General features: G+C 43.0%; 1 protein-coding gene and 1 long non-coding RNA gene across 5 annotated transcripts; one reads left to right on the forward strand and one right to left on the reverse strand.

Annotated features, from left to right (window-relative positions):
• Positions 1-32,137: 32,137 nt before the first annotated feature.
• Positions 32,138-58,751, reverse strand: LOC142742685 (uncharacterized). The gene is made up of 3 exons (XR_012881422.1): positions 58,100-58,751; positions 33,185-33,338; positions 32,138-33,013 (listed from the first exon to the last, which is right to left on the reverse strand). It is a non-coding gene; the product is annotated as an uncharacterized LOC142742685 (long non-coding RNA).
• MAP4K4 (mitogen-activated protein kinase kinase kinase kinase 4) lies at positions 58,188-232,956 on the forward strand. Of its 4 annotated transcripts, XM_075852694.1 has the most exons (33): positions 58,188-58,616; positions 59,064-59,129; positions 117,078-117,134; positions 161,899-162,024; positions 164,255-164,365; positions 167,432-167,522; positions 176,129-176,259; positions 176,674-176,728; positions 176,817-176,895; positions 177,375-177,550; positions 181,281-181,353; positions 183,312-183,522; positions 185,421-185,582; positions 190,914-191,000; positions 192,922-193,161; positions 193,658-193,819; positions 199,641-199,871; positions 200,644-200,750; positions 201,123-201,274; positions 201,515-201,612; positions 204,726-204,734; positions 212,986-213,161; positions 213,258-213,378; positions 214,148-214,330; positions 222,095-222,212; positions 223,564-223,734; positions 226,406-226,549; positions 227,127-227,261; positions 227,579-227,679; positions 227,779-227,928; positions 229,040-229,199; positions 229,336-229,475; positions 230,137-232,956. In XM_075852694.1, exons 1-33 carry the CDS (start codon positions 58,560-58,562, stop codon positions 230,218-230,220), a joined length of 4,164 nt encoding a protein of 1,387 aa, XP_075708809.1. In that variant the 5' UTR covers positions 58,188-58,559; the 3' UTR covers positions 230,221-232,956. The 4 variants fall into 4 exon arrangements, with proteins under 4 accessions (XP_075708809.1, XP_075708810.1, XP_075708811.1 ...); XM_075852695.1 differs by lacking the exon at positions 214,148-214,330 and having other exon boundaries at positions 58,189-58,616; XM_075852696.1 differs by lacking the exon at positions 199,641-199,871 and having other exon boundaries at positions 58,190-58,616.
• The last annotated feature ends 48,107 nt before the right edge of the window (positions 232,957-281,063 follow it).

Here is a 281,063-nt window from a genome sequence, read left to right on the forward strand (position 1 = left end):
CTAGACTTTAAAGAGATGGCCATCAGAGTCCTAGGGACCGAATCAGAGTCCAACCCAGTCCAAAGACGCCCCGAACAGAACCCCAGCGGTGCAGTGCCAATGTCTGGCATCAACAAAATTGTCACGCAGTGCGCTCAGACACAGGTGCAGGATGTGGCAAAGGAGTTGCAAGTGCAGGTTGCAGAACTGGCTAAAGGTCTGACAGAAATGTGCCAGGAGCTGAAAGAATTTAAACAGCAACGCCGACAAGTTGAAGATTGCTGGTCTTCGAGAGGTAGGCAACATTACAGCCCCGGTGGGGACAGTTATAGAAATTTTGGGAGAAGGCCCACTGACCAGTTTGATTCCCAAGGAAGACCCATTTGCAGGCGGTGTAGGAAAAGTGGTCACATTGAGCGAGAATGCCAGCATTTAAATGTGAATCTCCCCAGGCCAAGGACCAACCCTCGGGAGGTGAGCGCATAGGTCCAGATCAGTCAGAGTGGATTCCCCGATACATTGGGCACTGTCCTGTGGTCACTATCCAGATAGATGGAATCCCGTCTGCAGCATTGCTAGATACCGGTTCGCAGGTGACAACAATACAAGTGTCACATTATGAACGACATTGGAAGCTAGATCAGCTATTGAAACCTCCACAAACATGGATTAATGTTATAGCCAGATCATTCCCCATCAAGGATATTGGGAGCCAACAGTCAGAGTTGGAACTCCCACAACAAGGCCTGATAGTGGTTGACGTTCATGATGATGAATTTCCCCCAGTGGTCCTAGGCATGAATGTGCCGCAGAACTGTTTTGAAGAACTTATGGTGGCCCTGAAGAAGGATCTGGGCTTAGCCCCATTGTCAGAAAGAAGAGTAATCCAGCAAACTCTCCGCTTGTTGCATGGACACCAGAAATTTGCCAACCCAGATGGAGAAATTTGCAAGGTCCGAGTGAGTGACAGACGACCAATATTGCTGCAACCAGGTACAGAGACTATGATATGGTGCAGGGCACGAATGGGTCTGCGTGGTCAAAATTATGAAGCCTTCGTGGAACCAGTATTGGTGGAAGGGAATGAGTCTGTGATTGCGGCACGTAGCCTAGTAACTGTCACCCAGGGTAGAGTACCCATACGTCTGATAAATGTCAGCGATCAAGTTGTTAGATTATGGCGATGCCAGTCAGTTGCCAAGCTATCAAGAATTACCTTTCAAGACGTCTTGAACCTAGAGGTCACCGCCACGCAACATACCACCCAAACAGAAGTCTGTCCTGATAAAATCCCTGATACTCCATGGTGGGAAGAAATACATATTGGCGACAAAGACACTCCAGATGAATGGAAAGATGGAGCCCTGAAAATTGCCAAAGAACATCACCAAGCATTCAGCAAGCACCCTATAGACTTTGGAAGAGTGGATGTCATCCAGCATACCATCCCAACTAGTTCACACCCACCAATAAGGGAAAGATACCGTCCAGTACCTCCGTCTCTATACCAACCAGTGAAGAAGTTGATTCAAGAAATGAAAGATTCAAATGTCATACGGGATAGTCACAGTCCCTGGGCTGCACCCCTGGTGTTGGTTAGAAAGAAAGACGGCAACATTCGCTTCTGTGTTGATTATAGGAAGCGAAATAATATCACCCACAAGGATGCCTATCCTTTACCAAGAATCGAAGAGTCACTGACAGCGCTAGGATCAGCCGCATTCTTTTCCACATTGGACCTGACAAGTGGATACTGGCAAGCAGGGGTGAACCTAGCCCGTCTGCCGCCTGAGGCGAACTATAAAAAGGCGCCCCCCCCCCACAAATCTATCGGAGTTTTCTCATTCCTAACTTTACACATCAAACACGGAATATATAAATTTTTTAAATAGGAAAACATTTGATGTTTATTTGTTAGGCCCTGTTCACACAGAGTATTTTGACGAGTTTTTGGGCGCGGAAACCGCTCCGCAAAACTCGTCAAAAACCGTCCGAAAATGCCTCCCGAGAAAGAAGGGACATGCCCTATCTTCGCACGTTTACGCCTCTGACCTCCTATTGACATCAATGGGAGGCAGAGAGAGGGTATTTCGCTGAGTTTTTTGCCCGTAGCACTCAATGGTCGTGAGCGAAAAACGCGGTGAAAATCGCGGCAAACGACGTGCAGGAAGGACCAAATTTGCCTCAAAAACCCAAAAAACTCAGTGTGAACATAGCCTTAAAGTGCTGTTTGAAGTATGGAAAATATTTAAAGAATTATTCTTACTGCCAATCAGTGCAGTGCAAATAGTACAGTCTGCCCTGCCCCATATCTCTCCTCGGCAGCCAGTCTCATTTGCGGCGAAACTCTCTGCAATTACATTCAGGCCAGTCCAGGACGGATCGCGCTTAGCGCTGTTTTGAAGCGGCACGTCCTGGGCTGGTTTCTTTGCTCTACCTGCTGTATTGTTGTGGTCTGCCTGTGCTGGCTCGATGCCAGTGGTGGATTAATATGATCTTTGGCCCTGTGCGGTCCACAAGTTATGGACCCACATCCCACACGTAAGTATCACCTACATGTCAAAGTACATCACATGCCACTCTGCGGACTGTCTCTTAGCCTGATCATCCGCTGCCACTCACACTTCCCCACAGCCCCCACCACTGTAATGTACATAGATTGTAAGACCAACATTACCAATAATACCGCCATACTGCTACTGAATAATACCCCATACTGTTACTGAATAATACCCCCATACTGTTACTGAATAATACCCCCATACTGTTACTGAATAATACCCCCATACTGTTACTGAATAATACCTCCATACTGTTACTGAATAATACCCCCATACTGTTACTGAATAATACTCCCATACTGTTACTTAATAATACATTTATACTGTTACTGAATAATACCCCCGTACTGTTACTGAATAATACCTCCATACTGTTACTGAATAATACATTTATACTGTTACTGAATAATACCTCCATACTGTAACTGAATAATACCTCCATACTGTTACTGAATAATACCTCCATACTGTTACTGAATAATACCTCCATACTGTTACTGAATAATACCTCCATACGGTTACTGAATAAAACTGCCAAACCATGATCACATATTACTACAACATTGTGTCAGAAAAAACCCACCATACTGTTCGTGAATAAATCACACTATATATAGACCAATATTACCACCATATAAGTGACCTTATAGAGGTAGATGCCAGTTATACATAAGATATCTGCAAACCATATAAGTGATTACAGTATAGTTATATCGAGTGACTATTGTGGCAAATTTAAGTTTTTAACATTTTTATACTGCTTTTTTTTGGTAGGTTCCGCTGGAGCATTTGGACTACGTCGTAGATACATTGGACTACTCCGATGATCTACTTTTAAAAAAAAAAAAAAAATGGTGAAAGAGGGTTGCATGGGGGAGTTTAGATTTCAATAAAAGTTTTTCTTGTGTTTTTTTTTAATACTTTATTATGGCCTTAGTAATGGCTGCTGTCTGATTGAGAGCGTCCATTACTAAGAAGGGGCTTAGTGATAGCCAGTAAAAAGGCTATCACTAACCCCTATAATTACCCTGGTTCTCACTGCCGCGAGGGGAGTACGATCCAGTACCCGACCATCTGAAGTGACGGTAAGGCAGCAGGGCGGTCACGTGGCCCTTCCCACCCTGGGGATGCTAGGCTGCAGCTGCTTTATTGTATCTGGCTGGCTGTGAAAAATAGCGGGAACCCCACGTCTTTTTAAAAAAAGAAATAGAAAAAAAATTACGTGAGATCCCCTCCATTTTTCATAACCAGCCAGATACAATAAAGCAGCAGCAGCCTAGCATTACCAGGGTGGGAAGGGCCATGGTTTTAGGCCATTCCGAGCCTGATATTACCTGCCTGCGGCCACCCCAGTACCAGCCCTTCTCTTCAGACAGTCGGGTGCTGGATCGTACCCAGCTCTTCCCAGTACTCCTGGTGGCGGTGGGTACCGGGGTAATAATACGGGTTAGTGCTAGCCTTATTACTGGCTAACACTAAGCCCCTTCTTAGTAATGGACGCTCTCAGACAGCTGCCATTACTAAGGCGGTAATGAAGTATTAAAAAACAGAGACATAAAGACATTTATTTTATTGAAATGACAACTCTTCCACACAATCCACTTTAACCATTTTATTTTTAAAAAAAAGAAATAAAGCTTAAATCAGCGAAGTAGTCCAATGAATCTACGACGTAGTCCAAATGGTCTAGCGGAACCTGCAAAACAAAAATTAGAAGAATGAAAAATAAAAATAAAGCTGGCTGCCCCCACAGACGTACAAACATATGAATAAATAGCTACCTTCGGAAACATATTAAAATAATTAGAAAAATTAGGCCAATAAAAAAATAAAAAATTATAACACCTTTCTTTTAAAGAGAACCTTTCACCTCCCCATACATGTACAGCTGAGTGCAGCAGGTAATGGGGAGGGCCGCACAAACTCTGGGGCACTTTACATTTTTTTCATTATTTAGATATCAGTGCTGTAATATTTGGCGCCCGATATTTAAATAACCCCCTGAACTGTCAATGGGGAGGTAATTGGCAAGGGGGCGTGTAACATCGCCATGACACTGTCCAATCAGCTACGGTCAGCATTACAGCAAGAGCTGGAGAGAGAGCGCGTGCGCGCAGCTCCGCCACCACCAAGGAACACAAGAGGAGAAGAAGAGTGTGAATTCTTCTTCTTCTGTTTCATGGCATCGGAGCTGTGCATGCACGCACGCTCTCACTCTTTAGCTCTCGGCAGACAAGGACGACAAGACTGATCTCTCACCTGAGATCAGTCTTGTACTTGCCTGCCAAGAGCTGAAGAGTGAGAGCGTGCGTGTGCACATGATCTCCTCTCTCCAGCTCTTGCTGTTGACATTGTCCGCAGCGGATTGGGCAGTGTCACAGCGATGTTACACGTCCCCTTGCCAATTACCGCCCCATTGGCAGTTCATGGGGTTATTTAAATATCGGGCGCCAAATATTACAGCACCGATATCTAAGTAAGGAAAGAGGGTAGAAAAAAAAATGTAAAGTGCCCCAGAGTTTGTGCAGCCCTGACCATTACATGCTGCACTCAAATGCAAATCTGTGGGCAGGTGAAAGATTCTCTTTAAAGTGTAACAACTTTTTAAAAAAATGTTGACATGTCAGAAGTTTTGATCAGTGGGGGCCGAGCACTGAGACACCTCCACTAGTCGCTAAAACGAAGCAGCAGAAGTGCTCGGGTGAGCGTGTGCCGCTTCAATTCTGTTTGGCTTTCCTTGGAGCAGTGTACAGGCTCAATAGAAAGTCTAGGAGTCCGTACACCGCTCACTCGGCTGAAAGTCGATCATAAATGAAGCGGCACAGCGCTCACCCGAGCACTTCTGCTGCTTCGTTTTAGCGATCGGTGGGGGCCTCAGTGCTCGGTCCCCCACCGATGAAAACTTCGGACATGTCACTATGATATATAAAGATATCTATTAATGCGATTGGTGCAAGTTTTAATTACTTTTTATTGAAAATGATTTGCACTTTTTGAGATACAGCTGCTTTGTATCCTGTATACAGAGCAGCTGTATATAGCGCTGAGACCTGAATCCATTAGGTCGCCTATTACCGATCACATCTAAGTTATGAACTTAGATGTGATCGGTTACAGCTCGACACTGAATCAGTCAGTCCCACTGACCTGACGGATACAGGATACAGCGCTATATACATTATATAATATATTTATTTTAATTAGCGGGGGCAGGTTTATGGGGAATGATTAGGGCCTGTTCACATCAGCGTTGGCTTTCCGTTCCGGGGTTCCGTGGGAGGTTTCCGTCGGGTGAACCCCCTGCAACGGAAAGTCAAACTGAAACCACAGCTTCCGTTTCAGTCACCATTGAAATCAATGGTGACGGAAACATTGCTAATGGTTTCCGTTCATCACCATTCCGGCAGGTTTCAGTTTTTGTGACGGAATCAAGAGCGCAGTCGACTGCGCTAATGGTGACTGAAACGGAAGCTGTGGTTTCAGTTTGACTTTCCGTTGCGGGGTTACCTCCGACGGAACCCCAGAACGGAAAGCCAACGCTGATGTGAACAGGCCCTAAGGCTTCTTTCACACTAGCATTAATATACGTTTACCTCTCTTCCGTCAGAGGAAGAGAGGATCGATACGTTAAACGGAAAGCAACGGCTCCATTAGAATTACCATTGCTTTCAATGGTAATTCTTTTGTATCAGTTGCATTCCGTTTGTCTCCGTTCGCTAAGTTTCCGTTTTTTTTAAAGGAAACAAAAGTGAAGTCTGCAGAACTTTTATTTCCGTTCAAAAGAACGGAAACCTAGCGAACGGAGACAAACGGAAAGCAACTGATACAAAAGAATTACCATTGAAAGCAATGGTAATTCTAATGGAGCCGTTGCTTTCCGTTTAACGTATTGATCCTCTCTTCCTCTGACGGAAGAGAGGTAAACGTATATTAATGCTAGTGTGAACAAAGCCCAATACAAGTAAGATATTAATAAATAAATACATTTAAAAAAAAAACCCAACTGGGCTTTGAACCAGCAACCTCCAAGTGTAAGGCAGACAAGCTAACCACTACACTATAGAAAGCTTCAGTCAATGCCTGTGAAACTGTAGTACTTGAGGGTTTATTGAATGACAGGCACTATTAGTCTCTCCTGTCTCTCTGCTGCGTGTGGGTGGTGACTGGTCAGAGACTCACAGTCAGACTGGCTGCCGCAGCTGCTGCATGCAGTGTGCACTGTGAGACTCACCAGTCAGCCCTATTTGTAGCTTTCCCACGCTAATTAAGCACAGGAAAGCTACAAAGCCAGGAGTATACTGCAGGGGGGGGGGGAGGGGTCGTTTTACTGACAGCAGAGGGCTCTATGGGGGGGAATCATCCCCCCACCATAGAGCCCTGACTAGTTACTATACTGGAAGGTTAGGGGGGTCTGAGCATCTGACTGCTCTAAAGTGGGGGCAGAATCCCCCCTATAGAGCTCTCTGCAGTAAGTCAGACGCTCAGACCCTCCCCCACCCACACTAATCGTTCCATTATAGTGATGTGAGGGCTCTATGGGGTGAATTATTCCAGCCCCATAGAGCCCTCTGCTGTCGGTAAAATGCCCCCCTGCAGTATACTCACGTCCCGGTCCCAGCAAGGCAGGCACTTACCTCGTGGTGCTGGTGCTGCTCGTCGCTCCTCCTGCAGACTTGCTCCTCTCTGGCTGTATGTACTGTGTACAGCGTCAGAGAGGAGGAGGAGTATTACAGACGTTCGGCGCGTCTGCATGGCCCCTCCCCCCGGTCCAGTCCCGGGCTGAAAATGCCGCCCCCCCCCCCCCGTTTGGGTAGGTGGTGCCGCCTGAGGCCGTCGGCTCACCTGGCCTCATGGCAGGTTCGGCATTGCTGGCAAGTACCAATGGCCCCTGAAGATCGAGAAAAGACAGCTTTTACCACATCAATGGGCTTGTTCGAATTCAACAGTATGCCATTCGGGCTGTGCAATGCCCCAGGAACATTTCAAAGACTGATGGAGTACTGTTTAGGCCATAAGAATTTTGAAACGGTCCTCTTGTATCTAGATGACGTCATTGTTTACTCTAAGACATATGAAGAGCATTTGAAGCACCTGGGAGAAGTGTTGGATGTCCTCATCAAGTACAGTTTAAAAGTCAAGCCGTCAAAGTGCCATTTGCTGAAGCCAAAGGTGCATTACCTGGGACATGTTGTCAGCGCTGAAGGAGTCATCCCAGATCCAGACAAAGTGGCTGCAGTGAAAGATTGGCCGACCCCTACCACCATTCAGGAGGTAAAAAGTTTCCTTGGATTTGCGGGGTACTACCGCCGCTTTATAAAGAACTTTGCCCAAATTGCAGCACCCCTACAGGAATTGTTACGAGGCCAACCCAATCGTAAGCTACAGAAGAATGTGCCGATACTCTGGTCTGAAGCGCAAGAGGCCTCCTTTAATAAACTCAAACAGATGCTAATTGAAACCCCCGTGTTGGCTTACCCAGACTACAGCCGTCCTTTCCATTTGTACACAGATGCCAGCAAGAAAGGATTGGGTGCTGTGCTTTCCCAAGTACAGGATGAGAAAGAAAGGGTGATAGCTTATGGAAGTCGAGCCCTTAGAAGTACAGAAAGAAACGATGATAACTACAGCTCGTTTAAGTTGGAATTCCTTGCACTCGTGTGGGCCATTACTGAGAAGTTCCGGGACTACCTTACTGCCACTTCATTTGTAGTCTTTACCGACAACAACCCCCTGGCTCATTTAAACACAGCTCGGCTGGGAGCTTTGGAGCAAAGATGGGCATCCCGACTAGCCAACTTCAAATTTACTATCAAATATAGAACAGGAAAATCGAATGTGAATGCAGATGCACTGTCCCGGCTGCCTACAGTAGAAGAAGTGGACAGAGATGAGAAGAATTGGGAAGAGGTGGAAATGCCTGCTTTCTATGCACAATTTGCCAACCAAAATGGCATGACAACAAGGAGAGGAACCCCGCCCCCATCTACACATGTGCCTCTTAATCTACAAACAGAGAAAGTACATTGGGCTCAGGTCCAGAAAGAAAGCAGAGTCTTGGAAAGTTTAAAAACCCTTCTTGAATCTGGAAGAAAACTCAGCAGGAGTCAGCGTATCAGTGCCGATCCAGAGTTGGTTAAACTGTTAAGGCAGAGAAGACGGCTATTCATAGGGAAGGGTCAGCTATACAGACGCACTCTAGATCCAATCACTTATGAACGTGTGAATCAGATTGTGGTGCCCCGGCAGGACGCCATAGTCCTCGAAGCTTATCACGACCAGTCTGGTCATTTTGGGTGTCAAAAGACTGAAGCCACTATAAGAAGACGGTTCTTCTGGATTCGAATGAGAGAGGACATTGAAAAATGGTGTCGAGAATGTACTTCATGTGCAGTGAGCCGAAGAGAGCAACCTGGTCAGAAAGCGCCACTACATCCTATTGTGAGTCATAAGCCGCTGGAATTAGTTGCACTTGACCATGTGAAGCTGGAGCCAAGCAGAACTGGGTTCACCCATGCTCTGACCATCATTGACCATTACACAAAGTTTGTTGTAGCAATGCCCGTGAAGGATTTGACAGCCAAGACCACAGCTGAAGTCTTCTGGAAAACCTTTGTTCTACCTTATGGATATCCTAAACAGATTTTGACGGACCAAGGGTCTGCGTTTGAGTCACAATTGTTTGAAGAGTTGTGCACCCTCTATGGCTGTAAGAAGTTACGAACAACTGCGTACCATCCACAATGCAATGGACTCTGCGAAAGAATGAACAAGACACTGATAGAAATGCTGAAAACTGTGCCTACTCATCGAAGAGCAGATTGGCCCATTCTTCTTCCAGAGCTAACTTATTTGTACAACAATACAGTCCATTGTTCCACCGGATACACTCCATACTTCCTGATGTTTGGTCGTCAAGGCAAACTACCATCTGATATAGCTATGGAAGTTCAAGTCAGCGATACCATCAATCCACTACCACGAACAGAATGGGTAGCAGACCATCAGCGTCGCCTGAATGAAGCCAATGAAATGGTTGAGAACCGGATGAAAGTCGTACGTCAGAGACAAGAAGAGGACTATAATTCCAATGCCAACGCCGAACCTTTGAAAGTTGGGGATCGAGTCTGGTTAAAGAAGAACCACAGAACCAGCAAGCTAGATGACTATTGGGAACCAAGGCCGTACACTGTGAAAGCCATTCCTCATCCAGAAATAGAAATCTACGAGGTTGGAAAAGAAAATGTAGAGAGTACCAAGGTGGTACACCGTAATCAGCTGAAACTTTGCCTGTTGAAGGACTCTAGAGAGGAAACCATTGAAGATGAGACACCCTCTGAGGGAAGACTGGAGTCACCCATGGAAACTGCAGGTAATATGTTCCCGTTTGACTGGCCTTTCGGTCCTTGGATGCAACTAGGTGTCCCACAAGTTGTCCCTAGCCAAAGTGTGCCGATTGAGTCCCACCCACAAGTTGTTCCGAGCTACTGTGAACTTATTGACTCTCAGCCCCCTACTACTTATGATCCTCCTAGAAGGTCGGAGAGAGCCACCAAAGGTAAAATGCCTGAACGATACTGTGACTGAATAGACATGCCTATGCTGCAGACTATTTCTATGGAGCCCTATAGTTACATTTGACCCCCCAGTTGGCTCATGCACCCTTGATTTGATTTTTGAGACCCAAAGACTGTCCTGAACTTTATTTTGAAACCCATGTTGCGCACGTTGCGCCACATCTCTATTGAGTCTATTGAAGTGCATCGCAAGGATTGTCGGCTGTACCATGCGCCTTGCAAATGGCGCCAGAAGATGTCTTGCCATATGGACGTTGTTGCCGGATATATTGAGAGACACTAGTTTTACAGTATTGCCTTAATATTTTTGCCTTTCAGGAATGCACTATGGACATTTGCCGTTATGATGCAAAGTTTACCTTTAATATGTGAATATGTTATATTGCATATTTTTGTCCCGTTTTTGTTGCAGGAGAGACAGTGTCGGGGACGACCCTGATTTTACCGGGGACGAATGTGATACCCAGGAAAATTGCTGTTTATTTACTGTCATTGTACTGTTGCTTTAGTATGCAGGTTTTAATGTGCTTTATTCTGTAATCATGGTTGGTACTGAATTCACTTCCCTATATGACTCAGCATAAACATAAATGGGCTGCTTCACCTTTAAGATGTATTCTCCAGAGAGAGGGGAGGGGTGTATCTAGCTGGGGACTCAGGAACAAACCTCACCCAGTGCAGTGTGTGGAGCAGCGCAGTGCAGAAGTGAGGAGAAGTGTTCAGCAGCGTGCAGGCAGAGGAGAGCAGACAAGTCAGTGTCTAAAGTTGGATTCAGGGAGATGCTGCAGCAGACATGTGGATCTGAGAGGAATTCTGTGAGAGGATCAGCAAAAGCCATGTGGAAGTGAAAGGAGTGCAGGTCAGTGTGTGTTGCATGTGGCACAGAAGCCAGACAAGGAGCTTGGACACTACTGAGAGTGCCTAGAGCAAAGCAAAGAGCTTGCACACAGCCTAGAATCCCGAAGGGACACCAATCCTCTGTGATAGTGCAACTGGTTTGGGACAGTCAGCAGCGCACCTTCCAGCACAGTATAGAGAAGAAAGAGGAGCAGAGCTCACAGCACACTTGGAGGAATTACAGACAGAGTCAGGGAGGTGAAGCAGGTACCACCATTTGCAATACCCTGTGATATGTTTATACTACTTAAAGACATTGCCTCTGTAACAAAAGTAACCACCAAGCATATTGTGCCCAGTAAAACTACTTTGAAAGTTTATTGAACCCTGTCTCCTGGAACATCCTTATTTTGGGGTACACCACATAACATCCCAGGGGATAGAGAACTGTGTATCCTACAAGCACCACTTATTTCACTGGTTCTGCGGCCCGAGGCGCGGGAGAGAGAAAGTGCGCCACCGTGACGAAAGGGCGCGAATACCAACTTCAGCTCAGAGAGCCCCGCCCACTGCGACTCGGCGCCCGCGTTACCACAATTACACACAGGGGGATCTATTTCTCAGAAATTTAGAATATGAAATAAGCCAAATGTCAAAAAAAAAATTTAATACCGAAATGTCGGCCTACTGAAAAGCATGTACAGTATATGCACTCAATACTTGGTCGGGGCTCCTTTTGCATGAATTACTGCACCAATGCGGCGTGGCATTGAGGCGATCAGCCTGTGGCACTGCTGAGGTGTTATGGAGGCCCAGGTTGCATTTGGTGCCTTCAGCTCGTCTGCATTGTTGGCTTCTCTATGGGGTTTAGGTCAGGCGAGTTTGCTGGCCAATCAAGCGCAGTGATACTGTAGTTATTAAACCAGGTATTGGTACTTTGGCAATGTGGACAGGCGCCAAGTCCTGCTGGAAAATGAAATCAGCATCTCCATAAAGCTTGTCAGCAGAGGGAAGCATGAAGTGCTCTAAAATTTCCTGCTAGACGACTTTGTTGTCCCTGGACTTGATATAACACAGTGGACCAACACCAGCAGATGACATGGCTCCCCAAACCATCACTGACTGTGGAAACTTTACACTGGACCGCAAGCAACTTGGGTTGAGTGCCTATCCACTCTTCCTCCAGACTCTGGAACCTAGATATCCAAATGAAATGCAAAATTTACTTTCATCTGAAAACGGGACTTTGGACAACTGAGCAACAGACCCGTGCTTTTTTTCCTTAGCCCAGGTAACACGCTTCTGACATTGTCTCAAGGAATGCAATAGTTGTAGCCCATGTCCTGGATACCTCTGTGTGTGATGGCTCTTGAAGCACTGACTCCAGCCGCAGTCCACTCCTTTTGAATTTCCCCCAGATTCTTGAATGGCCTTTTCTTGACAATCCTTTCAAGCCTGCAGTTATCCCTGTTGCTTGTCCACCTTTTTCTACCACACTTTTTCCTTCCATTCAACTTTCCATTAACATGCTTGGATACAGCACTCTGTGGACAGCCAGCTTCTTTAAAAATGTCCTTTTGTGGCTTACCCTCCTTGTGGAGAGTGTCAATGTCTATCTTCTGGACAACTGTCCAGTCAGCAGTCTTCCCCATGATTGTGTAGCCTACTGAACCAGACTGTTGGACCATTTAAAGGCTTCAGAAACCTTTGCAGGTGTTTTGTGTTGATTAGCTGATTAGAGTGACACCATGAGTCTACATTCTTGAACTTTTACCCAATATTCTAATTTTCTGAGAGACCAAATTTTGTGTTTTCATTAACTGTTAGGCATAATTATCAACAAAAAATGCTGGAATTAGATCACTCTGTGTGTAATGAATCTATATAAAATATGAGTATCACTTTTTGAATTGAATTACTGAAATAAATTAACTTTTTGATGATATTCTAATTCATTGAGAAGGACTAGTATGTGTGTGTCTGTGTATATATATATATATGCGTGTGTGTGTATACATATGTGTGTTTGTAGATATATATATATGTGTGTGTGTATGTGTATGTATGTCTATATATGGACGCAGATACTAGTGCATGCTATGGCAGAGCAGGGAGGTATCTCCCTACTCTGCCATTTACTAGGCTACAGTCAGGGCCGGTGTTAGCGATTGCCCAGGGCCCCCCATCCTGTCCCCATTCCACGGGGGGCGACGACAGCCATGCGGCCCCCTTTTCTTCAGCCATGTGGCCGAGCCCCTGACGGGAGTACTAGTAATACTGCCCTGATGGCGACCATGGTAGTAGGCGACACAACACTGTACAGCACAGTGACACGGTAGCACGGGATACAGGTTACAGGTAGCAGGAATGGGAACACTGGCACTGGAAAACTATCAAGGGACCATTTGCAAAGACAGACACAGGTAGGTACAAACAATGCTCAGGCAATGAAGGAAGAGGCAAGGCCCTTCTTATAGTCCAGGGTGATCTGGGAGCAATCAGTTCAATCTCACACATGTGTGTGCTCTGGCTCTTTAAGGCTGGACTGAGCTCGCGCGCTCACCCTAATGGTCACTGCTTAACTTGACGGCCGCAGGCCAGATCAGAGGCACTGATAGTGTAAGGGTATGTTCACACACAAACTCAAAAACGTCTCAAAATACAGAGGTTGTTTTGAAGGGAAAACAGCTCCTGATTTTCAGACGTTTTTGAAGCCACTCGCGATTTTCGCTGCGTTTTTCACGGCCGTTTTTGGAGCTATTTTCGAGAGAGTCAATGAAAAATGGCTCCAAAAACGGCCCAAGAAGTGACCTGCACTACTTTTTCATGGCCGTATTTTTTACACGGCCGCTTTCAAAACGGCCACGTAAAAAAGTGGCCCCCCCAGAACAGAACGCCGTATTTCCCATTGAATTTTTGTGGCGTAATAGCTGCGATTAAGCTGCAAAAGTCGCAACACGTGCCTTTCTGTTAAGGGTTTTGCATCCCCATTGAATTCAATAGGGAAAACCCGCAACAGAAAATCAATAAAAACGCAGCACAAGTTGATATGTTACGGAATTACATTCCGCACCACAGGTCAATTTATTAACGTTTATGCTGCGTTTTTTTTCCGCAACATGGACATGAGATTTTTGAAAATCTCATCAACTTTGCTGCTACTGTAAATGCTGCGGAATTTCCGCACAGAATTCCGTTGAAGAAATTCCGCAGCGTGGGAACTCGGCCTAAGGTTCTGATCACACAGTGAACATTTGTTGCCGATTTTTAAGCCAAAAACAGAATTAGATCCAGAAGAGCAGACCAATTAGGCCTTTCTATATATATTTCTTCTATTTAAGGCCTAAGTGTGCCTTAAAATATTTAGGAGCTAAATACACGGTGATGTAGATTTTACATTTTCTGCATTACTAGGGTATGTGCACACACACTAATTACGTCCGTAATTGACGGACGTATTTCGGCCGCAAGTACCGGACCGAACACAGTGCAGGGAGCCGGGCTCCTAGCATCATACTTATGTACGATGCTAGGAGTCCCTGCCTCGCTGCAGGACAACTGTCCCGTACTGAAAACATGATTACGGACGTAATTAGTGTGTGTACATACCCTTATAGTACAATAGATCAAAAAAGAACTTCGAGTGAAAGCATAATAAAACTGTTGTATTTTATTTGTTAGTCTTGAATTATAGATATGCAGGACCTATCAGCACCCGGCGAACCCGCGCAAGTGCTGCACTTGACCGCCGGGTGCTGACGCTGCCGTCGTCATGGCATCACTGTCTATACATGGACAGTGTAGTGAGGAGAGAAGGAGTCCCAGGCAGAGCGCTAGAAGCGACTCTGCTCTGGGACTCTGTCTCTGTGGAAGCCCCTGACATCAATGTCCATATATGAACAGTGTTGTCAGGAGCAGAGCAGCATCCCAGGCAGTGGCGTATTTATAGGGGTCGCAACTGTGATCGGGCCTGGGGGGCCCGCAGAGGAGGAGAAGGATCTCCTCCACCCGTTGTGGGAACTGGGATAGGTAAGTAATTATGTTATTCTTTTTCTATTAGGTACATACATATGGGGGCATTATACTGGGTATGGGAGGGGGGCTCATATGGTAGATGCTGAGGGGGCATTATACTGTATAGGGGAATTATACTGTATGGGACAGCTAAGGGGGGCATTATACTGTATGGGACAGCTAAGGGGGGCATTATACTGTATGAAGGGCATTATACTGTATGGGGCAGCTATGTGGGGCATTATACTGTATGGGGGGCATTATACTGTATGTGGCAGCTATGGAGGACATTATACTGCATTGGGGGCATTATACTGTATGGGGCAACTATGGGGGCATTATACTGCGTGGGGAATTATACGGTATGTGGCTGCTATGGAGGGCATTATACTGTATGGGGGGCATTTTACTGTATGTGGCAGCTATGGAGGGCATTATACTGTATGGGGGCATTATACTGTATGAAGCAGCTATGGGGGGCATTATGCTGTATGTGGCAGACATAGAGGGTATTATACTGTATGGGGTCATTATACTGTATGGGGCAGCTACGGGGGCATTGTACTGTATAGGACCGCTATGGGGGCATTATACTGTATGGGGGCATTCTACTGTATGTGGCAGCTATGTGTGGCAATATACTGTGGGGGTAGCTATGGGGAGCATTAGACTGTGGGGGACAGCTATGGGGGCATTATACTGTGCTGGTCAGCTGTGGGGGGCATTATACTATTTGGGGGCATTATACTGTATGGGGCAGCTATGGGAGGCATTATACTCTTTGGGGGCATTATACTCTATGTGGCAGCTATGGAGGGCATTATACAGCATTGGGGACATTATACTGTATGGGGCAGCTATGGGGGCATTATACTGCATGGGGAATTATATGGTATGTGGCAGCTATGGAGGGAATTATACTGTATGGAGGGCATTATACTGTATGGGGGGCATTTTACTGTATGTGGCAGCTATGGAGGGCATTATACTGTATGGGGGCATTAAACTGTATGGGGCAGCTATGGGGGGCATTATACTGTATGAGGCAGCTATGGGTCATTATAGTGTATGGGGCAGCTATGGGGGCATTATACTGTATGGGGGCATTATACTGTATGTGGTCGCTATGGGTGGCAATATACTGTGGGGGCAGCTATAGGGGCATTATACTGTGGGGGGCAGCTATTGGGGCATTATACTGTGGGGGCAGCTATGCGGATCATTATACTGTGTCAGGGCAGGTATGGGGAGCATTATACTGTGTGGAGGGCATTATACTGTTGGGGGGCATTATACTGTTGGGGGGCAGCTATGGGGGGCATTATACTGTGGGAGATTTCATGGGATCTGTTGGGCAAGGCAGCTGGGCATAGGCGTGCGTTGGGGAGGGGATTGGTGGTGTTGGGGAGGGGTAGGGGGGCCCAAGCTGAATTCTTGCTCCAGGGCCCATGAACCTTTAGCTACGCCCCTGGTCAAAGGCAGAGTGCTCTGCCCGGGTCTATGGCTCTGGGGTTGCTCCTAACAACACTGTTCATACATGAACAGTGGCGTCAGGGGCTTCTCCTGAAGTGGAATCCCCAGTCAGAGCGTCGGAAATGCTCTGGCAGGGGATTCCACTCCTGGAGGTAACTCCAAAAGCTATACCTACAGGGAGGGGGGCTGTGTGGCACTATCAGGGAGGGGGGCTGTATGGCACTACCTGGGGGGGCTGTGTGGCTCTACCTGGGAGGAGTGAGCTGTGTGGCACTACCTGGAAGGGGGGCTCTGTGACTACCTAGGAGGGGGGCTCTGTGGCACTACCTGGGAAGGGGGCTGTGTGGCACTATCTACAGAGGGAACTAAATTTATGGGGGTACAAACTGGGGGCCTAACTTCTATATGGGGGCATAAACAGGGCCTAACGTCTGTCACGGTCACAGGGTATGTGGACCCACTAGGCCGCTCCGCCGTAGCGGAGAGGCAGCTGACCAGGTCTCAGTCTATACAAAAGTCTAATGGCAGTTCGTAACACATGGCTACCTGAACTAGTCCAGACGGTGGCTGTGGCTTCAGCACGGATGGAGGTTGGTGTAGCAGGTTGCGCCAGACGTGGCGGGCAGTACAAGATGTGGCAGGAGACACTGGACGTGGCAGAAGACACTGGATGTGGAAGAAGACACAGGACATGGCAGAAGACACTGGACATGTCAGAAGACACTGGACGTGGCAGAAAACACAGGACGTGGCAGAAGACACTGGACGTGGCAGAAAACACAGGACGTGGCAGAAGACACTGGATGTGGCAAACGACAGCAGATGCAGTAGGACACGACTCCAGCACTAGTAGGCACAGGAACAAAAACACAGCAACAGGTAACATGGCACGGGTAATAACTGGAACGGGAAACACTAAGGGACCATTTGCAAGACAGACTTGGGATAAACTAACAATGCTCAGGCAAGGATCAGAAGGGCTGGTGCCTTCTTATAGGCCAGGAAATCATGTGGATTGATGATGATGATTGTTTTCATGTGCGGGACACAGCGGAACGGAGCGTAAGTGAGCTCACAGATCCATGGCTGTGGACGTCGGGAGGTGAGTAAACCCGGCGGCCCGTGGCCATGAACGCTACAACATCTTTATTGGGGGCACAAAGTGAGGTTTTCTGCCATTTTACTGCCGCCATAAGTTCCCCTCAAAGGGGCCTACTAAGTCTGTGTCGCCCAAGGGCCCACATAAACCTGGAGCCGGCCCTGTAGATATGTACTATATGTTACAAAACTACATACAGTACAATACATTTGATTATGGGCTCTTTGAGTAATTTTATGAAGACTCCCTTAGATAGCAGTTTGACCTTGCACAGACACGTAGGATACAGTGTGCATTGTAAGTGCATAGATATATTACACAAGGCAAGAATCGGCTTATTGTCCTGTGCCCCACCCCTGGTGATAATGAATATGAGCACATCCGTTTCGTCATGTGTTTGACCAGTCATTACGTGGAACAAATTGCACAGTGAATTACATACATAGGGGTTTACGTTTTTCAGGATCAGCAGGGAAGTGGAGCTGTGCCTATTTCACACACTTGGGCTTTAGAAATGAAACATCCCTCTTCTCCCCTCCTCTCTGTCATTGTGTTACTCCCTTTTAGAGCTGGAGGGCTGCAATGTGTGGAGAGAACCAGTCTGGCAAGTGTGTGGAGAAACAATCCGATTTAAAGTTTACCGCATCAAAGCTGGGTCATTGTTTTCATGATGAAAGTTCTACGGACCCTAAGGGCTCGTGCTGCCGTATAGGCTTTTAAAGGTGCCGTACATATAGAGATATAGGGAAAAATACCTCTGTACATATGGAATCCGAAGGAGCATGCCGCTTTTGAATTGTACGGAATCCGACAGAAAATATCTCATTATGCCTCTGTATGAAATAGTATAGCAAGGGCCCATATTCTTGTATGGGCACAATATTGCAACTAATACGGTTGTGCAATGTCATAATACAGCCATATGCATGAGCCCTTAAGTGTACCATGCAGACAGTAACTCCCTGTGATTCATGATGTAAAGTGTGTCTTAAAAGCCATCCTCTGGTCTTAAGTAAAAATGTAAAGTTTGCTGGGAATGCAGAGAAATTTATTTGCAAATTTACTTACCTGGTGCTCTCTGTTTAGCTTTCTATACCGCAGATCCGCCGATTCCTGGGCCCCGTTTTCTGTCATCCAGGATGGCTTCAATGCTTCTCAGACTCCCCAATGCACACTGTGCTTTGGTAGTTTGAAACATTGTTCCCTGCTCTTCAATTGGCTATCACTACTCACGTGGTAGCTAGTGCTGATGATGCTAGCAATGCCAGGAAATAGGATAGTAGGTAAGAGTGTCTCAGACTACCGAAGCATCGGGTACCCTGAGACGCGCTATGACAGAAGATAGGCCCAGGAATCGGTGACACAAGCTAAACGGTGGGCACCAGGTAAGTATATTCGGCATTCCCCAGCAAACTTAAAGGGAAGGTGTCACGTATGTTCGTGTTATAACCACTGTATCTAATCCTCCTACACTGTGCATTCGCTCAAAAAATGGCGGCACACAGTGTAGGAGGTTTGAAGATTTGACCCCTTCCTTTCTCCTGGCACTAGCCAGGATAAAGGAGGGGGCATTGTTTGAGCACACTAGAGCGAGTGTGTCTTCTCCAATTTTGCAGCATAAAGCAATGAGGTTGCTTTACCACATGCCAATGCTGCAATTTTGGGAATTGCTCCCTCTAGTGAATCTAATTTATAATATTTCCTGAGTTGTGAAAAAAATTATAACAATGTGTAATCATTTATATACTAACTGTTTAACTAAAAAAAAAAAAATAATTCTAGCGACACATTCCCTTTAAAGGGGTTTTCCATGACCAGGCAACTGATGACCTATCCACAGGATAGGTCATCAGTATATGATCTGTGCGGGTCTGACACCCGAAACCTGAACCGATCAGCCGCTCCAGCTGCCAGATGTTTTGAACGGTATGTAGTAGTTGGAGCCGGAAGACGGTGTCTCCGACCACTGCATAGTGCCCGTTCTGCAGAACTGCAGCTCTGCTCCTATTCCCTTGAATAGGAGCAGAGCTGCAGTATTGCAGCTCGGCCGCTATTCCGTGACCATCTGCTTCCGGCATGGACGTCCGGTGCCCGGAGGTAGCCGGAGCAGCTGATTGGTGCAGGGTCCAGGTGTCAGACCCCCACTGATCATATACTGAAGATCTATCCTGTGGATAGGTCATCAGTTGTCCGGTTGTGGAAAACCCCTTTAACAGTTTTACCTAAAACCAGCCGGTCGCTGTACTCACTGTATAAATGAAAAGTTATACAACTTTCTGTACTTTGGTTCACATTTGTCAATGTATTTGCGGATTTTTTTTTGGGCAGTTTTTACTAAAAAAAAGTGGCTAATCTGCTGTGTGATATATTTATTAACCATTTGTACCAGAATTTAGAATTATTTGCAATCAGTTTGCAAAAGTGGATGGAATAGTGTGTGTGGCTAACCACTTGCCCAGGATTCAGGCTACATTCACACAAGCGTATCAGATTCACGTGGGTGAAAAATGCATATGAATCTGGTCCATGTGTGTTGCGTTCTGCATCAGTGTGCTTTGCGAGTGTCGTGTGCGTTATTCATGCACTCGCAAAGCACATCTTTTTTTTGTATTATTTTCAAATGAATTGAATTGTTTTCACGCACCCATTGACCTCAATGGGCGCGTAGGTGCGTGAAAACACACCAATATAGGACGTGAAGTGAGTTTCACGTAACAGTCTCTCCCTGCGTGAAAACTCCTGCATGTGTGAAGGGCCCCATTGAAATCAATGGGTCTGTGTGCTGCGTGTGATTTCCATGCGCAGCACACTGACGTTATTCACGTTCGTCTGAATGAGTCCTAAAAGACACATTTATAAAATGCAACTTTTTTTTAATAAAAGTTGCAAATTAGAATAAAGTTGCATCTCTACTCCCAGGGCCGGCTCCAGGTTTATGTGGGCCCTTGGGCGACAGAACCTTAGTGGGCCCCTTTGCTGTCCAACTCGAGTGGCGGCAGTATAAAGGCAGAAACATAATGCCAGAAGGATGTAACCATGGATCACTTACCATTCACATGTAAGTCATTGGCCAATGAATCCAGATGGTGCAGTTTCTGTGATGTGTGAATCTTGATGTGCCTGTTACATGGAGGTTGTGATTTCCGGAAGACCTGGTATCTGTAGGCTCGAGTATTTCAGTACCTGGAGGAATTAGAGGTAAATGTGATGTTGATAAACTGCCCCTACCAATACCACCTATACTATCCCTTACAGGGCACCAACCCCCCCAAAAAAGGTGACCTTTAAGACAATAGTTATGGTTCAGTTTTAGTGCCACTTTTCTACTCCCTATACAGTAATACCTCCCTATGTGCTCCAACACAGTAGTAATGTCCCATTTTTGCCCCTAAAGAATAGTAGTTCTCTTTCGTAGCCCCATATATTAGTTGTGTTCGTAAGGCGCCCTTTTTGTCCCTATATATTTTTTAGGTCTCCTTTGCACCCCCATATATTAGTTAGGCCCAGGGGCGCTGCTAGGGTCTTAAAGATCAGAGGCACAAGCCCTGAGACATATATTTACCCCAGAAAAATAAACTTTGACATACTTATCGGAAATTGCATATCTATAAGACTAAGGCTCCTATAGCTACACCGCTGGATAGAATTGGGGGGGGGGGACCCCACGTCGTTTTTTCCAATTATTAAAAAAAAAAAAAATAATAGAAAAAAAAATGACGTGGGGTCCCCCCCCCCATTTTTCATAACCAGCCAGATACAACACAGCAGCAGGCTAGCATTGTCAGGGTGGGAAGGACCACTGTTTTTGGGCTTCCCCAGCCTAATAATACCAGTCTGCGGCTGGTCCATTGACTGACCATCGCTACAGATGGTAGGGGACTGGATCGTACCTGGCTCTTCCCGACGGTGGTGGGTATCGGGGTAATAATAAGGGTTAATATTAGCCTTTTTACTGGCTAACATTAAGCCCCGCCTTAGTAACGGACCCTGTCAATCAGCCAGCGGCCATTACTAAGGCGGTAGTAATAAAAGTTTAAAAGAAACTCCCTCTAGTGACCAGCACATGGAAATGTTATAAATTAGAATCTAATTTATAATATTTCCTGACTTGTGAAAAAATTAAAAAAAATTCTAACAATGTGTAATCATTTATATACTAACTGTTTAACTAAAAAAAATAATTTCTGGCAACACATTCCCTTTAAAGGGGTTTTCCATGACCGGGCATCTTATACTGTATAAGATTACTGTCTGCTGGGGCCCTGTATCTAAGCCTAACATGTGGTAGGCTTAGATACAGGGCCCATCAGCCAGTATCATACATGGCCATACATACTGTATCATCCATGGCCGTGGGCCGTCCGGTTTACTTACCTCCCGACGCTCGCAGCCATGGATCTGTGAGCGCTGGTCCCGATCTCCCTCCTAGGAGACGCTAGCGCTCACTTCCGCTCCGGTCCGCTGTGTCCCGTAGGGTGCGCGCACACGCTCGTGCCCGTTCTTAAAGGGCCAGCGCGCACACATGAAAAGAATCATCATCATCAACTCACATGATTTATTGGACTATAAGAAGGCCTCTGCCCTTGTGATCCTTGCCTGAGCGTTGTTTGTCATATCCTATTTTGTCTAAGCAAATGGTCTCATAGTGTTTTCCAGTTCCAGTGTTCCCTGTTCCTGTATCCTGTGCTATCCTGTTCTAGTGCCTTGCTGTGCTGTAGTCATGCTGTGCTGTATCTACGCCTGTCCTGATGCTCCACACCTGACGTCTACCCGCTGTCTAATCCCAGCCGAGCCTGCCTTGCTACTGTCCGAGCTGCCACAGGTACCTTATATGAACTGTGAACTGTGACCTGCACCCTGTTGGCCAGCTGCCATACTGCCAAGGCGCTACGGCCCAGTGGGTCCACGAACCCAACGTGACAGTACGCTCAGGCCATGGACCCCGCTGGTCGATCCAAGACCACAAAAGATGCGGGCGGATATGCTAGATCTCCGGTCTCGACAGGACCAACTCCTCCAGGCTTTGAACATTCTCGCATGTCGGCAGGAGGCACGAGCTGCCGTTCCTCCTACTACACTTCCTGGCAGTACTGTTCCTCAGACTACACATCCTGGCAGTGTTGATCCTCATTTTTCTTTGCCACTTCCTGACCGCTATGATGGAGGCGTAAGTACCTGTCGTGGATTTTTGAACCAGTGCCAGATCCACTTCAGCCTGTATTCAAGGGCATTTTCGTCTGATGGCGCAAGTGTCGCTTTCATCATCTCTCTTCTTATTGGCAAGGCCCTAGCATGGCCGAACCCTATCTGGGAGAGACAAGGACCAGAGACCCGTGACTTCCAGGGGTTCCTCCAGACATTTCGCACGGTGTTTGAGGAGCCTGGACGAGTCTCCTCTGCAGCGGCTTCCTTGTTGAACCTATGCCAAGGAGACATCTCTGTGGGTGAGTACGCCATCCACTTCCGCACCCTGGCGGGAGAACTGTTGTGGAACAATGAGGCCCTGGTGGCTACATTCTAGCATGGACTGTCTCCTAAAATTAAGGATGAACTTGCTGCTCGATGGACCAATGTAAGCTATCTACCCAGGAGAGACAACGCAGACGCACTTCGGGACTCTGTGTTTATTGCGGCCTCGGAGGCCATCTTGTGCGTCTGTGTCCCCAAAAGCCCCAAAGCCTAGGGTTCGTAGGAGAGACAAACTTGGGCAAAGGGGGACTCCCGTCTAAATTGTCCATACCCGTGACCATAGTGTCCGGTGAGAAAACGCATCAGGTCTCTGCATATCTGGACTCTGGATCTGCTGCTAATTTTATTTGTAGAGACCTGGTGGACCTTCTTCAATTACCCACTACTCCACTGGAGAGAACGTTGATAGTTGCATCAGTAAATGGACTACCCCTGCCAGACCCAGTTATAGCTGTGACCAAGCCGCTGAGGCTCCAAGTAGGGGCTCTCCACTTCGAACTTCTACCGTTCTATGTCCTGTCCAAGGCCGTTAACCCTGTGCTGCTGGGTCTGCCTTGGCTCCAACTACATGCCCCAGTAATGAACTGGAACTCTGGAGAGGTTCTCCAGTGGGGCCCCGAGTGTCACAGCCGATGCCTGGTGCAGATTCGTTCGGCTCAGCCTCCTCTGCCTAGGTCATTGGCAGGATTGCCTGGTCATTATGCTGCATTTTCGGATGTCTTAAGCAAAAGGGAGGCGGAGACACTGCCCCCACATCGGGCGTATGACAGTCCTATCGAGGTAGGATATATCCTCTCTCCTTGCCAGAGTCTCTGTCCATGTTCGCCTATATTAAAGAGAACTTGTAGAGGGGCTTCATACGGAAGTCTTCCTCCCCGGCAGGAGCCGGGTTCTTCTTTGACAAAAAGAAGGATGACTCCCTGCGTCCTTGTATTGACTACCAGGGTCTCAACCAAATCACGGTGAAAAATAAGTATCCGTTGCCACTGATCTTTGAACTGTTTGATCGTATACGTGGTGCCAAGATTTTTTCCAAACTAGACTTGCGTGGGGCTTACAACCTAATCCGGATTCGCCGGGGTGACGAATGGAAGACTGCATTTAACACCCGTGACGAACACTATGAATATCTGTAAAGGATCTGCCAGGCACAGCTTCTGTGTCAACGCCCATAGGTAATCAGTCTGCACCTGCTTCTATGTCTGTGAGACTGACTCCATCTTCCACCACTCAGGATGGCAGGCTTAGGAGTGGGAGAGCCTATCACAGCCTGGCCAGATGGAGCTAGCTCCCACCCTCTGTCTATTTATACCTGCCTTTCCTGTTCCTCCTTGCTTGTGATTCTTCTCGTTTGGTTTCCTGGCCCTGCTGCAGCTTCTGAACTATTTGACCCTGCTTCATATTGACCCTGGCTTACTGACTACTCTCCTGCTCTGCGTTTGGTACCTCGTACACTCGTGGTTTGACTCGGCTTGTTCACTACTCTCCTGCTCTGCGTTTGGTACCTCGTACACTCCTGGTTTGACTCGTCTCGTTCACCACTCTTGTTGCTCACAGTGTTGCCGTGGGCAACTGCCCCATTTCCCTTAGCTTCTGTGTACCCTTGTCTGTTTGTCTGTTGTGCACTTATTGAGCTTAGGGACCGTCGCCCAGTTGTACCCCGTCGCCTAGGGCGGGTCGTTGCAAGTAGGCAGGGACTGAGTGGTGGGTAGATTAGGGCTCACTTGTCTTTTTCCCTACCCCCACCATTACTATATCTAGTAATGCCCTTTGGCCTGTGTAATGCTCCTGCGGTCTTCCAGGAGTTCGTTAATGACATCTTCCGTGACCTCCTCTATGTTTGTATTGTGGTCTATCTTGATGACATCTTGATTTTTTCTCCAGATCCTATGACGCATCAGAGACATGTCCGTCAAGTTTTGCTGCGATTAATGGAGAATCGTCTGTACGCCAAGTTGGAGAAGTGCGTGTTTGAAAAGGATGCTCTACCCTGGGCTACATTGTCTTGAATAGAGGTCTCAAGATGGATCTTGAAAAGGTAAAGTCTGTCCTGCAATGGCCACGTTCTCCAGCTTGGAGAACTACTCGCGCCCCTTCATCTCCAAGCTGCATGATGACTGGGTGCAGTTGCTCCCGTGGGCTGAATTCTCCTACAATAATTACAACAGCGAGTCCACACAGAAGACACCGTTCTTTATTGTATATGGCCAACGCCCCCAAATTCCTCTCCCGGTGCCTGGTACGACTGAGATACCAGCTGCTGACACTGCTTTTAGCGACTTTCTGCAGATCTGGCAGCAGACTCGATCCTCCATCCTGCTGGCAGTCGACCGCATGAAACGGAAGGCGGACAAAAGGAGAAGAGAATCTCCTTAGTTTCTTCCTGGCACGAAGGTCTGGCTGTCCTCCAGGAATATTGGTTTGAGGGTGCCATCATACAAATATGCTCCCAGGTTCCTCTGACCCTTCGAGATCCTGCAGCAGATCAACCCTGTCGCCTACAAGCTTCGGCTGCCTCCTACTTCAAGATCCCTAACTCCTTCCATGTCTCTCTCCTGAAACCGGTGGTTCTGAACCGCTTTACCAAGACTCCTAGCCCTGCGGTTGCCTCCAGCTGCCCTTCAGACACCTTCGAGGTTAAGGAAATCTTGGACACCGGGAAAGTGAGAGGAAAGACTTTTTATTTCGTGAATTGGAGGGAGTTTGGTCCTGAAGAGAGGCCCTGGGAGCCAGAGGAGAACCTCAATGCTCCAACCCTTCTGAAGAAATTCCTCTCTCGCTCTGGCCCCAAGAAGAGAGGGTGTAAGAGGGGGGATACTGTAGCGTCCATGGCCACGGGCCGTCCGGTTTACTTACCTCCCGACGCCCGCAGCCATGGATCTGTGATCACTGGTCCCCATCTCCTTCCTAGGAGACACCAGCGCTCACTTCCACCCCGGTCCGCGGTGTCCCGTAGAATCATCATCAACTCACATGATTTCCTGGACTATAAGAAGGCATCTGCCATTCTGATCCTTGCCTGAGCGTTGTTTGTTATATCCTAGTTTGTCTAAGCAAATGGTCTTCTAGTGTTTTCCAGTTCCAGTGTGCCCTGTTCCTGTATCCTGTATTCCGTGCTATCCTGTTCTAGTGCCGTGCTGTGCTGTATCTACTCCTGTCCTGCTGCTCCACGCCTGACTTCTAGCCGCTGCGTAGTCCCAGCCGAGCCTGCCTTGCTACTGTCCGAGCTGCCACATGTACCTTATACGAACAGTGAACTGTGACCTGCACCCTGTTGGCCAGCTGCCATACCGCCAAGGCGGTACGGCCCAGTGAGTCCACGAACCCAACGGGACACATACATACATACATGTCCCCATATAAAAGTTAGTCTGTTGCCTGTGCTCCCATATAAAAGCTAATCCTCCTAATCCCCCAGTTTGGTGCCTTTGCTCCAATAAAAATAATTTTTTAAAACTTACCTAACACGTTCCCACAACGAGCTGAACGATCTCGTCACGGCCTACTTGTACTTGGTTGCGCTCGCATCCACAATAACAAAGCGGGGGGGCGCACATAACGTAATCATGTCACGCTGACGTGATTACGTCATCTGCGCCGCAATGCATTGTTATTGTGGATGCGAGCGGGGCCAAGTACCAGTAAGAAGGCAGCGACGGGACCGTTCAGCTCGTCGTGGGAATGTGTTAGCTGAGGTTTTTTGAAATTATTTTTATCTGCTCCTCTCTGCAATATGCCGCCGCGCACCACGGACGGCTATAGTTAATTTAAGCAGGTGGGTGGCGTAAAGCACCCGGCGGCCAAGTGGGCCCCTATAAAGGCAGTGGGCCCTGGCCAGGGCCAGTGTCAGCAGCCGGCGAACTCGGGCAAGTGCTGGGGCGCACTACCCTCAGGGGTGCCCACTCAGCCGCCGAGTGCTGATGCAGCCGTCATGGCTCTCCTTATGGCTGCTGTCCTGGCTTTCCCGGGGAGTCCAGGGGCACAGGCTGGGCCGAGGAGCAGGTGCCCCAGTAAACTTTTAGGGCCGTTCTCCATAATTTTTTCCATACCCTCCCCCCACCACGGCCACGCTATTCCTTTAAGATCCTTTATCTAGCAGACGTTCCGCGATAGGCACGTCTGCTAGAACACGCCCCTCCTCTCCCCTGATGCTGCCTGCAATGCCAGAGCGGAGCAGGAGCGCCAGAGAGAAGACGCCGAGGAGAGGCAGCCGGGCTGAGACTGAGGTGAGCGCTGTCTTAAAACAACTGAGCGCCACTCACTGCACTCAGCCTCCTGCCCCTTATTAACTTAAAAAAGACATCGCTGGACGACGCTAGGGATTGGGGGGAGATTTGGGCTGTTTGCAGGGGGGATTTGGGCTGTTTGCGTGGTGGGAGTTTGGCTGTTAGCAAAGGGGGGTCTAAGCATCTCGCTGAATACAAAGGGCTCTATGGGGAGGATTATCTGCAAGGGGGGTGTCTGAGCATCTATGACTGCTCAGTGCTCAGAGTCCGCAGCAGTCAGGGTTAGAGCCCCAAACTTGGAGTATACTTCTTCCCCATAGAGCCCTCAGTCAGATGCTCAGACCCAGGGCCGGTATCAACACCCGCTGCCCTTTGGGGGGCTCACTCGGCCGCCGGGTGCTTCCTTATGCTGCCATCATGGCTCCTCCAGGAGCAGAATCCCCGGCCAGAGCGTTGCCGACGCTCTTGCTGGGGATTCCGCTCCTGGAGGAGCCCCTGAAATCACTGTCCATGTATGTGTTCGGCAACCCTCTGGCCGGGGATTCCACTGTTAGCGGGAGCCTCAATGGCGCTATCTACAGGGGGCTGTGTGTGGCATTATCTACAGGAGATGTGTTTGTGGCATTATCCACAGGGGGTTGTGTGGCATTATCTACAGGGGGCTGTGTGTGGCATTATCTACAGGTGGTGTGTGTGGCATTATCTACAGGGGGCTGTGTGTGGCATTATCTACAGGGAGCTGTGTGTGGCATTATCTACAGGGGGCTGTGTGTGGCATTATCTACAGGGGACTGTGTGTGTCATTATCTACAGGAGATGTGTGTGGCATTATCCACAGGGGGCTGTGTGTGCCATTATCTACAGGGGGGTGTGTGGCATTATCTACAGGGGGTTGTGTGGCATTATCTACAGGGGGTGGTGTGGCATTATCTACAAGGGGGGGTGGTATTTTCTACAGGGGGCTGTGTGGCATTATCTACAGAGGGCACTGTATATATGGGGGCATAAACTGGAGGCCTAACCTCTATATGGGGGCATAAACAAGGCCTAATTTTTATATGGGGCACAAACAGGAGGCCGAAATTCTATATGGGGGCACAAACTGCCATTTTACTGCAGCTTTAAGTGAGTTCCCCCGCAAAGGGACCCACTAAGTCTGTGTTGCCCAAGGGCCCACATAAACCTGAAGCAGGCCCTGGCCCTGGCACTTGCCCGGGTTCACTGGGTGCTTATGCCAGCTCCTCATCTGAGCACTTCTGACACTTTGTTTTAGCGAGTGGTGGGGTCTCAGTGCCCGGACCCCCACCGATCAGAACATTCGACATGTCACTATGGCATGTAATTTTTTTAAAAAGCTTACTTACCCTTTAAGCAGTCAGACACCCCTCCCCAGTGCATCTGACCGACTGCTGAGTGCTCTATGGGAGGGTCTGAGCGTCTGACACTTATGACTCTGGGGGGGAAGGAGTTATCCCCCATAGAACCCTCAGCAGTCAGTCAGACGCTCTGACTCCCCTTGCAGTATAATAACTACCGAGGGCTCTATGGGGGATATTATACTGCAAGGCAGGGGGGGGGCTGAGCATCTGACTGACTGCAGAGCGCTCTATAGGTGGGAAATAATTTCACACACAAAAATTCTGAAACTAGACACCCTATATACAATAGACCATAACACCACCCACTATATATTCAAACCACACACACTATATACACACACACTACCCGCACACACTTACACTATATAGACTTACATTATACGCACTATAAACTCTATTCACACAGCACATACTATATAGACTTACACTATATACACACTATATAGACTTACACTATATACACTATATAGAATTACACTATATAGACTTAAATTATACCCACAGCACACACTATATACACTATACACACAGCACACACTATATACACTATACACACAGCACACACTATAAAGACTTACACTATGTACTCTATATACACAAACACACTTACCAGAGCCTCTTCCTCTGCGGTGCTTGTGCTCTGGCAGCCTCCAGGACCTTAATCATGTGACTGTGATGTCACCACCGGTCCTTCACCTTCTAGTTGCAGTCTTGCCGTTATCAGGCAGCTGCTGAATATTTAGACAGGAGGGACAGTGCACAGCAGCACAGAGGAGCAGACTGTCAGGGAGACTCCAGCACCTTCCCATCACAATCTCTGACAGTCTGCTCTCTACAGATGATGTGCTGTGCCCGTTCCCTGGCCGCAATTGACTCCCCCAGCACATGCCCCCCTCCTCCTCTTCATCAGCACGTGGGACCGATGACCGAATGCGGCCGGCAGCAGCCCTGGATATTTTTATTTAACTCATGTGCGATTTAGGCGGCCATGGGCCCCCTGGGAGCCTTGGGCCCCGGGCGGCCGCCCGAACCGCCCATATGAGGATCTGCCACTGTATGCGGGTCCCAATCCTGGGACCCACATCTATCTCTAGGAACGGGGCCCCCTAAACCCCGTTCTATCTTACTGTCTTCCGGCCACTTCCTGCAATGCAGATTAACCTGAGCAGGAAACCAGCCAGCCAGAGGTTAACAGAAAGGCCAAATCAGAAGGCAAGCGGATATCAGGAATAACAAATCGGACGGGAGCAGATAATCCAAAATCAGCAAACAAGGGGTTAACGAGAGACAAGCTGAGATCAGTTTCTAAAAGGTTCAGAAGTCAGGAGTGCAGGGACTGTAGGAAGCACAAGAAGACAGGAAAATTCACAAGCAAAGACAGATGGGAAAAGACAGCTATAAATACAACCTCACAGCTGATTGGCAAAAGGGCAGAGAATAGAGATAGGTTCAAGGTAAAAGAAGAACAGCCCAGAAGCTAGACAGGTTGTCATAGCGACCGTAAGGGGACAGGTGTTTTCCTAACATCCGGGTGAAGAAGCCGCCACACTCAGGGTCCCAATTCTACAATTACAAACAGTATTTCTCTGTAGTGCTGTTGGCCTTGGCTGACAGTCAATACCGGTTTGTAATGGTCAACATCGGTTCCTATGGTAGCACTGCAGATGCTGGCATCTTCAGGGCTTCCAGAATGGATCAGTAGCTTCTAAATCAGCTAGCTCTCCCAGATCCCCGTCTAATGCCCGGATCTTCTGGACCCCCCCACCATTTGTGATACTGGCAGATGAGGCCTTTGGACTCTCCACCCATGTTATGCACCCCTTTCCTAGACGTGGTTTCGACAACCGGAGGTGCATTTACAATTATCAGCTTACCAGGGCTCGTTGGAATGTGATGTGGAGTGCGCCTTTGGTATACTGGCAAATAAATGGAGGGTGTTCATGCCTACAATCCAAATGGATGCGGACAATGTCAACCACGTAATCAAAGCCTGTGTTATACTGCACAACTTCATCAGGATGTACGATTCTGCAGGTGATGGTGACATGGAACATCACATTGCCACTGGAGCATTGACTTCGGACCAGACAGCCCAAGGAAGACCAGGAACATCTGGACTCAGAATCCGTGAATTATATGTGGATTTTTTTGTCAGCTCTGAGGGAGCAGTGCCCTAGCAGCAGGACTCTATCCGCTAGAAATGCAGTGTGTGAAGTTATTTTAGTTACTTATGTTATTACATTGTTTATAGTTTTGTTCAGTTAGTGTAGGGACTCGGAAATACAATGAGGACCCGTGACGCGGGTTGCAGGCTTTCATATTCAGGTCAGAAAATGTATATATTACTTTATTTTAAAATACTTTTTTATAATTAATTATGCAGCAAAGTAACATTAATATTTTGACCAGAATATAAACTACTAATATAAACTAATACCTCATTTTTGTATTCTTGGTAAGTATTTTTTTTTTTTTAAATAAAATGTTATGATAAAATTATGTGATCTGTAGTGTGTAGTGTGTTTTTGTACATGACACATTCATGCCCACCCACCACCAAATATGAGAAATAAAGTATTGAAACATTTTTATTTGAAACTTTCTTTTTATCCAAAAAATATAAAACACATCAGTGCATAAAACTTGTAGAACTGAGGCTTTACATACCGTATTTTTCAGACTATAAGACGGACGCAGTTTTTAGCAGGAATAAATCTTGCTAAAAAGTCCCTGAGTCTTATAGTCGGCAGTCAAGGGACTCGGCAGTGCCAGGCCCCCTGACCGCTTCTTACTTAACCCCTTCCCGACCAATGATGTGCCAACATATCATGGAGCAGAGAGGGGATGATATTTGGAGCGGGCTCATGCGCTGAGCCCGCTCCATACACTGCAGGTGTCAGCTGTATTTTACAGCTGAGATGCTGCTCTAACGGCCAGGAACAGCGATGGCGCTGTTCCTGGCAGTTTAACTACTGTAGTTAAATGCCATGGTCAATAGCAACCGCTGCATTTATAGGGGTCTTCCCATGAAGGACATTTATGACATATCCACAGGAGCAACGCTGTTTCCGTAACTCCTATAGAAGTGAATGGGACTTACGTTAACAGCGTAGCACCGCGAGCTACGCTGTTTCCGGAAATCGGCAGCTCCGAAAACGCGTACATGGTCGAGTTACGGAATAGTAGTTACGGAAACAGCGTAGCATGCTACGCTGCTTCTGTAACTGCCATTCACTACTATGGGAGTTACAGAAACAGCGTAGCTCAGCGAGTTACGCTGTTTCCGTAACTTATCCATGTATTGCAGTGTTTTGTACCAGCGATCTAATTGGATCGATGGTTCAAGTCCCCTAGGGGAACTAATAAAATGTGTAAGAAAAAAAAGTTTGAAAAATTATCAGGAGTGTAAAATAATATTAAAAGTTAAAAAAAAAAACCTTTTCCCATTTTTCCCCAAGCACAATGTAAAAAATAAAAAAAAAGGAATGAAATAAAAAGTGATAAAAAAAATCGTATGTACCAAAAAATGCCTCTCAGAATGTGGTGAAATTAAAAAATTTTTTTTTTTTAACAAATAGTTTTTGCATTGTAAAAGTAGTAAAATATGATTTTTTTTTCTATTTTATGAAGTCTAAAACCTGGGTGCGACTATAGTCAGGTGCATCTTATAGTCCGAAAAATACGGTAACGCAAAAATACATAAACATAAAAATATTAAATTAAAAAAAAGTTATAAACTAAAAGAGATCCAGAGATGATGGTGAGGCACTTGCAGCAGTGGACTCCATACTCTCAGAGGAAGATTGTGATGAAGGTTGCCATGGTGACGGATTGCCATAACAAGGCTCTTGTGGGCTGTAGTAAGCCCCCCTATAACCACTTGGGTAGTCTTGAGACATTTGCCTTGGAAAATATTGCCGTTGATGCAGCATTGGAGGAGCTGGAGTGCTAAAGCTCTGTGATGCTTGAGCCTGAGGCATAATGTGCCCAAACAAGCGCCTGTGCTCTAGTGCTGTAAAGCACTCCCTAGGATCATTAGATGGTATAGCAGATTGAAGCAAAATCAAAATAGATGATTGTGTGCGTAGGCAATGCTCTGCCGGTACAAACCGCAAATATGGACTCAGGCTTCGGGTAAAAGTGTCCACCTCATCCTCTGGTCGATTTCGATTCAGATATTCCAGAACCCAAGTGTCCACCTAGCTAGCCATAGTTCATTTTTTTCTCTTCTTGGTTGCAGCACGAGAGCGAATTCACGGAGGGGTAGGGCTGCATAGACTGGGTCCAGAAGATGAACCAGAATCCAGTTCTGGGATTGGAAGAGTGGTTTTGCTCCTCTCTAGTCTCCTCCATCTGTCTACTCTCCTCTTCCTCCTCATTCTCCTCCAGGTTGGATTCAGAGCTAAATTTGGATAAAAAATTAACAAATGAATACATATTACATGTATTTGCATCATGGAAATTAATGACATATCCACACGTTACATTTTTAAGATATTATCTTGTGGATATGTCATAAATTTCCATGATGGGAAAACCCCTAGAACATTTTTCTTTATTTTGGGATACTTACGGACGAAGATCAAATATGGGGCTCCGGAAAGACAGCTTTTTGGTGAAGACGTATGGCCTTTTCTTTGAGGGCGCAGAATGACTCTTCCCTTTTTGGCTCAGATCCCTACGGTACTGGTCCCTCGTACTACACCAACGAATTTTTAAGTCATCCACTGTTGAAAAAAATATATATATAAATATATTTATAGATATACGTGTATTTAACATTGGGGCCAATATACTAAACATGTACTACTAGTCCAATATGAAATGAACGGTTCATTTTAGCAGTGACACCGTGTCTAACAGGGCCACATGACATAAATTACTTCGAAAGTTGAGCAAAAACTTCATCAACATGGACACAAGGCATCTATATAGGGGGCAGTAACGGAGACACCGTGTCTATCAGGACCATATAGCGTAAATTGTTTAAAAAGTTACGCAAAAACTTGACCAACTATGCAGGATATACTATGCTTGCACTTACCAAATTTGGTTCTGTCAGCAGGCGTCGCACTACTCCAATCATTTGAGAACATCACTTTTGAAATGGCCTCCCACGCATTGTCTTTGCGGTGCTGGTCGTGGTAGGTATCCGACCTCATGTCCCACCACTCCAGCCTCTCCTGCACCAACGTGATAATCCTCTCCACATTGAGAGCCCGAGACATGATGTCTGGCTGCGCACAGGACTGTCTGGCTGTTGCTCCTGTAGCTGGTCACGCTGCTCTACAAACACTTCCTGCTTTTTTTTTTTCCAATACCCTTTGCAACTGTGCGTAAAAAACGCATAGCTCACGCGTGTTGCAAGTGTGCTGTGCGTTGTTTTCACGCACCCTCTGACTTCAATGGGTGACTGCGATGCATAAATACGCACCAATATTGGTTATGCTGTGAGTTTTACGCAACGGACTAATGCTGCGTGAAAAACAAACAAGTCCCATTGAAATGAATGGGTCCGTGTGCTGTGAGTGATTTCCATGCACAGCACATGGACGAGTTTTACGCTCGTCTGAATGAGCCCTTAGGCTACGTTCATACAGGGTTGACATGTTGCATAAAAGCACACAGCGTATGTGTCCTGGTCGCCACAGGGAATTCAGTTCAGTTTTTCGGCCGGAATGTCTGCTGCGGAAATCCTGCACTGAACAGAAAAAAAAAGGATATAGTTACCATGGCAACGCGTCCCTCCGACGTCCTGACATTCTGCAGTCCTGGGATGCCGTTTCATCCCATGTGACCGCAGCTCCCTGTAATTGGCTGCAGCGGTCACATGGGATGAAATATGATCCCAGGAGGCCAACTTGGATGAAGAAGCACAAAATTCTGGGTAAGTAAAAGATTATTTTTATTCCTGAGTTGCGATTTTTGAGGCGAAATTGCAGCTTTTCTGCCACAAAAATCGCAACATCTGCTGTTTGTTGCGGGTCTTACCTTCCCATTGAATTCAATGGGGAAAACCCGAGACAAAAAAGCAGCGATTACGCAAATACAATTGACATGCTGCTGATTAAAAAAACGCACCGCAGGTCAATTTCTGAGCATTTTTTCCGCTTATCATTTACACAGTGTGTGGATGAGATTTGTTCAAATCTCATCCACACTACTGCTACTGTATTCCGCAATAAAATCCGTTATTACGTGTGAACTTACTCTTAGGCCTTATTCACACGAACGTGTTATACGTCCATGCTACGCGCGTGATTTTCCTATGTATGTAAATGGGGCCGTTCAGACTGTCAGTGATTTTCACGCAGCGTATGTGCGCGGCGTAAAACTCACGACATGTCCTATACTTGCCCGTGTTTCGCGCAGCACGCACCCATTGAAGTCAATGGGTGCGTGCAAATCGCGCTCGACACACAGGAGCACTTCTGGGTGCTGCGTGTGATTTGTGCAACAGTAGTAAAAAAAATGAATGAAAACAGAAAAGCACCTCGTGCAAAATGGTACCAATGAAAACTACAGTTTGTCCCGCAACAAATAAGCCCTCACACGGCTCCGGAGGTGAAAAAATAAAAAATTTCTGGCTCTCAGAATATGACGATGCAAAATGTGCAGAGTGTTCCAATATCGGATAAGATCGGGCGCCATTTATCAGTGCGACACCGGCCACATATCTATGAATTATTATTTATTTACCACATTATTATACCCCCTTATTATGCCCTGATGTTCTCCCCACAGCCTACATATGCCCCCTCATTATAAACTGAAATACCAGCAAAACCCCAAATAGAACTACTACCAAGCAAAATCTGCGCCCCAAAAGCAAAATGGCGTCCCTCCCTTCTAAGCCCTGCAGCGTGCCCAAACAGCAGTTTGCGCCCACATATAATGGCATCGCCATACCCAAGAGTACCCGCTTAACGTTTTATGAGGTATTTGTCTTCAGTGGCACAAACTGGGAACAACATATTATGCACTAAAATGGCATATCAGTGGAAAATTGCAATATTCACAACATCCGCTGTGCATTAACCCCTTTGCGCACTATGACTTAATAGCACGTCATGGTGCGGGGGTTGATGTATGGAGCGGGCTCACGTGCTGAGCCCGCTCCATATGCTGCGGGTGTCAGCTGTGTATTACAGCTGACACCCAGGACTAATGGACAGGAACAGCGATCGTGCGGTTACAGAAGCCTGTAAAAATAACAATATACTGCAATACATTAGTATTGCAGCATATTGTACCCGCGGATCCAATGATCGCTGGTTCAAGTCCTCTAAGGGGACTAATAAAATGTGTAGAAGAATTAAAGTTATTAGTAGTGAGAAAGAAAAAAGTTTAAAGTTAAAAAACCCCCCTTTTCCCATTTTTCTTCTAAAGTAATGTAAAAAAAATAAACAAAATTGGTATCGCTACGTCCGTAAAAGGCCGAACTATTACAATATACCATTATTTAACTCGCACGGTGAACACCGTAAAAAACGTAAATAATGTAAACCGCCAAAATCGCTGTTTTTTTGTCACTTTAGCGCTAAAAAAAAAAATGAAGTACCAAAAAATGGTACCAATAAAAACGACAGCTCGCCCCGCAAAAAATAAGACCTCCCACTGCTCAATCAACTGAAAAATAAAAAAGTTACGTCTCTCAGAATGTGGTGAAACAAAACATTTTTTTATTTTAAAGGGAATGTGTCGCTAGAAAATTATTATTATTTTTTTCAGTTAAACAATTAGCATTTGAGTTAACACATTGTTTTAATTTTTTTACAAGTCAGGAAATATTATAAATTAGATTCTAACTTAAAACATTTCCATGTGCTGGTTACTAGAGGGAGCAGTTCCCAAAATTGCAGCATGGTCACTGTGGTAAAGCAACCTCATTGCTTTACGCTGCAAATTTGGGGTGGACACACTCTCCTCTAGAGTCCTCACACAATCCCCCCACCCTTCTTCTAGCTAGTGCCAGGAGGAGGGGTTTGAAGGTCTACACTGTGTGCCGCCATTTTCTGAGTGACTGCACAGTGTAGGAGGATTAGATACAGGGCTCAGCAGACACGAACATACACGAACATAATACACACATCACATACACGAACATAAATTTTCTGCTCCTGCCGCCGCCGCTGGTCTACGCTCCTTGTGCCTTCGCTTCGTTGAACATATGGCCGGGAGCCGCGGCCGGAAGTCGTCATCTTACTGTCCGGCAGCGGCTTCCGGTCCACATGAAAATGGTGCCGGATTTCACTCTACGAACGACCTTCATTTTGGTCTGTGTGGGAGCAGCACATGCGCCGTTCTCACACAGACAGGGTACACTTCTGTGAATGGAACGGCTCCCGTTCACATTCCCTATGGGGTTGTATGTTCCGTATTCCATCTCTGTATATGTCGTTAATCGACACATAGAGAGATGAAAAAAAAATGGCAGCCCCCATAGAGAAGTAAAAGTAAGAACACAGTAAAAAGTTTAAAGTCACAACACAAATAAATAAAATTTTTGTTAATATTTTATTAAAAGCAATATAATAATAATTTAAAAAAAAAATCATGACACCTTCCCTTTAACAATTAGATTTTTCTTTGTAAAAGTAGTATAATATTAAAAAAACTATATAAATTTGTTATCACCGTAATTGTATTGAGCCGCAGAATAAAGTAAAGTTTGCAATTCTACCGCACGGCGAAAGCTGTAAAAACGAAAACCCCAAAAAGTGGAATCAGATTTTTTTCCTATATCAGCCCGCAAAGAATTTATTTTCAGTTTCCCAGTAAATTTTATGGCACTTTAAGTGGTGTCAATAGAAACTACAGCTCCTCCAGCAAGAAATAAGCCCTCACATCACTCTACAGTGAAAAACGAAAATAAGAAAGCAAAAAATGGATCAGTCCTGAAAGGGTTAATTAATTTCTAATGAAAAAAATGTATGACCACATGTGGGGTATTTCCGTACTCGGGAGAAATTGCTTTACAAAAATTGGTTGTTTTTTTCTCCTTTATCCCTTGTGAAAATGAGAAAATTCAACATTTTAGTGGAAAAAAATTGTGATATTCATTTTCACGGCCTAATTCTAATAAATTCTGCAAAAGACCCGTGGGGTCTAAATGCTCACTATACCCTTAGAAAAATTCCTTGAGGGGTGTTTCCAAAATGGGGTAACTTTGTTCTGGTCCCTCCAGGGCGTTGCAAACGCGACATGGCACCGAAAACCATTCCAGCAAAATCTGTGCTCCAAAATCCAAATGGCGCTCCTTCCCTTCTGAGCCCTACTGTGGGTCCAATCAGAAGTTTATTACCACATATGGGGTATTGCCGTAATTGGGAGACATTGCTTTACAAATGTTGGGGTGCATTTTTTTCGTTATTCTTTGTAAATATTAAAAATTTCTATGTTTTTTTCAGAAAAAACAGTAGATTTTCATTTTTACAGACTAATTCCAATATATTTAACGAAAAACCTGTGTGGACAAAATGCGAACTATACCCCTAGATAAATTCCTTGAGAGGTGTAGTTTCCAAAATGGGGTCACTTTTGGGGTGTTTCCACTGTTCTGGCACCACAAGACCTCTTCAAACCTGACAAGGTGCCTAAAATATATTCTAAAAAAAAAGGAGGCCTAAAATCCACTGGGTGTTTCTTTGCTTCTGAGGCCTGTGTTTCTGTTAAGGATCTGCCAGGCACAGCTTCTGTATCTACGCCCATAGGTAATCAGTCTGCACTTGCTTCTATGTCGGTGAGACTGACTCCATCTTCCACCACTCAGGATGGCAGGCTTAGGAGTGGGAGAGCCTATCACAGCCTGGCCAGACGGAGCTAGCTCCCGCCCTGTCTATTTATACCTGCCTTTCCTGTTCCTCCTTGCTTGTGATTCTTCTCGTGTGGTTTCCTGGCCCTGCTGCAGCTTCTTGATCTATTTGACCCTGCTTCATATTGACCCTGGCTTACTGACTACTCTCCTGCTCCGCATTTGGTACCTCGTACACTCCTGGTTTGACTCGGCTTGTTCACTACTCTCCTGCTCTGCGTTTGGTACTTCGTACACTCCTGGTTTGACTCGGCTCGTTCACCACTCTTGTTGCTCACGGTGTTGCCGTGGGCAACTTCCCCTTTTCCCTTGCTTCTGTGTACCCTTGTCTGTTTGTCTGTCGTGCACTTATTGAGCGTAGGGACCGTCGCCCAGTTGTACCCCGTCGCCTAGGGTGGGTCGTTGCAAGTAGGCAGGGACTGAGTGGCGGGTAGATTAGGACTCACTTTTCCTTACCCCATCATTACAGTTTCAGTCCATTAGCGCACTAGGGCCACATGTGGGATATTTCTAAAAACTGCAGAATCTGGGCAGTAAAATATTGAGTTGCATTTCTCGGGTAAAACCTTCTGTGTTACCAAAAAAAATGTATTAGAAATGAATTTCGTCAAAAAAAAATAAAATTTGCAAATTTCACCTCTACTTTGCTTTAATTCCTGTGAACACTTTAAGGGTTAAAACACTTTGTGAATGCTGATTCGAATACCTTGAGGGGTGCAGTTTTCAAAATAGGGTGACTTCTGGGGATTTTCTAATATATAAGGCCCTCAAAGCCACTTCAGAACTGAATTGGTCCCTGAAAAAATGGCCTTATGAAATTTTCTTTAAAATATGAGAAATTGCTGCTAAAGTTCTAAGCCTTGTAATGTCCTAGAAAAATAAAAGAACGTTCAAAAAACGATGCAAACATAAAGTAGACATATGGAAAATGTTAACTAGTAACTATTTTGTGTGGTATTACTATCTGTTTTACAAGCAGATACGTTTAAATTTAGAAAAATGCTAATTTTTCCAAATTTTTTCTACATTTTGGTGTTTTTCAGAAATAAATACAGAAATTATCGACCAAATTTTTTCACTAACATAAATTACAACATGTCACGAGAAAACAGTCTCCGAATCGCTTGGACAGGTAAAAGCATTCCAGAGTTATTACCACATAAAGTAACACGTCAGATTTGAAAAAATTGGCTGTGTCCTGATGGCCAAAACAGGCTGGGTCCTGAAGGGGTTAAAGAACGTCTGAAAATCAGCAGCGGTTTTCCCTTGAAAACAGCTCCGTATTTTCAGACGTTTTTGAGTTTGCGTGTGCACATACCCTTAGGAGGGTGCAGAATTCTTTGCGGAAAGCCTGCAGCATTTACAGTAGCAACAAAGTGGATGAGATTTCTACAAATGTCAGCCACATGCTGCAGGGGAAAAAATGCAGAAAAGTCGTGCAAAAAGTGTTCTGCATGTCAATGAATGCTGCAAATTCTAAGCAGAGATGCTGCTTATTTGGCCCATATACTTGAATGGGGAGCATCCATACTAAATTATACAAGTTGCGTTTTTGTTGCTGTTTTGTTTAGCGTTTACACAGCGCAAACGCAGTAAAAAGCGATGAAAATCCACAAGTGCACATAAAGTTTGCTACATTCAATGTTTCACACTAAATCCGCAGGTAAAACCACTGCATATTTCTGTGACTGATTTAAAGAGGCTCTGTCACCAGATTTTGCAACCCCTATCTGCTATTGCAGCAGATCGGCGCTGCAATGTAGATTACAGTAACGTTTTTATTTTTAATAAACAAGCATTTTTGGCCAAGTTATGATTATTTTTGTATTTATGCAAATGAGGCTTGCAAAAGTACAACTGGGCGTGTTTAAAGTAAAAGTCCAAGTGGGCGTGTATTATGTGCGTACATCGGGGCGTTTTTACTTCTTTTACTAGCTGGGCGTTCTGACGAGAAGTATCATCCACTTCTCTTCAGAACGCCCAGCTTCTGGCAGTGCAGACACAGCCATGTTCTCGAGAGATCACGCTGTGACGTCACTCACAGGTCCTGCATCGTGTCGGACGAGCGAGGACACATCGGCACCAGAGGCTACAGTTGATTCTGCAGCAGCATCGGTGTTTGCAGGTAAGTCGATGTAGCTACTTACCTGCAAACGCTGATGCTGCTGCAGAATCAACTGTAGCCTCTGGTGCCGATGTGGCCGACACGATGCAGGACCTGTGAGTGACGACACAGCGTGATCTCTCGAGAACACGGCTGTGTCTGCACTGCCAGAAGCTGGGCGTTCTGAAGAGAAGTGGATGATGCTGATTCGTCAGAACGCCCAGCTAGTAAAAGAAGTAAAAACGCCCCGATGTACGCACATAATACACGCCCAGTTGGACTTTTACTTTAAACACGCCCACTTGGACTTTTGCAAGCCTCATTTGCATAAATACAAAAATGGTCATAACTTGGCCAAAAATACTTGTTTTTTAAAAATAAAAACGTTACTGTAATCTACATTGCAGCGCCTATCTGCTGCAATAGCAGATGGGGGTTGCAAAATCTGGTGACAGAGCCTCTTTAAGGTTTTTTTAGATTTCGCTGCAGATTTTCTGTTACAGAAAATCTGCAGCATATCCTGTCTGTGGGAACATACCATTAGGCCCTGTTCACACAGTACAGATTTGCTGCAGATTTTGGATGTATTTTTAAGCCAAAACCTGGAACGGAGCCTAAGCAGAAGAAATATATATAGGAAGGCCTCATAGGTCTGCCCTGCTGGATCCAATTCTGGTTAAGGTTTAAAAAAATACATGCAAAATCTGAAGCAAATGAAGCATTGTGTGAACAAGGAATTAGGGTGAAGTCACACGTGGCCTATTTGCTTTGTATTTCTGCAAAAATATGCTGCAGAAAATGCCATTGTTTGAGGGATTTGCTGTAATTACGCTGCATTTCTTTAGCAAACTCCACAGGTAAAAAAAAAAATAGAAAAGTAAAAAAAAAAAGGCCTATACTTACCTTTCCGGGCGCTGCCATAGAAACGCGTCTCTGCTCATCCGGCTATTTATACCTTTTCCACAGGGGAAAACGCAGCCGAATATATGCACACTATTTGGTGCCTACATTCTGCCGGATTTCCCTGCATGTTCTAGGTAGTAAATTCTGCAAAATTTTCTGCAGCGTATGTACCCTGTGTGAACATATCCTTAAAGGGAATGTGTTGCCAGCAAAACATGTTTGTTTTTTTTTAGTTAAACAATTAGTGTGTAGGTGATTAAACATTGTTCTAATTTTTTTTATTTTTTTCACGAGTCAGGAAATATTATAAATTGGATTCAATTTATAATATTTCCCAGCACTGGTCACTAGATGGAGCAATTCCCAAAATTGCAGCATTGCATGTGGTAAAGCAACCACATTGCTTTATGCTGCAAAATTGGGAAAAAATCCCTCGCTCTAGTGAGCTCTCAGAATCCCCCCCTCCTTTATCCTGGCTAGTGCCGGGAGAAACGAGGGGTTTGAACGGTCTAACCTCCTACACTGTGTGTCGCCATTTTTTGAGCTAACACACAGTGTAGAAGGTTTACATACAGTAGTAAACACACACTGAAACACGAACATACATAGAAATCACTTACCTGCTCCAGTCGCCGCCGCTCCCTCCGGTCCGTCCGCTCCGTCTGCTGCCGCTGCTCCATGTGCACAAGTCCGGAAGCCGCGACCGGAAGTAGTAATCATACTGCCCGGCCGCGACTTCCGGTCCACAGGAAAATGGCGCCGGACGGCGCGCATTTCAAATCGGACTGTGTGGGAGCGGCGCATGCGCCGTTCCCAGACACACGGCGTACACCATAGTGGATGGAACGGGCCCCGTTCGCAGTCCCTATGGGACTGGAGCTGCCGTATTCCATGTCTGTATGTGTCGTTAATCGACACATACAGAAATGGAAAAAAAAATGGCAGCCCCCATAGGGAAGAAAAAGTGTAAAAATAGAAAAAAGTAACACACAAACACACAAATAAATATAAACGTTTTTAATAAAACCCTAACATAAAACTGATATAAAAAAAAAAATGTTGGTGACACTGTTCCTTTAAGCTGAATTCAGACAACAGTAGTATATGTCTGGGTGCCGCATGTATTTCAATGGGGCCGTTCGTAATCAGAACATGTCCTATTGTCCTTCGTTTTCACGGATCCCTCCATAGACTCAAGTCTATGAGGGATCCGTAGAAACGGGTCCTACACGGGTGCAATTTGGATGTGAAAAACGTCATTTTTTCACGTCCATGTTTGCACTCGTTCTTGTGAATCTGGCCTTATAGTTCTACTCTGTTTATAATCCACACCTGGATTTGGCTAGAAAAACTGCATTAAAAACTGCAAAAAAAATATGTGAATCTAGCCATGAACAACTCATAATAATGTGTTAAATCAGCCTAAGGCCTTATTCAGACGAACGTGTCCATTTTGCGTCCGCAAAAAACGGACACGTATGTCATGCGTTGCAGTTCCGTGTGGCATCAGTTGTTGATGTCTGTTTATGTACACATTCCTTTATTTTTAATTTTTTTCTCGTCAATTGTTATGAACTTGTGCGTGAATCATGGACAGCACACGGAGGTGCGTCCGTGTGCTTTCCATGATTTTCACGCAACCACTGACTTCAATGGGTGCGTGATGCGCAAAAAAACGCACAAGAATAGGACATGCAGTGAGTTTCACGCAACGGAAACATGCTGCATGAAAAACACTGCATGTCTGAATGGCCCCATTGAATTGCATAGGTCCGTGTGACGGCTGTTCACAGGGACGTATTCAACGTTCGTGTGAATAAGGCCTAAGAATATTGGTTCACAATTGCAGTGGCTCCTATGTGAAATAATAAAAGAAACCCCTGAAAAGTGACCCCATTTTAAAACCTACACCCCTTAAGGCATTTATTAAGGGGTATAGTGAGCATTTTCACCCCACAGGTCTTTTCCATAAATGATTGCGCTGCGGATGGTGCAAAGTAAACATTTCAATTTTTCCCTAGATATGCCATTTCAGTGGCAAATATGTCATGCCCAGCTTGTGCCATTGGAGACACACACGCCAAAAATTGTTAAAAGGGTTCTCCCGGGTATGGCAATGCCATATATGTGGCAAACAGTTTGGGCATACTGTAGGGCTCAGAAGGGAAAGAGCGCCATTTGGCTTATGGAGAGTGGATTTGCTTGGTAGTAGTTTTGTTTTGAGTTTTACTGGTATTTTAGTTCATAATGTGGGGGCATATGTAAGCTGGGCAGAGTACATTAGGGGCATAATCAGGTGGTATAATAATGGGTTAAAATAATACAGAGATGTGTGTTACGCTGTGAAGCAATCCTTTCTGCACAGGCCAGTGTCACACTGATAAATGGTGCCCTTTCTTATCCCCCTTTTGGTCCACACTCCGCACCTTTGCAGTTCGGGGAATTTTGCTGGGAAGTGTTGTCCTGGTATAATGCGGGCACCCTCGCTTCTAGCAGATATGTTTGGGCCCTCCCCTTCCTGGTTCCCTAATTTTAGGGCCTTGATAAATTGCCGCTTGAAACAGAAGAAATGTTCCCCTCGGGCCTGGACAACTGCAGATTTTTCTTTCCTCAATGGGAGCCTTAACTAATTTTATTTTTTCATAGACATAGTGGTATGAGGCCTGTTTTTTTTGCAGGATGAGCTGTAGTTATTATTGGTACCATTTTGAGGTACATGCAAATTTTTGATCACTTTTTATCCTTTTTTTTTAGGAGACAAGGTGAGCAAAAAACAGCAAATCTGGCATAGTTTTTAGGTTTTTTTTATACAGCGCTCACCATACATTATAAACTACATGTTAACTTTATTCTTCGTGTTAGTCTGATTCCGGCGATACGTAATTTATAGCACTTATTTATGATTTACAACTTTTTGCACAATAAAATAACTTTTGTAGATAGAATGTATTTTTTCTGTCGCCATGTTGTGAGAACTATTACTTTTTATTTTTTTCGTCGACGGAGCTATATGAGGGCTTGTTTTTTACGAGACTAGCTACAGCTATAGGTACCATTTTTGGATACATGCGACTTTTTGATCACTTTTTAGTTTAATTTTTGGAGGCAAAGTGACCAAAAAACAGCAATTCCACCAGTGTTTTTTTAGGTGTTTTTTTTTGCGGCATTCACTGCGCTGGATAAATTACATAATATTTTTATAGTTCAGGCCGATACGGACACGGTTATACCAAATATGTATGGTTTATTTATTTTCCCAATAATAAATGACTTGATAAGGGAAAAAGGGCGATTGCATTTTATTTTATTACTTGAAACTTTTATTTTTTACAAGTTTTATTTTTACACTTTTTTTTTAGTCCCACTAGGGGATTTGAACGTCCAACTGTTTGTTTGCTGTTCTAATACATTGCACTACCTATGTAGTGCAATGTATTAGAACTGTCAGTCGTTCACTAACAGCAAGCCAATTAGGCTCCGCCTCCAGGAAGAAGCCTAAACGGCTTCTGTAATGGCAGAACAGGAGGTCATTGTTAGGCCTCCTGTTGCCATAGTAGCAGTCGGCAGCCTGCTGCCGATTTGCTACAAACCACTAAGATGCAGCTATTGCTAGGGAGGGAGCTAGCTCCGGTCTCTGCCCTTATAGGAGGGACACCCACCGCTGATAATGCCGGCTCAGCTTCCGAGGCGGAAGCTGAGCCGGCGCCATTGCCATAGAGACTGGAAGCCTTTTAGGCCCCGCGTTCGAGCGGAGCATAGGAGGCGTCCGTAGCTGGCAGATCGGGAGGCCAGTATTAGGCCTCCCGTTGCCATTGCAGCCACCAGCAACCCAGCGATCACGTTGCTGGGGTGCTGGTGTCTAAAAACTCCTCAGATGCTGCTATCTCTATTGAGCGCAGTATCTGAGGAGTTAATCGGCCGGATCGAAGGTTAGCTCTGGTCCTAGCCGCTACAGCAGGGTGTCAGCTGTAACATACAGCTGGCACCCAGCAGTGATAGTGCGGGCTCAGCTCCTGAGCCCCCACTATCACCGCAACAAAATGGTACTGCGCTTTGCGGGAACCCCTGACCGACAGCGCCCTATGTATACAGAGGATGTCGGGAAGGGGTTAAAGAGAACTCCTGTTTATTTGGGAAATACTTGCATTTCACATTAGATAAAAATTCTAGTAAATTTTTTCTTTTAACTTTGCATTCTGCCGGTTCTCCATTATTCCTCCTAGAAGTGTATAAATGAATTGACGATTGTGAAGACCTCCAGGGAGTTGCGAGACACTCACCGATGTCCCGCTTTCAACTGTATCTGCGTACTCAGGACGCAGATACAATTGAATCCAATGCTGGAGCAAGGAGCTGATCGCTCCTTGCTCCAGCATTTACTATGTCGTGAGTGTCGAGCCGTAAGCAGCTTGGAGCAGACAGGCGCGATGTAGTACCGAGCTACAAACTGCACAGACCGGAGGAGCAGAAAGATCTCCTCCACTTGTCGTAGCTGAGTAATTATTTTATTATTAGGCACTATGGGGACATTAGACTGTGTGAGGGCAACTTGACGGCAATATCCTGCTATGGGGCAATATACTGAATGAGGGCAACTGTGGGGTATTCTACTGTGTGAGGGAAGCTATGGGGGTATTATTCTGTGTGGAGGCAGCTATGGGGCCATTAATTTGTGTGGAGGCAGCTATGGGGTCATTAATCTGTGTGTGTGGGGGGCAGCTTAAGTAGCATTATACTGTGTGGGGGCAGCTATAGGGGTACTATCCTGTGTGGGCAGCTATAGGGGTATTATCCTGAATGGGGCAGCTATAGGGGTATTACCCTGTGTGGGGGCGGTCATTGGGGCATTATACTGTGTGTGGCAGTTATAGGGGCATTATACTGTGTGGAGGAAGCTATGGGGGCATTATACAGTGTTGGGGTAGCTATAAAGGTATTATACCATGTGTGGGGCAGCTATGTGGCATTATACTGTGTGGGGAGAGCAATAGAGGTATTATCCTGTGTGGGGAGAGCAATAGAGGTATTATCCTGTGTGGGGAGAGCTATAGGGGCATTATACTGTGTGGAGGCAGCTATAAGAGCATTATAATGTGTGGGATCAGCTACAAGAGCATTTTACTGTGTGAGTGTAATGTCTGGGTAGGGAGACGGACAGGTGAGCCCTAATCTACCCGCCACTTAGTCCCTGCCTACTTGCACAGTCCGTCCTAGGCGACGGCGTACAACTGGGCGACGGTCCCTACTCTCACTATGTGCACAACAGACAAAACAAGGGAACACAGAAGCAAGGGAAGAGGGGCAGTTGCCCACGGAAACACCGTGAGCAACAGAGAAGTGAACGAGCCGAGTCAAACCAGGAGAGTATGCGGTAGCAAAAGCAGAACAGGAGAATAGTCAGTCAAGCAGGGTCAATATGAAGCAGAGGTCAATGGTAATAGCAGGAACAAAAGAGCCAGGAAAACAGGAGAATCACAGGCAAAGCACAAGCAGCAAATTAAGGTATAAATAGACCAAGGGCGGGAGCTAGAACCGTCTGGCCGGGCTGTGATATGTTCTCCCACTCCTCCGCCTACCAGCCTGAGTGGTAGCAGATCGAGTCACTCTATCAGACCTAGGAACAGATGCAGACTGATTAACCACGGGCGTAGACACAGAAGCTGTGTCTGGCAGATCCTTTACAGTGAGGTCTGCTAAGGGTCATTATACAGTGCGGAAGGCCCACTAGGTTAGGGCCTACTCAGATATTCCGTCCTCCCTGTGCCTAAAGAGACCCTGTCACCACATTATAAGTGCCCTATCTCCTACATAAGGAGATGGGCGCTATAATGTAGGTGACAGCAGTGCTTTTTATTTAAAAAAATGATCTTTTTTTACCACTTTATGAGCGATTTTAACTTTATGCTAATGAGTTTCTTAATGCCCAAGTGGGCGTATTTTTACTTTAGACCAAGTGGGCGTTGTACAGAGGAGTGTATGACAATGACCAATCAGCGTCATACACTTCTCTCCGTTCATTTATACAGCACATAGCGATATAGCTATATCGCTATGAGCAGTCACATAAACACACTATAACATTACTGCAGTGTCCTGACAATGAATATACATTACCTCCAGCCAGGACGTGATGTCTATTCAGAATCCTGACCACTTCTGTAGCGTCTCTGTGAGATTTACAGCAAGGCAAGCGTAATCTCGCGAGATTACGATGTAACCTGTCATTTCAAACGAGATTACGTTTGCCTTGCTGGAAATCTCACAGAAAAGATTCAGAAGTGGTGAGGATTCTGAATACACATCACGTCCTGGCTGGAGGTAATGTATATTCACTGTCAGAACACTGCAGCAACGTTATAGTGTGTTTATGTGGCTGCACATAGCGAGTAAATAAATGAAGATAAGTGTATGACGCTGATTGGTCACTGATTGTTCAGCGTCATACACACCTCTGTACAACGCCCACTTGGTCTAAAGTAAAAACAAGAACAGTTGGGCATTAACCCCTTTAGGACGCATGACTACATAAATAAGGCTTTTCCCTAAAACAAATAAGCCTTTTCCGGTTTGCTTTTGAGACATTTATTGCGTGTTTTGGTTACTCTGAGTGCCGATATATATCATCTAGATCGGCACCCTAGTACCACACGCGCAACTCCTCATGTCCTATCTTAGAGTTCCCCCTCTCCCCCCCCCTCCCTATTCCATTCACCACTCTTTTGCCTTATCTCCCTAGGTTCACATGGACTGCTGGTCCATGTACACTCTCGTTTTCAGACCCGTGGCGTCTGAACAGGCGGCACGGATCAGGCTTGCGAGAGAGTAACTATGGTTACGTCACAGCCATCGATTGGCTGTCCCGTCACTAGAAGGGGCGGGGTTTTCTCAGTTCCCCTTATCATACGTATCTCCTGTTGTGAGATTACAGGGAGTTTGCTTTTAGTGGGTTGTGGCGGTGATCCGCGGTGTGGCCGCCTGCTAAACTAGTGCATGAACTTGGTATGTTCGTGTACGGTTGGCTGGCGGTCACGGGGCGGATCACCGCGTCACAACAGATACACGCCCCCCAGATACGTCACAGGGAGGTGTGGGAGGTGGGCGGGTTTTAGGGGGTGTTTCCGGATGCATAAAAAGCAGGGAATCCCTCAGTATAGTGACGGTACACGCCAGGAACCGGCGTCTTTTGTTTACCTCCAACTTGGAAGGTCTAAACTTCTTGCCATTGCAAGAATGTTTTAAACAGGATACCCCTTGCCACTGCAAGCATGCTCCAATCAATGAGCTTTTTTCTTCATACGAACTGACAGCAACACTGATCTTTAAGCAGCTGACTTTGAATCTGGATGCAGCTGCTTTCTTGACCTATCTCCCCTGAGGAACTGCTTGGTCAGCAAAGAAACGCGTTGGGAGAAATATCCATTCATCATCTACTATTTCAGGAGAAGCCATATAACTATCTTTGGACACATTTACCTAAAGGACTACCAATTGAAAACAAGGGGTAGGAGGGCAACTGCCCCAGGTCTTTTACTTTATTTGTATATGTGGTCCTTGCAAAAGGAAAGGATTTTGGATAAACCTCCTGAAAAAAGTAATCATAACATACTACAACATTAGGAAACCTTATCAAGGTGGACTGATTTCTTGCTGTCTCCAGAATTTTGATTTCAATGTAAATCACTGAATATACATGAGAATTTGCATGCAGTATTGGCATATGATATCCTCACTTTTTGATACATTATTTGTTACATATATTTTAAACAAGCTCAGTAAAAGTTATATTTTATTACTCCGGATCTATCTTTTCTTCCCTTTAGGACGCAGCCTGTTTTGGCCTTGTGGCACAGCCCATTTTTTTTAAAATCTGACATGTGTTACTTTATGTGGTAATAACTCCAGAATGCTTTTACCTATCCAAGCAATTCTGAGACTGTTTTCTCGTGACATATTGTACTTTATGATAGTGAAAAAATTTGGTCGACAAATTTAATATTTATTTGTGAAAAACACCAAAATTCAGAGAAAATTTGCAGAAAATAGCATTGTTTTAAATTTAAGTGTATCTGTTTGTAAAACAGATAGTAATACCACACAAAATAGTTTAACATTTCCCATATGTCTACTTTATGTTTGCATCATTTTTTGAACATACTTTTAATTTTTTAGGACGTTACAACGATTAGAACTTTAGCAGCAATTTCTCACATTTTCAAGAAAATTACAAAAGGCTATTTTTTCAGGGACTAGTTCAGTTCTGAAGTGACTTTGAGGGCCTTATATATTAGAAAGTCACCATAAATCACCCCATTTTAAAAACTGCACCCCTCAAAGTATTCAAAACAGCATTCTCAAAGTCTCTTAACCCTTTAGGCGTTTCACAGGAATTAAATCAATGTAGAGGTGAAATTTTAGAATTTCATTTTTTTTGGCTGAAATTCATTTGTAATACATTTTTTTCTGTAAAACAGAAGGTTTTTGTAATGATGGGGGAAAGGAAACAGACAAGTGAGCCCTAATCTACCCGCCACTCAGTCCCTGCCTACTTGCAACGACCCGCCCTAGTCGACGGGGTACAACTGGGCGACGGTCCCTACGCTCAATAAGTGCCCGACCGACAAACAGACAAGGGTACACAGGAGCAAGGGAAAAGGGGCAGTTGCCCACGGCAACACCGTGAGCAACAAGAGTGGTGAACGAGCCGAGTCAAACCAGGAGTGTACGAGGTACCAAACGCAGAGCAGGAGAGTAGTGAACAAGACGAGTCAAACCAGGAGTGTACGAGGTACCAAACGCAGAGCAGGAGAGTAGTCAGTAAGCCAGGGTCAATATGAAGCAAGGTCAAATGGTTCAAGAAGCTGCAGCAGGGCCAGGAAACAAAACAAGAATCACAAGCAAGGAGGAACAGGAAAGGCAGTTATAAATAGACAGAGGGCGGGAGCTAGTTCCGTCTGGCCAGGCTGTGATAGGCTCTCCAACTCCTAAGCCTGCCATCCTGAGTGGTGGAAGATGGAGTCAGTCTCACAGACATAGAAGCAGGTGCAGACTGATTACCTATGGGCGTGGATACAGAAGCTGTGCCTGGCAGATCCTTAACAGTTTTACCAAAGAAACGCATCTCAATATTTATTGCCCAGATTCTGCAGTTTTTAGAAATATCACACATGCGGCCCTAGTGTGCTAACAGACTGAAGCACAGGCCTCAGAAGCAAATGAACACCTAGTGGATTTTGGGGCCTCCTTTTTTTAAAATTATATTTTAGGCACCATGTCAGGTTTGAAGAGATCTTGTGGTGCCAAAGCAGTGGAAACCCCCCAAAAGGAATGACGGAGAAAAAACACCACAACATTTGTGCAGCAATTTCTCCCGATTACGGCAATACCCCATATGTGGTAATAAACCGCTGTTTAGACCCACAGCACGGCTCAGAAACGAAGGAGCAATATTTGGATTTTTGGGCGCAGATTTTGCTGGAATGTTTGTCGGTGCCGTGTCGTGTTTGCAACGCCCTTGAGGGATGAAAACAGTGGAAACCCCCAAAAAGTAACCCCATTTTGAAAACTACACCCCTCAAGGAATTTTTCTAGTGGCATAGTTAGCATTTTGACCCCACAGTTTTTTTGCAGAATTTAGTGGAAATAGACTGTGAAGATGAAAATCTACTTTTTTTCTGAAAAAACTTAGAATTTTTAAGTTTTTACAAGGAATGACGGAGAAAAAGCACCACAACATTTGTAAAGCAATTTCTTTCGATTACGGTAATGCCCCATATGTGATTATAAACTACTGTTTGGACCCACGGCAGGGCTCAGAAACAAAAGAGCGCAATTTGTAGCACAGATTTTGCTGGAATGGTCTTCAGGTGCCATGTTGCGTTTGAAGAGCTCCAGTACAGTGAAGTGACCCCATTTTGGAAACTGCACCCCTCAAAAAAAAATTTGTAGGGGTGTGATCACTTTTATGACTTTTCTGGCTTGCAAAATAAAATGTTACATTTTTTACAAATGCGCCATTTTTTGGGCAGATTTTTCAGACACAACATATAAGTGAAGTAAAGTGACTCAATATTTATTGGGATATTTCTTCTGACTTTAGAAATATCCCCAAAGTGGTCTAAATACGTTGTCTGGACACATAGCAGTGCCTGGAAGTGAAGAAGCACCACAAAGATTTTGAGGCCTTAATTTTACTTGGATGATTTTTAGCCACAAGCATAGGCCTAAAAAATTGTGCAGATCATACACATATGTTATAGTATTGTAAAGGATCTGCCAGACACAGCTTCTGTGTCGACGCCCGTGGTTAGTCAGTCTGCACCTGCTCCTAAGTCTGATCGAGTGACCCCTCCTTCTACCAATCAGGCAGGGAGGCTGAGGAGTGGGAGAGCCTATCACAGCCTGGCCAAACGGAGCTAGTTCCCGCCCCCTGTCTATTTATACCTTCACTTCCTGCTCCTCCTTTGCCTGTGATTCTGTCTGTTTCCTGGCTCTGCTGCTGCTGCCTGTACTTTTGTCCTCTGCTCCATATAGACCCTGGCTTACTGACTACTCTCCTGCTCTGCGTTTGGTACCTTGTACACTCCTGGTTTGACTCGGCTCGTTCACTACTCTCCTGCTCTGCGTTTGGTACCTCGTACACTCCTGGTTTGACTCGGCTTGTTCACTACTCTCCTGTTCTGCGTTGGTACCTCGTACACTCCTGGTTTGACTACTCTTGTTGCTCACGGTGTTGCCGTGGGCAACTGCCCCGTTCCCCTAGCTTCTGTGTACCCTTGTCTGTTTGTCTGTCGTGCACATAGTGAGCGTAGGGACCGTCGCCCAGTTGTACGCCGTCGCCTAGGACGGGCCGTTGCAAGTAGGCAGGGACTGAGTGGCGGGTAGATTAGGGCTCACCTGTCTGTCTCCCTACCCCGGCATTACAAGTATTAGGTATTCCTCTAGGGGTATAATGAGGGTTTTTAGTTTTGTTACACATTTTTTTTTAGAGTGTCCAATATTATAAATGGGTAAAAGACCAGAATGATAAAGGGAGGTGTGGGGATTTCAAAAGTATAATTTTTTTAATCGAGGGAGGTGTGGAAGATGCGGAAGCAGTTCTTCATGCAGAGTCCGGGTTTTGATGGACTGGTGTCGCACTGATATATGGTATCCTTACGGATACCCTTTTTTGCACAGACACGGCAAGTATTTTGTGCCCGCCGTTTTTTTGGAGTTGCAGGCACTTCACTTGGAAAGTGCTGCCCAGGAACGATACGGCAAGAACTACTTGAAGCAGCAGATGTTTTCCCCACCTCGTCTCCAAGCAACAGAAATGTAATAATTTTTTCTTGGTACTCCAAGTAGGTACCCGGGTGGCCAGCGTTACGGAAAAATAAAAATTAATTGTACAGTGCCATCTGTACAAGGTACACGGACAATTTTTTGTACCAAATTTTGCTTTTTCGCATGGCACTATATGGTTTTAACACCTGGTCATTCAGGTCAACCCCCCCATGAATTTATTATATGCCTGAATGCACACAGGCTTCATTGTGGAGGTTGTGAATCCACGTGTGGGGACAGGGGTGCAGCTGGCATCATGCATAGATGTCAGCATGAATACATCTTTTTTATCCCGGTATTTCAAACACAGGATCCCATCCTGCAGCAATGCCCTGCTTTCTCCTATTGGCAGGGATTGGCCGATGAGGTTCTTGGGAAGGTGCCGCTGTTTTTTTCGGACCGTCCCACATACCACTGTTTTTTTGTCTTTTAGACATTTGAACAGGGGTACACTTGTGTACCAGTTGTCCAAGTACAAGTTGTACCCCTGATCTAACAGTGGGTGTAGGAGGTCCCACACTACCTTCCCTGTTGTGGACAGTACGGGGACGACGACAATTTGGGGGCTGTATTGTCCTGTCCTTCCCCTCATAGATCCGGAAAGCATGTGTGTATCCGGTCTCAGACTCACACAGCTTGTAGACCTTGATCCCGTACCTGGCGCGCTTATTGGGCAAATATTGGCGAAACTTCAGCCTACCCTTGAAGTGCACCAGGGATTCATCAACTGAAATCTCTTTGTCGGGGGTGTAGATTTCAGGAAACTTTTGGGAAAAAAAGTTTATGAGGGGCCTAATTTTAAAAAGTCTGTCGGAATTGGGGTCATCCTGGCGGGTGGGGGGCATAGAGAGTTGTCATTAAAGTGCAGAAATTTTTGGATTGCCTCAAAGCAGGGTCTGGTCATTGTATTGCGGTACAATGGACAATGATAAAGAATGTCCGTGGACCAGTAGGATCTCACTTTGGGCTTTTTAGTGAGACCCATGTTGAGAACTAACTCCCAATATTTTTGCATTTCTGCACAATTAGTTGGTTGCCAACGATTGGGCTGGGCATAAAATGAGTTTGGGTGTTTGGCTATAAATTGGTGGGCGTAGATGTTGGTTTGGTCCACCATAAGCTCTATCAAATTGTCGGTAAAAAACAACTTGAAATATTCAATTACAGGCAGTCCTTCCGTCTGCACATTAATTCCTGCTGCAGCAGTAAATTCTGGGATTTGGGGGGTGTAATTGGTTGGGGGTGACCAATCACTGCTGGCAGTACCAGGGTCAGGCAGAACGGCAGTTTCAGGGTCAAGCAGAACCTGGGCACTAACCCTCCTGCGACTACGAGGAGGTTCCTCGCTGTCACTAGAGGAGGAGGACGAGAGAAAGAACTCTGGTTCCTCACCACTCGCTGAGTCCGTATCGGATGCGATCATGGCATACACCTCTTCAGCGGTGTAACGCTTCGCAGCTGTAAAGGATCTGCCAGGCACAGCTTCGGGGTTAACGCCCATAGATAATCAGTCTGCACCTGCTTCTATGTCTGTGAGACTGACTCCATCTTCCACCACTCAGGGTGGCAGGCTTAGGAGTGGGAGAACCTATCACAGCCTGGCCAGACGGAGCTAGCTCCCGCGCTCTGTCTATTTATACCTGCCTTTCCTGTTCCTCCTTTGTTTGTGATTCTTCTCGTTTGGTTTCCTGGCCCTGCTGCAGCTTCTTGTACCATTGTCCTTGCTTCTTATTGACCCCGGCTTGCTGACTACTCTCCTGCTCTGCGTTTGGTACCTCGTACAGTCCTGGTTTGACTCGGCTTGTTTACTACTCTTCTGCTCTGCGTTTGGCACCTCGTACTCTCCTGGTTTGACTCGGCTTGTTCACTTCTCTTGTTGCTCACGGTGTTGCCGTGGGCAACTGCCCTTTCTCCCCCTAGCTCTGTGTACCCTTGTCTGTTGTGCACTTATTGAGCGTAGGGATCGTCGCCCAGTTGTACCCCGTCGCCTAGGGCGGGTCGTTGCAAGTAGGCAGGGACTGAGTGGTGGGTAGATTAGGGCTCACTTGTCTGTCTCCCCACCCCCGTCATTACAGCAGCCATTTTATTAATTTGTGTGTGTGTATATATGTAGTTTATACACACGTAGCTGTAACAACGTTACGTTGTATAACAAAGATTTTTTTTTTGTTTTTTCACACTAAAACACTAACGCTGAAACACTACGTTTTTTTAGATTTTTTCACAGAAAACACTAAACACAAATAATTTTTTTGGGGTTTAGTTTTTTTTATAACACTTAGTACCACTTACTAACTGACAAATGACGCGACTAACAGTGACGGATTGACACTAACTGACAAGTGACGCGACTAACAGTGACGGATTGACACTAACTGATAAGTGACGCGACTAACAGTGACGGATTGACGCTGAGAAGTGACGCATTGACACTAACTGCCAAACTGACGCTACGGATTGATACTGACGCTACGGATTGACGCCAACTGACAACTAACGCTATAGCGCTACAGATTGACGCTAACAAATCTCCCTTAGGCTGGATTCACACGAGCGTGCCGTTTTTGCGCGGGAAAAAAACGCAGCGTTTTGCCTGCGCAACGGGCACTTAACAGCTCCGTGTGGCAGCCCCGTATGATGCGTGGCTGCGTGATTTTCGCGCAGCCGCCATCATTATGACACTCCATTTGGATGTTTGTAAACAGAAAAGCACGTGGTGCTTTTCTGTTTTCATTCATCCTTTTGACTGCTGTTGCGCGAATCACGCAGTTCGCACGGAAGTGCTTCCGTGTGGCATGCGTAGTTTCCACGCACCCATTGACTTCAATAGGTGCGTGATGCGCGAAAAACGCCCAAAGAACGGACATGTCGTGACTTTTTTTTCAGCGGACTCACGCTGAGTAAAAATCACGCACATGTCTGCACGGCCCCATAGACTAATATAGGTCCGTGCGACGCGCGTGAAAGTCACGCGCGTTACACGGACGTATTTCCCGTTCGTCTGAATAAGCCCTTATACACTGGGAGGTGTGTGGGGTCACACACTAGGAACAGGGAAGAGGGAAATTAGGGGTTGATTATTTTTTTCACTTTGTGTGGGGCACACAACACGACACAGGCTCTGATCTCTCCAACTTTTCTTCACCTACTAAGAGATCAGAGCCTGTGTCCGGTATTTTTCACCCGCCCTTGGTGAAAAACGTACTGTGATTGGTGGGTCTGAACAGACTCACCAACCACCACTTCTATTGGTTCATTGCTGGTCACATGGGGCATGGGACGGGGGGGGGGGTCACATGGGGCATGAGATAGGGGGGGGGGGGGGTCCCATAGTAACTGTTTCCGGACTAATTTCAAGTCCAGAAACAGTTTTAAACACTTTGTTTGCAGAAGCGATATAATCGGTGGATCTGTCAGATCCGCCGATTACATCGATTGCCGGCATTGGACCTCTTTTACGGGTCCAATGCCGGTAACTGGGGAGTGTTAGCTGTCAGGGGAGGGGGTTTTACCCGCCCCTTTACCCGCCCCCAGGCTGAGAATGAACTATGATAGGTGGGTCTGTTCAGACCCACCTATCAATGCAATCGCCGGCAATGGCCACTGCTATTGGTCTATTGCCGGTGACATGGGGGCATCGGGTAGGGAGGGGGAGTGCCTATAGTAACCGTTTCGGGACTTATTACGTGTCCCGGAACGTTTTTTTATACGTTATCTGCAGAAATGATTTAATCAGTGGATCTGTACAGATCCACTTATTACATCGATCGCCGGCATTGGACCGCTGTTGGGGACAGCTGTCCTCCCCATTCCCGGTGCACACTGCCACCGACAGTGTGCACCGGGAACCACTCAGTAACTGTACGTCCCTGTGCGCTAAGACACTGGCCGCTGGGACGTACAGTTGCGTCCTGGTGCGCCTAGGGGTTAAGAAACTCATTAGCATAAAGATAAAAATCGCTCATAAAGTGGTAAAAATAGATAGTTTTTCTAAATAAAAAGCACTGCTGTCATCTACATTATAGCACCCATCTCCTTATGTAGGAGATAGGGCACTTATAATGTGGTCACAGTCTCTTTAACCCCTAGCTACTCCTCTGATGGCCTGGTAGGGTCACATGACCCACCATCAACGGCCATAGTCGGGCCTCAGCGACGCACAGCAGCAGGATACCTTGAGACTGCACCATCCCCCGCCCGCAGTATTATAGTTGTTTTCGATGTTGCAGAGACTTATTTCTAAAAGTACCGGCATCTAACTACGAATGATGTTGACGTTGACATCAGATGATATGGGGCTAAGTACAGTCGCTGAAGGTTCCAAACAAAAAGACTCGGCCAGAAGTGGGTCCCGACCTCAGAAAGTTTGGGAACCCCTGCTTTATCATATAGACTTGTTGGAAGATAACATAGGTAACCCCAAACCCCCAAGAATTTCCCATGCTTAGGCTATGTTCACACATAGTTTTTTGACGAGTTTTTTGACGCGGAAACTGCACCGCAAAACTCGTCAAAAAGGCCTGAAAATGCCTCCCATCGATTTCAATGGGAGGCGGGGGCAGTTTTCTCCCACGAGCGGTAAAACCGCCTTGCGGGAGAAAGAGGCGACATGCCCTATCTTTGGCCGTTTACGCCTCTGACCTCCCATTGACTTCAATAGGAGGCCGAGAAAGCGTATTTCGCTGCGTTTTATACCCGCAGCGCTCAATGGCCGCTGGCTAAAAACACCGCGAAAATCGGCGTGCAGGGAGAGGACAATCTGCCTCAAACTTCCAAACGGAATTTTGACTCAGAAATTCCGCCTGCAAAAAACTCTGTGTGAACATAGCCTAAGGGTACGTTAAAACTGCGGATTCCGCCACAAATTTCCGCCTCCCCTTACTTTTAATGGGAGTCGGACTCTTCTGTTTCCCGCTAGCTGATTTTTTTCAGCTAGCAGGAAAAAGAAGCGTCTTGCTCAATCTTCGGGCGGAATCCGCCTGAACCTCCCATTGAAGTCAATGGGAGGGAGGAATCTTCCTGCCGACAGTTCCGCGGCAGATTATGTGGTGGGACCCGCCAAGCAAAATGTGAACAGGGCCTAAGGGTCCATGGCGATTCTCCTTACAATAAATCGATGAAACAACCTTGAAGACAGGGTGAGCGTTCTGTTGTGTTCCAGAAGTGATGAGAATACAAAATGTTGTTATTGTGTTTGATTCCATTGGTGGTAAATGATTGTTTCCTTACCACAGATGACACATTTATCACTAATGAAAATACTTGAGTAATGGGTGTGACAGGACATAATGAAGGACTAATACTTGCATGATAACATCGATACAAAAGTCAGAGGATGTTGGCACCTGGCAAGGGTAGCGGGTGCTGGGTGGCAGCCCATGATGGTAGGGGCGGAGGACGAGATATTAGGGTGCCGGGATTGGTGCTGTCGGCTCCAGTAGCTGTGCTGGCTGAGGATTTTCTTTTCCCCACCCCCTCCCTCTGTCTCCTCTTTGCATGTCTGTGTGTCCGAGGGGTGGAAGAAAGGAAGAAAAGAGGGAGGGGAGGGAAGGAAAGAGAGACGAGCCCGGATCACTGTGCTTGGAGCTGCCACCTCAACATGGTGTAAGATCGCGATCCTGCAGCCTGGGCACAAGAGCGACGGTCATAGAGAGGGAGACGAGGGGCTGCTGCACCCCAATGTGGAGTCGGAGCCGTGCAAGGAGAACCTGAGGGAGGAGAGGAGCTCGCCCTGCTGCGTCTGGATCCAGGGCGGGGAGGAGGGCACAGATTCTGCCGGGAATATTACACAAAAAAGGGGCGACCATGGCAAACGACTCGCCTGCCAAGAGTCTGGTGGACATAGACCTCTCCTCCTTGAGGGTGAGTGTGAGAGGGCTCTACACAATAGAAAGGCGTGGAGCGGCCTCTGCCAGCCCAGTGCTTGTCGTGCACTCGATATACGGTTGGGATTTGTGCGGTTTCACTGTGATGGAAGCAGCCCCGGCAGCAGCTGCATACAGCCCCCCACCCATATGATGGAGGCAGGGCTGGGCCCCTCTTGCATGCAGCAGGAGGCCGATGGGGGGCAGCTTTCTTGTCTTGTGTGTGTTTCCTGCAATGCTTTTAGTTCTGGGTAGAACGTGTCCGGGCATTGGGCTGCTGGTGGCACAGTCACACTGGCTTCCTTTGTTTGCATGTATTGGCATGTGCCTCAAGTGGTGAAATAAAGAAATTAGGGCGCAACAGCTGCATCCATCCCCTCTTCCTACATACCCCCTGTATTCTGGAGATTACCTCACATAATTCCTATACTGTGCTTTCTTTCAGGATCCGGCTGGGATCTTTGAACTGGTGGAAGTGGTAGGAAATGGCACCTATGGGCAAGTATATAAGGTGTGTACAGAACTATACAATGGTCATGTCAAGTATGGAAAGTGTGTATCTATACATGTCATTAGTGTGTATGTACATGGAAGTACAATGGTTATGTCAAGTATAGGGAAGGTATATCTTTACTTGCATGTATACATTGATATACCTGCAAGTGTGTACACTATAGAATGTGATAGTTACCTGAATGTGTGTGAATAATCGCCGTCTCAAGTTTGTGCACGGTATATAATGTACATGCGTATAAAGTGTAACCATTACCATAGGTAGTACATGTGTGTACGAAGTTGTGTATATATAATGTACAGTCACCATATACAACATGACTGGGGACACGTGTCATATACATAATCTACAACAGTGTTCCTTTAGATACATGGATTATATATATATATATAACCAGACTCCCCTTTTTGAGAAATGGTGTTGGAACTCCTCCAGAAATGACGTCACTCCTCTCTCCATAGCTCTGTTTTTTTGGGGCACTTCATGGCAGTTTGCTTACGCGTTTTATCTACTCTTCCAGTCATGCATTTCTTGAATGGATTAATAGACATGTGTTCTTCTTAAAGGGTACACCACAAAAAATGTGGTGACCATGTTGTTAGTGATTTATTGCGTGTCGGGGGAGATAATGGTAGGGTTGTCCTTGGTACTGCCCTTTCTCATGTGACCTTTTCTATACGTGCATTGAGGAGGAAGTTGTCCTCCATCATGTGTTGCCTCATGCGGCTTCAGGGGAGGTAGAAGACAACCACATAATGACAGTAAATGGAAGGAGCATCTCTTGGGGTTGCATGACGCTGCAGTGAGTTGTCTTACAGATGTGACTAATAGACAGTGATCAAACTGCAATGATAAGAAGTGATCTCACTGGAAATGGGATAAGCGGAAGCCAATGCATAAACCTGTGAGGTTGTCCTTGTATTGTGACTGGCTGTCATATCTGAACCATTTTTGTTATTTCTCGGTGCTGCTGTTGTGACTTCTCAAGGTGTTTGTATACTGGATATGTATTAGTGTAAAGCTCCAGTGTTCTTTCTCTATATTGATACATTGTGAAGGCTTTGTGCTCCCGGTATTCGCAGCAGTATAGTTTCTACATTGTAGCAGCTCGTGGCTGTTTTCTCCCTACACAGGTGTCCGTTGGATACAGTATGGTTTAGGCCCAAGAGTGGGAAAAAACATCACTGGTGTGTTGTTTGTTTTTTGTAAGGCTTGTGCCACATGACAACTTATGCCAGGATCTCACACACAGCCAGAATTGGATCCAAACTGATGCATTTGCTTTCTTTTGTGTCCACTTCTGTTTGGCTCAAAGTCTTAGGTCACCGTGCAACTTCAATTTATTCTCTATGGGATCAAATAAGTTGCAGGCGGTCTTACCACTATTAAAACATTTCCCACACACTTCGAAACTCTGTGGTAGTTGCGTGGCTGCTTGCAACTTTTTTTCCTTTTTTATAGAGAATAGTTGAAGACCCCTTGCAATTCTCCTGAAACATAATTTTTGTGTAGCCTTAAAGGGGTTATCTACCTTCTGACAACTGATGACCTATCCACCGGATCAGTCATTAGTGCGGGTCAGACACCCTGTGGCCTGCGGGCACCGCATGTTAGGGCACATAATGCTATGTACGGAGCCTGAAGCAGTTGTCTCCGTACATAGCATAGTGGCCGGCCGCTATTCCATGGCTGGAGCCAACTGCTTCCGGCATGTACGTCCAGTGCTTGGTGGCACCGGACCAGCTGATCTGTGTGGGGTCCGGGTGTCGGACCTCCACAGATCATATACTGATGACCTATCCATTGGCTATGTCATCCGTTGTCAGAAGGTGGAAAACCCCTTTAAGTTGGTTTTACATGGGAAGATTTCTGCCCAGTAAGAGCACCGCTCGACGATAATAACGTGACGATCAGCACTCGTTTGCTCCATTTACATGGAGCAATGATCGTAACTATATGGGGATGAACCATTGTTAATATGATTATTTGTCTCATACAGTTTGCATATAGTTGGCAGCACATCCCCTGTTTACACGGGGAGATGTGCTACGGACAAAGAACTTGTCCACACGTAACGGAATTGCTGCAGAAAATTTCTGCAGCATTTACGATGAAACCAGCAGACATTCTGCTGCGGAAAAACCGCACCAATTCCTGCATTTTATTACTGCAGAAAATGGTGCAGCTTTTGCTGCGTTTTTTTCAAGTCTGAGATGGTGATATCTCCTCTAAAAACGCAACAATTCAGTCCACTGTCTGCAGCCGGAATTGACATATGTAACAAAAAAAACGCACCACCGATGAATTTCGGGACCAAAATTTTATGCAGCGTGTGGATGAGATTTATTCAATCTTACCCACTATACCGCTACTGTATACCGCTGCATATTTTCCGTACGCAATTCCGGACTGAAAATATGCAGCAATTCCTTTGAGCGGACAAGCTCAAACGACCATTTTTATGGTGGCATAAAAAATGCGATTAGCCAACGAACGATGGTATGCTCATTTGTTAGCTGATCGCTGCCATGTTTACACAGGCCAATGATTGGGAACCAACGTTTGTTCGCCCGATTGTCGGCCTGTGTCAAAAGGCCTTTAGTCTTTGTGATTTCAACAGTGTAAAATTTCCCAATGTATTTTCCCACTTCCTGGTGATGTATAACCCACATAAGATTATTTATACTACATTATGTATGTTCAAAAAAGAGGCAGCACGCCAAAAAAAATGTAAATAAATCTGGTGGGTTTATGCCATGCGCTATGTTTCTGTTCCTAACCTTGAACTTCTCTTAAGGCTTGGGAAATCCTGTGGCGCGCAAGTTTTTGATACTTTTACGTGTATATGTTTCCACTGTGCTGCTTTGGACTTTTCCTTTATATTTGTAGTGAAAACTCCATATAACGTTGTACAATTATATAGCTATGGATATTTATCTCCCGCTGTAAAGGTGGGGCAAGCCAATCTTTATGGTTTTTCCCAGCCACTATAACATCAAGTGTTTTCCTACCAGAGTCCCTTGGGACCTGGTCAGGGGTTCCTCAGAAGAAAGCCTCAAGAAAAGCCTTTACCTTCACTGTAGGGATGGACTACCTTCATCCTGCTCAAAGATCCTTGGCAAAGCAGTCCATAAATCTGGCCCAAAATATAGTGCTGTGCAAGAGTTATACATTTTATATTTGTCAGTTGCTCCTTAGCAATAGACAACAAACTGCCAACGTGTGTTAATAACAAGGTAACAGATTGACCGTTTCTCATCAAATCTTAAAAGAACTGACAAAATGGCAGTGAAAGTAAACACACATTTTTAAGTGGTTGGCCAGGATTAGAAAAAAAAGGGTCAGCATCTTTTTCTTTCTAGAAACCGCACTGCTTTTATGGACTGTATTGTATTGCAACTGAGGGAAAAAAAAAGCAGCCCCTTTTTTTCTAATCCTGGCTAACCACCTTAAAGAGACTCTGTCACCACATTATAAGTGCCCTATCTCCTACATAAGGAGATGGGCACTATAATGTAGATGACAGCAGTGCTTTTTATTTAGAAAAACTATCATTTTCACCATTTTATTAGCTTTTTTAGATTTATGCTAATGAGTTTCTTAATGTCCAAGTGGGCGTGGTTTTACTTTAGACCAAGTGGGCGTTGTACAGGGGAGTGTGTGATGCTGACCAATCAGTGTTATTCACTATGTGCTGTCTTATACTGACACATTAACGTTACTGAAGTGTTTAGACAGTGACTAGACATTCCTTCCAGCCAGGACGGGATGTCTATTCACAATCCCAACACTTCGGTAACATTTCTGTGGTACTTAAAGCAGAGCAAAGCGTCATCTTGCTGTAACCTGTCATTTACAGTGTGTTCTTTTGCGAGATTACTCTTGCTCTATTTTAAACGTAGTACAATTTGGGAGTAGGAAAAAAACGGGACCACCGGCGCTGCTTTGGTCGTAGAAAATACACAACCACCGTGATGGGTAATGTGTATGGAGTTTTATTGTTAATAGGCTACGCGTTTCGACGTCGAACTGACGTCTTCCTCTATTTTAAACGTGTATTCCCAACTTAAACATTTATGGCATAGCCTTTGAATATGCCATACATGTCTGAAAGATGCAGGTCCTAGATTACCAGGCGGCCGCCTCTCCAGGCAAAACGGGGGTTGAGTGAACCACGTTCTCTATGTGCTCATGGCATATCTTGTGGATAATGTCTAACTTGGGAATAACGCTTTAAACACTCATGGTAGGATGGAACTGATAACCCACTTTAACCTAGTTTATATTGCTGGCCTAGAACACCAATTGCTAAATGTAATTGAAAAATTGTAGTTACGTTGCGTCCTTCAGGCTTCCTTCACGCACACACTTGTGTGGCAATTTTTGGGGGGTAAAAAACACATCTGAAAAACATTATTTTTTGGGGGATAATGGCACGTGTTTTTTGGTGACGTTTTTGATAATCGTGTGTTTTACTATTTTAATCTTTTTAAAAAAAAAAAAATAAATATTTAGGTGATGCAATGATTCCTCTTTGCAATACATGATAAATTCTGAAAAATGCCACCCAAAACACCGCAAAGAAATGCAACATACATTGAATCACATTGATTCCTCCCCTTTTTGAATTTTTGGAAAGGCAAAATAAAAAACTGGGAAAAAAATAGCGCTAAGGGCCTGTTCACATCAGCGTTGCCTTTCCGTTGAGGGGTTTCATCGGAGGTTTCAGTTGGGTTAACCCCTCAACGGAAAGGCAAACTTGACGGAATCAGTAGCGCAGTCGACCTCGTCATTCCGTCAAATCAGCGGAAGCCTGTCAACGGTGACAAACGGAAACCTTTAGCAACGTTTCCATTACCATTGAAATCAATGGTGAGGGAAACTGCGGACCCATTTATTTGTATATGTCACGGACGCTACTTACGGATGTGCGTCCGTGCCGTAGTAATGATCCGCAAAATACAGAACATGTGCTATTCTTATCTGCAATTGCGGCACGGACTCGCCCATAGAAGTCTATGGGCGCTTTCACTATTGCGGACGGCTACTTATGTGCATCCTTATTTGTGGACAGTAAAAACCCTTACGGTCGTGTGCATGTGGCCTAAATGGTTAGAATCGTTGTCTAAACTATTTGTACAGACTAGGGCTTATTCAGATGAACGTGTAATACGTCCGTGCAACGCGCATGATTTTCACGCACCTCGCACGGACCTATGTTAATCTCTGGGGCCGTTCAGACTGTCACTGTTTGTCACGCAGCGTGTGTCCGCTGCGTAAAACTCACGACAAGTCCTATATTTGTGCGTTTTTCACGCATCACGCACCCGTTGAAGTCAATGGGTGCGTGAAAATCGCACGCAGCACACGGAAGCACTTCCGTGGGACGCGCGTGATTTGCGCAACAGCAGTAAAAACTATGACTGAAAACAGAAAAGCACCATGTGCTTTTCTGTTTACTAACCGTGTCATAATGATGGCGGCCGCGCGAAAAGCACGCAGCCACGCATCAATTGGTGATGACACACGGAGCTGTTAAGTACCTTTTGCGCACGCAAAACACAGCGTTTTTTTGCGTGCGCACAACTCATACGCTCGTGTGAATCCAGCCTTAGCAAGTGATGGCATACTGCTAGGATTGCGGGTACCCTCACTGATCACAGGCATGAAGGAGCCATTTCCCCGCATATCACCTTCCTGTCCACTCGCTGTGCAGAGAGCTGCAACTTAACCCCATTCAAGTGAATGTCGCTGATTGTAGAACTTGCGCGGCTCCTGGACGAGAGTGGCCCTGCGCAGGGAAAAAATATAAAAGGGATCCATTAACGTGGTCAGATCTTTACAATCCGCAAGTGATGCCATATCGCAGTACTAATAATGTGGTATTTTTTAAGGACCGGTCTGCCATCCACGTAGCGACCAGCTAATCCAATGTCTTCGATGAGATTGACCCTTGTGTATGGAATTGTAAAACTCGTATTACATTGCTTTTTGTCTAAATACTATGCTGTGTAGACGGTTTTTGTTCTTCTTATGTTAGTTTCCGTAGAGATGACAAAGTTTTATCTAATTTAAGCAGTGGTGTGCACTTAGTAACCACAATGTAATCTGCAGGTTTCAGCGTTTTTGTTACAGGACAGTCTGTCATTGTGTATGTAAGTGTCAAGGAGAACTGCACATTCCAGGTTCCGCACACTCTAATGTCGGTTTATTAGAATGGAACGTTGTCATCTGCTGCAAATACCTCCTGGGAATAATCTGTTTGTCTTAATGGCCAGTTCTGTATGCTGTTTAGTAAGGAAACGCTAACAATTTTCTTACTAAAGAGTTCCTCTGATTTGGTCTTGTACTACAGGTTTGCCATTTGTCTGTTTTTTCTCTTTTGCAATCCCCATAGCTATGTGCCAATGGGCAGATTGTTTTGTCCTTCTGATAGTATTGTGATGGTATCTGCTGTTCACGTCAAAAATGATGACCTAAATATGATCGTCTTAAGAATTGCCTGGGTTTCTGAGTTGTGGCATGTCTGAACTTGTTCAAGAAGACAGCAACTTCCTTTTGAATAATGTCTTAGTGAATGAAAATAAAACCTGGCATACCAGTCAGTGTATCTGCCTCCTACACAGCTGTCTGACTCGGTGACATCCCATATTCCCTGTCAATTGTCTGCACTCAATAGTCTAGCTGTAGACCACACTTGTATCCATTATGTAATGGGACAAATTACTTTAAAATGTTGCAAGACTCAAAACCGTACGCCTCTAAGGGTATGTGCACACACAAAATCAAAAACGTCTGCAAATACAGAGCTGTATTCAAGGGAAAACCGCTCCTGATTTTCAGTTTTTTTTTTTTTTTTTTTTTTTAATCGGTCGTGTTTTTCGTGGCGTTTTTAACGGCCGTTTTTGGAGCTGTTTTTCTATAAAGTCTATGAAAAACGGCTGCGTAAAAAACGTCCTGTCGGAACAGAGGGCCATTTTTCCCATTAAAATCAATGGGCAGATGTTCGGAGGCGTTCTGTTCTGATTGACGTTTACGGCCCGAAAAATGGCTGAAAACACTGTGTGAGCCTACCCTTGTTCACACTGATTTTTTATTTTTTTTCTTTACGCATTTTTAGACTCTAACTGCGTTGGAAAATGCGCTCATTGATTTCAATGGGAGGCGGAGGCGTTTTTGTAGAAGCGACATGCCCTATCTTCGGGCATTTACACCTGTGACCTCCCATAGACATCAATGGGAGGTAGAGAAAGCGTATTCCGCTGCGTTTTTGCCCGTGGCGCTCAATGGGCGCGAGCGAAAAAACACGGCAAACGGCGTGCATGCAGATCAAAATCTGCTTCAAAATTCCAAATGGAATTTTGAGGCAGAATTTTCTGCCTGCAAAAAAAACTCAGTGTGTACATGGCCTAATACTACAGACTAGTACAAAGCTCAAGTTCTGTCTGTTCTAAACTGATGTGCTTGTAAAAAAAACAAAAAAACAGTTTTTATTTTGTTTTTAGTTAACCCCTTAGTGACCAGCCTATTTTAGGCCCTAATGACCAGCTATTTTTTTTCTATAGTCGTATTTAAAGAGCTATAACTTTTTTATTTTTCCGTCTACATAGCTGTATGAAGACTTGTTTTTTGCTGGATTAGTTGTACTTTTTAATGGCACCATCTTGGGGAAGATATCATTTTATTGATAAACTTTTTTTGGGGGGGAATAGAAAAAAAACCTGAAATTGCTATGCGTTTTAAATTCACGCCATTCACTGTGCTCCGTTAATAACACACTACCTTTTTATTCTTTCGGTACGGTTACGCGATTACGGCGATACCACACATTTAGAGGTTTGTTTTTTTTTAAGTTTTACTACTTTTGCACAATAAAAACTATTGAACTAAAATGATTTGCTTTTTGCATTGTCTTTCCAAGAGCCGTCATTTTTATTTTATTTTTATTCCGTCAATGTAGTAATATGAGGGCTTGTTTTTTTGCAGGACGAGACGTCGTTTTGATTGGTACTATTTTGGGGTACATGGGACTTATTGATTAACTTTTATGACTTTGGGGGGCAATGGAAAAAAATAGCAATTTCGCCATTGTTTTTTTGTGGTTTCTTTTTGTGGTTTAAATTACATATTAACTTTATTGTTAGGGTCATTTACGGTTGCGGCGATACCATATATGTATAGTTTTATTTATTTTTTACAAAATAAAACCACTTTATGAAAAAAAATGTGTTTGTTTTTTTTACTGTCATTTTTATTTGACATTTATTGCTTATTTTATTAGTCCCACTAGGGGACTTTACGATGCGATCTTTAGATCGCTGCTATAATGCTTTAGTATAATAGTATACCAAAGCACTATTTCCTGTCTGTGTAAATCTGACAGGCAATCTATTAGGACGTGCCTCCGGCACATCCTAATAGGCGTACGCCCAGGGCAGACCTAGGGGCCTTTTATCAGGCCCCTGGCTGCTATGTCACTCCATCGGAGGCACGCGATTGCATTTGTAGGCCGCCGATGGGTGAGAGAGGGAGCTTCCTCCCTCTGCAAATGATTTAAATGCCGCGGTCAATAGCGACCGCAGCATTTTAAACTCGCGATCTAAGTAAACTTCGATCGTGGCCGTTGGTGCAGGAGCCCGACTATCATTGGACAGCCGACCCCCGGCTCCAGCCTGCACGGGACATACAGGTCTCCGCTTCAATCGCAAGATCACGCTGTGTTGCTGGGCTGGAAAGAGGAGACCTGTATGTCGCTGATTGGACAGCCTCATACAGAAAACATCGAATCGGCATCATACAGTTCTCCTCTTCCCTGCCCAGCGTTGGACAGCTTCATACACATAACATTACACCTCCCATTTGGCAAGTTTAGCCTAATTAGCATATTTAGAAGAAAAGCTAAACTGCAATAATCGTTTTGAAACACAATTTACACTAGTTCTCAGCATTATAGCGCCTATTAGATTAGTTAGGAGATAGGGAATTAATAAACTAGGGACAGAGCCTCACATGCACATTAGGGTCAATGGGTCAATGTAAGGGAGACCAGGAAACATCTGTTACTTTAAAATGACTATGGAAGGCAGACCCCACAAAGGATAAAATTAAGTGTATGATATTTAATAGCAGTATCCTTGTTTTTACTTTTAATTAGAATGAAGTCGCCCATGGCAGATTTGTTCCAGAAATTTCTGTGACTGTCTCATTCATCTCAATAGGGCTTGCTGAAATCGATGCACATGGTGTCCGAGCAACCCCAATCACATGTATGGAATAAAGTCCAAGTCATTTCTGCAACGAATCTACCACATGTAAAAAAAAAATATAAATATATATATATCTACATCTCAGGAAGATAAGGTTAATTGAAGTAAGCGCAGGATGTGCAAACACACTGCATATGATGCCTGCTGTGATTTTGAAATATTTTTTTTCTTCTAAATTCATTGCATCTATGAATGAGAAATGTATTGTCTCAAATTGTTTACACTGCACTAACATACTCTGCAGCACTGTGCAAAGACTGTCAACATTCACATCAGTCCCTGTCCCTAATGGGGCTTACAATTTAATTTCCCTATCTCCTACACTAGATCCAATTTCATAGGAAGCCAAATAACCTACTAGAATTAATTCACAGACGTCCGTTTTGCGGCAGATTTTACCTGCAGATTTGCAGAGGTAAAAATTGGCAGCAGATTAAAATACAATTCAAGTGAAAAATTTTACAAAATCTCATCCACAAGCTTCGAAATTTTCTGTGCGGATTTTAAAACCTGCAGCATGCCAATTTTGACACTGATTGCGTATTTGTCCTGGATTTTCCCCATTGACTACAATGAGGATGAAAAAAACTGCAATCAAATCTGAATGTGTTGCGAATTTTGCTGTGGATCCTCAGCTGAATATGCAGGTGCAGATTTTCAATTCAGGAGCTGGAAATTACATTGTTTTTATTAATTTTTTTGTTTTTAAAAGAAAATAAAGCTTCTTGGTGAAATCTGCATAAGCAAATCCGCGAGTGCAGAGCTCATAACTGGAGAAAGTCACATTTCTGAAATAAGAGATAATACAAAGTTTCTTTTGTTCGCTTGTGCTATTGATGTATGCAAAGTGACCATTTAAAGAGGCTCTGTCACCAGATTTTGCAACCCCTATCTGCTATTGCAGAAGATCGGCGCTGCAATGTAGATTACAGTAACGTTTTTATTTTTTAAAAAACGAGCATTTTTGGCCAAGTTATGACCATTTTTGTATTTATGCAAATGAGGCTTGCAAAAGTATAACTGGGCGTGTTGAAAAGTAAAAGTACAAGTGGGCGTGTATTATGTGCGTACATCGGGGCGTGTTTACTACTTTTACTAGCTGGGCGTTCTGATGAGAAGTATCATCCACTTCTCTTCAGAACGCCCAGCTTCTGGCAGTGCAGATCTGTGACGTCACTCACAGGTCCTGCATCGTGTCGGCCACATCGGCACCAGAGTCTACATTTGATTCTGCAGCAGCATCGGCGTTTGCAGGTAAGTAGCTACATCGACTTACCTGCAAACGCCGATGCTGCTGCAGAATCATCTGTAGCCTCTGGTGCCGATGTGTCCTCGCTCGTCTGACACGATGCAGGACCTGTGAGTGACGTCACAGCATGATCTCTCGAGAACACGGCTGTGTCTGCACTGCCAGAAGCTGGGCGTTCTGAAGAGAAGTGGATGATACTTCTCGTCAGAACGCCCAGCTAGTAAAAAGTAGTAAAAACGCCCCGATGTACGCACATAATACACGCCCAGTTGTACTTTTACTTTAAACACGCCCACTTAGACTTTTGCAAGCCTCATTTGCATAACTACAAAAATGGTCATAACTTGGCCAAAAATGCTCGTTTTTTAAAAATAAAAACGTTACTGTAATCTACATTGCAGTGCCGATCTGCTGCAATAGGAGATAGGGGTTGCAAAATCTGGTGACAGAGCCTCTTTAAGGATTCCACTTCCCTAATATAATATAGGTTGTCCTTATTGCATGCACACCCCACGTGAAAGGCCCTTAAAATGTATACTATCTTGCACCACAAAAGCTCTTTCCCCAAACGTTATGGACATCACACTCCACCAAATAAAATCCGAAGCTTTGAGTTTGAAATTCCATTTTATATTTGGGTACAGGGTGTCTGTCGTGTGCAAATGTATTATCTAATGTTAGAGCCAGGGGTGTGAAATCAAGGTGTCAGGTTTTTATTGCCTGTTTCTATGATTGACACCTAGTAAACACTCTGTCCTTGTTTACATTTCATATTTATTACGCTCAGGAAATTGGTGAAGAAGAATCATACTGTGTCTTTAACCCCTTAAGGACACGTCCAATTTTAGCCTTGAGGACAGAGCAATTTTTTTTACATTTCCCTCTTTGCATCCCGACGCTCATAACGCTTTTATTTTTTGTACGACGTAGTTGTATGAGACTTTGTTTTTTGCGGGACGAGTTGTACTTTATGTAGGTACCATTTTTTGGTACAAATACATTATCGTTTAATTTCTATAAATTTTTAATTAGATTAAAATGCAGAAAAAAAGCAGTTGCGTAGCAGTTTTAATATATATATTTTTTTACTCCATACACCGATCATCATAAATAATGTTATACATTTGTTGTACAGGTTGTTGCGGTCGTGGCGATATGAAATATGTCTATATTATTTCATGTTTTGGGACTTATGTTTTAAAAAGTTGATTTATTATACAAAATGTGTGTTTCTGTGTATTTTATTTACTATTTATTTATTTACAATTATTTTTTTTTTAGTCATTTAACTTTTTTTTTTTTTTTAATCCCATAAAGGGATTTATCATTTTGATTTTGTAACTGCAATGTACTGGCCTATATCTATAAGCCAGTACATTAGCCTGTGTACTGATTGTACACAGGCAGTTGTTAGGGCATACCTCAGTATGCCCTAACAACAGGAAATATGTTCAGACAGCCCTGGGGTCCTTCACTGGGCTGTCTGGCCATATGAGTTGTGTGCTTTGATCGCGTCAGTTATTTTCTGTGACGCAATCAATGTGCAGTCCCCCCTCTTTGAAGGCCGCGATCAGCTTTCATCGCGGCGTTCAAAGGGTTAACAGCGGAGAGAAGATTTTTCTCTCCTCTCCGCTGTCAGAGCGTGGCTGTGTATTACAGCCGTTGCCCTGCTCTCGATCGCACACACAGAGACGGCAGAGACTGCTGTCACACAGGACGAGTATGCTCGTCCTAATGCGCGAAGTGCTCGCCGCTCAGGACGAGCATACTCGTCCTGTGTCTGCAACCAGTTAAAGAGGCTGTCACCACATTATAAGTGCCCTATCTTGTACATGATGTGATCGGCGCTGTAATGTAGATTACAGCAGTGGTTTTTTTATTTAGAAAAACTCCTTTTTGACGCAGTTATGACCTATATTAGATTTATGCTAATGACTTTCTTTATGAACAACTGGGCGTGTTTTACTTTTTGACCAAGTGGGCGTTGTGGAGAGAAGTGTATGATGCTGACCAATCCGCTTCATAAACTTCTCTCCATTCATTTACACAGCACATGGTGATCTAGCTAGATCACTATGTGCAGCCACTTACTCACATATTAACGTTATTGAAGTGTACTGACGGTGAATAGACATCACTACCACCAGGACGTAATGCCTATTCAGAATCCTGATACTTCGGTAACGTTTGTGTGGGATTTACTGCAAGGCAAGCGTAATCTCACGAGATTACTCTGTAAACTGTAATTTAAAACGAGATTACGCTTGATGTTCTGTAAATCTCACACAAACGTTATTGAAGTGTCAGGATTCTGAATGGACATCACGTCCTGGCTGGTAGTGATGTCTATTCACGGTCAGGACACTTCAGTAACGTTAGGCTATGTTCACACGGAGTATTTTGCAGGAGGAATATCTGCCTCAAAATTCCGTTTGGAACTTTGAGGCAGATTTTCCTCTCCCTGCACGCCGATTTTCGCGGCGTTTTTCGCCCGCGGCCATTGAGCGCCGCGGGCATAAAACACAGTGAAATACGCTTTCTCTGCCTCCCATTGAAGTCAATGGGCGGTCAGATGCGTAAACGCCAGAAGATAGGGCATGTCGCTTCTTTTTCCCGCGAGGCAGTTTTACTGCTCGCGGGAAAAAGACGCCGACGCCTCCCATTGAAATCAATGGGAGGCGTTTTCGGGCCGTTTTTGCCGAGTTTTGCAACGCGGTTTCCGCGTAAAAATACTCGGCAAAATACTCCGTGTGAACATAGCCTTAATGTGTGTGTATGTGACTGCACATAGTGATCTAGTTAGATCACTATGTGCTGTGTAAATGAATGGAGAGAAGTGTAAGATGCTAATTGATCAGCGTCATACACTGCTCTCCAACGCCCACTTGGTCAGAAAGTAAAACACGCCCAGTTGTCTATTAAGAAACTAATTAGCATAAATCTAAAATTGCTCATAACTTGCTCAAAAATGGTCGTTTTTCAAAATAAAATCCACTGTTATCTACATTACAGCGTTGATCACATTATGTAGGAGATAGGGCACTTATAATGTGGTGACAGAGCCTCTCTAAGCTCATTGTGAGTGGGTGCGGGTTTTTCGGGCGCATTTCCCTGCGGGTTTTAGGACTGATACGCTGCATATTTTTACGCAGCATATCCGCTGTGTGTGATCATAACCTTTCATGTATTCATTGTTAAAGCACCTCCAAAACTTACTTTTCAGTTGGATACTAGGCACTGTATACAGACCCCTAGCCAAACGCTCTTTATTTTTATATTTTTTTCAGTGTTTAGCACCCACTAGTTAGGCTATGTTCACACGGGGTATTTTGCAGGAGGAATATCTGCCTCAAAATTCCGTTTGGAAGTTTGAGGCAGATATTACTCTCCCTGCACCCCGATTTTCGCCGAGTTTTTCGTGCCGTTTTTCGCCCGTGCCCATTGAGCGCCACGGGCATAAAACAGCGCGAAATATGCTTTCTCTGCCTCCCATTGAAGTCAATGGGAGGTCAGAGGCGGAAGCGCCCGAAGATAGGGCATGTCGCTGCTTTTTCCCGCGAGGCAGTTTTACTGCTCGCGGGAAAAAGACGCTGACGCTTCCCATTGAAATCAATGGGAGGCATTTTCGGGCCGTTTTTGCCGAGTTTTGCGACGCGGTTTCCGCGTCAAAAAACTCGGCAAAATACCCCGTGTGAACATAGCCTTAACCTGTTTTGAGTATAGGTACTTTTCTTTAACCTCTTAACGCCGAAGGACGGATAGATCTGTCCTCTGCAGCTGCTAGTTCGCGCAGGAAGACGGATATATCCGTCCTGTGATGGCGCGGGTACTGCCACTGTACCCACGCGATCAGCGGCAGGAGCACGGCTGTTATACACAGCCTGGCTCCTGCTGCAACTGCCGGAATCGAAGCGCGCTCCGATTCCGTCAGTTTAACCCATTAAATGCCGCTGTCAATAGTGACAGTGGCATCTAATGTGTTTGACAGAGGGAGGGAGCTCCCTCTGTCACCCCATCGGCGCCCCCGCAAAGAAATCGCGGGTCGCCGTCGGGTTTCCATGGCAGCGGGGTTCTAACAAAGAGCAGGTTGCCTGTCAGTTTTGCACTGACAGGCAATAATGCTTTGGTATACTAAGTATACCTAAGCATTATATATGCGATCGGCACATCGCATAGTGAAGTCCCCTGGTGGGGCTAAAAAAAAAAATGTCAATCAGTTAAAGTTTGTGAAAAAAATAATTACAGTGAAAATCAAACGACTTTTTTTTGCCCAAAAAGTGGTTTTATTTAGTAAAAGTGTCAAAACAAATCACACATACACATATATGGTATCCCTGCGATTGTAACAACTTGACTAATAAAATTAACACATTAATTAAACCGCCGGATGACCGGCGTCCAAAAAAACTGCAAAAAACAACCGCAAAATTCTCTTTTCTCCCATTCCCCCCCATAAAAAAATTAAATAAAAATTAATCTATAAGTCCTATGTACCCCAAAATAGTACTAATGAAAACTACACATTGGTCCGCAAAAATCAAGCCCACGTACGGCCACATTGACGGAAAAATAAAAACGTTACGGCTCTTGGAAAGTAGTTTTTTTCTAAAAGGCTTTTTATTGTGCAAACGTAGGAAAACATATAAAACCCTTACATATTTGGTATCCCCGTAATCGTGCCGACCCATAGAATAAAGTTAACATGTTATTTACGCTGCATAGTAAACGGCGTAAATTTATAACCAGAAAATCAATGCTGGAATAGCTGCTTATTTTCAATACTCTCCTAAAATAAAGTTAATAAAAGTTAATCAATATATTATAAGCATCTAAAAATGGTACAATTACAAAATACAACTCGTCCCGCAAAAAACAAGCCCTCATACGGCTATGTCGACGGAATAAAAAAAAAGTTACGACTCTTGGAAAGCGACCGTGAAAAAACAAAAAATAATCCTTGGTCATTAACGTGCAAAATGGCCCGGTCATTAAGGGGTTAAAGTCCCTATTATCAATATTTAATATACACTTCTCCTGCTGTTAGCTGTGGTAGACTATTTACTAGACAATATTCTTTTTCCTTAGTTCTTGTTCATGAATAGGGGATTGGGCATCATGAAGCTCCAGCTCTCTGTTGCATTTGTCTAAATGACAAGAAAATTTCCAAAGGTCATGATGGTTTTTGGAGTGCGCTTAGAATACAATAAGCTGACATTGTGCATGCAATTCACATACTGTGAATGTTTTATATTTAAAGAGGCTCTGTCACCAGATTTTGCAACCCCTATCTGCTATTGCAGCAGATCGGCGCTGCAATGTAGATTACAGTAACGTTTTTATTTTTTAAAAACGAGCATTTTTGGTCAAGTTATGACCATTTTTGTATTTATGCAAATGAGGCTTGCAAAAATACAACTGGGCGTGTTGAAAAGTAAAAGTCCAAGTGGGCGTGTATTATGTGCGTACATCGGGGCGTGTTTACTACTTTTACTAGCTGGGCGTTCTGACGAGAAGTATCATCCACTTCTCTTCACAACGCCCAGCTTCTGGCAGTGCAGACACAGCCGTGTTCTCGAGAGATCACGCTGTGACGTCACTCACAGGTCCTGCATCCTGTCAGACGAGCGAGGACACATCGGCACCAGAGGCTACAGATGATTCTGCAGCAGCATCGGCGTTTGCAGGTAAGTCGATGTAGCTACTTACCTGCAAACGCTGCTGCAGAATCAACTGTAGCCTCTGGTGCCGATGTGTCCTCGCTCGTCCGACACGATGCAGGACCTGTGAGTGACGTCACAGCGTGATCTCTCGAGAACACGGCTGTGTCTGCACTGCCAGAAGCTGGGCGTTCTGAAGAGAAGTGGATGATACTTCTCGTCAGAACGCCCAGCTAGTAAAAGTAGTAAACACGCCCCGATGTACGCACATAATACACGCCCAGTTGTACTTTTACTTTTCAACACGCCCACTTGGACTTTTGCAAGCCTCATTTGCATAAATACAAAAATGGTCATAACTTGGCCAAAAATGCTCGTTTTTTTAAAATAAAAACGTTACTGTAATCTACATTGTAGCGCCGATTTGCTGCAATAGCAGATAGGGGTTGCAAAATCTGGTGACAGAGCCTCTTTAAGTAATATGAAATCCTAAACTGGAGAAATACATACCTTAGATGCCTGTATACATTACTTAAGTTGGCCGAACCTGACTATTTTGGGGCGACAGTCCGACTAGCTACTGTGTATCCTAACGTGGGTGTCCCTGTAGGAGATAAGCCGCTGCCAGAGGAGTCTGGAAGCGGCTTATTCCTGTCTCCCCATTGAAAAAAGGGTAAACAGGAGGAATAGTTGTCCAAAGTAGTGTATGGCCACCGCATGAATCTATTTTGGCATATATCTCTCTATTTTGAGATGTATGAAGTTGGTGGGGAGATATGACCACAATAGAGAAGTGAAACATTTATTTGGTTAACAATGTCACAATTCCTTTGTCTGTATAACCTACTTCTAAAATACTGTAAATTACTTTAACACAGAGTCTACTTAGTAAGAAATCCATGTACAATTTTGTGAAGGCTTACCTTTGCTTGTAATTTCCCCCTAAAATTTCTGTTTTCCAAACGTCTACCTTGTGGATTTGGTAACTGGGAGAGCAACAGAAAATTTCTTGCGCAATGTTCTGCACTAGAAACTGTTTTAGGCTATGTTCACACAGGGCAGATATTCTGCATAAAAGCACACGGCGTATCTGCCCTGGGCACCGCAGGGAGTTCAGGCCGGAAAACCGGACCAAATTGTGGTACCGTTTTTCGGCCGGAGAGTCCGCTGCGGAAAACTGCGCGCGCACACACAAAAAGCTTCATACTTGCGTAGCCATGGCGACACGTCCCTCTGCTGTAATGCAGGTCGGCCTCCTGGTCTGACGTTTTATTCTCTCATGGGATGAAACGTTCTCCTAGGAGGCCGGCCTGGACGAAGAAGCACAGAATTCTGGGCAAGCATGAGATTTTTTTTTATTTTTTTTTCTCCTGAGTTATGATTTTTGCGGCAGAATCACAGCTATACCGCCGCATTTTATTATTTTTTTTCACCACCCCATTGGATTCAATGGGGGTAACCCGCAACAAAAAAGCAGAGATAACGCAAATACAATTGACGTGCTGCAGACTAAACAATCGCACCGCGGGTCAATTTCTTAGCGTTCTTTCCGCTGATCATTTACGCAGCGTGTGGATGAGAATCGATCAAATCCTATTTGCTACTACTGTTATGCTGCGGATTTTCCGCAACGAAATCCGTTGCAGAAAATCTGCAGTATTTACGCTATGTGTAAACTTCGGATTCAAACTGCTTTTTTTCCTCCTACGTTTATAGTGTATGTCATGAAAGCTCCCAATGTACATGCTAAATGTCTCCATAGGGGTTCATTAGTCAGATGGATGCCAAGAGTGTCCTTTTGGCCTCTGTCTGGTAGTTTGTTAGTATGCCACAAAATATGAGGTATGGAATAGCAAAGTAGACTACGTTATTCTGTCCTGTGGTAACCTGTAAAAAAATACAGCATGTATGGCATCAGTCACAGGTATCCGTTTAACCCCTTCCCACACCTTGCCGTTAATGCACATCAAGGTGTGCAGTAACTTCGCGCACCTTGACGTGCAGTTACATCTGTGCTTTGACAGTTAACCGCCGCGCGCCGCTATACCGCAGTGGCGGTTAACTGTGCAGGGTGTCTGCCCTGCATTCCCTGTTGCCGATCAGCAGCCCATCGCCGCTGATTTTGGCAGTTAACCCCTTAAATGCAGCAGTCAATTGCGATCGCCGCATTTAAGGTGTCTAGCACAGATCGGTTGCCCCCACGTGAAGTCACGGGGGCTGGAGATGGTACCCATGGCAACCGGACGCAAGACAATGGCTTCCGGGCTGCCATGTACAGAAGCCTATGAGGACCAGCCGGAGGCTGGTCCTCATAGGCTTCCTGTCAGAGTGACTGTCACAATTACAGTTAGAACACATTACAGTACACAGGTAGTGTAATGTGTTATAGCAGCGATCAGAGCTACAAGTCTAAATGTCCCCTAGTGGGACAAGGAAAAAAAAAAAGATAAAAATGTTTTAAAGTGTAAAAATAAAAGTTATAAGTGACTTAAACAAGAACTGCTTTTTTTTCCCTATAAGAAGTCTTTTTTTTATTATAGGAAAAAAAATGAACACGTAAAAAAAAAAGTACACATATTTGGTAACACCGCGTATCTACCCCAACTATAAAACTATAATAATTTTCCGCACGGTGAACACCGCAAATAAAATAAATGAAAAACAATGCCAGAATCACTATTGTTTTGGTCACCACCCCTCCCAAAATATACAATAAAAAGTGGTGAAAATGTCGCATTTACGCCAAAATAGTACCAATAAAAACTACAACCCGTTCCTCAAAAAACAAGCTCTTACACAGCTCTTTTGACTGAACAATAAAGTTATGGCTCTCAGAATATGGTGACACACAAAATAGCAGAAAATAAATTATTTTATAAACATGTGATTTTATTGCAAAACATTAAAAAAACGATATACGTATGGTATCACTGTAATCCTACCGACCCGCAGAATAAAGTAACATTTTAATTTATAGCCCAGGGTGTACGCCGTAAAAAAAAACATTGTCAGAACTGATGGTTTTTGGTAACCTTGCTTGCCGAAAAATGGAATAAAAATCGCATGTATCCCAAAATGGTACCAATGAAATCTACCGATTTGTCCTGCAAAAAAATAAGTCCTCACACAGCTCCGGTGGTGAAAGTTCTGGCTCCCAAAATATGGTGATGCAAAATGTGCAGTGTTCCAAAAGCGGATAAGATCTGGCGCCATTTATCAGTGCGACACTGGCCACATATCTGCGGATTATTATTTATTTACCCCATTATTATACACTCTTATTATGCCCTGATGTACCCCGCACAGCTTACATATGCCCCCACATTATAAACTGAAATACCAGCAAAACCCCAAACAGAGCTACTACCATGCAAAATCTGCGCTCCCTAAAGCCAAATGCCGCTCCCTCCCTTCTGAGCCCTACAGTGTGCCCAAACAGCAGTTTATGTCCACCGATATGGCATCACCATACCCGGGAGAACCCGATTTAATATTTTGAGTTATTTGTCTTCAGTTGCACAAACTGGTCATAACATATAGTGCACTAAAGTGGCACATCAGTGGAAAATTGTCATTTTCACTCTGCACCATCTGCTGCGCATTAAAGCCTTTGCGCACCACGACTTAATAGCACGTCGTGGGGGGTGATGTATGGATGACGCTGCGGATGTCAGCTGTGTATTACAGCTCACACCCGGGACTAACGGACAGAAACAGCGATCGCTCTGTCACGGGAGCCTGTAAAAATGACAATATACTGCAATATATTAGTATTGCAGTGTATTGAACCAGCAATCAGTAGATAGCTGGTACAAGTCCCCTAGGGGGGGGGGGGAGGACGACTAATAAAATGTGTAAAAACAAAAGTAAATAGTTTATTATTAGTGGGGGAAAAAAAAATGTAATAAATATTTATAGTCTCAAAAAAAAAGTAGTGTAAGAAAATAAAAATACACAAAATTGGTATCGCTCTGTCTGTAAAAGTCCAATCTATTACAATATACCATTATTTAACTCACACGGTGAACGGCGTGAAAAATAATTTAAAACGGCAAAATCGCTGTTCTTTCGTCACCTTGGCTCTACCAAAAAATGTAATAAGTGTATGTACCAAAAAACTGTACCAATAAAAGCTACAGCTCGTCCCGCAAAAAAAAATAAGCCCTCACACTGCTCTATTGACGGAAAAATAAAAAAGTTATGTCTCTCGGAAAGCGGGGAGGGAAAAACAAAAAAGAAAAAACAAAATATTTATGACCACATGTGGGGTATAGCTGTACTCGGGAGAAATTGCTTTACAAATTTTGGGGTGCTTTTTCCTCCTATATCCTTTGTGAAATTGAAAAAAATTCAACATTTTAGGGGAAATAATGTTATTAATTTTTACGGCCTATTCTAATTCTGCAAAAGACTTGTGGGGTCTAAATGCTCACTAATACCCCTAGATAGATTCCTTAAGTGGTGTAGTTTCCCAAATGGGGTTACTTTTGGGGGGCTTCCACTGTTTTGGTCCCTCTGTTGCTTTGCAAATTCGACATGACACCCGAAAAACATTTCAGCTAAATTTGAGCTCCAAAAGCCAAATAGCGCTCCTTCCCTTCTAAGCCCTGCTGTGGGTCCAAACAGTACTTTATTACCACATATGGCGTATTTACGTAATCGGGAAAAATTGTTTTACGAATGTTGGGGTGCTTTTTCTCCTTTATTCCTTGTAAAAATTAAAAATGTTTAAGTTTCTTCATTAAAAAAAGTAGATTTATACCTTTACGGATTAATTCCAATTAATTCAGCAAACCAACTGTGGAGTCAAAATGCTAACTTTACCCCCTAGAAAAATTCCTTGACGGGTGTAGTTTCCAAAATGGGGTCACTTTCGGGGGTTTCCACTGTTTTGGTCCCTCCAGTGCATTACAAATGTGACATGGCACTAAACTATTCATAAATCCAAATGGTGCTCCTTCTCTTCTGAGCCCTGCTGTGGGTACAAACAGTAGTTTATTACCACATATGGGGTATTGCTATAATCGGAAGAAATTGCTTTACATATGTTGGGGTGTTTTTTCTACTTTATTCCTTGTAAAAATTTTAGTTTTTTTCAGAAAAAAAGTAGATTTTCATCTTCACATACTAATTCAAATAAATTTAGCAAAAAAACTGTGGGTTCAAAATGCCAACTATAACCCCAGTTAAATTCCTTGAGGGGTGTAGTTTCCAAAATGGGGTCACTTTTGGGGGGTCTTTACTGTTTTGGCACCACAAGACCTCTTCAAACCTGACATGGTGCCTAAAATTATATTTTAACAAAGGAGGCCCCAAAATCCTCTAGGTGCTCCTTTTTGCTTCTGAGACCTGTGTATCAGTCCAGTAGCACACTAGGGCCACATGTGGGATATTTCTAAAAACTACAGAATCTGGGCAATAAATATGGAGTTGCGTTTCTCTGGTAAAACCTTCTGTGCTACAGATTTTTTTTTATTACAAATGAATTTTGGCAAAAAAACCCCGAAACTTGTACATTTCACCTCTACGTTGCTTTAATTCCTGTTAAACGCCTAAAGGTTTTAAACACTTTCTGAATGCTGTTTTGAATACTTTGAGGGGTGCAGTTTTCAAAATGGGCTAATTTTTGGGGACTTTCTAATGTATAAGGCCCCCAAAGCCACTTCAGAACTGAGCTGATCCCTGAAAAAATAGCCTTTTGAAATTTTCTTGAAAATATGAGAAATTGATGCTAAAGTTCTAAGGCTCCTAGAAAAATAAAAGAATGTTCAAAAAACAATGCAAACATAAAGTAGACATATGGGAAATGTAAGCTAGTAACTATTTTGTGTAGTATTACGGTCTGTTTTACAAGTAGATACATTTAAATTTAGAAAAAGGCCCCATGCACAGGAACGTGCTTTTGTGACCGCAATTCTCCCAAAAATCCACGGGAGAATTGCTGCCCAATTCATTCTTATGGGGCCATGCACACGACCGTGTTTTCCATGGTCCGTGCATGGCCCCAGAGCCCGGACCGCAGAACACGGCCGTAATAAGGCTTGCCCGTTCTTTCTGTGGTCCGGGCTTTACACAGTAAAAACGCTTTTTTTTTTCTTCAAAGTTTATTTGTTTTTGTGTCTCCATGGCCACATGACCGTATTTTCATCTCTTCGTAAATACCGTCCGTAAATATGGATCTGTAGTTGTCCATAAGTCATCCGTATATATGGAAGGGTGTCTGTAAATACGGTCCGTATTGCATCCATATTTGATCCGTAAAAAAAAAGGGAGGCTGAAAATCATTATACGGACAATAGGACAGGTTCTATAATTTTTTCAGCACTGACACCCGCATTCCGCAGCAGATATATTACGGCCGAAAAACCATGAATCATATGTGACCTGTGGTAACTTGGCCTTCAAGGGGTTGTCCCAGGTTTATATGTGATCCCCCTAACCACAGGATAGGTGCAAACATGCTGATCGGTGGGGGTCCGACCGCTAGGCCCCCCACCGATCTCGAACGGGAGTCCCGTTCCTCTAAATGAATGGAGCGCAAGTCGAGCGTGCACTCCGCGGCTCCGTTCATACTCTGACTCTACTGGAGATATCGGTTCTGTACTCGGCTATCTCGGGCAGTCCCATAGACCGTGAATGGAGTGGCAGTGCACATGCCCGACCTGCCGCTCCATTCATTCAGATGAATAGGACCACTGTTCTCGTGATCGGTGGGGTCCCAGCCGTTTGACCCACACCGATCATGGCTGGATTGGAGAATATATTTATGGAGTTATTTTAATTTGTGTAAAAGTAGCAATGTTCATTGTTTTGTGAATGATGGGCCTTCATATTTTTTCCATCTGGACTTGCGGTCGGAAAATCTGCAGCAGAAGACTGTTGCAGGCAAGGATATGAGATTTAAAAATTTCTCATCCAGATGCTGCCGAACATTTTCCGCACGGATATCGAGAATTCTCATTCTGTTCTGGATTTTAACTTCAAATTTTGCCCTTTTTACTGTAGAGGGTGGAAAAGCTGCCCGTATGAATAAAGCCTTCTATCCATGTCAGATGTAGTCCTGTTGAGGCAGCGTTTTAGTTGCAACCCAAACGGGCATATTGTCTGATTGAAACATCCAGTCTATCTGCCCAAACCAGTTATTTGTTGAGTAATAGAACCAGGAGCAGTCATGTCTTAGGGGTGGTTACTGTCACCTTGTTCATGTTGGCACTGGTTACAGATTCAGGTGTCTTAATCACCTGTTCTGTTCATATGTACCCAAGTTAGCACCAACATTCCATTGTTATCTTTTCTTATTATATAATAAGCACGTTGTATATGTGGGTTTCTCTTCTACTTCTCCTATTAAGGGTGTTCACATCCGCGTCGGGCTTCCATTCATCGGTTCTGTTCGACTTTTCCGGAACGGAAACAAATGGGAACCGACTGCAATGGAAGCATTACCATTGAAATCTGTGCGAAAATTCTGCAGCATATACAGTAGCAGCAAAGTGAATGCGATTTAGAATATCATGCCCACGCTGCGGGAAAAAAAACGCACTAAATTCGTGCGAAAATGTTCTGCAGTGCGTTTTTCTATTCCGCAGCATGCTGCGTGTTTGGCCCATAGACCTCAATATAGAGCAGAAATTACATAACAGGTTTATGTTGCGGCTTGTACAGCGTTTACGCAGCGGAAATCTGCAGGTGCACATATACTTTGTGATAACCAATGTTTAACACTAAAACTGCTGCGGAAAAAAACGCAGTAAAATTGCACTATTTGGTGCAGATTTCTGTGACAGATTTACCAGCGTTTTTCTGCAGATTCTGCTGCAGATATTCTGTTGCAGAAAATCTGAAGTGTATCCTGTGTGGGGGAACATGCCGTAAAGCTGGATTCCCACAGTGCCGATTTGCTGCAGATTTTGCATGCGGTTTTTTAGCCAAAACCAGAATTTGATCCAGGAGAGGAGACCTTACTTTATATATTTCTTCTGTTTTAGGTTCCGTTCCTGGTTTTGGCGAAAAAAATGCATGCAAAATCTGCAGCAAATCTGCACTGTGGGAACCTAACCTTAGGCCTTATTCACACGAACGTGTATTACGTCTGTGATTTTCACGCGCGTCGCATGGGCCTACGTTAATGAATGGGGCCGTTCAGACAGTCCGTGATTTTCACGCAGCGTATGTGCGCTGCGTAAAGCTCACAACATGTCCTATACTTGGCCATTTTTCGCACATCACGCATCCATTGAAGTCGATGGGTGCGTGAAAATCCCGCACGGCACACGGAAGCACTGCGCATTTCGCACTGCAGTAGTAAAATAAATAAATGAATGAATGAAACCAGAAAAGCACCTCCTGCTTTTATGTTTGGAAACCGTGTCATCACGCTGCCATATGTGTGGAAATCACGCTGGCACGCACCACATACTGATGCCACACGGAACTTTTGCGCGTGCAATGCGCAGCGTTTTTTGAGCGCGCAAGTCGGACACGTTCGTGTGATTAAGTCACGGCAGGTCAATTTCTTGTTGGAATATTTACACAGTGTGTGAATGAGACTTGTTAAATCTCACCCACTTTGCTGCTACTTTGTTCTGCTGTGTTTTTCCGTCCGCAATTCCGGATGGAAAATACGCAGCAATTCTGCTATCGAGCCCTAACGGAATTGGTGCAGAAAATCCGCACTATTTCCTGCGTTTTTCTAAATTTTGGGAGATGGTGACATTTCCTCTGAAAAACGCAGCAATCTAGTCCACTTTCCGCAGCGGGGATTGACGTGCTTCGATACGAAAAATACGCACTGCAGGTCAATTTGTCAGATATTTTCCGCAGCGTGTGGTTGTGATTTGTTAAATCTCACCCGCTTTGCTGCTACTGTATCCTGCTGCGTATTTTCAGTCTGCAATTCAGGGCGGAAAATACGCTGCAATTCCGCTACGTGTGGACAAGCCCTAAGAGAGAACCCACGCAAAACTGGCGAGAACACTCAAACTCCGTGCAGGTATTGTCAGCTCCAAATTCCGGACCCCAATGCTGCAAGGCAGAAAACCACTGAGCCACGTGCTGCAATAAAATCTTCTTGACATATATTTTGTGCAGCTTTCTTGTACTATAATGCCCTTCCGGTTTATTTGTCAGCAGTTAAAAGTTTTTTTCTTGTTTTTTCTAAGTAGATATTCCGGTAGCATTGAAAATGAAATGTCATAGGATTGTTTTTTGTATGACAAAATCCTGTTCAGGGGTTGAAGCTTGAGCTCGATTGCTCTTCTGTTTCACACTCCTCCTTTAGATCTGTAACCTCTGACCCTTATGGCTGCTCCTGCAAGATATCAAGTCACTGAAATGCCTTTCGGACAAATCTTGTTTTGAAGTTGTCTTTCAGTAGTTTCCTAATTGCATTTTCTTAGGTAGATGTCATGTGTGACGCATATTCCAATAATTGGTCTACTTAGATTTTCATTTCATTAATACGTCATTTTTTTTTCTGCCCTCAATTGACCTGGTTTCAATCTGTGTTGTATATAGCAACCTCTTTTTCCAACATGACCCTTTTATATACTGTATGTGCTTCTGCTTTTTATTATTGTAGTGATTTGGATAGTCCTCTGACTGTTAACAAACCATTCTCACTGCAGCACAGAAGTAGTCAGGAAAAGTTCTGATTTTGAGGGATGTCTGACCCTGTTTGAAACCTTCTCAGTACTGACTTGCAAATATTGTTGTGTGATGCTGGCACATAATAGACCAGAAAGATACATACATTTTAATATACACTAAGTCCATGTGCACACGGTATATTTTCAGGCGTATTTCAGAGCGGTAGACGCTCATATTACACTACAAAGTACAGTTAAAATACACCTGCCAACAGCTTTGCATTGATTTCAATGGGAAATACGCTGCGTACTTCATACAAGGCATGTTTTTCTTGAAGCATTTTACAAGCTGATTTTTGCAGTTTGCTATCAACGCTTCAAATATGCTTGCAAAAATCAAAAACTTAAAAATCCGCTCCACAAACGCCTGGATTTCTCTTATTTTTCATCCTAATCTTCTGCTGTGTAAACATAGCCTAATAATCATGTAAAAGATTTCCTACTCCACTCCAGTCCTATGACTGAATTCCAGGCGATCCATATGAGTAGATGGGGGTGATACTAATTGAAGAGACAATGGAATTTTATATTTTGTACAATAAGTGAGGGTATGCTCTTTCTGTTCATTTGAAGGCTATGGACACCTTTGGCATGGAAGCATGATTTTTACATATATCAGTGGTTACCTGAAGATCTAAAAATTGCACGAAGCTTCAACCTACAATCTTCATTCATTCATTCATTCATTCATTCATTCGTTCATTCTCCGACCCCACGTTATTCAGTTTACAACCATGCTGAACGTGAGAGCTGTGTCTGCTGCCTTCACTAGTTTTCATGTATCAGCACAGCTTCATTCCTGTACTGCTTTCCCCTTCTACATCGTATAGGGGATCTCTGCTCCTTTGTGCTGACAGATACTGATGTTGGGGAATGTTCTTTCCCCTCCTCCCTCTGCAGAGTCTGCCATGGGTGATACACAGCCTGTGTGGTCACCCCCCCCCCCCCTAGCAGACTGTAATGTGTGCTTGCCTCTCTATCTACAATCTGATCCTGTTCAGCTTGAGTGATCTGCCCGCCATGAAGACTTGGATGCTCTCCTCCCTCTCCACATGGTGCACTACCCCACGACCTCCCCCTCCTTGCTGCTATCTCTAACACTGAGAGTAGCGAGAGGGTCAGATCTAACCGCAGCACAGCCATCTTTGTACAGGAGATAAGCCATGTTCTCATGGTTGATTTGGGAGGTGTAATAACCCAACTTGGATATGAAGGGAAGTCCGCGTTAAAAATGTGCACATTACTCCGTTTTTTTTTGTTTTTTTTTACGCAAATTTCCATTTATGTGCCGCGAATCTGAACCTCTAAAGGAGGCTACTCCACGCGTGGAAGTCTGTTTTTACTTTTCGGCGGTTTGTGGGTAGATTTCACATGGATTTTGGTGCTGATCCACATAAGAACTCCACCATGTGAATATGGCCTTAAACTGACTGTACGGCAGCGAAATTTTAGGAAATTTTTAATGAAGGCTATATAGAAAGTTTCTAAATTTTGCATTTGGGATGCAAATGAGCAATAAAAAAAAAAACTGTCTGTGGCCTTTACGGCTGCTCTCATTAGTACGATGTGCCGGTGTCATGCAAAGCTCACTGTCACTTGTGACATTAATGTGTTGCAGATAAATGTAGCATATGAACTAACTCCGGTTTGAAAGGCTTGCTTTTGTTAGGGTGAGATTTAATTTGACAATATGATGGCTCCTTACAAGGCTTAATGTTATTTATGGGAACACTAGGTATTCAATCATAAAACCATTACTTGTGTTTACATACAGCGTGGCATTCGTTTCTGAAGAAGCAGTCCAAGTTAAATGAATTACTTACAGGTTCCCATCCCCAGTGTTCATCTCATTCGTTTTGTCTAATGCCACTCTTAAGGGCTCATTCAGACCAGCGTAAAACTCGTCAGTGTGCTGTGCGTGAAAATCCCGCACAGCACACAGACCCATTGATTTCAATCGGCCCATTCACGCATGCAGGAGTTCTCACGCAGCGAGAGTCCGTTGCATGATCCGTGCATGTCCTTTTATTGGTGCGTCTTTCACGCACCTACTCACCCCTTTGAAGTCAATTGGTGCGTGAAACCCGCACGCTGATGCATATCTGTATGCAGCGCGTGATTTGCGCATCAATTTGTTTGAAAAAAAATAAAAATGTGCTTTGCGAGTGTGTGAAAAACGCATGCCACTTGCAAAGCACACTGAGGCATAACGCAGCGCACACGGACCAGATTTACGCGCGTTTTTCATACGCGTGAATCTGATACGCTAGTGTGAATGTAGCCTTACTGTTTTGGAAGCTCTAACTTAATGGTGTGGATGTCCAAACAATACTGAAATAACGTGGTCCTGTAAAATTCATTTAAAATGATAGTAGCAAAGAAAAAAATCTTGGTTAAACACGTTCGTCATCCAGAATAACTATGCCTTTTAGCTGTTAACATCCGTTGGTTAGGTTCTACAGTTCTCGTTGGCAGGGGGAACACACACAGCCATTGTTTGGCTTTGTACCCCGGGCTATTCACCTGTGCATGCTCCTCTAATTTCGAAGGATTGACATGTTTCGCTGTCTGCTATGGTTGGGGATGGTTTCATGTTTATTTTAAAAACGTTATTCAAAAGTCCCTCTTCAAGTAGGACTGTGAGCTTTGCAGTGTCATGGTTTTGTCCTTAGTGTCCATGCCTTACAGCAGTGTCCTATCTACCTGCTATACAAGTTTTATCTTTCAAAACTCTACACAAGCTACATCCAGACACTGAGGGTATGTTCACACGCATTGTTTAAAGGCGTAATTCGGGCGTTTTACGCCTCGAATCACGCCTGAAAAAACGGCTTCATTACAAATATCTGCCCATTGCTTGCAATGGGATTTACGATGTGCTGTTCCCACGAGCCTCGCTGTCAAAATACGGCGCATCAAATGACAGCTCATCAAAAGAAGTGCAGGACACTTCTTGGGATGTCTTTGGAGGCTTTTTCATTGACTCCATTGAAAAACATCTCCAAAAACGGCCATGAAAACGAGAGTTGCTACAAAAATGTCTGAAAATCAGGAGCTGTGTTCGCCTGAAAACAGCTCCGTATTTTAAGAAATTTTTGGTCACTACATGTGAACATACCCTGAAACATCATGCAATATTGCCTGTCCATAAATAGTCTTTTTCATAATGGCTTACAATTAAAAGGGGGGTTCCCATCTTAGATATGTATGGCATATCCACAGGAATTGCCATAAATGTCTGATAGATGCGGGTCCAAACTCTGGGCCCTACACCTATCTCCAGAACTGGGTTCACCCGACCCCCATCCTGCCTAATAAGGTGGCTTCACAATTCTCGGCAGTTTCCATAGCTCTTCATTTCTATGAGAATTGGAGAAACTTCCGCGCACGACTGTTTCTGCCGTTTCCTGCCACTTGATTTAATTCTCTGCCTAAATCCAGCAGCTGCCTCACCAAGTGGAACAGATGACCCCCATTCTGGAGAGAGGGGGATCTTTTAGATATTTATCCCGTGAATATGCCATAAATTTCTTCTTTTCTGAATAAAAAAAAAAGCCTTGTCACTGACTGCACAAAATACCTGTCGATCTGAGTTAATACCCAAACTGCTGAATGTATAGAGAAAATAGTCACGTAGAGCAACCGTTGGTTAGCATTGTTGGTCAGGCCACGTTTTATGAAGTTGAGACTTTGGATATGTTAATATGGGTAGGATATGCTGCGGTTATGGTTGGAAAAGCAGCTAAACCACAGCAAAATCCGCAACCATGGGCATTTGTTGTGGTTTTTGACCCCCCCTCCCCCCTCCCAATTGTACTAATGGGGGAAAATCCACATCTAATTTGCGTAAATTCCGCAACATATATTGACTTGCTGCGGTTTTAAAATTGGCACCGCAGGTCAATTGACTTATGTATTCAGATTTATTTTTTTCCCGCATTGTGTGGATATTTGTTCAAATCTTGTCTACTTTGCTACTACAGTAGAAATACTGTATATGCCACGTGTAGAACCAGCCTTTTAAAGGGGTTGTCCCGAGATTAAATGTTATCCCTTAAACAGAGGAAAAGTGATAACATGCTGATCGGTGGGGATCCGACTGCTGGGATCCCCACCGATCATGAAAACGGGGGTCATCATCTTCCGAATGAATGGAGCGGCAGGTTGCACTTGCAAACTGCTTCTCCATTCGTTCTCTATGGCATTGCCGGAGATAGAGTACAACGCTTAGCTATCTCCGGTAGTCCTATGTCCAGACCCCCACCGATCAGCATGTTATCACTTATCCTGTGGTTAGGGGATAACTTTTAATCTTGGAAAGTTGACAATAATTTTTTTGGACGCGGAAACTGCATCGGAAAACGCGCCAAAAACAGACGAAAATGCCTCCCATTGATTTCAATGGGAGGCGGAGGTTTTTTTTTTCCGCCAGCGGAAAAACCGTCTCGCGGGAAAAAAAAGCGACATGCCCGATCTTTGGGAGTTTGTCTCTGACCTCCCATTGACATCATTGGGAGGCAGAGAAAGCTTATTTCGCGGCGTTTTTTTTGCCTGCAGCGCTCAATGGCCGCGGATGAAAAACGCCACGAAAAACTGAATCGGCGTGCAGGCAGAGCAAAATCGGACTCAAAATTCCAAACTGAATTTTGAGGCCGATTTTCTGCCTGCAAAAAACGGTGTGAACATACCTTAAGGCTGGGTACACACAGAGTTTTTTGCAGGCAGAAAGTACTGCCTGGAAAAATCAGCAAATGCGTTTATTTCCGTCTCCCCATTGATTTCAATGTGCTTTTTGAGGTGGAAAACGCCTCAAGATAGGGCACGTAGCTTATTTTTTCTGCGAGCGGTAAAAAGAACGCCTTCACCTCCCATTGAAATCAATGGGAGTCAATATCTGACGTTTATTGCCGCGGGTTCCGTTAATGTGGAAATTTAATGATCAGAACATACGACCCAAAGTTTCCCCCTACCCCCCCCCCGGTCACCTTGTGTTCCTTTGGGCTTATTCAGACGAACGTGATATACGTCCGTGCACCGCGCGCGGTTTTCACGCGCCTCGTCTATGGGTCCGTGCAGACAGTCCGTGATTTTTATGCAGCGGTTGACCGCTGCGTAAAACTCACGACATGTCCGTTCTTTGTGTGTTTTTTGCGCATCACGCACCCATTGAAGCACTGTCGTGGGACGCGCGTGATTCGTGCAAAAGCAGTGAAAAGTATGAATGAAAACCGAAAAGCACCACGGGCTTTTCTGTTTACAAACATCCAAACAGTGTCATAATGATGGCGGCTGCGTGAAAATCACGCAGCAGAGCATCATATGGTCATGACACACAGAGCTGTTAAGTGCCTTTTGCTCACACAAAAGCCGCGTTTTTTTGCGTGCGCAAAACGCACACGCTCGTGTTAATCCGGCCTTAAAGGCAAATATGTAGAAACTTTAGTTTGCTTAGGGATCAGTGATCCCCCCATTAGTTCATACAATTTGATGCTTTGTTCAGTGCTAGTGAAAAGACTTGAGTGCATACAGAACTAGGACACCTATGTGTGCATAACCTCATTCCCTTGTCAGAGCTCAAGTCACACCCTTTGTGTGAATAAACTGATACTGATTAAAATTTAGATGGATGTGGCAAAGTTATTAAAATATCTATCTATCTTTTCTGTAAAAGGGCATGCTAGCTCAGGGTTTCTATCCTAGTAGCATAGAAACCAGAATAAGAACTTACATTTACATTGCTGAATACACTTGAAATACTAAAAGCATTGCAAACTATCAGTTTGTTAGAAAGGTTAGGCCCTTGTTCACATCACGTTTTTTGCCCATAATGTGAGTATAGCCTTGGTACTTTTCTTATTCTATGACTAAATCGCTTTATTTATAAAAATAAGAAAAGTACGAAGGCTATGTTCACATTATGGGCAAAAAACGTGATGTGAACAAGGGCCTAACCTTGTAACAAACTTTGATAGTTTGCAATGTTTTTAGTATTTCAAGTGTATTCAGCAATGTAAATGTAAGATCTTATTCTGGTTTCTATGCTATGTCCAGGCCCATGTGTATACACACCGGTACAGTTTTTCCTCTAGACCAGGGGTCTCAAACTCGGCCGGGTAAGTGGGCCGCATATAGAAAAAATGGGAAGTTGACGGGCCGCATTACTTTCAAATTTGATACAATACAAAATTATTGTTAATCAATTAGTTATTTGAACTACTATAACACTATATTACTAGAATAATAATACTACATTACTATAATAATAGCGCTAGGTTTAAAATTTTAGATATTTCTCCACGTGCTTATTTCAACAATCCAGCTTTCCAGTTTGTGTCGCCAAATGCAGTCCGGCGGCTCAGTTAGCACACATGTCAAGATTGGGCAGCCCCTTTTTAGATAGTGCCGCAGTGCCCTCTGTAGATAAGGCCGCAGTGCCCTCTGTAGATAAGGCCGCAGTGCCCTCTGTAGATAAGGCCGCAGTGCCCTCTGTAGATAAGGCCGCAGTGCCCTCTGTAGATAAGGCCGCAGTGCCCTCTGTAGATAAGGCCGCAGTGCCCTCTGTAGATAAGGCCGCAGTGCCCTCTGTAGATAAGGCCGCAGTGCCCTCTGTAGAGGCTGCCCCAGTGATGTCAGGGGCTTGCCCAGAGCTGGAGTCCCAGGCAGAGCGCTAGTAGGCTCCAGCTGTGCTCCTGACATCACTGGGACTCCGGCTCTGGGGAAGCCCCAGACATCGCTGTTCATATGTGGACAGCGATGTCAGGGAATTCCACACAGTCCAGGAGCAGAGCTGACACCTGCGCTCTGCTCCGCTCTGGGCAAGACCCTGACACACTGTCCATATATGGGCAGCGATGTCAGGGAATTCCACAGAGTCCCGGAGCAGAGCCGACACCAGCGCTCTGCTCGGGACTCCGGCTCTGGGGAAGCCCCAGACATCGCTGTTCATATGTGGACAGCGATGCCAGGGAATTGCACAGAGTCCTTGAGCAGAGCCGACACCAGCGCTCTGCTCGGGACTCCGGCTCTGGGGAGGCCCCAGACATCGCTGTTCATATGTGGACAGCGATGTCCGGGAATTCCACAGAGTCCAGGAGCAGAGCCGACACCAGCGCTCTGCTAAGCTCTGGGCAAGACCCTGACACACTGTCCATATATGGGCAGCGATGTCAGGGAATTCCACAGAGTCCCGGAGCAGAGCCAACACCAGCGCTCTGCTCGGGACTCCGGCTCTGGGGAAGCCCCAGACATCGCTGTTCATATGTGGACAGCGATGTCAGGGAATTCCAGAGTCTCGGAGCAGAGCCGATACTAGCGGCTCTGTGTCCCACGGGCCGCAGATGATAGCCCCAGGGGCCGCATGCGGCCCGCGTGCTTGAGACCCCTGCTCTAGACTATATACTAGATATTCTAAAATTTTGTATTTTAAGTGTCAAGCTTAGAAAGCATACTGTTGTTGTTTTTTAAAGCAAAGAAACATGATGAAGATATACACATGTCCTTTGACATACCTGAATTTTTTTTTAAAAAAGCAAACTAGAAACCAAGGTTATATTAGGGCCTGTTCACATCTGCATCAAGGTTCCGTTGATGGGCTCAGATAGAGGTTTCCTTCGGAGGAACCCATGAACGGAAAGGCAAACCGAAACAATAGCTTCCATTTGCGTTACCGTTAATTTTAATGGTAATGCTTCTGTTGAAAATGGTTTCCATCTGTCTCCCTTCAATAAGGTTTCAGGTTTTTTTTTAGGTGGAAACAATAGCAGTTGACTGCGCTATTGATTCCGACAACAAAAAAGGAAACCTTTGCGGAACGGAGACAAGTGTTGTAACCTATCAACAGAACCCTAACGTTGATTTGAGCACACTCTAAGAAAGCTACAGCCGACAATTCACTAAGGGTATGTGCACACACAAAATAAAAAACGCAGAAGATGGCTCCGTATTTTCAAAGGGAATTTTTAACGGCCGTTTTTGGAGTCTATGAAAAACGGCTCCAAAAACTGCTGAAGAAGTGACATGCACTTCTTTTTTGCAAAACGGCCGCGTAAAAAACGCCCTGTTGGGACTGAACGCCATTTCCCCTTTTGAAATCAATGGGCAGATGTTTGGAGGCGTTCTGCTTCCGATTTTTCAGTAAACGGCCGAAAACACTCCGTGTGAACATACCCCAACAGCCGTGATCGGACTTGATTGTTAACCACCTTAGATGCTGAAGTCACCTTAAGGAGCCAGTAAAATAGCACAATATACTGCAATACATAGGTATGGCAGTGTATTCCACCATTAAATCCCCTAGGGGCACTAAAAAAACAACCTATTTTAAAAAAGCTAATTATAAAGTTTTAATGTACAAAAAAAAATATTAAACATTCAAAAAAACAAATTTTTCCCCTAAAGTAATGTAAAAAATAAACAATTAGTATCACCACATCTGTAAAAGTCTAAACTATTAATGTAACCATAAAAACTACAGATCGCCCACAATCAAAGTTTTCGCACTGCTTTATCGACCGAACAATACAAACATTAGGAGTCTCAGAAGACACAAATTTAGTTTATTTTTTTAAACAAATAGTTTTCTAGTTTTATAAATAAAATACATCACTTTTTTTTTTTTTTTAAATAAATTTGTTAATCGTATTGACCCACAGAACAGAGAGTTAGGGTATGTTCACACGGCTTATTTACAGACGTAATTCGGGCTGTCAAAAGACGGCGTGTAAATAGACGCCCGTGCCAAAGAAGTGTCATGTCACTTCTTCAGACGTAGTTGGAGCCGTTTTCCATGGACTCCATGGAAAACCAGCTCCAGTTATGTCCGTAATGGACGCGGCGTTCAAGCGCCTGCACATGCCGTTATGGCTGAAATGACGGGGCTGTTTTCTCCTGAAAACAGCCCTGTAATTTCAGCCGTTACGGACGCTGCCATGTGAACATACCCTTAACGTGTCGTTATTACTGCATGGTGGGTGCCGTAAAACCGAATTAATAAACACTGGAACAATTGATGTGTGTCCCCCCCCCCATTCCACCCCACAAAAAAAGTACAGTCTTAATGCTTAAAGGGAAGGTGTCATGATTTTTATTTTATTTTTTTTATTTTATTGCTTTTAATAAAATATAAACAAAATGTTTATTTATTAGGGTATGTTCACACGGCGGGGGTCCGTAACGGCTGAAATTACGGGGATGTTTCAGCCTGAAAACATCCCCGTAATTTCAGCCGTACCGACATCTGCAGGCGCTTGAACGCCGCGTCAATTACGGCCGTAATTAGCGCTGCTATTCATTGGAGTCAATGAATAGCGGTTCCAATTACGCCCCAAGAAGTGACAGGTCACTTCTTTGACGCGGGCGTCTATTTACGCGCCGTCATTTGACAGCGGCGCGTAAATATACGCCTCGTGTGAACAGACAAACGTCTGCCCATTGCTTTCAATGGGCAGATGTTTGTCAGCGCTATTGAGGCGCTATTTTCAGACGTAATTCGGGGCAAAAACGCCCGAATTACGTCCGTAAATTGGCCGTGTGAACATACCCTTAGTGTCACGTTCTAATTTTTACTGTGTTCAAACTTTTCTTTATGGGGGCTGCCATTTTTTTTTTCATCTCTGTGTCGATTAACGACACATACAGAGATGGAATACGGCACATACAACCTCATAGAGAATGCGAACAAGAGCCGTTCCATTCTCAGAAGCGTACGCCGTCTGTGTGGGAACGGCGCATGCGCCGCTCCCACACCGACCAAAACTAAGCTCGTTCGCAGAGCGAAATCTGACGACATTTTCATGTGGACCGGAAGCCGCTGCCGGACAGTAAGATGACTACTTCCGGCCGCGGCTTCCGGCCATATGTTCAGGCGCAAGAAATAGGAGCGGAGGCGGCGGCAGGTAATTTATGTTCGTGTATGTGATGTGTGTATTATGTTCTGCTGAGCTCTGTATCTAATCCTCCTACACTGTGCATTCGCTCAGAAAATGGTGGCACACAGTGTAGGAGGTTTGAAGATTCAAACCTTTCCTTCTCCTGGCACTAGCCAGAAGAAGTGAGGGGGGATTGTGTGAGGACACTAGAGAGAGTGTGTCCACCCCAAATTTGCAGCATAAATCAATGAGGTTGCTTTACCACAGTGACCATGCTGCAATTTTGGGAACTGCTCCCTCTAGTGCCCAGCACATAGAAATGTTATCAATTAGAATCTAATTTATAGTATTTCCTGACTTGTGAAAAAATTTTAAAAATTAAAACAATGTGTAATCGCTCAAATACTAATTGTTTAACTGAAAAAAAATGTAAAAAAATTCTACCGACACATTCCCTTTAAAGGGGTTCGGTCACTAGCTTAGTAATGCCCATTCTCCTAGCTAATCTAATGGGCGCAGTCACACGTATAATACTATTAAAATTCGTGTCCCAAAAAGTTGATTTTAAGTTATGAGCTTTTTTTCTAAATATGCAAATGAGTTTATACTAGACAAATGGGTGTCAACACCAGCTATTCTCCTGAGGAGGAGCTACCTCACAGCCTATGACGCTGTCCTATCAGCATGAAGTTGCCTCACACAGTCTGAGAATTGGAGGCTGGAGGGAAGGGGGATAATTTCAAATAGCCATATCTCAAACTGTGGACCACCTAGTTTCTGTGGTTCTGGTGGCATATAAAAGATGAGATTCCAATCTTTTCATATTCCACCAGAATCGCAGTTCTAGCCGTGAAACAACCGAGGTATCACCCGATGAAAAGAGTCGGGAATGTAAGCTGTATACTATATGATCAGTCTGTGATGCTGGGCAGGGAAGGGGGAGGACTGTATGATGCTGATTGGACAGAGTCATACAGAAAACATTACACCGCCCAGAGTTAAAGGAAAGTGTAACCTCCCATTTGGCAAGTATAGCCAAATTAGCATATTTAGAAAAATACTCATAACTTTGCATATCATAAATGTTTTCGAAAAAAAATTACTCTTAGCATTATGGGGCCAATGAGATAGGGCATTAAACTATTCCCGCGCTACGACGTACTATTGCGTCTTGGTGGGGGAGGTAATGTTCGGAGCGGGCTTACCTGCTGAGCCTGTTCCGTAAGTGGCGGATGTCAGCTTTGTTTTACAGCTGACACCAGGAATAGCGTTTGCGTTGTTCCTGGCTGGTTAACCCCTTGGGCCCTATTCACACGAGATGGTTTCCTGGCCGTTTGACGACCAATGTTTTGACGGCCCGGGAAATCCGGGTGTCAAAAAATGGGACATGCCCTATTTTCGGCCGTTCTCCCGGCTACCATAGAAGTCCATGGGGCCGGGTAATACACGGCCATCACTGGAATGTGTTCTGAGTGACGGCCGTGTCTCCCATTGCTCGCTCTCTCCTCCTCCTTACTGTGTGAAGTGCATAGGAGGAGAAGGGTATTTTTTTTGTTCCCTGTAGGACCAGAATCCCCAATCCCTGGCTACAGCTTCGGCAACGCTGTGGCAGGGGATTCCGCTCCATGAGAAGTCCCTGACTTCACTGTCCATATATGGACATTAAAGTCAGGGACTTCTCATGGAACGGTGTGGAGGATTGCTATGTAAAAGGGGGCTGTGTGGCACTACCAAGAGGGGGGGGGGCTGTGTGGCACTACCAAGAGGGGGGGGGGGCTGTGTGGCACTACCAAGAGGGGAGGGGCTGTGTGGCATTACTTACAGGGGGGTTGTGGCAGTATTTACAGAGGGCAGTGTGTGGCAGAATCTTTACAAACTAAATTCATCCGTTTTTAAAACTAACAGGGAAAAAAACGGGTTAAACTCGGCCGTTAAAAACGGAAACATGGAATGGATGCAAAACGGCCAAGAAAAACGGACCGAAACGTACGTTTTTATCGGCCATCACTCATGTAAATAGAGCCTCAGATACTGCCATCAAGCACGATCGCAGCATCTAAGACGTTACAAACGTGGGTGCTCCCCTCTGACATCTCATCGGCCCCCCACAAAGGGGGTGGGGTTAACTCGGAAAGGCTTGAGAAATGAAGATATGACCCAGTATTGCTGGTTTAATAGGTGAAATGCTAGTGACCGGTTCCCTTTAAATTTTATACATTTGTGGATCATGTTCTCTTTTCCTGCCCGGAGGGAGCTCTGTTTGTTTTAAGATGGAGTAAAATGAGACCGATTTATTAATAGGCGCATGCCTATTAATCTGTCGAATCTTTCCACTGCCCATGCTTAACGATCGTGGCCATGCGCCATCCACCCCGTGTCGAATCTAAAATATAGTAGAAAAAAATGTATATTCACCTTACCGCTCCTCTTATCTTCTCCCCATCGGGTCCCTTCAGGCTTCACTACGCCGAGCAACGCTTTATGTGCCGTAGTATCTTAAGGGAGCCTGAGGGGAGAAGAGAAGAAGAGTTATGACGTGAGGATGCAGGTTTTATTTTTTTTTGTTTGATGAGGAGGAGCAGTCTGATCCTGGGCACAAGGCCTGATCCGGGCCTCTATCTTGCTATGCCCCACAGAGCGAAATAATACTACTCCATGGTAGATTTCCGCTATAGTTTATAGTTTACGCTGGCGTAAATTATAATAAAATTTGTTAATCACCGCTTCCTTTTTCTATAAGTGTCGAAGGCTGCGTAAATTTACTGAAAGTTGCAAATTGCTTGTTTTGGGCCTGTTTGCAACTTTTCTATGCTGAAAAACTGATGTAAAAAGGGTGATCACTTCCCCCTATTTTTACCAATATGTCTATTAGTGTGTTTTTAGATGTCCTGAGACAATGTTTAATGTAGCAATCCTTTTAGCATGATAAATGAAATAAAAGCAATATTACAATTATACAATGGTGTGTGGCTTCAAAATAATGACATTTTTTTTTTTAAATGAAGATGCGGCGCATGAAGAGGTTAAATGTTGCCCAAAACAAAATTCTATGTCTGCCCCCACTACTGGCAACTGGAGACCGTATGGAGGACTGGTTATCTGTGACAGGGGACAGCGGCAAAAAATGTAGTATTACTATACTATGTTAAGTGATTTATTTTTTTAGATTTCCCATGAAATCATGTCCTTAGTTTAATATACCCCCAAGTAACCCATCGACAACAGGTAAATGTTAGGCCTGGTTCCTGCGGGTTGGACACGCTGCGTAAAACTATGCAGCGTATCCAACCTGGTACCCGCAGTACATTCTGACCGAGCAAAATTTTTGCTGTGGAAAGCAGCGGTAGGGAAAGAAAAACAAACGTTCATATTTACCCCGGCCGTTGTTTTGGTGACGCGTCCCTCCTTTGCCGTCTGGTCCGGCCGCCCTGGATGACACTGCAGGGCCACTGCAGTCTGTGATTGCAATCCCAGAAGGCCGGCTTGGAGGAGGAATCGGAGTTTTTTGTTTTTTTTCCTAAGTCGTGATTTTTGCGGTGGATTCGCTGTGATTCTGCCCCAAAAGTCGCGACTCTTGGCTGTCTGTTGTGGGTTTTACATCCCCATTGAATTCAATGGGAAAAACCTGCAACCATAAAGCAAGGAAAATGTAGCATAAATTGACATGCTGCGGCTTTAAATTCCGCACTGCAGGTCAATTAAGTAACGTTTTGGCTGCGGTTTTTTTCCGTGCCGCGGGCGTGAGATTTTCTAGATCTGATCCACTTTGCTGCTGTAAATGCTACAGAACTTCTGCACAGAATTCCGTTGTGGAAGTTCTGCAGTGTTTACACTATGAGGAACCCGGCCTTACAATCTAAACAAAATTTGTACTAGAATTATGTACCTGCAGCTTGTGGAATTGTCATTTTCCTTGAATACAAGGAAAAATAAGTTACAAATGTGAAAAATCACCTTCAAAAGATGAATATGGGAATTTCTGTTTGGTCTGGAATATGTGCCCCACCCCTCATTCCATTCCCACGACTATGCCCCCATTATCTTTATCTAATAAGCTCCTAGTCTATGTTGGAGCCTCTGAGGGCTGAACCCTCCACATGCCATGTGCTGTATCCTAGATCAGCATTTAGCTGGTTTGAAAATGCAGAATTCACTAATGAGAACACACCAGTCAGATGTTATGTGAGGGGATGGGAATTTCTGAATTCTGTTTGATATAATGCCGGTGAATTACCACACACACTTCTTGCCATTTACCAGGACACTTCATGGTAGATGAGCCGTAAGCTGTGGCCTTTTTACATTTTAGAGTAAATCTCTGTTGTGTGTTGGCTGCTCGGTCCTGCATGGCCTGTGATATCAGCACTTCTTCAGGCTTCAGGTACAATTCTCATTCCACAAATGTGACTGTTCTAGGGGAAGAAGCGATGGTCTTGCCACCACGCCCGTTTCCTGTTGACGTCATCGCTCCGATATCTTTGTGCTGGAGGGCCTGACTCATTATAAGCTTGCTCTTCTGACTCAGGTTTATTTCCAGCTTCCTGTGCGCTAGTCTTTAATGGCCAGAGTTTCTTCATCTTTCACTCCAGGCTTGTCCTGAATGAAATATGCCTAGAACTGCAGTTGGGGGAAGGCATTGTGGTTATGTGGCTTGCTTTTATTGATGTATGCAGGGGCATACATTCTTATACTATTTGTTATTATCGTTTTAGATTTATGATGTCTTGATACGGCTGGTTCACGTTTTCAAATGTTGGACATTTTCGTTGTTCCACTCAGAGGAGCAGAACAAGGGAATACCGGAAGAAATTATTCCGTTGCGCTACGGACATCACCGGCGGACGTCAGGGTACCGTCGGCTTTCCATAGGGGTATCCATGGTTTTAGCAGGGACAATAGCGCCGCATGCTGCGCTATTATTTCCAGTAGTCTCTGCTGGATCTACAACGGAGGCCCATAATGAAGCCTCCAACGCAGATGTACAAGAGGCCTAAATAAAATCTATTACTTCCTATTTATTTTCCCAGAATATATGTATTTGCATCAGGCTCAATGCTAATAATGATTTTACATGTTGCTATAGTCACTTTCTTGTGTACACTATGAAGAAAATGTGATAACACTGGCATTTCATATGGAGTAATATATGCAATAATTTTTTTTCTTTTTTAGGGTGAATTCACACACGGCAGAGTTTGTTGCAAAATTTCATCTGAATGGAACTTGCGGAAATCCATGTGCTTGCTGCAAACAACCCCATTCAGATGAATGGAACTGATTTTCAGTTGCAGACATTTCTGCAGTGTGTGAAGGGGGCTTTATCTGCAGTTTTGATGCTAATTTTCCCGCATCAAATGCCGCAACTTGTGCATGCAGCTTAAGCCGAATTTCTAGTGCAGGTCGCACAGCCAAAGATTGATTTATTATAAATAGCATTTCATATATCATGTTAAGTTTATTGGCTTTCCAATTTTACTTTAAGGGGATTGCTGATGAACACCTATGCTTACCTTACAAGCGGATATAAGTGGAACTACCTTGAGCAGTAAGCTTGTGTTGGTCTCAGGGACTAGTTGCAAACCTTTATTACTGTGCCCCCCTCTATCACGTGTAACTACAAACGGCTTCATATGGTGTCCGTGTCCAACCTTGATGTGACCTTGTATGACAGCAGCCGCTCCATTTATCTCGCTTTGTTTTGAAGACAGGCAATGTTTATATTTACACTGTGAACACAAATAGAAGGAAAGTTTCTGGTCTGTGCTCTTTGCACCATCAGCAAAGGAGAAAATCCCTGTTTGCTTTGGCAGCCCCCACCTCGCCCTTCTTTATGAAAGAAGATAAACTCTAGGTCAGATTCATAAGGTTATTTAACCAGTTCACGAGTATTTGGTTTTATAGTACCTTCATTTGCTTTCAACTGAACGGTTGCAGTATCTGCAAGAATATTTAGAGTATATTTAATAGTGTGTGGTTTGGTGCAGATTTTTGGCCGGACACGCCAGTGTGGAGAAGATGGGATTTAAAAAAAAAAAAAAAAAAAGCGAAAACATACTCTCTTCCCCTATACATTTTTATAGTGACCCCCTCACAGCTCCTTGGTCTGGACTCTGCTGGCCAATCACAGAAAAAAACGTTACCCGAGGAGGCTGGCAGCACAGACCAGACTGGGGAGCAAACAAGGCATCAACAGGGGAGGTGAGGGTTTCTTGTGTTTTTTTTTGTTTGTTTTTTTTACAATTTTTATTTTCCACAGTAGCAATTCTGGCCGAAAATCTGCACCAAATCAAGAGTATACACAAGCATTCTGCAGCATAAATTGACATGCTGTTGGCTAAAATATCCGCACCGCAGGTTCGTGTTTGCACAGAAATTTTCTTTGCTACTTCTGTAATACGCTGCATATTTTCCACCGGCAAATATGAATGGAAAATCCGCAGCAATTACAATACATGTAAACGTAGCCTAAAGCTCCTGAAATTCTCTTGAGAAACTGGCTTTATCTAGCGATGTAAGTGTGTGAGAAACCTTAATCTGCTTGAGGCTGGGTTGGAACGTTGCGGGCGCACTCTGGCCTTAACTTCGCTCACATGTAAAACGGTGCAGTTTTCAAATTGACTGCAAGCAAAAAAGCACTTTCATTAGTAGGCTGCGCTCACACATGGCGTGCTTGTGATGTGATCTCTCGGCCGGAATTTCTTCTGCAGAAAGCAGTGGTAGAACAAAAAAATCTTTCATACTTACCGCGGCTGTTGTCATGGTGACATGTCTCTCCTTTGCCGTCCAGCCTTCCTGGATGAAGCTATAGCCCATGTGACCGCTGCAGCGGTCAGATATGTTGAAATGTCATCCCAGGAGGCCGCAGTGGAGGAAGCAGCAGGGAGTTGTGGGTAAGTATGACTTGTTTTTATGAGTTGGGATTTTTATTTTTTTCTTTTGTGGCGAAATCGCTGCGATTCCGCCACAAACACTTTTTGTTGCGGGATTTGCATCCCCTATTGAATTCAATGGGGAAAACCTGCAACAGAAAAGCAATGAAAACCCATTCTAAATTGACATGCTGCGGATTTAAATTCTGCAACGCAGGTCAATTTATTAATGCAGTGGTTTTTTTTTCCACAGCTTGGGCATGAGATTTTCTAAATCTCATCCACTTCGCTGCTTCTGTAAATGCTGCGGAGTTTCTGCACAGGATTCCATTGTGGAAATTTCGCATAAACGCTGCAGAATTTCCGCAACAGAATTCTGTGTGAAAATATGCAGCATTTACAGTAGCATCAAAGTGGATGTGTTTTCTGAATCTCATACACACACTGCAGAAAAATTCCACTGAGAAAACGTTCAGAAATTAACCTGTGGTGCGGTTTGTAAATCCACTGCATGTGAGTCTATGCTGCGCAAATTTTGCTTAAAGGGAATGTGTTGCCAGAAAAACATGATTTTTTTTTTTTAATTAAACATTTAGTGTGTGGGTGATTAAACATTGTTCAAATTTTTTTTATTTTTTTCACGAGTCAGGAAATATTATAAATTAATTCTAATTTATAATATTTCCCATTTCTGGTCACTAGATGGAGCTATTCCCAAAATTGCAGCATTGCAAAATTGGGTAAAAAGCCCTCGCTCTAGTGAGCTCTCAGCATCCCCCCCTCCTTTATCCTGGCTAGTGCCGGGATAAACGAGGGGTTTGAACGGTGTAACCTCCTACACTGTGTGTCGCCATTTTTTGAGCTAACACACAGTGTAGTAGGTTTACATACAGTAGTAAACACACACAAACCCGAACATACATTGAAATCTCTTACCTGCTCCTGCCGCCGCGGCTCCCTCCGGCCCGTCCGCTCAGTCTGCTGCCGCTGGTCCAAGTGCACAAGTCTGGAAGCCGCGACCGGAAGTAGTAATATTACTGTCCGGCCGCGACTTCCGGTCCACAGGAAAATGGCGCCGGACGGCGCCAATTTCAAATTGGACTGTGTGGGAGCGGCGCATGCGCAGTTCCCACACAGACGCCGTACACACAAGTGAATGGGACGGGAGCCGTTCGCAGTCCCTATGGGACTGTGGCTGCCGTATTCCATGTCTGTATGTGTCGTTAATCGACACATACAGAAATGGAACAAAAAATGGCAGCCCCCATAGGGAAGAAAAAGTGTAAAAATAAAAAGTAAAACACAAACACACAAATAAATATAAACGTTTTTAATAAAGCACTAACCTCTTTAACATATAAAAAAAATTGTGATGACACTGTTCCTTTAAAGAGCCTCTTTCACCACATTATAAGTGGCCTATCTCCTACATAATGTGATTGGCGCTGTAATGTAGATAACAGTGGTTTTGAGGAAGTTATGACCTATTTTAGATTTATGCTAATGTCTTTCTTAATAGACAGCTGGGCGTGTTTTTACTTTTTGACTAAGTGGGCGTTGTGAAGATAAGTATATGACGCTGACCAATCAGCGTCTTACACTTCTCTCCATTCATGTACTCTGCACAGCCTGATCTTGCGAGATCACGCTGTTCTGTTACTCACACATTAACGTTACTGAAGTGCCTTGAGAGTGAATAGACATAGTTTCCAGCCAGGACGGGATGTCCATTCACACTCCCAACACTTCGGTAACGTTTGTGTGGGACTTGCAGCACATCACATCGAGATCACGCTGTATCTCCTACATAAACGTTACCGAAGTGTTGGGATTGTGAATAGACAAAGCGTTCTGGATGATGTAACTTTTGTGGTGGAAACTCTGCGATTCTACCACAAAAATCGCGAATCAGGGAATAAACAATTTTTTTTGTTTTTTAAAATGAATAACAAAAGTTAAACCCCCCCCCCTCTCCCTGGGCATTTTCACAGACTCATTCCTCCATGCTGGCCTCCTGGGATGGCTCTACATGACGTCTGAATTGGCTTCTCTACAATGGGTCAGTGTTCAGTTCGGGTGCTGTTAGATCTATGCTCGGATGTGAAAATCGTCCGTCTGAATTAGCTCTTATAAAGAGAGTAAATAATTTTAATTCCCATTCCACTGGGTATGTGATTTGTAGATTTGGAACAATTCAATTCATTAAGGCAACAGACAAGCGTTCATAGAACGCTCGTTGCCGATAATTGCCCTGTGTAAACGTGGCAGCGATTTTATCTGCTGGTCGTATCGTTTAAAAAACAAACAAACATGAAATATAATCTTTGTCGGCAGCATATCTCTCTGTATGAACAGGGAGACTCGCTGCTGACATGATAATGTATGGGGACGAGCGATTGGAGTAACGACCGCTCGTCCCTATCCATAGCGCTGTGTGACAGGAGCAAACCAACTGTGACTTGTTGATCGGCGCTCGTTGTACCGTCAAATTGGTGCGAAGGGATGAAAAGTTCTCATTTTATTGAGGGAGGTATAGCCATTATCTGACAGATGTGTTTATTTAAGACTTCAGAATGGCTGAGGCGGTGTTTTTCTACATCAATTTATGGTTGGTTGCCCAATGATTACTTTGAAGAATATCTGAAAATAGCTCTGGGTCCAAGCCTTTATTTATTTATTTTTTTTATAGAATATATAGAGTATATCTGTTATCTATCTTGAATTTATCTGTTTTGATGACCCCTCAATGTTTCATTTTAGTTTGAAATATACAATTATAAATAATAGCAGAAATGACTTAAAACGTGCCTAAATTTTCAGGTGACTTTTCAGAATAAGCTGTCATATATGTATGTACATGAGGTATAAAGCTATTCCTGACATGTACACTACCGTTCAAAAGTTTGGCGTCACCCAGACAATTTTGTGTTTTCCATGAAAACTCACACTTATATTTATCAAATGAGTTGCAAAATGACTAGAAAATATAGTCAAGACATTGACAAGGTTAGAAACAATGATTTTTATTTGAAATAATAATTTTCTCCTTCAAACTTTGCTTTCGTCAAAGAATGCTCCATTTGCAGCAATTACAGCATTGCAGACCTTTGGCATTCTAGTTAATTTGCTGAGGTAATCGGGAGAAATTTCACCCCATGCCTCCAGAAGCCCCTCCCACAAGTTGGATTGGCTTGATGGGCACTTCTTGCGTACCATACGGTCAAGCTGCTCCCACAACAGCTCTATGGGGTTGAGATCTGGTGACTGCGCTGGCCACTCCATTACAGATAGAATTCCAGCTGCCTGCTTCTTCCCTAAATAGTTCTTGCATAATTTGGAGGTGTGCTTTTGGTCATTGTCCTGTTGTAGGATGAAATTGGCTCCAATCAAGCGCTGTCCACAGGGTATGGCATGGCATTGCAAAATGGAGTGATAGCCTTCCTTATTCAAAATCCCTTTTACCTTGTACAAATCTCCCACTTTACCAGCACCAAAGCAACCCCAGACCATCACATTACCTCCACCATGCTTGACAGATGGCGTCAGGCACTCTTCCAGCATCTTTTCAGTTGTTCTGAGTCTCACAAATGTTCTTCTGTGTGATCCAAACACCTCAAACTTCGATTCGTCTGTCCGTAACACTTTTTTCCAATCTTCCTCTGTCCAATATCTGTGTGCTTTTGCCCATATTAATCTTTTCCTTTTATTAGCCAGTCTCAGATATGGCTTTTTCTTTGCCACTCTGCCCTGAAGGCCAGCATCCTGGAGTCGCCTCTTCACTGTAGACGTCGACACTGGTGTTTTGTGGGTACTATTTAATGAAGCTGCCAGTTGAGGACCTGTGAGGAGTCTATTTCTCAAATTAGAGACTCTAATGTACTTGTCTTGTTGCTCAGTTGTGCAGCCTGTTTGTGCTGTCCTCTGAAGGGAGTAGTACACACTGTTGTAGGAAATCTTCAGTTTCTTTGCAATTTCTCGCATGGAATAGCCTTCTTTTCTAAGAACAAGAATAGACTGTCGCGTTTCACCTGAAAGTTCTCTTTTTCTAGCCATTTTGAGAGTTTAATCGAACCCACAAATGTAATGCTCCAGATTCTCAACTAGCTCAAAGGAAGGTCAGTTTTATAGCTCCTCTAAACAGCAAAACTGTTTACAGCGGTGCTAACATAATTGCACAAGGGTTTTCAAGTGTTTTCTAATCATCCATTAGCCTTCTAACACAGTTATCAAACACAATGTACCATTAGAACACTGGAGTGATGGTTGCTGGAAATGGGCCTCTATACACCTATGTAGATATTGCATTAAAAACCAGACGTTTGCAGCTAGAATAGTCATTTACCACATTAACAATGTATAGAGTGTATTTCTGATTAATTTAATGTTATCTTCATTGAAAAAAACTGTGCTTTTCTTGCAAAAATAAGGAAATTTTTCTAAGTGACCCTAAACTTTTGAACGGTAGTGTATGTGTGTGAATTCAGCACTGGGGTGAGAGAACACTTGGTGTCTATTCCCATGTTGAGGTGCGGTTCTAACCACACGATTGAAAAATGCATGTGTTTTCACAGATTTATGGTAAAAATATGCAACAGCATCAAACGCATTCAATTGCATCAAAGCATGCAGGTTTTTTATGTGGGTTTTCAATGCGGTTTTAATTGTATTTCAACCGATACGTGTGAATGAACCCTTATGGTATATTAACACCTAGCGGTTGAGGTACGGTTAAAAAAAAAAAAAAAAAAAAAGCATCTGAGAAACAACGCGTTTTTCAATGCAGTTAACGCAATAAAAAACACACCATATCACGGTAAAAACGCTTTCGGTTTTAACCAAATCTCAATCGCAATGTCTGAATGCAACCTTAAAGTGAATGTCCACACCATTTAAAAAAAATAAAAAAAAATAAAATCTAAATGGTTTAATTTTGTGCTGATCTTAATTTTTAATCTGGACAGTGGTCAGCCCTTTGCTTTACGTTATATCTACTTATATACATATATCTTTACATCATTAGAACTGAATAGATCAAAAGTCTGTGTTTACTGGCATCCATACGCACAAGTTGACAAATTGTCTGATTAGGTGCAGGAGGCAATTACAGAATGACCTGCTTATCTTTTTACCCCTGTTGTAGGGAAAAAAAGAGCCACCTAAGGGCAAATGCATATTACATGAGGATTTTTGTGCGCCACATCTGCAGCGTAATACAGTACCAGCAAAGTAAATGCGATTTTAAGAAATCTCATCTACACGTTGTATATTTTTTTTTTCTGCACGGAAAATGACCTGAGGTGCGGTTTTTAAAGCCCACAGCATGTAAATTTATCTTGCGTTTCTGGTTGCGTTTTGTATCTGACTATTTTTAAACAAACGCAGAAAAATCTGCAGCATAAAAACGCACCTATTTCCGCATCAAAATGTAAAAACCACATCGAAAAACGCACTATTAGGTGTGGATATTACCTGCGTGAACCTGCGGTCTTGATGTGGATTTTCTTCACCAAATTCTGCAACCTGTGCCTGTAGCCTAAATGTGACAGTCCAAGAGCACAGATCCACTCTGATAGGTAAGGGCTTGTCCACATGTAACGGATTTGTTATGTATTTTCTGTCCAGAATACAGTAAATCTCATGCCCACGCTGCGGGGAAAAAAATGCTACGTAAAAGTTAACAAATTGATCTGCGGTGTGGAATTTTATTCCGGAGCATGTCCCTTTATTCTGCGTTTTTGCTTTATTTTTCTGTTGCGGGTTTTCCCCATTGAATCCTATGGGGATGCAAAACCAGCACTAGAAAGCCAAGTGTTGCGACTTAATAGGACATTGAATATGCCGCATAACTGCCATGAGGAGGTACAGGGGGGTTTAGGACACTCGTTCTTGTGATGGGTGGGGGCTCAGCGGTGGGGCCCCCATCAATTGCACATTTATCCCCTTTCCTGTGAATAGGTGATAATTGGGATACCACTTTAGGAGGTGGACATGTACGTTTTGGTTATGATTTATCCCAGAAACTGACGACCTGGACCTTAAAAAAAATTAAAAAATAAAGCACGACTCACTGTAGCTATAATTCAGTTCCTTTTTTTTTTTTTTTTTTTATAGTTGCATTAAACACCTTACCTCTTTGAAGTTGATTTATTAGCACCCCAAGGGTACCCTACAGCAACATACTTTTATGACGACACCTTTTTAGATGGTGCTCATAAACTTGCATACTTTGAGTGGCTTACTGACTAAAGAATTCCATAGGGTATGTTATTTCTGTTCCCCCAAGCCCTTAAGGGAAAAGTTAGAGTACTGTAAGGGTATGTTCTTATGGGTAGAATTGGCTGTGAATAATTGCACATGGAATTCTGGACGAAAGTCCACATTAAATTGTGTTTCATTTTGTGCAGATTTTTGTCTGACATTCCTGCTGTGGAAGCAGATTAGGGGTTAAAAAAAGTAACAGTTCCCTGCATAGTTGGTAGCCAGGTGTGCCACTGTGCAAGGAGAAAACTTGAAAGGGGCATTTTGCTGCACCAGATGTTACATTAAAGTCTATAGAGAAACATACTACATACTCTGTTTTGGTTGTGCACTTTGGTGCAATTTTTTCCCTTTTTTTTTTTTTTTCTTTTACGGGTGTTGTACAACAGAACGCATGTACAAATTGACACTAAAAAAAAACCAAAAAAAAAACAGTTTTACATGCATTTTTTTTATATAATGTCCGACAGAAAAACCCTGTGTGAAGGTGAACTTAAACCAGTTCTGTGGCCCCTTCAAACTTGGGATAAGCGGGTTTCATAGAGGTTGGACCTATCTGAAATTAAGGACATATCTTCGTGATTTGCCATCACTTTATGAGATGAGAATAACCCTTTTTCTTGAGTTTTTAGTGGCCAGTTTAATAAATTCACACTGCATCTACGTGTCCTAGACACAGTGGTTACCTTTGTTTAGAAGATTACATAAAGCAATTTTTGTGATTTGCATGACAACAAAGGCCATACGAAGCCTCCCTTCCCTAAATATTCATTTTTACTGAAACAAGCTCCAATAAAATGGTAAAAGACCCTAGAAAGTACAGGAGAAGTGAGAGTCTGCTACTTATCATGAAACAGGTTCCCATGGCCTTCAATCAGGACTATTGATCTCTAGTGGGTTCTAACAAGCATTTTCTTTTATTACCAGTAAGGGTCCACAGATCCGTAATATGGTGCCCATAGACTGTGCCCATGAGACTTCTATGGATAGGGATTGTAGTGCCCAAATTTTCCGTCCGTATGGAAATAGTCTGTGGTTGTTCTCTTTGTCAAGTTCAACGGTTTCTCAGTCTTATGAACTGAGATTTTATTTTAGGGGGTTCGTGCTTTGGGACTACTATATAAGGTCCTATTGCTGCTACATAAGATATTATTTTGCTAGTTAAATACCGTTTCAATAACTAGAAACATGGAAATTGTATCTATTGTTCTGTCACACCCTGCAGCCTCTACATAATTCAGAAATTCCTAATGGTGGTTTCAGAAAAAGATTTTGTTTCTTTTTTGTCTTGAAAATTTGGCACCGATGTCTCCCAGGAGGATATAAAACTCTTTTTAAGAAAGGCTCTGGTTTTTAGGATCGGATACATTTCAGAATATTTTGCAGCATTGACCCAGAACATGCATGGCAATTTGTCCAAATGTTCTTACCAAATGGGGCTTTGTTTGTGCGTGTATTTGGCCGGATTGACGGATACGGAAAACATCCGCCGGAAAAAAACACTAATAAAACCTTATACCTACCCTTCTTGGCACTACCATATCAACACATCCCTGCTCTTCTGGCTGCCCTGTGTCCAGACGCCTTCCTGTGATAATGTTCATCACATGATTGCTGCAGGGGTCATGTGATGAAGCGTCACCACACGGGGCGGTCTGGATACAGAGCAAGCCAAAAGAGCAGGGATGTGTTGCTATGGCCGAGCCAAGAAAGGTAAGTATAGGCTTTATTAGTTTTTCGTTTTTTTTTTTAACCTGCAGAATTTGCTTCAATTTCTGAACATGTTCTGTGCGGGTTTTTCACACATTGTGTGCATGAAATTTGTTACATCTTATCTACATTGCTGCTACTGTAATACGCTGCAGATTTCTGGCCACAAATTAGGACGTCTGAACATACTTTTTAGGCCTTATTACACCGGCCAATGCAACGAGCGCTGATTAACGAGATCGCTCGTGGATCGGCACTCTATCGCTCCTGTCACAAGGAGCCATGCATGTGGAAGACGAGCAGTCGTTAATCCGATAGCTCGTCCCCATACGTTATAATCATGTCGGCAGCGCGTCTCCCTGTTTACACAGGGAGATGTGCTGCCGACATCAATAATAGTTCCGTTTTTTTAAAGCGAAACGATCAGCAGATGAATGAGCCTTTCCTCGTTAATCTGCTGATCATTGCCCTGTTTACACACAGCAATTATCGTCAACGAACATTCTATGAACGCTTGTCTGCCCGATAATCGCCCAGTGTAAAAGGGTCTTTAGGGTCCATTCACACATTGATGCGCAGTTAGAAATGCTTTTTGGATGCGGTTTTTAGATGCGGTTCTGACCGTACCTTGCAATTGAGGTGCGAACGGACCCTTTTATACTCTGGATACTCTAGTAACGATTTATATTTGTCCCTTAACCGTTTTAGTTGTTGATGGATGTTAATCTACAGGGATTAGATAGGGGAGGTCTTCCACAGTATCTGGGATATACCCTTATGGCTGTTGTCCAAGAAGTGGTGTCATAAGGACTTTGAACATGGTCCACCATCAAGAGATCCACCAACAAACAAACAAGTGTGAAAGGAGCTGTTTTTCATTTTGTTTTCCCATATGGTTCCAGCAGCAAATGCTAACTAATTTCTTTGCTGGACTTTTATGGTGGTGGTTCTTAAAATGCAGCGCTCCTGTGCATTAAACTGTGCTTGGGAATTTCAATGATGTCACTAGAATTTACACACCGTTATTCTCCCACATTGGGAGGTATTTACCCCTTTATTGTGTCAAACCTTTGCAGTTAGGGTATGTGCACACGATAACGACCATTACGGCTGAAATTACGGAGCTGTTTTCAGGAGAAAACCGCTCCTGCATTTCAGTCGTAATTGCTCGTACTCGCGTTTTGCGAGGTCGCCAATTACGGACGTAATTTGGAGCGGTTCTTCATTGAAGTCAATGAAAAACGGATCAAATTACGTCCCAAGAAGTGTCCTGCACTTTGACGACGCTGTTATTTTACGTGCCGTCTTTTGACAGCAACGCATAAAATTACAGGTCGGCACAGTACGTCGGCAAAGCCATTGAAATGAATGGGCAGATGTTTGCCGACGTATTTGAGACGTGTTTTCAGGCGTAATTCGAGGCGTAAAACGCCTCGTTTACGCCTGAAAATAGGTTGTGCGAACCCAGCCTAATAGTACCTTGTAAGCAGTAATACCTAGTTGTTCAAAACGTACAAGTCAGATATAAGTCACGTTATTAAACCAATCTTACACCACATAAGCAAATTCATTCTTGGGACTTAAACTCGCAGTTTTTAAATCACCTATAAAGAATATCATGTATTTTCCCATTTAAAAGCATTTTCTTTTTATTGCACGTTGATTTAAAAATATACTCTATACACAAGAACAGTAGATGGTAAAAACACGGAAAAAGAACGTAAGCAGATCACATGTATCTATACTAACCATACAAATTATACAATGTCCGCAGTTAAATTAGAGGTAAAAAGAATTTCCAAGTGTCTATGACTACTAAGGCGTACAGATAAGAAAATAACTGTATCAGTAACTGTGATCAGGCATCCTAATAAATGCTGTAATAATCTGACTGGAGCCTTGAAAAATGCCCATACATCAACAGAGAGGCTGCCTCCAAAGTACAAGCTTTTATACCATTCAGTTTTAAAGATATGAGTGACAATGTAAGCCTTCGTTCACGTCTGCACCAGGGTTCCGTTCCGTCTGAGCTTTCCGTCGGAACGGGACCCTAAGTGACACAAATGGAAACCAAAGTTTTCCGTTTCCATCACCATTGATTGCATCCGGTGCCAATGGTTTCAGTTAGTCTCCGTTGTGCAAGGGTTTCCCTACTACGCTATTGATTCTGTCAAAACTACAGAAACACAACGGAGACAAACGAAAACCATTGGCACTGGATCCGTCACCATTGAAATCAATGGTGATGGAAACGGAGAACTATGGTTTCTGTTTGTGTCTGTCAGTGCTCCGTTCTGATGGAAAGCTCCGACAAAACGTTGGAACGGAGCCCTAGCGCAGTTGTGATCGAGGCCTAATATACCTAGATGATAAGGTGCATCTGCATTGCTGCCCCAACACTCGTTTTGCATGTGCTTAGTCGAGCGAATCCCCGGCTGTTCATTTAGCCATAGGGAAGCTACGTCACTGGAGTGTCCCTGAGGTAACCCAAGTGACGTAACTAGCCAGTTAGGTCACTGGGGCTACCCCAGGCAAGTTCCGATGACGTAGCTTAGCAGCCAGGGACTCCAGCGGTTTGGAAGGTGTGATAGGACACCTGTGTGTGCGAGGGGGATGGGTTTCTCTGTGTGGATTCCACCGAGCTGACAGGACGGCCCAAGTCTGTGGGCAGGTGGCCTCTGCTGTGTCAGGAAGCTCCAGTGATAACGGTCTGTATATGAACAGTTATGTAACTGGCGTTTCCCGACGCATATGTTTAACATAAGCCTGTTACAGATGCCATACAGTTGCATCGATCACCCATAGTGACCCATGCCACTCTTTGGCCTCTGGGGCTATTGGAGCCCTACCGGCACTATTGGCGTGTACGTCGGGAGCTTTCCCGACCGACATGCTTAAACGAAGGGCATAGGCTGAGTTCACACCTGCGTTGTGACATTCCGTTTTTGTGCTTCGTCAGAAGAGCAGAACAAGGGAATAACGAAACCAACCGTTCCGTTGCACAACGGACACAGCCAATTGCCGACGGAACCCATTGACTTAAATAGCTTCAGTCGGTTTTCCGTCGGGGTGTTCGTGATTTAACCGGACACAATAGGGTAGCATGCTGCGCTATTGTCTCAGGTAAACCCTGCCGGGTCTGCGAAGGAAGCTCTAACGGAGACTCAGACACAGATGTGAACGAAGCCATAAACGTGATGTGCACAGTGCCTAACTGATAATTTTTTATTTTGCTTTTCAGTAATTCTAAATAAAATTGTATTCCGGCCTAAACTTGTTAAAAAAGGACATGCTCTTTGCATACTCTGGCTCGCAGAAACATATGAAAATGTTTGTGCGGAGATATTTATTTTTTGATATTTACAAAGGTATACATGAGACATACTTTCCAAATGTGGTGGGAACAGAGCCTAGCAGTTGGCAAGGATTTTTGTTAGATGAGCGATGTTAGTTGAAGCGGAGCATGTTGAGGATGTGTAGATGAAATCATGGCATTATAGTGAGCATGTGTGTGGGAATAGAACAGCTGTGGTCTCCTCCTGCTCTCCCCTCTCCTAGAAACTGTGTCCCCACTGGATTACACTTGGCACACTGATCATGGGGATAAATACTGCAGGAAAGGATTCCCACGTGGCACAGACTTCAACTCTGGAGAACACACATGAATGATTTCAAAACCTGAATTATTTCTCCATAAGGAAATGACCAATTTGAAGCTGTAAACCTACAAAACATCATTCGGTCATTACTTATGAGGAAAGCATGCATCCTAAGGGTCAATGCACACAATGCGTATTACGTGCAGTTTTACCGTGCTTCTGGTATCTGCGTGTGGCAAAACTGCAGTGTAAGGGCTTGTCCACACGTAACAGAATTTTCTGCAGCAATTCCATTGAAAGTAGCAGACATTCCGCTCCGGGAAAAACGTGGCATTTCCTGCGTTTTTGACTGCTACGTGTGGACATGCCCTAATACAGTACCAGCATAGGCTTTGGGATTCCAGGAAATCTCATGTACACGCTGCTGTGTATTCCCCGCACGTAAATTGACCCGTGGTGCGTATGTTTGAAACAGCAGCATGTTAATTTATCTCGCGATTCTGCTTGCGAATTTTAACTCCCTAGTTCTGGAGAAATACCTAGCAAAATCCACAGCATGAAAACGCCGCGATTTACGCAGCAAACATAAAAACCGCACCGAAAATCTTCAAATAACGCAGCTTCGTTTTTTTGCTGCAAATTTTCCGCAGCAAAATACGCAATATGTGCATGTAGCCTTAGGATCCATTCAGACGTTAAGGTGCGGTTAAAACCGCAACTAAAACGCATGCGTTTTTACCCCGATTTGGTGTGTTTTGATTCAGTAGCCCCCCTTTTTTAATTTTTCCGTGCAAACTCATGGAAAATGCCCCCATATCGCATTATAAACGCATTTTGGTTTTCCATTTCTGTTTAAACTACATGCATCAATAAAATGGAATATGTGAATTAGGCCACTGACTTTAAAGAGACTGTCACCACATTATAAGTGCCCTATCTCCTACATAAGAAGATCGGCGCTATAATGTAGGTGACAGTAATGCTTTTTATTTAAAAAAACTATCTGTTTTCACCACTTTATTAGCGATTTTAGATTTATGCTAATGAGTTGCTTAATGCCCAAGTGGGCGTGGTTTTACTTTAGACCAAGTGGGCGTTCTACAGGGGACTGTATGACGCTGACCAATCAGCCTCATGCACTCCTCTCCATTCATTTCCTCAGCACATAGGGATCCTTTTAGATCCTTATGTGCTGTCTTATACTAACACATTAACAATACTGAAGTGTTTGGACGTTCCACGGGATGTCTATTCACAATCTAAACACTTCAGTATTGTTAATGTGTTAGTATAAGACAGCGCATAGCGATCTAAAATGATCCCTATGTGCTGAGGAAATGAATGGAGAGGAGTGCATGACGCTGATTGGTCAGCATCATACTCTCCTCTGTACAACGCCCACTTGGTCTAAAGTAAAACACGCTCACTTGGGCATTAAGCAACTCATTAGCATAAATCTAAAATCGCTAATAAAGTGGTGAAAACAGTTCGTTTTTTTAAAAATAAAAAGCACTGCTGTCACTTACATTATAGCGCCCATCTCCTTATGTAGGAGATAGGGCACTTATAATGTGGTGACAGAGCCTCTTTAATGTGTCAGTGTTCAGTCCGTATACTGCCTGTTCTACACTTTGATATGACGGCACACAAACGTGGACAACGCTCGTCTGAATAGGACCTCAGGGCCCATTCACACGCTGAGGTGTGGTTAGAATTTTACATTTGATTTGGTGTTCTTTATGCGGTTTCATATTTTACTACAACGGCATAAAAAAAACCACATCAAATCGCGGTAAATAAGCACGCAAATATTTTTTTTGGTGCGTTTTTCTATTGTGGTTCTAACCGAACAGCAACTGCAATGTGTGAATGGACTCGAAGTCCAGAATCGCACACAGTTTTAATGCAGTTTTTGTGGCAGGAAAAGCCAGAAGTGGATCCAAATTGAAGTAAAGGTATAAAGAAAAATCTGACACCTCTCCTTTCTTTTGTATCCACTTCTGTATTTGGCTTCTGTGTGTCTGTACAGCAGCAGTATCTAGCTCCGAAACCTGTATCCATCAAGCATCTGGGCTGACTGGTTCAGTGTCCGTGGGTCCTGTGTGTATCCGACACGCAAGATCAAGCTATTACCGATCACATCTAGGTTCATAACTTCGATGTGATCGGTAACTGCTCGGTCCTGCGTGTCAGAGACACGAAGGACCCCCTGTCACTGAACCATTCAGTGCCGCTGACCAAACGGATTTAGGTCTCCGCGCACGATACAGCTACTCTATATACAGAATACAAAGTGGCTGTATCTCAAAGTGAAAATAATTTTTAATAAAATTATTTAGAAAGTGGCACCAGACAAACTTTTTTTTTTTTAAATAAAAAGGTGTACCAAACTATTTCAACGGTGTACATAACCGTAGCGTTTAATTTTCTTCTAGCAGTGTCTCCGCAATTTGGTGCATAAACTTAATCAAACGTATTTCTCTACAAAGGTGGCAGTAAGCAGAAAATTAAAATAACTGTTAGAAACTGGTTAGTCTCTTCTACAATACCCTGTTACTAGTTTAACCCCTTACTAGTTTAACGACCGCCCACCGTCTTTTGATGGCAGGCGGTGCATGTGCTTAGCCTACAGCGACATCTTTTGGCGTCGCTGTAGAAGAGGCTGATGAGCGCTCCTGTGAGCTCATCCTCTAAGCAGGAGCTGTAACTTACAGCTCCTGATCTTAGAGCAAACTGCTGATTAAAGCTGGGGTCGGAAAACATTCGGACCCCAGCTGTTTAACGCTTTGGTCGCTGCGGTCTGTGACCGCTGCAAGATCAAACGGAACTCCTATCTTTAATTGCGTCACTGGAAACCCGGTGACGTGATCAAAGAGCAGGGAATCCCTCTGCGGTCAGCCCTTGGGACCTAGAAAGGATCCCAGGGCTGTCTGTTCAATTTGCCTGCTGTTCGGGCACACTGTGCTGCCCTAACAGCAGCCTGTGTCATAGTGACACAGTGCATTGTCTATATGAATAATTGTAGAAGCATATAGCTACGGACGATCTGTGGGTATAGGATGAAGACAGAGGAAGCAGAGTCTCTTTGCAGCCATGTCCATGCTCACATTGCTGATGAGCCAATGCAGGGGGGAATAATGGGAGAAATTGCTGGGATATTCACATTTTCTTTGCTATCTTGTACATAATGTGATCAGCGCTGTAATGTAGATTACAGCAGTGCTTTTTATTTAGAAAAACTATCATTTTTGACGGCGTTAGTGAAGTCAGGATTCTGAAGACATCCCGTCCTGGCTGGAGGTAATGTCTATTCATTGTCCGGACACTTGATTAACGTTAATGTGTGTGTATGTGGCTGCACATAGTGATCTAGTAAGAACACCATGCTGGATGCAGTGTAAATGAATGGAGAGAAGTGTATGAAGCGGATTGGTCACTGATTGGTCAGCGTCATACACTTCTCTCCACAACACCCACTTGGTCAAAAAGTAAAACACACCCAGTTGTCCATTAAGCAACTCATTAGCATAAAGCTAACATAGGTCATAACTCCGTCAAAAATGATGGTTTTCTAAATAAAAAAACACTTCTGTAATCTACGTTACAGCACCGATCACATCATGTACAAGATAGACCACTTATAATGTGGTGACAGAGCCTCTTTGTGGTAGCAGATACAAGAGACCTTTCAGACTCCGTATACTTTGTTTATGGAAATTTACTGTTAATTAGGACATTTGTTAGACAGTTGTCTAGCTTTTAAATATTTTAATTTCCTTTTTATAAATAAGAAATATAATTTTTGTTAACTTTTTTTTTTCCAGGGTCGACATGTCAAAACAGGCCAGCTTGCAGCTATTAAAGTCATGGATGTTACGGAGGTAAGTCATACAATCCACTTGTTTCCTAAACAATTCCTTCTTTAACATTGTAAGACCCTGCATGCTGCGCTATTGTTTCCGGTAAACACCCTAACGGAACATAGTAAACTTAATGGGCTCCTTCGGGCGCCGGTTGTCCGCGTTGTTCAACAGAGCCTCCGCTACTGCCATTTTCGTCGTTATGCTCCTCTGACGGATGTGAACAGGGCCTTAACTTACATTTACAAATAGCAGGTTTGCTGTAAGTTTTCTGTCCGAATTGCAAACAAAAAAAAACAGCAGCGAAATACAGTAGACGCAGAATGGATGAGAGTTAAACATATGACCACTGCAGCCAATCACAGGCTGCAGCTCCCAGTAGGCTGGATATATAAAGACTGATAGGGGACCAGGGAAGCATTGCCCCAGGAGCGCCAGGAGGGAGAGTATAGTGTACTTTCTTTACATTTCTTTCTTTTACCTTTCTTTTCTTTGAGGAAGGTCCTTTAGACATATGGGGGATGTTAACTAGTAACTATTTTGTGATGTATTACTATCTGTTTTACAAGCAAACACATTTAAATTTAGAAAAACAGTATCCATATGAAATAACGTACTTATCCTTAGATATTAGTTTAAAACTAATATCTAAGGATAAGTAAGTTATTTCATATGGATACTGTTATACTTATATAAAAAACATTTAAACAGCAGACTATGTACACTGTATGTGGACATACCATTGTAATAGTGATATATTCATCCCTGAGTGTTCCTTTCTTTATATATGCAGGGGCTTTTTCATAAGTAAAGCACATGGTTGGTTGTTCAGCGTTGAGTAACTCCTTAACCCCTTCAGGACTGAGCCTGTTTTGGCCTTCAGGACGAAGCCGATTTTTAAAATCTGACGTGTCACTTTATGTGGTAATAACTCCGGAATGCTTTTACCTATCCAAGCGATTCTGAGATTGTTTTCTCGTGACACATTGGACTTTATGTTACTGGCAAAATTTGCCCGATAGATTCAGTATTTAATTGTGAAAAACACCAAAATTTAGCGAAAAATTGCAAAAATTAGCATTTTTCTAAATTTAAATGTATCTGCTTGTAAAACCGATAGTAATACCACACAAAATAGTTACTAGTTACCATCCCCCACATGTCTACTTTAGTTTGGCATCGTTTTTTGAACATTATTTTATTTTTCTAGGACGTTACAAGGCTTAGAACTTTAGCAGCAATTTCTCATATTTTCAAGAAAATTTCAAAAGGCGATTTTTACAAGGACAAGTTCAGTTCTGAAGTGGCTTTGAGAGTCTTGTATATTAGAAAGTCCCCATAAATCACCCCATTTTGAAAACTGCACCCCTCAAAGTATTCAAAACAGCATTCAGAAAGTGTATTAACCCTTTAGGCGTTTCACAGGAATTAAAGCAAAGTAGAGGTGAAAGTTACAAATTTAATTTTTTTTATACAAAATTCATTTGTAATACATTTTTTTCTGTACCACAGAAGGTTTTTCCCAAAAAATTTAACTTATTATTTATTGCCCAGATTCTGCAGTTTTTAGAAATACCCCACATGTGGCCCTAGTTCGGTCATGGACTGAAACACAGGCCTCAGAAGCAAAGGAGCACCTAGTGGATTTTGGGGCCTTCTTTTTTTAGCATATATTTTAGGTACCATGTCAGCTTTGAAGAGGTCTTGTGGGGCCAAAACAATAAAGACCCCCAAAAGTGACCTCATTTTGGAAACTACACCCCTCAGGGAATTTATCTAGGGGTATAGTTAGCATTTTGAACCCACAGTTTTTTTGCTAAATTTATTTGAATTAGTTTGTGAAGATGAAAATCTACTTTTTTCTGAAAAAACGTAGAAATGTTTAATTTTTTCAAGGTATAAAAGAGAAAAAACACCCCAACATATGTAAAGCAATTTCTCCTGATTATAGCAATACCCCATATGTGGTAATAAACTGCTGTTTGGACCCACAGCAGGACTCAGAAGGAAAGGAGCACCATTTGGATTTTGAAATTCAGATTTTGCTGGAATGGTTTTCAGTGCCTTTTCGCGTTTGAAATGCACTGGAGGGAACAAAATAGTGGAAACCCCTGGAAAGTGACGCCATTTTGGAAACTACACCCCTCAAGGAATTTTTCTAGGGGTAAAGTTAGCATTTTGACACCACGGTTGTTTTGCTGAATTCATTGAAATTATTCTGTAAAGGTAAAAATCGACTTTTTTTCTGAAAAAAGGTAGCCATTTTTAATTTTTACAAGGAATAATGGAGAAAAAGCACCCCAACATTTGTAAAACAATTTCTCCCGATTACGGAAATATGCCATATGTAGTAATAAACTTCTGTTTGGACCCACAGCAAGGCTTAGAAGGGAAGGAGCACTATTTCGCTTTTGGAGCTCAAATTTAGCTGAAATGGTTTTTGGGTGCCATGTCGCATTTGCAAAGCCCCTGAGAGGCCAAAACAGGGGAAACCCCCCAAAAGTGGAAATTACACCACTTAAAGAATCTATCTAGGGATATAGTGGGCATTTAGACCCCACAAGTCTTTTGCAGGATTTATTAGAATTAGGCCGTGAAAATGAATATCGACATTTCTTCCACTAAAATGTTGCATTTTTTTTCAATTTCACAAAGGATAAAGGGGGTAAAAGCACCCCAACATTTGTAAAGCAATTTCTCCCGAGTACGGCAATACCCCACGTGTGGTCATAAATGGTTTTTCATTAGAAAGTAATTAACCCTTTCTGGAGTGATCCATTTTTTTCTTTTCCTTCTTAGTTTTTTCCTCCCCGTGTTCCAAGAGCCACAACTTTTTTATTTTTCAGTCAATAGAGCGGTATGAGGGCTTATTTATTGAGGGACGAGCGGTCGTTTTTATTGGTGCAACTTTTTGGTACATACAACTTTTTGAGCACTTTTTATTACATTTTTAGGTAGAGCCAAGGTGACCAAAAAAACAGCGATTTTGCCGTTCTAAATTCTTTATTTTTTACGTGAGACGCTCCATACATCACCCCCCACACTACGACATGCTATGTCATGGTGCGCGCAGGGGTTAATGCGCAGCGCATGATGCGGAGTGAAAATTACAATTTTCCACTCATATGCCATTTTAGTGCATTATATGTTATGCCCAGTTTGTGCCACTGAAGACAAATAACTGAAAATATTAACCGGGTTCTCCCGGGTATGGCGATGCCATATCTGTGGACGTAAACTGGTGTTTGGGCACGCTGCAGGGCTCAGAAGGGAGGGACGCCATTTGGCTTTTGGGGCACAGAGTTTGCTTGGTAGTTGTTCTGTTTGGGGTTTTACTGGTGTTTCAGTTTATAATGTGGGGGCGTATGTAATCTGTGCGGGGTACATCAGGGTACATGTTATCTGTGCGGGGTACATCATGGTATAATAAGAGGGTATAATAATCCGCAGATATGTGGCCGGTGTCGCACTTATAAATGGTGCCCGATCTTATCCGCTTTTGGACACTCTGCACATTTTGCATCGCCATATTCTGAGAGCCAGAACGGTTTTATTTTTTCTCCACCGGAGCCGTGTGAGGGTTTATTCTTTGCGGGACAATCTGTAGTTTTCATTGGTACCATTTTGGGGTACCAGAAATTTTTTTGATCACGTTTTATTCCATTTTTTGGCAAGCCAGGTGACCAAAAACCATCAAATCTGACAATGTTTTTTATTTGGTTTTTTTATGGCCTTCACCCTGGGCTATAAATGACCATTATACTTTATTCTGCGGGTCGATACGATTACGGCGATACCAGATGTATATAATTTTTTTATGTTTTGCAGCGTTTGTGCAATAAAATCACTTATTTATAAAATAAATTAATTTTTGTGTCACCATATTCTGAGAGCCGTAACGTTTTTATTTTTCAGTCAAAAAAGCGGTGTAAGGGCTTGTTTTTTGCGGGACGGGATGTAGTTTGTATTGGTACCATTTTGGCGTACGTGCGACTTTTTGATCACTTTTTATTGTATATTTTGGGAGGGTTGGTAACCAAAAAATTGTGATTCGGGCACTGTTTTTCGTTTATTTTTTTCGCGGTGTTCACCGTGCGGGAAAAATAATATTACAGTTTTATAGTTGGGGTCGTTACGAACGCGGCGATACCAAATATGTGTACTTTTTTTAACGTGTTAATTTTTTTCCTATAATAAAAGACTTATTATAGGAAAAAAAGCATTCTTTGTTTATGTCACTTCTAACTTTGATTTTTACACTTTTTCAAAACATTTTTATGATCTTTTTTTAACTTTTTTTACTTGTCCCACTATGGGACACTTAGACTGGCAGCTCTGATCGCTGCTGGAACACATTACACTACACACGTAGTGTAATGTGTTCTAACTGTCATTGTGACGTGACAGTCACACTGACAGGAAGCAGAGGAGGAACGGCCGGAGGCTGATCCTCCGAGGCTTCCGTACATGGCAACCCGGAGGTCATTGTTTGGCCTCTGGTTGCCATGATAAGGATCGCCAGCCCCCGCAAATACATGTGGGGGGCTGCCGATCCGCTGTAAACCTCTTCGATGTGGTGATCGCAATCGACCACCGCATCGAAGGGGTTAATTGCCGATTTCAGCGGCGACAGGCCGCTGATCGGCAACGGGGAGAGCAGGGCTGACACCCTGCACAGTTAACCGCCGCTGCGGTGTAGCGCCGCGCGGCGGTTAACTTTTAAAGCGCGGACGTAACTGTACGCCCAGGTGCGCGAAGTTACTGCTTATCTGGACGTACAGTTACGCCAAGGTGCGGGAAGGGGTTAAACTTGCTAGCATTCTGACATAGACCTATACGATCACTATAAAGCTTGTCACGTGTTATATAGACATTACCATACATGATTTTCTTAGTCCAGTATAATATATTAAGCGTTGCCAATTGTTGATATTATTATTGTTTGATATATTCTGTAGTAAATGTTTATTTTCATGATATGTAAACATTTAATTTTTAACATGAGAATTTAATAAAGTATTTATACAATTTTAAATTATATGGTCGTCATTTCTGGTTTCAAGCTCCTAATGGGTTTGGTTTTTGGTTTACTATATCTGAGGAGTATAAACCACCGTAATAAGTGGTATGGACTTTAAATGGGTATAAATCTTATTAAAGTGTAGTTTCACCTTAGATGTGTATTAGGAATAGGAATAATGCAATTTACAGTTGTACAGATACATCAGTTACCTGAATAGTAAGTAGTGGTAGAGATTTGGTTTAGCTGTATTACATATCGGTGTTCTACAGATCCATAATACAGCTTCCATAGAAATATATGGGTCCAAACTACCACCAATTTCATACAGAATAGTTTTCTCACTGATGCATATGAAATCTGTATAAACAAGTGTGCCATGTTTTATCGCATGCTGTATTATGGAGACCGTGCCATACAGAGGCAACATGCGTTGGCACACGGAGTGCCTATGGCTTAGTACAGAACCATGGGGACTCTGTTTGCTGCTGTTTAGACTCGCGTGTGTATGAGGGCAAATGGAAAGCGCTCTCTTCATTGCAACCAGATAAGTTTTGTTTTTAAATTGAAGTGCCTATTCGGCAGAACACGATGGGAGGACACACTCCTGAGAACTTGTATTCGCTAGCTGCCCTCTTCTATTGTCTGAGTGAATCGGATAGTAGATATTTCATGCGTTTTCTACCACATTTTATTATGCTCCAGTATTGTGTTCCAAAGATTGATATACATCAAGGCTGGCACAAATGATTATGCAATGAGGACAACTAGGCCTGGTGTATACGAAGAAGTTGAGTAGATGAAAGTGAAGGACACCGTTCCATTCATTCCTCTGTAAAGTGCAGACATTGTTTACCGCCAATTAGCTTTTAAGCATTAGGATACCTTGCCTCAGGCACTACTACTCTTCTTTTTATTTTTAAAGAGATATAGAAAAGTGATCTTCTCAAAGAACCACATTACTGCTCCTTTATGTTGATGGTGCCCCTCTGGCTGTATTTGAATGCTTCTTGAGTTTAGCAGAGTGCTCTCCGGGAATCCAGATGAGAACCCCAGTCAATGTGTGCTCATATAGCGGAGTTAGAAATCTGGGACAGGCTATAAACCAACTGTTCATATGTAGTGGAACGCATAAAGACGATCTTTGGAAGTTCCTGACCGTGCCCAGAATGTCACTGTTCAAATTGTGTTGCAATTTGTTGAATTTCCATTTGAAATTGGTGTTGGAGGGGGTTGTAAGTGTGATTTTGTTGCAGCTTCTTTGTATGCATTTAATTGGGTTGTCTCATCTTTTATAACCTTTCTCGATATGTCCACTTGGGAACCCCTCCATTAGCCATAAGTGGAGAACAACATGAAAAGAACCACTACTAATCACTAGAATGAAGGGGCTGTGGTGCTGGTAAAGCATAGCAAAGGTTTTGGGATGCAGAGGGTGTTCACAACCCCTTTTTGTTCTTGGGATTGGTAGGAGTTTCAGTGGTTGGATCCTCACCGATCACGAAGTAAAGGCGTAGCAAATGCCACAATTTACTATGTGTTGTTGGGTTAGACCATTTTAATGTCTGTACTGATAGTATAATAAATAATGGGAGTGCAAGTGTTATGTGACCGTTAACTTGCTGTCAACTGATGACAATCTCCCATTTAATATTCATGTTCCGCTTCTCAAAAATCAATTGTCTGATAAGACTATAAGGGTATGTTCACACAAAACTGATTTCATTGTGGAAAATCTGCATTTTAATACACTTGCATCGGATTTGAACAAATCTCATGCACCCTATGGAGAGAAATCTGCCAAAAAACTATCAAATTGACCTGCGGTGTGTTTTTTAAAAAAAGAATAAAAATCTGCAGTATAGGGCAGGGCAATTTATGAACTAAATCAAAATCCTGATTAACTGAACATGTAATCTCGATTACGATTAATGAACGATTATTTAGACCACACCCCTTTTTGCATTCTACAACATTGAATTAATAATTATCCCCTGAGCCTGCTCTATACTACTGTATATAATCCCCCTGACACTGCCCCCACACACTATAATGCCCTATAGCTGCCCTCGCACCGTATAATACCCTCCATAACTGCCCCTGCACAGTATAATGCCCTTCATAACTGCCCCACACCATATAATGCCTTCCATAACATTTCGGTTTCTGATATTTTTCGACTTAATTGCCCATCCCTACTGTAGCGTGTCAATTTCTGCTTTGGAAAGGCTGCTCTTCTATTGGGGGTTTTCCCCATTGAATTCAACGGCGAGGTAAAAGCTGCAACAAATAGCAACCTTTTTTTTTTGGTTTGAAATAAATAAAAAGCTTATACTTCACTCGTTCTGCATTGTCATAGCGACACTTTCTTCTGTTCTTCGTCCAGTCCGGCCTCCGGGGATATCCTTTCATCCCATGTGACTGTTGCAGCCAATCACAGGCTGCAGCAGTCACATTGGCTGTAGCGTCATACTAGGAGGCCTTGGAGGGCAGGAGGATGCATCAATATGATAACCGAAAACAGGGTATGTAAATGTTGGTTTTTTTTTTTTAGTTTTTTTTTACACCACTGCTTTCCACAGCAGAGATTTTGCCCCAAAAACTGCACCATAATTTAGTGCAGTTTTTCAGGTGGAATTCCCTATGGGTTCTGGGACAGACACGCTGTGTATTTGTACGCAGTGTACCTGCCCTGTATGAACATAGCCGAATAGATTATATTCCCCCTGCACAGAACGAGACGACAGAACTGGGTTCCTTGGGCAAGGCTTCACTGGAAATCTATGCAGTTTTGCAATCTGTATATTGTGCCGTGTAGTTTTTACAGGTAAAATCTGGTAAACAACTGCAAAAACAGTTTGAGGAAAAATATCACTTAGCGTAAACCACACCGCTTAGCGGTAAAACCACATGTTTTTTACGGTTTTGATCACTTGCACCTCGGCTTCTACATGTGCGTAATATGCGTAATGCTTTTTTCACACAGATTTTTTTTCTCTTATGTTTTAACCCCTTCCCGACATCCGCCGCTGCCGGGAAGGTGTTCCCGCAAAGCGCAGTACAGTTACGGCGCGATGATGGTGCGGGCTCAGAAGCAGAGCCGGCACCATCACCGCGGGGTGACAGCTGTATTATACAGCTGGCACCCTCCTGTAACTGCCAGGACCAGAGCTATTCTCCGATCCGGCAGATTAACCCCTCAGATGCTGCGCTCAATATTGCGCAGCATCTGATAGGTTTTCACCCGACCGGCAACCCAGTGACGCAATCGCTGGGTTGCTGTGGCAATCGGACGCCAGAAAATGGCGTCCGAGTCTGCCTTGTACGGGAGCCGATGAGGACCCGCCTGCGGCGCGTCCTCAGGCTTGCTGTCAGAGAATAACTGACAGCGCTAATACACTGCACTACGTATGTAGTGCAGTGTATTAGAGTAGCGATCGGGGCATCAGGCCCTCATGTCCCCTAGTGGGACAAGTCAGAAAAGATAATAAAAATGTGGTAAAACAATAAAAACACACACATTTCAAATAAAATTAAAGCTAAACTGACTTTTTTCCCATAGTAAGTCTTTTATTATGGGAAAAACCGTAAAAATTAAAAAAAACTATACATAATTGGTATCGCCGCGTCCGTAACGACCCAAACTACAAAACTATTATGTCATTTATCCTGCACGGTGAACGCGGTAAAAAAAAACCATGAAAAACAACGCCAGAATCTTTGTTTTTAGGTCACATCTCCTTCCAAAAAATGCTATAAAAAGTGATCAAAAAGTCACATTTACTCCAAAATAGTACTAATAAAAACGACAATCCGTCCCGCAAAAAATAATCCCTGACACCGCTTTGTGCACGCAAAAATAAAAGCGTTATGGGTCTTAGAATATGGCGACACAGAAAACAAATGATTTTATAAAAAAAGTGATTTTATTGTGCAAAAGCTGCAATACATAAAAAAAACTATATAAATTTGGTATCGCCGTAATCGTATCGACCCGCAGAATAAAGCTAACATGTAATTTAGGGCGCACTGTGGATGCCGATAAAAACCCTATAAAAAACGATTCCAGAATAGCTTGTTTTTGGTAATTTCCTTTATCAAAAAATTAAATAAAAAGTGATCAAATAGTCGTATGTGTTCCAAAATGGTACCAATAAAATCTACAGCCCGTCTCGCAAAAAACAAGCCCGCACACCGCTCAATCAACTGAAAAATAAAAAAGTTATGGCACTAGTAATGCGGTGATGAAAAACATCTCAATGCGCAGGCCAGAGGGGAACATTCCTTCAGTTTCAGGGCCCTAGTATTGAGGAATTAGGAAGGGAAGGGACATGGCACATCCGCTGGAAACGAGGGTGCCCATATTATACCAGCGCAAAACTTTCCCAGTAATATTATTCACCTCTACTTTGCCTTAATTCCTGCGCAATGTCTAAAGGGTTAATAAACTTTCTAAATGCTGTTTTGAATACTTTGAGGGGTGCAGTTTTTAAAATGGGGTGACTTATTGGGGGTTTTTAATATATAAGGACCTCAAAGCCACTTCACAACTGAACTGGTCCCTGTAAAAAATAGCATTTTGACATTTTCTTGAAAATGTGAAAAATTGCTGCTAAAGTTCTAAGCCTTGTAACGTCCTAGAAAAATAAAATGATGTTCAAAAAACGATGCTAAACTAAAGTAGACATATGGGTGATGTTAATTAGCAACATTTTTGTGTGGTATAACTGCCTGTCTTACAAGCAGATACATTTAAATTGAGAAAAATGCTAATTTTTGCAATTTTTCGCTCAATTTTGGTGTTTTTCACAATGAAATACTGAATGTATCGGGCAAATTTTGCCAGTAACATAAAGTCCAATGTGTCACGAGAAAACAATCTCAGAATCGCTTGGATAGGTAAAAGCATTCCAGAGTTATTACCACATAAAGTGAAACATGTCAGATTTGAAAAATGAGGCTCTGTCAGGAAGGTCAAAAGTGGCCAGAGGGAAGGGGTTAACCTACGTGAAAATATGTATTTAGGCCCTTCACAGGCTGCAGATTTTATTGCTGCAGAAACCACCCCATTCAGATGAATGTAACTGATCTTCAGTCGCAGAAATGTCTGCAACTAAAATGTTGCCAAATTTGCAGTGTGCCTTTTTAAAATAGGAGCATTAAAAAAAATTGCACCATATCAAGTTGTTTTTAAGTGAGATAATTGGTGCCATTTGTTTTAATGAGTGTTTTGTACATGCTTTTTATTTTTTCTCCATCTTTGAAGTCCTATAGAGAAACATACGGGAAAAAACTCCACATTCAGAGCATTCTGTGTTTGGCAAAAACTCACCATGTGGTACCCTTCGGTTAAATTTAGAGACGCACTAGTGAATGGGTCTGTATAATATGGTTCTACATCATTCTATGTTACCGCTTTTCCATTGGTTGTCGTGTCTTCTCACATGTTCAACTAGTTCACAAAAATTAGGGAATACTTTACAAATAATTTTCTTGTTTGTTATTTATGTAGTTTCTACATAATCCCCCTGGCATATGATCAGGCTATTGCAATTGAAATTTGTTTGCCTATTCTGTGAACATCACTTTTTCTCCTCTCTGAACATTGCTGCACATTTCTTGGTTCAATAAAGAGAATTAAAAATAATATATAATTATATATAATCTCTCAACAAAGAAATGATCGCAGCACTCCAAAAGTACTTGCAAAAAAGAATGTGGTTTATTAAACCCATGAAAGAATTGCTACGTTTCAGTCCTCTCGGCAGGACCTTTCAAGCAGGACCTTGCTGTATCTAAAGGACCATAATCTACACGGTCAAGTACTGTCGTCCCCTCCCCCCCCCACCAAGTAAATGTGTGTGTATAGGAGACCGCATATCTATAGTGCTGCGACCCTATAAACTATGGATAGGATTAGATACAGTGGCTGAGCAGGCAGGAACACACGTGATTGGATTAGATACACACCTCCGCAGAGAGTATCACACAATGGAATTAGATACAGTGGCTCAGTAGACTGTATCACACATGATAGGATTAGATATAGGGCCCAGCTCGCTGACATTGCGGCTCCAGCGCTGGACCCAGGAAAGGTGGTAATAATAATAATTGTTTTGCTTCTTTATGTGTTACTAATTATTTTTGTGTGTTAGTGTTATTTTACAGGTTCGGTCGTTAGACTACATCTGATTCGAGGACTACTTTAATGACGGCGTATTTTTTTTATTCTCAATTAAATGGTTAATGAGGGTTTTTTTTTATTTTTTATTTCAATAAAATATTTTTTCCGATGTCCTTGTATTTTTTTTAAAGGCGGGACTTAATGTTATTCCGGTGCAGAGGCCAACACTAACCCCCATTATTACCCCGGTACCTACCGCCACCAGGGGTACTGGGAAGAGCCAGGTACGAACCAATCTGTCGCGAGGGTCGTGCACTGGGGCGGCCGCAGGCTAGTAGTATAAGGCTGGGGAAGGCCAAAAACTGGCCCTTCCCACCCCGGTAATGCTAGGCTGCTGCTGTGTTGTATCTGGGTGGTTATGAAAATTGGTGGGACCCCACATTGTTCTTTCCAATAATAATTATTATTATTATTTTTTTTTTTTTAAATGACGTGGGTTCTTCATAACCAGCCAGATACAATAAAGCAACAGCAGGCTAGCATTACTGCGGGGGGGGGGGGGGGGTGATGTTTCTGGCCCTTCCCTGCCTAATAATACCAGCCCGTGGCCGCCCCAGTATCAGACCATCACTACAGATGGTCAAGTACTGGATCGTACCCGGTTCTTCCCATCAACCCAGGTGAAATAAAAAATCCCCACACAACACATTAACAATTTTATTGATAATAGAAAAAGCCGTCGTAGAAGTAGTCCTTGAATCCGACCTAGTCCGACATCAGAACCTGTAAAAACACAAGCACAAAAAAAGGACTAGTAACACATGTGGTAGTTTTAGATACAGGGCCATGTGTGATACCGTCTGTTGGACCCTGTATCTAAGCCTACCAAGGTAGGCTTAGATACAGGGTCCAGCGGACAGTAATCTTATACAGTATAAGATTACTGTCTGCTGGAGCCTTGTATCTAAGCCTACCATGTGGTAGGCTTACATACAGAGTCCAACAGACAGTATCACATATGGGCCCTGTATCTAAGCTTACCATGTGGTTATGTAAGATGCTTAGATACAGGGCCCCAGCAGACCGTAATCTTATGCAGTATAACATTACTGTCTGCTGGGGCCCTGTATATAAGCCTGCCGTGTGGTAGGCTTACATACAGGGCCCATCAGACAGGATCACACATGGGCCCTGTAGCTAAGCCCATTTATGGATTGGCTTAGATACAGTGGCTTAGATACAGATTACACAATCTGTGATCCTGTCTCATGGGCCCTCTAAGCCTGCTACATCGTTGGCTTAAAGGGGTTGTCCAGTCCCTAATTATTGATGGCCTATCTTCAGGATAGGCCATCAATAGCTGATGGGTCGGGACCCTCGCCAATTAGGTGTTTTGAAGGGGCCGCAGCGCTCGTACGAGAGCTGCTTCCCCTTCATTTCCCTCAATTGCTCACACTGTGAATCGCTGACACGGATTCACAGTGTGAGCAAGTGATTGATTGTAATGAAGGGGAAGCAGCTCTCGTACGAGCGCTGCGGCCCCTTCAAAACAGCTGACAGGTCGGGGTCCGACTCCTGGGACCCCGCCAATCCGCTTCAGCAGACCGGGATATTAATCTTACCCTCCTTTTCAGCCGCAGCGGAGTTCCTGACTCTATCCGGGGTCGGGATGTTGTTCGCGGTGCACAGTGCTGTGTCGTCAGGACCTCCGGTGCGCTCCGGAACCAGGCAGGTAAGTACTGTAATTTACTATAGTAACTGAACCAAGGCCCCAGTTACTATAGTAACTTTTTATTGATGTGGTGTGGGGGGCCGTGGGCCTCCCTGGTTTCGGGGCCCGATCGCAATTGCGAATGCTGCCACCCATATAGCTACGCCACTGTCACACATTGTATCTGTCCTGGAACCCGCAGGGATTTCCGCCTGAAAAACCACACCAAACTGGTGCGGATTTTTGAGCGGAAACGCTGCTGGAGTAAAAAGTTACGCCGTTCTCCGTTGTCATGGCAACGCATACCTCTGTTCTCCGTGCACCCCAGCCTCCTGGGAGGAATACAGTCCATGTAACTGCTGCATCCTGTGACTTGCTACAGCAGTCACAAGTGTTGAAACATCAAAGGAGGACGGCCTGGGCGGAGAACAGGGGAATACATTGCTATGACAACGCCCGGGGGGGGGGGGGGGGGGGGGGGGGGTTTACAACTTTTTATTAATTTTAAACTGGGATATTTTTTTTCCTGATTTGCGAATTTTGCAAAAAATTGCACCGCAGGTCAATTTTCCGCAGCATGTGGGTAAGATTTGTTCAAATCTCGTCTACTCTGCTGTAGAGTTGTCGCGATGCCAGAATTTAGACTTCGGTACTCCGTGTAGTATTGCAATACTAGATACTGAAACTATACTTAAGCCAACAATAATAAAAAAGGTTCTTCCATTTTCTTATGAGGCACGTGGTGTGATTGAATTCTGAACCTTCATGTGCCTCACATTAATAGTAATTACCCCCATCATGTTCCTCAGTCATAATGTTCAACATTGGGTTAATGTGTGAGGTACATGATGGGGTTAATTAGTATTAATGTGAGGCACATTGAGGTTCAAAATTCATAAAACCTTGTGCCTCACATTAATAAGTGAAGGAAAGCAGTTTTTCTTATTTTTTTAACAGCGTAAACCTCATAACTGATGCTATACATTTTGTTATTATGGCAGCAACGATACCGAATGTGTATTTTATGTATTGAGATTTTTATTTGAATGTTTATTTTTTACATTTATTTTTTTAACATTACTTTTTTTTTTTTAAATAACCTTTAATGTACTGGCATCTATTTTCCAGTACATTAGCCTGTGATGTAACTATGTAACCTGTCATTTCAAATGAGATTACGGTTGCCTTGCTGTAAATATCACAGACGCTACAGAAGTGGTCAGGATTCTGAATACACATCACGTCCTGGCTGGAGGTAATGTATATTCATTGTCCGGACACTGCAGTAACGTTATAGTGTGTTTATGTGGCTGCAAATAGCGATATAGATCGCTAGTGCTGTGTAAATTAATGGAGAGAAGTGTATGATGCTGATTGGTCAGCGTCATACACTCCTCTGTACAACGCCCACTTGGCCAAAAAGTAAAACGCCCAGTTGTTCATTAAGAAACTCATTAGCATAAAGCTAAAATAGGTCATAACTCCGTCAAAAATGATCGTTTTTCTAAATAAAATAAAAACACTGCTGTAATCTACATTACAGTGCCAATCACATTATGTGGTGACAGAGCCTCTTTAAAGAAACTTAGAATGTTGGGATAAACTTCTTTAACTGCTACAAGGCTCTTGTGACATATTACGCCTCTACCAGGATGAGGGTGCTTGCTGCACTTTAATGCGTTTTTTATATATGCGTTTCCATCCAAAAGTGAAGGTGGCATCAAAGCTTTGTAGCCTACTTCATCAGATAAAAAAAATTAAATATTTATACAGTTCTGTGAAAAAGCATTTGCCCCTTATTAATTTCTTCTATTTTTGCATAATTTCACTTTAATATTAAAAGTAGTTTGATCTGAAACATTCGAAGAACCTAATCCAAATAATCACAAAATGCGGTTTCTAAATGATTTTCATTTACTGACGGGAAAAATGCTGCTCAGTCCTACCTGGCCCTATCTGAAAAAGTAATTGCCCCCTTAGCTACTTGGCGTGGCCATCTCAAGAATGTTTGATACAGCTAACACCCTTCTGTAACAGCTAAGACCGGAGCTAGCCTCCGGTCTGGCCGTATAACCCCTTAGATGCAGCAATCGATGCATCTAGGTAGTTAAATCAGCACCCGCAGGGGGTGCCGATGGTTGCTATGGCAACCGGAGGCCTAATAATGGCCTTCTGGTCTGCCAAATATGGAAGCATATTAGGCCCCATCTGGAGGCGGAGCCTAATGGGCTTGCTGTTAGTGTATGACTGACAGCGTTAATACACTGCACTATGTAGGTAGTGCAGCTTATTTGAATAGCGAATAGGGCTAAATGCCTTCAAGTCCCAGTGGGACAGTTAAAAAAAAAAAAAAAGTTGCTAAAAAAGTTGTAAAAATGTATAAATATAAGTTTCAAGTTAAAAAAAAAAAAAAGAAAAAAAGGCGGTTATTGTATTTTTTATTATAGGAAAAAACTGAAAAAATTAAAAAAAACTACAGATATTTGGTATCCCCGCGTTCGTAACGACCCAAACGATAAGAATATCACGTTAAACACTGTAAAAAGATTAAATAAAACCAAACATTCCAGAATTGCTGTTTTTTGGTCACACCCCTTCCAAAATCGAATAAAAGGTGATCAAAAAGTTGTATGTACCACAAAATTGCACCAATAAAAACTACAGACTGTCCCGCAAAAATCAAAACCTTGTCATATGTCCAGGCAAATGATAAATGCCTTGAGGGGTATAGTTTCCAAAATGGGGTCACTTCTCAGGGCTTTCCACTGTACTCTAGTACCTAAGGGAGCTCTGCGAGTGTGACATGGCGCCCGTACACCAATCCAGCAAAATCGGCAAATGGCGCTCCTTTAAATTTGAACGCTGCCATGTTTCCAAACAGCACGTATGGGGTATTACCATACTCGGGAGAGAAAACACCACACAATATGTTACTAAATTTCTCCAATTACTCCTTTTGTGGGAGCAAGAATTACATATTTTTGTAAAAATGTCATTTTTTTTTAAATTTTCACTGCCTAATTCTAATAAAATCTATGAAACACCCGAGGGGTAAAAATGCTCACAACCCCCCTAAATGAATGCCCTGAGGGGTGTAGTTCTCCAAAATGGAGTCACTTCTGATGGGTTTCTACTGTACTGGTACCTCAGGGGCTCTGCAAATGCGACATGGCGCCCAAAAAGCAATCAAGCAAAATCTGCATGCCAAATAGTGCTTCCTCCTTTCTGAGCCCTGCCGTGTGTCCAAAAAGTACTTTATGACCACATATGGGGTATTGCCGTACTCGGGAGAAATTGCTTTACAAGGTTGGGGTACTTTTTTCTCCTTTTTGTTTGTGAAAATGAGAAAACAACATTTTAGTGTTAAAAAAAAAAGGCCTGATGAAGACGTTGGTCCAGCGTCGAAACGCGTATCCTTTTAGCAACAATAAATACACTGATTATTTAATATAGATTTTGAAATGTATGTTTAACAGCACCGATTTGTGGTCCAATTTTTTTCTATGGATACCTAATTTTAACTCCTATGTTTCCTTAAATCGCCTCTGTGGAGCAATAGTGATGCATATTTTCTTTTATATAACACTTGGCACACTTTAAATATTAGGCAGTGTACAATGGCCTTCAGTAGGTTTGCTGGTCAGATTTGCAGCAGTGTGTAGTGTTCATAGTGAATTCTGGGTAGTAAGTAAACTCTGCAGCACATAGGAATTGAGCAGTTGAAAGCATACATACAAGTCCAATGTCTGCCTTCTACAAGATTAATGAACAAAGCCACGATGAAGTCACGTGGTCTCAGGATGGTTTTCTGCTTGACAACATGATCCTATTAACCAAACAACGTTGTAGCTTCTTATGACATCACTTTCCTGAAATAAACAGTCCGGAAGGAATAACTTCTAGCAGAAAGCTCTGATTTACAAGTCATGGAATGTATATAATTCCTAACTCCGTGCTGAAAGTGTGAAAGTATAATTTCATTAGCAGTTTCTGCATGCGCCCCCCCCCCCCCCCCCCAATCAGTGCATCTCTTTTAGCACTGGTAAAACTTGTCTTGAAGGAAGTGAAAGCTACATCTGTTTAGAAGCCATTGTTCAACAATATACTTTTTGTTTAAATGGCCCCTTAGCTTGTTTGAAAGGCAACAGAAAGTGAGTGGATGTGAGGGGGAAACTATACAATAAAAATTGTGTAGATAATCTATTAAATGCTTGAATAGGTTCATGCAGAAGTGGGTGAACTTCTTAAGGCGCAAAAGGGCATCTTGACTAGTTCGTTAGATGGCTTCCCCTGAAATTGATATTACAGTTTGCAGTAATCTATGGGGAATAGTACAGACACCTAGCAACAGCTGTTGGGTATAGACGCAAAACGAGTCGCGTTCACATCAGTAAGTCTTTCTAAACAGCAGGTGCCTCTTCAAGGTATTTTTCCAAGGAGGCCGGATGATCTCATTTTTCTTTTGCCCCCAGAAAAACTAGATTACTAGTGTCAAAAACCACCAGTAGATCGTTGGAGTTTTCAGAAAGACTTTAAAGAGGCTCTGTCACCAGATTTTGCAACCCCTATCTCCTATTGCAGCAGATCGGCGCTGCAATGTAGATAAGAGTAACGTTTTTTTTTTTTTAAAATACGAGCATTTTTGGCCAAGTTATGACCATTTTTATATTTATGTAAATGAGGCTTTCTAAAGTACAACTGGGCGTGTATTGTGTTCGTTACATCGGGGCGTTTTTACTTCTTTTACTAGCTGGGCGTTGAGAAGAGAAGTATCATCCACTTCTGTTCGTTAACACCCAGCTTCTGGCAGTGCAGACACACAGCGTGTTCTCGAGAGATCACGCTGTGACGTCACTCACTTCCTGCCCCAGGTCCTGCATCGTGTCGGCCACATCGGCACCAGAGGCTACAGTTGATTCTGCAGCAGCATCAGCGTTTGCAGGTAAGTAGCTACATCGACTTACCTGCAAACGCCGATGCTGCTGCAGAATCAACTGTAGCCTCTGGTGCCGATGTGTCCTCGCTCGTCCGACACGATGCAGGACCTGGGGCAGGAAGTGAGTGACGTCACAGCGTGATTTCTCGAGAACACGCTGTGTGTCTGCTCTTCCAGAAGCTGGCCGTTCTGAAGAGAAGTGGATGATACTTCTCGTCTCAACGCCCAGCTAGTAAAAAAAAAGTAAACACGCCCAGATGTAACGAACACAATACACGCCCAGTTGTACTTTTACTTTAAACACGCCCAGTTGTACTTTAGAAAGCCTAATTTACATAAATATAAAAATGGTCATAACTTGGCCAAAAATGCTCGTTTTAAAAAAAACAAAAAACGTTACTCTTATCTCCATTGCAGCGCCGATCTGCTGCAATAGGAGATAGGGGTTGCAAAATCTGGTGACAGAGCCTCTTTAATGTACAAGATTATAAACCACTCCAATACTTCTTGCAGAGAAAGCATGTGAACGTAGAGTACGACCTAACATGTTTTTAGATCTACTTTCTTAGAGTAAAGAATGCCTCAACTATTGGTTCTTAACTGGCGTGCCTGTGAAGGTTTCCGGGAGAGCATTAACAGTTACTTCTTGCTCCTTGGTTGACCTGAAGATATGAGGGAGGTAACGGTCACTGACCATAAAGGCTACCAGCACTCTTTCCCCTGGTGTGATATAGGGTGGGTTGCTGTTGCTAGGTGGTTGTCTTTTTCCCCTAGACTAAAAACATTTGCAGGTCAAAGGTTCCTGCAAACTGTACTTTGTTCGTTGTGGAGGAAGCCACTTCGCAACAGCGGTTTGGAAAGAATGGCCCACAGCTGGTGGTGGCCCTTTATAATCTTTAGGCGTTGAGCTGCAGACGGATGGCGGCAGAATTTTACAATAGGTCCTCTCCGCAAAGCATCTTGCTGCCTTGCGGATAATCTGAAGGGGGACACCTCAATCCACAGCACAAGAAAATGCAGTGCTTTAGATAGAGTGCACCTGGAAGGTTGCAGTGTTAATGACTGACTGACTTCTTCATTGCAAAAAGGATCCATCTTCTTATGGTATTTGCTAAGGCCTTCCTATAGGGAAGATAAATAATTGTGATGTTTCCAATCTATGAGAAGTAGACAAATCTAGATATTCCTGCAAGACTTTCACTTGACAAATTGAAGGATCACTAGAGTTCCTGACTATGGCCAAATGCACACGACCGTAATTACGGTGTGCAATTACAGACGAAATCTACGATTGTGTGCATGGAGCCTAGCTCTAGTTCAATTGGCGTTGTCTCAATGTGAGCAATCTTAGTCCTTCCTTTCAACACAAAGTGAAAACCCTGGTACTCTGGAGAGCCAGGGTTCGTGCATGTGAACAAAGATGCGTTCTGCAACTCTCGCTGCCCTAGGGAGTGCCAATAAGCAAGCCAACTTTAATACCTGTCCCTCAGAGGAGAATCTGTGAATAAGGTACTAAGAATAATTCACAGGGCGTTCTACGTCCCAAGTTACCAACTATTGAAGGATGGAGGGCCTAGAGGTGTGGTGTGACAAACCCAGGAAGGAGAGCAACAAATCAGGGCTGCTATTCACATTAATTGTCGGAGCTGAGAAGTAATCCATTGTAAAACCCTGGGGAACTTTGGAACCCAATTTTACGGAACCTGATCAGGGGCCCCAATATCTGAAGGGCTGGCCTGGGTACACAAGGACAGACTGCTACACCTGATCCTTTAGAATTTTTGAGAGGACCTGTGACAACAAGGAAGGATGAGGGAAAGTGTACAGGCTCCTCCACTGTGACCATGGATAGGACAGGGCATCCACTTTCCATGCTTCCTGGGACCAAGCCCTTGAAATTAACTAAGGAACCTGCATCATTATTTCACATTCAAAGAGATCTATTTAGCTCTCTCCAAAAGTCTGGACAAGCGTCCTGAATAGATTAGGTTTTAGTTCCACTGTTGAGAGAGACAGACCCCCGATCTTGTTAATATAGGCAACTTCCATTGTGCTGACCATCTGGACTAGTACCGAGCAGTGAAAGGGCGACAGGGAATCCAATCTCTGTAACCCCAATCTTGCTGAACTCTAATCCAGCTAGTGGATATGTAGGGTGAACTGTACACTCCCCCTCTGTGTGAAGGCTCCCCACCCTTTCAGTGAAGCATCCAACTTCAGTAAGTGGCCCCTAAGACTGGATCTGGGCATGGCAGGATGACCTACCAATGTGGTCTCCTTTTGGAAAAAAACAAATCTTTTCTAGACCGAGCGCTGACTGAGGCCTTCTTGCAAAGTTAGATCTTAAGAGGGAGCCTCTGGCCAGAGTGGACACTGGAGAAGCCTCTTCTGGAATGTCCCGGAGAGTCTCTGGTCTGCCCCTGGGACTTGTGCAGATGACCCTCAAAGAAAAAGGGCTTCTTGGGTTTTTTGAACTCCACATAGGATTTAAGAGCCCTGTACCTGCCCTTGACCTCCCTGAAACACTGGGCCAAACAAATTATTAATTCACTCGTGAAGCTTCGGGGCGAGATCTGTCTATGTTCGTCGCATAGTTAAATGTTTGGCCAGTTGTTAATACTGCTCTGCTAGCTGCTTTTAACAAGGCTAGCTAAGAGGATAGCAAGGCTTTTTCGTTCTGGCATGGTGACACCTGCCCCTCCTGATAGCCTTTAGCCAACTGTCCTAGTGATACATAGTAAAGCAGGGTAAATTTCTGGTGCAATTAGTGGCAGGATGTCAGGAATGTCAATGAACTTCCTTAACACCAGCTTGTCCTCTTAAGGTAAAGCGAAAAGCAAGCTGGACAAATTCTCTCACTTTGGATATGTAAGATGTTGCCCACATTTTGTACAAAAAGCTTAGATGGAGGAGTCTTAACAAAAAGGCCAACCCTCTGCGTTTGGAGGTCACTTTATTGTCCCCTCTCTGGGTATGTGGATGAGCATGTGACCATTTCATCTTATTCAACTTCATGTAGTTTAGGGAAGCCAGGGGCAAAGGTACTAGAAGAGGCAAACTCCTCACTATAGTGGCGATGAACCATGGGTGTTTGGCTCAGATGAGCCGCCTGGATATCCGTTGGGGTCAAATTACTACTGTAGAAAACCCCTTTATCTGCCCCCTTTTCAAACCTCAGACAAGGTATATGGGCAACTGACAGTCTCCCCTCAGTCTAACCCTGACCGAGGAGAAGCAAGTGCATTGTTCTGAACAGCTGCTGTTGCTTTTATCATGGTCTCCTCTTCAGAACTAGAGTAAGAAGGAAGGCACCTTTTTAGCCTGCCTGGTGTACTTTGTGGGGATAAACCATAGCCGTGTCTGTCAGTGGGGGTAAGCTAATTCCTCCATTCCGGCTGACCATGACTAGTGCAGACTTGTGTTTTCTCTGCGAATCGGGAGGCAGCTGTTTATACTTAATAGCTGTTGCTAGGTGGCTAATTACCCAACAAATAGTATTAGGACTATGTGATGGCAATCTCCGTTTGCGAAGAGAAGATTGTCATGCTTTATCAATAAATGGTGATCTATACTGGCTATACATGGGCACAGAACTGGCAGATAGATGAGTATGTCACGAGCTAGGGATATGTGAACCCACTAGGTCGCTCCGCCGTAGCGGAGTGGCAGCTGACCAAATAAGTCTTAATAAAGTCTATGCAAAGTCTTTAGCATAAGAATACCTGTCAGGGTATGTTCACACGCTGAGCCAAAAACGTCTGAAAATACGGAGCTGTTTTCAAGGGAAAACAGCACCTGATGTTCAGACGTTTTTTGAACAACTCACGTTTTTCGCAGCGTTTTTGCGGCGTTTTCGTGCGGTTTTTTCGGCCGTTTTTGGAGCTGTTATCAATAGAGTCTATGAGAAAACGGCTCCAAAAACGTCCCAAGAAGTGTCCTGCACTTCTTTTGACGAGGCTGTAATTTTACGCGTCGTCTTTTGACAGCTGTCAAATGACGCGTAAATTACAGGTCGTCTGCACAGTACTTCGGCAAACCCATTCAAATGAATGGGCAGATGTTTGCCGACGTATTGCAGACGTATTTTCAGACGTAAAACGAGCCATAATACGCCTCGTTTACGTCTGAAAATAGGTAGTGTGAACCCAGCCTAAAAGTCTAGACCGTAGCAGAGGCTTTGGCACAGATGGAGCTTGACGTGGCGGATGACGCCAAAACACTCAAACTAAAGGCTTAGGTACAGGAAACACAGCAACAGGATGCAGGAAGAAGGATACGGCAACACATGGAGCAGGATACAACTAAGGGACCATTTGCAATACGAACATGGGTAGACCACAACAACGCTCGGGAAAGGAGTGGAAGGGCGGAGCCATTTTTATAGTCCAGGGTGATTTTGGGGATTGGTTAGGGAACTTTTAGTATGCACGCGCTGATCTTTTAAGGTCGGGGGCTGAGCGGATGGATTCACCTTAGCACCCAGTCCAGGGCAGGACGGCTGCGCAAGCCGAGGAGGGAGATGCTGGAATTTAGACTCTAAAACCATGTAAAAGTTTTGCTTATGACCTACGTGCATTGAACTGTCGATGCCACTATTAATCATCTATAGCACTGGTGAGAAAACTACAGTGCCAGGAAGGAACCTAATGGGGATAGGACTACATGTAGATATTTTTGTTTTTCTTAACATACATCGTGCTATATTACCTTTTATGGATTCTCTCACCCTGTTTCCACCATAGAGCTTTTCTCTCGATGAGCAATAAGGCTGTATATCTGCATAGATGTTGAATTTTTATCCAGACAACTGATTCTACCTTTTGACATATAAAATAAAATTGTGCCTAGACCACAGAGGGGTAACTAAACCAGCAAAATGCAGTATGTGTAGGTATCGGTTCAAGGATTCAGGCAAGCCATGTAGGACGAAGGCAGGCAACCTTGGTGAGGCAGAAATCTACTATAATACAGTAGTTTCTGAAAATCTCCTGTGATATAAATGTCTTTTACACATTGTAATTATACGAGGTGCTATTTTCACATTATGATTTTGATTTTTCACAAACTTACATGTTCCAAAAACATGGTAAGAAACAAACCGTAAACAATGTCGATAACAATTACTTATGCTTTACTGCAAAACTTGTGGACTAAAGTGAAATTGTTGAAATTTATAAGGCATCAGTGATCTAATCAGGACCTGTTAAAGATCTACCAGTAGATCTCAATCTACTGGTGGTCTACCTAAGGCGTCGTTCACATCTACGTCAGGGCTCCGTTCTGTCGGAGCTTTCTGTCAGAACGGAACCCTGACTGAAACCATAGGTTTCGTTTTGCATCACCATTGATTCCAACGGTGACAGATCCGGTGCAGATGGTTTCCGTTTGTGCAAGGGTTCCGTCGTTTTGGCGGAAGCAATACTGTAGTAGACTACTGCCATTGGACTAGCCCCATTTGGAGTCTATTGTTACTACGGCCGTGTGAGTAACCCTGTCATGTGAATGGGTCCTTATTTGAAGCAGAAAAGCACGACTACAGCACTTTCTAACTTCTACTGGCTTTTACCTTGTGGTAAATGCATGCTGAGTAACGTTGGTGCTGGTAATCTTTATTATAGATTGAAATTCTTCTTTTCTCTTCTTATTCTTCTTAGAAGCTTTCTTGAGTCTTCACTGATGGGAGTTAGACAGAGCGTGGGATTTTGTGTATAAAGAGATTTGGCATGTTTCTTAATTTAAAGCTGCCAAATAAATCTCTGGATGCCTATCTTGATTTTCAGGTTGCCAGGCAGACTCTTGGTGCATTCGTCCCCTGTACAGTTTTTCTCTATTACTGCTAGAAATCCTCCAGTGTGCATGTTATTCAATAGGATCTATGAGATATCGGTGAGCAGCGATTTGCTGTATTATAGATGAAGGCTGTTTTATCCAGTCATGTTCTCAGGATACACCATATATTCTCCATCATTGGCTGCACTCCAAGTTATAAATAACACCTAACCTCAGGAGTGAGAGTAGGGACAGCCTCCGCACTGAGCGAAGCCATTCAGTTAGCAGTCATGCAGGAAGAGCACTAGCATGGTTTATTGGAATGAATGGTCATTGCGATACCTAGCTATACAAAAGTAAAAACCTCATTTTAGTTAACCCCTTCCCGACATTTGACGTACATGTACGTCATGGAAAGTACTGACTTCCCGCATCTTGCCGTACATGTACGTCAAACGTTTGGCACCGGCTCAGAAGCTGAGCCGGTCCCATCATCACCGGATCTCAGCTGTATCTTACAGCTGACATCCGACTGTAACGGCGGGGACCGAAATTAGCTTCGATCCCCGCCATTAACCCCTTAAGTGCAGCGCTCAAACGCGATCGCTGCACTTAAGGTGTTTGCAGCTCATCGGAACCCCAGTAATGAAATTGCCGGGGTTCCGGTGGCTGCAATGGCAACCGGAGGCCTAATACTGGCCTCCCGGTCTGCCTAGCACCGAAGCCGGTCAAGATCCGCCCGGCGGCGGAGCCTGATCGGCTTCCGTAGCTGCCGGCAAGATGGCGCCGGGTCAGGAGCTGATCCGGCGTCATCAGCGGTGGAAGTCAGCTGTACTGTACAGCTGACATCCACCTGTAACGGCAGGAACCGGAGCTAGCTCCGATCCCTGCCATTAACCCCTTCGATGCAGCAATCGAAAGCGATTGCTGCATCGTAGCGGTTACAAGCAGATCGCCAGCCCTGACAGGCAATCGGGACTGGCGACTGCTGTTATGGCAACAGGAGACACAATGGTCTCCTGCTCTGCCATTACGGAAGCCGATTTAGGCCCCGCCGGGAGGCGAAGCCTAAACGGCTTGCTGTCAGTGAATGACTGACAGATCTAATACATTGCACTACATAGGTAGTGCAATGTATTAGAAAAAAAAAAATCTGACCGTTGGACCTTCAAGTCCCCTAGTGGGACTTGAGAAAAAGTGTAAAAAAAGTATAAAAAAGTGTAAAAAAAAGTGCAAAAAATAAAAGTTTGAAAACAATAAAAGTTTCAAGTAATCAAATAACACACAATCCCCCTTTTACTCTTATCAAGTCCTTTATTATTGAAAAATAATAATAAACCATATGTATTTGGTATCGCCACGACCGTAACGACCGGAGGTATCAAAATATTATATTATTTATTGCACGCGGTGAACAGCGTAAAAAAAACCCGTAAAAAACGTTACCAGAGTTTCTGTTTTTTAGTCACTTTGCCCTACAAATATTACAATAAAAAGTGATCAAAAAGTCGCACGTATCCAAAAATGGTACCTATAAAAACTATAGCTCGTCCCGCAAAAAACAAGCCCTCATACAACTCCGTCGACAAAAAAATTAAAACGTTATGGTTCTCACAACTTGGCGACAGAAAAAATACATTCTTTTTACAAAAGTAATTTTATTGTGCAAAAAGTTGTAAAACATAAAAAAGTTCTATAAATTAGGTATCGCCGGAATCGTACTGACCCGCAGAATAAAGGTAACATGTAGTTTATAATGCGTGGTGAACTCTGTATAAAAAAAAAACAAAAAAAGCTGTGCCAGAATTGCGTTTTTTGGTTTACCTGGCATCCCAAAAAATAGGATAAAAGGTGATCAAAAAGTCACATGTACCCCAAAATGGTACCAATAATAACTACAGCTCGTCCCGCAACAAACCAGCCCTCATACCGCTACGTCTATGAAAAATAAAATTAGTTATGGCTCCAATAAGTCAGGAAATAAAAAAATATGCAGTTGTGCCCGAGGAGAACATTTCTTCTGTTTCAAGAGGCGATTTATCAAGGACCTAAAATTAGGGAACCAGGAAGGGAGGGCCCAATCATATCCGATGGAAGCGACGGTGCCCGTATTATACCAGGATAATACTTTCCCAGCAAAATTCCCCAAACTACAAAGGCGCGGAGTGTGGACCAAAAGGGGGATAAGAAATGACACCATTTATCAGTGCGACACCGGCCTGTGCAGAAAGGATTGCTTCACAGCGTAACACACATCTATGGATTATTTTTATTTTTTTATACCACCTGACTATGCCCCTTATATACTCCGCCCCGCTTACATGTACCCCCACATTATAAAACACCAGCAATACTCAAACAAATATAGTACCAAGCAAAATCCGCTCTCCAAAAGCCAAATGGTGCTCCCTCGGCCCTGAACCCTACAGCGTGCCCAAACAGCAGTTTCCTTCAACATATATGGCACCGTCATACCCGTGAGAACCCTTTTAACAATTTTTGTGGTGTGTGTCTCCAGCGTCATAAGCTGGGCATGACATATTTGCCACTGAATGGCATATCTAGGGAAAAATATAAATTTTTAATTTGCACCATCCGCAGCGCATTCATTTATGGAAAAGACCTGTGGGGTGAAAATGCTCACTACACCCCTTAATAAATGCCTTGAGGGGTGCAGTTCCATAATGGGGTCACTTATCAGGGGTTTCTTTTTATTATTTCACATCTGAGCCTCTGCAGTTGTGAACCAATACTTTGTAAATCGCCAAATTAGGCCTCCACTCCGCATGGTACTCTTCACTTCTGAGCCCTGTCATATGTCCAGACAAAAGATTAGGGCCACATGTAGGGTGTTTCTAAAACCGGGAAACACCGCATAATAATTAGAGAGCTGTCTTGTTATGGTGGCACAAGCCGGGCACCACATATTGGCATATCTATGGAAAAAAATCCCATTTTCACTCTGCAACATTGAGCGCACACTAATTTCTACAAAACACCTGCAGGGTTAAAATGCTTACTACACCCCTTGGTAAATGCATTGAGGGGTGTAGTTTACAAAATGGGGTCACTTCTGGGGGGTTTCCACTGTTTTGGGCCCACAGGTGCCCAGAAACCAATCCAGCAACATCTGCACTCCAAATGGCGGTCCTTCCCTTCTGAGCCCTGCCGTTTGCCCAAACAGCAGTTTATGACCACATATGGGGTATTGCCGTACTCGGGAGAAATAGCTTTACAAATGCTGGGTTCTTTTTTTCCTTTATTTGTTGAGAAAATGAAAAAATTTGCGCTAAAGCTACGTCTTATTGAAGAAAAAGGACTGTTTTTATTTTCACTGCCTAATTCTAATAAATTCTATGAAACATCTGTGGGGTCAAAATGCTCACTACACCCCTAGATGCATTCTTCAAGAGGTGTAGTTTCCTAAATGGAGTCCCTTTTTGGGCGTTTTCATTGTTTTGTCCCCTCAGGGGCTTTGCAAATGTGACCTGGCCTCCGCAAATCATTCCTGCTAAATGTGATCTCAAAAAGTCAAATAGTGCTCTTTCCCTTCTAAGCCCTGCCGTGTGTCCAAACAGCCGTTTATTACCACATGTGGGGTATTGTTTTACTCGGGAGAAATTGCTTTACAAATTTTGTGGTGCTTTTTCTCCTTTAGTCCTTCTGGAAATGAGAAAAAATTAGCTAAACCTACATTTTCTTTGAAAAAATGTAGATTATTATTTTCAGGGCCTACTTCCAATAATTTCTGCAAAAAAACTGTGGTGTCAAATCGCTCACTATACCCCTAGATAATTTCCTCAATGGGTGTTGTTTCCAAAATGGGGTCACTTGTGGGGGGTTTCCACTGTTTTGTCCCCTCAGGGGCTTTGTAAATGTAACATGGCCTCCGCAAACCATTCCTGCTAAATTTGAGTTCCAAAAGCCAAATGGCGCTCTTTCCCTTCTCAGCCTCGCCGTGTGTCCAAACAGCCGTTTATTACCACATGTGGGGTACTGTTTTACTCGGGAGAAATTTCTTTACAAATTTTATGGTGATTTTTCTCCTTTAGTCCTTGTGGAAATGAAAAAAAATTAGCTAAACCTACATTTTATTTGAAAAAATGTAGATTTTCATTTTCACAGCCTACTTGCAAAAATTTCTGCAAAAAACCTGTGGGGTCAAAATGCTCACTATACCCCTAGATAATTTCCTCAAGGGGTATAGTTTCCAAAATGGGGTCACTTGTTTGGGGTTTTCACTGTTTTGTCCCCTCAGGGGCTTTGTAAATGTGACATGGCCTCCGCAAACCATTCCTGCTAAATGTGAACTCCAAAAGCCAAATGGCGCTCTTTCCCTTCTCAGCCACGCCGTGTCTCCAAACAACCGTTTATTACCACATGTGAGGTATTGTTTTACTCGGGAGAAATTGCTTTACAAATTTTGCGGTGCTTTTTCTCCTTTAGTCCTTGTGGAAATGAGAAAAAAAATCGCTAAACCTACATTTTCTTTGAAGAAATGTTGATTTTAATTTTCACGGCCTACTTCCAATAATTTCTGTAAAAAACCTGTGCGGTGAAAATGCTCACTACACCCCTAGATAATTTCCTTGAGGTGTCTAGTTTCCCAGATGGGGTCACTTTTGGGGGATTTTGACTGTTTTGGCACCGCAAGAGCCCTTCAAACCTGACATGGTGCCTAAAATATATTCTAACAAAAATAAGGCCCCAAAATCCACTAGGTGCTCCTTTGCTTCTGAGGCCGGTGTTTCAGTCCAGTAGCACGCTACGGCCACATGTGGGATATTTCCTAAAACTGCAAAAACTGGGCAACAAATATTGAGTTGCATTTCTCTGGTAAAACCTTCTGTGTTATAAAAAAAATTGTATTAAAAATGTATTTCTGCAGAAAAATATGAAATTTGTAAATTTCACCTCTACTTTGCTTTAATTCCTGTGAAATGTTTAAAGGGTTAAGACATTTTCTAAATGCTGTTTTGAATACTTTGAGGGGTGAAGTTTTTAAAATGGGGTGACTTTTTTGGGGTTTCTAATATATAAGGCCCTCAAAACCACTTCACAACTGAACTGGCCCCTGTAAAAATAGCCTTTTGAAATTTTCTTGAAAATGTGAGAAATTGCTGCTAAAGTTCTAAGCCTTGTGAGGTCATAGAAAAATAAAAGGATGTTCAAAAAACGATGCCAATCTAAAGTAGACATATGGGGGATGTTAATTAGCAACAATTTTGTGTATTATAACTGCCTGTCTTACAAGCAGATACATTTAAATTGAGAAAAATGCTAATTTTTGCAATTTTTCGCTAAATGTTGGTGTTTTTCACAATTAAATACTGAACATATCGAGCAAATTTTGCCAGTAACATAAAGTCCAATGTGTCACGAGAAAACAATCTCAGAATCGCTTGGATAGGTGAAAGCATTCCGGAGTTATTACCACATAAAGTGACACATGTCAGATTTGAAAAATGAGGCTCTGTCAGGAAGGTCAAAAGTGGCTAAAGAGGGAAGGGGTTAAATAAAAAAAAAGTGTAAATGTAATTTTTTTTTTTTTTTGCTCAATGAAGCTGAGATACTATTCGTTAACTTTCTTGCATAATTGGAACAGATATTTAATTGTATTTTTAACCCCTTCCCTCTTTTTTCGGATTTTCACTTTTGTATTTTCCTCCCCACTTTCCAAAAGCTATAATTTTTTTATTTTTCTATCTATATATCCATTTGGGAGCTTTTGTTTTTTGGGGACAAGTTGTAGTTTTTCACGGCACTATTTATTGTACCGCATAATGTACTAGGAAGCTGAAAAAAAATTATTTGTGGGGTGAAATGGGCAAAAAACAGCGATTACAACATTTTTGGGGGGGTTTTATTTAGGGCATCAGGCGGTAAAAACGACACATTCACCGTGTTCTACAGGTTGATACGATTATGGCGATACCAAATTTGTTTTGTTTTATCACTTTTTAAAAAAAATCTATTTGCTAAATTAAAGTATTCTTTTGTGTCGCCATGTTCTGAGAGTCACAACTTTTAGAATTTTTCCATCAATTTAGCAATGCGAGGGCTTACATTTTGTGGGGCGAGCTGTAGTTTTCACAGATTTTGGGGTATATGTGCCTGTTTGATCACTTTTTTTTTTTTTTATTTATTTTTTATTTTTTTTATTTTTTTGGGGATAGCTAAGGTGACCAAAAACCACAAATTTGCATGTTTTTATATGTATATTTTTTTTACGCCATTCACCGAGCAAGTTAAACAATGCTATATTGTGATAGTTCGTACTTTTACGGACGCGGCGATACCAGTTATGTTAATTTTTTATTTTTTTTAACATGGATTTAGGGAAAAAATTTGAAAAGGGGTGTTTTTTGAACTTCATTTTTTTTTTTGGAACATAAAAAAAAGCAACTGTTTTTCTTAACTTTTTTTATAGTCCCCCCATGAGAATTGAAGCAGCGATCGCTTGCATGGTATACTGCAATACTAATGTATTGCAGTGTATCGTGATTCTGACAGTCTCCTTTGAAGCCCTGCCGGAGTGCAAAGATCTTTGATTCCGGCAGTTGCAGTGAGGTGTCTGCTGCGTAACACAGCTGTCACCCGCTGTATATGGAGCGAGCTCCATACTTCCCGTTCTCATGTACAGTTATGTGATATTGCGTTGAGGGGTTAATTTTAAGGCTGGGTTCACACAACCTATTTTCAGACGTAAACGAGGCGTATTATGCCTCGTTTTACGTCTGAAAATACGGCTACAATACGTCGGCAAACATCTGCCAATTCATTTGAATGGGTTTGCCGATGTACTGTGCAGAAAACCTGTCATTTACGCGTCGTCGTTTGACAGCTGTCAAACGACGACGCGTAAAAATACAGCCTCGTCAAAAGAAGTGCAGGGCACTTCTTTCAGACGTAATTTGAGCCGTTCTTCATTGAACTCAATGAAGCACAGCTCAAAATTTACGGCTGTCAGAGAAGCCTCACAAAATGCGAGGAGGAGCATTTACGTCTGAAACGAGGCAGCTGTTTTCTCCTGAAAACAGTCTGTCTTTTCAGACGTAAATGACAGCGATCGTGTGCACATACCCTTAGAGCCTATAACATGAATGTAGCTCAGGGGACCTAAATGCCTTTGCATTGTCCTAAAATTAAAATCTCCTCATGATTGACGCCTCATGCTGTGCGCCGTCCGAGTCCCGTCAGTGATACGAGGACAGATCGAACATGTCCTGTCTTTCCTCGGATCGGAGACTTGGATCATTTTTCACAGACCAATTCACCGGCTAAAAGTGAATGGGTACGTGAAGACTATCGGGTTCCACTCTGATGCCGTCAAAAACTGCCCGAGTGGCACAACGGTCGTGTGCATGAGCCGTTCGTGTGATCCAAATTACCCTCTTCTACTAAAGTGGTCTATTTTCCCTGCTTGTTCAAAAGTCACTGCAGGTTATTTCTGTTCTAGTCCAGGGTGGTACTATTTTTTTTATTTTTTTGTTGTTTTTTATTACCCTGACGTTTAATTACCATATGTATTGTATGATTTTTACTGATTGTGGTTTAGTTCTCAGTGAGGGATCTAGCAGCAGTATTATCAGTCATTAAAAAAAGCATAATACTTCAGATTGAGGAAAGATCACCTGGTGTAAATCTAACCTGTCCAAGCCTAGTTTTCTCCTATGGCAGATGTTGAGGTTTTATGCAAACAGTGATTTGTAAGGCTATGTTCACATCACACTTGACCCTTCTGTCAGACTTGTACTTTGTGAGTCTTGCCCGACGTATAGCTTTGACAGAAGGGTCTGACAAATGTCACTGTATAGATATACAGTGACATATGTCGCCCTTAGGGCTTATTTAGACGAACGTGTAATACGTCCGTGCAACGCGCGTGATTTTCACACGCCTCGGACGGACCTATGTTAGTCTATGGGGTTGTGCAGACTGTCCGTGAGTTTCACGCAGCCTGTGTCCGCTGCGTAAAACTCACGACATGTCCTATATTTGTCCGGTGTTCGAGCATCACGCACCCATTGAAGTCAATGGGTGCGTGAAAATCACGCGCAGCACACGGAAGCTCTTCCGTGTGACGCGCGTGATTCGCTCAACAGTAGTAAAAAGTATGAATGAAAACAAAAGCACCACGTGCTTTTCTGTTTACATACAAACAGTGTCATAATGATGGCGGCTACGCGTCTGACACATAGAGGTGTTAAGTACCTTTTGCGCGTGCAAAACGCTGTGTTTTTTGCGCGCACTAAACGCACACGCTCGTGTAAATCCGGCCTTAGGCTCTCACGTTAAAGAAAACGTATACTGCAGTGGGCTATGCAATTATATACAGAAAAAAGCTAGACCGACTACCGACTACCGACTACAAAAGTTTGTCGTATATGCAAACGTACTTGCATAGCATCGTTCGTCTCCATACATTATCGGTAATTGCTCCTTGTGAATAGAACGAACAGTTTCCGATTGACATGCTGTAACGTCGATTGGTGCTCGTTTTCATGGCCTGTATCGAGCGGTCTAAAAATAACCTTTACAGTAGATCTACTCGGTATCCTTTATTTTAGGCCCCATGCACACGACCGTAAAAATTCTCCGTAATTACAGACCCATTCAGTTCTATTGGTCACGGACACCTTTCCGTATCGCTACGGATGGGTGTCCGTGGCGTGAATTATGGAGCATGTCCGTCGTTTCGTGTTTTAAGAGCCGTGCTCCCATACTTTATTATGCATGTATTACTCTGTATGGGAGTGTGTGTGTGTGTGTGTATATGTGTGTATATATATATATATATATATATATATATATATATATATATATATACATACACACACACACGCATATATATACTTATGAAGAGGTTAGCAGGAGCCTAGACAGAGGGGCCCCTGTGGATATAGAGTTTTTGGACTTTGCAAAAGCATTTGACACTGTCCCTCATAGGCATCTGATGTGTAAATTAAGGACCTTAGGTTTAGAAAATATAGTTTGTAATTGGATTGAGAATTGGCTCAAGGACGATATCCAGAGAGTTGTGGTCAATGATTCCTACTCTGAATAGTCCCCAGTTATAAGTGGTGTACCCCAGGGTTCCGTGCTGGGACCACTATTATTTAACTTATTTATTAATGATATAGAGGATGGGATTAATAGCACTATTTGGTTAAATTTGATTAACATGTGTCTTTTTTCAACCGTACGAACTATTTAACACGGGCGTGTGCACACACACACACACACACACACACACACACACACACACACACACACACACACACACACACACACACACACTTTTTATTTATTTTTTCCAGAATGATATGATCAACAATAACCGTAAGAATAAATTGAATCGCTGCCAAATTTTTCACCTCTATGGCCAGCTTCACACTGGATAAGTGCCAGATTGAACAACATACAGACAAGCTTCAGCTTCACACAGATGTAATACGGGCACATTTCTGAGCTGTTACATCCAAAAATCTTAAGTGTGATGATCCACACTAGCAGCATCATAGGTCCCCATGAGGCTATTCATTCGAGTCATCAGACCTATGGTCAGGACGAGATGTGGGACATTGACAAAATACAGTGAGGCTAGGGCCACACAATGTTTTTTTTTACGAAAGTCTCTATTGAGCGACACACTTCTCAAACTTGCCTTTAATAAGATATCACATGGATAAAATCGCATATAAACGAAACTCGCATGTACATCCACTGCTGTCATGTTAAGCAAATCTCAGAAATATCCCTCAGTACAGATTAAAGGGGTTGGTCCCTTTATTTTCCTTAAGGTGCTGGTAACTACACAAAGTCAAACAACGGAACCCTTACACAACGGTGACAACCAGAAACCATTTGCACCACATCCGTCACCATTGAAATCAATGGTGATGCAAACCGAAACCTATGGTTTCCGTTCATGGGTTCTCCTGATGGAAAGGTCTGACGAAACCCATAAACGGAGACCCAACGCAGATGTGAACGAAGCCTTAGACAAAAGCGTCTAAAGATGTGACAAATTTATCATCCAGTATGAGCCACTGTGATAAATTTGGCGCATCTAGTCTAGCTCTAAGCGGTCTAAATTTAAGTATTAAAAAGACCGTATGCCCCGCTGTGTTCCAATGTATTGATTACAAGATTACTTACTAACTAACTAGCAAGTACTGGAAAAACTCAACAGGATTAACAACTCTAAATCGATGTGACACAAACCCTTAGAAGAGACAGCTTAATCTTCCCTTGTACGAATTGACAGGCATGATCAACATGTTTGCTTGATAAGTGACATGTAAAATAAAAAAATAAATAAACAAACCGTAAATCATTTAGTAAAGCAACTAAAATAGATAAGGTGAAAGCCTATGAAAAAAAGATAGTTGTCATCAACCTGTACAAATACCAAATGATTTTGCAGCGCATTAGGGGCCCTTTGAGGGACAAGAGTTGTTATTAAGCCCCATTTACAAAGAACAATTTGCATTTCAAAACAGCCAGGATTACAGAGGAACAGGAAAAAATAGATCAATTCCAAAGATACATTTAACATCGTAGCATAAACTCCACAGTATAGAAAGCTGATGGCACAAGGCAAGGACACATTCCTAGGTCTTAAGTACACAGCAAAAATTGGAACAGACCAGCACAATGAGATGTCACGATACCAGAATTTGGACTTCGATACCGATACCTCGTGCAGTATTGCGATACTCTACGAAAACGATACTTTTGGCAATAATAATAAAAAATTGTTCTTCCGTTTTCAGATGTGAGGCATGAGGTGTGATGAATTTTGAACCTCCACATGCCTCACATAATGGACAACATTGGGTTAATGTGTGAGGTACATAATGGGGTTAATTACTATTAATGTGCGGTACATGGAGGTTCAAAATTCATAATACCGCATGCCTCACATTAATAAGTGAAAGACATGTTTTTATTTTATAACAGCGTAAACAGGAATGACACTATAAATGTGTTATTACGGTCGCGGCGATACCGAATGTGTATATTTTATGTATCGAGACTTATTTAAATTTTTGTGTGTGTGTGTTTTTTTAATTTAACATTACATTATTTTTATTTTTAAACTTTAATGTACTGGCATATATCTATATGCCAGTACATTAGCCTGTGTAGTGATAGTACACAGGTAGTTGTTAGGACATGCCTTAGTATGCCCTAACAGGAAATATGGTCAGACAGCCTTAGGGTCCTTCAATGGCCGTATCACACAGCCGCAGCCCCGCTCTCATACATTCATGTATTACTATACTGAGCTGTGTGGCCGCACAGCATTAGTATAGAAATACATGGAATAACGGTATCGAACCGTTTGAGGGTGCACGGTATCGGAACAGTACAGAAGTTTCGATGTATCGTGCATCCCTTTTGGGAGGTCCTAAAGACATTCTGCTGTCCCAGGCTAGCTGAGGTTACACAGTATTGCAGCATGGATTGAAGAAAAAAAGCAAAAAAAAAAAAAAAAGATTAACAGTAGTTGGCTGAAGCCTGCCAACTCCTACAGTGAAGCAGCACATAATTTTGGTCTGGCTTTTTTTTTTTTAGTAAGGAAAGACTGTAGCTCTGTTGTGTGTCTGCTGCTGTTTATCCCTGCATGACCTCGGCCAGGCTACTATAATCTGAATGCAGTGTTGTAGGCAGTAGGTCAATCGTCCTAGTAATCTGCTCACACCTGGGATGGCAGTGTATTCTCCAGACCAGGTCGAAGAAGCAGCGATTGTCTCCTAGGATCTCCCAGGTGACAGGGTCTTTACTGCGCCTTATGGCACTGAGCCCATGTATCAGACCGTTCTTCTGTTAGGTACTGCACAAATATTTTACCTCTTGTAGGTTAGTTTTGTCTTTTTTGTTTTCGGAACAATGTAAATATTAGAATATCCGGTTTTTGCTTTTTTTTTTTTATAACATATTTTTTTATTGGATTTTTCGAAAATACAGATCATACAATAATGCATTGCCGTAATAAAATATTATAGAAGATATACAAAAGAACAGGAGATAATAAGTGCATCCTAACAAAGTAGGTTCATTCGTGAATGGTATTTCCAGGAGGCAACCAACTCTCCGTCATCTCCTCTGTCCTACCCATCCTTTTATCTCACTTGTCGAGTAGCCCTGTAAACATGGTTACATAAACTCTCGTAACTACCTAACTGACAACAAAACAACTGGAGCTTAGTGGAACAGTTCACCCGCTCAGGCAGCTAGGCGATGAAAAGAAGGAAAAAATCGAATAGAAGGAGATGTAAGCTTTATTCTCGTGATAATTTCAGTGCCCCTAAAGTGCCCTTGAGATCCTCCAAGTACCAAGGCGATCCTGTGAATGGGCCTGTGATGTCCCTTCGTTCTGAACTAGTGAAATGATTTGTGAGGAAAAGCTTCCATTTCTCAAAGAATTTTTTACTCCTGCGTGTCTTTATTCTGTAGTATGCTAATGCGATCTAGATAGAACAATTTCCGCAACCCCTGGACAACCATATTCTGGGTTGGTATCTCTGCTACCAGCCAGTTCTGGAGTATGCATCTCTTTGCCACTATCAGTGTGGCATGAGCCATGGGGGATAGATGTGCCACTTCCGCCTCTTCCAATTTTCCCTCATGTCGTACATGAAATAAGACCTCCATTGGCCCTACAGTCCCGTTGAACCTGCCCACCTGCTGCAATAAGGATGTTATCTCCCTCCAGAATGGCTGAATATGTGTGCATGCCCAAAGGCCATGATACATGTCCGTCTTTGGGATATTGCATCTAGGGCAGGATGTTTTCCTATCTGGTTGTGAGGCGGAAGGGGCCAGAGTAAATGCATATATTGCTTGATGTATAATCTTCAATTGAGTTTCCCTCCAATTTTCGTTATGTACTTGCGCCCTGAAGTCCACCAGCCCTTTTTCAATATGCCTGGCAAGTTAAACAGTTTTTCCCATCTCCCAAAGGCCTGTTCTGGGGACATCTTCAGTAGTAATGGTCTGAGAGTACTATATATTTGGGAAATGGAGCGTCTGTGGTTGTCCGAAAACCATGAGTCAAAAAGGTTGGGGGGGATCTCATCCGTTATATCCGCAAGTTTAGTTTTACAGTGATTTACTATTTGCAAATATTGTAGGTGCTGATGCCGTACAAAGTCGTATTTAGTCTGGAGCTCCTGCAAGGTTAACCACCTCTTATCCTGTGCGTGAAACATATCCCCCAATGTCGCTATCCCTTTCTCCCTCCATTTTGACATTAGTTTGTTAGATCTTCCCGCTGCAAACTCCGGGTGCTTCCATAAGGGCATATGTTTTGAAATGCGGTAAGAAAGGTTATAATGTTTGCGCAGTACCTTCCAGGCAATGATGGTATCTCGTAACAGAGATGACTTCTTGACGATCTTCGGGAGACAAGCATACGTTGTGTGTACCAGAGCCATGAGATCCCAAGGTTTTGCTAGCTGCCACACAGCAAGGCTCCAAGGTTTTGCTAGCTGCCTCTCCAATCTAGTATTGGAGTGGAACCCTGTGTTATGTTTCCAATCTAGCAGGTGTCTACTCAAACATGCCAGGTTGTACCCCCGGATGTTGGGGAAATTGACCCCTCCCTCAGCCTTCCGCATCATGAGTTTCGTGAGCGCTATTCTCTGTTTCTTTCCCCCCCAGATGAATTTGGTAAAGGATGAATTGAGTGTATTGATATCTGAGTGCTTAACCAGAAGAGGGATAGTCTGGAGCGGATAGAGTAGTTTTTCAAACCCTGACATTTTGACCAAGCAACACCGTCCCATGAATGATAGAGGTAGGCTGTGCCATTTCAAAAGATCCGCTTGGATATCATGTATAAGGGGAGGATAATTTAAATCATATAGAGAGTTGGGTACCCGACCCACCTTAATACCCAGATAAGTAATGTTTGGCTTTGCCATATCCACATCCAGGGTGGCTAGGGACTGCCTATATGCGGGGTCCTGTGTTCCCAAATCTAATAACTGACATTTTAATGTGTTAACTTTGTACCCTGAATAGCTCCCAAAGTCATTCAATGCCTGGAAAATACGCGGAACATCTGTAAGGGGGCTTGAGAGAAATAAAAGGATGTCATCTGCAAACAACGTTTCCTTGACCTCCATCTTCCCCACCCTTATACCCGTATATAAATTGGATGATGCCAAATAACGTGCCAGAGGCTCCAAAGCCAGATTGAACAATAGAGGCGACAGCGGACACCCCTGCGTTGTACCTTTACACAGACGGAATGGTTGAGATAGAAAGCCCGGTGTGGAAATTCTAGCCTTAGGATCCTTGTAGATGTGGTGTAATAAGATCCTGAAAGCCCCAGTTATTTCCATCCTATCCAGGACAGCATCCAACCATTTCCATCGGACATTGTCAAAAGCTTTCTCCGCGTCTAGTAAAAGTAAAGCCGAATGTTCCTTAGGTAATGGGCTATGCTGTACCCTATCCAACACTGCAAGAACCGTCCTAATGTTTGTGACCGCCGACCTACCTTTAATAAAGCCTACTTGTTCTGGGGCTATGAAGTACGGCATTATATTCGCTAACCTATCGGCGATGATTTTAGAAACGAGCTTGGCGTCTACATTTATAAGCGATATGGGCCTGTAGGATCCTTTCCGGGTTTTAGCAATAATTTCACATAAGACGTGTCTGCTGATGGTGGTAATCCCTCCCCTCACAAAGCATTGTTAAACAAAGAGACCAAAGTCTCAGTAACCTGTTCCCGCATTGCTTTAAAAAATTCGCCAGTCAAGCCATCTGGGCCAGGTGCCTTACTATTTTTTAGATTTCTAATTGCCCCATCTACCTCCTCCCTTGTGACCCTGGCATTTAGGAGTTGTAACTGTTCCTCCTCAGGAGTGTGGAATACCTTGGTGGAGCCATCCGTCTGTGTGATCTTTAGGGTAGCCGGATATTGTAGCTGAAATTTGATTTTGCGTTTGTAAAGGGAGGTGCAGACACCTCCAAATGCTCTCCGTCCGGCGCCTTGTGACTTCTGCCGAATAGTCTGCAAACAGGATGATTTTTGCACCCCTTATATGCAGAGGGGTGTTACCCTTCCGGAAAGTGTGCAAAAGTTCCACTTTATCATTGTAATCCAAGTAACGCATGATCACCTGGCGTGGTCTGGTTTGCGGCTCTCCTTTGGCGTTAGCGCTCGGACCTGGGGGGCCCACTCGATGCGCCCTTTCCACTCTGCAGGATCTGGTCAGGCCTAGCGCTTCTGGCAACTTCGTCTCGCAAATCCCCTGGAGAAGCTGTGGTCTAATATGCTCAGGTAATCCTACAATCCGTAGATTATTCCTTCTGGAACGATTTTCAAGATCTTCTAAGCGGTCCCTGAGTTTTGTGTTATCTCGCATTAGGCCACTAATGCAGGTATGAGCCCCTGCGGATTCCTCTTCCATGAGACCAACGCGCTGTTCCAATTCATCTAATCGGTTGCCATGAGATGTCACCTCGTTTTGGAGTTTTTGAAGCGTTGTTGTAACTGTGGCTATTAGGGAGTCTCTTATGTCGGGGGCCAGTTGGGTAGCCACCTCTATTGCCAGCTTCCGGTAATCTATCTGTGAGTCGGTAACTACCGACGGCGATATCACCTCCCTATGGAGTACTGGGCTCTGAGACCGGCTCTGTGAGAGTGATGGCTGCAGCGGCGGCGCCATCTTGGATTGCGCCTCACCTCGTGTGCTGTATTCGGCCGGGCAGGAGATCTCTCTGCTGCCGCTCCGGAGGAGTTATCTCTCCATAAACCCTCCGGTTCCTGTCACCAAGCCCTCCGCTAAGTGCCGGGGCAATTATATCCTGCGGGTGTGTGGCGGCGATGGGTTAGGGGATCAGGGCTTTAGGAGCTCATGCAGCTCCGTCCTCACATCTCAGCACCGGAAGTACTTTGTTTTTTTTGTTGTTGAGGTTTTTAACGGTTTCTGCACTGAAACATTTTACCATGAATAGTCACATCATTACCATTAGGTAATTCTTACCTGTTATTTATTTTCTTTAGGCTGGATTCATACACTGCATTTTGGTGCATTTTTTTTTTTTTTTTTTGTATGTTTCGGTTTGTTCGTACGGAAAATGTTACATTAACATGTCTACTAAAATATCAAATGCACAACACACAACTGTGTTTTGGTTTGTTTTTTTTAGGCAATTTTGTGGCATTTTTCCCAAATGCAGCGTGGTCTGGTTATGGCGCTTTTTCAGGCTTCTCCATAGGACTTTAAAAACACAAAAAATCATGTACAAAATGACACCAAATGAAAAACGACCCCTAAAAATGCTTTTAAAAACGCATGTTACATTTTAATAACGCTTGCGTTTTTAGAAAGTTTTTTTGATGCAGTTTAAATTGGCAGAAATTGCTGTGATTCATACCCATACACATCTACCAGCAATCTCGGGGCGGACAATATAGTCTGTGCAGCTGCATGGGGGTCTATTCTGGGGTTTAAAAATAATAATTAAACTTCTTGGGCCCGTCCCTCTTCTCATGCTGTCCACAGGTCTCTCAAAGATTACACAGACACTGTACTCCTCCTAGTAAGCCAATCACAGGATCCTCTATAATTGTCTGAGCTGCTCTTTGATTGGCTAATAACTGATAATGCAGTATATGCGTGTCTGCGCAGTGTGCAGTCACAGATGGAGGCGTCATGCAGCATTTAGTATGAGTTCACCTCATCACATAGTTAATCCACTCACTCCCCTTGACTACCGTGGATGCTATAATTAACCCCTTCACCGACCCAGATCATCAGGGATGTTATTTGTTAATGCAAGGGGATACTTCCAAAGAGCGATAATATATTGTCTGAAAACAATTTTATATATGCCAGCTCCGCAACAATTAAACTGCAAGTTTTACAAAAATAACAGCACTCGGAGACCTAAAACTCACGGAGACTAAAAAGCAGCGCTGTCCCTGCCCTATGCTGCCCATAGTGAAAGCAAAAGGTGGTGATAGATGCTCTTTAAGGCCTTGTTCACACGGCATTAAAAAAAAACAGACGTGTAAAAAAACCCTAGCGTTTTTGTAAAGTGCTTTTTAAAATACACGTGACGCGTAATTAGGACTTCCATTGACTATGGGGAGTAGGCGCGGTTTCTGCATGGTTTACACGCCAAGAATTGGCCTGATGCTGCTTTTTCTTAAAGCATGCATTTTTGACGCATACAAAGAGTCTAGGTGGTGCTGCTGCTCCGATGTGAATGCAGGCACGGTGTCCTTTGACCCAAGCAAATACAATATATAAAAAAGTCTCATCTCGCACTATGCTTTATTTTCATTCATTAAACTGTTGGGAAATATAGCGTTTAGCTATAGCGCTGGCACCAGATTACCTTTTGTAAATGTGCCAAGTACAAACAAGGGGCGACAATGAAGGGAGGATTTGACACGAGTATCATGTTTCAGGAGCATTTAGACTTTGAAAAATATGAGCATATGGTGTTTGTAATCCTTCCTGTCACACCAGCCTTCCTGTCTCCGCTTACAATCAGGTGGAATCCGTGCTTTCTTATGCCCCTGCCATGCTCCGTGACTGAATGTGAGCAAGATACAAGTTAGAAGATGTCTTCAATAAGCATTCTTATACTATGTGGCAGGTTTTTAATGAAGCAAACGTGTGAGACTGGAAGACCATACGATTAGATTTATGTTTCAAGCCGGCATCACACTAACCCAATTCATGTTTATTTATTTTGGTCCTTTTATAGCTAAGATACAGATACCTGTTTTACAATAAGTTGCTCTTCCTTATTAGGAGCTTGAATTGTTGTCAAATTTTGGACTAATGTATTAACCCCTTCCCGCCGCAGCCCTTTTTTTCAGATTTTCATTTTTGTTTTTTCTTCCCCACATACCAAAAGCCATAACGTCTTTATTTTTCCGTCGATATTGTACTATGAGGGCTTGATTTTTGCGGCACAAGTTGTAGTTTTTCGTAGCACCATTTATTTTGCCATATATTGTACTAGGAAATGGGAAAAAAATGATTTGTGCGGTAGAAAATGAAAAAAAAAAAAAAGATTCCTCCATGGTTTTTTGCGGCCCGTTTTTACGGAATTCCCTGTTCAATTAAAACCACATGTTAACTTTATTCTACGGGTCAATAAAATTACGGTGATACCAAATATATATAGATTTTTCTATATTTTTTACTTCTTTTACAAGTAAAAACCGAAGTGTAAAAAAGAATGTATTTTGTGTCGCCAAATTCCGAGAGCCATAACTTATTTATTTTTCTGTCGATTAAGTGGTATGAGGGCTTATTTTTTGTGGGATAAGCTGTAGTTTTTAATAATATTTTGGTGTACATGTGACGTTTTGATCACTTTTTATTTCATTTTTTTGTGGGAGATTAGGTGACCAAAAAATAGTGATTCTGGCGTTTACAAATTTATTTATATTTTTACGGCGTTCACCGTGCGGGTTAAATAATGATATATTGTAATAGTTCATACTTTTATGTACGCAGCGATACCAATTATGTTTATTTTTTTTTTTTACTATGCTCTATGGGAAAAGGGGTTTTTTTTGAACTTTTTCATTTTTTAATTTTTTTTATACATTAAAAAAAACAACTTAATTTAACTAATTTTTACTTTTTTTTATTAGTCCCACTAGGGGAATTCAACCAACGATCGTTAGATCGCTTTCACAATATACTGCAATACTAATGTATTGCAGTATATCGTGATTCTGACAGGCTTCTATTAAGCCCTGCCGGAGGCAATAGGTGCACAAAGATGGCGGACCTGGGGGCCTTCATTAGGCCCCCAGGCAGCCATAGCAACCATAGTCCCCCCGCGATTGCATTGCGGGGGGCACGATGAGCTGTTAGAGGGGGTCGCCCCCCTCTTTCTGACTATTTAAATGCTGCGGTCGCTATTAACCGCAGCATTTAACGAGTTTAAACGAGCGGGATCGTGCTCTAGCGCGATACCGCTCGTTATTCTGAAGTGTCGGCTGTAACAAACACTCCGTGAGCCCGTTCCATACCTCCCCTACCCGACTTTGGCGTATGGATACGTCAAATGTCGGGAAGGGGTTAATATGATGTTAAAATGTTATTTTTGTAATATTACCCTGCATGTAAACCATTTATGTAATGCATTGGTGACACTTCTCCCAGGTTTTTAAGATTAGAACTATTGGCTCACAGAGACACATTTTGCAGCCACTATTGTAAGAGTATAGTATTGCAATACAGTGCCATAACTGATGTCTTAACTTTTGCCCCATCCAGAACACACCTGTTGATTTTTTTTATTTTTTTTTTATTGAGAGGAATGTTGAGTATTTGGCGCTTTTGTTCCCCATGTCTGTTCCTAGACACTTGCTAACTTCATCTCAGATTTGGATATTGCTGTCATTTTCCCCAATCACAAATTTTATTGGGAGGCTGAAGGGTGATTCTCAATCTTAAGTGAGCACTTGTAACTAGCACTGGTAAACGTATCAACAATAGGGAACTACCGTTATTTTCGGACTAGAAGACGCAGATTTTAGCAAGAATAAATCTTGCTAAAAAGTCTCTGCCTCTTAAAGTTGGCAGTCAAGGGACCCCGCTGTGTTGGGCCCCCTGAACGCTTCCTTACTTAACTCCTTCCAGACCCATGATGTGTCGGCACTTCATGGAGCGGGGAGGGGGTGATATTTGGAGCTGAGCGGGCTCATGCGCTGATCCCACTCCATACACTGCAGGTGTTAGCTGTGTATTACAGCTGACATGCTGCTCTAACGACCAGGAACAGCGATCGTGTTAAACTGGTTAAATGCCGCGGCATTTATAGGGGTGTTCCCATGAAGGACCCGACTGATAGATGTGGGTGCCACCTCTGGGACCTGCACCTATCTCTAGAATGGGGTCCCCTAAACCCTGTTCTATCTCGGCTACGTTGTCTGCACCCTGAGCTAAGCTGTTTCTGGAGCTCTGTAGCTACGAAAACCACGTACATGGTCGAATTACGGAAACCACGTAACTCGCTGAGCTGCGCTGTTTCCGTAACATTCGTAGAACTGAATAGTAGTTACGGAAACTGCGTAGCACGCATGCTACGCTGCTTCTGTAACTACCATTCACTACTATGGGCGTTACGGAAACAGCGTAGCTCAGCGAGTTACTGACTATCGTTGGTTCAAGTCTCCTAGGGGAACTGATTAAGGCTATGTTCACACGGGGTATTTTGCCGAGTTTTTTGACGCGGAAACCGTGTCGCAAAACTCGGCAAAAACGGCCCGAGAACGCCTCCCATTGATTTCAATGGGAGGCGTCGGCGTCTTTTTCCCGCGAGCAGTAAAACTGCCTCGCGGGAAAAAGAAGCGACATGCCCTATCTTCGGGCGCTTCCGCCTCTGACCTCCCATTGACTTCAGAGAAAGCGTATTTCGCGCTGTTTTATGCCCGCGGCACTCAATGGTCGCGGGCGAAAAACGGCGCGAAAATCACCGCGAAAATCGGCGTGCAGGGAGAGGAAAATCTGCCTCAAAGTTCCAAACGGAATTTTGAGGCAGATATTCCTCCCCCAAAATACTCCGTGTGAACATAGCCTAAATGTGTAAAAAAAAAATAATAAAAATAAAAAAAGTTACGTTTTCAGGAGTGTAAAGATTGTAAACAAATATTAAGTTAAAAAAAAACAACAAAAGATTTTTCCCCAAACACAATGTAAAAAATAAGAAACATTGGTTTTGTTGCGTCTGTAAAAGTCTGAACTATTACAATATAGCATTATTTGACTTGCACAGGGAACGGTGTAAAAAAAAACTTATAACCCCAGAATTGTTGTTTTTTTGGTCACCTTAGTGCTAAAAAAATTAAATAAAAGGTGATAGAAAAATCTTATGTATCAGAAACCTGGTGCTAATAAAAACTACAGCTCATCCCACAAAAAAATAAGCCCTCACCCCGCTCAATCGATGGGAAAAAAAAAAAGTTATCGCTCTCAGAATATGGTGAAACAGAATTTTTTTATTTTTTAAAAAAAATGGTTAATTCTTTTTAAAAGTCGTAAAATATGAAGTTATTTTTTCCTCTTTTCTGTTGTCTAAAACCTGGGTTTTTCTTACTCAGGTGTGTCTTATTGTCCGATTTAAATACGAGTATATAAAATAATTATTCTAGTACATTATAGAACTTACTAAAAAAATTATAATTGTATATCTTTTATATAATGGATTCTCTATCTCAAAAAGGATGAAGAGGAGGAAATCAAACTGGAAATCAACATGCTGAAGAAATATTCCCATCATAGAAATATTGCCACTTATTATGGTGCTTTTATCAAGAAGAGCCCTCCGGGGCATGATGATCAGCTATGGGTAAGCTGTGTATTAATACCATTTAGACACGTGATGCTTTTTTCCAGCCTAGGGTACAGTTACATGTACAGTTTTATGACCAATATTTTTTTAATCAGACCGGCCCTTTTACATGGGCATATTCCTGCCCGCTACTATTGCCGCTCATTTGATCTATTTACATGGAGCAAGGATCGTCCCCATACAGTTTGTATATTGTCGGCAGCATAAAACAAAAGGTCCGATCAACCGATTGCTGTCCTGTTTACAGGCGTCCATCATCTGGAACGAGTGTTGATATGAACACTCCCATGATAATCGGGCCGTTTAAAGAGGGACTTAAATTGAAGTGTGTAAACGGCCCATTGATCTATAAATGGCCCATTGATCTAACTAGAATTTGCCTCATCTGCCAGAAAACTGCTCTGATCTGCTTAAGCCATTGACCCACCAGTATGTGCCCGTACATCCTGGTGTTGGCGTTGAAGTATGGAGCGGATCACTTGCTGAGCCCACTCCATACGCTGCAGGTGTCAGCTGACATTTCTCACTAACGGCCAGGAACAGAGATCGCTCGGCATCCCAGTGGTTAAACGGCCAGGATCAGAAGTCAATAGCGAGCGCAGCATCTAAGCCATTAGAAAGTGGGGGAGACCCCCACCCCCAACAGCCCATCGCCCCCTTGGCGTTCCGGTCACAGGGTGCCTATGCCTGTCATGGCAGCCTGGGGAACTAATGAAGGCCCCCAGGTCTACCTGCCTTCTCCTGTTAAGTGCTGCCTCTGGCAATTTGTGGAAATTACAATACACTGCGATACATTTCTATTGCAGTGTATTGTACCTGCTAAAGTTGTGGGTCTTCCACTATTTAAAGGCTATGTACACCTTTTGAAAAACCTTTTTATTTAAAAAAAAAAAAAAAAGTCAGTCAGTTTGATGATATATTTGTGTTCGTAACGAACGTTTTTATAGCCCTGAGCTCTACATCCTAACAATGTACAAATTTTATGAAAATCCACTTGTAGGAAGAACTTCAGAAACTCTAAAAATCTATAAGGCGTTGTGCAGACTTGATAACAAGAAAGCTGCTGAGCATGATCCTTTCCAAGTGCTGATGTTAAAGAGAACCTTTCACCTGCCAATACATGTGCAGCTGAGTGCAGCATGTAATAGGCAGGGCTTCACAAACACTGTCTCACTTGAAATCATTTTTCTAACTTCCTCCGTTATTTACATATTGGTGCCGTTATATTTGGCGCCCGATATGTAAATAAGAGCCCTGAACTGTCAAAGGGGCGTTTCTATCTAACGAAATGGCAAGGGGGCGTGATCTCTTCGCTCTGACACTGTCCAATCAGCTACAGGCGGCTTGTGCTGTATTCACTACCCAAGAAAACACACAGACTGAGAGCGCTCTCTGCAGAACCACCAGTCTGTTACACTATAACGGCACCGATATGTAAATAACGGAGGAAGATAGGAAAATAATTGAGTGAGAAAGTGTTTGTGAAGCCCTGCCTATTACATACTGCACATGTATGGGCAGGTGAAAGGTTCTCTTTAATGGGTCACTTGATTTGTATTTTTTTTAAATTGACTGTATGGTAGAAAGCATTGTTTTCTCCAAAATTCCAGACTACATTATGGCCATTTTTAAAATGCCTTCTGGATTTTGTTTTGGATAAAGTTGTGGGTTTTCCACTATTTAAAGGCTATGTACAACTTTTGACCTTTTTTTATAAAAAAAACAAAAACGTTTTTCAGTCAGTGTGTTTGGTGCAACGTTATAATTACTTTTTAATAAAAAATAATTACTTTTTGAGATACAGCTGCTTTGTATCCTGCATACAGAGCAGCTGTATCATGCGCTGAGACCTAAATCTGTCAGGTCAGCGGGACTGACCAGTTCAGTGTCAACACGCAGGATCCACCTCTAATCGATCATATCTAAGTTATGAACTTAGATGTGATCGGTAATCGCTTGACACGCAGAACTCTCTGATGCTAAACCAGTCAGTGCCGCTGACCCAACAGATTTAGGTCTCAGCGCAAGATACAGCTGCTATGTATACAGTATACAAAGCAGCTGTATCTCAAAAAGTAAAATGTAATTCCAAAGTGGCACCAATCACACTGATGCACATTTTTATTTAAAAAAACAAACTTTTTCAAAGGTGTACATAGCCTTTAATAGTGTTGCTGTTACTAGGTCTGCCATGCTAAACTGTGCTAATGCCCATCTTGTTTCTCAGCTTGTAATGGAGTTTTGTGGTGCTGGCTCAATCACTGACCTGGTGAAGAATACTAAGGGGAACACTTTAAAAGAAGATTGGATTGCTTATATCTCTCGTGAAATCCTGAGGGTGAGGATGAATTTTTGTTACGTACTACTGAAAAGTTTTTTTTTGTTTTTTTTTTTTGTTTATGAAAAATTTATTGTGGTTAAGGGCTCTACTACTTCTAAAGCGGAATATGTTTTTCTGCCTTCATTTAACAGCATAAAGGCTATTAATTACATTCATATAGAGCTTCAATTGTAAAAGTAAACCGCAACAGGGTAATTAAATTCTGTTTATACTGTGTACGAATATTTGACGTCCTTTGCCGATTCTTTTAGACCTGGAAGATGATCTATTGGTTGGGAATCATCCTTTTAGTGTAGTATTTACTAAAGAGTGTGAAAAATATCTAAACTAATAAAAAAAAAAAGCTAGTCGCACTTTCTGCCTGGCCAAATAGGGTTTATCAGGTAATATGTCCAGTTACCTTTTTCTTCGCTCTGTTTTCGTCTCTGCTGCTGAGAATGCTACAACTTCTCTCAAGAAATGCCATAATGTTCCTGTTTAACAACTAGCCATTGGGTTGAAATAAGCCCTCTCCTAGGCATGTGCTAAACACCATATACTGCTGGAGAATTTGTAGGGGTCTACAGTAACATCCAGCGTTACATAGTTAGGCCCCATGCACACGACCGTATTTTTGTCCACCCGTAAATACTAGCGTATATACGGGTTCTTGGTCACACGTATTCGACCCGTATTGCACCAGTATTTACGGACCCGTGCCCGTAAATACGGGTCCGGTGTCACCCGTATTCCACCCGTATTTACGGGCACGTTTTCTCTGCAAAATTACACTGCAGTAATCGGCAGCCCTTCTCTCTATCATTGCAGGATAGAGAGAAGGGACAGCCCTTTCCACAGAAAAAGTAAAAGAAATTCATACTTACCCGGCCGTTGTCTTGGTGACGCGTCCCTCTCTTGGTGACGCGTCCCTCTCTTGGTGACGCGTCCCTCTCTTGGTGACGCGTCCCTCTCTTGGTGACGCGTCCCTCTCTTGGTGACGCGTCCCTCTCTTGGTGACGCGTCCCTCTCTTGGTGACGCGTCCCTCTCTTGGTGACGCGTCCCTCTCTTGGTGACGCGTCCCTCTCTTGGTGACGCGTCCCTCTCTTGGTGACGCGTCCCTCTCTTGGTGACGCGTCCCTCTCTTGGTGACGCGTCCCTCTCTTGGTGACGCGTCCCTCTCTTGGTGACGCGTCCCTCTCTTGGTGACGCGTCCCTCTCTTGGTGACGCGTCCCTCTCTTGGTGACGCGTCCCTCTCTTGGTGACGCGTCCCTCTCTTGGTGACGCGTCCCTCTCTTGGTGACGCGTCCCTCTCTTGGTGACGCGTCCCTCTCTTGACATCCAGTCCGACCTCCCTGGATGACGCGCAGTCCATGTGACCGCTGCAGCCAGTGATTGGCTGCAGCGGTCACATGGGCTGTAACGTCAGCCCAGGAGGCTGGACTGGAGGAAGAATCAGGGAGTTCTGGGTAAGTATGAAAGTTTTTTTGGGTTTTGTTTTTTTTACAGCTTTATCTATATTGTGATCGGCAGTCACTGTCCCTGGTGCTGAAAGAGTTACTGCCGATCGTTTAACTCTTTCAGCACCCTGGATAGTGACTATCCCCTGACGTCGCCTAGCAACGCTCCCGTAATTATGGGTGCACACATGTAGTCACCCGTAATTACGGGAGCCCCATAGACTTCTATGGGCCTGTCCGTGCCGTAATTACGGCCTGAAATAGGACATGTTCTATATTTTTCAACGGCACGGGCACCTTCCCGTAAGCATACGGGGAGGTACCCGTGGCCAATAGAAGTCCATGGGCCCGTAAAAAACGTGCCGTAATTACGGTCGTTTACGGTCATGTGCATGGGGCCTTAGTACGGTTGAAAAAAAGACACATGTCCAAGTTCAACCAAGGGATGGGAAAAGAGGAGCTAGGATGGGAAAAGGTAAAGCATTGTATTGGTCAATCCTGGAGAGTGTGTGTGTGTGTGTGTGTGTGTGTTTGTGTGTGTGTGTGTGTGTGTGTGTTAGTGTGTGTGTTTGTTAGTGTGTGTGTTTGTTAGTGTGTGTGTTTGTTAGTGTGTGTGTTTGTTAGTGTGTGTGTTAGTGTGTGTGTTAGTGAGTGAGTGTGTGGGTGTTTGTTATTGTGTGTGTGTGTGTGTGTGTGTGTGTGTGTGTGGGTGTTTGTTATTGTGTGTGTGTGTGTGTGTGTGTGTGTGTGTGTGTGTTAGTAACTATTTTTTGCAAATAGCACAATAAACCGATGTATACCTAATACTGAACATACACATTTTTGGCCAAAATGTAAACCCTTTTTCACCCAACTGAAAATTTTCCCTACTCTGAACAGTAATGTTACTTCTATTGAGAAAGGGAAATATGTGCCTATGAAATATTGTCGGTAATGTTGGATTTTAATTCGACCATTCCCATCATGTCTGATAGTTTGTTCTCCTGATGGGAAACATCAGGGAGAGTCAAGTTGTTCCCAGAGACATAAGATTGTTGCTTGAGCCCATCAAAACTGGTGGGATCTGCTAACCAAAATCTCGTCTATAGCTAACTTTAGATGCCACAAGTCATAGTGTGAGGGATGACCCCACTGTGTGTGATCGTCTATAGTCTTCTATATGGTTATAGGGGTTTCTCCATGGGAGACATATGACATATCCACAGGATATGTCATAAGTGTCAGATAGATGCGGCTCCCACATCTGGGACCCGCACCTATCTAGAACGGTACCCCTAAACCCGTTATACCTTGGTCTGTTCTCGCTGCCTCCCAGCTACTTCGTATATGGTTGGTTGTTAAGAAAACAGTGTAGCTCACACCTAAAACAGCTTTAAAAAAACAAAAACTCTCGAGCGTTTTCTGCTTTAAAAACGGCTGAAAATCGGAGGCTGTTTTCCCTTGAAATTGGCTTCGTAATTTTTGGTTGTTTTTAATTGTGCGTTTGAACATACCCTAAAAGAGAACATCAGCTACCCGCAAATGTCACTGGCTGTGATATTCTTTGGAATTCTTCTTAATTTGAAATTCCTAAAAAAAATAATAATTCTATAATAAAATGACATGTATCCTTTTTTTCTTTTCAGGGCTTGGCTCATCTCCATGCTCATCACGTGATTCATAGGGATATCAAGGGACAGAACGTACTGCTGACTGAGAATGCAGAGGTGAAGCTGGGTATGTCACATGATGCATATTTTTATTAAACATTCTGAGCTTTTTAACCCGTTAATGACCGCCCCATAGTGTTTTTACGGCGGCCACTAACTGGCTTTATTCCGATGCAATAGCCTTTTTTACGGCGTTGCATTGGAATAAATAAATAGAGCAGGGAGCCGCTAAATCGCTCTGCTCTCAGCTACCAGAGGATGTCTATTCACAATCTCTGCTGCACTTCATTAATGTGTCGGTGGTAGTTACAGCAGAGCAAGCGTAATCTCGCGAGATTACGCTGTAAATGACCGGTTACAACGAGATCACGCTTCCTCTGCTGTAACTACAACAGACACATTAACGAAGTGCAGGGATTGTGAATAGACATCCCGTGGAATGTCTATTCACTGTCTAAACACTTCAGTATCGTTAATGTGTCCGTATAAGACAGCACATAGCGATCTAAAAGGACCCCTATGCGCTGCCTAAATCAATGGAGAGGAGTGCACGACTTTTTGATCACTTTTTATCCAATTTTTTTAAGTCAGGATTTACAGAAAACAGCAATTTTTCCATAGTTTTTTATTACATTTCTTACAGCGTTCACCATGCGGGTTAAATAATGTAATAGCTTTATAGTCGGGGTCGTTACGGACGCGGCAATACCAAATATGCGTAACTTTTTTACTTTACTTTTGTTTTTTTAATAGTAAAGCATTTTGTAAGAGGAAAAAGTGGGTCCTCATCTGCTTCCATACAAGGCGGACACAGAGGCCTTTATTTGGCCTCCGCTTGCCGGGTAGGGTAAAAAAACAAAACTCAGATGCTGCGCTCTCTATTGAGTGCTGCATCTGAGGGGTTAATCAGCCAGATCGGAGAATAACTCCGGTCCTGGCCGTTACAGGAGGGTGCCAGCTGTATAATACAGCTGTGACCCCTGCGGTGATGGTGCGGGCTCCGCTTCTGAGCCCGCACCATCACCGCAACGTAACTGTACTGCGGTTTGCGGGAACACCTTCCCGACAGCGGTGTATATATGCACAGCGGATGTTGGGAAGTGTTTAACCCGTTAGTGATCACCCCATAGAGTTTCTTCGTCGGTCACTAACGGGCCTTATTCCGATGCAATAGACTTTTTTACGTCGTTGCATCGGAATAAGTAAACAGAGCAGGGAGCTGTCAAATCTCCCTGCTCTCAGCTGCCAGAGGTAGCTGAGGGCTGGGGGCGTCCCTGCTCGAACGTGTGAGATCGATATTCGTATCGATCTCACCCGTTTAACCCTTCAGATGCGGTGCTCAATAGCGTGCACCACATCTGAGGGGTTTTGGAGAGAGGGAGGGAGCTCCCTCTCATCTCACTGACACCCGGCGATAAGATCATAATAAGGGCCCCCAGGTCTGCCTGTAATGAATGCCTGCTAGATCATGCCTCTGGCATGACCTAGCAGATGCCTGTCCGTTTTACACAGACAGTCAGTAATGCACTGCAATACAGAAGTATTGTAGTCTATTATAAATGCGATCGCATAGTGAAGTCCCCTAGTGGCACTAGTAAAAAAAAGTTTAATAAAAAGTGAAAAATAAAAGTGAAAACAAAATGAAAAACCCACTTTTCCCCCTTACAAACTGCTTTATTATTAACAAACAAAATAAAGTAAAAAAGTTACACATGTTTGGTATCGCCGCGTCCGTAACGACCCCAACTATAAACTTATTACATCATTTAACCCACATGGTGAACGTCGTAAAAAATTAAATAAAAAAAACATTCTAAAATTGCGGTTTTCTTTGAATCCAGCCTTAAAAAAAAATGTGATAAAAAGTGATCAAAAAGTTGCATCTACTCCAAAATGGTACCGATAAAAACTACAAGTCGTCCCGCAAAAAAAAAGCCCTCCTACAATTGCATCGGCGAAAAACTAAAAACGTTACGGCTCTTCAAATATGGAGACACAAAAACAAATAATTTTGAAAAAAAGTGTTTTCACTGTGTAGAAGTAGTAAAACCTACAAAAACTATACAAATTTGGTATCGTTGCAATCGAAAAAACCCACTGAATAAAGTTATTGTGTTATTTATACCACACGGTAAACAGCCTAAATTTAGGACGCAAAAAAGTGTGGCGAAATTGCTGTTTTTCTTCTATTCCCCCCCCCCCCCAAAAAAAAAGTTTATAAAAGTTAATAAATTCTATGTACCCCAAAATGGTGCTATTAAAAATTACAACTTGTCCCACAAAAAACAAGACCTTATACAGCTATGTCGACGCAAAAATAAAAAGTGTATAGCTCTTGGAATGAGACGATGGAAAAAACGTAAAAAATGGCCTGGTCATTAAGGTCTAAAATAGGCTGGTCATTAAGGGGTTAAACACCATGTCTGGTGTTTTTATTTTTGAGACCACACATGATAGAACCCCTTATTTGTATAGCATACCACAGATATTCTTCTGACTTGATTATAAATAGACCTAGCCCGCAGGCAGACAGACATAGGCCCCACCATGTCTTGTCATATATTTAGAGTAGCAGGAGTGGATTAAAATAGAATGCAAGCTTTCCAGGAAACACAAAGTGACAGAGCGTTAATGTCATGGCGCAGCTACTATTGATCAACTAGAATATCGCTCATTAATTACAATTTTTTTTTTTTGTACAGTTGTCCTTATGGCATATTCTTTAACAGAGCATAATGCAATTGCTGTATTTTTTTTTAGGACTTTATTGAATGTATGTCCTAGTTGATATTACTATAGCCGTACCTTAAAGGGAATGTGTCGCTAGAAATTTTTTTTTTTTTTTTTTTAGTTAACCCCTTCGCGCTCAGGTCAGTACTATTACGTCGCGCTAAGTACATCATTCGCGCTCAGGTCAGTAATAGTACTGACCTGAGTAAACACGGCGCCATTTAATCCCGGCACGTGCTTGAGCTGTGATAACTGCTGTTTCTGACAGCACGCTATCACAGCTTAGTGTGCAGGGACCGATCGCGGTGGTCCCGCCGATTAACCCCTTAGAAGCCGCGTTCAATAGCGATCGCGGCTTCTTAGGGGTTAAGCTGCCATCGCCGGCCTGCTACACGATAGCGGGCCGTGATGGCTACTATGGCAACCAGAATCCTAACAATGGACTCTGGCTACGCCATCGACGGAAGCCTAGTGGGTCCCGACAAAATCAGGACCCACTATGCTTGCTGTCAGCGAACAGCTGACAGCTCTAATACACTGCACTACGCATGTAGTGCAGTGTATTAGAATAGCGATCAGAGCCTCCTAACCTCATGTCCCCTAGTGGGACAAAGTAAAAAAAAGTGTAAAAAAGTAAAAAGAAGTTGTGTAAAAATAAGAAAATAAAAGATTTAAAAGTAAAAGTCACCCTTTTTCCCTTATCAGTTCTTTATTATTAATAAAAATATATAAATAAACAAACTATACATAATTGGTATCGCCGCGTCCGTAACGTCCTGAACTACAAAACGATGTCGTTATTTATCCCGCGCGGTGAACGCCGTAAAAGAAAATAATAATAAACCGTACCACAATCACAATTGTTTGGTCACTTCACCTCCCAAAAAATGGAATAAAAAGAGATCAAAAAGTCGCATGTACCTAAAAATGGTACTGATCGAAACTACAGTTCGTTACGCAAAAGATAAGTCCTCGCACGGCTTTATTGATTGAAAAATATAACAGTTATGGCTCTTAGAATAAGGTAACACAAAAAATAAATTATATTTTACAATATGGATTTTATTGTGCAAACGCCATAAGACATAAAATAAAACTATAAACATCTGGTATCGCCGTAATCGTATCGCCCTGCAGAATAAAGTGAATGTCATTCATAGCGCACGGTGAACGCTGTAAAAAAAATTGAATAAAAAACAATAGTAAAATTGTTGTTTTTTTAGTCATCACGCCACCTAAAATTAGACTAAAAACTGATCAAAAAGTCGTATGCACCCCAAGAAAACTACAATGGATTCCTCAAGGTCTCTAGTTTCCAAAAAGGGGTCACTTTTGGGGGTTTCCACTGTTTTAGCACCACAAGACCTCTTCAAACCGGACATGGTGCCTAATAAATTTAATTAATTAAATGTCACCTCTACTTTGCTCTAAATTCCTGTGAAACACCTAAAGGGTTAATAAACTTTTTAAATGCTGTTGTGAATACTTTGAGGGGTCTAGTTTCTGAAATGGGGTGTTTGATAGGGGTTTCTAATATATGGGCCCCTCAAAGCAACTTCAGAACTGAACTGGAACCTAAAAAATAAAATAAAAATTAGGCAATACTTCGCTTCTTACATTATACTCCTAATGAGCCGTGCCCACCCCGAGATGACCCCAGTTTTGACCGTTTGTATAAACGGAGACCCCTATTAGACCATTTCAGTGCCCGGTTTTCCCAGCATTCACCCCCGAGAAGTGTATTTCTATAGATGAATCCCTGGTACATTTGAAAGGGAGGCTTCAATTCCACGAGTACCTGCCGGGTAAGATGGCGTGAAGATGTATAAGGTGTGGGAGAGTGCATCAGGGTATACCTACAAATTTAGGATATATAAAGGGAAGGACACCAGTACTCAGCCCCCAGAATGCCCCCCCTTACTGAGAGTTAATACAAAAATTGTGTGGGATTTGGTGCACCCACTGCTGGACCAGGGTTACCACCTCTACCTGGATAATTTTTATACCAGCGTCCCACTCTTCAACTGCCTCGCTTCCAGAAGTCCTGCGGCATGCGGCACTGCTAGAAGAAACCTGAGAGGCTTCCCTAAGACTCTGCTTGGGCAAACACTCAGAAGGGGTGAGAGCAGGGCACAATCTCTAGCAGCAACATATTGTGTGTCAAGTACAAGACCAGGGAGATGCCACACCAGTACCCATGTACCTGTACGAGGTACCAGTACAGGGACCCCCAAACTAGACTGCATCCTGGACTACAATAGGTACATGGGAGGGGTGGACTTGTCAGATCAAGTCCTGAAGCCTTACAGTACTTCTGGAAGCGGGGCCACATGCATCGTACCAGGGCAACACTTTTTAGGAGAAGTTCCCCAAACTGGCAAGAAGGGAAAAAGTCAAAAGAGGTGCAGAGTCTGCTATAAGAGGGGGATAAGGAAGGACACAATATATCAATGTGACACGTGTCCCGAAAAACCAGAGCTCTGTATGAAAGAGTGTTTTAAAATTTATCATCCATCCCTTTATTTTTAATTTACCCCAGTTTTACTCGCTCTGATCCACTTCGCACAGCTTACCCCTCCTCATCTTTCCCCTCTGAGCCCTGCTGTGTGCCCAGGCAGCTGATAACAGCCACATGTAGGGTATTGCCGTACCCGGGAGAGCCAACATTACAGTTTATGAGGTGTATATCTCCGGTGGCGCATTCTGGGCACAATATATCGGACACTGAATTGGCATATATGTATAGAAAATTGCAAATTTCACTCTGCACCAACTGCTGCACATTATCTTTTACACAATACCTGTGGGGTCAAAATGCTCACTACACCCTAGATGAATGCCTTAAGGGGTGTAGATTTTAAAACAGGGTCACTTCTTGGGGGTTTCAACTGTACTGGTACCTTAGGGGCTTCTACGTACAAGACTTAGCACCAGAAAAGCTCCAGTAGGCCAAATGGTGGTCCTTTCCTTCTGAGCCCTGCTGTGTGCCCAGGCAGCTGATAACAGCCACATGTAGGGTATTGCCGTACCCGGGAGAGCCCACATTACAGTTTATGGGGTGTATATCTCCGGTGGCACATGCTGGGCACAATATATCGGACACTGACATGGCATATATATAGAAAATTGCAAATCTCACTCTGCACCATCTGCTGCGCATTATCTTTTACACAATACCTGTGGGGTCAAAATGCTCACTACACCTCTAGATGAATTCCTTAAGGGGTGTCGTTTTTAAAACGGGGTCACTTCTCGGGGGTTTCAACTGTACTGATACCTCAGGGGCTTCTGCACACACGACTTAGCACCAGAAAATTCCCAGTAGGCCACATGGTGGTCCTTTCCTTCTGAGCCCTCCCATGGGCCCAAACTGCAGTTTATCACCACAAATAGGGTATTGCCACACTCAGGACAAATTGGGCAACAAAATGCGGTATTTTATTCCTTGTGAAAATAAGACATTTTGAGCCAAAACTACCTCTTATTGGAAAAAATTACATTTTTTTGAATTCACAGCCCAATTCAAATAAATTCTGTGAAAAAACTGGGGGGTCTAAATGGTCACAACACCCATAAATAAATTCTTTGAGGGGTGTAGTTTCCAAAATGGGGTCACTTTTGGTGGGTTTCCATTGCTTTGATACCTCTGAGGCTCTGCAAATGCGACATGGCACCCGAAAACCAATCCAGCAAAATCTGGACTCCTAAGAACACATAGCGCTCCTTTCCTTCTGAGGCCTCCCATGGGCCCAAACAGCAGTTTATCACCACAAATGGGGTATTGCCGCACTCAGGACAAATTGGGCAACAAAATGGGGCATTTTGTTCCCTGTGAAAATAAGAAATTCTGATCAAAAATGACATCTTATTGGAAAAATTGTCATTCTTTTAATTTCACAGCCCAATTCAAATACGCGCTGTGAAAAAACTACGGGGTCAAAATGGTAACAATAACCATAAATTAATTCCTTGAGGGGTGCAGTTTCCAAAATGGGGTCAGTTTTGGGGGATTCCTACTGTTTTGGCACCTCAACACCTCTCCAAACCTGGCATGCTGCCTAAAATATATGCTAATAAAAAAGCACCACCAAAATGCACTAGGTGCTTCTTTGCTTCTGGGGCTTGTGTTTTAGTCCACGAGCGCACTAGAGCCACATGTGGGACATTTCTAAAAACTGAAGAATCTGGACAATACATATTTAGTAGTGTTTCTCTGGTAAAACCTTCTTTGTTACAGAAAAAAAATAGAATAAAATTGAAATTCAGAAAGAAAAATGAAATTTGCAAATTTCACCTCCACTTTGCTTTAATTCCTGTGAAATGCCTGAAGGGTTAAAAAACTTTCTAAATGCTGTTTTGACTACTTTGAGGGGTCTAGTTTTTAAAATGGGGTGCTTTATGGGGGTTTCTAATACATAGGCCCCTCAAAGCCTCTTCAGAACTGAACAGGTACCTTAAAAAAAAGGCTTTTGAAATTTTCTTAAAAATATGAGAAATTGCTGTTTATGTTCTAAGCCTTGTAACGTCCAAGAAAAATAAAATAATGTTCAAAAAACTATGCCAATCTAAAGTAGACATATGGGAAATGTGAACTAGTAACTATTTTGGGTGGTATAACCGTCTGTTTTTCAAGCAGATGCATTTAAATTCTGAAAAATGCTATTTTTTCTAAATTTTCTCTAAATTTTGCAATTTTTCTCAAATAAAGACTGAATATATCGACCAAATTTTACCACGAACATGAAGCCCAAAGTGTCACGAGAAAACAATCTCGGAATCGCTTGGATAGGTTTAAGCATTCCGACGTTATTACCACATAAAGTGAAATATGTCAGATTTGAAAAATGGGCTCTGAGCCTTAAGGCCCAAACTAGGCTGCGTCCTTAAGGGGTTAAACAGTTAGTGTATACATGATTAGACATTATTTTTTTAAATTTTTTCACAAGTCAGGAAACATTCTAATTTATAACATTTCCCTGTGCTGGTCACTAGAGGGAGCAATTCCCAAAATTGCAGCATTGGTATGTGGTAAAGCAACCACATTGCTTTATGCTGCAAATTTGGTGTAAACACACTCGCTCTAGTAAGCTCACAGAATCCCCCCTCCCTTATCCTGGCTAGTGCCAGGAGAAAGAAGGGGATTGAATGTTCAAACCACCTACACTGTGTGCTGCCATTTTTTTGAGCGAATACACAGTGTAGTAGGCTTACATACAGTGGTAATCACACACTAAAACATGAACATACACAGACATAACTTACCTGCTCCTGCCACTGCCGCTCCCTCCGGTCCGTTCGCTCCGCCTGCTCCCTCCGCTCCTAGTGCTTGCTTCAGAACACATGTCCGGAAGCCGCGACCGGAAGTAGTCATCTTACTGTCCGGCCGCGGCTTCCGGTCCACAAGAAAATGGCGCCAGATGTCGCTCGGCCGAAGACCTTCCATTTGGACTGTGTGGGAGCGGCGCATGCGCTGTTCCCACACAGACGGCGTACACCATAGTGACTGGAACGGCTCCCGTTCGCATTCTCTATGGGGCTGTATGTGCCGTATTCCATGTCTGTATGTGTTGTTAATGGACACATACAGAGATGAAAAAAAAAATGGCAGCCCCCATAGAGAAGAAAAAGTTTGAAAAAAAAAAGTAAAACAAATAAATTTAAAAAATTTTTTTTCGCGACACCCTTCTTTTAATCATCTATTTCAGCTCCCTGCAAAAAAATATTTGCAAAGGGAACCTGGACCGTGTAAAAAAATTTTTTGCATGGGGGGGGGGGCACCACATTGTTCTTTACAACTAATGAATTAAAATGATATTGATTTAATGTCCTGCGAATTCCTAATGTTCGGAACACTTCACAGCTTATGGATCAGCTGACTATGCATCCTTCTATGAGATATGTTTTTCAAGATGGCAATTCCTTGTGCTCATATGTCTCCTGCAGTTGATTTCGGTGTCAGTGCACAGTTGGACAGAACAGTAGGCCGGCGGAATACGTTTATTGGTACACCATATTGGATGGCCCCAGAAGTTATAGCTTGTGATGAGAATCCAGATGCTACCTATGATTACAGAGTAAGTGGACTATGATTTTAGTGTGGCGAAACAAGAATTATCCAGTACCTGTCGATTTCAGATTTATCTATTCGTATATTTTCCCCATGTACCTATTGGCTTCCTTTTAGTGTGTGTGTGTGTGTCAGTCATAGATAAGTCAAATCAGATTAAGGAAACTTGAGGCGAGGGACCAATGTCATACAGTCTCTGCCAACATATCTGCAATGTATAAATGACTGTTTGCACAATAATTGCTGATATGTTGCAGTAACTTAATTCTTGCAGGTTATTATAGAAGTGTAACATAAAACTTCAAACAATGCATGCACCGAGAACTATTTCTGTGAATGAAAAAAGTTTGAGTGTTTCATTAATGTCTAATGATGACATTTTTTGGGATGAATTAGACAAATGTTTTTGTTTTTTTAACAGAGTGACCTTTGGTCTTGTGGTATCACAGCTATTGAGATGGCAGAAGGAGCACCCCGTAAGCTGTTCTTTTGATCAGTTCTATGATAGAGTTCTATAAATTTATATATTGTATAATCAAATTGACATTATTTATTTTTCCAAAGCTCTCTGTGATATGCACCCAATGAGAGCGCTCTTCCTTATTCCAAGAAATCCTCCTCCAAGGCTAAAATCAAAGAAATGGTGAGTTTCAACTTTCTGATGACATTATGTGTTGACCCCTACACCAATATGACAGATGCTGCTTCGGCTCCTACTCTGGATTTTGTATGAACATCTTGCGTCCTACGTAAGCAAGTAAAGACTGTATGTGAGAGTGTGATTTAGGCTTGGGCTACACGGTGACTAGAAGTCATATGGGAATCGCTGGTATATTGCGGTCACGGTGTGACTTCAATTATTCCTGATGTGGTAAAGTTGCAGCTTTATGACCTCCCGCAAAATTTACTGTATTGGACAGTGACCTACACTGTGTGCTTGTGCTTTCACGGAATGTATCAAATACCTGCATGCCTAATATTCTGTTTGCATACCTTTATTTTCTTTTTTGCAACTGAAGTGTTAGTTACCACGTTTGCCTCTCGATGTGTGTGATTTCGTGTTCTCGATTATAAAATGTTTGAATCCTACATCTGTGTTTTTTTTTTGTTTTTTTTTTTAAGGTCCAAGAAGTTTTTTAGTTTTATAGAAGGCTGTCTTGTGAAAAATTATATGCAGCGTCCTCCTACAGAACAGCTGCTAAAGCATCCATTCATAAGAGACCAGCCGAACGAAAGGCAAGTCAGGATCCAGCTTAAGGACCACATAGACCGGACCAGGAAGAAGAGAGGAGAAAAAGGTTAGTGGTGAATAGCATTTTCCAGACTTTTTCAGATTAAAACATGGCAAGTCCTGAAATTTGTAATGAAAGACTTCACATGACACATTTTATTATAATATCACCTCCAGATAAAGTCCATGTTATATTGTTTTCTTTTGTCTTCACCGTTTCTGCTTTCAGAAAGTCCCAAAAATGTAAATATGACATTGCTAATGCCTATTGTATTGTACTGCCAACAAGCTGACATTTATCTGCCTAAACATAAATGTATGAATCCTTTCCAGTTTGCTGTTTAGAGGACCTATCCGCTTTCCTGACATGGCTGTTTTAGTAAACCCTTGCATTCCCCGTAAAATAATACAGAAGCACGTTTTCCTAGAATGCATTGTACCATTCCTCTGTTATTCCTCTTGGAAATTTATGGGTGTTATCCTTTACCTTGTCAATAGGGTTGTCACTATACCGTCTAACGCTGTCCAATCAGTGCTTACTTTACAAGTGTGTAGGGACATGCTCCATAGACTATGGTTGTCAATTTTATTTCTACATTTCCAGGAGAAATAACTAGTACAACTCTATGTTGTGACGATGCTCAAAGGGTGCTCCAGAATTATTTTGTGGGGAAGGCAAGTATTTACTAAATAGACGTCTCCTGAAAGCTCACAGGTCCTCTTTAAGGACATCTGTATTGTTCATGTTAAAGGGGGTTTTCAGGCTAAAAAAAAAAATGCTTTTTGCAGCTACTAATGTCCTAAAAAAATTTATAAAATCCATATTCAACTCGTAAATCTCTTGTCGCTCCAGCGTCCCCTGCCCGGACCTGTTTTTGTATTGCTTCAGGGATGGTGTGACGTACTGACGTGACTGCTGCATCTAATCACTGGCTACGGTGGTGGTGTCATTGTGTATGGCACATGATTGGCTGCAACATTCAAGTGTCAATATGGTGCACCATGGTTAACGCTGGTTATCCGCTCCTGACAGTAGTTGTAACATAAACACTTGTGTGCCACACCTCACTGTTTTATGGAATTGTAATACAGACACCATATTATTTTAAGAGGCTCTGTCACGACATTATAAGTGCCCTATCTCTTACATAATCTGATCGGCGCTGTAATGTAGAAAACAGTGGTTTTTATTTTGAAAAACTATCATTTTTGAGCAAGTTATGAGCAATTTTAGATTTATGCTAATTAGTTTCTTAATAGACAACAGGGAGTTTTTTACCTTTTTACCAAGTGGGCGTTATAAAGAGAAGTGTATGATGCTGACCAATCAGCGTCATACACTTCTCTCCATTCATGTCCATTTCTACTCAGCACAGCGTAATCTCGCGAGATCATGCTGTGCTGTCACATACACCCACATTAACTTTACTGAAGTGTCTTGAGCGCGAATAGACATTGCCTCCAGCCAGGACGGGATGTCTATTCACACTCCCGACACTTTGGTAAAGTTTTTGTGGGACTTACTCACACAGCACAGCGTGATCTCGCGAGATCACGCTGTGCTGTCATTCACAGCGTGATCTTGCGAGATCACGCTGTGCTGTGATTACTATGCATGGTTATTATCGATCTGTCCGATCCCAGTAGAGCCGAAACTATTGGCACAGAACAGTATGTACGCATGCAATTTAATGCGGCCTCCGTAGGTTAACACTAGCTGCAATTTGGAGCTACAATCTACTGCGAACATAGTCACCAACGGTAATTTTACCGTGAAGCCCGTTGCAGTGGTGTTTGCTGCTCTCCTGTTGTCAATCCAGACACCCTTATGGGAATTTTCTTTACTAGTCTGACAAAGACCACATAAACACATTTGGCTGTCATTACTATACTTTTGATTTGCTGGGGCAGCACAAACGCTTTGTACATCGACAAATTTAGGCATCACGCACACGACCGTTGCCGTTTTGCGGACCGAAAAACACGGATCCTAGTGGCTTTCGTGTGCTGTCCGTTTCTTTTGCAGACCCATACACTAGAATGGGTGAGATGGACCGCAAACATGGACAAGAATAGGACATGTTCTACAATTTTGTGGAACGGGGAAACGGATCCGCAAAAAAACAGATAGGACACTGAAGAAAACAATGGTTGCGTCTATTGTAGCAGTGCTGCAACAGAATGTGTAGGAAAGCACAGCTACTTATTCAGACATACAGTATTCTCATGCTGCATACAATTATTACTAGGTATGTTATACTTTTTTCCTTTACTTGCAAAGTAGAATAACTGAACATGATGTTGGTGGTTATTCAAGCGGTGCAGTCAAATCTCATATTTTGCTGCATATGTGCAACATTGCTGTGTTTTGTTGAGTTTTTGCGTAACTTGCAGCAAAAAACACATTTTGACAGCACCGTGGGAATATACTCTTAAAAAATGTATTTACTTTTCGAGGCCATCTTTACAAGACTCAAGTTCAGTAATACTGCTTTGGGCGTGAATGTAAACCTCAACAGAAAGGATATAGATATACATAGTCGAGCCACATTATTATGACCACCAGCTAATATCCAGAGTAACCGCTGTGTACAGCACTTGCAGCAGCTAGACGGGCTGGGAGTGATTCAATAAGGTGCTGGTTGGTTGTCTCTGAGAATCTGGATCCATGCTGACTGCAGTGCATCCCACATTAGCTTGAGGGTGCGAGTGGTAGGATCCATCGAGCGAACAAGACTATCAAGGTGGTCACAAATGCTCAATTGGGTTCAAGTCTGGTGAATTAGGGGGCCGGAGAAGTACTTGGAAGTATTGGTCGTGCTCTTCCTACCACTGCCAGACATTTTCAGCCATGTGATATGTCGCATTGTCTTGCTGGAAGATTCCGTCTGCCCCAGAGAAGACAAACCACATGTATGGGTGAACGTGATCTGCAACGATGGATTCATACCCAAATCGGTTCAGAGTGCCTTCCACATGGAGCAGTGGGCCCAGAGAATGCCATTAAAAAATTCCCCAGACAATAACGCGGCAACCCTTTGCCAATCATCAGTGGTGTGATTCTGATACTGCCGTGCAACTTGAAGCCGTTTTTTCCAGTGCACCTTTGTTAGCATAGGAGCGTTAACTATCCGTCTGCTTCAGAGCCCCATATACAGTAGGGTTTGCTTAACTGTTTCAAGCACACGTCTGGTAGCCCACTGGTTGATTTTCCAGGTGGGCTGCTCCACTGTATCGTGTCATTCGGCCCTCGTGCACCTTCGTAGCCGATTGTTCACCACTCACATCAATTGCACGTGGTGCTCCGCAGTTTCTACATCGGTTATTCTCAATGGTCCCATTTGTCCAGTCATGAAACACTTTCACCACAGCAGCACGCAAACATTTCACAAACTGCGCTATTTGAGAAATCCTGCCACCCATAGGCCGAAAGCCAATAATCATCCCGTTTTGGAACTCTGATAAATCTCCCCTTTTACCCATGGCAACAACGAGTGATTATGTGTTCAGATAGCCTATCGCACACCTTTATATACCCACTAACCCAGTCCATGACACAGCACTTCCTTCATGGGCTATGCCATGTCGAAAGTAGAAAGTGATCATAATAGTGTGTGTGTGTGTGTGTGTGTGTGTGTGTGTGTATAATATTTAGATTTTATTTATTTGCCTTCAGGCTGTAATGTTTCATTATCTAATGCAATGTCTTATATGGATTTTTATAAATCTGCCTTTTTGAGGTGTTAAACACGCTGTAGGTAAAACTTTTTTTTTTTTGTCGTCCCCCCCTCCATAAGATGAAACGGAGTATGAGTACAGTGGAAGTGAAGAGGAGGAAGAGGAAGTGCCTGAGCAAGAAGGAGAGCCAAGGTATTTCATGTTGTATTTTTCCATACTTTGGACTTTCAATGTAGCTCCATTTTCAATAAAACTACCATTTGATGGTAAGTGCACCAAAAAGCTAAATACAGGTAGCTTTTGGTGCTTTGATTGGCAGCCTATTTAAAGAACTGTTTTTTTTTTGTTTTTCTTTATCATTCGATACCTATACCCTCAATAGATATTCTCAGACTGTATTACCTTAGTTATTCATTTGTCTGAATTCTCTCCAGTTGGATCATGTGACCTCACTCTGACCTAATAAAATCAACAGCGGTTAATGTAGATTGAAGTCTGCCTCCTCACTTCCTGATTTATGGACTTCACCAAACAGGTTCTCCATAAAGGGGATACAGAAGTTTAAGAGGCTCTGTCACCACATTAGAAGTGTCCTATCTCCTACATAAGGAGATCGGTGCTATAATGTAGATGACAGCAGTGCTTTTTATTTAAAAAAACAATCTATTTTCACCACTTTATTAGTGATTTTAGATTTATGCTAATGAGTTGCTTAATGCCCAAGTGGGCGTATTTTTACTTTAGACCAAGTGGGCGTTGTACAGGGAAGTGTATGACGCTGACCAATCCGCCTCATGCACTACTCTCCATTCATTTAGTCAGCGCATAGGGATCCAGCTAGATCCTTATGTGCTGTCTTATACTAACACATTAACAATACTGAAGTGTTTAGACAGTGAATAGACATTCCGCGAGATGTCTATTCACAATCTCTGCACTTCGTTACTCTGTCTGTGGTAGTTACAGCAGAGGAAGCGTGATCTCGTTGTAACCTGTCATTTACAGCGAGATCTCGCAAGATCACGCTTCCTCTGCTGTAACTACCACAGAGTAACGAAGTGCAGAGATTGTGAATAGACATCCCGTGAAATGTCTATTCACTGTCTAAACACTTCAGTATTGTTAATGTGTAAGTATAAGACAGCACATAAGGATCTAGCAGGATCCCTATGCGCTGACTAAATGAATTGAGAGGAGTGCATGAGGCTGATTGGTCAGCGCCATACACTCCTCTTTACAACGCCCACTTGGTCTAAAGTAAAGACACGCCCACTTGGGCAATAAGCAACTTATTAGCATAAATCTAAAATCGCTAATAAAGTGGTAAAAATAGATCGTTTTTTAAAAATAAAAAGCACTGCTGTCATCTACATTATAGTGCCGATCTCTTTATGTAGGGGATAGGGCACTTATAATGTGGTGACAGAGCCTCTTTAGGTTTTTTTTTTTTTTTTTTTACTAACTGCTGGCGCAATTTATAGGTTAGGAGGCTGAACTGCGAGCACCAGTATTACTGTATGTTAGTTATGTGTCAGTATTTAGTGACCGTTGTTTCTGTATCCCCTTTGTGGAGAACAAGTTTCGTACAGTCCATAAATCAGGAAGTAAAGAGGCTGACTCTTATCTACATTCACTGCTGTAGATTTTATTAGGTCAGAGTGAGGTCACATGATCCAACTGAAGAGAATTCAGACAAAGGAATAACTAAGGTAATACTTGTAGAGTATGTATATTAGGGGGATAGATACCTAATGATAGGAAAAATCTTAAAATCCACTGTCCTGGGTACATAAATGTGCTACCAATAATTTCCTAGCAAGCCATTTAATCTATCTTTTTTACTGTGTGGAAGCAAAAAAAATAAATCTTTAACAGAACTACCCTGCGACCAGTAATACAACTTGTTTAGATTGCATATTAAAGGGGTAGTAGTATATTCGAAAGACATGGCTGCTTTCCTCCAAAAATATCTGTGGTATTGCAACTCTGTTCTATTGAAGTGTATGGGGCTGAGCTACAATACCACGCACGATCGGTGGACAGGTGTAGCACTGTTTTCATGAACTGCCCTTCAGTGAATTATTCAGAGGACACCCTTCAACTACAGTTCATACTACTCATGTCCAAATGCATCAATTTTATTCCATCAGCTCGATTGTTAACGTGCCTGGGGAATCCACCCTTCGACGTGATTTCCTGAGATTGCAGCAAGAGAATAAGGAGCGTTCAGAGGCATTACGAAGGCAGCAGCTGTTGCAAGAGCAGCAACTCCGAGAACAGGAGGAGTACAAGAGACAACTACTGGCAGAGAGACAGAAGCGCATAGAACAGCAAAAAGAGCAAAGGAGGCGACTTGAAGAGGTACAAAATCAGCCGCGTGTTCATTGTAACACAGATGTCAACTGTGTGGATATGAATTCTTGGACAATGCTTCAGTTATATTCCCAGTTAAAATGGAGAAAGTCATATCTTCATTGTTGTTTTTTTTTGTGTCATCTAGACCAGATACACATTTGAATTAATGTGTTACTTAAGATTGTTTGGTAATAACTCTAGAATTCTCTGCATATAAAATCACTGCAATCCTGTTGTGTATTAATCTGTGCTTCATGATGTCAGCCTACTATGACACCTTTCTCCTTGAAGGGGTTGTACAGGATTAGAAAAAGATGGCTTTTTTTTTTCTTCAAAAATAGTGCCACACCTGTCCACAGGTGGGGTTTGGTATTGCAGCTCAGCTCCATTTGAAGTGAAAACAACAACTTGTCACCTATCTACAGGACAGGTGATAAGTGTTTGATTGCTGGAGGTCTCACCAGTAGGACCCCGACCGATCAAGAGAACGGGGTGCAGAACTTCCTGAATAAGGCCGGATTCACTCGAGCGTGTTCGGTCCGTAATGGCCGGAACGTATTTCGGCCGCATTTCCCGGACCGAACACACTGCAGGGAGCTGGGCTCCTAGCGTCATAGTTATCTATGACGCTAGGTGTCACTGCCTCGCTGCGGGAAATCTGTCCCGTACTGTAATCATGTTTTCAGTACGGGACAGTAGTTCCGCGGAGAGGCAGGGAAACCTAGCGTCCTAGATAACTATGATGCTAGGAGCCCGGCTCCCTGCAGTGTGTTCGGACTGGGAAATGCGGCCGACATAAGGACCATATATCACAGACCAAACCTGCTCGTGTGAATCCGTCCTTAATGGAGCTGCGATCTCATGTGCGCTGCCGCTCCATATATTCTCTGTGACTACCGGAGAGAGTACAGCGCTCGATCTATCTCTGGAATTCCTTAGATTGCTGTGACCGCGCATTATCAAAGGGGTCTCCCCTCTGCAGTCTCTTCACCAGCTTTCCTGGTGACCCTATCGGAGACTGGGGGGACACCCTGCAGTCAGCCCTGGTAACCTAGAAAGCACCCTATGGGTGTCTGTTCAGTAAGCCTGCTATTAGGGCACATTAATGTTGCCCTAACAGCAGCCTCTGTCATAGTGACAGAGTATATTGTATTAGCATACAGGAGTAATGTATATTGTATTAGCATACAGAAGTAATACATTAGAAGTATAAAATTAAGATGTTAAAAAAGAATCCCTTTTTGGGATTAAAAAAGATGTAATAAAATTAAAAATCTGCAAAATTAAGTCAATAAAAAGTGATTTAGTTTAAAATACATTTTATTGTGAATACAATACAAAAAAAACTACACCCATAAGGTATCCTCAGGACCGTTCTAACCTGAGGAATTAATTTACCAGGTAATTTTTATTAAAAAAAAAAAATGATGGTGGCAATCACTAATTTCTATATTCATGCCGAAAAAATAAGCAAAGCAAAAATTACTACTTATACAGCCACATCAATGAAAAAAAGTTATGGCTGCTGAAATGCAGAGAAGGAATAATGAAAAAAATATACGCTGATCACTAAGACCCTTTCAGGCCTGGTCATTAAGTGGTTAAACAGTGCGTATGTATATATATATATATATATATATATATATTTATTTTTTTTTAAATCTTTCTTTTTTATTTAGAGCAAGCTGGTTGTTTATTTAGCTCCACGTGGAACCTTGTGATTTTGGGTTGTCACAATGTTTAAAATACAAAGTGAATTTCTATGTTGTGCAGCTGGTTCAGTCTACACAGTAGTGTTTGTTTGGTGCAATAGGTAAATGTGTATGATGGGTAATGCCAGACCACTTATTAAACGTGTTTTGTTTTTCTTATTTGTTTTTCATTTATTTAATTCTTCTGAGTAGCAACAAAGAAGAGAACGTGAAGCTCGGCGGCAGCAAGAAAGAGAGCAAAGAAGAAGAGAGCAGGAAGAGAAAAAAAGAATGGAAGAGATGGAACGCAGACGTAAGGAAGAAGAAGAACGTAGAAGAGGTGAAGAAGAGAAAAGACGAGTGGAGAGAGAACAGGTAAACCTGAATATGTAAAGATGATAAATGTTTTTGTGTGAGTAGAGTTTTATCAAGTTGTTTTAGGCTTCGTTCACATCTGTGTCAGGACTCTGTTCATGGGTTCTGTCTGAGCTTTCCGGCAGGGGAACCCATGAATGGAAACCATAGGTTTCTATTTGCATCACTATTGATTTCAATGGTGACTGATCTGGTGCAAATGGTTTGTTTGTCCCCGTTGTGTAAGGGTTCCGTTGTTTTCACGGAATGAATAGTGCAGTAGACTACAGTATTGATTCAGTCAAAACGACGGAACCCTTGCACAACGGTGACAAACGGAAACCATTTGCATCGGATCCATCACCATTGAAATCAATGGGGATGCAAATGGAAACCTATGGTTTCAGTTTCGATTCCGTTCATGGGTTCCCCTGACAGAAAGCTCCGAAGGAACCAATGAACGGAGTCCTGACGCAGATGTGAATGAAGCCTCAATGGGACGGTAAACCTAGTTTCTCTTACTGACTTTTGCTGTGCAGTTGAATGCATTGTTCTTTATCAAATTTAAATGTTAGTGGTGTATTTAAAGCCTTCCACCAAAGGTTTATTTGTAATTTCTTGACTCTACTTAGAATAATGATTAAATCACTGGAGTAGGACTAGAGTTTGATCAAATATAACTTTTACTCATTTATTTAAAAAAAAAGGTGTGCAAACAAGAACACACTAAGACAAATTTTAAAAGACAAAAAAATTACTCCCTATTGTCAAGAGAATATAATGCTCGGTCTGTTTATTCAACGCCAAGTTCTGCAGGCGATATTCATATATATTTTGTATAAAGTGCGTGTTATGCTCCAAATGATTAAAAACAATACATGAGGACAATATTTTTCCCAGACAGATGGATCGTAGCATCTATGGGGTATTGAACCCCCTACCCGTTCCGTAGTATAGCAGAGTCCGTGCCGTTCCTATAGTGGGGACTGGGAAACCTCATGCTCTGTTTTTTTATGTATCTAGGCAATCGATCGGAGAGGGCAAAAATCAATTGCCTAGATGCACAAAAAAACAGAACATGAGGTTTTCAAGTCCCCAACTATAGGAACGGCACAGACTCTGCTATACTACGGAACGGGTAGGGGGTTCAATACCCCATAGATGCTACGATCCATCTGTCTGGGAAAAATATTGTCCTCATGTTTGTTTGTTTTTTATAATTTGGAGCATAACATGCACTTTATACAAAATATATATGAATATCGCCTGCAGAACTTGGCGTTGAATAAACCGACCGAGCATTATATTCTCTTGACAATAGGGAGTAATTTTTTTGTCTTGTAAAATTTGTCTTGGTTGGTGTATTCTGTTTGCGCACTTTTTTTTTTTTTTTTTTTTTTAAATAATGAGTAAAAGTTATATTTTATTGTTCTTTATCAGCCATTTTAGACCTATTGAGAGGCTTTTTGTAGTGATTCGCTGCCCCCTGGATCACTATTTTATCTCTCACATATTTATAAATTATATTTACAGCTGTTTTTCACATGCTCCATTTTTCTGAGCTTTGACCTTTATATTTAACAGTCCTTTAAAGGCTATATACACCTTTTTGAAGTTGTTTTTAGTTTTTAAATAATGTCTAGTGTGTTATGTGCAACTTTCTAAATACTTTTTTTTTTTTTAATCATTTTTTACTTTTTGAGAGCTACTTTGTATTCTCTATATACAGCAATAGTGTCCAGCACTGAGACCTGAATCCGTCAGATCCGTGTCATGGACTGGTACAGTGACCGCGGGTCCTGCATGTTTCTGACACGCAGAATCCACCTGCTATCGATCAGATCTAACTTCTGAACCTAGATGTGATCGATAACCTTTCAATCCTGCGTGTCCGAGACGCACAGGACTCTCTGTCACTGTACGAGTCAGTGCCGCTGACCTGATGGATACAGATTTCAGCACTATATACAGCTGCTGTGTTTACAGAATACAAGGCAGCTGTGTCTCTAAAAGTAAAAATGATTTTTAATGAAAAGTATTTTGAGAATTTTAAAGAGGCTCTGTCACCAGATTTTGCAACCCCTATCTGCTGTTGCAGCAGATAGGCGCTGCAATGTAGATTACAGTAACGTTTTTATTTTTAAAAAACGAGCATTTTTGGCCAAGTTATGACCATTTTTGTAATTATGCAAATGAGGCTTGCAAAAGTCCAAGTGGGTGTGTTTAAAAGTAAAAGTCCAAGTGGGCGTGTATTATGTGCGTACATCGGGGCGTTTTTAATACTTTCACTAGCTGGGTGCTCTGAAGAGAAGTAACATCCTCTTCTCTTCAGAACGCCCAGCTTCTGACAGTGCAGATCTGTGACGTCACTCACAGGTCCTGCATCGTGTCAGACGAGCGAGGACACATCGGCACCAGAGGCTACAGATGATTCTGCAGCTGCATCAGCGTTTGCAGGTAAGTCGATCTTACCTGCAAACGCTGATGCTGCTGCAGAATCAACTGTAGCCTCTGGTGCCGATGTGGCCGTCACGATGCAGGACCTGTGAGTGACGTCACAGATCTGCACTGTCAGAAGCTGGGCGTTCTGAAGAGAAGAGGATGTTACTTCTCTTCAGAGCACCCAGCTAGTGAAAGTATTAAAAACGCCCCGATGTACGCACATAATACACGCCCACTTGGACTTTTACTTTTAAACACACCCACTTGGACTTTTGCAAGCCTCATTTGCATAATTACAAAAATGGTCATAACTTGGCCAAAAATGCTCGTTTTTTAAAAATAAAAACGTTACTGTAATCTACATTGCAGCGCCGATCTGCTGCAATAGCAGATAGGGGTTGCAAAATCTGGTGACAGAGCCTCTTTAAACCAAAATTAGCACTTTATCAACTGTAGATGTTGGTGAACTGGTCGTTTTTCAAATCTCAACACCAGCAACGTTTCCCTTTTTAAATCTGTGCTCATCCCATATGAACTTCTTTGAGGCTTCCTTCCTTGCGACCCTCACATTCGTAAAGTTCATGTGCTCCCCTTCATTAACCGTTTCTGTGGTCTCTTGAGCATTGTGTGAAATAAGTATTTTTTACATGACCACTTAAACCCTGAACTCCTTCTTCCATTCTTATGCCCAAGAATATTCTACAGTAAATTCATGTGGCCACTTTGGTCATGTATTATCTGTACCTAATGCGCTTGGGGTTTTGTGAAGCTACTTTGTTTTCAAATTACCTGAATTTTAGTTTACAATTTAAAGTAAAATATTTTTGCAGCTGTTATACTCCACACACAATTTCTGCATATTTTTTCATTAAAGTCTATGTACACCTTTTTTAAATAATTTTAAAATATTTTAAAATTGTCTATCCGTGTTATTGGTGCAACTTTCAAACTACTTTTTATAAAAATTATTTTTACTTTGAGATACAGCTGCTCTGTATTCTGTATATAGAGCAGCTGTATCGTGGACGAAGACCTGAATCCGTCTCGTCCGTGGGACTGACAGGTTCCGTCAAAGCGGTTCCTGTGTGTGTGTCTGACACGCAGGATCCACCTGTAAGCGATCACTTTTAAGTTATGAACTTAGATGTGATCGATAGCAGCTCGATCCTGCGTGACACGCAGAACCCACAAACTGAACCGGTCAGTGCCGCGGACTTGACGGATACAGGTTTCATTGTTGGATTCAGCTGCTCTGTATACAGCTGTATTTAAAAAAAGTAAAAATAATTTTGAATAAGTATTTTGAATGTTGCACCAATCACAGTGGGGTTTTTTTTTTTTTTTTATTCCTTTTGTTTTTTTAAAGTTTGGTGTACATAGCCTTGAACTACCATGTGCTGTCGGTTTTAATCATTTCAGCTATATAATTTCTTTGTTTTTAAAGGGTTTGTCCGGTTTCAGCAAATTTAAAGGGGTGTCCGAAAATCAACAGTTATTACCTATCCACAGAATAGGAAATAATTGTCTGATTGCTGGGGATCCCACCACTGGGACCCCCATCGATCATGAGAACGGGGGTACCGAACACCCAGATTCTCTACATGAAAACCACCCCTCCCCGCAGTGAGAAGGAGTTTGAATGGAGCAGCAGTCCTACATGCATACTCCTCTCCATTCAATGTTTATGGGACTGACGTAAACAGCAGAGCGCTGTATTTTGCTCTTTCAGTCATTCCCATTGACTTTGAAAGAAGCTGAAGCGCACATGCTCAACCACCCTCACTCCGGTCAATTAGGGAGCAGAAAAACTGGGTTCTCCCTATCGGTGAGGGTGGGGCCCCCAGCAATCCGAAAATGATCACCTATTCTCTGGATGGGTGATGATTGACTATCATGGGAATACTCCTTTTTAGTGTTATTTTTTTGTATGATTTGTTATACAATTTTCCAATTTCCTTTCTTTGTGGTTTTCAAGACCTCTGCTTCTTGCTATTCAGTAGGAACATTCATTGTTTACTTCCTGTGGATAAAATTCTGTCCATGGTCATGTGATGTCAAGTGCTGGGTTTGTTAAAAGACAAAGCCCCGATATACATACTATAACGAGCTGTGCACCTGTGTGTCCATTATATGACCTTGGACAAAATTGTATCCACTGGAAGTAAACAATGAATGTTCCTACTTAATATCAACAAGCAGAGATCTTGAAAACCGTGAGGAATGAATACTGAAAAGTATATTGGATATTTTATGTAACTTTTAATTATACAAAAAATAGCATTTATTTACTGATACCAGACAACCCCCCCATAAGTGTCCTGAATACCTGAGAAATAGCACCACTTAGTCTGCTCTTGGATAATTGTATTGAATATTTAAGTCTGTGCATATTGTACAGTAAAGTTCCTATAATCTAGCATGCAATCTGCATTTGTTGCTTAACCTTCTGTGACTGTCCATACATCTGAATGAGGCTTACAGAATTCGATGCCAGTGCTGCAGTAACCACCACATTCTGATGCATGGAAAGTATTTTTAAGTCGCAGAAATTTCTGCATCGAATGTGCCACATGTGAATAATATCCCTGTTGTCAGACTTTCATATAAAAAAAAAAAAATTCTTTGCAAAGGTAAGGAACCTCTAGGAAGACATCTAATAATAACACTAACATAAAGCATGGTATTCTTTATATCAAGAACAATATAATTAAAGAGAGTTTTCATATCACAAAACAGCCAGAGGTCGCCATTGATTTCAGTGTGATTGTTTTTGTTGTATTTTGTTTTTACATGTGCCTTGTGTCTTTTATAAGTTGTGGTTGTTGGCATTTGGCAATGCCATCAGTGCATGTGCATTTTACACACTGCTCAGGTTAACAACCTGAACCCTCCAAAATGTTTGTGTGACAGGAGTATATCAGACGACAGCTGGAGGAGGAGCAGAGGCACTTGGAAATCCTTCAACAACAGCTGCTTCAAGAGCAGGCCATGTTACTGGTGAGAGTTTACTGGTGATCTGATGCCATAGCTGTAGCAGGTTGTGGGGGTCAGCTTTGTCTAGGCACAGCTGCACAAGCTGTACAAACAATTAGCTGGTATGGGAAGCGCTATGTCTGCGCTTTAGATTGACAGGCACAGCTAGAGAAGTCTCTCTGGACTCCTAGTGTGCATCATTAGGCCATTCCCCAATTTTTTTTTAAGTGTTTGTAACGTGCCCTCAAGTATCGAAGTCACTTGTTTGAAATCAATGTTAAAATATTATAGAATAAAATGCAAAATAATAAATAAAGGGATACCTCTGACTATAAGGCTTTGTTCACATCGGCGTTGGTTTCCAGTTCTGACGTTCCGTCTGAGCTTTCCGTCAGAACGAGACCCTGAGCAAACACAAAGTGACCAGAGGTTTCCGGTTCCATCACAATTGATTTCAAAGATGACGAACCTGGTGCCCATGGTTTCCATTTGTCTGTGGTGCACCGGACCTGTCGTTTTTCCAGAAGCAATAGCGTAGTTGACTACACTATTGCTTCCGGCAAAACGACGGGTCCGGTGCACCACAGAGACAAATGGAAACCATGCGCACTGAATCCGTCACCATTGAAATAAATGGTGATGCAAACGGAAACCTATGGTCAGAACAGGACCCCAACGCAGATGTGAACAAAGCCTAATTAAAACATCCTACAGGTGAACGTTTTTGAAGTTTGGCTTCATTCACATCTGCGTTGGGACTCCATTCGTGGGTTCCCTCGGACATTTCAGTCAGTGGAACCCATGAACAGAATCCAAACGGAAACCATAGGTTTCTGTTTGCATCACCATTGATTTCAATTGTGACGGATCCAGTGCGCATGGTTTCCGTTTTCTCTGTTGTGCACCGGATCCGTCGTTTTTCCGGAAGCAATAGTTAGTCCAAACGGAAACCATTGACAGAACCCATGAACAGTCTCGACGCAGATGTGAAAAAAGGCTTACTAATATTGTGGATTTTTTACGTAGAAGCCCCAAATCGGTTATGACTTTTACGTATCCTAAGGTGCTTATAGGTTTGAATGAGTTCAGCAGGCTTTGTTGATGTGCATACACTTTTTTTGTATATGGTACCCAGCAGCTGCAGTTATTAATGGTCAGCAAAAGCATTTTTCCCCTACTACTGCTGCAATTTCCAGACACAGAATGTCCCATTCTTGCGAATGCAAAAAAAGTGCAAATCCTTGTTGGTCGATTTTTTTTTTTTCCTTAGCAAATATTCATTTGTCAGTAACAAATTTTTCTTAAGAAATTTATATTTGATATGGTATATATTTATTTTGTATGTCTTTTTCATTATTGGCAAAATATTTTAAAAAAATTTATACGGCCTTTTTTTGTTCCCTTTTTGGAAATGTAGAACCCATCTATAACCCATTGTAATAAAACAGACTTTAAACTAAAGTTATAGGTCACATATAAAAATGAGATCTCTGAAGCTGACTTGACTTTATTCTTCACATCACTTCCAATATGACTTCTGGAACTTACATGACTGCCACGTACAACACCCTAATAGTTTGTGGATTTTCTAATGTAAAAACTTTTTACGTAAATGTCTGTTTGGTGGACATGTTCTAATGTATCATAGATACGTTTTTGTTTTTTTAACAACTATTGGTGTTGGTTCCTGGTGAAACAATAGATTGCAATCTATGAACATTTTCATGAAAATGCTGTCTGTGTTAGGTGTAAATTTGTTGTCATAGTGAGACGGTGCAAGTTTATATTTTCTTCTTTGTAATAAAAAGAAAGCTCTAAAAGCTATAAGTACCTACCATATACTTAAAATTATATTTCACGTCTGGTGCAGAAATGGAGCGCTATTTAGTGTATTATGTTACATGTTTGGTGCAACAATTTTATATACTGTGACCTTTGATTTCAGGAATACAGATGGCGAGAAATGGAGGAACACCGACAGGCAGAGCGACTACAACGTCAACTGCAGCAAGAACAAGCATATCTTATGTCTTTACAACATGATCACCGGCAGCAACCGCAGCCACAACCACCACAGCAGCCAGCGCCTCAACAACCCCAAATGCAACAACCAGAAAGAGTCAAGCAAAGTTATCACACCCCAGAACCTAAACCCCACTATGATCAGGCTGAACGTGTGCGAGAGGTAAAGCCATCCCTGGACCTTGCATTTGATTGCATCTGTATAGATATGTTTTAGATATTTTACCTTTTTTGTGCCTTTATCAATATTCGGATATTTACATCATGTTAAATATTTTAAACAATCCCTCCCTCTTTTTGGATCGCCTGTCTTGCAGACAGCAATGCTGATAATGTAGGGTTCCGAGGATGAGCAGTAAATATAAGCAAATTTTTTCACCCATTTTCAATTTTGGTGATTTGTGTTGTAGCCTTTAAAGGAAAATTGTCGCTTTCTTTATGCAAAGTTGAAATTTTAGCTTGCTGCTGGCCTGTTTTATAAAACATCACCGCTATCGTGGCCTTTTTATCTTGTCTGTCAGAATGCGTCAAATATATCAATCCTGTACAGTGTTGAAGAAGAATAATATAATAATCTTAGAAGTTTTGTAGAAATATTGTCTCTCCTAGAAAGCAATTGCTCTATTTGACGTGTTTTGTATGTCTTGCTTCTGGTACAGGCAGAAGAACGCCTTAGAAAAACTACCCAAAGCTCTCCTGAAGCCCAGTCAAAGCAAACAGGGAGAGTGTTGGAGCCATTAGTGCCTTCAAGATCGGAGTCATTTTCCAATGGGAATTCCGAGGCTGCTCAGCCTGCCATGCATAGGCCAGTGGAGCCTCAGGTATGATAATAGTTGGTAGTCTATAGAGATTTTTCTCTTTACATGTGAGTCATGTACTGCTGCTAGTGTCAATTCTGGTTGAATCCACAGCAGATAGGAAGTGTCTTTGTTTGTCTTGTTCGTTCTTAGCTAATAGGGGCAACAAGTAAGCAGCCTTAAGCTGCACGCACACTATTTATTTTTTTTATTTTTTATTTTTTTTAGAGCTATTTCTCCCAATTCCCCCATTCACATGCACATACATGTGTTTTCAATGGGGAGAGGGGAATTGGCCTCTGCCAGACGCCTCTGGAAATCGAACATGCTCAATCCTTCTTTTCACTGATATCCCTACACATTAAATAGTTGGCTGATCCTGCTAATATCAACGTCTTTGGACTACTTTCCTTATTTACGGGCACCCTTACTTTACTTTGTGATTGGCTGAAAAGCATCATGTGACAAGTACTGGCACTTGCTTTCTGCTAAGGACTTAATTATAGCTTAAAATGGCAGCAGGAAATTTTGTGGCTCAGATGTTCTACACTAATTTGGTATGAGGTAGCACATAAAGAACCTGCACACTGAGTAGTGCAGTGCAGTGCATCGTAGCGGGGATCAGAAGACCAGATCTTCAAGTCCCCAGGTCAGTGTAAAAGAAAAAGTGAAAAATGTAAAGATAAATAAATAAAAGTTAATAAATAAATAAAAACAACACTTGCCCTGTTTCCCTGATCAACTCCTTTATTATTAGAAAAAAAATGAAAACATGAAAAAAAACTATACATAATAGGTATCGCCGCGTTCGGAACGGCCTGATCTATAAAAATATCACATTATATTTACCGCACGGTGAACACCATAAAAATTTTTAATAAAAAAACTATGACAGCATTTTATTTTTTGGTCATCTTGTCTCAAAAAGAATTTAATAAAAAGTGATCAAAAAGTTGCATGTGACGCAAAATTGTACCAATAGAAACTACAGTACGTCACGCATAAAACAAGCCGTCCCGCAGCGATATCAACTAAAAAATAAAAAAGTTATGGCTGTCAGAAAATGGCGACACTAAAACATGATTTTTTTTAGAAAAGAGTATTTTTATTGTGGGAACATAGTGAAATGTAAAAAAAACGATATAAATTTGGTGTCGCTGTAATCGTATTGCCCCGCAGAATAAAGTTAACATGTTGTTTATACTGCACGGTGAACACTGTAAAAAATTTAAAAAAAAACGTGCTAGAATTGCTGTTTTTTGGTTTCCTCATCTCCCAAAAATGGAATAAATAGTGCTAAAAAAATCACATGTCCCCCAAAATGGAACCAATAAAAATTACAGCTCGTTCCACAAAAAACAAGCCCTCACACAGCTCCGTCACCGGAAAAATAACACGTTATGACTCTCAAAACGCAATGATGCTAAATGACGGCCCAGACTCCTTTTTAGGTCCAGTAGAATTTCACTAAATACCCCACATCATCATTTGCTGGACCCCACACATATTACATATACCCTGATGTACTCCGCGCAGTTTACATATACCCTGATGTACTCCGCACAGCTTACATATACCCTGATGTACTCCGCACATATTACATATATCCTGATGTACTCCGCCCAGCTTACATATACCCTGATGTACTCCGCCCAGCTTACATATACCCTGATGTACTCCGCCCAGCTTACATATACCCTGATGTACTCCGCACAGTTTACATATACACTGATGTACTCCGCCCAGCTCACATATACCCTGATGTACTACCCACAGTTTACATATACCCTGATGTACTCCGCCCAGCTTACATATACCCTGATGTACTCCGCCCAGCTTACATATACCCTGATGTACCCCGCACAGATTACATATACCGTGATGTACTCCGCCCAGCTTACATATACCCTGATGTACTCCGCCCAGCTTACATATACCCTGATGTACTCTCCCCAGCTCACATATGCCCCCACATTATAAGATAAAATACCACTAAAACACCAAGCAAAATCTGCGCTTCAAAAGACAAATGGTGGTCCAACTATGCCTGGCAGTGTGCCCAAACGGCAATTTGTGACCACATATGGGGTATTACTGTATTCTGGAGAACCCGCTTAACAATTTATGGGATGTGTGTCTACGGTCGTACGAGCTGGGCACAACACATTGGGCACTGAAATGGCATATCTGTGGAAAACAGCAATTTTCAATCTGCAACATCTATTGTTTACTCATTTTTGCAAAACACTTGTGCGGTCAAAATGCTCATTACACCCCTAGATAAATTCTTTTGAGGGATCTAGTTTCCAAAACGGGGTCATTTATCGGGGGTACCACTGTACTGGTACTATAGCGCAATGCAACATGGTGTCAAAAAACAAATCTTGTAAAATCTCCAATCCAAATACTAAATGGCGCTCCTTCCCTTTAGAGCCTTGCTGTGTGTCCTAATAGCAGATTATAACCACATGTGGGGTATTTCCCTACTCTGAAGAAGTTGCTTTACAAATGTTACGGTACTTTTTCTCCTTTATTTGTTGAGAAAATGAAAAATTTTGAACTAATGCTGCGTCTTATTGGAAAATAATGTAATTTTTCATTTTCACTGCCCATTTCTAATAAAATCTATGACACACCTGTGGGGTCAAAATGCTCACTACACCCCTAGATGAATTCCTCAATGGGTGTAGTTTGCCAAATGGAGTCACTTTTTTTTCACTGTACTGGTACCTAAGGGGCTTTACAAATGCGACATGGTGCCGAGAAATCAAACCAGCAAAATCTGTACTCCAAAAGCTAAATGGCGTGCCTTCCCTTCTGAGTCCTGCTGCTTGCCCAAACAGCAGTTTATGACCACATGTTGGGTATTTCCGTACTCCAGAGAAGTTGCTTTACAAATGTTGGGGTGCTTTTCATCATTTATTTGTTGAAAAAATGAAAAATTTTGTGTTAAAGCTACATCTTATTGGAAAATAATGTAATTTTTCATTTTCACTGCCCAATTCTAATGAAATCTAGGAAATACCTGGGGGGTCAAAATGCTCACTGCACCTCTAGATGAATTCCTCAAGGGGTGTAGTTTACCAAATGGGGTCTTTTTTTGGGGTGTTTCCTTTATTTTTGCACCACAAGACCTCTTCTAACCTGACATGGTGCCTGAAATATAATTTAAGAAAAGGAAGGCCCAAAAATCCTCTAGGTGCTCCTTTGCTTCTGGGGCTTTTGTTTCGGTCCATTAGCACACACGAGCCACATGTGGGATATTTCTAAAAACTTCAGAATCAGGGCAATAAATATTCAGTTGTGTTTCTCTGGTAAAAACCTTCAGTATTACAGGAAAAATTGATTATAATGGAATTTCTGCAAAAAAAAATGAAATTTGCAAATGTCCCTTCCATTTTGCTTTAATTCCTGTGAAACGCATAAAGGGTTAAGAAACCTTCTAAATGCTGTTTTGAATACTTTAAGGGGTGCAGTTTCTAAAATGGGGTGATTTGTGGGGGTTCCTAATATATAAGGCCCTCAAAGCCACTTAAGAACTGAACTGGTCCCTAAAAAAAATAGGCTTTTGAAATTTTCTTGAATGTGAGAAATTGCTGCTAAACTTATAAGCCTTTGTAACGTCCTAGAAAAATAAAAGGATGTTCAAAAAATGATGCCAATCTAAAGTAGACATATGGGGGATGTTAGCTAGTAACTATTTTTTGTGGTATAACTATCTGTCTTACAAGCAGATACATTTGAATTTAGAAAATGAAAGTTTTTTTCAAATTTTCTCTAAATTTTGGTGTTTTTCACACAAAAATATTGAATATATCGACCAAATTTTTTCACTATCTTAAAGTACAATATGTCACGAGAAAACGATCTCAGAATCGCTTGGATAGGTAAAAGCATTCCGGAGTTATTACCACATATAGTAACACACGTCAGATTTAAAAAATGAGTGTGTCATTTGGTCCAAAAGTGGCTGGGTCCTGAAGGGGTTAAGGCACGGATCGCTGTTGTTTTTCTTTTACATTTCTATTCTCCTATGCAGATCCCTTATTGTTTTTGGACATACTTACAGATGGACTCTGAACAGGAAAGTAGTACATGTCTATTTAGAAAGAAAGATGAGCTAATCTTGAATTTAATTAATATGATTATTTTTTTTTTCCCTTTTGGGCTCTAGTACAATAAAAATGTCACCTCACCATACATGCAAATTGTAATAAACAACACTCATATTATATTATATCATGCATTAGTGACAATTGTTCTCATCAACTTTCAAAAGATGTTGCAGAATTAGGCAGGTTGGATGGAACATATTTGTCATCCGTATCCAATAAACCTTACTGTACTGTATTTGGAAAAATATAACTTTTCTATATAATGCGGTCATTTGCCCCAGTAATGATTTTTTTTTTTCTACCCTTCATGGTTTAAAGAGGCTCTGTCACCACATTATAAGTGCCCTATCTCCTACATGAGATCAGCGCTATAATGTAGGTGACAGCAGTGCTTTTTATTTAATAAAACGATCTTTCTTTATTAGCGATTTTAGATTTATGCTAATGAGTTGCTTAATGCCCAAGTGGGCGTGTTTTTACTTTAGACCAAGTGGGCGTTGTACAGAGGAGTGTATGACGCTGACCAATCAGCATCATGCACTACTCTCCATTCATTTAGTCAGCGCATAGGGATCCTTTTAGATCAGTATGTGCTGTCTTATACTAACACATTAACAATACTGAAGTGTTTAGACAGTGAATAGACATTTCACGGGAGGTCTACTCACAATCCCTGCACTTCGTTACTGTTTCTGTGGTAGTTACAGCAGAGGAAGCATGATCTCGCTGTAAATGACAGGTTACAACGAGATCACACTTCCTCTGCTGTAACTACCACAGACAGAGTAACGAAGTGCAGAGATTGTGAATAGACCTCCCGTGGAATGTCTATTCACAGTCTAAACACTTCAGTATTGTTAATGTGTTAGTATAAGACAGCACATTGTGATCTAGCAGGATCCCCATGTGCTGATTAAATGAATGAAGAGGAGTGCATGAGGCGGATTGGTCAGTGTCATACACTCCCCTGTACAACGCCCACTTGGTCTAAAGTAAAAATACGCCCATTTGGGCATTAAGCAACTCATTAGCATAAATCTAAAATCGCTAATAAAGTGGTAAAAATAGATAGTTTTTTTAAATAAAAAACACTGCTGTCCCCTACATTATAGCGCCCATCTCCTTATGTAGGAGATAGGGCACTTATAATGTGGTGACAGAGCCTCTTTAAGGTTCATGCATACTGCTGTCTGTCGGGATCTAGACCCCGAATACAGCGCTTATAGTATTTTATGGGCACGCTCTGAACCTGTTGTGTGTCTGTTCAATGAGAAGAAAATAAACTTTCTAAAAATCAGTGTGGCATGTTCCAGTGCATGCTGTATTACGACATTGCTTCTACAGTAGAATATGTTGCCTCACAGTGGTGCTCTGAGGTACATAACCTTATTCCGCCGTACACTGTCAATGAGGCCTTAATGTGTATATATCGTTCAAGGTAAGTATTTGTTCCCATTTTCTTTTGTCCTTGGGGCACTTCCCTCTTTTAATGACAGGTTGTACGTGAATCTTTTTCTCCGTAACCGATTAACATTAATTCATCATATTGCCAGTTCACCGTTCCTCCATACTGTTATTTTTCCTTTATAGCTGTGTCAGTGAGCCTCCTTTTTGTCTTGTTTTGTCATTGTCTGGCTTCTTAAATTCTTCTTTTTTTTTTTGGAATGAAAAAAAAAAGTCAGTAATGCCCGTGTACCATGTAAATGTTTTATGTCTTGTTTTCTTGTAAGGTACAATGGTCTCATCTGGCAGCCCTCAAGAACAATGTTTCCCCTGTCTCGCGATCCCATTCCTTCAGTGACCCTTCTCCCAAATTTGCACCTCACCATCTTCGTTCTCAGGACTTACACCCACTCCCACGCAATGAAGTTCTAAATCAAAGTTCTGACCCTAAATCTGACATACCTGAGCCCAACCAAAGGGTTTGGGCTAGATCAGACAGTGAAGAGGTGCCACCAAGGGTAAGATGTAGTAATTAGTAAGATGAGCCGTTTGTATGTGTATGGGGCCTGGCTATAATGTGTCCACACATGACACAAGTTAAGATGTATTTGCACAGAATGGTGGGTGTTCTAGTGACCTCTGCAGTGGATAATTTGCGATTAGTGACTGCGGACCATTTTTCATAGGGCTATGTTTTGCCAGGTTTGTAAACTGGTTTATCTCTTGACTATCACGTTAGATTGGGGTGATCATTATTATCAATTATTTATTTGTAATCAAATTTGTTATCAATCAGTAGCTTTTTTTATTAGCTACAGTAGGCAATTTTGATGCCTTAGAACTGAATCTCATGTGTTGGCTGCCTGGACATTTTGGGCTTTGATGTTAAATGTCTGGAAGTAAAAAGGTTTTAATTTTTCTGGTCCACAACATGAAATATGTATTAAAATATCACAGGCTGCATTCTATTTGTAAGCAAAGTGTTTTGTTCCTAATGGTAGGTTTCTGTGACATTACGTTACGTTATACAGCTTCACTACATACTTTTATGTATTGCTGCTTTTATCCATGTAACCTCATGATGTTGCTTCTCTTCTCACGTGTTAACAAGTCATCAACTCTCGTCTGAGAAACTGAAGCAACATTTCAAGCATTCATATTGTGTACAATCGGAAGTAGTAACCCTTATATTCCAAATCTATTGACTTTTTATATAACTGAATTCACTGAGACCTGGAATTATTGTTGGTAATTTACCTTTTGTTTGTCTTATTTGATTTTAATATAAAGGTGCCTGTAAGGACAACATCAAGATCCCCAGTGTTGTCACGAAGAGACTCTCCTCTCCAGGGCAATGTACCGCAGAACAGCCAAACTGGACAGAGGAATTCCACAAGGTATGTCTAGTAACTCTAAGGCCTAGTTCACACACCGTTTTTTGCAGCGTCTTTCACCCGTGGGCAAACAATGCTCGGAAACTAGCGCTGCAGGTTTTTCTGCCTCCCATTAATTGCTGCTTTTTTTTTTTTCTGCCTCCCATTGAAATCAACGGGAAGCAATTTTCAGACGTGATGTCCGCATCCAAATCAGCACCAACAAACTGTGTGGACTGGGCCAGATTGCTGATGTATTTTGTCAATAGACTACAGTATATACAATATATTTACATGAAAAATAATATGTCTACAAATGTTAAAGACATTAAAATTCGGATGCATTTTACCTTTGGTTCAGTAGATTGTTGTTCTTCTTGTTTTGTATTTAACCAGCAATATTGAGCCCAGGTTGCTTTGGGAGAGGGTAGAAAAACTTGTGCCCAGACCAGGCAGTGGCAGCTCTTCTGGATCCAGTAATTCGGGTTCCCAAGCAGGCTCTCATCCAGGATCTCAGAGTGGTTCTGGAGAACGCTTCCGCATGAGATGTGAGTAGGTTTCAGTATTTGTCAGGTGGATTCCTAGCTGTTGATTCTAGTTTAATTGAAGTAAAACCTATTTCTTCTTTTCTGCTATTTTCACAAGTCACTGATATTTCCAGCACTTCCATGCTGCTTTGCTCTATATAACTCTTTTTCAGATGGGTCACAGGCCTATCGGTATCCTGTATATTCCAGGTTAATTTTGTATGTTTTAAATAACTATTTTGAGGTTTCCTTCCCTCCTAGCATCCTCAAAATCAGAAGGGTCACCATCACAGCGTCCCGAAAATACAGCCAAAAAACATGATGAGAAGAAAGAAGCTGGAAGACCAACTAAGCCCTCTGTAAGAACGCAAACCTATTTTTCCTGCGTGCTAATAGTAGTTTGTGCAGTTTTTTTTGCTATCGATGTATATATGTATGTAAATGGAGGCAAATGTTCCAGGAGTAAAAGACTGACCTTTACCTGATAACGTTGCAGACAGATTCCATACGTTTCATAGCAAACTTCTTACAATGCTAGGCTTGAACTTGTACAGGAAACTTTTTTTTGAAATGTGGCTTGCCAAAGTCATATGCATTTGCAAAACCTATTTTAGGTAGCAACTGACTGTCAGATTTTCATAGTGTAAATTAAAAATTAGAACAGTATTCATATACATCTGCATAGGGTCGAGGATCCATTATGATGTTATGCACATGGAAATGGATGGGTCAGCATGGTTGCTCAGTGGTTAGCCCTTTTGCCTTGCAGCACTGTGGTCCAACAAAGGGCAACATCTGCATGTAGTCAGAATGTTTTTGGAGTGTGAGAGGAAACCCATACAAACACGGGGAGAACATACAGACAGGTTAATTGGTTCCTATGAAATTGGCCCTTGTGTGTTTGAGATAGGGAGAGTAGATTCTGAGCCCTCATTAGGGACTGATGTGAATAAACCGTTCAAAATAGGTTGGCACTATACTAGTCCTTCTCAATGAATTAGAATATCATCAAAAAGATTATTTCAGTAATTCAATTCAAAAAGTGAAACATATATATTATATACTGTAGATTCATTACACAGTGATTTATTTCCAACATTTTTTTTCTTTTAATCTTAAAGAGGCTCTGTCGCCAGATTCTCAAATCCCTATCTCCTATTGCAGTATCGTTTTTTGTTTTTTTTAAAACGTTAATTTTTGGCCAAGTTATGAGCTATTTTATTTATATATATATATATATATATATATATATATGCAAATGAGCTTTGAAATGGACAATTGGGTGTTTTTTTTTTCGTTATGTTCAACTGGGCGTGTATTGTGTTTTTAACTGGGCGTGTTTACGTGTATGACTCTGACCAATCAATGACCAGTCAGCGTCATACACTCATCTCCATTGATTTACACAGCAGCGATGAGCAGCCGCAGAGATTAACATCCAGCCTGGACATCATGTGTATTCAGAATCCTGACACTTCTGAATCTTTTCTGTGAGATTCCCGCAAGCCACACATAATCTCGCGAGATTACGGAGGTAAACGAGATTTTGTTTCCCTTGCTGGAAATCTCAAAGAAAAAAGTCAGAAGTGTCAGGATTCTGAATACACATGATGTCCAGGCTGGATGTTAATCTCTGTGGCTGCTCATCGCTGCTGTGTAAATCAATGGAGATGAGTGTATGACGCTGACTGGTCAGCGTCATACACGTAAACACGCCCAGTTAAAAACACAATACACGACCAGTTGGACATAACGGAAAAAAAACGCCCAGTTGTCCATTTCAAAGCTCATTTGCATATATATAAAATAGCTCATAACTTGGGCAAAAATGAAAGTTTTTAAAAAAACAAAAAAACTTTACTGTTCTCTACATTGCAGCACCGATCACATGCAATAGGAGATAGGGATTTGAGAATCTGGTGACAGAGCCTCTTTAAAGATTATGGCTAACCGTTAATGAAAACTCAAAATTTAGTGTCTCAGAAAATTAGAATATTTCATAAGCCCAATTTCAAAAATTATTTGTAATACCAAAATGTTGGCCTACTGAAAAGTATGTACAGTATATATAGGGTTTAGGTTAGGCGAGTTTGCTGGTCAATCAAGCACAGTGATACTGTGGTTAATAAACCAGGTATTGGTACATTTGGCAGTGTGGGCAGGTGCCAAGTCCTGCTGGAAAATGAAACCAGCATCTCCATAAAGCTTGTCAGCAGAGGGAAGCATGAAGTGCTCTAAAATTTCATGCTAGACGGCTGCGCTGACTCTGGACTTGATATAACACAGAGGACCAACACCAGCAGATGACATGGCCCCCAAACCATCACTGACTGTGGAAACTTCACACTGAACAGCAAACAACTTGGATTGCCGCCTCTCCACTCTTCCTCCAGACTCTGGGACCTTGATTTCCAAATGAAATGCAAAATTTACTTTCATCTGAAAACAGGACTTTGGACCACCGAGCAACAGTGTTGATCCACTTGTGTTATATTAAGTCCAGAGTCAAGGCAGGTCATAAATCTGATCGTAAAGGTCGTAAATATGAGATGGATTCCGGCTGTTAACACTTTTAGCCAATAGCTTTAGAAATGTGTATGACCGTGCACGCGCAAAATCTGTCAGATGCTGCCACATAACCTGTACTAAAACTTGTGACCGCCTACTGACCCAAAAAATCCAATATGGCAGATAATTATTTTTTTCAACATGCTATCTGTTGGTAGATGCTAGAATGTAACCAATTGATGGCCTAGAATTAGGAAAAACACTTGCGTGTAGATTTTGGCTGACCACTATCTCATGTGTATTGCCAGCTTAAGACTTTCCAATTCTAACCTTTCCAAGACTCTGCTTATATTTTAATCTCTTGTTGATTCATGTAGTACTGCACTCTGTTTTGGAAAATGTATAAAGTGGAAGGGGACTTGATAAATATGCTTGATACTATTATTTTTAATGCTATTATTCCAAAATTGCACCAATTGTTCCATTTATAGAAAAATTCAGCTAAGGCCTTATTCACATGAACAGGATAATCGGCCGCATGACACGTTTTTTAACGGCCATCACGGGGCTGCGTTAAAATGAATGTACTTCTATGGGGCTATTCACATGGCCACTTTTTATTTTTATTTTTTAACGGACTGTGTGAACAGCCAGTTTAAAAATAGGACATGTCCATTTTTTGCCAGTTTTCACGGATCCCTCAATAGACTCAAGTCTGAGGGGTCTGTGGAATCAGGTCCCGCCCGGGTGAAAAACAGACGTTTTTCACGGCTGATTTGACAACTGTTCGCCTAAATAAGGCCTAAACAAATTACATTTTTTGTTTTTATTCATACAGGTGTGGATGCTTGCGTAGTAGTTCATTTCAAAACATGTTTGTGTTTGTTATCACTAACTTTTTGTCTCCCATTTTGTCTTTCCTATTAATCTTTTATTGCACGTTAATCTGAATGGGCTTTTCCAGGGAGAAGTGGTAAGTAGAATGTAATGATTAATACAGTATTGTATTTTTAATCTGCTAGTAAATTGCATGCTGCACAATAAACAGGTGATAGATCGTCATGGAAAGAGAACTTGGGCAGACGATCGGTCGTTCAAGCCACCTTCTAAATTGCAAACAAAAAAAAGTACTACTAATGCCTCATGTACACAACCATGTTCAGTCCGTGATATACGGACTGCATGTCTGCCGCATTTTCCGGACAGAACACCGTTCAGGGAGCCAAGCTCCTAGCATCATAGTTATGTTTGACGCTAGGTGTCCCTGCCTCCCTGTGGGAATACTGTCCCCGCGGGAGCGTCCTACATAAGTGATGCTAGGAGCCTGGATCCCTGAACTGTGGTCGGTCTGGGAAATGCGTCCGACATGCGGTCCATATGTCACGGACTGAATACAGTCGTGTGCATAAGGCATATCTAGCAGGGGAGTGTTGGTAGCCTTTATGCTGCTGGCAGTGTTTAGATCTTCAGACACTTTAAATTTTTTCACATTTTATGTTGAGGCTTTGTGCTAAACTAAAAAAAACAAACAAGTAGTTTTCACTATCATTCTGCATACCGTACTACATAATGACAAAGTGAAAACCGAGTTTTATAAATTTTTGCTAATTTATTAGTAATGTTAAACTCAAATTTCAGACCCTTTGCTAATTTCGAGTATTCAGACCTTTTGCTTTGACACTTGAAATTTAGCTCTTGGGGCCTCACATTTCTCCAGATCATCTTTGAAATGTTTCCACACCTTGATTGGAGTCCACCTGTGGTAAATTCATTTGATTGGACATGATTTTGAAAGACACACCCCTGTCCATATAAGGTCTCACAGCTGACATTGCACACCAGACCAAAAACCAAGCCATGAGGAGAAAATAACCGCCTGTAGAGCTCAGAGACAGGATTGTGTGGAGGTACCGATCTGGAGAAGGGTAGAAAAAAATTCTGCACAGAAAATTCCTAAGAGCACAGTGGCCTCTATAGTGGAACAAGTTTGCAACAACCAGGACTCCTCCTAGAGCTGGCCACCCCACCAAACTAAGTAATTGGGGGAGAAGGGCCTTGGTAAGAGAGGTGACCAAGAACCCAATGGTCACTCTGGCTGAGCTCCAGAGATCCGGTGTGCAGATGAGAGAAACTTCCATGAGGTCAACCATCACTGCCATAAAGCCCAGTTTGGTAGACTGCTGTAGAGTGGCCACAAAGAAGCCTTTCCTCCGTAAAAGACACATGAAAGCCCATCTAGAGTTTGCAAAAATTATAGCATCATGCTGTGGGGTGTTTTTCAGCGGCTGGGACAGGGAGACTGGTCAGGGTTGAGGGAAAGATAAATGGAACTAAGTACAGAGATATTCTTATTGAAAACCTGATCCAGAGTACTCTGGACCTCAGATTGGGCTGAAGGTTCTCCTTCCAACAAGACCAGGACCCTAAGCACACAGCCAAGACAACACAGGAGTGGCCCAGCCAGAGTCCTGACTTTAATCCAATCAAACATCTCTGGAGAGATCTAAAAATTGCTGTCCACCGACGGTCCCCATCCAAACTGTGAGAGCTTGAGGGGATCTGCAGAGAAGAATGGCAGAAAATCCCCAAATCCATGTGAAAACCTTGTGGCATCATACCCAAGAAGACTGGAGGCTGTTATCCCTGCCAAAGGTACTTCAACTAAGTACTGAGTAAAGGGTCTGAATACTTATGTCAATGCAATATTTTATTTTTTGTTTTCAATAAATTACAAACATTCGGTTTTCACTTTGTCATTATAGGGTAATTTAGTGCAGAATGATGGGGAAAAACTGGATATTTTTTTTTAGCACAAGGACTCTATATAACAAAATGTGAAAAAAATAGAAAGGGTCTGAAGACTTTCCAAATGCATTGTAAATGAGCATTACTTTTATTTTGTAGTGGTTGTAATTGACAAATTCAGTTCTGCTTGAGGGCTATCACCAGTGTTTCCAATGGAAAGCATTATTGATAATATATTTTTTTCTTGGACACATTCAATCATAAGATAAGTCTAAGGCCCCATTCACATCTCGAAAACCAATATGATTTCCCTAGATGCTATACAATAAGCACAATTAATCAATGTTGCAAAAAATATAAATATTTTATTAATTTAACACATAGTTGTACAAACCATTTAAAAACACCCAATAAAACACATTATGCAAAAAATGGCACGCAAGGAAGAACCGCATGTTTACATAAGGCAGTACAGAAGTGGTGGTGATACCATAATTTCTAGATACAAGAAATATATCATACCAGCTGTCAAATATAATATCTATAAAGTATACCAAAATGTATCATTATAGCTAGACAGAAGCAAATCCATGTCCAAATTTTACCTCACCCACCATATGCCATATTAACTGCCTTCACACTGACCAGCACCCAAACACGCGTTTTTCACCTGGCTTCGTCAGGAGATTCTGAATTAATGTGTGGTAGGAGTTTCAATCGTTCATCTAATTAGGGATTCATTTGCATTACTACTATCTCACCTTATGCTTTACTATTGCGCATGCGAGAGGCCGGTCGGTACCCCAGCAATGATGCGTCCGGAAGTCTGTACTGCGCAGAAGCACAACACCAACTCAGATGGTGCACTTGGAGCGACGTCACTGATGACTGCATGCGCACAGAGTCCGTGAGCCAGCCGTAGCCATATTTGATATTGGCACGTATATTGCTAAAATATACCTTACATAGTAAAAAACTTTTATAATGACCGTATAGAAACTTAATCCATATTCTCTGACCAATGATATATTCTCAGTGGTCTAAACAAGAACCTATATCCAATGACTGCGGACTTTAATCCACTCTTAAAATATAAGGATAAGAAAAAGTAAAAAACAACTACTACCCACACAAAGATCCTACATATCCGAGATTGGCACACACTAATTTATTGCAAAAATTGAGCAAATCTGAACATTTCATTTAACCCTTTAGGGAAAGCTGTCTGAATACTCATAACCCATTAACATACTCCATTCTCATCACATTTAGGACTTCCATCGGAGGTATACGTGAGGAAGACCCACGACGTATACCTCCGATGAAAGGCCCAAACGTATGACACATTTGGCACATCTTGCTAAACACTTTTCTTTTCCTTATACCAACTCCTTTGGTGCATGTTAAGCCATGCCCCTTCCTGCTAAGTCACACCCTTTTCTACATACTTTTCAAAAGTACCTAGTGAGGTGCAAACATCTGTTCTTAAATTAGTCTAAAATAAAATGTGCCAAAATTTGGTGCATTTTTTAAAAAATTCTTGACTCCGACACCCTAGTAAATCTGCACCTTTAAAATAAAAAAATGTGTTTTTTGGGTCGCCATATTCTGAAAGCCATAGCCCTTTTTTCTTCAAGCGATTTCTTAAAAATGTTTGGGCGGCAAGGTGACATAAATTATTTATTCTGGTTTTTTTTTTTTTTACATCTTTCCCTGTGTGGCATAAATATTGCTCTCTTGCCATTGATTTAACGTTCCACTAATGTTCCTCGGGGATTAGTCCTAGGTCCGCTTCTCTTTTTCTCTCTACACAGCCCATCTTGGGCAAACTGTCAGCAGAATTGGCTTCCAGTACAATCTCTACCCTAATGACACCCAATTTACATACCTCTTCCTGTGACATCACCCCTGCTCTAAAACAAAACACCAGTGATTCTGTGTCCGCTGTCTCTTACATCATATCCCCTCTATATCTGAAATCGAATCGTTCTCAAACTGAGCTCCTTGTGTTCCCACCATATACTGACCGACCTAAACCTGTTGTCTCCATCCTAGGCCTTGTTCACATCTACGTTGGAGGCTCCGTTTGGGGCCTCCATTTCAGATCTGGCCAAAATTACTGGAAACAATAGCGCAGCATGCTGTGCTATGGTTTCCAGTAAATCCACGGGCACTCCGACGGATCCCATTAAAGTCAATGGGTTCTGTCGGCTGCCGGTGGTGCCCGTGGAGCAACGGTACTGGTGTCTGATATTTATTTTCATTGCTCTGCTACTATGACGGAGCAGAGCAATGGAAATACCAAACGCAGATGTGACCAGAGCAATAGGCCTCATTCACACGAACGTGCCTTTGAGCCGTGATTCACATTATTGTAGCTAAAATGCGTATTATTCTTTACTATGGAACCATGCACACGACTGTGGTTTACATGGATCAGTGCGGGGTCTGCAAAAATTCAAGAAATATAATTTTACGGTCTGATTTTGCGGATTCAACAATACTGGTGAATTGTTGGGGATCTCTGAGTCGTGATGGCACACGGATGCACAACAAGGGATTTTTGCGGTCCGATGGCCATGGCTTTTTAGACAACAAAACCAATGGAGTTGTGTGCATGAGGCCTTAGGCCCCGTACACACAACTGTAGATTTAATCCCTGATTACGGACCCATTCATTTCTATGGCTGAATTACTATTTATGGGAAGGTGTCCAGGCCGTAGAAAACTACCGTAAAAAATAGGACATGTCCTTTTTTTATTTTACGGATTGTTCTCCCATACTTTATAATGGGCGCACGGCCCGCAAATGCGGACGACTGACTGCGGCAGGGATTAGGGCTACGGCCGTGTGACCTTTGTGTGTGGTGCTAACATAACTCCTAGGCAGCACACCCACTGTCTTGGGGTTATGTTTGATCCTTCCTTTACGCCTTATATTCAAGCACTTGCACGCTCCTGTTGCCTTCACCTCAAAAAGATCTCCAGAATGCGCCTTTTTCTTACTGTGAAAACAACCAAAACTTAATGTTGCTCGGATTCTCCGCTTGGTTACTCTAACTCAGGGGTCTCAAACTCGGCTGGGTAAATGGGCCGCACATAAAAAAAAAATGTGAAGTTGACGGACTGCTTTAGTTTCAAATTTGAGACTATACTAAATTATTGAATTAATTTATTATAACAATACTATATTACTACATTACTATTACAATACTACAGTACTAATACTACATTACTAATGCTACATTACTATAACAATACTACAGTACTATAATACTATTACAATACTACATTACTATTACAATACTACAGTACTATAATAATACTACATTACTAATACTACATGACTATAACAATACTACATTACTATAATACCGCTAGGTTTAAACTTACCAGACATTTTAGAGTTTACTCCACGTAGGGATGCACGATGCATCGAAACTTCGATACTGTCTCTATACCTTGCACCCTCAAACGGTTAGATACAGTTATTTCATGTATTTCGATACGAAGCTGTGCGGCCGCACATCTTAGCATTGTAACACATGAATATATGAGAGTGGGATTGTGGCTGTGTAATACAACCATTGCCCCGCTCTGGAGTCCTGACAAAAAGTGCGCGCGGTCAGCATTATGTGATGCGACCAGCGCTGCACTAATGAGTAGCGGCACTGAAGACCGAACATGGCGGAGGCACTGCAAAACATCCCCATGTTCTGTATTCAGTGCCTGCGCTCACTAGTGCAGCGCCGGCCGCATCACCTCATGCTGTCCGCGTGCACTTGTTGTCAGGAGCGGGGCAATAAACTGTATTACACAGCCGCTGCCCCAATCTATCGGTGGAGATCAGAGAAACCTCTCACCTCTGCCGATACTCCCTGTAATGCTGCGATTATAGCTGACCTCAGAATTCAAGGGGTAAATGAGATGGGGGGATGCCCCTTGGATTGCGTCCCAGGAAATCCCTGTGACGCTTCTCTGTGACGGGATTGAGGGACATACCATATATGGGCAGACCAATTCTGGTATTGTGACAACCCTAACTCCACGTGCTTATTTTAACAATCCAGTTTTCCAGTATAAGTGCTGCTAAATGCAGTCTGGCTGCTCAATTGGCAGCGTTTGGCAGACACAAGAATGACATAGTGCCACAGTGCCCTCTGTCGGTACTGCCACACATATCCCCCTATAGTGATCTTCATTGGGGCTCCCTCTCGGAGTGGAATCCCCAGCCAAAGCATTGCCAGCACTTTGGCTGGGGATTCCTCTCCCGGATTAGCTCCTGACTTCACTGTCACATATATGGACAGTGAAGTCAGAGGCCTCGTCTATCAGCAGAATCCCCGACCAGAGCGCTCTGCTTTTTCTGTAGGAGTGGAATCCCCAGCCAGAGAGTTCCGGGTAAGTATGAACTGATTTTTTTCATTTCATTAGAATTGTATTTTGCGAGTGTCGAACATGGTCATTCTTGAGCGCTAGTCACTGTCTAGGGTGCTAAAAGAGTCACCGCCGATCATTGCAGCCCATTAACTCTTTCAGCACCCTGTACAGTTACTAGCGTTGAACAACCATGCTTTTTCAGCACCCTGGATAGTACCATGCTCGGCATTCGGGAACGGAAACACGGAGTGCACATGGAAACCACACGTATAACAAAACGGGCACAGGGACCTGTCAAAAACGTCCGATAAAACGGTGAAGGAAGTGTGCATGAGGCCTTATTACTCAAACCCACACAGCTCATCACAGTGCTGCACCTTCTTATTTCTCCTGTCTTGTCTACCACCCTATTCGTGTCTTACGTTCTGCCAATGATCCGATCGAAGACGAACATCCTCCATAATCCAAACCTTCCACTTTTGTGTCCAAGTTTTATCTCGTGCTGCACCAGTACTCTGGAATGCGCTACCCCGGATATGTAGGCTATGTTCACAGAGAGTTTTTTGCAGGCAGAACATTATGCCTGGAAAAATCAGTTCCGGTTTTTTTAAGCGGTTTTGCACCACAGGCTTTTTTTGATGCAATTTCTTTTACGTGTTTTTTTTTACCTGTTCAACAGGCAAAGGGGAAAATCGCAAGCGGTTTTTGAGATAAAACGCGTCGGCTGTTCGCAGCTTTTTTCTCTCTCTTCCCATTGATTTCAATTGGGTTTTGAGACGGAAACCGCCTCAAGATAGGACATGTCGCTTCTTCTTGCAATCGTTTTTTTTATGCTCGCGAGAAAATAACGCCTCCACCTCCCATTGAAAACAATGGGAGGCAACTTCGGCCAGTTTTTGCCCCGGTTTCCCTGTCCGTGTCAAACTCAGTGTGAACAGGGCCTTCGATTAATTCCCAACATCCACCATTTTAAGTATGCCCTGAAAAAAAACATATTTTTAGACAGGCCTATCACATTCCATATCTAACTCCTTTCCTTTACTTCCGTATCTACTATACTAGTCCTTCTCAATGAATTAGAATATCTTCAAAAAGTTAATTTATTTCAGTAATTCAATTCAAAAAGGGAAACTCATATATTATATAGATTCATTACACGTGTGTAAATCTGATAAGCTCGTGTGAATGTAGCCTGATTGTAATCATGACTGGCTCATGCTGCTTTGTGTACTACACTTTTTTTTGGACCATTGTACAAAATAAGGACTTTTTACATTTAGTCACCAGTATTTCCTCATTGATTTTGTTTAATTAGTTTTATCACCATGTAATGTTTGATTGTCTGTACATGTTCCCTCTGAATTGTAAAGTGCTTCTGAGTATGTTAGAGCTACCGGTATATGAAAAAAATATAAATTATTATTAGCAATGCATTAGTTTTATAGTACGGGCCATTACAAATGTGGTGATGCCAATGTTTTTGTCACAATAAGAAGCGAATTTGTGAGGGGGAAAAAAATGCAATTAATTGATTTTTTACTTTCCCCCCCAGCCCCTCCCCCCCCCCCCCAAATTTTTTTTCTTCTTACATTCAGTAAGGGACATGAAGGCGTGCGATCCTCCGATATATCGTTCATGTAATACACTGCAATATTTCTGACAGGCAGCCTATGAAGCTTCCATAAATGGCAGACTGTTAGGCCCCTGGCTGACATAGCAACCTATCGGCACCCTGCGATCTCGCAATGGGGATGCATATGTGGTGACAGAGGGAGCTGTGGTTGCTATTGACCATGGGAACGAAGTACAAAAAGGGAAGGATTGACGCTACTTCTGATCCCAGCCGTTGGAGCAGGGTTTAAGCTGTAGTTCACAGCTAAAACCACTACAGATGGCCTGGGCTCCTCTCCTGAGTCCGCGTCGTCACTGTGCTGTAAATATACAAAAGATTGCACTAACACTTTGGCGGCAACGCCAAATATGTACAGCACATTTTGCCAAGGAGTTATACAGAATTATAATGTAAGACTGTTTATTATTCAGATTTGTGTGTTATGCTTTCTTTACAACATATTGCCTTATTTGTGTTTTCTGAAAAGGATCTGACTGCTTTGGCTAAGGAACTTCGTGCTGTGGAAGATGTGCGACCTCTTCATAAAGTAACAGACTATTCTTCATCCAGTGAGGATTCTGGTACCACAGATGAAGAGGATGATGACATGGAACAAGAAGGAGCAGATGAATCCACCTCGGGCCCCGAGGATGCCAGAGCTATGTAGGACTCTTATAAGCCTCCACACTGTTTCAGAGCGCTCTTGTCAAAATGGATTTGAAAACTTTCTATATATTTTCTTTAAATGTCAATATATAGGTCATCATTAAATCTGAGTAATGGAGAAACGGAATCTGTAAAAACTATGATTGTCCATGATGATGTTGAGAGTGAGCCTGCCATGACTCCTTCCAAAGAAGGCACTTTAATCGTCCGACAGGTATGACGGAACCAGAACATACAACATTATCACCTCATCCACTCATGCTATTCATTTTCCTGCATCTCATTTGTGGCATCAGTTAGCAGTCATTCATTATGGCAGATACTTTGTTTCTTTGCATGTGCAATGTATAGATGGATCCCCATTCATTTGCTGTTTCTTGCATGTTTGCTACAGACACACTCTACTAATCTAATAAACCAGTAGTTTTCTGAACCAGAAGACTGTCCAATCCCCATTTAAGTCAATAAGCACAGATCTAAGACCTTTTTTTTTTTTTTTTTTCCCCTTAACGTTTAAGGAAAACAATGGGTTTTTCCCCATAACTAGAGTGATTTCTCTATAACACTAACATTTTAATTGGTACATAAACTGTGTGACACAATATTTAGCTTTTGATTCAGAAAATACAAAGTTTATAAATTGAATACATGACTTCATACTTGGTGGTCCAGCAGTTTGGTCAAGGGTAGCCTTGCAGATCTTCTGAATGTCAGCCATGACAATTGCATAAACAGCATTTCTGCCAAAATAATAGAATATTAATTTTTTATTTTTTTATTGCCAAAATATGCCGGGCAAAAAGAAATATAGAAATTTAAAAAACCCTTCACCTTTTACTGTGGCCTCAAGACATGAAGTTACTTGGCATCTATAACTGCCTCCCCCACAATCCGTTATTGTAGTCCAACGTTTAGAATTTTCCAAGGATAGTATGTACTTAAACAGCACTTGAACGAGACAAGTGTGCCTGTTTTTTCTACAGAGTACAGTTGACAAAAAGCGTGCCAATCAACTTGAGAGCAATGGCTTTGCCGGGCGCATTCACCTCTTGCCAGATCTCTTACAGCAAAGCCATTCCTCCTCCACCACCTCTTCCCCATCCTCAAGTCAACCGACACCCACCATGTCCCCACAGACACCCCAGGACAAGTTAACTGCTAATGAGGTATGTCTGACACTAGCTGGCTGCTTTAATCAGGAAACCTAATTCCCATAGTGGATGTTAACACAATCTGGTCATGTGTTTCTGAATAACTCGACACTAGATTATGAGTTCATACACAACTTAAAGGGGTTGTCTTGCTACAGACATCACCTTTAAATATCCTCCATACTAAAGAATATTCTCAAATATATTTATTCATAGAAAATACATTGGTGACAAGTTATTGGTGTCATGCAGTGTCAATGGGGCTTTTGTAGTCATCAGTTGCATCCTCCAACTGCACGCTTCTAAAGAGGACGTGCAATTACAGATCGTCCAACACTGTCCACTTATTCTCTAACCTCCGCCTGTTCGTGCAGCTCGCATTGACTCTACTGTATATGCTGCTCTCTCACCAGTCCTGCTTCTCATACACAGATCAATAGCCGGGAGCTATCCTGCAGTGTAATGAGACCTGAGCTAGGCCTGAACTAGAAGCAGGACAGCTTCTGACTGATGCTGCAACCTGCACTTCACTTTCAACTCTTATTAGCAAACCTTGCATTGCTGAGTAAGAGAAGAAGCGCAGAGAGGTTGAATCGAAAGACTCTATTACATGGGCCAATGATCGGGCAAACAAGCGTGAATGGCCATTCTTTATCATTTCTGCCTTGTTTGCACTGGGCAATCAGCCGACAAACAATTGTGCAGCAAAAAAATGATGGCTAGGTTGCAGCACATCTCTCCGTTGACCAGATGCAAATGTATGTGGATGAACTTTTATTATCGCTTGTTCGTCACCATACTTGGAATCATTGCCCATGTATATGCGTCTGAACTAGCGTGTAATTGTTGATGAGCACTAGTTACTGGCTAGGAAAACTGTCAGTTTAAGCCACTTTAGTCCCTAACCGTTCGGGACTCAGTCATATAATCTATATTATTATGTGCATATGGACAGTAAATGCTGTAGCACTGCTCAAATAATTTTTTCGGATTTTGTCGTTCTTTTCGTAATCGCAGCAAAAATGTCACGGTTTTGCCCCAATTACAAAAATTTCATCAAAAACCTGTGAAAAAAACACGCAAAATTTTTTTTAGTCATGGAAATAAACACTTAACACCGTAAAATAGTCCCTTGACTCTTGGTATCTGGAATAGGGGCACTTGGGGAGTTCTGTTGCTCTGCCTGGTGGTCACATGGGGGTGGTTTCAGAGCCCGTCCACAAACCCAGAAGAAAGGAGAGGCGACAGGGAGGGATGGAGGAGAGAAAAAGTCAGAGTAAGTCATTTTTTCCAAAAAACACTTGCAATTGTTTTAATTCCTTGTCAGGTTTTAAAATGAAGAGCTGTCATGAGACAACCCCTTTAACATCACCACTCTATTCACGGTCATCTGCATGTCTTATTATTCATTAAATACACATTGCTACACTAAAGGATCATGGGAATTGACCCAACAGTAAACGTGTTATCCATGTTCTGTCTGCCACTACTTTTCACTTCACATGTACATGATGATGTTTCCTGTGTGTTCAGCTATCATATTTATTTGTGTGTCCGTCATATCTGATACTTTACACTATTTAGCGCAAGTTGTTTTCTTGGCTATGGGATATGCATAACTAATTTGACATTTCACTCTGCAATTTAAGTTCAGTTGTCTAGCTTCTTTGGAACGGACTCAGAATACAAGGGTTGGAGGATAGGTGTAAAGAGTAGGCAAACAACTACAGAATTGTAATTATGTAATAAAAAATGTAATTCAAAATTCTTTTGGGACTAGTGAATTTGCTCTAGTTCGGGAAGTATGGAGGTGACAATATAGACATTTTGTGCCCCGGCTGTCTCATAAACTCCTCTTTAACAGATGACGTTTTTGTTCATGTGCCTCTGTAAACCTAATACATGACCACCAGGGTCTGTCGCCAGTCTTTAAAAATGGCTATTTATCACCAGTATACAAGTAGTATAGGCCGCTCACCATTCCATGTGGTAGGAAAATTTTTGGATTGGCTAGAGACCATTCCGGGCACTTAAGGAAAACCAAAAAGTTCATCACGAGTAAATTTCCAAATAAAAAGGGTCATTGAAATATATTCAGAAAGTTTGGCTTAAATGTTTCACACGGAGTCCTTAGTCATAGCCTACAGTTGTCCTAAACCCCAGCCCTTAAAAACACATGGTTTGGGTCACATGTAACAAACCACTTGCAATACAGATAAAGACACCTAATGAAAAATATAATAAACTATTAACAGAAATACCAGATTAATATCAAAAAGCTTTATCATTGTTACAAGATAGAATCATTTAAAGAGCAATATTTCTGCAAGGTGTCTTAAAGGTACAGTAACCTGACACACAAATCACTTGATTTACAATTATCCAACATATCAAAATCAGTAGTGATCTATCAGATTCTTCCGTATATTAGGGCCTTTTGATTATCTGGACTCCTAACAGAATGGTTCAATATGTCTCCCTGTTTAATAGTTTCCTCCTGTGATCTCCTCCTCGTATAGGCTTAAACACCTGTTTGATACCCTGAAATTAAAAGGTAGAAGTATCACCACCATGAGTATCCCTAAAATGTTCCAACACCATCAATATTTGTTGCATTAAGGTTGACCATATCTGATAAATGTCTAATAATGATAATTTCTAGGAGGCATGTACTGTATTCGAAATATATTGTTTGTTTCAACTTCTCCACAATATCAAGTCTACTACATAAACCGTGTTGATGTAGCTTCCTATTATGTAGCTTGTGTTAGGAACACTTGCTTCAAAGCGAACGGCAACTTTTGTATAGGAGCAGGCATTGCATTTACGGTGGCTACACTTGTGCTAAGAGAACCAGGTTTTCTCTCTGCTTTGCATAACCGAATCAAAGAATGGGTAAAAGGGCTGAATTTTGTGTTGGAGCCCTTTTTGAGACCGATTTAATCTCCGTTGTTAGAATTTTTATGTAATATCCAGCTGTAGACTAGAAACATACATTTGTTAATTTTCACTAAATTGATCCGTTTACTATATGTAGTAACTAAATAAAGTAGTTACTTTTTCAGTTTCTTCTTGCTTGGAAGTCTGCAAAAGATTCTGACCTAAGCTCTTTGGCTCTGGTCAAAATACATCACTGATAGCGATTCTGGCGGTTTACATTTTTTTCTCTTTTTTTTTTTTTTGAACGGTGTAAATCTTGCAGGTTAAATAATTATATATTGTAATAGTTCAGACTTTTACAGATGCGGCGACACCAATTATGTTTTTTTTTTTTTTTTTGTTTTTTTACTATTCTCTAGGGGGAAAATGTTTTTTTTTTCTTAACTTTTTAATATTTCATTTTATTTTTTTTTTTTCACGTTAAAAATTTACTTAACTAATTTTTACTTTTTCTTTTATTAGCCCCCCTAGGGGAATTAAACCAGCGATCGTTAGATCGCTTGCACTATATACTGCAATTCTAATGTATTGCGGTATATCGTGATTCTGACAGGCTTCTATTAAGCCCTACCAGAGGCAGGGCTTAATAGGAGCACAAAGATGGCGGACCTGGGGGCCTTCATTAGGCCCCCAGGCAGCCATAGCATCAATCGCCACCCCGCGATTACATTGCGGGGGGCGCGATGAGCTGTTAGAGGGGTTCGCCACCTCTTTCTAACTATTTAAATGCTGCGGTCGCTATTGACCGCGGCATTTAAAGAGTTAAAACGAGCGGGATCGCGCTCGTTACTCTGAAGTGTCGGCTGTAACATACAGCCTGCACCCGCAACGTATGGAGCGGGTTCACTCTGTGAGCCCGTTCCATACTTCCCCTACCCGACTATGACGTATGTATACGTAAAATGTCGGGAAGGGGTTAAATGTATGATCGCTCTTGGTCACTCCACTGGGACTCTCACCGATCACGTGTTCAAGGGTCCTGTGTCCCCTGTTTGATTGGAGCAGTGGTCTTTTCAATGTCTATGTGGAGTGACTGAGATAACGGAGCGCTTTACTCCGCTACCACAGTACGTCCCATTGACATTAAATGGAACGGTAATCCGCACATGTGACCGCCGCTCAATTCAAACGGGGTCGTAGGACCCTCGTGATCGGTGTGGGTCCTGTGCATAAGTGATGTTTTTCGTGACACATCCCCTTTAAGAGGAGATCACAGGAGGAAGCTATTATACAGGGTTATGTATTGAATGTTTCTTTTGGAGTCGAGTTAACCAAAAGGCCCAATATACAGCAGAATCTGATATATTACTACTGATTTTGTAATTTGTGATATTCTTTGTGTTTTTTGGTCTGCATTTGCGACTGTTTTTGTTACAAGTAATGTAATGTACGTTATAGGGGGAGGGGGTTTGTATGGAGTAGGCTCATGCACTGGGTCCACTCCATACGTTGAAGGTTAACTGTATACATCCTACACCCTACTCTAACGGCCGGCATTGGTGATGACTCCAATCCCAATCATTTACCCACATAGATGCCATAGTCAATAGCGATATCTAAGCTATTAGAAAGAGAGGGCAGTCCCCTTCGAAAGCCCAACCCCCCACCCCCGAGAAACGTTCGCGAGGTGCCGATGATGGTCATGGCAGCCTGGGTGCTTCTAATAACCCCTTCCAGAGGCAGGGCTTAATAGGTGCCGGTAAAAAACCCAAAACCATTTTCTGCAATGCATAAGAAATGCAGTATATTGTGTAAGTGATCCAACGGTCGCTAGTTCAAGTTCCCTAGGAAGCACTAATAATTTTTTTAAAGTAGGAACTGTTAAAGTTTGTATGTATGTGTTTTTTCCCCAAAATTAGTGTGAAAAAACAATACCTAGTTGGTAACAAAAAGACGCGTGTACCCTAAAACGGGGCCAATACAAACTATAGCTTACCCCACTTTTGATTTTGTAAAAGTAGCAAAACAGAATAACTATATAAATTTGGTATAAATGTAATCTCATTGACCTGCAGAATAAAGTTACATTTTTTTTTTATATCACGTGGTGAACCCAAAAAACAGAGGAATAGTTATTTTGATCTTTTCCACCTTACTTAATAATTTTTCAAAATTTCCTACTCAGAGACACGCTGGACCTGATGTCACCGAGGCAGTCAATCCCTCTAACTTGAAGGATTTGGGTTTCGGTGCAAGATACAGCTTCTATGTTTCCAGGATAAAAAGAAGCTGTATCTCAAAGTTAAAATCTTTTTTTAATAGAAATCAATTCAGAGGTTGCATTCAACATGACAATACATAGTTTTATTTAAAAATAAAAAAAAGTGTATGTGTGTGTGTGTGTGTTCATAGGTTTACATAGCCTTTAATCTATATGTGATTGACTAGACAAGTAATTCCCAACTGAGGTTCCTTGTAACAGCAGCAAGAATTGGCACTTTCAGGGCAGGAAGGCACCAGGCATAAACACTGGATTTTCCACAACGTGTTTCATTGCGGAAAATCTGCAGCGTACAGTAGCAGCAGTCTGGGTAAGATTTGAACAAATCTCATCCACACACAGCGGATAAAATCTGCCGTAAAACCATTCATAAATTTACCTGCGGTTGGCTGCTGAATTGCTTTTCTGTTACTGGGTTTCCGCATTGAATTCGATGGGGGGGGGGGGGTGTAACGCCCGCAACAAAGCTATGTGTTGCAACGGAAACTCTGCGATTCTGCCACAAAAATTGCAAGTGAGAGAAAAAAAGAAAATTTTTATTTTAAATTAATTAAATACTTATATTTCCCCCCTCTGCCGTGTTCTTAGCAACGCGATCCTCTATTCTGAGCGTAGCCCGGCATCTTGGGATGACGTTTTATCCCAAGTGACTGCTGCAGCGGTCACATGGACTACAGTGTCCTCCCAGCAGGCCGGGCTGCGCTCCGAAGCAAGGGACGCGTCGCCGTGATTACGGCTGGGTAAGTATTAACTTTTTTTAAATAAATATATATATATATATATATATATATATATCTATTTCTGCAGCAGACATGCTGCCCCGAAAAATTGCACCACAATTCGGTGCGGTTTTTTGGAGAGCATTCCCTGCGACTACCAGGGCAGATTGGCTGTATACTTTTACACAGCGTATCTGCCTAGTGTGTTCGTACCCTTACAGTATACATGAAAACTGATTTCAACCTGCTCAAAAATGCTTGTGGAAACAGCTACACATCTTAGCCAGATTCCCCCAACACCAAGCTTCTGCAAGGTAGGAATGGAAGTAGGCATACCCAGGAGTGGAAAAATTGTTCATGGGTTCCCCCTTGGTAGTAAGATTAGGAATCGGTGGATAAAACTTAACTTAAAGTGAATGTTTACTCAAAAAATGAGCAACTCTTTATATCGTATTATGTTGAATATATATGTTTCTATTTTTCATGTTACAGTCAATATTTGAATGGGGTAGTTGGAAATAGCTGAATATGCTAATTCTTTATAAATGAGGCTGTCGGAAACTGCTAAATCAGCAGGCTCCCCTTTTTTTTTCAGATTCCCCCTTCAGTTTTGTGGTTCAGAGGGAAAGGACAGTGCATGTTTGTCCTCATTCTCTGTATCAGTGGGGATCCAGAGGTCGGATCCCCACCAATCTTTTCTAACCCGTCTGATGGTTTATATAAGTAAAGAAGGGTTTGTTGCGTTTGGAAAGGGGTTTAAGGGCCTGTTCACATCAGCGTTGCCCCTCCGTTGAGGGGTTCAGTCTGAGGTTTCATTCGTGTTAACCCCTCAACGGAAAGGCAAACGAAACCTTAGCTTCCGTTTGCATCTCCATTGATCTCAATGGTGACGGAAATGTTGCTAAATATTTCAGTTTGTCACCGTTGTGAAAGTGTTCCGTTGTTTTTGACTGAATCAATAGCGCAGTCGACTACGCTATTGATTCCATCAAAACAACGGAACCCTGTCACAACGGAAGGGCAACGCTGATGTGAACACAGCCTAAAGTAGATAATGTGTTTGAAGGGACCTTGTCCACTGAAATCCTCATATAATAAGAGGCAGAACAAGACCTTACATGACCAATCCCTTTGTCAGAAGGCAAACATTATTTTTCTTTAGTCACATGGTGTCCCTTCATTCATATAAATGTGTTGGTAAGCAGAGGTAACATTACTAGTCTGTAAGCGTGTGTATTTTCTATGGAGCGATTTTTTATTTTATTTTTTGTGCGCTAATCTCGATTTGGGTTTGTGTTTTTTTTTTTTATTTATTTCACATTGTGCGTCTGTTTCCTTTTTTGCTTTCCATTTGCATAATGCACTCATAAAAACACCCTTCTGCTTGTTCTGTATATGTAAGCTTCACCCATTTAAAGAGAATAGACATGGCATTAACAGTACTACCATTTTGCCTTGGTTAAATAAACCTGAAAAGTTGTGTATTTCTGGTGTCGTGCTATTTTCCCAGTCAACATAGTGATTGTTTTACAAATTTTTATTCGTCTTGCATATACTGTATTTCTATTCTCCGTTGTACATTACACATCGTATGAAAACGCCCCCACCGCCCTTACTCTAACTAGTTGAGATTTTTATTTTTTACTCTGATTTTTCTGCGTATCCGTCATAAACTTCAATTTTCTTTTTGCCAGCTTACTGTTTTGCATTTATTTTCTCATGTGAGATTATGTAGGCAACATTACGATAATTATGTTTAGAACGCCACTAGATGACCGTATTCGTGCAATATTATTTTTACTTTTCAGAGTGCCTTCATCTTTGTTCCACAATTTGACATCTAATGTGTGTTCAGTATTTGTTTGTTTTTCTTTTTTGACTCTTCATTTTTCCTTGCAGACCCAATCCGCAAGTAACACTCTTCAGAAACACAAATCTTCATCTTCATTTACACCTTTTATCGATCCTCGGTTACTCCAGATTTCTCCGTCCAGTGGAACAACGGTTACATCAGTGGGTAGGTACCCTCATGGTGGTGGAAGTAAAGGTGTTGGTGTTTCCTGAGTCTTCGTTTTACGCAAGGGAGGAATTGAACAGTTTAAGTGCGCTCTATTTCTTATTTGTCTTTAGTATGTTAAATCAAATTCTTCCTTCTGACTCAGAAGTCTATAAGAAAACAACTAGTTTCCTCGAACAGAATTAGCAATCTGAGATACAGTATACTAAGCTGGCCATACACTTAAAATAAAAATAATCCAAAATGGCGTTTTTCGACCACTTTGGCTGTTCGTCTTTCAAAATTGTATGTGAATGACCAACCAACAGCTGCGGAAAAAGTGACCACGTTGTATTTTTTTCAGCTGGTTGTTGGCTGAAACAATGCGTATATGAATGATTGGCCACTTTTGGACAAGCGCTTCAAACTTTGTTTTTTTTAAGCTGCCCCTGATCTCCCGGTTCAATCCAACATGTTTATCGTTGGCACGTACAAACGATCTGACTTGCAAATGATTGGCCACATTGTGGCTGATGCTAATCTCGAGTGTATGGCCAATTTTAGTTTTGCTATGCTCTCATTGTGTGAGCTTTGGCATGTGGTGCTGTGAACAGAGTATATGTTTCTTGTGCTCCAGGCTAACAGCTTCCCTGCTTCTAACAACTTTACATTGCTTATGAATTTATTACATTTAGAGAGGAGTGATCTTGTAGCTAGCCTGCTGAAAATAAACCTACTTTACCAGCAGTGCAGTGAAAGAAACCTGGTACTGTGATTAGCTGCGTGTCCATTGGCAGCATCCATCGCTGAAAGGGCATTTTATTTTACATATTCTGCAGTCTTTAATTTGTTGGCTTCTGGAAGGTCATTGTTGTGTGACCAAATACGTATTTCAATTGTCAATGTAATGATAAAACTGAATCTAACCTTCATTTCTACATCCTGTGCGATGCTGGCCACCTTTTCAATAAAGGTTTGATACTTCACTGCATGCAGAGCTTCGTCTCCTTTTTTTCTTAACCCAAACATACAGATAAGATGTCCAGCATGCTAAATTTGTGGGTCATATCTATCCGTGGCTTACAGCCGTAACCACAGATTATATACCCACCCCTGTTAACTAAACTTCAGAACTTCCTAATGTAAGGCTCCTGAATTGTGGGTGAACAGTGTAAATATACACAGGACCTTGTCTTTTCCCCACACCTTGTAGTGCCGCCTGCCTCTCCCCCCCCCTGCTTGCTGTGTGCAGTGTGATAGATAACCAGTGAAATGATGAGGTTTTGTCATTGAACATGTGATTGCTTATATCTTTCAGGTACTTACATGCGCACACTGGAAGCTAACCTTAAAAATACTAATTTTATTTTAGTGGGATTTTCCAGTGAAGCGCTGAGGCCAGATGCTATGAGGCAGGATCCCACAAGGAAAGGATCAGTTGTTAATGTTAATCCCACAAACACAAGGCCACAGAGTGATACACCGGAGATTCGCAAATACAAGAAGAGATTTAATTCTGAAATACTATGTGCAGCACTATGGGGTCAGTTGCCATTCTTCAAAAAAATTTATTTTATCTGAAAAGTACTGTATATTGAATCGGTCACCAAAATGCTCTTCTATATTTTGGCACATACATTTTAGAGGGATACAATAAATATCTTGCTGGATGTGTATTTAAAAAAAATATATATTCATATTTTACTTTTATGATCCGCCTTAATTTCCTCTGTCTATCATATTTAAAATGTCAGTGAATATTCATGAATTACTTGTTCTGTGCCTGTCCAGCCAACTTTGAATACATCTTAGATGCAATATCTAGTGCCTTCCTCTACATGTTGAAAGCCAACTGGCCCAGCTGGTCAAGTGACCTCAAATATACTGCAGAACTGTCACTGAAGCGCCAGACTTTAGACCAGGGGTCTCAAGCATGCGGGCCGCATGCGGCCCCTGGGGCTGTCATCAGTGATGTCAGGAGAACAGCTGGAGTCCCAGGAAGAGCCTACTAGCGCTCTGCCTGGGACTCCAGCTCTGGGCAAGCCCCTGACATCACTGGGGCAGCCTCTACAGAGGGCACTGTGGCAGCCTCTACAGAGGGCACTGTGGCAGCCTCTACAGAGGGCACTGTGGCAGCCTCTACAGAGGGCACTGTGGCAGCCTCTACAGAGGGCACTGTGGCAGCCTCTACAGAGGGCACTGTGGCAGCCTCTGCAGAGGGCACTGTGGCAGCCTCTGCAGAGGGCACTGTGGCAGCCTCTGCAGAGGGCACTGTGGCAGCCTCTGCAGAGGGCACTGTGGCAGCCTCTGCAGAGGGCACTGTGGCAGCCTCTGCAGAGGGCACTGTGGCAGCCTCTGCAGAGGGCACTGTGGCAGCCTCTGCAGAGGGCACTGTGGCAGCCTCTGCAGAGGGCACTGTGGCAGCCTCTGCAGAGGGCACTGTGGCAGCCTCTGCAGAGGGCACTGTGGCAGCCTCTGCAGAGGGCACTGTGGCAGCCTCTGCAGAGGGCACTGTGGCAGCCTCTGCAGAGGGCACTGTGGCAGCCTCTGCAGAGGGCACTGTGGCAGCCTCTGCAGAGGGCACTGTGGCAGCCTCTGCAGAGGGCACTGTGGCAGCCTCTGCAGAGGGCACTGTGGCAGCCTCTGCAGAGGGCACTGTGGCAGCCTCTGCAGAGGGCACTGTGGCAGCCTCTGCAGAGGGCACTGTGGCAGCCTCTGCAGAGGGCACTGTGGCAGCCTCTGCAGAGGGCACTGTGGCAGCCTCTGCAGAGGGCACTGTGGCAGCCTCTGCAGAGGGCACTGTGGCAGCCTCTGCAGAGGGCACTGTGGCAGCCTCTGCAGAGGGCACTGTGGCAGCCTCTGCAGAGGGCACTGTGGCAGCCTCTGCAGAGGGCACTGTGGCAGCCTCTGCAGAGGGCACTGTGGCAGCCTCTACAGAGGGCACTGTGGCAGCCTCATCTACAGAGGGCACTGTGGCAGCCTCATCTACAGAGGGCACTGTGGCAGCCTCATCTACAGAGGGCACTGTGGCAGCCTCATCTACAGAGGGCACTGTGGCAGCCTCATCTACAGAGGGCACTGTGGCAGCCTCATCTACAGAGGGCACTGTGGCAGCCTCATCTACAGAGGGCACTGTGGCCTTATCGGCGTTTGCAGGTAAGTCGATGTAGCTACTTACCTGCAAACGCTGATGCTGCTGCAGAATCAAATGTAGCCTCTGGTGCCGATGTGGCCGACACGATGCAGGACCTGGGGCAGGAAGTGAGTGACGTCACAGCGTGATCTCTCGAGAACACGCTGTGTGTCTGCACTGCCAGAAGCTGGGCGTTCTGAAGAGAAGTGGATGATACTTCTCGTCAGAACGCCCAGCTAGTAAAAGTAGTAAACACGCCCCGATGTACGCACCTAATACACGCCCACTTGGACTTTTACTTTTCAACATGCCCAGTTGTACTTTTGCAAGCCTCATTTGCATAACTACAAAAATGGTCATAACTTGGCCAAAAATGCTAGTTTTTTAAAAATAAAAACGTTACTGTAATCTACATTGCAGCGCCTATCTGCTGCAATAGCAGATAGGGGTTGCAAAATCTGGTGACAGAGCCTCTTTAAATAAAATTCCCATTTTACTATTTGACGAGCTCTTTGTGCTTTTTTTGTGATCAAATGTGTTAAAATTATCACTTTGTAGTAGAATGCAGCAATGTTTTTGCATAGAATTTCTAAAGGATGGCGATTAATTTCCTAAAGAATTAAATGGCAGTTTATTGTGATGGCTTTATAAGGAAAAAAAATACATAATAATCACGTGATGAGCATCACTGTTGTGGCCATGTAGCTAATGTTTGATTCTCTTCCTCTTATGTCCTTTTTTTCTTTTCTTCTTTTTTGTTTAGAGCACGGCTCTATTTATTGAATGCACAAAAGTCATGTGACCGCATAAAATAAAAATCATTCCTGTCCCTGCACTGTTATTTTTCATGGCTTATTGGTCAATGGGGGAGATTTTTTTTTAAGAAACAACCTGGAGTAAGATGCGACAGCCTCCTAACTTTGTCGCATCGCCAACTGTCCGTGCATCACTGAACGTACTTTTTTAAAGTAGCAGAAATAACCCAAAAGAAAACTGGCTTAGAAATGTTCCTCCTTGTATATATGTCAGATAGGTATTGTACAGACCAGACAATGTTTTCTTACATATGTTCATCTCACAGGTGTGAATTTGTTGGTTGGCACTGAAAGTGGATTAATGCTGTTAGACAGAAGTGGTCAGGGAAAAGTCTACCCTCTCATCAACAGAAGGCGATTTCTGCAAATGGATGTTCTTGAGGGTTTAAATGTGCTGGTTACAATATCAGGTAATCTAGAAATCCTTATTAAAGTCATACGTATAATTCGTGGAACGTGGGCAAATACAGTTATTCAGTTATAGTAGTTCTTACGTATTTTTTAAGTGGGTTTGGTTGGCTCTTGCGGTCTTGTTATACTTTATACATGATTCAATTTCCGCTAAAGCTTATAGATATTCAATCTGTGGTACGTGTACCCCAGGGGGTACATGCCATTCCTTTAGGGTTTACTCGCAAGAGCCTCATGCTGTGCTTTTATACTTGTTAAGTATTAAAGTAAAGTATTAAGTAGCCCTCTAATGGACCCAAAATGGTTCCAATTAGAGTAATAAGTTATGTACAGGGTAGGAATCCGTACCAAATTTACCGCTCCGTAGCATTAGGCCACGCCCATGAATAATTTCACTCCCAAACCACACCCCTTATTCAATTAAAACACCTCTTTATTTTTAAATTAAAGGTTTATTAACCATGAACCATCACCGCTACATAGAACACTTAGTTCTTAATGTCTAGTTATAGTTTACAGTAATGGTTTAGTTGCCGTGATCAATAATGGCAGGCTTTCTGCTTTGTTTCTTTACAGGAAAGAAGAACAAGTTACGAGTGTATTACTTGTCTTGGCTGAGAAACAAAATACTCCACAATGACCCAGAGGTTGAGAAGAAGCAGGGATGGACAACTGTTGGTGATTTGGAAGGTTGTGTGCACTATAAAGTTGGTATGTATATGATTGAAGTCATTTATATTGAGTTTTAAATAGTACCTGAAAATATTCAGAATTAATATTGTACCAGATTGATAGTGACAATGTTTTATTATGTTCTTAAAGAACTTCTCACACGGTGGTGAAGATGCCGAACCATTAATGTTTTATAGTTAAATCTTAATTTTTAAAATTCAGAAAAGTGTGTGTGTGTGTGTGAATGGGGCCTACAGTTTGTTCTGAAAAACTGACACGTCTTTAGAATACCTTCTTTAGAATAATGTTATAATGGCCATATGGTTTCTTGTTTAATATTTCCTGTTTTGTTTTAGTAAAATATGAGCGCATCAAGTTTTTGGTCATTGCTTTAAAGAGTTCAGTGGAAGTCTATGCCTGGGCACCAAAGCCTTATCACAAGTTCATGGCCTTTAAGGTACGTAGGCCCAAATATATGTTCTGCCCTTTTCTAATGGATATCATGTAAAAGCGTAACTTATTTTTCCATGTTATAATTGTTGTTCTTTTCTTGCAGTCATTTGGAGACTTGGTACATAGGCCACTATTAGTTGACCTGACTGTTGAAGAGGGACAACGGCTAAAAGTGATTTATGGTTCCTGTGCTGGTTTTCATGCTGTTGATGTGGACTCAGGCGCGGTCTATGACATTTATCTACCGACACATGTAAGTATTCTGAATGCTAGAAAGCATTGTGAGCTCTAGATTTAAAGGGGATTTCCCACCATAGACCTGCCTGATGGCATTTCCACAGGACATTTAAATCTATGAGTTAGGAAACCGCCATGCATCCTCCTCTTTGACATTTATGCCATATCGTATGAATATGCCATAAATGCCTGATGGAAAAACCCCTTTAAATCACAAAATATATTTGTGTTCTAGGACCTAGGTTCTCCACATTTTCTATGGGCCCCCGGGGGTACAACCCTAGTCACTAGGGGGTACGCCTCTGTCCCCATATTGTGCTTTTCCTAAGTGCAGCACAGTGTATGGTCAAAGCCTTTATGTTGCTTTGATGTTGGTACTTAACTACATTAAGAAACTGTTCCAGAAAAATGGAGAATTGGAAATTGAAAGCTGTAGCTCCCATTATAGTACCCATTATGCAGTCTTCAGGATTGATTTTTAAGCCTGTCGCATGTAAGGCTAGGTTCACACCCGCTTCGGTTCTTTCAGTTGTTCTGCTCTTTCAGAGCAGCAGAACAAGGGAAAACCGGAAATTACTGTTCCGTTGCCCAACGGACAGCACCGGCGGCCGATGGAAACCTTTGACTGTAATGGGTTCCATCATCTTTCTGTCAGGGTGTCCATGGTTTTACCAGAAACAATAGTGCAGCATGCTGCACTTTTTGTTTCCGATAATGTCGACCGGATCTGCGACGAAGGCCTCCAACGCAGATGGTAAATGTCACGTTTGGTAAATATTCTAAGAAAGCAAAATAAAAAATTACCCAGAGGAAAAAGACCCATATATTAAATGTTCTTTATATCGTACCATGGTGTTCTGGATTGCTGGATAAAGTATTGTCAGCAAACTGTTCCTAGCGATTAATTAGCCAACACTTTTAATTCTGAATTGTGGGAGAAAAATTACGAATATACCGGGCGAGTATAAAAATCCCACCTAGGTCTTGTTCTGGCAGGAATTTAATCTCTTGTTTTGTAATGTTCCTATGGTTATGGTGCTTTTTATATGGCTCTTACCATGATTTACTTGCTTGGGTGAAAGTAAATGATAACACATAAGTAATATTTAATTATTCTCCTTCTACAGATCCAGAGTAGTATCCAGCCACATGCAATTATTATCCTCCCAAATACAGACGGCATGGAATTGTTGGTTTGTTATGAAGATGAAGGAGTTTATGTTAATACTTACGGCAGGATCACCAAAGATGTGGTTCTACAATGGGGAGAAATGCCGACATCTGTTGGTACGTTTTACGTGGCAATAGATTTTAATGTGTGCATTATCAGTTATAGGTTTATAAAATATTTTTTTATTTTGATTATAATGGAACTTTTTTTTCCATTAATGATGATACAATGTGTGTTTTTATTATTTTTCAGCATACATTAGATCTAACCAGATAATGGGATGGGGTGAAAAAGCCATTGAAATACGATCTGTTGAGACTGGCCACCTTGATGGAGTTTTTATGCACAAAAGGGCGCAAAGACTAAAGTTCTTGTGTGAACGAAATGATAAGGTAAAACTTTACTGGGTAATGAGCAGTATTGTGACTTTATACATATAAAATGTTTTCTATTTTCAGAGCTGTAACTCTAATTATAAACCCCTATTTATTTATTTCATATATCTAAGGGCAGTCCATGTGGCCTATTTTATCCTCCAACCGGATCTATCTATTTAAATATATATATTTTTTTATTTCTTTGAAGTTCACACAGTAATATTTTCTGATGTGAATAGGACATGTCAAAGTTAATTTGATAAAGATAATGGGAGTTCCAACTCACTGGCCTCTAAGTATTGGCGGCTCCCATGTTTCTTTTAAGTAGCTGATGGGTTTCCTTAACTCCTGTTAATTTCAATATAGAGGTGATTTCTCATGCCCAGTCGTCACCCCGCTAAAAATTAGCACCTGCTTCTTCAGGGCGTTTGTGGTGGTCCAGGAGCATGTGGTTGTCTGTGTCATGTAAAAAACGGTATTGTGGGAATATTGCCCACTATAGTTGTCATCAAATATACAGTGACCAGTAGGAGGCAGTATTAAGCAAAATACTATTTTCTAACCTAAATTTGTCACTGCAAATTAGGTGTTATTTAAAACAATTGTATAATTAAACGCACAATTTCTATTAAACTTGTTATAAATATGGCTGATCCTGGTTCTCTACTCTGCACAGGTTTTCTTCGCTTCTGTGAGGTCTGGTGGAAGCAGTCAAGTATATTTCATGACCCTGGGCAGGAGTTCTCTTTTGAGCTGGTAACCATTGGAACTGCTGACATCTCCCCTACAGTCTTCGTAATCTCCGTAACTTGAAATCATTTGCAACTGGAGTACAACCACGTTCATTTAGTGGATTTTGCGTTGCTAACTTAGCGGAGACAATTACAGAACCTTTATGCCGCTTGCAAGGCAGCTGGGGCTGTAATGCCTTTGTTGGGTGCTACATCTAAGGGTTCCACTAACTTAGACTCTTACTTAAAATAAGTTGTAAGAGGTGAATAATAAGTCTCCCTAAAAGCACCCCTTCACCAAGAAAAAAAAAAATGGAATTTAACACTGTCCAGGAGAACTTATCAAGCCTTTCTGACGATGCACAGCCAGGCTTACTAATATTTCACTTATTTAATTTAGTGTTTTTTTTCTGTTTGTTTTATTATGTTGATTATGACAAAGGAAAGTTCATATAATAAACTGTATTTATAAAATGTGAATGGCAGCCGCTAACGTTTTTGTTTTTTGGTTTGTTTTTTTGCCCCATCCCGATGGGCCAATGTTGTGAGTTATTGAATTTTGCCTTTCTCCTTTTTCTTTTTTCTTTTTCTTGTTTTTTTACATTCTTCATCCCTACACAATGTGTCACAGTATTAGCGCTGCCTCATCCATAGCTTTTTGTCTAATTTTTTTTTCTTTCTAGAAAGCCACAGTAAGTGGGCACACAATCAAGTTGGCCTAAACCTGTACTGTAGAAAGGGAACAAAACAGGGTTGTGGAGTTGGACATTGCAGGCAAATTCCAATCAACTTATTTTTTTCTCCTACCTCATTCTGAGCGATGCACAAACCCCTTTTGTGTCATGACACCTGCCTGATATTTGCAGACATCTTGGTCACTCAAGGGCTTGATGAAGAGGTTGACTGACTTCACTTAAATGTCAGTTACTTATAACATGAATGTGTGTAATTTTAATACCAAATTTATGCCATATTGATCTCGTAAATGTGTTCGTCACAATGGCAGAAGTTGGCATTAATAAAGGCACAAAACTATGCGGTGGTGATAAAACACTGACCAGGTTCATTGGCTTACACGTTTTTGTTTTTTTAAAATATGTATAATTTGAATTCCTCAGTTTTATATGTTCCATTTTCACACAAAGCAGTAGGGATTCCTCTTCTGTGAAAAGCAGATGTAGCATCAAGTAAGATCAGTGTTTTAGGCTAGTTCTCGAAACTTAAGTGTAGGTCACTGGGGGGGTATGGCAGGGTTGGCTTATTTCATGAAGGGGGATGTTTATTTAATTTTTTTCAAGAATGCAATGCACTAAAACAATTCTAAGAATGTAGTTAATAATACTTATTCTTAACAGACATACTGTACCTGTGTTTAGATGTATGATTCCCAGTTCTGACTTTTTTATTGAGCATATAAAATAGTCCGCTTTATTTTCTGAAAGTTTTGACATTTGTAATAAATGTCTGGACAGGGAATAATCCCCGTTTTTGACTTGAGGTTCCTGGAGTATGTACAGTTGTGGTTGATGTAGCAATGCACAGTGTCATTCAACCCTTTTTGACGGACTCTTTATTTCTGGTGTGAAGTACATTGTTGACAGCTGCCTTAAGCTGTTCATTTGTGAACAGTCTCTCTTTTTAATATAGAACTAGACTACTCTTCCTTTGTTTCTGCCATTGTAGTAAAGCCGTTTTTTTTATCATTTGCCTTTGATCTCCATGTTCTATACAGTGAGGGAATGGAGTGGAGTACGGGAATTATGATTGATTTGTTTAAAGGAAGGAGAGCAGCAAACGTTAATAAGGTTAAAATAAAAACTGGGTATTGAAGATGTTCCACCGGTCCTCCCAATGTGCACCCTTCTCTGCAGTCACCCCCACATATACACATTCACTCAAGTGGTATGAAAGCCTTATTTTTAATGGCAGAAACCTAATTTTGTATTTCTTGTTTTCATTTCTTTCAGAAGCACTGAAAAGTAATGTTCATATGTACATTTACAGTATACATATTAAAGAGCAGAGTACCTAAGCTTTCTGAAAATGACCCACCGCAGCAGGTTCTGATCATTCGGTCTCCCATAAGTCCAATATAACAGAAATTGGCACTGAAACAAATATGGTTTTTGTTTAGTGTTTTTTGTCCCAATCTTAGAAGGTTTTAAACCTACTGAAGAAGGGGAGATTAACTGGTGAAGATCAAGCTTTGGAAATGTCCATGGTTCATTAGCATATTTTTACTTGCTTTCAGTGGCATCTATAAATAATTCCCGAAAAATTCCAAACTTCCAAAACTGATCCAGTATTACAGCAAAAAACCACTATATCAGAAAGCAGAATGAGTTTGCTCTTTGGTTTCGTTACATCAGAAGAAATGATAGATTTGAATTACTGAAACTGTTTGACTGCAGTGTTGCTTATTTTTTTCTGTTATATGCACATGTGACATTGGAGAAAATGTTTACATTTTTGTTAAACTAATGTGCATCACGTATTTATGTTTTTTTAAGTGAAATTTTGCATAATTTTAGTAATACACATTTTGTGACCTATAACCTCATTTTTTTTTCTCGTTTAATAATAGTGCGAAAAGGCGACAGTGACAAACTGCATAAAATTACTAATTGTATAACTGCAAAGCAGACTTGTGTCAAGTAAACATTCTCAGACATTTTGCAGTGCTATCTAACTTATGTCTACTGTGTTTCATGGAAAATCCTATTTTCCCCATTTTATTCCCTTAAATAAAGTAAAATTGACACCTACATATATGTGGACTGCATTCATTTCATAGATTGCAGTGGTAGAGCAATACTATATTGTAGGAAAATAATAGCACTCGGTGTATTACTGTGTGGAGCATCCACATTTACAATGAATGGGTAGGTATATGAAGGTACATGAATGTTTTAATGGAAACATGGCAAATACCACTGTTCCTTTAAAGGGGTTTTCCAATCAGAGACATTTATGACATATCCACAGGATATGTCATAAATGTCAGATGCGGGTCCCACCTCTGGGACACGCACCTATCTCTAGAACGGGGCCCCCTAAACCCCATTCTACTGCTCTGTGTTGTGGTTGAAGTGTGTCATTTCCGATCATTCGTTACGGAAACAGCATAGCTCGCTGAGCTACGCTGTTTTCGTAAGTCCCATAAAACTGAATGGTAGTTACGGAAACAGCGTAGCTCAGGCGAGCTATGCGGTTTCCGTAATTCATGGTCTGAATCGCACGGGTCATCTGGAACACAGAGGTAGAACTGGGTTTTGGGGCCCCCTTTCTTGGAATAGGTGGGACCCGCATCTATTTGACATATCCTGTGGATATTCAGTTGTCTTTGCAGCGTCGACTTTTAAAATGTTAGGAATGTAAATTAATTGAACTTTGAAGCAAATGTCGGCATGCTAACCAAAGTCCTCCAGAAAAAAAAATATCCTCGTATAAAGCCACAAGTTAATGCACACTGGTCTCTTGTTATTGCCTCAGGTCACAATATTTTCAACTTTAAATCACATTCAACTTACATTTTAATGTTCAACTTACATGATCTGTGGCCCATGGAAGACCAATCAGCTGGTAAAATGTCAGTGAACAGCCAATCGGCACATCACATTGGTACCAATAGATCCAATCAGTGGGTGCTGTATTATTGTAGTGCATGTTCTGTCTGGCATCTCTGCAGTACTGTATAGAGCTACATGTACTGTACTTGTACGAGGAGAAGTTGCTCCTTTGGAAATCAGATGAGCGGCTCTATTATATTTTTACTGTACACGGTGTACTGTACAGAAGATCCTGTCCTCTACATAGAAAGTAATTCTCCAGCGCTTCTTGACTTTTTATATGTAGGGGCTTCCTTGAGATATTCTCCGTTACCATTAGCAGAGCAGTCGATTTCCCTCTATAGAGCCGTTCACATATGTCCGTTGCTCCTGAACAGCATCTGCAATGCTATGGCCAGGGATTTCTCTGCTAGAGGGAGCTTCAATGGCACTATCTACAGGGGAAGGGGGGTAGCGGTATATGTAATAAGTGTGGTGCCATTAACAGGGGGGCTGCCGTGTGGCACCATCTACAGGGGTTTTAGCGCCATCTACAGGGGGTACTGTGGCATTATCTACAGGGGAAGGGGGTAGCGCTATCTACAGGCGGGTGCTGTGTGGTGCCAACTACAGGGGACGCTATGGTGCCAACAACAAGGGGTGCTGTGCGTCATTATCTACAGGGGGCATTATGACTACAGGGTGTGGCATATATAGAGGACACTGGCATTATCTACAGGGTATGTGGCACTATATACAAAGGGCACGTTTTCATTATCTACAGGGGGTGTGTGGCACTATGTACAGAGGGCACTGCAGCATTATCTACAGAGTGCACTGTTTAATTACTCATGAAAATAATCTGTTTTTAAAAAATGTCAAAAACTGAAAGCACGGAACGGATACCAAACAGATGCAAAATGGCCGTCAAACTGACCTCTACAGCAGTTTTTAACGGCTGACACCCGAACCCTGTTGTGTGAATAGAAACCACAGCAATCCCTGCGTAGTATGGGGTGGGTAGGAGATGCGGGGTGGGATTGGGTAGCTGTAAAGGTGCCAAAAACTAGCTACTCCCTTAAGTTAGGGCTAGTGTTTGGCGTCTTTGCAGGCTCCCATGGCTGCGTCGGAGATCTGATCTGAGTGGACAGCGGCTGCCTTCTGGGCTCTCTCTCAGTGCCGGCCTTGGTGCTGCACTGAATGACACACGTGACATTACAATGTGTGTGTCAAGCTTCAGTGTAGCGCTGAGGCTGTAGAGGAGGAGGAGAGCCCTGACATGATACGCAACCAGTATCTAATCTATCATGTATCCAATCTATCACAAGCTATGCACCACTCTGATAAAATTGGCACATTTTCAGACCCTAGACTGCCTTTTTGGTGGACCATTGTGGTAAAAACTGATGTTAAAAACGGATGGTAAAAAATGATAACTATCGACAACTGATGGTCTTGTAATAAAAATTGAGAAAAAGCCTGATGGCAACTGATACATTTTTGCATCAGTGGCTAGTGGAAGTGGCTATTATTATTTAAAGCACCTGCTCACTCTCAATCAGCGTTTATGACCTGTCTGTGTCCATTTGTAAGTATGGCCTTTTTTTCGGGGTTTTTGTTTTATATGTCCCCTTGTTTTTATCTGTTTAGTTTTTGCATCAGTTGTAATCACTCGAGAGACAAAAAAACTGATGCTGATGCAACTGATATATGTGAACGCACCCTAATCCAGGAGTTCTACTTTTTTATTTCTCATGAGATTGTGACTGCACTATGAGATTTCCTACTGATCTGGGAGGCACCAACTGTAAGGGGAAGAAGCTGCCATTAAGATGCTGTAAATTTACTACGCAGACCAATTAGACACTTGGACTGGATCACATGTATGAAATCCTTGGGTGATCTTTTAAAAAGGTGTCATGGGACATGTAGTTACACCGCAAATAGATTGTTAATTGTGGAGGTACCGTGAAAAAATGCAGACATTACACCCACCTTGTTGAAGAGTGGATGACAGTGGCGTAGCTATTGGGGCCCCCGTTGCCATACAGCATGCAAATAAATTTTCTGCGCCGTGAAGCCGGCACTTCCTGGTTACGGTCACATGGTACACTTTGTGTACCATGTGACAGTGTTGTCACGTGACACGTCTTCCAGCCAGTGCAGTGGAGGAGTCTGTACGGAGGACTTCAGGTGAGCTGCAGAGTCTGTATTGTAATGTGTTGTATTGTAATGTGTTGTTTTGCCTTGTAATGTGTTGTATTGTGCTGTTTGCGGTGGAGGGGGGGGCCCGTTAAGTTACAGTCCCCCCTCCTCTCTCCACCGCAAACTGCACAATACAACACTATACATTACAAACTGAGTCGCGTTTCCCTGGGCGGGTCGTGTGAAGACCTCCGGGGGGTCGCGAGTCACTCACCGAGGTCCCGATTCCATTCAATGCTGGAGCAAGGAGCTCACGTCTCCTTGCTCCAGCATTCACTGTGCCCTGAGCGGCTCGACGCAGGCAGGCGGGATGTAGCAACATCATCGCTCCTGTCTGCGCCGAATCACTCATAGCACACACCGGAGGAGGCGAAGGAACGGGGATAGGTAAGTAATTATGCTATTTTTTCTATTATGCACATATGGGGGCATTATACTGTATGGGGGGCATTATACTTCATGGGGGGCTGATATGGCATGGGGGCTGATATGGGGGCATTATACTGCATGGGGGCTGATATGGGGGCATTATACTGTATGGGGATCTCATGGGGGCATTATACTGTATGGGGAGCTGATATGGGGGCATTATACTGTATGGGGGGCTGATATGGAGGGGCATTATACTGTATGGGGGGCTGATATTTAGGGGCATTATGCTGTATGGGGAGCTGATATGGGGGCCATTATACTGTATGGAAGCTGATATTGAGGGGCATTATACTGTATGGGGGGAATTATACTGTATGGGAGCTGATATGGAGGGGAATTATACTGTATGGGGAGCTGATATGGGGGCATTATACTGTATGGAAGCTGATATGGAGGGGAATTATACTGTATGGGGAACTGATATGGGGGCACTATACTGTATGGGGAGCTGATATGGGGGGGCATTATACTGTATGGGGAGCTGATGTAGGGGGCCACTATACTGTATGGGGAGCTGATGTAGGGGGCCACTATACTGTATGGGGAGCTCATATGGGGGGCATTATACTTTATGGGGAGCTCATATGGGGGCATTATATTGTATGGGAAGCTCATGGGGGGCATTATACTGTATGTGGGGCATTATACTGTGGGGGCTGATATGGGGAGCATTATACGGTATGGGGGGCATTATACTGTGTGGGGGCAGTTATGGGAGCATTATACTGTGTGGGGGCATTATACTATGGGGGCTGTTGGGCAAAGCGTCTGGGCATAGGCGCGCGCAGGGGTCTGATGGTGGTGTTGGGGAGGGATAGGGGGGGCCCAAGCTGAATTCTTGCACCCGGGCCCATGAGCCTTTAGCAACGCCCCTGGTGGATGATGTTTTTAAAGGTTGAGTAAGTACATGACATGTTCAAGTGCATGATATGAAATATGTAGCTTTTACCATGTTCCTTTGGATGAATAGTTCTAGGTGCGGATATCTTTAAATAGCTATGTGGTATCATAACATACTTAGGACTTTTAAGTCTTACTTAAGGGCTACATTTTTTACATTTTGATAAAAGTAATAATTTTCACACTGGCATTGGATAACTGCGCTTTAAGGCCTCATTTACACGAGCGTAATATATGCGCGTGCGACGCGCGTGCTTTTCACGCGTGTCGTACGCACCTATATTACTCTATGGGGCAGTGCAGACGATGCGTGATTTTTGCGCAGCGTGAGTGCGTTGCGTAAAACTCACGACATGTTCTAGAATTGTGCGTTTTTCACGCAACACGCACCCATTGAAGTCAATGGGTGCGTGAAAACAACACATGACACACGGACGATCCTGCGTTGCATGCGCGAAAATCACGCAAGAGCTGTTATGTCCATGCAAAAGAGTCTATAAAGCTAGACAAAGCAAACCCAAACCAGGAAGTGCCTGCGTTTCCAGTGCGAGGGGGCAAGCCTAGCCAGTGCCTGGAGACTCTGTCAAGGTTGCTTTCAGAGTGTCATCTATTCTACTGCCATGCCGCGCGGGATGGATGTCGAGCGCCTCATCCTGTTTGTCCAGGACTATCCGGCAATATGGGACACCCGATCAGAGGAGTACCACAACAGGACGGTAAAGGAGGACGCATGGGAGTTGGTCGCCCAGAACCTGTTTGAGCAAGAGTGGGAGACTGGCCGAACCCGGGACCGCACTCGGTTGGGTGAGTACCACGCATTTTCTGTCAATGCCTGTCATCTCTATAGAAGACAGGGGGCCCTGTATGTGCAGTCCGCTCATTAGCACGAGAAACTTAGGTGGAGCAGGTGCATTCCCGTGTCCCACGTCATTGGCACTGCAGGGCCCTTCATTTAGAAGTGAGAGGTGATAGTTCTGATGGCGTGTTATGTTTTTGTTACATCCAACAGTCCAAGATATCAAGACACGGTGGCGGAGCTGCCGTGATCAATTTAGGCGAGAGATGGGTGACAAGGGTCGCAGCGGAGATGGGGCATCTCGCAAACGCCCATACATTTACACCAAGCAGCTCATGTTCTTGAAGGACATCATGGATATGCGCACGTAAGAGTTTATGCCTTTGCATGTGTCTAATGTGTGTTTGGCAATGTCCTGTTTGCCAACGTGTTGGTGTGGGCAATGTTCTATATTGTATTCTTACGTTTTTTTCTCCTTGTAGAACCACCGACAATTTGGAGGACACCGCAGAGGAGACTGACGTGGGGGAGTCTCTGCGCGAACCTCCTGCTCCGAATGTCCTGCCGCCCAGCCCCGAGCCGACACCCCAGGAGCCTGCACCTGGCCAGTCTGCAGGGCCCGTCGCCTCTCCAGCACAGGAGCGCCCCGTGCGTGCCCGCAGTCGCCGTGTTCGTGCACCACAGCCCTCCACAGCTGCCCAGGTCGATACTCGGGTCCTCGACTATCTTAGGCGAGCCGCAGAAGAGGACGGGAATGATGCCTTCGGCCGCAGCATAGTCCCCCTCCTACGCCTGGTGCCCATGGACCGTATGGGCCGTCTGCAGGCGTCGATAGTCACATTGATCGACGCTTGCAGACCGCCCCACAATCCAAACATCTGTTTCACGGCGATAGAGCAATGGCGCAGTGCATACATGCCGCCATCCACGCCCCAGGTGCCTGCCCAATTCCACCCTGTCCCCCAGATGGGCCGGCCGCATCCGTACATGCGCCCTATGGCTCCCCACTTCGCAGGGCCAACATTCCACCCACAACATCAGCACCACTATGCTGGCGAGGAACAACCTACCCAGCTCCAAGTCCAGCATAGTGGTGCTGAAATGCAGGCGTATGCCTCCCCAGGACAACAATATCAACACCTCTGAGTGTGTTGGTGCCAATATATTTGGACGCCACAGTTGTGTGTGGTGCAGGCCTGGCCACGTTTGTTGTGGGCTCATGGTTTTGATTTGGATTACTTTACACCATGTTGGTGTCTATGCTTTGCTACTAAAAGTTTGTGTTTGGTCCTAAGACATAAATAAACTGTTTCATGGTTAATGGTTTGAATTCGTGTTATTCATTTATACCACACAACACAAGGTTTGCAACACATTTCCTTTGCCTACACTCTCACACACTTCTGGCCTTTTGGGCCAATGCATGCCCACGTGATATGAGGTTTTAGTTAATCTCTCGGGGTTTGACATTGCTTGCAAGCGATGCCAAAGTTTAGGTCCTGCCATGGGCCCCGAAGCAAACGAAGTACACTTGCAATTGGACTTTCCTAACTGTAGTCGGCACAACAGGATATCTGGGGAAAGTAAGTCAGCAACTGTCTAAAGTCCTGCTCAAACCCCGAGAGATGTAAGCTCGCAAACCGCGTCAAGGGTCCTCATGTTTTGCGAGTCCCTAACCCAACAACAACCCCAAAAAAACACAAAATTAAAAAATGGTCACATGTGACGTGGGTAGGGAAGCCGCCAAACAACATACACCCCTTCAAAGGTCATCAGCCCCCCACGGTGCTGGTCCAGATGGCCATTTAAAATATGCCGCCAAAGTATCACGCACTCGAAGGCCGGAGGAGACAGATCGGCCGAGAGGAATCACCGGGACATTGTCAGTGGTGCCTGCATGTGTTAGGATATATTCTGCATCAAAGTTAGCATCATTAATGCGGCAGAAGTTATGCAGAACTACACCCGCTTGTATAACACGTGTGACATTCTGCATGGACAATTGCATTGTTGACAGAAAGACACGCCACCTGTTCGACATAATGCCAAAGGCACATTCCACACATCGCCGAGCTCGGTCCAGGCGGAGATTGAACATGCGCCGACGGTCATCCAAGCCCCTTCTTGCAAAGGGACGCATGACTTGCCTTGTGAGTGCAAACCCCTCATCCGCCACGATTACATACGGGATTGGGGGCCCGCTGGAGCCCGGGAGGATGGAGGGTCCCGGCACCGCCAGTCGCCTATTCACGAGTCGCTTCCCCATTCTTGATGTACGGAATATGCGTGCATCTGCCGAGCTTCCATACGAGCCAATGTCAACAATAGTGAAACAATAATTAGTGTCCGCCAAGGCTAACAATACCATAGAAAAATACTGCTTGTAGTTATAGTATTGCGAGCCACTGCGTGGGGGCTTTCTCACACGAATGTGTTTGCCGTCAAGGGCACCAATGCAATTTGGAAATTCAGTAGCTCTAAGAAATCCCTCTGAAATACTTAGCCACTGTTCTGTCGTGGGCTGAGGCATGACCGTGCTCTTTAACCTCTGCCACAACACGACACAGGTGGATATGACAATTAAGGAAATGGTGGTGACTCCCAAAAGAAATTCAAAATGCAACGAATGATAACTATTGCCTGTGGCCAGAAATCTCGAAGAGAAAGAAAAAGAAAGGCAGAACACATGTTAGTGGGGGGCTGGTGAAGCAGACAGCGGCATGGACTAAGTTCTAGCAGCTTCACACATACCTCAAGGTCACAAGCAGCCGTTCCTCGGCCGAAATGCAGCGTCTCATGTTGGTATTCTGGTAGGTGAGACCAGAGCGAGTTTGCTCAAGCAGAAGGTCAAATGTGGCCACAGACATGCGGCAGAAGGCTCGAAATTTGTCTGGATGCCGGCGTAAGTCCTCATACAGGGTATGGAAATGGCCTTTTATTGTACGTTGGGCCACAAGTGGATGAACCCAAATGCGACTTCTTCCAGGCGTCTGGTGCTGCAGCATGTGTCGGCGCTCGCCAAACCGACGTGAGATCATCCAGAGAAGAAGCACACGCGCCAGCGCTGGCGAAGCCATAATAGTTGGGTGTCAAGGCGATTCCAACGTGAAGGGAAAAACACACACTGTAGTTTCTGCAGAGGCGGAAATAAGGTTCGAAACAGACTTCTACCAGCAAGCAGGGGTTGGGCCAGCTGGCCTATTTGTAGGCGGGCGTCCCACTAATCCCCTCTGCGTTTTTTACGCGCGATTCAAACACTAGTCGTGCGCGCGTTTAAAACGCACCAACGCTGCGTATACGCAGTGCATACGCAGTACAAACGCGGGCAAAACGCAGCGTTTTTTGCCCGCGCAAAACGCACACGCTCGTGTAAATCAGGCCTTAAGGTTATACATCTGACCTGAGGCACTGGACACCCTCTCCAAAAATACACTTGTAGTAGGACAGGGCATTGTCTGCATGGCAAAATGACTTTATATTCCAACAACTTCACCCAAAAAGCCATGAGGACATGGTTTTAACTATGTAACTCCTGGAAAATTGTATCATTAGTAACCTGCTACTATAAGGGTATGTGCACATGATAACTGCATTTAAGTCTGAAATTACGGAGCTGTTTTCAGGAGAAAACGGCTCCTGAATTTCAGACGTAATTGCTCGTACTGGCGTTTTTCGCCGCGTCTTTTACAGATGTAATTTGGAGCTGTTCTTCATTGAAGTCAATAAAAAACTGCTCCAAATACGTCCCAAGAAGTGTCCTGCACTTCTTTGACGAGGCTGTTATTTTACGCGCCGTCTTTTGACACTGACGCGTAAAATGACAGGTTGTCGGCACAGTACATCGTAAAACGCCTCCTTTACGTCTGAAAATAGGTTGTGTGAACCCAGCCTTAGTATCATACCATGACCATTCATTTGTTTTTTTTAACTCTGGTCCTCCTAATGTGAGCTTCCAAGGTGCTGTACTGTAGGTCCTTAACCCCTTAATGACCGCCGATTAGCCTTTTCACGGCGGTCATTAATGGGCTTTATTCTACAGCGCTGCTATTCCACGGCGCTGCTGTAGAATAAAGTAAACAGAGCAGGGAGCCGTGAAATCTCCCTGCTCTCAGCTGCCAGAGGCAGCTGAGGGCTGGGAGCGTCCCTGCTCTGCCGGGTGAGATCGATATTAGTATCGATCTCACCCGTTTAACCCTTCAGATGCGGTGCACAATAGCGTGCACCGCATCTGAGTGGTTTTGGAGAGAGGGAGTGAGCTCCCTCTCATCCCACCGACACCCGGCGATAAAATCGCCGAGTGTCTGTGTCTTCTATGGCAGCCGGGGGTCTAATAAAGGCCCCCAGGTCTGCCTGGAGCGAATGCCTGCTAGATCATGCCGCAGGCATGACCTAGCAGATGCCTGTACGTTTTAGTGTATTATAATAGCGATCGGAGGATAGTGAAGTCCCCTAGTGGGACTAGTATAAAAGTAAAAAAAGTTTAATAAAGTTAATTTAAAAAAAAAGTGAAAAAAATAAAAATGAAAAACCCACTTTTTCCCCTTACAAAATGCTTTACTATTAAAAAATAACTACAATAAAGCAAAAAAGTTACACATATTTGGTATCGCCGCGTTCGTAACGACCCCGACTATAAAGCTGCTACATTATTTAACCCGAACTGTGAACGCCGTAAAAAATAAAATAAAGAATGGAAAAATTGCTGTTTTCTGTTAATCCTGACTTAAAAAAAATGTGATAAAAAGTGATCAAAAAGTTGCATCTACTCTCAAATGGTACCAATAAAAACTGCAAGTCGTCCCGCAAAAAACAAGACCTTATACAGCTATGCCGACGCAAAAATAAAAAAGTTATAGCGCTTCGAATGTGACAATGGAAAAATGGAAAAAATGGCTTGGACATTAGGGCCCAGAATGCAAGCAGGGGGAAGGGGTTAACCACCGGAAATAACAAAACTGCTGCATAATACTGTACATGAGATGTTGTTAAAAGAATGCCAACTTCTGACATCCCTTCCTGCTCTGCCCAACCCTGCACATAATAATTAAAACTACAGAAAACATTTGGTGAAGGTAATCGCTGCTAAAGGGAGATCTACAGGATATTAGCGCCATTTTGCTTTTGGAGCGCAGATTTTGCTTGGCAGTTGTTCTGTTTGGGGTTTTGCTGGTATTTCATTTTATAATGTGGAGGGCATGTGTAAGCTGGGTAGAGTACATCAGGGCATAATAAGAGCGTATACTAATGCAGTAAATAAATAATAATTCATAGATATGTGGCCAGTGTCGCACTGATAAATCGCGCCCGATCTTATCCGCTTTTGGAACACTCTGCACATTTTGCATTGCCATATTCTGAGAGCCAGAACTTTTTTTATTTTTTCACCACCGGAGCTGTGTGAGGGCTTATTTGTTGCGGGACAATCTGTAGTTTTCATTGGTACTATTTTGGGGTACGTGCGATTTAATTTTATTTTTTATCACTTTTTTTTTGTAAGCCGGGTGACCAAAAACAGGCAATTCTGACAATGTTTGTTAGTGGAATTTTTTTGCGACGTTCACCCTGGGCTATAAATTACAGTCTTACTTTATTCTGCGGGTCTATACGATTACGGCAATTCCATACGTATATTGTTTTTTTAATGTTTTGCAGTGTTTGCGCAATAAAATCACTTTTTTTATAAAATAATTAATTTTCTGTGTCACCATATTCTGAGAGCCATAACTTTTTAATTTTTTTGTCAAAAAAGCTGTGTAAGGGCTTGTTTTTTGCGGGATGGGTTGTAGTTTTTATTGGTACTATATTCGGGTACATGCGACTATTAGATCACTTTTTATTCTCTATTTTGGGAGGGGTGGTGACCAAAAATAGCGATTCTGGTGTAGTTTTTTGTTGATTTTTTTTGGGGGTGTTCATCGTGCAGGAAAAATAACTTTATAGTTTGGGTCGTTACGAGCGCGGATATACCAAATATGTGTACTTTTTTTTAATGTGTTAATTTTTTTCCTATAATAAAAGTCTTATAGGAAAAAAAACATTTTTTGTTTATATAACTTATTTTTACACTTTTCTTAAAAAAAAAATGTTTTACTTATTTTTATTTGTTTTACTTATTTTTATTTGTTTTACTTGTCCCACTAGGGGACATTTAGACTTGCAGCTTACGTAGTGTAATGTATTCTAACTGTCATTGTGACGTGAAAGTCACACTGACAGGAAGCCTTAGAGGACTGGCTGGTGGCTGCTCCTCCGAGGCTCCCGTACATGGCAACCCGGAGGTCATTGTCTGTCCACCGATTGCCACGACGAGCATCGGCAGCCCCCACAATCAGTTCGTGGGGGCTGCCGATGTGCTTCAAACCCCTTAGATGCGGCGATCGAAATTGGTCGCCGCATTTATGGGGTTCATTGCCGAAATCAGCGGCAATGGTCCGCTGACCGGCAAGACTGGAGTGTCAACTGTCAGGGACAGCTGATCTCCCGGTTCCCGGACACTGTCCGTTAGGGCAGTGTGCGCCGGGAACCGCTCCGCAACTGTACGTCCAGTTACGGCGCAGCGCGTGAAAAGTTTAATATTAAGTGTAGGAACGCACTAGGCGGAAACACTACGGATTTTCCGCAACGGATTTAATTGCGGAAAATCTGCAGCATAGTACACTAGTAGCAGCGCAGAGGAGATTTGAACACATCTTCCAACAAAACATTCATAAATTGACATGCAATGCGCTTTTTTAAGCCGCAGCATGTCAATTTATGCTGCGAGATCGCTGCTCTTCTGTTGTGGGTTTTCCTCATTGAATTCGATGGGGAGGTAAAACCTGCAATTAAGAGCTATGTGTTGCGACTTTTGTGGTGGAAACGCTGCGATTCCGCCTCAGAAATCGCAAGTAAGAAAAAAAAAACATATATTTTTTTATTTGAAATTAATAAAAAGCTTCATACTTACTTACCGCAGCTGTAGTCCTAGTGATCTTCTGTTCTGCGCTGCCCAGCCTCCTGGTATGACGTTTTATCCCATTTGACTTCTGCAGCCAATCAAAGGCTGCAGTAATCACATGGACCACCACATCATCCCAGGAGGTCGGGCTACGCTCGTAAGAGAGGAACACGTCGCCAAGACTATGGCTGGGTAAGTATAAACTTTTTTTTATTCCTGCAGGATTTCCGCAACGGACATGCCGCCCGAAAAACTGCACCACAATTCGGTGCGTTTTTTCGGGTGGAATTCCCTGTGGCTACAATGGCGGATACGCTTTGTAGTTTTACGCAGCATATTTGCCTTGTGTATTCCTACCGTAAGAGAGATATTTTTACTATTTTCACAGTGTTGACCCAGCAGGCCAATATTATTCTTCTGAAAACTTTCTCCCACTTCAGACGACTAACATCAGATATTCCTTTATTTTCATACTCATTCAAAATTTGTGTTTTGTGTTTTCAATAAATCTATCAATTCAAAAGGTTCTATAACGAAGTGCTGTTTAATTCTAGTAGAATCTACAGTATGTTTTAGCAGCATGTGCCTATAAAATCCATAATGTGCCACCGCAACTTCCTTTTGCAGTGCTTCAAATGTTTTTAATTTCCCATTCATGAAAAATTGGGCCACTAAAATAAGTCCATATGTTTTCCAAAAAAGGCATGGATTCTCCCATAACAGGGGTAAACCGCCAATCCCTTTATATCACAGATGTAATGACAAGGTAGGGAGACAGACAGGTGAGCCCTAATCTACCCGCCACTCAGTCCCTGCCTACTTGCAACGACCCGTCCTAAGCGACGGGGTACAACTGGGCGACGGTCCCTACGCTCAGTAAGTGCAAGACAGACAAAACAGACAGGGGTACACAGAAGCTAGGGAAACGGGGCAGCTGCCCACGGAGACACCGTGAGCAACAAGAGTGGTGAACGAGCCGAGTCAAACCAGGAGTGAGCGAGGTACAAAACGCTGAGAAGGAGAGTGGTCAGAAAGCCAAGGTCAATAACAAGCAGAGGATCAGTAGTACAAGCAGCAGCAGCAAGCCAGGAAACAAGCATAGAAGAATCACAGGCAAAGGAGGAACAGGAAAGTCAGGTATAAATAGACAGTGGGCGGGAACTAGCTCCGTCTGGCAAGGCTGTGATAGGCTCTCCCTCTCCTAAGCCTGCCGTCCTGAGTGGTGGAAGACGGAGTCAGTCTCACAGACATAGGAGCAGGTGCAGACTGATTGCCTACGGGCGTCGACAAAGAACCTGTGTCTGGAAAATCCTTTACAGTACCCCCCCTTTTATGAGGGGCCACCGGACCCTTTCTAGGTGGACCTGGTTTATTGGGGAAACGAAGGTGGAACCTCCTGAGCAATACCCCAGCGTGAACATCCCAGGCGGGTACACAAGTCCTCTCCTCAGGCCCGTATCCTCTCCAATGGACCAGGTACTGGAGGGAGCCTTGGACCATCCTGCTGTCCACAATCTTGGCCACCTCGAATTCTACCCCATCAGGGGTGAGAACAGGGACCGGAGGTTTCCTCGAGGGAGCCAAGGACGGGGAGCAGCGTTTAAGGAGGGAGGCATGAAAGACGTCGTGCAACTCCAGTCGGAAGGAGACAGGGTTAAGGACTTCAATGACCTTGTACGGCCCTATAAACCGGGGAGCAAATTTCTTAGACGGGACTAGAAGGCGCAAATTTTTAGAAGATAGCCACACCAGATCCCCAACCACAAACAAGGGGTTAGCAGAACGTCTTCTATCTGCCTGAGTCTTTTGTATGCTCTGGGACGCCTCTAGGTTCTTCTGAACCTGGGCCCAGACTGTGCACAGTTCCTGATGAACGACATCTACCTCGGGATTGTTGGAACTACCAGGTGAAACGGAGCAGAACTGTGGATTAAACCCGAAATTACAGAAAAAGGGGGAGACCCTTGACGAGTTACTGACCCGGTTATTAAGGGAAAATTCGGCGAGGGGAATGAATGAGACCCAATCATGTTGACAGTCAGAGATAAAACACCTTAAATATTGTTCTAGAGACTGACTAGTCCTCTCCGTTTGGCCATTAGTTTCAGGATGGAAAGCCGAGGAGAAGGACAGATCAATCTCCAACTTTTTACAGAAGGCTCTCCAAAACAATGAAACAAATTGTACCCCTCTGTCCGAAACAATATTGACAGGAACCCCATGGAGACGCAGGATGTGTTTGATAAACAAGGTAGCTAACGTCTTAGCATTGGGTAGTTTCTTGAGGGACACAAAGTGGCACATCTTACTGAAGCGGTCTACTACGACCCACATCACCGACTTGCCTTGAGATGGAGGCAAATCGGTGATAAAATCCATGGAGATATGGGTCCAAGGTCTCTGGGGAATGGGCAAAGAACATCGTAAGCCCGCTGGTCGGGACCTGGGAGTCTTGGACCTAGCACAAACCTCACAAGCGGTAACGTAGGCCTTAACGTCTTTAAGCAACCCAGGCCACCAGTAGTTTCTGGCAATGAGGTGCTTGGTACCCAGGATGCCTGGATGGCCAGATAGTGCAGAGTCATGATTTTCCCTAAGTACCCTTAGCCGGAGTTGCAGGGGAACAAACAGCTTGTTCTCAGGAAGGTTCCCGGGAGCTGAACCTTGATCAGCCGCAATTTCGGAGACTAAATCAGAATCAATAGAGGAAATGATTATACCTGGAGGCAAAACACAAGCAGGATCCTCCTCCGAAGGAGGGCTGGCCATGAAGCTATGCGACAGTGCGTCAGCCTTAATATTCTTAGACCCAGCCCTAAAGGTGACCAAAAAGTTGAATCTGGTAAAAAATAACGCCCATCGAGCTTGTCTCGGGTTTAGCCTCCGGGCAGATTCTAAGAAAACCAGATTCTTGTGGTCGGTAAGGACCGTTACCTGGTGCCTAGCCCCCTCCAGGAAGTGGCGCCACTCTTCAAATGCCCATTTAATGGCTAAGAGTTCGCGGTTGCCAATATCATAGTTACTCTCAGTGGGCGAAAACTTCCTGGAGAAGTAGGCACAGGGACGGAGATGGGTGAGGGACCTGGTACCCTGGGACAAGACAGCACCCACTCCCACCTCGGAGGCATCAACCTCCACGATGAATGGCTCCATTTGGTTGGGCTGAACCAGCACTGGGGCCGAGATAAAGCACTTCTTAAGGACCTCAAAAGCTTGGACAGCCCCAGGAGGCCAGCGGAGGAGATCAGCACCCTTGCGAGTGAGATCCGTAAGAGGCCTAGTGATGACCGAGAAGTTAGCAATAAATCTCCTGTAATAATTAGCGAATCCCAGGAAGCACTGTAACGCATTCAGGGAGGCAGGTTGGACCCATTCCGCCACAGCCTGGACCTTGTCGGGGTCCATGCGGAATTCATGAGGAGTGAGGATTTGACCCAAAAATGGTATCTCTTGCACCCCAAACACACATTTTTCGGTCTTAGCAAACAGTTTGTTTTCCCGAAGGACCTGAAGCACCTTCATGACATGCTCAATGTGGGAGGACCAGTCCTTGGAAAACACAAGTATGTCATCAAGGTACACTACAAGAAATACCCCCAGATAGTCTCTTAAAATCTCATTTATGAAATTCTGGAAGACCGCGGTAGCATTACACAACCCCAAGGGCATGACGTGGTATTCAAAATGACCTTTGGGCGTGTTAAACGCAGTCTTCCACACATCCCCCTCTTTGATGCGGATAAGGTTATAAGCCCCCCGTAGATCAAACTTAGAGAACCATTGGGCCCCCTGAACCTGATTGAAGAGATCAGAAATCAAAGGAAGGGGGTACTGGTTCCTTACAGTGACCTTATTCAAGTTCTGGTAGTCGATGCACGGCCTAAGACCACCATCCTTCTTCCCTACGAAGAAGAAGCCAGCACCTACCGGACCGGAGAAGTAGAGGGGCGAATGTAACCCTTGGCCAGACATTCCTGGATATACTCTCTCATGGCTTCACGTTCGGGACAAGAGAGATTGAATATCCTACCCTTAGAGAGCTTAGCTCCTGGTACCAAATCGATTGCGCAATTGTATTCTCTATGAGGAGGTAACACTTCGGAGGCCTCTTTAGAGATAACATCAGCTAAGTCCTGAACAAACTCAGGTAGAGTGTTCACCTCCTCAGGGAGAGAAATAGAATTAACAGAAAAACATGACGTCATGCATTCATTACCCCATTTGGTAAGATCCCCAATATTCCAGTTAAACGTGGGACTATGCAACTGCAACCAGGGAAGGCCTAAAACCAAATCGGACAATAATCCCTGCATCACCAGTACAGAGCACTGCTCCAAATGCATGGAGCCAACAAGGAGTTCAAAAACAGGGGTATGCTGTGTAAAATAACCATTAGCAAGAGGAGTGGAGTCGATACCCACTATCGGGACAGGTTTAGGCAAATCAATCAATGGCATAGCTAGAGACATAGAAAATTCCACAGACATAATATTAGCAGAAGACCCTGAATCCACGAAGGCACTGCCGGTAGCAGACCTACCACCAAAAGAGACCTGAAAGGTAAGCAAGATTTTATTACGTTTCATATTTACGGGAAATACCTGTGCGCCCAAGTGACCTCCCCGATGATCACTTAGGCGCGGAAGTTCTTCCGGCTGCTTATTCTTACGCCCAGGACAGTTGTTCACTTGATGCTTGTCATCCCCACAGTAGAAGCAGAGACCATTCTTCCTGCGGAACTCTCTACGTTGTTGGGGGGACACAGAGGCCCCGAGTTGTATAGGTTCATCCGAGTTTTCCGTGGAACAATGAAGCAACGGAACCTCGGGAGCCATCATGGGGGAGTCAGAGGAGAAAACACAAAAACGTTCAAGTCGTCGTTCCCTGAGACCCAATCTAAACTGGCACCTCAAGGCAGGGTCATTCCACCGAGAAGCTACGCACCACTTCCTAAAGTCAGAACAATACTCCTCTACAGGTCTCTTACCCTGACGTAAGGTCACCAGCTGACTCTCGGCAAAGGCAGTCTTGTCAGTCTCGTCATAAATGAGCCCGAGAGCAGAAAAGAAAAGATCAACGGAGGAAAGTTCAGGAGCCAAGGAGAAGGCCCATTCTTGGGGCCAGTCCTGGAGCCGGGACATAATTATACCCACCCGCTGGCTCTCAGAACCTGAGGAGTGGGGCTTTAAGCGAAAATAGAGTCTACAACTCTCCCGAAAGGAGAAAAAAGTCTTCCGGTCCCCTGAGAACCGGTCAGGCAACTTGAGGTGGGGTTCAAGAGGTGAGGTGGGGGGCACTACCAGGGAAGCATCACGCAGATTGTCCCTCTGAGCCAGGGCCTGGACCTGTAGGGAGAGGCCCTGCATCTGCTGAGCCAGGGTCTCAAGGGGGTCCATAGATGTGTCAGTGACCAGGGTAGACTAGGTATATGGGCCTGTGATTATGTAATGACAAGGTAGGAAGACAGACAGGTGAGCCCTAATCTACGCGCCACTCAGTCCCTGCCTACTTGCAACGACCCGTCCTAAGCGACAGGGTACAACTGGGCGACGGTCCCTATGTTCAGTAAGTGTAAGACAGACAAAACAGACAGGGGTACACAGAAGCTAGGGAAACGGGGCAGCTGCCCACGGAGACACCGTGAGCAACAAGAGTGGTGAACGAGCCGAGTCAAACCAGGAGTGAGCGAGGTACAAAACGCTGAGCAGGAGAGTGGTCAGAAAGTCAAGGTCAATAACAAGCAGAGGATCAGGTGCAGACTGATTGCCCACGGGCGTCGACACAGAACCTGTGTCTGGCAAATCCTTTACACATATGTGTCTAACCTTATCCCATAGTCACATATGTGATATATGGCTTATTTTCGGCCGTTTTTCAGGCCGAAAAATCGGAAGCAGAACGCCTCCAAACATCTGCCCATTGATTTCAATGGGAAAAATGGTGTTCTGTTCCGACAGGCCGTTTTTTTACGTGGCCGCTTTGAAATTGGCCGTGAAAAAGGAGTGCATGTCACTTCTTGGTACATTTTTGGAGTCGTTTTTCATAGACTCTATACAAAAACAGCTCCAAAAACGGCCGTTAAATACGACGTTTTTAAAAAAAATAAAAAACGTATGAAAATCAGGAGCTGTTTTCCCTTGAAAACAGCTCCATATTTTCATGTTTTTTGTTTTGCGTGTGCACATACCCTGGTATGTATACATGTAGTGTTTTCAGGCGTATTTTGGGATGTTTACACCTCGAAATACGCCTGAAGAAACGGAAGCAGAACGCCAACAAACATCTGCCCATTGATTTCAATGAGAAATGCGGTGTTCTGTTCCGACGGGGCGTTTTGTTACACCTCATCTTCAAGAGCTGTTTTTGGAGCCATTTTTCATTGACTCTATAGAAAAACGGCTCCAAAAACAGCTGTGAAAAACGCGAGGGGCTTAAAAAACGTCTAGAAATCAGGAGCTGTTTTCTCTTGAAGTTTTTTTCTAAGCGTATGAACATACTCTAAGGGTCCTATTAGACAGGCAGATATTTTTTCACGAACGAGCGGTCGATCTATTACAATCGACAATAATTGCTTACGTTTTTCTCTGTTCAGTTGTTACTGCGATCGTTGCTCTTTCACCTACACCGCATCTCTGAACTGCTAACAGACTGGAAGATTTCTGAATAGACGAGGGGATGTGGTGGCGATGAACAATAATCTTTCGCTTAAGTAGATGTGGCCGATCCACGGAAACCCAATGATTTATCATTCATCGTCCGATCGTTGCACGCTATTATATATGGTGATTATCTTGTGCGATAATTGCTCCGTCTAATAGGGCCTTAAAGGGAATGTGTCGCGAATTAAAACTTTTTTTTAAGTAAGTTACTTATTTCTATTATATTTTTTACATTTTTTGCTGTATTTTTTTTTTCTTCCACATGGTGGAAAGTATTAAAAAATAAATAATCATTTGACATGTTTTCCTATGTTGGCCACCAGAGGGAGCACTTCCCAGAATTACAACAAGGTGAATAAGGCAAAGCAAGCTGACTCACAGCTGCTGTAAATGTGGGAGGGAATCTCACCCCCCCTCCTACAAGCCAGGAAAAGGTGTCTTCAAATTGCTAAGCAGTGTCCAGCTGCCATTTTGGGTGTGATTGTACAAATTCAGCTGGCAGAACCTATAGGACACACCAAAATGCTAAGGCTATGTTCACACGCTTACTAAACAAAGGGAAAACGGCGCCTGATTTTTAGCCATTTTTTTTATCAAACGTATTTTTGGCGGTGTTTTTTACGGACGTTTTTGGAGCTGTTTTTCTATAGAGTCAATGAAAAACGGCTCCAAAAACGGCCCAAGAAGTGATATGCACTTCTTTTTGGCGGGCGTCTTTTTACGTGCCGTTTTTGGAAAACGCCCGCGTAAAAAACGCCCCGTCGGAACAGAACATCGTATTTCCCATTAAAACTAATGGGCAGATGTTTGGAGGCGTTCTGCTTCCGATTTTTCAGCCTTTTTTCGGGACATTTACGGCCCAAAAAATGGCTGAAAACACTGCGTGAGAACATACCTTTAGAATGATGAAAGTGAAGTGAATGACTTTTCAGTTGACAGGTTCACACGGCGTGTATTTGACACGTTTTTTTTGCGCATTTTACATGCCTCTCCTGCTAAATGTCTTTATCCCTCCATCCTGCTGACGGTCTCCTCCAGCATCCCCACCCAATCCTGCTGACGGTCTCCTCCAGCATCACCATACAATCTTGCTGACAGTCTCCTCCAGCATCACCACCCAATCTTGCTGACGGTCTCCTCCAGCATCACCAGTGCCGACAGCCTCAGGTGGTGCCACCTACCCGAAAATGAGGGCAGCATTTTCAGCCAGGGACAGACTGGACCGGGGGAGGGCAGACGTGCCGCATGGTGGGCACGTGTGTAACACTCCTCCTCCTCTCTGACGCTGTATGCAGCACGCGCCCCCAAGAGCGGAGCAAGTCGGCCGGAGAAGCGGCCGAGCCAAGAGGAGAAGTGACGAGACGCACGAGGTACGTTCCTGCCTTAACTCGGTTGGCCGAAGCTGCTGGGACTGGGACCCGGGAGTATACTACAAGGGGGTCTGGGCATTTTACTGACATCCAAGGGCTCTACGGGGGGGGGGAATAAGCCAACCCATAGAGCCCTCACATTACTATAATTGAAGGATAGGGGGGGTCTGAGTGTCTGACTTACTGCAGAGGGCTCTAAGGGGGGGGGGGATACTGCCCCCCTCTTTAGAGTAGTCAGTCAGATGCTCAGACCCCCCTAACCTAGCAGTATAGTAACTAGTGAGGGCTCTATGGGGGGATAATTCCCCCCTATAGAGCCCTCTGCTGTCAGTAAATTGCCCAGACCCCCCTTGCAGTATACTCCCGGCCCCCCAGCGTTGGCCGACCCCTTTTAAATTAGTGGGGGCAGGAAGCTGAGCGCAGTATAGCTCCCCCCACAGAAGTCACCCAGAGCACTCCCACACAGCAGTCAGAGTCAGTACCCTCCTCGCAGTATAATCCCCCCATAGCACCCTCAGTAGCCATTACACTGCAAGGGGGGGGGGGGTTCAGTGTGATTGGTGCTACTTTCTAATTACTTTTTATTAAAAAATATTTTTACTTTTTGAGATACAGCCGCTTTGTATCCTGTATACAGAGCAGCCGTATATAGCACTGAATCTTGTATCCGTCAGGTGAGCTGGACTGACGGGTTCAGTGTCAGCGGGTCCTGCAGGATCGAGCTGTTACCGATCACATCTAAGTTCATAACTTAGATGTGATCGATAATAGGCGACCTAATGGATTCAGGTCTCAGCGCTACAGTGGAGGAAATAAGTATTTGATCCCTTGCTGATTTTGTAAGTTTGCCCACTGTCAAAGACATGAACAGTCTAGAATTTTTAGGCTAGATTAATTTTACCAGAGAGAGATAGATTATATAAAAAAAATAACATTGTCAAAATTAGATATATTTATTTGCATTGTGCACAGAGAAATAAGTATTTGATCCCTTTGGCAAACAAGACTTAATACTTGGTGGCAAAACCCTTGTTGGCAAGCACAGCAGTCAGACATTATTAGTAGTTGATGATGAGGTTTGCACACATGTTAGATGGAATTTTGGCACACTCCTCTTTGCAGATCATCTGTAAATCATTACGATTTCGAGGCTGTCGCTTGGCAACTCGGATCTTCAGCTCCCTCCATAAGTTTTCGATGGGATTAAGGTCTGGAGACTGGCTAGGCTACTCCATGACCTTAATGTGCTTCTTTTTGAGCCACTCCTTTGTTGCCTTGGCTGTATGTTTCGGGTAATTGTCGTGCTGGAAGACCCAGCCACGAGCCATTTTTAATGTCCTGGTGGAGGGAAGGAGGTTGTCACTCAGGATTTGACGGTACATGGCTCCATCCATTCTCCCATTGATGCGGTGAAGTAGTCCTGTGCCCTTAGCAGAGAAACACCCCCAAAACATAATGTTTCCACCTCCATGCTTAACAGTGGGGACGGTGTTGTTTGGGTCATAGGCAGCATTTCTCTTCCTCCAAAAACGGCGAGTTGAGTTAATGCCAAAGAGCTCAATTTTAGTCTCATCTGACCACAGCACCTTCTCCCAATCACTCTCAGAATCATCTAGATGTTCATTTGCAAACTTCAGACGGGCCTGTACATGTGCCTTCTTGAGCAGGGGGATCTTGCGGGCACTGCAGGATTTTAATCCATTACGGCGTAATGTGTTACCAATGGTTTTCTTGGTGACTGTGGTCCCAGCTGCTTTGAGATCATTAACAAGTTCCCCCCGTGTAGTTTTCGGCTGAGCTCTCACCTTCCTCAGGATCAAGGATACCCCACGAGGTGAGATTTTGCATGGAGCCCCAGATCGATGTCGATTGACAGTCATTTTGTATGTCTTCCATTTTCTTACTATTGCACCAACAGTTGTCTCCTTCTCACCCAGCATCTTACTTATGGTTTTGTAGCCCATTCCAGCCTTGTGCAGGTCTATGATCTTGTCCCTGACATCCTTAGAAAGCTCTTTGGTCTTGTCCATGTTGTAGAGGTTAGAGTCAGACTGATTAATTGAGTCTGTGGACAGGAGTCTTTTATACAGGTGACCATATAAGACAGCTGTCTTTAATGCAGGCACCAAGTTGATTTGGAGCGTGTAACTGGTCTGGAGGAGGCTGAACTCTTAATGGTTGGTAGGGGATCAAATACTTATTTCTCTGTGCACAATGCAAATAAATATATATAATTTTGACAATGTGATTTTCTCTTTTTTTTTTTTATATAATCTATCTCTCACTGGTAAAATTAACCTAGCCTAAAAATTCTAGACTGTTTATGACTTTGACAGTGGGCAAACTTACAAAATCAGCAAGGGATCAAATACTTATTTCCTCGGCTGTATACAGGATACAAAGCAGCTGTATCTCAAAAAGTGACAATCATTTTCAATAAAAAGTAATTAAAACTTGCACCAATCACATTGATAGATATCTTATATACACACTGTGTTCCAAATTATTATGCACATTGGATTTAAATGTCATAAACATTTAATTATTAGTTTTTCAATTAAACTCATGGATGGTGTTGTGTCTTAGGGCTCTTTGGATCATTGTATTCAATTTCAGACACCTGTGATAATTAGTTTGCCAGGTGTGCTCAATCAAAGGAAAACTGCTTAAGAAGGACGTTCCACATTATTAAGCAGGCCACAGGTTTCAAGCAATATGGGAAAGAAAAAGGATCTCTCTGCTGCCGAAAAGCGTGAAATAGTGCAATACCTTGGACAAGGTATGAAAACATTGGATATTTCAAGAAAATGTAAGCGTGATCATCGTACTGTGAAAAGATTTGTGGCTGATTCAGAGCACAGACGGGTTTGTTCAGATAAAGGCATAATGAGGAAGGTTTCTGCCTGACAAATTAATAGGATTAGGAGGGCTGCTGCTAAAATGCCATTGCAAAGCAGCAAACAGGTATTTGAAGCCGCTGGTGCCTCTGGAGTCCCGCGAACCTCAAGATGTAGGATCCTCCAGAGGTTTGCATGTGTGCATAAAGCTATTATTCGTCCACCCCTAAACAATGCTCACAAGCAGAAACGGTTGCAGTGGGCTCAGAAATAAACCGCGTTCCAAATTATTATGCAAATGTTATTTTTCGCTTATTTTCCTAAAGTCGATGCAAATGACAGTCAGTATAATCTTCAAGCCATCAACCGTTGGAGTATAATGCGAATTTTATTGAACAAATCTCCTAATGATAACAGATTTTTTTTTAGAAGTAAAAAACTTAAAATGCACTATTTCAAATTATTATGCACAACAGAGATTAAAACATTTTAAAGGTTGTAAAGAGAACTAAAATGTTAATTTGCTGAATTTGCAGCATCAGGAGGTCATATTTACAGAAATCAAAAGCTCTTTCAATCAAAAAAAAACTTAACAGGCCAAGTTACATGTTAACATAGGACCCCTTCTTTGATATCACCTTCAAGATTCTTGCATCCATTGAATTTGTGAGTATTTGGACAGTTTCTGCTTGAATATCTTTGCAGGATGTCAGAATAGCCTCCCAGAGCTTCTGTTTTGATGTGAACTGCCTCCCACCCTCATAGATATTTTGCTTGAGGATGCCCCAAAGGTTCTCAATAGGGTTGAGGTTAGGGGAACATGGGGGCCACGAGTTTCTCTTCTTTTATGTCCATAGCAGCCAATGACACAGAGGTATTCTTTGCAGCATGAGATGGTGCATTGTCATGCATAAAGATAATTTTGCTACGGAAGGCACAGTTCTTCTTTTTGTACCACGGAAGAAAGTGGTCAGTTATAAACTCTATGTACTTTGCTGAGGTCATTTTCACACCGTCAGGGACCCTAAAGGGGCCTACCAGCTCTCTCCCCATGATTCCAGCACAAAACATGACTCCGCCACCTCCTTGCTGACGTCGGAGCCTTGTTGGGACATGGTGGCCATTCACCAACCATCCACTACTCCATCCATCTGGACCATCCAGGGTTGCACGGCACTCATCAGTAAACAACACGGTTTGAAAATTAGACTTCATGTATTTCTGAGCCCACTGAAACCGTTTCTGCTTGTGAGCATTGTTTAGGGGTGGCCGAATAATAAAACATCCTTTTATTTTTCTAGGACGTTACAAGGCTTTGAACTTTAGCAGCAATTTCTCACATTTTCAAGAAAATTTCAAAAGGCTATTTTTACAGGGGCCAATTCACTTGTGAAGTGGCTTTGAGGGCCTTATATATTAGAAACCCACTTCACCCCTCAAAGTATTCAAAACAGCATTTAGAAAATGTCTTAACCCTTAGACATTTCACAGGATTTAAAGCAAAGTAGAGGTAAAATTTACAAATTTCATATTTTTTTGCAGAAATTAATTTTTAATACAATTTTTTTTTATAGCACAGAAGGTTTTACCAGAGAAATGCAACTCAATATTTATTGCCCAGGTTCTGCAGTTTTTGGAAATATCCCACATGTGGCCGTAGCTTGAGACTGGAATAAAACACTGGCCTCAGAAGTAAAGGAGCAACTAATGGATTTTGGGGCCTTATTTTTTATTAGAATATATTTTAGGCACCATGTCAGGTTTGAAGGGCTCTTGCGGTGCAAAAACAGTGAAAATCCCCCAAAAGTGACCCCATTTGGGAAACTACACAACTCAAGGAAATTATCTAGGGGTACAGTGAGCGTTTTGACCTCACAGTTTTTTTGCAGAAATTATTGGAAGTTGGCCCTGAAAATAAAAATCTACATTTTTTCAAAGAAAATGTAGGTTTAGCTAATTTTTTCTCATTTCCACAAGGACTGAAGGAGAAAAAGCACTGCAAAATTTGTAAAGCAATTTCTCCCGAGTAAAACAATACCCCACATGTGGTAATAACCGGCTGTTTGGACACACGGCAGGGCTTAGAAGGGAAAGAGCGCTATTTGGCTTTAGGAGATCACATTTAGCAGGAATGGTTTGCGGAGGCCAGGTCGCATTTGCAGAGCCCTTGTGGGGACAAAACAATGAAAACGTCCAAAAAGTGACTCCTTTTAGGAAACTACAACTCTTGAGGAATTCATCTAGGGGTGTAGTAAGCATTTTGACCCCACAGATGTTTCATAGAATTTATTAGAATTGGTCAGAGAAAATAAAAACAATCCTTTTTCTTCAATAAGACGTAGCTTTAGCGCAAAATTGTTAATTTTCTCAACAAGTAAAGGAAAAAAATAACTCAACATTTGTAAAGCAATTTCTCCCGAGTACGGCAATACGCCATATTTGGTCATAAACTTCTGTTTGGGCACACGGCAGGGCTCAGAAGGGAGGGAGCGCCATTTGGAGTGCAGATGTTGCTGGATTGGTTTCTGGGCGCCTGTGGGCCCAAAACAGCGGAAACCCCCCAGAAGTGACCCAATTTTGGAAACTACACCCCTTATTGCATTTACCTAGGGGTGTAGTAAGCATGTTAACCCTGCAGGTGTTTTGTAGAAATTAGTGTGCACTCGATGTTGCAGAGGGAAAATGGGATTTTTTCCATAGATATGCATATATGTGGTACCCAGCTTGTGCCACCATAACAAGACAGCTCTCTAATCATTATCCGGTGTTTCCCGGTTTTAGAAACACCCTACATGGGGCACTAATCTTTTGTCTGGACATTCGACCAGGCTCAGGAGTGAAAGCGTACCATGTAAAATTGAGGCCTAATTTGGCGATTTACAAAGTATTGGTTCACAACTGCAGAGGCTCAGATGTGAAATAATAAAGAGAAACCCCTGAGAAGTGACCCCATTTGGAAACTACACCCCTCAAGGCATTTATTAAGTGGTGTAGTGAGCATTTTCACCCCACAGGTCTTTTCCATAAATGATTGCACTGCGGATGGTGCAAATTAAAAATTATATTTTTCCCTAGATATGCCATTTCAGTGACAAATACACACACCCCAAAAATTGTTAAAAGGGTTCTCCCGGGTATGACGATGCCATATATGTGGAAGGAAACTGCTGTTTGGGCACATTGTAGGGTTCAGAGCGGAGGGAGCGCCATTTGCCTTTTGGAGAGCGGATTTTGCTTGGTAGTAGATTTGTTTAATTATTGCTGGTGTTTCCATTTATAATGTGGGGGTACATGTAAGCTGGGCAGAGTACATCAGGGGCATAGTCAGGTGGCATAATAATTGGGTAAAATACCAATAAAATAATCCAATTGTTACGCTGTGACACGATCCTTTCTGCACAGGCCGGTGTCGCACTGATATATGGCGTCCTTTCTTATGCCCCTTTTGGTCCACACTCCGCACCTTGGCAGTTTGGGGATTTTTGCTGGGAAGTGTTGTCCTGGTATAATACGGGCACCATCGCTTCCAGCAGATATGTTTGGGCCCTCCCCTTCCTGGTTCCCTAATTTTAGGTCCTTGATAAATCGCCTCTTGAAACAGAAGAAATGTTCCCCTCGGGCCGGCACAACTGCATATTTTTTATTTCCTGACTTATTGGAGCCTTAACTAATTTTTCCATAGACGTAGTAGTATGAGGGCTGTTTTTTTGCGGGACGAGCTGTAGTTATTATTGGTACCATTTTGGGGTACATGTGACTTTTTGATCACCTTTTAGCCTATTTTTTGGGAGGCCAGGTAAACAAAAAACCGCAATTCTGCCATCGTCTTTTTAGTTTTTTTTATACAGCGTTCACCATGCGTTATAAACTACATGTTCACGTTATTCTGCGGGTCAGTACGATACCGGCGATACCTAATTTAGCACTTTTGCACAATAAAACTTATTTTGTAAAAAGAATGTATTTTTTCTGTCGCCAAGTTGTGAGAACCATAACTTTTTCATTTTTTTGTCGACGGAGCTGTATGAGGGCTTGTTTTTTGCGAGACCAGCTATAGTTTTTATAGGTACCATTTTTGGATACGTGCGACTTTTTGATCACTTTTTATTTCAATATTTGTAGGGCAAAGTGACCAAAAAACAGAAACTCTGGTATAGATTTTTAAGTTTGTCTTTTTTACGCTGTTCACCGCGTGCAATAAATAATATAATATTTGGATACCTCAGGTCGTTACGGTCGCGGCGATACCAAATACGTATGGTTTATTTATTTTTTTAATAATAAAGGACTTGATAAGGGAAAAAGGGCGATTGTGTTTTATTTTATTACTTGAAACTTTTATTGTTTTCAAACTTTCATTTTTTTCACTTTTTTTTTTACACTTATTTATACTTTTTTTTACCCTTTTTTTTTAAAGTCCCACTAGGGGACTTGAAGTTCCAACTGTCTGATGTTTTTTTTCTAATACATTGCACTACCTACGTAGTACAATGTATTAGATCTCTCAGATATTAACTGACAGCAAGCCGATTAGGCTTCGCCTCCCGGCGGGGCCTAATCAGCTTCCGTAATGGCAGAGCAGGAGACCATTGTGTCTCCTGTTGCCATAGCAGCAGACTCCAGTCCTGATTGCCTGTCAGGGCTGGCGATCTGCTAGTAACCACTACGATGCAGCAATCGCTTTCGATTGCTGCATCGAAGGGGTTAATGGCAGGGATGGGAGCTAGCTCCGTTTCTTGCCGTTGCAGGTGGATGTCAGCTGTAACATACAGCTGACTTCCACCGCTGATGACGCTGGATCAGCTCCTGAGCCGGCGCCATCTTGCCGGCGGCTACGGAAGCCGATTAGGCTCCGCCGCCGGGCAGATCTTGACCGGCTTCCGTGCTAGGCAGACCGGGAGGCCAGTATTAGGCCTCCGGTAGCCATTACAGCCACCGGAACCCCAGCAATTTCATTGCTGGGCTTCCGATGAGCTGCAAACAGCTTAAATGTAGCGATCACGTTTGAACGCTGCATTGAAGGGGTTAATGGCGGGGATCGAAGCTAATTTTGGTCCCCGCCATTACAGCCGGATGTCAGCTGTAAGATACAGCTGAGATCCGGCGATGATGGCACCGGCTCAGCTTCTGAGCCAGTGCCAAACATTTGCCGTAAGTATACAACATTTTGCGGGAAGCACTGGCTTTCCATGTCGTATACTTAAGACAAATGTCGGGAAGGGGTTAAACCCCTTGAGTTTTACTGTATGTAGCCTCCTGACGAAGCTGGTCTGCAGGGCAAAACGAGTGTCGAGGCGTTTTTTTCATCCAGTTCATGAGGTTGCCGGTTGCGCTTCCCATTATATCTCAGGGATGTGCTTACCTTCATTTTTTTTACTATTGATTATTTCTGACGATAATTCTAGTACATCTCTCTGCCCTTTTGTGCCGGCATTTTATGTCAGAATTTCTCATGTTAACTTTTGTGTACTACAAACGCATTTAGGTAGCACTTTTTGTAACATGTGGGCATAGTATTTCTATGCGTGCGCTTTATTTATCTCTCCCTGTGGGTTATGTGAGTGGTTCCCGGCCACTGACGGTTGGTTGGTTGGTTGGTTGGTTGGTGTTTGCCTATGGTCTTTTACATCTGACCTCACTGTCTGCATATCCGTATATGGTCCATCCATTTTATTCAGTAGTATGTCATTGTGTATTATATTCAATAAAGACTTTCTACTTTTGCATATACTTTTGCATATCATTTTTCTAGGGGCTATGTTCCCTTGTGGTTCGCGTTTAGGTTGTCTACTTGTATAAAAGGGACCCCTGTTTACGTCATTGGTTTGGTTGGAGGTTCTTGTAGGTTGTTCGGTTAAAGAACTTAGTTTAGTTATTTCTGTCCCCCCCTTCATAATATTCAGATCTTCCCTAGTGACTGATATAGTTGCCAAGAGACTGGCACCGGGCAAATGTGGTGCCTATTTTCAAAAAGGGCTCTAGGTCTTCCCCCCCGGTAATTATAGACCAGTAAGTGTAACATCGATTGTGGGAAAAATGTTTGAGGGGCTATTGTGAGACTATATACAGGATTATGTGACAAAAAATTGTATTATAAGTGAAAGCCAGCACAGTGTTACTAAGGACAGAAGCTGTCAAACCAACCTGATTTGTTTTTATGAAGAGGTGAGCAGAAGCCTAGACAGAGGGGCCGCTGTGGATATAGTGTGTTTGGACTTTACAAAGGCATTTGACACTGTCCCCCATAGACGTCTAATGGGTAAATGAAGGACTAAATGTTTAGTTAGTATAGTTTGTAATTGGATTGAGAATTGGCTCAAGGACCATATCCAGAGAGTTGTGGTCAATGATTCCTACTCTGAATGGTCCCCGGTTATAAGTGGTGTACCCCAGGGTTCAGTGCTGGGACCACTATTATACAACTTATTTATTAATGATGTAGAGGATGGGATTAACCCGTTCCCACTTTGGCCACTTGTGACCTTCCTGACAGAGCCTCATTTTTCAAATCTGACATGTTTCAATTTATGAGGTAATAACTTTGGAATGGTTTTACCTATCCAAGCGATTCGAAGATTGTTTTCTCGGCACACATTGGACTTTATAAGAAACTAAGAGACCCTAGTAGTTGGCAGGTATATGAATGAGTCAAAAAACGAATGTGCCTGAGGCACAATGAAACCTAATTTCCCAACTACCACATGAATAAAAATAAAATATAACTTTTAATGATATGCTTATAAAATGTCCAAAGGAAAAGACAAACAACATGTGCAATAGTTAAAATTTAGCCCAATGTCTATGTGAAATGTGCCTTTGATGTAGCGTAGATGGGTATCTTTGATACGTAGGTGCTACTGCTTAGGTCAGCAGCTGCAGACTGCTGAACCGTTCGCTAGTATCACAGTGGATTGTCGTAAGAGGCTAGCCTGACATTGATGTTTAAAAATATATTAGCTCCCCCCCCCCGACATGTTTCGCTGCGTCCTCAGGGGATCAAAATGGGGCATTTGTTTTTTGACATTGGACTTTATGTTACTGGCAATATTTGCTCGGTACATTTAGTATTTAATTGTGAAAACACCAAAGTTTTGGAAACAAATGCAAAAATTAGCATTTTTCTAAATTTAAAGGGAATGTGTTGCTAGAAAAAAATGTATTTTTTTTTTAGTTAAACAATTAGTGTATAGGTGATTAAACATTGTTCTAATTTTTTTTCTTTTTTTCACGAGTCAGGAAATATTATAAATTAGATTCTAATTTATAATATTTCCCAGTGCTGGTCACTAGATGGAGCAATTCCCAAAATTGCAGCATTGCATGTGGTAAAGCAACCACATTGCTTTATGCTGCAAAATTTGGGAAAACTCACTCGCTCTAGTGAGCTCTCAGAATCCCCCCTCCTTTATCCTGGCTAGTGTAGGGAGAAACGAGGGGATTGAACGGTCAAACCTCCTATACTGTGTGTCGCCATTTTTTGAGCTAACACACAGTGTAGTAGGTTTACATACACTAGTAAACACACAGTAAAACACTTACATACACAGAAATCACTTACCTGCTCCAGCCGCCGCCGCTCTCTCCGGTCCGTCCGCTCCGTCTGCTACCGCCGCTCCAAGTGCACAAGTCCGGAAGCCGCGACCGGAAGTAGTAATCTTACTGTCCGGCCGCGACTTCCGGTCTACAGGAAAATGGCGCCGGACGGCACACAGTTCAACTTGGACTGTGTGGGAGCGGCGCATGCGCCGTTTCCACACAGACGGCGTACACCATAGTGGATGGAACGGGCCCCGTTCGCATTCACTATGGGACTGTAGCTGCCGTATTCCATGTCTGTATGTGTCGTTAATCGACACATACAGAAATGGAAAAAAAAATGGCAGCCCCCATAGGGAAGAAAAAGTAAAAAAATAAAAAAAAGTAAAACACAAACACACAAATAAATCGAAAAGTTTTTAATAAAGCACTAAAATCAAACTGATGTAAAAATTTTTTTTTTCGTGACACTGTTCCTTTAAATGGATAAGCTTGTAAGACAGGCAGTTATACCACACAAAATTGTTGCTAATTAACATCCCGCATATGTCTACTTTAGATTGGCATAGTTTTTTTGAACATCCTTTTATTTTTCTAGGATGTTACAAGGCTTAGAACTTTAGCAGCAATTTCTCAAATTTTCAAGAAAATTTCAAAAGGCTATTTTTTCAGGGACCAGTTCAAATGCGAAGTAGTTTTTAGGGCCTTATATATTAGAAACCACCAATAAGTCACCCCATTTTAAAAACTACACCCCTCAAAGTATTCAAAACAGCATTTAGAAAGTTTCTTAACCCTTTAGTCGTTTCACAGGAATTAAACCAAAGTAGAGGTGAAATTTACAAATTTCCTTTTTTTTTTGTTGCAGAAATTCACTTTTAATCAATTTTTTTTGTAACACAAAGTTTTACCAGAAAAATGCAACTCAATATTTATTGCCTAGGATCTCTAGTTTTAGGAAATATCCCACATGTGGCCCTAGTGTGCTAATGGACTGAAGCACAGGCTTCAGAAGCAAAGGAGCACCTCTGTTCTGAGCTAGCTGAATTAAGTGGCTTGTGATATATGTGGAGTTATAAAACTGGAGTTAAGAGGAGGAGTTAAAGCCCCTGTAAGTACTCTTCTTTTACTTTTTCAATTGTTCACTGTTTTTTTTGTAACTGGGATAATGGACAGCAAGATTGGAGGTTTTCTTCAGTGCACAGTTTGCCATATGTATGCATGACTGGAGCTGGAGTTCCAGAGTGAATCCCTTTGTGGCTGATGTGATCATGTTGGTCACCTGGAAGCTTGCATTAAAGATCTGAAAGAGCAGAATGTAACACTGAGGATGATTGACAATCTTGAGCGGAGCATGCTGCTGACGGAACAAGCAGTTAGTGGGGTAGATCTGGAGCGTGAAGACATGGGTCAGCAGGATCAGGCAAGTAGCTGGGTTAATGTAGTTAGGGGCAGTAGAAAGCGGTCCAAGAAAAGAAAGCACAATCCTGTTTCTGATATTCCAAGCAAAATTGCCAAGTTGGGTGAGGATGCGAGGGTGTCGGTCTCAGAAATGGCAGCCCTAGTAGATACTGATCTCCCTAATAGCCGGGAGAATAGCCCAGCTAGTAGTCGGCGGGATGGTAATGGCAAGACAATTGATAGTTGTAGGGGATTCTATAATCAGGAAGACGGATAGAATAAATTGTCGCCAAGACCGCCTCAACCGAATGGTTTGCGGTCTCCCTGGTGCCAGGATTCGGCATGTGGTGGAACGGGTGGACAATTGCTGGGAGGGGCTGGTGATGATCCAGCTGTTATGGTCCATGTGGTTACCAACGACAGAATAAATGGTAGGTGGAGGAGCCTTAAGAATAATTTTAAAGAACTAGGCTACAAGCTGAAGGGAAGGACCTCCAAAGTAGTATTCTCAGGAATACTGCCTGTGCCATGCGGATCACAGGAAAGACAGCAGGAGCTCAGCGAGTTAAATTCATGGCTTAAGTCTTAGTGTAGAGGAGAAGGCTTTGTGTTCCTCGAGCACTGGGCTGACTTTTCATTTGGGTACAAACTGTATTCTGCAGATGATTTGCACCTAAATGGAAGGGGTTCCACTGTGCTGGGGGAGAGAATTCTAGCTGGGGTGGCGGATTATTTAAACTAGGGCTGAGGAGGGAGGTCAATGTAGAAAATAAAGGGGTTTGTTAGGTTAGAGAGGGGTCAGACTATATTGGTGGGGGGAGAAACAGACTGTGGGGAGAGGACTAGGCAAGAAAATAAATGGATCCACTGGCGTAGCTATAGGGGTCGCAGCGGTCTCAATTGCGACCGGGCCCCGAAGCCAGGGGGGCCCACGGCCCCCCGCACCACATCAATAAAAAGTTACTATAGTAACTCGGGCCGCGGGCCCCTGTTACTATAGTAACATACTTTACTTACCTTCCTGGTTCCGGATCGCAGCGGAGGTCCTGACGTCAAGCGCTGTGCGCAGCGCATGACGTCACCACGCTATGCGCCGCGCACAGCATCGAGACGACAGAACTCCCGCCGCGGCCGAAGAGGAAGGTAAGATAGCCCTGACTGGCGGGGTCCGACTCCCGGGACCCGCCAATCAGCTGTTTTGAAGGGGCCGCAGCACTCGTACGAGAGCTGCTCCCCTTCATTCCGGTCACACTGTGAATCCGTGTCGGCGATTCACAGTGTGAGCGAGTAGTGAAATGAAGGGGAAGCAGCTCTCGTACGAGTGCTGCGGCCCCTTCAAAACAGCTGATTTGCGGGTCCCAGGAGACACATCAGCTATTGATGGCCTATCCTGAGGATAGGCCATCAATGTTTAGGGACTGCACAACCCCTAAGCCTACGATGTAGCAGGCTTAGGGGGCCCATGAGACAGGATCACAGATTGTGTGATCCTGTCTGCTGGGCCCTGTATCTAAGCCAATCACATGGTAGGCTTAGATACATGGCCCATGTGTGATCCTGTCTGCTGGGCCCTGTATCTAAGTCAATCACATGGTAGGCTTAGATACATGGCCCATGCGTGATCCTGTCTGCTGGGCCCTGTATCTAAGCCAATCACATGATAGGCTTAGATACATGGCCCATGCGTGATCATGTCTGCTGGGCCCTGTATCTAAGCCAATCACATGGTAGGCTTAGATACATGGCCCATGTGTGATCCTGTCTGATGGGCCCTGTATATAAGCCAATCACATGGTAGGCTTAGATACATGGCCCATGTGTGATCCTGTCTGCTGGGCCCTGTATCTAAGCCTACCACACTGTCGGTTTAGATACAGGGCCCCAGCACACAGTAATCTTATACTGTATACGATTACTGTCTGCTGGACCCTGTATCTAAGCATACGTTGTGGTAGGATTAGATACAGGGTCCCACAGACAGTATCACACATGGGCCCTGTATCTAAGCCTAACACATGTTACTAATCGTTTTTTGTGTGTTTTCTTACAGGTTCGGTCGTTGGACTACGGCGGATTCCAGGACTACTTCAGACTACGGCTTTGTTTTTTATTATCAATAAAATGGTTAATGAGGGTTGTGTGTTTTTTTTTTTATTTCAATAAAATATTTTTTCTATGTCTTTGTGTTTTTTTTAAAAACTATATTAGTACCGCCTTAGTAATGGCCGCCGGCTGATTGACCGCGTCCATTGCTAAGGCGAGGCTTAGTGTTAGCCGATGCAGAGGCTACACTAACCCCCATTATTACCCCGGTACCCACCGCCACCAGGGGTGCTGGGAAGAGCCGGGTACGATCCAGTACCTGACCATCTGTAGTGATGGTCGGCCACTGGGGTGGCCGCAGGCTGGTATTATCAGGAGGGGAAAGACCAAAAACAGTGGCCCTTCCCACCCTGGTAATGCTAGGCTTCTCCTGTTGCTTTATTGTATCTGGCTGGTTATGAAAAATGGGGGGGACCCCACGTCATTTAAAAAAAAAAAAATAATAATAATTGGAAAGAACGATGTGGGGTCCCCCCCATTTTTCATAACCAGCCAGATACAATAAAGCAGCAGCGGCCTAGCATCATCAGGGTAGGAAGGGCCACTGTTTTTGGCCTTTCCCCTCCTGATAATACCAGCCTGCCACCACCCCAGTGGCCGACCATCACTACAGATGGTCAGGTACTGGATCGTACCCGGCTCTTCCCAGCACCCCTGGTGGCGGTGGGTACCGGGGTAATAATGGGGGTTAGTGTTAGCCTCTGCATCGGCTAACATTAAGCCCCGCATTAGTAATGGAGGTTGTCAATCAACCAGCGGCCATTACTAAGGCGGTGATAATAAAGTTTAAAAAGATACAAGCACATAGAAAAAATGTTTTATTGAAATAAAAAAACACAACCCTCATTAACCATTTTATTGAGAATAAAAAAAACGCCGTCATCGAAGTCCTCGTATCCGAAGTCCAACAACCGAACCTGTAAAAAAACACAAACACACAAAAATAATCAGTAACACATAAAGAAGCAAAATTATTATTCTTACCTATCCTGGGTCCAGCGCTGGAGACGCAATGTCAGCGAGCTGGGCCCTGTATCTAATCCAATCATGTGTGATACGGTCTGCTGAGCTGTGTATCTAATCCAATCATGTGTGATACTGTCTGCTGAGCTGTGTATCTAATCCAATCATGTGTGATACTGTCTGCTGGGCCACTGTATCTAATCGTATCTTGTGTGATACTGTCTGCTGTGCCCTATATCTAATCCGATCATGTGTGATACTGTCTGCTGAGCCACTGTATCTAATCCTATCATGTGTGATACTGTCTGCTGGGCCACTGTATCTAATCCTATCATGTGTGGTACTGTCTGCTGAGCCACTGTATCTAATCCGATCATGTGTGATACTGTCTGCTGAGCCGCTGTATCTAATCCTATCATGTGTGATACTGTCTGCTGGGCCACTGTATCTAATCCTATCATGTGTGATACTGTCTGCTCAGCCACTGTATCTAAGCCTATCATGTGTGATACTGTCTGCTCAGCCACTGTATCTAAGCCTATCATGTGTGATACTGTCTGCTGAGCCACTGTATCTAATCCTATCCATAGTTTATAGGGTCGTAGTGCTATAGATATGCTATGCTGTCTCCTATACACACATATTTTTTTTTGGGCGGACACATATGTATTGGGGCTATTTCCCCTGACATTTTAAGCCCTGAGGGTATGTTCACACGGCAGCGTCTGTTACGGCTGAAATTACCGTAATTTCAGCCGTAATGACAAGTGCAGGCGTCTTTCGCTGCGTCCATTACGGACGTAATTGGAGCTGTTTTTCTATGGAGTCAATGGAAAACGGCTCTATTTACGTCTGAAGAAGTGACAGGCACTTCTTTGACGTGGGCATCTTTTTTACGCGCCGCCTTTTGACAGCGGCGCGTAAAAAAAAATGACCGTCGGCACAGAACATCGTAAGACCCATTCAAATGAATGGGCAGATGTTTGCCAACGCTTTTGAGCCGCATTTTCGGACGTAATTCAATGCTAAAACGCACGAATTACGTCCGTAAATAGGGTGTGTGAACCCAGCCTTAGTGACGCCCCGGCTGCTAGTGCTGCATTGTTGGGTCACTTAGGAGACCCAGCGATGCAGCTGAAAGCTGCGGACCGTCGGCCATGAGAAGTTTGCGGGGGGGGCCCAGTAAGAATTTTTGCATCGGGGCCCATGAGCCTTTAGCTACGCCCCTGAATGGATCCTCACGTTACAAAACAGCAATGAAAATAAAAAGGTCCAAATAATGACAAATAATCACATTAATGATACTGAAAGTGAAACATTTAAAGGCAAGTTAAAGTGTATGTTCACAAATGACAGATGTCTAGCAAGCAAAATGGGGGAGCTGGAGGCCTTGGTACTGGAAGAAAATATAGATATAGCTGGTGTTGCTGAAACATGGCTAGACACTTCACACGACTGGGCTGTAAATCTACAGGGTTTTACACTTTTTTGGAAAGACAGGACAAATAGGAAAGGCAGTGGTGTATGCCCAGTGGCGTAACTACTGCCGTAGCAGCCGTAGCGGCTGTTACGGGGCCCGCGGCATGAGGGGGCCCGTGTCGCCCACCGGCACGGGTCCCCACCATGGCCGGAGGCTCCGCTAGCAGCCGCTATGGCTGCTACAGCGGGACGCCACTGAACACGACTACGGCAGAGCAGGGAGGTATCTCCCCGCTCTGCCATTAAACAAAAGACATGTATCCTTTATCCACAGGATAGGAGATACATGTGTGATCGCTGGCATTGATAGGGAGAACGGGGGACCGAAAGTCCCCTGAAGTTCTCCATCACAAACCTTGGACTTCCGGGGTCTGTGTCAGCAGCTCTGTAGCAATGAGTGGAGTGCCGGTCGCGCTTGTGCGCATGCGTGACCAGCGCTCCTTTCATTTTTATTGAGCTGCGCAGACGCCGGAAGTCAGAGGTTAGTCATGGAGAACTTCAGGGGACTTTCGGTCCCCCGTTCTCCTTATCTCTGCCAGCGATCACACATGTATCCCCTATCCTGTGGATAGGGGATACATGTCTTTTGTAGGACACACTGTAGGTCGCATTTTTTTGGGAGGGGGGACGCTGTATGGCGTTCCCTACAGGGGAGGGTGCTGTATGGCGTTCCCTACAGGGGGGGAGCTGTATGGCGTTCCCTACAGGGGGAGCTGTATGGCGTTCCCTACAGGGGGGGCTGTATGGCGTTCCCTACAGGGGGGGCTGTATGGCGTTCCCTACAGGGGGGCGCTGTATGGCGTTATCTACAGGGGGCGGCTGTATGGCGTTCTCTACGGGGGGGCTGTATGGCGTATACAGCCCCTCTGTAGATAACGCCATACAGCCCCCCTGTAGATAACGCCATACAGCCCCCTCTGTAGATAACGCCATACAGCCCCCCTGTAGATAACGCCATACAGCCCCCCTGTAGAGAATGCCATACAGCCCCCCTGTAGATAACGCCATACAGACCCCCCTGTAGATAACGCCATACAGCCCCCTCTGTAGATAACGCCATACAGACCCCCCCTGTAGATAACGCCATACAGCCCCCACTGTAGAGAACGTCATACAGCCCCCCGTAAATAATGCCATACAGCCCCCCGTAGATAACGCCATACAGCCCCCTCTGTAGATTCCGCCATACGGCCCCCACTGTATATAACGCCATACAGCCCCCCCTGTAGAGAACGCCATACAGCCCCCCTGTAGATAACGCCATACAGCCCCCCCTGTAGATAACGCCATACAGAGTCCCCCCTGTAGATAACGCCATACAGCCCCCACTGTAGAGAACGCCATACAGCCCCCCTGTAGTGATCACATTATAGTTACATTTTACCTATACTGTAAAAAACAAACACAGGCTGGGAGGGGAAAAACACTTAATTTTAAGAAGGTCAATTTCCCCAGGATGAGGGCTGCAATGCAGGATATAGACTGGGAAGAACTAATGTCAAATAATGGTACAAATGATAAATGGGAGATTTTCAAATCTGCTTTGGGTAATTATAGTGCAAAATTTATTCCTACAGGTAACAAGTATAAACGACTAAAATGAAACCCCACATGGCTTAGACCTTCTGTAAAAAGAGCAATACATGACAAAAAAAGGGCATTTAAAAAATACAAATCTGAGGGTGCATCTGTAGCCTTGGTAAATTATAAAGAGCTTAATAAAATTTGTAAAAAGGTAATAAAATCTGCAAAATTACAAAATGAAAGGCAAGTGGCCAAGGATAGTAAAACAAATCCCCAAAAGTTCTTCAAGTATATAAATGCAAAAATGCCAAGGTTTCAACATGTAGGTACCCTTGATAGGGGTAATGGGGAGTTGGTCACATGGGATCAAGAGATAGCAGAGTTACTAAATGGGTTCTTCAGCTCTGTATATACAACAGAAGAAAGAGCATCTGATGTAGCCGGTGCCAGTGCTGTTAATATATCAGTTGATATACTGAATTGTAGAGATGGTCCAAGCTAAATTAAACAAAATAAATGTACACAAGGCCCCGGGACCAGATGGGTTACACCCTAGAGTTCTTAAAGAGCTTAGTTCAGTTATTTCTGTCCCCCTCTTCATAATATTTAGAGATTCTCTAGTGACTGGTATAGTGCCAAGGGACTGGTGCAGGGCAAATGCGGTGCCTATTTTCAAAAAGGGCTCTAGGTTTTCTCCTGGTAATTATAGACCAGTAAGCTTAACATCCATTGTGGGGAAAATGTTTAAGGGGCTATTGAGGGACCATATACAGAATTATGTGACAATAAATAGTATTATAAGTGACAGCCAGCACGGTGTTACTAAGGACAGAAGCTGTCAAACCAACCTGATTTGTTTTTATGAAGAGGTGAGCAGAAGCCTAGACAGAGGGGCCGCTGTGGATATAGTGTTTTTGGACTTTACAAAGGCATTTGACACTGTCCCTCATAGACGTCTAATGGGTAAATTAAGGAGAAAAAGTTTGGGAGGATTCCTCCAGCTCACCTTATCGCATGTATAGACTTGCACACGGATCCTCGTGTCGGCACACGCAAGAAGTCAGGAAAAAAGAAAGAGATGGATCCAGCGCTGTGTCCTTGAAATTGTGTTTAAAAACGGAAACTATTTCCAAGTTTTAATGAAAAATGAATAAATATAAAAACAAGCAACATTGTAGATAGATATTCTCAAATAAATCGTAGGATTTGTGGCAGTGTGAGCGGTGCCTACGCGTTTCTGACGCATACAGCGTCCTTAGTCATGGCTTCTGTTGCCATGACTAAGGACGCTGTATGCGTCAGAAACGCGTAGGCACCGCTCACACTGCCACAAATCCTACGATTTATTTGAGAATATCTATCTACAATGTTACTTGTTTTTATATTTATTCATTTTTCATTAAAACTTGGAAATAGTTTCCGTTTTTAAACACAATTTCAAGGACACAGCGCTGGATCCATCTCTTTCTTTTTTCCTGGTAAATTAAGGACTATAGGTTTAGAAAGTATCGTTTGTAATTAGATTGAGAATTGGCTCAAGGACCGTATCCAGATAGTTGTGGTCAATGATTCCTACTCTGAATGGTCCCCGGTTATAAGTGGTGTACCCCAGGGTTCCGTGCTGGGACCACTATTATTCAACTTATTTATTAATGATATAGAGGATGGGATTAATAGCACTATTTCTATTTTTGCAGATGACACCAAGCTATGTAATATAGTTCAGTCTATGGAAGGTGTTCGTGAATTGCAAGCGGATTTAAACAAACTAAGTGTTTGGCCGTCCACTTGGCAAATGAGGTTTAATGTAGATAAATGTAAAGTTAGCCACCTGGGTACGAACAACCTGCATGCATCATTTGTCCTAGGGGGAGCTACACTGGGGGAGTCACTTGTTGAGAAGGATCTGGGTATACTTGTAAATCATAAACTAAATAATAGCATGCAGTGTCAATCAGCTGCTTCAAAGGCCAGCAGGATATTGTCGTGTATTAAAAGAGGCATGGACTCGCGGGACAGGGATATAATATTACCACTTTATAAAGCATTAGTGAGGCCTCATCTAGAATGTGCAGTTCAGTTCTGGGCTCCAGTTCATAGAAAGGATGCCCTGGAGTTGGAAAAAATACAAAGAAGAGCAAATAAGCTAATAAGGGGCATGAAGAGTCTAAGTTATTGTCACGGTCTGTGGGTATGTGGACCCACTAGGCCGCACCGCCTTAGTGGGAAGGCAGCTGGCCAAACCATAGAGCACCCCAGCAATACAAAGTCCCACACAAGGGTACCTGATTAGTCCAGACAGTGGCTTAGGCTTTGGCACGGTTGGAGGTGGGTGCAGCAGGTTACGCCAGACGTGGCAGATGACAGCAGGTGCAGCACTTTGCACCAGACGTGGCAGATCACACTAGATGAGGAAGATGGCACTGGACGTGGCAGATGACAGCAGGTGCAGCACGTTGCGCCAGACGTGGCAGATCACACTGGACGTGGCAAATGACAGCAGGTGCAGTAGAATCGACTACAGCACTAGTAGGCACAGGAACAAGAACACAGCACTGGATACAGGAACAGGTAACAAGGCACGAGTAACAAATGGAACGGGAAAACACTAAGGGACCATTTGCAAGACAGATCGGATACACTAACAACGCTCAGGCAAGGATCAGAAGGGTGAGGCCCTTGTTATAGTCCAGGAAATCATGTGTAGTTGATGATGATGATTGTTCACATGTGTGCGCACTGGCCCTTTAAGACCAGGCACGAGCGTGTGCGCGCACCCTACGGGACACAGCGGACAGGAGCGGAAGTGAGCGCTGGCGTCTCTCCTAGGAAGGAGATGCAAGCCAGCGCTCACTGATCCACGGCTGCGGGCGTCGGGAGGTGAGTAAACCCGACAGCCCGCGGCCATGGACGCTGCAGTTATGAATGATGAAAGATTAACCCCTTAAGGACACAGCCAATTTTTTCAAATCTGACATGTTTCACTTTATGTGGTAATAACTTTGGAATGCTTTTAGCTATCCAAGCGATTCTGAGATTGTTTTTTCGTGACACATTGGACTTTATGTTACTGGCAAAATTTGCTCAATACATTAATTATTTAATTGTGAAAAATCGCAAAAATTTGCATTTTTCTAAATTTATATGTATCTGCTTGTAAGACAGATAGTAATACCACACAAAATTGTTGCTAATTAACATCACCCATATGTCTACATTAGATTGGCATTGTTTTTTGAACATCCTTTTATTTTTCTAGGACGTTACAAGGCTTTGAACTTTAGCAGCAATTTCTCACATTTTCAAGAAAATTTCAAAAGGCTATTTTTACAGGGACCAGTTCAGTGTGAAGCGGATTTTAGGGCCTTATAAATTAGAAACCCCTGATAACTCACACCATTTTAAAAACTTTACCCCTCAAAGTATTCAAAACAGCATTTAGAAAGTTTCTTAACCCTTTAGACGTTTCACAGGAATTAAGGCAAAGTAGATTTGAAATTTTCACATTTATTTTTTTTTTGCAGAAATTCATTTTTCATCCATTTTTTTTGTAACAGAAAGTTTTACCAGAGAAATGCAACTCAAAATCTATTTCCCAGATTGTGCAGTTGTTAGAAACACCCCACATGTGGCCCTAGTGCACTTATTGACTGAAGCACAGGCCTCAGAAGCAAAGGAGCACCTAGAGGATTTTGGGGCCTCCTTTTTATTAGAATATATTTTAGGCACCATGTCAGGTTGGAAATCCACCAAAAGTGATCCCGTTTTGGAAACTATACCCCTTGAGGAAATTATCTAGGGGTATAGTGAGCATTTTGACCCCGTAGGTTTTTTGCAGAAATTATTGGAAGTAGGCCCTGAAAATGAAAATCTACATTCTTTCAAAGAAAATGTAGTTTTAGCTAATTTTTTATAATTTCCACAAGGACTAAAGGAGAAAATGCACCAATATATTTGTAAAGCAATTTCTCCCGAGTAAAACAATACCCCACATGTGGTCATAAACGGCTGTTTGGACACACGGCAGGGCTTAGAAGGGAAAGAGCGCCATTTGGCTTTTGGAGCTCAAATTTAGCAGGATTGGTTTTCGGAGACCACGTCACATACGCAAAGCCCCTAAGGGACCAAAACAGTGAAAACTCCAAAAAAGTGACTCCATTTAGGAAACTACACCCCTTGAAGGATCCATCTAGGGGTTTCATAGATTTTATTAGAATTGGGCAGTGAAGATAAAAAAAATCCTTTTTTCCAATAAGACGTAGCTTTAGCTCAAAATTTTTCATTTTCTCAACAAATAAAGGAATAAAAGAACCACAAAATTTGTAAAGCAACTTCTCTGGAGTACGGCAATACCCTATTTGTGGTCATAAACTGCTATTTGGGCACACGGTAAGGATCAGAAGAGAAGGAGCGCCATATGGCTTTTGGAGCACAGATTTTGCTGGATTGGTTTCTTGACACCATGTCACTTTTGCAAAGCTCCTAAGGTAACAGTACAGTGGAAACTCCCCAAAAGTGACTCCATTTAGGAAACTATACCCCTTGAAGAATCCATGTAGGGGTGTAGTGAGCATTTTGACCCCACACGTGTTTCATAGATTTTATTAGAATTGGGCAGTGAAAATAAAAAAATCATTTTTCTTCAATAAGACATAGTTTTAGCTGAAAATGTTTCATTTTCTCAAGAAATAAATGAAAAAAAGCACCCCAACACTTGTAAAGAAATGTCTCCTGTGTACGGCAATACCACATATGTGGTCATAAACGGCTGTTTGGGCACAGAGTAGGGCTCAGAAGGGAAAGAGCGCCATTTGGCTTTTGGAGTACAGATTTTGCTGGATTGGTTTCTGGGCGCTATGTCGCATTTGCAAACTCCCTGTGGGACCAAAACAGTGGATCCCTCCCAGAAGTGACCCCATTTTGGAAACTACATTTACCTAGGGGTGTAGTAAGCATGTTAACCCTGTAGGTGATTGGCAGAAATTGGTGTGCACTCGATGTTGCAGAGTTAAAATGGGATTTTTTTCCATAGATATGCCAATATGTGGCGCCCAGCTTGTGCCACCATAACAAGACCGCTCTCTAATTATTATGCTGTGTTTCCCGGTTTTAGAAAAAACCATACGTGTGGCCCTAATCTATTGCCTGGACATTCGACCAGGCTCAGGAGTGATGGGTACCATGTAAAATTAAGGCCTAATTTGGCAATTTACAAAGTATTGGATCACAATTGCAGAGGCTCTGATGTGAAATATTAAAAGAAACTGCTGAGAAGTGACCCCATTTTGGAAACTGCACCCCTCAAGGCATTTATTAAGAGGTGTAGTGAGCATTTTCACCCCACAGGCCTTTTCCATGAATTATTACGCTGCAGAAATTTCAATTTTTCCTTAGATATGCCATTTCAGTGTCAAATATGTCGTGCCCAGCTTGTGCCACTGGAGACACACACCCCAAAAATTGTTAAAAGAGTTCTCCCGGGTATGGCGATGCCATTTATGTGGAAATAAACTGCTGTTTGGGCACACTGTAGGGTTCAGAAGGGAGGTAGCGCCATTTGGCTTTTGGAGCGTGGATTTTGCTTGTAGTAGTTTTGTTTTGAGTCTTACTGGTATTTCCATTTATAATTTGGAGGTACATGTAAGCCGGGCGGAGTATATAAGGGGCATAGTCAGGTGGTATAATAATGGGGTAAAAAAACAACAATAAAATAATCCATCGATGTGTGTTACTCTGTGACACAATCCTTTCTGCACAGGCCGGTGTTGCACTAATAAATGGTCCTTACTTATTCCCCTTTTGGTCCACACTCGGCATCTTTGCAGTTTGAGGAATTTTGCTGGGAAGTGTTGTCCTGGTATAATACGGGCACCCTCTCTTCTAGCAGATATGTTTGGGCCCTCCCCTTCCTGGTTCCCTAATTTTAGGGGCCTTGATAATTCGCCGCTGCCGCCGCCGATGATTTGAGGCAGAAGAAATGTTCCCCTCGGGCCGGCACAACTGCATATTTTTTCTTTCCTGACTTATTGGAGCCTTAACTAATTTTATTTTTTCATAGACGTAGTGGTATGAGGGCTGTTTTTTTTGCGGGACGAGCTGTAGTTTTTATTGGTACGATTTTGGGGTACATGCGACTTTTTGATCACTTGTTATCCTTTTTTTTTTTGGGAGGCAAGGTGACCAAAAAACAGCAATACTGGCATATTTTTTTAGTTCTTTTTAAACAGTGTTCTCCACGCGTTATAAATTACATGTTACCTTTATTCTGCGGGTCAGTACGATTCCAGTGATACCTAATTTATAGCACTTTTTTATGTTTTACAACTTTTTGCACAATAAAATAACTTTTGTAAAGAGAATGGATTTTTTCTGTTGCCAAGTTGTGAAAGCCATAACGGTTTTAATTTTTTCGTCGACGGAGGGCTTGTTTTTAGCGAGATGAGTTATAGTTTTTATAGGTACCATCTTTGGGTACATGCGACTTTTTGATCACTTTTTATTTCAATTTTTGGGAGACAAAGTGACCAAAAAATTGCAATTATGTCAGTATTTATTTATTTATTTTTTTACGGCGTTCACTGTGCAGAATAAATAACAATATTTTTATAGTTAAGGTCGTTACGGTCGCAGCGATACCAAATATGCATGGCTTTATTATTTTTTTCAATAATAAATTACTTGATAAGGGAAAAAGCGAGATTGTGTTTTGTGTTATTACTTGAAACTTTTATTGTATTTTTTACAACTTTTATTTTAACTTTTTTTACACTTTTTTTTTACACTTTTCTTTAGTCCCACTAGGGGACTTGAAGGTCCAACTGTTTGTTTGATGTTCTAATACATTGCACTACCTATGTAGTGCAATGTATTAGAACTGTCAGTTGTTCACTGGCAGCAAGCCGATAAGGCTCCGCCTCCGGTCGGGGCCTAATCGGCTTTCGCAAAGGCAGATAGGAAGCCATTGTTAGGCATCCTGTTGCCATAGTAACAGTCGCCAGCCTTGCCATCGCATGGCAGGCTGACGATTTCATACAAACCGCTTTGATGCAGCGATTGCATTGCATTGCGATTGCGATTGCAGCTAGCTTCGGTTCCTGCCTTTACAGTGGGATGTCTGCTGTAACATACAGCGGACACCCACTGCTGATGACGCCGGCTCAGCTTCTGAGCCGGAAGCTGAGCCGGCGCCATCTTGCCGATGGTACCGGAAGCCTTTTGCGCCCCGCCGACGACGGGGCATAGGAGGATTCCGTTACTGGCAGACCGGGAGGTAAGTATTAGGCCTCTGGTCGTCTTTACAGCCACCGGCAACCCAGCGATCACGTTGCTGGGGTGCCGGTGGCTATAAACTCCTCACATGCTGCGATCTCTATTGAACGCAGCATGTGAGGGGTTAATCGGTCGGATCGGAGGCTAGCTCCAGTCCTGGCCGATACCTCAGGGTGCCAGCTGTAACATACTGCTGTCAACCGGCAGTGATGTCGCTGGCTCAGCTCCTGAGCCAGCTTCATCTGTTTCACGTACAGTTACGTGGAATTGCGGGAAAACACCAGCTCCCATCACGTAACTGTCCGTGAAATTGCGTGAAGGGGTTAAAAGAATTAAACCTATTTAGTCTTGAAAAGAGACGACTAAGGGGGGACATGATTAACTTATATAAATATATTAATGGCACATACAAGAAATATGGCGAAATTCTGTTTCATGTAAAACACCCTAAAAAACAAGGGGGCACTCCCTCCATCTGGAGAAATAAAGGTTCAACCTGCAAAGGCGACAAGCCTTCTTCACTGTGAGAACGGTGAATCTATGGAATAGTGACCGCAGGAGCTGGTCACAGCAGGGACAGTAGATGGCTTTAAAAAAGGCTTAGATCATTTCCTAGAACAAAAAAATATCAGCTCTTATGTCAATGTGTAGAAATTTTGTCCCATCCCTTGGTTGAACTTGATGGACATGTGTCTTTTTTTTAACCGTACTATGTAACCCTGTAGCTAGGGGGGGCAGGTGGGGCATGTACCCCGGGCGCAACAGCATGGCCGGACTGGCCGGTGAACAGTGGGCCGGGTGCTCACACAATCAATGTCGGATAGTGTTGGGCTCGGGCTCTGCCCCCTGGTGTTTACAACTACACTTTGCTTAGAAATGCTCCTCTGCAATGATGGGCGGGTGCAGTAAAGAAGTCTAGTGATAATTGGCCGTGCCTCGGCTAATCAATGCTAGTCTTGTTTTCTGCACAGGTTCCCAGCTAATCAGTAGAGTCCTGCATTACTACATCTAGAAATCAAGCCTATCATTGATTGGCTGAGCTTTAGACAATCAGCGCTAGGCTTGCTTTCTGCTCTGCCCACAGAGCACAGCTTCAGTTTTGCTGCCGAGAAGAAGAAGACTCGTGCCCCTGCCAGGTGTGTGACTCACAACTACTGCACAGCACCAGCAGGTTTATCGCTTCAGCAAAGCTGCAACCAGCCTGCTAAAGTGAAGGGGGATCAAACAGTATATGGGTTATTGGTGGTGCACACTGGTAATGGTCTGCATCTGCAAGCAGAAAGCAAGTAAATACAGGAATGTGAAGTGGTGTGTTTGATTTGATTTTTGTAGTGTGATTGGTGTAGTTTTACTGTGTATATCCTGTGTATGGTGCTATTATAATTAGAGGTGCAGTGTGTGGCGCTATTATATTTAGGGCCATAGTGTGTGGTATAATGAGAACTTCATCTATGTTTATAGGTGTAGAAATGTTTGAAAAGTGACAAGTTGAAGACATCTGCGTGGCAAACTGCAGAAATGGGCTGTGACCGGGAGAAGTCATCATAGAGGTCTGGACTGGATGAAGAAAAAGGACTAGAATCTGAGACGTCACCGGTGAGTCACTTAATGTAAATGTTTATTCTGCCTCTAATCAGTACTGTAGTAACTGTATGATCTGCAGCGAGATGATGGGTGGTATGATTATGATATAATTTTTTTTTTTTAAACAGCAACTCCCAGCATATCCTGACCACTGTTCGGGCCATGCTCGGAGCTGGAAACAATTTAGTGCAAACCTATACGGCAGGGGTTGCACTAAATTGAACTGTATTTGTGCTGGTGTTGTATATATGTGCTGAGCTTGGTTCTGGTGTTGTGTATATGTACTGAGCTTGGTTCTGGTGTTGTGTATATGTAATCAGCTTGGTTCTGGTGCTGTATATATGTAATGAGCTTTGTTCTGGTGTTGTGTATAGAACTATATTGCTTGTAAAATGTACAAATGTTTTTATGCTCAAGCTACATAAAAAATTGTGGAAAAAGAAATGACACGTCATTGATTGGTAGAGAAAGCAAACATGGCGAGGGGAAGGAGATGTCGGGAAAGAGGTTGGGAGGGGACGCCAAACTGAATCTTTGCCCCCGGGTGCTGGAAAACGTAGCTACGCCTCTGCTATGGTGATCTATTTTTTGTCCATTTGAACTGGTCCGAGTGTTTTTCAGCAAACTGAAGGACTAAAGCTAAGTCTAAATTATATAATTGGTTGGTCTTCTCATGTCTACCCATGGGGAGGTGGGGAACCAAAAGAAATTCTGCACGGGGTGCAATTAAACCCTGCATACACTATCCTGGGCACACACCTTGCATCGACAAGTGACCATTGCAGCCAATCATTGGCTGCACAGAACTATCAGCCTTTGAGTGGCCAGGAATATAACGGTAAATATGGATATATTTGTTATTTTAGGCCATAATCAGCTGCCTGAAGATAATTTTTTTCATGCTGGAAAGCGCTTTCACATGTATTGAGATGCATTACATCTCTTTAACCTGTAGATGTCATTGTTGCCGTTTTTGTCAATATTAGACAGTGGAAGACTGTAAAATAAAAATTGTGTTAACTTTTATAAAAGACTGTGTGAGGCTGCCGTTCACTCCCGAATCCTATTTCCCCTTCTCATGACATACTCGAATCCTATTTCCCACCGACATGACATACTTTCCAGGTGTCCTTTCCCTAAAAAGGTACTCTGGAGCCTAATGAAAACCTGTGGGGTACTATAGGATTTCGGTGCTGTAGCGGTGGGGGACTATAGGATTTCGGTGCTGTAGCGGTGGGGGATATAAAAGGTGAGTAAGCATTTATTTGTGACTGTGTACCATAGTCTGAAGCCATTCCTAAAGTTGAAAAATGAGACTAGAAAATTACA

Source organism: Rhinoderma darwinii, chromosome 2 (genome assembly GCF_050947455.1).
Source record: "Rhinoderma darwinii isolate aRhiDar2 chromosome 2, aRhiDar2.hap1, whole genome shotgun sequence".
In the NCBI taxonomy this organism is placed as follows: Eukaryota; Metazoa; Chordata; class Amphibia; order Anura; family Rhinodermatidae; genus Rhinoderma; species Rhinoderma darwinii.

Excerpts from the sequence above, each read along its gene's own strand:
- MAP4K4 (XM_075852694.1), top strand. The coding sequence starts at position 58,560 with ATGGCAAACGACTCGCCTGCCAAGAGTCTGGTGGACATAGACCTCTCC. Across the intron at positions 59,130-117,077 it reads CCTATGGGCAAGTATATAAG|GGTCGACATGTCAAAACAGG; the intron begins GTGTGTACAGAA and ends TTTTTTTTCCAG. Across the intron at positions 229,476-230,136 it reads TGTGTGAACGAAATGATAAG|GTTTTCTTCGCTTCTGTGAG; the intron begins GTAAAACTTTAC and ends TACTCTGCACAG.